Source organism: Cebidichthys violaceus, unplaced genomic scaffold, assembly GCF_023349555.1.
Source record: "Cebidichthys violaceus isolate CVI_PGR_0920_01 unplaced genomic scaffold, fCebVio1.0.p SCAF_19, whole genome shotgun sequence".
NCBI classification, from domain to species: domain Eukaryota; kingdom Metazoa; phylum Chordata; class Actinopteri; order Perciformes; family Stichaeidae; genus Cebidichthys; species Cebidichthys violaceus.
Genome location: NW_027176361.1, coordinates 6202533 through 6437201, shown reverse-complemented (window position 1 = coordinate 6437201; position 234669 = coordinate 6202533). Strand labels below are relative to the sequence as shown.

Sequence of the window (234669 nt, the reverse complement as noted above, 5' to 3'; positions counted from 1 at the left end):
CCATCTTTGGTGAATCGGGCCCATGGGTCGGGCAAGATTTGTGTGGTGCATTCTGATACTCATTTACACATTTAGTTTATATAGAGACCACACATCAAATACTGTAATACTGTACAAGTAAGATATCATTAATACTCCCACATCTCAAACACAGTTAAAGCTGACGCCCACAGAAGTACGTGTAAAGGCTTAACGTATGAGACTAATAGGCATTCAAGTGCAATAAGCAATATATGGTGTGATTTTGATTCCAAGAGGAAGGGAGAGTATTTTTAGGCCCAGGAAGCACCTTGGAAAAGGACACGGCATCCTGATAAAACCAGAATTCTCTGCCTGTGTCCTGTTTACAGGATTATGCACTCCATTTCAGGCGGCAATGCGCCATGCTTATCAAATTTGATATGAGCTGTTACTCGAAATGAAATGTATCAAATGCCCAGTGGGATTGAGGCTGTTGCCTGTTAAGACATGACTCAGATCCAGAAGCACCAAAATAGCAATGCTCTGATTATATTTGTATTGTTGTTCCCTTCACTGTAAAGCAAAAGAGAAGGTTTGTGTCTTAGGTATTGGTTGGTCAGGTAGATGCCGCCAAGCTGTTGATCTGCCCTCTGACCCTGAAGAACTTTTAGCTTTCATGGATCAAGACCCCAGAGGGGAGCAAGGAAGGTCACTGTGTAAGAAGTCGTTCCAACAAGGGAGAAAGGGATTCAAGCTGCTTTCAGAGAGCTGATACTGACTAAATCCCTTCACCATTTCTATCTTTACTACCTCCCTCTTATCCACCCTAAAACTCCCCTCTTACTTTGACAATAAGCCACTTTTGTGTGGGAGGTCTGACTCAGCCAAACGGTAAAAGAGACAAGAGATTGAAACAAGAAAGAGAGGAAGAAAAAAAAAAAAAAAACAGATCTCTGCTCGGTGCTAGGCAGCCTCAGCATTTTGTATTTGTATGCCTGCCTATCACGAGCCCTCAGCAATAGTCATTGTTTGAGACCGCTTAGTGACACCGAATCTGTGGTAACTGGATGCAAATCTTCAGTGGGGTTTTATTCAGTAGTTTTTTTTTGCTCACTCTTAGGTCGAGGTTTTCATTTCATTTGTTCATTTCATTAACCTTTTTAAATGGACCAATTCAGCCTACTTAAAGCAGAAGCTGAATAGGTCAATTGGTGTATTTCGTGTCAGAGAATACACCAATTTACCTGATATATGGCGGCCACTGTGAGATGTTGTCCATGACTACAGGTGTAACTAATAACATTAGCGAAGGCACTGCCCCGCTTAGTGTAGCGCACCCAAACAGCAAGCTGTCATGATGAATGCTATTAGAAACACCTGTGATTGACAGGTCAAAATAAATGGTCTACAGATTGCTAGCATACAGTTCTTTGTGCCAGTCATTCACGTGGCTGAGCTGACACTGCTCGATAGCAGTTCAGTGTGCTGCTGACTAATAGCGGAAGTGATTAATCAAGGTCACAATGGTTTAGCGATAACAAGTTTAGCAATCACCTCTGCAGAGAAACTGACATCATTGTTTGAAAACCACACATTTTTTTCAAAAGAACTCACTTTTCACATATCACACTTTATTGGATACCAGTTGGGTGTATGAAGTCATGAGGTGTAAGAAATGCCCTGAAGGAATCACAAATCCAATGATTGGGCCATATTGGCAGAGTGAAAGCTGGCATTGTCTGCTTGTCTTGATTTATTGCCAATAAATCCATCAACATTCAAATAGCCTTTGGAAGTGTAACATCCCAAAAGATGTCATGACTAGTAGTTTTCATACAATAGGGCGAGAGAGAGAATGATATATAAATATATAATATAAATAGTTTTTCGCTGAGAGTTTGTAAACTAGAAGATTGTCTTGATGCTGATCATGGAGGGAATTTTAGCTTCGGGGTCACAGGATTGAAAATTGAAAGCTTGGCCTGACAGTGTTGTAGAGCAACGGTCTCATGGGTCACAGCTAAACAACAGGTCTGTTCCTCTTGGGAATTTTAAATGTGGGGATGAAATTTAATGCCAATCTAGCGGATATTTTGGAGCCTTTGAGAGGCTGTGACGGCCACATACAGTTTGACGTGGACGGTTGTGTCAAAAGAGAGGTCATCAAAATCAATCATCTTCTGCCCCTTGGGAGCATGAATGTACACATCAAATGTCATGCCCATTCGGACATGAAAATAAAATCCATTGTGCACATTCTACTCTCAGTGTAACCTTTGGTTTTGTTTGGCCCTAATGCAGAACTGAATTCTCCAATATATAGTACAAGTATGAAAGCTGGGTTAGCCTTCTCGAATATTTGACAGTTTTCCTTATTTTTTCATAAATGTTAAAATGAAAGAGCTCTACAATGGAAAAGGTATCCTCTCCTCAAGACCAGTTAACATAATAGCACATGAAAGAAGCATTGATGAGTGAAAGAAAGAAAAGAAAAAAATTGTCTCATAAATGCTTTTCAGATTTCACTGTACGATAATTAGAAGTGTGGTGTGAGTAAGTGTGATTGGGGTCAATTGCCGTCGATGCGTGAGAGTTGCCAGCTGTGCGATTGCTTGCTATAGGTCGTTGATTGTTAACCTGGCATGGTAGCTTATTATGAGCAATTCTTTTTCTTTTCAAGTTTCTGTAACATTACAATCAGAGGAAATTACAACCTGTATCATGCACTTGAAAGAGCTTTTAGAGCAGTTACCTGACCTCCGTACATCTGACTGCCACAATTAGGCCCCTAAAGTGCTGAATGTCCCACGAAGCCAATTGCTTTTTAATTGCATACTGAGTCACAACAGGTGAGGTGAGCAGCAGCGAGGATAAATAATAACAGCGTTTGCAAAAGTTGGAAAAGAATCTGATGAATGAAATGTCAACTCATTCTTTAAATAAGTGTTGTCATTAGTGAGGAAGGAAATATCATATTTTTGTTCATCTACATAATAAGGCAGGTTTTGTGCCTCTCTTGTATTCATTATATAGACATTTAGAACTGCATTGATGATTACATTCGACTCGCATATCTATAGCGTCTGTTTTTGTCAAAGATAAATTGCAAGCCAGACTTTGACAAACGCTGCGGGTCATTTAACTACACTTACTGCTGTTTTGAAGACGCATTCTGTTTCCTCAAAGACTTTTCTACCCGGCTGCAACAACATATATTTCAGTGAGCTGCAAATTAAAACAAGAAGGATGTGTAACCTGTTTCCCACATTTCATTTTATCGGCCAAACAAAGACGGGGACTGGAAATGGAATCAGCCAAATTTGAAAGTTTTGTTTTCATGTATCTATATTTATCTCTTTTTTATATATTACTCTATATCTTCAGAAAATGATTAATTGTTTCAAAATCTAATTTTCACATTGTTCTTTCTTTTCCCAAAACAAGTAGTGTGATATCACATCCTGCTGCCATCCACCATTGGTTTAATAAAGAAAAGCATACAATATTACAGCAGAGCTAAACACTAACATGCTTGGTTTAGCATGGTGGCATGCTAACAGTTACCAATTAGCAATAAATACTAAAGCTGATGGGAATGTCCTTAGTTTAGGACAATTTAAAATGTTTATATAATGATGGCATTAGGCGATACAAATTCAAAAGAGGTGGAACAAAGTGAGTGTAAAACAATATATACAAGCAGGAAGCACCTTTCAGTAGTTCCATTATATGATTTTGTCACATAAATGGGGCTTTGTGAGGGACCAGATATTAGCAATCATTAACCAGAGATCCCCATCTACAAGAATAACATGCTTCTCAAAACAATTTCAATGTGTTTGATTCTCTGGAATGGTAGAGGGGAAATAGGGTGTGAAAACCTCATTAAAATGACGGACAATACGATAGTTCACACCATTGCTTCTGATGGAGCTCTTGTGCTCACTGATCCTTTGTCTCATTCTTTGTTTAGGTTGTCAAATGGGAATTGTTGGATCCTTAAAATGCTGGGCTAATACTGAATCAGAGGCCAACATATGCCAGCGCTTCAGACATATAGACCTGAGGGGAAAGGTGATGCAGGAGTAACTCTTATCTTTTAAGCCACTTTTTTTGTGAAAGATCAGAGCGGAATTTAGAAAATTCTACTTTCAAATGGCTTCCATTTGTGCCTCACGGTACAGGGTGTGCACAGGTGTGTTTCACACCATAGCCAATAATGTGAAACAATTAAATGATTATAGCAATTGTTAAGAAAGCTTGTGGCTTGTGCTTTTTTTTTTTTTTTTACATTTTCACACCAAACTTTAAAGCAAAAGTGTCAGCGAGTTGTCGATGCTTCTCATGGTGATAATAGTGTTGTTTTTGGAAATGCTTTTTAATTACAGAGGAAGTTGCTGCCATGCTGTATGTGTTACAGGGTGGGGGAAGTATCTTATAAATAACCTCTGCTAAAACTGTCTACTTGTTGACTGATCTTATTATGATCCACATGACCACTTGCATACTGTCCGGCAACCAGCATTTAGACAGACAGTTGAATTTAGGGTGTGTAAGGACACAATACATGAAGGCGGTGATATTACTGTTGAAACAGAAAGATACAGATCAGCTTTAATATAACTGTTTGTTGTTTTTCAAATCATCATCATAATACATTTATAAAGACACAGACATATGAGAGTAATTAGCACCATTAAGAGCCACATGTCTGTTCTGAATGTACTGCACCATGTAACAGTCAGCTGTTCATTCAATGTCTGTGCATACTAAATGTTCTCAAGTAACTTCATTATGTACCTTTTTCTTTGTTAGATACGTTTTTTACTCTTACTTGAGTGAGTTTTTAGAGAATAATCATTACATTTGCTCCGTTACATTTGGACGGAGTCACCTTTTATTTATCGTTTTACGCATTCGTGATTCGTTCAGCGCCAGGTGGTCAGCTGGTCCCAGGTCTCCTGGCTCTCTGTCGTCCTACCGCGGCCACGCCTCCACATGACTCCGTTCCGAGCAGCATGGCTGAAGCCACAGCAGGAGAAAGCGTTGACGTTACCGGGTTTTCAAGCTGCGCAAGTGGCCAGAATTAGGCAGACGGGTTTCACAGCGCGCAGTGCACCGAGCTCCGCTTGTCTGCAGCCAGTAGAGAACCGCGCTGACAGAGAACAGTAAGTGTATGTGTTGTGTTAATGCTCATCATTCATATACACACAGCACATGTTTCAGAACTACTCCTGCTTTTAGTCGTAGTGAAATGTAAAGCTGTGTGAAAGTGATCTCGTGCATCGGACGTGTCTTGCTCATTGGTGTACCCGATAAAGAGAGACACTTTTTATTATTTTTTTACTGATGACGTTAACAGTTGGTCGTCCTCTGGTCAACGTTAAGGAGTGAACACACCTGGATCTAACAGACAATTAATAATGAAACAGCACCGCGTTATCTTCTAATGAGCAGAAAGGAGTCATCCTGATGTGAGACACTTTCAGAAAGATAAGACACCGATTTAGCCTCTTCTCTCATCCCATTTTCTTCATGTGATTGGAGACCTGGGTGTGATCTGTGGCTGTGTGTGATGGGAAATGAGACATGGGACAACTATACTGGAATGATGAAAGTTTAAGGACACTGTAGCGTGTTAAAACTCTTGAGATTTACTTTTTGACAAGACGGACACTCTATTGTGTACATGCTGTCGATTGGCAGATTTAGTTGCCAACTAACAAAGAATGTGATTTTAAAATAGCTTTACTTGTTAGTGTGTTTAATAGAGTATCAACATCAGCTTTATTGGCCATGTATGCGTATGCATACATATAATATACAAATGAACAAGTACATATAAAAACAAGGACATAAAGACAACAAAGTAGGACAGAGAAACTCAGCATTAACATTTAACATTTAACTTCTACGTACAATATAAATGTATATCAACGAATATATATGAACATAAGAGCAATAACAATGGACAAAGGATTTGGGATATTATTAGTGCAGAATAGTGCAAATGGAGGTGCAGTTTGTCTGATTAATTGTGAGAGTGATGGCCAGAGGAAAGAAGCTGTTCCTGTGTCTGGTGGTTTTGGCATACAGTGCTCGTATATTAGTACACTTATTTATATTTATATATATATATATATATATATATATATATATATATATATATATATATATATATATATATATACTGATCTATATATACTTTTATACATATATATATATATATATATATATATATATATATATATATATATATATATACACACACACACTAATAATTTAATATTTTGAGATCACACTTGAGAGATGCATACTAGTATTGTTGTGGGGCTCTGATGGCAACTAAGGAGAGCGAACTTAAACCAGCTTGTTCAGGACAGACTGTGGATCTAAGTGGCCTTTTTTCACAGAACACATCTTGACTTGTCACAGTAGAAAAAGCACAGGTGTAAATAATGGAATTATTAATGGCTCAATTCAATTTAGCTGCTTTGATTTCAGGGCCCTGGTACTGCGCGTGTTGGCTCGCTGCCACTCTCAAAGGAGCACCTGAATGGAAAATAGCCGTCGTCAGTGTTAATAGTAACACCTGTGCTTTTCCTGCTATGACATTTCAAAATATCTGCAGTGAAAACGGCATTTTGGTGAAGTAATAATATGTTTTTGGCTACTTGGGGACAGTTGCCTCGTTACACATCCAGCAGACGCGGAGCAACATTAGAATTTGTTTTGGAGTGATGTTTCTGGTCACCAAAATGTGAGTCCAATATTCACTCTTCTACATAGGTCTTTTCTCCTGGGGAAAATATCCGGCCGTTTTACCGCCGAAAGCTCGCTTATGCTTATGCTAATTGCTAAATTTGTCTGATATGTAGTTCTGGGAAGGTAACATTCGCTTACAGTCATTTGGACTATGAAACAGCTGGCTTCTGTGGCTGTAATTCCTGCATGAGGACAGTAAGTTGCCCATAAATTCATAAATTAAAGTTACTAATACATGCATTTGTGTAGAAGAGGCTGAGCTTAGTTCAGTGACCGCTGACATTAGCAAGCTAACAAAGCTAACTAAAGCTAGAGTTAAGTTATAGTTAAAGTCCTTCAGCATTCTAGAAATGCACTTCATAATATTTATTTTTACCTTTAGAGTTTATGAAAATATTGGTACCGCTGTGTATGGTTGTTGAATATGTTAGCTGTAGCTTTGAGACAATTACTCTAGCTTAGCTAACGTTAATAAAAGGCTGGACGCAGGGGGAAACAGCTAGCCTGGCTCTCTCTAAGGTTAAAAATGATGCTAATTAATGAACACATATCTAATTATTTAATTTGTACACACATAATCGTGTAACAATTACGCTGTCTGATTTTAGGAGGAATTATATGATGTAATGTTAACTATAATATTACTCTTTCCATCGGTCCAATATCTCTGCTGGTTTCCTGGCGCCGTCACTGTTAGGACAAGGCACTGGACTGACATTTTGTACATTTTTGTCTCTATACAGATAGAGACACTGTGTTAATTAATGAGCTTTCGAGCAGCTGGTAGGCATATTTTTCAACTTTGGAGAGAACCGGGTTAGCGGTTTCCTCTGCCTCTGGTCGTTAAGCTGAACTAAGCTAATTGCCTTCCTCTTCCACCTCCTTAAGTAAAGTTAAAGCACAGACCTGAGAGTTGTATTGATAATTTCATTTATACTCTCTGTATCTTCCAAAAGTTGGATTAATTCCTTTCATAACTACAGTCGGAGCAATTAGCCAAAACATTAGTCTCATGAACTGAATTGACCAATTTTGCGTCCCCATATTTGATGGTAGTTCCTTCTCTAGACTTCAGGCTCTCTAAAGGTAATGAATGCATCTTAATTCCATAGAGTTTACTGACGATTGAAAATGTAAAATGTGTGGTCGTCTTTGTATTGGCCACAGACCAATCTGGATAACGTGTCAAAATCTCAGAAGCGGCACCATTTATTCAGCTTTCCAGTGATCTCATTTCAAAGCGAACTATGTGGAAATCCATCCCACCCGTGAGAACTCCAAAACCGGAGAAGTAGAAAGGACACGCATCATTCTTTGTGTCTGTTTGAATAGCTGTATGTTTGATCTCTACTCTCCCAAACATATCTACACCTCTAAATACATGAATGGCTCTAGTAGCATCGATAAGATGCTGAACTTTTAGAAATAGACTTTTGAACAAGTTTGTACATTTTGCATGTTGTGCAAAAAACTGAGTGCAACTAGCAGACTGTTCTGAAACACGGCGATGTGGGTCGAGGAAGACCCTTTTTAGCACAAAGCTCCAGTGTTTGCCTTGTGTGGCGTCTCTGTATATGTGCTGTTTTTTTTTTGATGCAGCGATTTTTCGGTCACCTGGGGGTTTTAACGCGACAAAGGTCAAGCCCAAATATCAAGGAACACAGATACACTGTAGGTGTATATATGATTATTAATAGAACTTTGATTCTTCTTCATATCAACATATATTTGACACATTTACATGCAACATTTACATACAACCCTAACAACTTTTTGCAATTTTTGCTGGATTACCTGAATCAAATCTTGTTGACATGGCATTCATATTCTTTTTTTTACAATTGTGAATGTGTTTTATTGACGGCGGCTAAGACACAAAGCTTCAGAAACAATGCAAACCCAAGTTTAAAGAAAGTTGAATAATAAACACAGCCAGCAAAAGTGAGTCTTTTCTTTCCTGTTTTCCACGCACACAAGGAGACACGCACAACCTTTGCCTACATGACAGTAGGTGTGTGTATCTGGCCCAGCTCCCACACACTCGCAGCAGACGCTCTAGCTTGAGGAGAGGGAGTCATCGATCCAGCTTTTAATTTAACCACATTGAATACACTCTTTTTTTTTTAAAGTTTGTGTCAAAATCATTATACCGCTATTCATTAGGACACAAACTAATCTAAAGTGGATAGCAGCCAATATTCTGATAGGGAAATTGTTGTCGTTGATTAAATTATAGAAAAAAAAAGAAAAAATTCTATTAGGGCTGACTCCAATATGTCTTAGTCATCATATGAATGAGATTTAAAAGAGAAACTTTTACCTTGATCCAAAAAGAGGCTAATACGTACACTCCCACACACCCGCACACAGAAATGCAATCAATCACGACCTGCATGTTGGACTGCATCATGTTAACTGACTCGTGATGGCTAGACCATCTTCACCCATTCTTGTCTTCAGCCATTTTAGGTTGTTAAGTCAACTGATTCTAGAATCAACAAAATTAAAAATGTAAATGTTTTTTGCTGCATTTCTTTCCTAAATGTGGGGGTTTGAATTGACCTTGTTGTTAAAGCTTTTTGCTATAAAATGGAATATTCCCTTGTTGAAGAATTATGGCCAGAAAGAGACGTAGGTGTTGCTTGGTGAAGTTTATCGCAGCTGATGTAATGTTGGATGTAGGCAGGCATGTCGTGCCCACTGACTGTGGGGTGTCACGAACGTGCACGCACTGAAGTCAACTATTTAGCACCTTAAGAAACATCTACAAAATAAGTTTAGAAGTGCAAGGTAGGCATCGCCTTACACAGCATATCTGTACCAAATATTGGATAAAGTACTAATTTGTTTTCACCATAACAAAGTAAAACATGTTCTGACAAGTATACTGTATGTATGCTGAGGTGGCTGTATTCATTCATCCTCTTTCTACTGGCCAAGGAGCAATTTCTCTGTTTGACCAACTATATTGAAAGAAATGAGAACAAGGCACAGTACCTGATCTGTGCAAACATATTAATTGGCCACCTGGATTACCCAAATCAACATCAAGTCTGGATCTTTGTCCAGGAAGTTGAGTACATCGGTTTATTGTTACTTATTTGTTCTGGAAATGCAGCTAACTAGATGTATCCCTTTGCCCGTGGTTCAGGAAGGAAACACAGACTGAAACTTTCAAAGACACCCACTCAGTTTGGCTAGCCAAGACTGCTGAAGCCTCATATTAGCTTTGGCTGAACTTTCAGGATGCACTTTTATATCAAATGATGACTATGGAATTTGTCCCCCTTTTCTTACTGTAGATGCGGCACTAGGGGATCTCAACACAGCCAGGATGCAGAGAAGTAATTGGTAAAGGGACCAATAACTCTCCAAAAAACAAATGGTGAGTATTGCAATAAAAACCTGTCCTTTTAATCGTGCACTTGGCTTTGACGGGAAAGCCTTTACTCACCTGTGCCAATGTCTCGACAGTCACAACTTGCATTTATTTATTAAAAAAACAAAGACATGAGTCAGACGCAGGACCTTCATCAGACCTTTATTGGCATCTGATGAAGGTTACAAGACCAAAATGCAAGGCCTTGTTTTGTTGTTGCGTCTTTCCTTTTTCATGATAGTAATTTATCCTACATCCTACATGTGAAGCACTTTGTAACTTTGCTTTAAAAAATGATATTTAAATACAGTTGCTGTCCTTATAAGTAAGAACACAGCATTGTTATATTGCTTCTTGTTGAAATGCCTGATACGTGTTGGCTTACCTGTCAGGGATTTCTAGTGGCAGTGTGAATTATTGTCTTGTCTGTCAGGAACAAAGGCAGAAGTAGTGAAGTCGATGTTGTTAGTTACAGAACCTCTCAGACAGGGGATCAAAGTGGATTGATGGGTCAAGACCGGCTGCGACTTGAGCAGTGAGATGGTTGTTCAGTTGCTTGTGGCAGGTGATGTTGATTTCATTTTACCATGACCTGGATATGTCTTCATCTAACATGGCCAGGATTGTTTAATACAATAGACGTGTATCCAGCAATCTTTTAGTCCTAATATCACACTTTTTTTTTTTCTGTAGCCCACTCTCTTAAGCCAAGTGCACATCCGCACAGCTCCCCACAAACAGCTGAGGAAGAATGTCTCGTTGTCTAAGCACTTTAAGCACTGCTGCATATGTAAGTGTCAGCACTGTAGAGATGATAATTCCTGGGCTTGCTAGCATGGATAAACAGGGAAAATGGCTTCTACATTATTGGATTCACTTTGCACAACAACTGTCCCCATAAGCCTTAATTTTCCTGAACAGCTTTATATTTGGCAGGAGTTTCTTACAACAGCATGGTGAGTAGCTGTACAGAGGTTTTATGGTGCTGTGCATCACTTTATGATGTTCAATTATGACTGTGTCTCAGGTGCTTAACTCTCTGTATTTAGTAAATCCATTGTTGGCAGCTGGAAATTTAGTATTAGCATGTTACGCACAGAATTATACATATTTCCAAGAACTGAAATGTTTACAAGGAAATAGACATTGGGATGAGTTTGTTTATACAAATGACTTGGCTCAGAAACAGTTTGTTGTATTTCCCCCCTGTCTTTCTGCACTATTTCATTCATTATCATTTGATATTGTGTAGCGTGTGGCATACTTAATTACAATAACAAAATTAGAAGAACTATTTTACATATTAACAATTTTAATTTAAAAATTTTGTTTTGCTTTTTGTTCTGTTTCACAAACGGTACATTTGTGAAACTAACTACATTCTACTTTAACTTTGTGAATCCAACCTACAGTATTTAATGTTCCAGTATGCATCTCTAGGGGATGATTTATCAACCCTGTAATAGCACTCACCAGTTCCCCCATATTGGTATTAGTGCATTAGCTTTGATTATGAATATGTGTCAGATAATCTGAACTGCTCTCACAACTGATGCAGCATGCTGCTCTATAGACTGATTTTACTGAGATGTTCCCTAGCAGGTTGCTATCTTTGCCTCTCGGCCGATCGGCGCTGATAAAGTTGAGTACATTTCACTAAAAACAGCTGCCGGCTGCTACCAAAAAAGATGCTGATGAGAACTGTGACCCAAAGTAGTCAAGTTGTTTTGCAAGTAGTCATGTGATTAACTCTTACTAAAAAGTATTGATTGTCGCAGATTTAAAGGTGTAAACATTGTATTGCTCTGTTCCCTGAGTAGGGGTCATTTTAATCATTATGTTTGCATCATAATGAATGTGTTGTGTGGGTGTTGAATTTGATTTAGTTGAAACACTTCACCTCTAAAATTGAACCCATTCTAATTTTGCAGTTTAGAGAAGGCATATGAAATTGAATGTATTTTGTTTAATTCCTGGAAGGATACTTTATTTGAATTGAAAGCTCATTATCTGACAGCAGTAATGTTATCTCTGTCTGGAGGATAGTTGGTTTAGAATAAGGATGAAGAAATCTCTTCCAGCTTAAGGAACAAATCCTGTGCGGATCCACTTACTGTAAATGGTAGATGGTAGATGGTAATAATAGACAAATTTATTTTTATTGCTGCTAATGGGTTCATTTTATAGGCATAAAAACTGGCATCTTTGATTTCTCACAGTAAGATATTCATTGCCATTAAACTGTTTTCTGATCAGAGCTTTTTCTTTGTTTTACTGACAAGTATTGAATAATAATACCATTTATTCTTTATTCATTCCTCGTGCAGTTCAGGGACTACTGCTGTCATGATTTTCTGTCTTGTTCTGCAGTAAAACAAGATCTAGGGTCTAACTTGCCCTCATTTCCATGTTTTTGAAATGCTTTTCCATTTTGATGGAGGACACTCAAACCTTTTCAGTGTTGTCATGAGGAGTGTGTTATTCAGAAGACAAAAAGGAACCGATCCAAATCTGACTGGTATCTCACTAGTCTGTTGGCATCACCAGTCATCATGGTACTGCTAGTATGGAGTCAGTTTGTTTGTAGTTCTTGTATATTTGATGCAATCGAGATGGCAGCAGTGTATTAAGGTTTGGCTTTGAAGCTACCTGGTTTATGCAAGTGTAATGGCAGCCAGCTTTGGTCAGTGCTCTACCTGGAGAAATCCATTTGCATCGGGGGTGCATGGAAAGCAGTGCCAGGGAGAGATAACGCTGAATCTCTTCAAATGCAGGCAGACAGTTATTTTTCATCGGGACGTTCAGAGGTTCAAGGTTTTTCTGAGACAGGAAACAAGTGCAAAAATGTGCTTTACCAGGTCTGTGTTCGCATGGGCTCATTAGTGGAGCACTGGGTGAGTGATTGCGTGATTACTTGTTATTGTTTGATTGTAATTAGGATTATTAAAGTGATTAATTGGCTATCGGATGATTGAGAGGTTGAATGCTGTCTGCCTCCAGCTGGAGATGTGCAGCTGCTGCAGTGTTCAAAGGTCATCAGAAACATGTCTGTTTTTTTTCATTTCTTAAATTTTGCTAGAATTATAGTCGTGGCAGAATAAGAAGACGGAGCTTCAACTTTCAACTTGAATAACGGCAAGAGAACGGACCATGAACTTTTCTTTGAGGACAACAACCTACTGGCACATACATGCAGGCAAACACAGAGAATGCAGTTTATGAAATGATAACTTGTTCCACCTGTAAACATTTCTGATAAAGCATGTGCAGCATTGTAGCCTTTCTGCCACACCTAAAAAGTGTTTGGCATGTTTAGTCATCAAGCAGTCCTTATTGAACTGTTGATGGGCAGTTCTTATTCTGGTTGCATTTTCAAGAGGCATCGAATCTTTTGAGAGAGAGAGAGAGAGAGAGAGAGAGGCAGTGGATTTGGCATAAATATTGCAGCCACAGGCGCACAGACGGAATGTAATATAACTTAGCTCTCCTTGCCAGCCGCAGGCCAGATATCTACTGTAGGTAAGGCTTTGGTTTGTAGCATGTTATCCAGTGTTTGCTGCTAGGTGGAGCCCGAGTATACGGCGAGAGCGGCAATCCACATCCGAGTTTTTCCTCTCACCTTTCACTGGCTCTCCAAACCCTCGGTCTCCATACAGAATCACTGGCAGCCAGTGCGCACAATTGGTTTGTCATAGTCTCAGAGCTCAGGTTTTGGACCCAAACAACTTAGACTATTTTTCCCTTTGCGGAGCTTTTCTCAAAATACCCCTCCACCCTCTCAAATTCTTCTGGGTACTCTTTATGCGTGTGTTTGTGCGCGCGAGAGGTGAGGGCTGCTGGCGTTTCGCCTTTCAGCTTCATGGGACGTGATGTAGCCCCCGCACAGACGGACGCCTTGTGCCATAAAGGGATGTAAGGGACAGTACCGTGGATACAACACGAGGAAGCTGCTGTTTCCCCCGCGACATCACCACGACTCGGATTCTGGACCAAAGGCAGACTCAACCAAGGCAGTTTTACGAGGATATTGAACGGAGCGACTGGAGGCAACTATTTGGATTCGTTGTTCTCTCTCTCCTCGACCCCTTTCACCAAGTCCGGTCCTCACAAACAGTGCGTAAGGACGATACCCAACGCCTTAAAGACAGCTGAGAGAGAAATGATCGCTAATACTTTGAATGGAAGGACGTGAGATATCCCTCCTTTAAACCAGTCATTTCTAAATCCGCGGTAAGTGTGACTTTCCGTGACAAAATGCATGTCCATGTTTGTGCGCACATATGCAATTATCTGCAGATTCAGCTCTGGGCGATGATAATGAATCCCTGCAGCAGTGTTGATGTGCTCAGTAATGTCAGCCTTGTCATGCACTCCACTCTTAATTACTTTAACTGGGCTATCGATGCGTTCAGGTGCAATCAGCGCCGATCAAGGCGCAACATATTGATAGCCAATATGAAAATTTCAATTTCCTGTTGGACTAATTAATCCGTTCTGTTAGACGGTGGGATTAAGATCAAATGGATCCGGCGAATTGTTCAGTAGTGAAAGGTCCTTTGTACCGTTCACATGGTGCTTAAAACAATGTGCTGTGATCTGAAAATGGCTTTGCAAAGAAGTTCCATTTTGGATGCATACCTATGAATGAAGTTTATGCATTATCAAGTCATGCTGTTGAATTGTGTACAGCATCTTCTTTTTTGCCCTTTTAAATGAAATGTGTAGCCCTTATGTGAATGGGCTGAGGCTGTGACGGTAGCTGACTGTGAAGCATACATTGTATGTCTTTTACAAAATCAAGAAACGTACCAATGCAGGCCTGTGCTTTCTCTTGTTTGTTGTTGTTCAAAATGTACTGAGGTGTGAGGATGTATGCAGTGGTGTGAGCATTTGCAATTTTCATATAGGTGACTATCTGTTAAAAATAAAATAGGCAAGATCATGGAATGTAGTTACAGACTATGTAGAATGTTCACATATATGTATAAAATTATTACTATTTGTTTTAATACTGCACAAGAAATATCATTATTTAACATACATTGTGAAAAGAGGGAACGGTGAGCGGATGCCCCTGCAGAGGAAGACTTGCTGCCCTGTGTCTGATAGAAGTGCAGGGTGCTTTGATGTAAGGACAGCGTACTGTCTTTCAACATCAGAATCAAAGTGGAAAAGGTTCCTCAGCCTATCACTTGGAATCAGATCGCAAGTTTTTTTTTGTCATCGCTGCAATATGATACCTTTCATTTCCAAATCAATGTTTGGAAAATTGTTCAATTGTTGAATTTCATCCTAAATAATACTGTGATCTTGGAAGTGGATCTGTCAGTTTTGCCACCAGGGTTTTGGCTTCTTGTGATTCAGATGGGTGACTAACTTACTGAATGTATTTCCCTCCTATTTCAGAATATCATTAACATTATTGCTGGTTGTATCCTCATTTGACAATTACATTCATTATGTCCTGGACAGCAGCACCATCTGTCATATAATCTGCATTGGTAGAAGTGCCCCCCTCAAGCAGATGACACACACACACACACACACACACACACACACACACACACACACACACACACAGTTTCCTCTACCAACATTAAAAATCTTGACTTCTTCACCAGGGGAAACTCAAGGGGACATTTGATGCTTTCTGACTAAACGGTTATGTCAACCAGCACACTTTGTTTTCTGTGTGTCTCATCCATTTTGATTCAGCTGAATGCTGCTCCTTGTGGAATACAATCTAGGTTATATTTAATATAACGGCAGATGAACTTAGCATCTGGTGTGATGCCTGATGGGACGGCACTGTATGAAAATAGAATAATTGTTCCCTTGTTTTACTTGAAGCTGTAGTTATGTTGCAGTCCATTGTAAAGAGATAGTGGTCTGAATATGAGACAGTGTGCTACGTATTGATTGAATTGGTTATCTCGGCTAAAGGAAAGCATTGAGATAGCGAGGTGCTTGAAATGAAAATGGAAACTGGCAGGATACACACTGATCTAATGCATTTGAGTGTTTCCACTATATCTGTTATGTCAGGCAATGCTGTTGTTTCTCTAAGCACCTAAAACTGACTTCTTCTTTTTTTTTCATTCACAGAAATGGTTAGAACCCGTAACCTTGAAAAAACACCTAACTGTATGAATTATTAGAGGCCTTATAAAAGAGTTTTTCAGCCCTTTTTTATTCATTTGATTTGATTTTTGCCTTTTTCAACAGCAGCCACAGTCTTACTTTGTGCTGTGGAGAGATGGACTGTTGAATTTCTTCATTAGGTTAGCTTGATGTGAGGTACAGCTTCATGGCACATATTGTGTACGGTGAGGGCTTTTACTGGTGTATCAATTAAAAAAAAACATTCTTCAGAGAGTAGCATTTGAAACAACATTCTATCACTCTCACACACGTTTCCTATCTGATGTCAACATCTTCTGTGCTACAAATTAAAGGTAAATGTGATGAATTGGATTCTTTTTATTTTTAAATGAATTAAACTATTTACCATTGTTGCTTTAAATTCGTCACCTTAAACTGTAAAGACGCTGAATTTCCTTTTAGTGAGACCTTCACTTTCCTACCATGCCAAAATACTAATCGACCCTGGTCTGAAAAGCACTATAGAAGAATTGCTGAGTGAATGAATACCTTTGTCTAGTGATCTGGTATTCCACTATAGATTGAATATAATGCTCAAGGTCATACTGCACATATTTATTTCATATTTCTTTTCATATTTTAATCAATTTTGGGATTCAAGACTGTTGATTGGATGAGATTTACATTTCATATTCCCATGGACGTTAGCACCAGTGAGGGAAATTATTCAATGGTGTTTTTATTTATCAAAGTCAGAAGAGTCGGTAGAGGTACGGACCACAATAGCTTTAAGCTCAAACCCTTTTTTTGCAGTTAGGAAATACACTTTGCTGGAATTGTAATCATTTTGCTACAATCAAAGTTGATGGTCTCCATGGCTTAACTTACAGTAATGTAGGGTCACTCCATCTCCCATTCACTTCAATTGAAGCCAGTGCAATGGTGCATGGTTTTTCTGTAGATCAGACATTTGAACATTTCTCCTTGGAATCCTTCTCTTTTTTTCTGATGATTAATGGATTGTCAGTAAAATAATCCGTAGTTACAGCCCTAGATTTCTTTGATGGCGCGATGTCGTGGCTGTAATTGGCAGACTTGCGGGTCAAAATCCATCCTTGTTCACACTGTGGGTCAATAGAAACAAACACTCTATGTCTGGCATCATTCCAACAATTTGCCATCACCCTATTTTGCAAAATATTCCACTATCAGTCTACAAACTGCATTATTGCTCTTATACGCTGTGCACAGTCTACATTAAGGTACTATATGTAACAATATAGTTGGCAAATATACTTGGGCGATCAGCTAGCTGTAAATTAGCTACGCAGCATAGGACCGGTGCTTTATTGCTTTCTAATGTCGGCTGATAAAGTAATTTGCAAACGGCAAGCTAGTCAGCAACGCTGTTGTCAAGACCACCTAAACCAAGACCAAAGTGTAGAGACCGAGGGGTTGAGACCAAGTCAAAACCAGTGCGTGACAGATTTACGATAAAATATCGAAAGATCTACATTCTCATAAAAATACCCACAGAAATCAAATGAAGATAATCAAAATGCGTTGCAGAGATGAATTTTGTGTGGAACTTTCCTTTGTTTTCTATAAGCAAAGAAATGCAATCGAACACGAAGGAGCTGAAATAAACATAACCCTCTTTATTCAACACTCCTGTTCTGTATTTTATCAGTCACCGAAGACATTAACATTTTTTATTTTGGTGTGTGTGTGTGTGTGTGTGTGTGTGTGTGTGTGTGTGTGTGTGTGTGTGTGTGTGTGTGTGTGTGTGTGTGTGTGTAAAGGGGTTTAGGGAGTCATGTGGGGCATTTTAGTGAACTTAAGACCATGGTTTCCAGCAGTCATGGATCTTTGTTTTGGAAATCTTGAAATTAAATCTCTTGACATGAACTTTCTTGGAAAGATTCGATTTTTTTCTTAACTTAACATGGGCAGCGCTGCATGAGATCCACGACGAGTTAGAAAATAAGGAGAAGAGAAGAGAATTGTGCATTCTCACAAAGTCGGTCTCAATGATGGATTTTGAAACTTATTTTGCAGTTGAATGATTGTTTATACCCACTGCTGGATGCTGACATTTTAAGCATCACCGATACATCTTCAGAGAAGGCAGACGACGCTTTGTGTTTTCTGGCAGATCTTTCCCCTGTTATTTTTAAATTAGGGACCAGTATCGCTACCAGGCCTGATGCAGTGCTCATGTCCTCATACTCGCACTCGCAGCACTACTCCAGTACAACCGCACCCGATACCACTACAGCAAAGCGACGTTAACCTCTTGTCATCCTGCGACCATAAATTGATGCACAGAGAGGTTAAATCCATCAAAACAGACAGTACCCACAGTCGCCTGGGAGAGTTAGCGGCCACAATGTTGCAACACATGCGGCCACTTTAGTCTCCACCGCATCAATTGGTTTAGCTGTGAGGTTGTCAGCTGACTGTTGGCCTGGCATAATCTGTCAGGGTTTCTGCCGTATTGCAAGCCTGGCGTAACATTAGTGAGTGTCCGGTCGAGAGAGAGAGCATGTGTGTGACGACAGGTATGAAGTCAGCAGTAATATTATAGCTGTGAACGTTGTGTGTGTGTGTGTGTGTGTGTGTGTGTGTGTGTGTGTACAGTTTATTAGTCGGTGAATATCTGCTTCAACTCCTCAGGACCGGTGAAGAGACCAAAATAAGTTCCTGTGTCTTTCTTGTCAACCAGCTAGAAGATTAGCACTGACATAAGAAAGAACTCCATAGATTGGTGGCGTTGGTGATTACAAACTTAGTTTATATGTTCTTTACAGAATTTATATATACATTTTATGTGTTTTAAAACATAATGCTTAGTCCTGTGGCAAAATATATATCAGGCTCGCCACCTTCTTCTACTGTATTAACATTCCTGTGAGCCAAATCTCACCCACTGCTACAGTGAGGCCCTTGGTTTTTCTAAGGTCCAAAAGACCAGAGTTATCATGCTGTTAGGAGGGAGACAGGTTGGTCTCATGGGGCCCTTTCTTTGGCAGGAATGTCACAAAAGAAGAAAGGCAAAAGCTGAAAATAAGAAAAGAAAACACATGGCTGAGGAAAGGTCCTCGAGGTCCACACCTCTCAACACTTTAGCTGTCCTGTCTCATAAAGAGCTTGGACACAAAGGTTTTGACACAAGCTTTCACAACCCCCTGCAGGAAACGGAGGTTACAGTTTAGATGGAGACTTCACCTGGTGCTTGATGGAAAGAACAGACAATTAGTTTCTTGATTCTGTATAGCTCTTTGAAGAGTGACCCCCAATGTTTGGTAGCATTTAAGACGTAAAAGTCAAAGAAAACGGTACACAGGTCCTTTTTAGAATAGCATAATTTACTCTATAGCATGTAGTGTAACATACTAATAAATATATGTTACAGTCTTTGTCACAGCCCTTTAAATAACACTGGGAAATAAGAGGGTCTTTGAAGATCAATGAAATAGAAAGTACAATGCAACCTGGCATTTGTGATGAAGAATAATCTACTGCTGCACTAATGTCAGATAAATAGTTTAAAAAACAAGGTGTGTCATCTACATACATACAAATTAAGAACACATTCTGGATACAAAGACATTTTGTCTTTCTGCATGAGGCCCTCTGTCTGGAGGTAGGAGATAAGATCTTTGGTAAAGTCAATTGGGGCGAAAATGCCATTTTGTACTGTTAGTTTCACAGAACACACTCAGCTGCCACTGTGTTTTAAATCCCACTCGCACACCATTTTAATCTATGAATTCCGTTTTAACAAGGGCCTGCAAGGCTGGTACATTGTCAAGCTCAAGTGTCGACGTTACCGTCACCAGTGACAGTGTGCTTTAAAAGCATCTCGTGCTTGAGACTGCAGGTTTGCTATCTGCAAGCTACCCCTCCACCCTTAATTTGACACGTAGCTAAGTTGTCCCCAGGGGGGTCAAAACACTTAGCAGGCGCATGTTAACACTCGACAAAGTCTTCATGCCAAGGAGCGCAAAGCATTAACTAGCTTGTGCAGATCCAGCTGTGCGTTTTATGAATGGAGATGGAGATGCCATCTTTGTATTGCTTTAATGATTCTTATAAGAATGTTTCTTGCAGATAAGGCCTACTGCAGTATGTCTGACCAGTGATGAGTACAGTGACTGAATCAGTTGCCCCTCACTTGATGAAATCAGCTTGACATTCTTTGCAAAAAGGGAAGTTGGTTGTATAAGATTGTTAACCATAGCCCCACTAAGGTTAAACTGGCACAAGTAAAATGAATGTCTACGAGTGAAAAGGATAAATTCTCGGCTGGAGTGCAGATATGGACCCAAAAATGTCAACTTAGCATTTAAAGCAATCCAAGCCACTCTTACGACCCTGTTGGTGGTGTTAAAAGGTGCCCAAAAGCTATCAAACTGACAAAGCCTGACTGAGTCGCAGTACATCAACCTCTTTACTATGCTGTAAAATCTGATACATTTGTCTTTGTGCATTTTACAGTATGACGCTAAGTTTTTTGCAACAAAATTGATTGCTTTCCGTTGTTCTGGGTGTTTTTTTTTTAATTTTCTCGTGAACTTTGGACCAGTGAAGAGGATTCAAACAAAGATGCAATGCTTCTTTGAGACCGAAGCTCTAAAAGAAGTTAATTTATGGCCTGTTTGGGAGGCAGGTTTGGGCTTGAATACATAATAAGGTAGTGCACCTGCAGCCGCATACAAATGAATGGAAATGACGGTTAGTATTTACGCCTCTCTAAACCATTGGGACCTCCTGATCTGACCACTAATTGGCCAGCGAAGAGGAATGAAGCTTCCTTGTTTACATGGTGCTGTATCTGCAAATATCAGGTGCAGATTTGCTCATATGAGTTTAGCACCCATAGTCTTACACCAGTTATAAAAAACTTTACCTTCAACTTATAGTAAAGCAGTACAAAAGAGACGCGTTATAATGGGATAATGACAGCTAAAGTAATCAAATTAGGTAGATGGGACCAGGTATTGATAATAAATACTTATTTTTAGATGCCCTCAAAAACATGTGTCAAAACCATTTGCTGTATAATTTGGATTATATAAAGAACTGTAGCTCCTCAGCATTGACGGATGATAAGACGGGCCCCTGGGCACAGACATGAAGGCCCCTCCACCCTTCCTGCATGGGACTAAGATCCATGACCCCCACACCGAAAGAGACAAAAATGGCTACAAACTAAGTGTGTCGTGGTTAATTTGTCTCTTTATGGTGTTTTTTGACTCATTGTTGTCGTTCTGCGTCTCTTAGTAGTCCTGTTGCATCTTTCTAGTCAATTTGCCCCCCCCACCCCTCCCGGGTAATCCATCTATGCCCCTCAGTATAGCTTGACATCTTGGAAACATACGGGCAGACTGAAAAACATCAAGTTTGATGGTGCTACTATTATGTTTGGATAAAAAATCCATTGCAGTATTTCTTCACTCTGCTATACTTTCAGCCTTCCACTTCAAATGAGCTTGTAATGGAACACAAAGCGTGAATGCCTTGCAGAAATGTTGATTACAACATACCGCTCAACCTTTTTAGATTAAAATACCATTTCCCCATTCATACTTAATATAATTTAGAGGGTAGAAGCATTTTTGCAGCATTTTCCTACAGGTGGGTAGCTCCACAATGAAGGATTTGATTCTATTGTGTGAGGTCATTTACTCTTTTTCTTAATTAAGAGAAGGCATATTTGCCATGCAGTAAACCAGGTTGAATCAGAGTCTGATTCCACTTGTGACGATAAAATGTATTGCAGCATTTCTGCATCTCCCTCTGTGCTTGTGACTTAGACCAAATTGATTTTCCTAATCGATAGCATAGGATTGGATTTAGGAGTGTGGGAGTGGGGGATTGGATCTGGCAAGGCCGTCGGCCTCAGCCAGCAGGCTCCTCAGGAGTAGTCCCTTGTTTGTCCCCGTCTTTATGAGCATTCTAAATCAGTGCGCTTTGTACACCTTCTATCCCGCTTCATCTCGGGTTGGTATAATGACAGCGGAAATGTGTATCCACACGCAAATATAAACTTCCCTGCCAGCCCTTTGTCACCTCTGGAATGAAGATGACTGAATTGATGCACCGCCCCAGTGGAGCAAAACCGTTTAAATGACAACACATTTTTGTCTCACCTTGAACTTAATTGACTGCCTGAAAGCTGGCGTTTGAAAAGTGCTGACAGAATGACTTCTCTTGTTTGGAAACGTTTTGCTATTGACAGAGCCTGTTCAGTGTTTTCATACTGCCGTCACACCTGCATGCATCTGTATTCCACATTCATAGGTAAGGCTGGAAGGTGTCTTCATAAGGCTGTGCATTATGTATGGTTCATGTGACACCCATAATTCCTAATGGGCTTAATGTCTGTATGCATTAGCATGTTTCTCATTTCTACAGGGAGAAGTAGCATGTGTGCTCTTTAAATTAAATTAAAGTACATGGATTGTTATTTAGTCACATTTCTAGCAATCTGGCTTTGGAAATGTTCTGATTTTAAGCTTATTAGTTAGAAAAGGCAGTTGTTAACTAGGCACCTGATGACAAGTAGGTTGATGACCCAGGTGTCCAACGGTGTCCCCGTCAGTCGTGACAGCTGGAGGACTGGGTAGCAGTTACGCTGTCACTGGAAAAGACCAGCTACCCCCACTCCTCGCCGTCCGCTCGTACATTGGTCTTTCCTGTGATGCTGAGCCGCCACGGCACAATGGTGGCAACTGTGGGATTTCTTAGAGGGGAGCCACAAGACTGTAATCAGTCATTATGTCAGAAGCGAGCCCCGTGAGCCCCGCTCCAGCTCATTCAGCCAAATAATAAGCAGCAGATAACTGTGCTGGCGTGCAGGCAGGAACAGAGCCCCCCCCCCCCAGGCGAGGAGCTGGAAACAGGGGGGCCTTTTCCTCCCGTCTGCCTATGCAGGGACATCACCGTGGTTCCAGGCCTGGATTGAGCTTTTCATACGGCAGACTTTCGGAGACCTCCCTCCGGTTAATGGCAAACACATATTGAGGTGCTGACAGGGAGTGTGTTTTGTTTTTGTCTAAGGGTTGCAAGCAGAAATATGCTTTTGAGTTAAAAGCTGTGTCAAAATATAAACTCCGATCAGGTAGCTCTACAATAGCAAAGGCCAAACTGGCTGCTCGATATTGTTCCCTAATAGAATGTAGATATTGTAACGTGCTTTTTCTTTTAAATACGATTATTTTTTGAAGGCCTATAATAATCAGGCCTATAATTATTTTTCAGCATTTGTTAAGATATTCTTGCAGTGTTTAATTATTGAAATTCCACCACAGGACTGCTGACTATGTGATATTGAATAATAAAAAAACACCCCATCCCTCACCATTCCTCTCCCCACCACCCTCATGGATTTTTGTCATTCCATAACAAGTGTCACAGTCTCCCATTGTCTCTCTATAGAATAGAGATACTACAGCATGGTAGTATTGACTGGTTATGCTGGGAGGGGGGTGCCATATAACATCCATGCATCATTGGGGAGCCGGAATGACAGACAGTGGGAGTTGAGATGTCAGATCGTCCACTCCCTTCCTGTTGTCCACAGTGAGCCTGCACCTTGCTAGGGCACTTAACATGATATACATGTTGTTATGGTGGATGGTGCATGAATAATTCTGCTTCCATATAATGTGTTTTTAAGATTCCTCAAGCAGCTCGGAACATATATTCACAGTGTTATTTGTTCATCGACTGCCACATTATAATTGGTTCACTACTGTATGCATGCAAAGATTGATAGCTAGATTAATCTCATCCAAATGTTAAGCTTTTATAATCTTCTCATGGAGCCCCTTTACTCTCTCATACATAATAAATGTAGCTAAAAGTCAGGCTGACATGGGGAAATAGCTTAACACAGTAGCATGCTAGTTCCACATGGAAATTATGAACCTGCCGCATGCCACCAGACAGTGAACTCTCTAAGGTCCACCCTTTATGGAATTTCTGCCCATAATGATTAATAAGGTATGTGTAGTTATTGCCTAGGAAGTCATCAGTGGAATGCCGCAGTTAAGCAGCCATCTGTAATCCAGTTTCATTACACCTCTGCCTATATGGTTTCTCTTTCTTGACTCATTGATCTGTCCTTTTCTGTTAATTCTGTGTGCCATACAGTGTCAACTAATGAACAGCCTTTTATTGATTGGTATAGACAACAAAGATTGCTTTGTTTCTCTTTTTCTTATCAGTTCAGTCTCTCCCAAAGAGGTGTCGAAATCAGTAGAAACACATCCTACTGCTTTTGGCGGCTCCGGACCAAAAGTCCATTTAGCAGAGGTTCTGTTGTCACTCCTGAGTGCTGTGAGAGGTTAGGCTCCTGTAATCTTGTTTATGTTTTTGGTCAGTAGTAAGCCTCCCTAAGCCAGCTTTGTGTCAAACACAGCTGGAGAGGCCTTTAAAATTGCAGCAGAGCAGAAATAATTGGTCCAGTGGCTTGGTTGCAGCCATGACACACAGGTAATTTGCTAATTTCTATCTCTCAGCTGGTGTTATCAATGCAGGACGCTGCTGTTTTTGGAAAGACTGTGTAAAAATGATTCATACTCTTCGTAATGCTTTGGTAAAAATGTGCATTAAATGGGATGAACAACTTGTTTTAAAGAGGCTTCAGATACTTTGGTTTCTGTGCCAATTGCTGCTGTCGCACTTTCCCAATGTTTGATGGGGGGGGGGGGGGGATATTAGGATAGTACAATAATTAAATATGACCCCCTGAAATATCAAAATCAGTATCAGCATCTGTCACTGCAAACACCGTGCACATGCTCATCCAGCGGATTGCCAGAAAGAAGTCAATAACCCGACCTTCCATACAATCAAAATTAGTGCTGCATATAAGTGATGTCATAACAGTCCCAAGGGGAACCTTTTCCCCTCAATTTAGCCCTCATGACTTTGAGCAGGCCACCTCCAGCTGACTGGGAGATTTGGATTGGAAAGTCCGTCGAAGCCACTTTTAATTATACTGGCAATAAAGGATGAAAGTGAGCAGGAATGAAGTGCTTTTTGTGCATCGATTTTTCTCTGCATCTGTACACTCACTGGAGAGAGAGAGAGAGAGAGAGACAATTGTAACCTTCTCTATCGCTGCACTGCAGGCAAATAAGGGGGGCTCCATGCATGGCCCCCTTTTTTTTTCTTTTTTCTCCTGCTTTCTTTTTAATACAATGAGAGCATGTACATCAAACCATCCTTCTCATCTAATTAGGAATAGTAAGGAACTAAGGCAGGTCTGGAAAGAGGCCACACAAGCACTTTACCTTGATAGAGGTTGGATGGTTTCTATGATCTGTTTTGACATCTGACAATCTTTTGCCAACCGTTGGTGTGGATTTTTGTAACTTGGATAACACGTTGTGGCAAAGCTTGTGGCTATATCCTTTGACTTCTCTCTATAGCGTCCCCCTAAGGAGTTAATGCCCATTTCAGCTGCTGTTTCCAATAATCTTAAGCCTTTATTTGGCAGAATGTCACCTCACCTGGGTGTTGGGAGAGTGACTGCCACCTTGATTGCCCTCAGGTCCCTGCAGGATTCCTGACTATCTCTGCCACTGCACATGCCTCTGGACTACACAAAGATCAGTGACTTTGGAAATAGATGACAGCCTGGCTTTTGTTTGCTTGTTTTCGGATGACGCTTCCTCCTGCTTTCTTGAGAACTTCCCCTGACCGCGTGCTTTTGCACAGTCGCACCAGCAGATGCGACAATTCGTCATGCATAAGAAACCCCACTCCGGCAGCCATCTGTCTCCTTGTGTCTGTTACCATGCACTGGCAGTTTGTTTTGGTACCCATTACCCATATACAATTTTAATGGCATGCAAAATATGCTGAACCAATCTCATGACCTCTGAACCTCATCTAAAATCTCAGTACCGACCTATACATGACCCAAGTAACAGAAACCAGAAAATATACTGACTGCCACCATATATGGTTTGTGAGACTTGGGTGCCCCGATATACTGTTACCTCCACTGGATGGCTAGAATGAATTATGTCCAGTTAAAAACTGAAATATGACTCCCCCGACCTGATTCCTAGATGAACAACAACAACATGCCAAACCATAACCGGTAAAAAGCAAGGAGGTCAGAGGGACTCTGCTCCAACTGCTCTAGGAACTGACAGCAACTTCAGGAGCCGTTTCACCAACTAAACTGACAACATGAAAACCACAATGGAGCAACATCAATATTGGACTAGTCTGCAAAACCCTGGATTATGTTCAGGGTCAGATTTTTTTTGTTACACTTTGTAAAATTCTTGCTGTCCAGAACTACGATATGTTTAAGATTAAGGTATAGTTGTGGTTATAGTGAATACATTATTGTTAATGTATAGTTGGGGTTAGGTAGCTAAAACTCTAAGGTAGGTTAGTGCATGGTTAGGCTGTTATAACACTGTAATAAGAGCGTCAATTGCGTCTCTGTGACTGGGTTGAACTCCACCTTGCTACACAGTTCCTGTAGTTACACTGAACTGGCATTGACGTAAATCTTTTTATCTGCACAATCATCTAGATGGACATTAATCCTCGGATACTGGGATTAATTAGACAGTTGTGGGTGATGACTCTGCTCTTGTTGTGCTCGCTGCTTCAAAGATCCGGGTTTCCATCAGTGTGCAACTCCCCTTTCAGCTGAGCATAGATCATTGGTAACCACAGCACACTTCTGCTCACCATTCTGATTGTTTCTGGATTCTTCTTCCACCCTCACCCCACCGTTCTCCTTGCCTAGCAGTTCCCTGTTAACATGACTATATTTGACATTTTTGGTGATAGTCTGATGTTGGAGGTGGGATTTGGGGGGGGGGGGGGGGGGGCTCAAGGGGAGCTTTCAGAGTGTAGCGTAAAGGTTATCCATACCGTGTTCTCTACTGCCAGCAAATGCACATACTGCAGAACATCAAACTTTTAATTTCTCTCTTTTCCTATGCAGCCCTTTCTCATAACTCTAACACACATAATCCCTTCACACTGTGTGGCCCTGCATTAGCAAGGCTAGCTACTGTTTCTCTTCCCGTCCTTTCAGTTCAGTCACATTTTGCTCTTTGCAGGTGACCTGATGAGAACGGCCTTTATCTCTCGCTGTGCCCGAGAAGAATTGAACACGTTTTCTCACCCCACCATGTAACATTAAAGCGGCCGATCGCCGTATGCTATCACGTCAGCCACTAGCATGGAATAATGCGGCGAAGGCTTTCAGTGATAGAAAGATGCCTATCATTCTTTGCTGAGCTCTTACTCTCCTCAGGGCTACATGTTTAATATGACTCTACAAATGTGATTTAGTGGGCAGATAGCCTTGGGACTAAGAGGTCGCTGCTGCAGAGACCTCTGGTGTGTAGTATACTGACAACCTGTGTAGGTTAGGGTTATCTTGGGGATATTGTGGAACTGGATATAGAGGAGGATTTCTCACAGAAAAGGCAAGTATGGGGTTGGGATTCTATCAAGGGCATCCTCACAGAGCATAACACTTTTAGAATATTTCCCAATTTTTTTTCTTCTGTGATAATTAGTCGCTTATTCCTTTGAGCGTACTTGTCCTTCTTTGCCGCATATTTCCTGAAAGCATTCTCTCACAGAGCATCAAATTCACATGACATGTTTTCCTTCAACTCTCATCCCACCCCTTCATCCTCGATTCAATTACTTTTTGGTTTCAGCAGAGACTCGTTCTATACTATATTGCTCTCCGGTGCGGTTTGCTACCCCACAGATTTATGTCGGAGCTGAAGGATGGCTGTCCAATTTTCTGCATGGATAGCAGTGCCGGTGGCATTGTGTGTGTTTTAAAAGCTCTTGTCAGATGTGCGTTAAGGACGTATGGACCACACAGCCATGTCATTCTTCCAGACAATGGCCATTTCTGTCACATCCTGCCATTAGCTTGTGTATCGCAGTGATTTGCCGTGTGAGTTCTTATGGTCTAGCTGAAACTGAGTGTGTGTGTGTGTGTGTGTGTGTGTGTGTGTGTGTAGGTGTGTGTACTTGTGTGTGTGCATTGGACTGTATTTGAAACCATAATTCATTGTCTGTGGACATGCATGCCTCTGTACTTAAATGACTCAAATTGCCTATTTTTTTCTCACCATTTATTAATTTCAGAGATAATAAAAAATGTTACCACCTGAATGGCCACTTCGCTCATCCTTGTAAATGGGGAATGAATACCAAATTGTAAATTAGTCAAACCAGTTACATTTGATGTTGAACTTTTTAATTTTAGCAAAATAACTGATGATGGCAATTGGTTTTGCAATTGGTTTTTCTGGCAAATATATTATTAATGCATGGCTTGTTTTCATTTTGACATATTTGGCACATTCATAAAAAAGACTGCTGTATTGTAGGGTGTACTATATAACTCTTTCAGAATTTTTTCTGACAAGTACTCTTGGCCTCTATAATGTCACTGCTGTGCTATTCTCAGCTATTCACCTATTACGACCTGTATTCCCACATTAAAGCCAATTTCTAGCCTCAATAGTCAAAGTTGTCTCAGTAGAATCTCGAGTAAAGATTGTAGACAACCTAAATCTGTCCCATACCAGTGGACAGCTACCCAACATGGGGTCACACAGCCCATTACTGTGTTGATGCAGTTATAGTTATGTCTTTCTTTGTAGTCACAGTGAAAGGTTGACATGCACCCAACTGACCGCCCCCCCTCCTCACAGGGGTCCTGCGATATCTCGGTTGTCTCCTTCCAGGCCTGAATGGGCACATTGTGCTACTGCCTGCTGCTGCTCTGCAGACCACTAGGTCCTCCACACACACCTGTCAAGCCATGTCCTTGGCGCCTTGGGTGCTGAGACACTCCAGAGCCCCCCTGCTGCACACATGGTTATTGAACCCTTGCACACCCAAACAAACACACACACACATGCCTAAAAGCAAATAAACACATGTGATCACACAGACCTATGTTAAGACACGTATACACAATTGAATTTCACATAAACACGGAGCGTGCATACGTGCTCTTTCACAAACACTTGCATACACACACACACACTCAAAGACTTGTCTTTATTGGAAACACACCTCTCTCCCTTCGACCTATGCCACGGTTATATTCAGTGTGCAGGTTGGCCTCAGAATTCAGCAAGGGTCAAGTTCCATATTTGTCGGGGTGGGGTGGGGGCAAGGGTGCAGAAGGTTGGTTGGAGTGCACACACTTGCACATGGAAACAGGATTCAGAAGTAAACTACCTGTAACTTGATCTGCTGCTTCAATCAGTTGCAGGTTTTCTGTGTTTGAGTTAAGAGGGCAACGGTTGTGGCACAAAGTGTCCTTTGCTTCCATATAGCAAATATGTGTGGTTTACATTTCTGCTGAAATGATTGAAATTATCAGCAACATTTTTTTTTATAAGCACTTTATCATTTTAGAGCTGAAATTTTAATAATTAATTTGTGGAAAATGAATGACAATGGTTTTGGTCATTGATTAATTTGGGTGTTTTTCTTTTAAAAATGCCCAAAACTATCTTGTTAGAGCCTCTTAAATTTGACTATGGTTGTTAAAAGAATATCTTTTGATTTTGAACCATTGGTTGGACAAAACAAGACATTTGGATGTTTGTTCTTGATTTTTTTTTAATTTTCATAGACCCATTATTTGCACAAATAATTGGCATATTATTCACTAAGGGAAGTGTCAAATCATTTTTGATAACTGTTATCAAAGAAAAAATTATTGTGTTGCAGCTTCTTGAGAATTTTGTCTTTCCAAAATATGCAAATGTTGCAACTGATTATACACAAATGAAAACTAATCAATATTATATTCCATTTCTACAAATCGATCCCCTCAAATGCTACACACTGGCCCTTTTAATTCAGTTTCAAAAAGACATACTTTCTTGTGGCATATGATCCATTGAAGCTAATCCTCTTTTTTTGATGTCTTTCAGCACTCATTTCAAGTACATCCTCAGCGTCTCTCTGAGCTCGTCTCCGTGGCCTTGGCCGGTAACCCTCCACAGAACAAATGTGCCTCTCTGTGTGGCGTTACCGTCACAGAAAAATGCTAAATGGCTTCATTGCAAATGCACACAACGTGCACCCTCGTGAAGGACCTATGGTGTCAAGTCCCACTAGTGTCACCCATACAATTTTCCCCTCTATTGACTTTTATGTTCTGCTGCAAGGTTGGTCATCGTGCTGGGAATATGTATGTATTCCAAATAAAGACATGCGTGATTATCATAATGAGATTCCCCCGCCAACGTAAACAGCTCCCTGGCCCCAGCAGGTGGAGATGATTTCTGTGTGAATGTATGGCATTTTGACGGCTTGTTTTTGACGATACATTCCATGCATATAGTATTGGGCGCCGTAGACATAAAGGTTTTAAAGAATCGGCAGCGAGCTGGGATTTCCAGGTGAGATCATGGTATTGTTTTGGCTTAAGAAGCAATCTTGGGCCCGAGGATAACAAAAAACATGATATTTACATAAATATTCAAACACACAAGCTTGCATACACCAATGAATACAAATTTAAAACCGAGGTGCTATGTACCACTCCAGCTGAATGCATTATGCCGGAGGCTGTGTGTTCATCACCTCCATCTTTTGTATGTTTCCACAGACTCAGACAAATGGACATAGAATACACATGCGCACATAGCATAGTAACCTACATCCCTTTACAATTAAGGCCAATTAGGGCCCGTGTATCAGGAAGTCTTCGGGGTAAGGGCCGTCGTACGTCCCTCATCACCTCTTCTCATTGGTATGCCAACACAGAGTGTGGGAGAGAAAAGAGGACTGGGGGAGCACACTGACATGATGGTGATGATAGAGGAGATTCAGGGAGAAGAAATATGAGAGATAGATAGGAGAGAGTGGGTACTGAGAAAATGGAGAGCTAGAGAATTAGAGTGAGACTAAAGAATGAGAAAGCAGACATGTAAGTATACATTGTGTCCCTGCAGTTGCCAGCCACCTCAGTCAATTGTTATCTGCTTCCCTGAATTTAATGTGACCCTTGGGGGTAGGGATGCTGCCCATGCATTATAAATGTTGCCCGTTGCCTTGGCTTGGTACGCTGTCCCTCACCTCCAAATGAGCAGACCCTGACTGGCTATGATTACTTCACTGATAATAGCAGTGTGATGCAATTTGTTATGTTACATGAACAGAGCGCTTGTTTGTATTTCACACTCTGATGCAGTGATGAATTATTCTCCTTTGCCTTTTCATAGTGGAACCTTAAAATATGTGCAGACTCTTCCTCACAGCGTGCAAAGTATAATAGTTAGATTTAGTGAAAGTCATGGTACTTTATACTCGTACATGTGTAGTCTACCTGTGGGGGCAAACAGATCTTCATGAAGCCCGGTTATTTCTGTCTCAGAGCAGCTCATTTGAAAGTGTGTATAATCTATGAAATAGCTGTAGTCGAATAAGCACTAACGGTGCATATTCCTATTCTTCACACAGGAGTATATAGGCTTCTCAAGACCCACTCTGCTTGTAAAAGATGCCACCGTTTCAATACATTTCTGTTCATTAACCGTATCTCCTTCGCCTTTGGCCTCAGCATGCACAGGCAGGCTTGTCAGTTTCAGTGTTACAACCACAGGGTCATTTCATTTTGAGCCCTGCTCCGCCGATTAGAGCTTTTGTTGCGAGCAGCCACGACTACTGTAACGCGGGTGTTTGGGTCAGCGACGGGCACAATAGCTTAGTTACTCTCGCTGACTTCCTCACTATTGCCTCTCCCTCTCTTTCTCAGCACATTTTCCACTTGGCTGATAAAATAAGCCACTCTTTGATGAGCTTTCGGCCGGCCACGGTGCTACGCCTCAGTAAATGCTTTTATAGAGACACACCACAGGCTGTCGACTTGGATCAGTCATACAGCGGCTGCATGCAGCCACCGCTTCCTCATATGTTCTTTTGTCTCTTGATAGCAGTTTTTTTTTGACACGCAATGATAAGCTGGTACTAGAGCTGCTAATGTATTTCAATAATGCCCCACAACTGCTGTATGCAATTGTCTCGCCTTGAGGCAGGAAGAGCATTGTGAGTCCTGCCCTGTTTCTCTTAACTCGGTCAAATTCATGCCCCTGTAATTTTCATCATGATTACCTTGAGACGGTATGAAGCCAGAGAGTGAGGTAACTGCAAACTCAACATATGCTGCAGTCGAGAAGCAGACGACGATGTTCTCGTGTGAATCTTATTTAGCCATGCGGTTCTGTTTGGTACAATTTCACTCCCTTTGTGTTACTGTTAACCTTCCGTTTAATGTGGAAAGCAGTGTTTAATTTAAATGAATAAGAGAGGGTGCACTTCATCTTTCTCATTGTCACTCTTGTTCTTCAGTAGTGCTTTGTCGCCCTGAGGCTTGTATTCCTTTTTGTTTGCTTTTTATCTCCCCTTTTTTTAGGAGTAGTTTGAATAAAAATCTGAATATTTTGTATGCTTTTGTTCAGGTGTGTAAGGTTTTTTAGATTAAACACATTGCACTCTCATTCGAGTGTTTTTATATCCTTATTTAAGTCAGCAGGGGCCAGCTCAAAAACATTTGATGAAATCAAATAGTTCCTCATCATCAACAGAGACTTTGTCAGACTGGAGGATCAACTAATTCATTGGTATGCTTTGAAGGGAATGCTAGTCAGCTGCTACATTGTGGCAAATGCATGCACACAAATACAATATTCAGATTGTTAGAAACCCATGAAAGTTTCCCTTTTCACCCTGGTTCAGTTTTTTATTAAGTTTTGTTGGGATGAACACTCTAAAGGATGATGAAACTCAACATCTGTCATGGCAGAAAAGCATAGTAACACCCATGTTATACACATTACTGTCGGGCGTGGTCAGAAACATGGTCCGTTGCAATTGTGACTACAGTCAGCAGTGATATATCCAGCACATGAATCACTCTATGGGTGTGTAATCAAATTTGGATGCAAGTTCCTGGCAGTGAAAGCAGGATAGTCAGGCTGTGTTTCATCACTTTATTTAGAAAACACTTTCACCCTGAGAACTGCAAAACAGAGAACCCAATAGTGACGTAATGTGACGGAAAGAGGGCCAAAGGCACCCTGCTCAGAACAGCGACACACTCTCCCCTCTTGGACTTGTCATTCACCTGCAGATATCGAGTGATCCTGGCTGGCTTACTTGGCAGTCCAACAAAACTCTGTCCCATCACTTTGTGTTCTATATGTAATACTGACTTTTTGCATATCCTTAGCAGTCAGTGAAAAGTAAATAACATGACGTGAAACCAAAGTCGGGTGGTTTTAAGCAGCTACATAAAACCGCAGAAATGAGAAGCTAAACGTTAACTTAAGCAGCTTCGGCTCAGAGGTGTCAACAGTTACATTCGGGGCTGTCTGTCCAAGATCAAAAACACGGCAAGGAATGACTTACCATCAGTTTGTCATTATTAACATAAAATATATATATATGCAACTTTTGAAAGTCATGATTAAATTTGAAATTGTTATGATCTTAAATGATCTAATCTATAGAAAACAAGGCAAGTTCACTTTTAATTTGGCGCTTCCCCAAGTGTGGATACAAAACTCATTATTTTATTTTCTGATTTTATTCATGTTCAAACAAGAAAAGTTTGTGATTATACTCGCCGCTATACTCTTATATAATACTATTTATACCATAATTACAGTCCTCTAGGTAAATCTGTTTTTAGGGTTGTTAAATAATTGATGGTTATCGTACCATTTGCTTATGTTGGGTATTGAAAAACACTGGCATATGTGAGTGAGTGTGTGTATTAAAAGTACAGACAGGAGCAGTCTGGCTGCACTTTCACCACCTACAGTATCGTTTAATTGTTAATAATCATAGGACACAGCTTACAATTAGATGTTTTCCCCAAATAGTTCTGCAGTAATGCCAGCTATACAGTGTTGTTGCAGTGTTAACGCCTTACATTCCTGAGTAACTCTGCAGTTATGCTTTCATTAACAAGCAACCAGGCATTTATAAGCAGCTATCTCACACCGTGTCACATTGGGTCTTCCATGCCTCGTACTTCAATAGAACTGCATATTTTTGGAATGAGCATCCGAGCGGTAATGGGACGAGATCGCCTTGAGTGCCTGGAACTGCCTGGTGTACATTTCTCTAGTCCAAAACCCTTTGAAGATGTTTTGGAAGCTTCAATTCTCATCTACTGCCAGAACTTTAAACACAGATGATTATAAGAGAGCAAGTTTGAATTGGACTCTGACAGTGTCTCTGCTCAGTGAGAAAGTTCAGCAAATATGGGTTTCATAAAAGGTAGTTCATGTAAAAATATAGATTTGTACAATTGCTGTAATTGCTGTAAATTAGGTTTGGATAAGAAGAGGATCCGGTTAAAGCGGCTGATGACAGCCAGCTACAATCATTAAACTGTCCAGAATATATCTTTTTTTTTTTTTTTTTTTTTGTGAACTGTCTCTACTTTTGTGCAGCAGTTTTGTGGTTAGGATTGTTACAATTCGGTGTGATTGTGTTCCTTTCCAAACACTTCCAGGCTGGCTAAATGACTGGCAGATGCTCTGTTGACCAAACTAGCTTCAGCGGTTCAATCTGAATCAACCTACGGCCACTGCTTCCGCTGCCAAACTCTCAAATTCGATCAAACATAATGAACAGCAGATTTGATTTGTAGCACGGCCCCGCCACTTGTGTGGAAGCCAAAATCGATCGGCCATTGTGCCCAGATGATATTTATAAGTTTGGCAATATTATTGCGATTCTTTTTTTTTTCCTCGTCTTTTGTAGCATCCCTGCACACTTTGAAGAAAGAAATGTGGAACCATTTTACTCAGTGTCTGTGATCAAACCCGATGACAGCTCCAAAAAGAAGGCTTTTTCCACTTGCATGTGCCAGTGCTATTGAAAGATATGTGGACGTGTGACAGACAACCCCGAAAAAAAGTTTTCAAATTCTCTTGAATCCAATCTCTACTTCATTTGCATAGTAAACACAGTACTACTGATTCATTCTTTTTATTTTATTATTCATGACCTAACCGCAGCTACAAGAGCTTTGGTACTGATCGCTTGAATGATTGCAGGTGAGATTTAATTAGAAAACACGTAAAGATAGTTTGCATCACAATAATGACAGAGTGAAAGGTGACATGTTTTGTATTTTTATCACTGAAGGTGAAGAAGGAATGTGCCTTTTCAATTTCACTGAATACGATTTGAATGTATCTGTGTGAAACCGTTCATGGAGCTCATTAATTCATCCGTAATTAAACTTAACCACTTCACCTGTGCACGCTGCTATCGGAGCAGCAAAGGTTTATATTAAGCATGTGTGAGAAAAGTGTATGAGTGTCACGAAGGCTGACGGAGAGAAAGTGGCACATGTGAAAGATGGATTGATACAAAGGCTAAGAGGCAGATCGGGGGGGGGGGGGGGGGGGGGGGGGGGGGGGGCACAATGTGTGCGGATGACAACGAGGCGGTGCAAAAGGTGACTGGGGGAGGCAGTCATCAAAATGCTAATGTTGTATGGGATATTTACTGCAGAGTGTTAATGCAGTTTAAAACAGGCTCTTTGTCCTGCAGCCCATCACCAAGCCCCTGTTGGGGCCCTAATAAATCAGCCATTAAAAGCTGATGTGACCTGAATAGCTCTTCATACAACGGCAGTCCGGCTCCATCGCCACTGTGGGAACCAGACAACAGCTGAAAAATGTATGAAGATGCCACTTAATAGTGGTCGACCCAAAATGTTGAGTTTGTGTGAGATGCGACTGTGCCAAACGAAGACTTCTGGCATTGGAGCGTTTGTTTTTCAAAGTAAATCTATGTCATGGCTTTGCACAGGCCTGTTAAATGTGACTTAAAATCCTGTTGGCAGACATTACAAGTTCCTCCTGCTGGACTGTTTAATTATTTCCCATGTTGCATATTGAGAAAGAATAAGTGTTGCCATGTTTCACTAACTTAAGTCTATCCTGCTCCGTCTCCTAACCTGCTTCCTCTCTCTCTTGTTTCCTTACAGGACAGAACATGGTTTTATTATCTGGAATGTGATTACAGGATTTGTGAGGAGAACACTCAAGAATCCCCCTCCGTCTCACACCAAGGTATTGTGCATTTTTATCACCACTTCTGACTGCATCAGACCAAGCTGAAAATGTCTCATTACATGTCATGAATACGCAACAGATCCCAGATTACGGTACACGACGCAGCGCAGTAATGAAGAGCATTCATGTGGGCCAATTGGGCTTGTTTCTTTGTGTGCAATGGGATGTTTATGAAAATGATTCATGATAGGTACTCATCTTCATATGCAAATCTGTGGGACATCATTGGTAAGCCTTTAATTTCTGCCGCCAGCGACAAGGGCTTTTTTGGTCGGTAACCATACGTACCGAGCGTGTTTGGATTTCATTCCCTGATGCAAATGATGTTTTCAGTGTAATAATCATGCAAAAGCGCAGCTGGCTTCTATCCTTCTACTCTCTTGCTCCTTGCATGCCCACCCCCACGCTTCCATCCCATAACCACCAAAACCTTAACACACAGAGCTTTTTCTCTTCTCACTGTTTGTCATTGTTGTCTTCTACAACCCTGTGTTTACTCGCTGCTTCTTGTACTTATCTACTTTCCTTTTTCTTCGCTCACTTGTCATGCCAGCTGAGGCCCTCCCTCTCCACATCCAGTTGATGTACACACACACACACACACACACACACACACACACACACACACACACACACACACACACACACACTCCTCCACCACTTCCATCAACCCTCCCCATACTGAATGGAGCCACTAGCCTCGGTTCCTCCTGTGGTGAGCCTGGATTGAATTCAATTAGGGAGATTGTTTGCCCTCCAGAGTGTACTGGTGGGCTCTGTGGATGATAGGTTTGCCTGCTGCCCCCCCCCCCCTTCCTCTCACTCACTCACTCACTCACTCACACACACACACACACACACACACACACACACAAACAAACAAACACAAACATACCCTGCTACATCTATCTACCACCAGTTTCCTCTTCAACTAACTCAATACAGTGTATCCTTTCCTCTTTTCCTAACAACTTTCTTGCGACAGTGTTTTTGTGCATACAATGTTTACATTGATTTTCGAGCTCCTGTCGATGTTATTTCACGACATTGTATTCAATAAGATCAAGGTATAAAAACTTGCACCGTGGGAGAATGTGTCATATCATCTTTTTGATGAGGCCTCAGGGGCGAATATTCTCCGTATGATGGGATGGGACATTTCAGAGGAGAATGATTGGGAACTGCATTAGAGCTCAATCCCAGCAACTACACACACATTCCAGGATAATCCCATTTTTAGAATTAATTTCCCAGTTTGCTAGACCATATCCAACGCCGAAGTAAGGACACCAAATGTTGCTGACATCGGAGTAATGCTCACACAAGGTGAAAATAGAATTATGCTGCCGTTTGAATAACATTGAGAGCAGCGGGCGATAGTTACGCGTGGCTCTGGCCTTTTAGATATGAAGAGTAAATCTGGTACAGACATAATGGCCTTGGTCTCTGTTCTGTGTAGAAACAATTTTTAGCGAGTTGTCCTGCAACCCGCTGCTTTCCTCCAGACGTCATGCTGTGTGACGGTGTACTGGCGCTTTAGATGCTGTTAGTGCTGAAAGATGTCAAATGAATTAAAAAATCGGGATCCCTTTGATGATACATTTCTGAATGCACCCCAGCGTGGAATAACAACCTTCATTTGATGGACCCTCTTTTGCCTAATTTGTGGTCACTTTGGATTAAGACTAATCTAGAGTTACAAGCACAATATTTTGTAATGCTCCTGCAGATCACAAGGCTAGGCATTAAGATACGTCTGGAATTAAGATGTGGATGATATTATTCAGGCAAAGTCTTGTTTGAAATATCCAGAAACCTGCTCAACTGCAAAACGCCTTCCCAGCCTCGTCAGAGAGAATGAACCTCCTACAATGCTTTGCATACCCAACATGGTTGCCCATAGCATCATCCATTCAAGTTAGTTCGACCATAATGGCCTGTGAAGACATCAGCCTCCACCAAGTTTTGGTTCTGTTATCTTAAACCCCGCAGTTTGTGTGATCCTGCCCGGAGTTCTCGAAATGATGCAAAACAGCTCATTTGAATGGAAAGGGAGTGAAATCCTTTTGGCCAATGTCAGCAGTGTTCGTGAATTTGAATCCCGTCCAGCGGTAGTTGACTTTGCACGTCTTTGTTGGTGTGTCCTGTTACTCGGGCAACTATGGTCAGCACCAAAGCAGCCTGGCTCGAGGATATTGGACGGAGCATCGAAACCCTCTAAATGACCAAATTATTTAAAAGGCACACCTTGCTTGATGTCGCGCCTGGCAGATACCAATAAATTTGTTGACCCTCTGTGCAAATTGCTGTTGTCTTGACAACTGCTGGAAATATATTTGCTCAGACATGTTTGTCATTTTGTCCCACTGGGCGGTTCATGTGAGAACACTCCTGCAGCTGCATGAAAATGTCTCTTAGTCCTCTCCTGGATCATATACTTGTAAACTGGGGTTAAAAGATAAAAGATAAAAAAATATAATGTTTCTTTATGTGGCAAATTGCTGAATTGTTGTTGACTTTAAGCTCAATCATTTTCTTAAATCAATTTGTGTCAGAAATAATAATTAAGGAGTTGTATTTGTGCACGCCACACTAGGACATTCATCTTTCTTTTGTTTGATCTATTGTTCTGTTCTGAACTTAAGGCAGCCATAACCTTAATTAATCACAGTGGTGTTGAGTTCAGTGGGAGAACAACTGAGTGTGTGGTAGTCATGCTCGATGCATGTGTGTGTGTGTGTGTGTGTGTCAGCTGGCATGTGTAAGCGTAGATTAAATGTGCATGGTTGTCTGCTTAATGTGGTGTTTGCTGAGATGTGGTGCATGTCCACTCCTCCACCTCCTCCAATACAATATTCATGTCGTCAGTGGCCCTTTAATGCTCGCTTGAACTATGTTATCATGATGAAAGGTTTTTTTTTTTTTTTTTTTCAACTGTCTCTGCATGCATCCATGCATTTTTAAATACAACTATGTATCTCACTTAGGCTTTTTCATATGCAGTGCTAAGAGGGGTTTCACTCATTCACAAAACTGTAAAAAATGAATCGTTCGGCTACAGTTAATTTGAAAGGTCAAAGGTCAATATGTTGAGAAATTAGCCTGTTTTTTAGCCTAGAGTCAGAAGAGAAGATAGATAAAATTCTCATATCATTTCAATATGAAGCTACGGCCAGCAGCCACTTATAACGATTGGATAGCCTGGGTCTCTCTTTCTCTCTCCAAATGAAACAAATTTGCCCACCGGCACCTCTAAAGTTTAATATTGTCCAATACCCAGCTTGTTTAATGCATACAAAAGTTTAAAACGGACAATTTGTAGTTTTAAAGAAGGTTACTTATTTACAGTGACACACAGCCAAGGAACACTATAAATATTATAAATATTATAGCACATAACCCTCTGTAAATTGTGATTTTCTTTATGCTGAAACAAACAAGACCTTCTTTTTGCTTTGGACAAAGCCATGCTAAACTAACTAACTGTGGCTGTAGCTTCACATTTATCTGTTATTACACAGACCGGTATACGAGTGGTAGATCTCATCTAACATATTACACTATTCCTTAACCTTGGTCTAGTGGAGTGATCTCTGGAAAAACACACTTTTGTAACCCCAGTCGTTTTTTTCTCATCTTTTAGTTCTCTCTCTCTCTCTCTCACATTCACTCACTCACTCACTCACACACACACACACACACACACAAAGCCTCATTGTTATTGCTTGTCACAGCCCACCTCCTCAGCCCCAGAGGGCCGTACAGGTGAATGTTCTCGCGTCTTGATTGGTCGAGGTGAGTTCCTTCGACAATGGCGTGCCCCCCAAGAGTGACGGAGGGAACGGTAAATTTGGATGGAGCTATTTCGGTATGAGAAGGGGTTACTGGGATGTTGTTACACGTATCTTGTCATGTGCCCGGCTGCTCTCCTGATACCTGCCCTGACAGTTTGGGTGTCTTAATAAAACAACACCCTTGACAGCGAACTCACACAGCAGCTCAGTGGTCTCTCTCCATCATCTTCTGCCAACCCTTCGCCTCCTTTCCCTCCTTCTCTTCACTGTGTCTTCCTATCGCCTCCCCCCTCCTCCTCCTCACCGTGACCATTTATGCTAATATAAACGAACAGGACGCTCTGTTGTTGACAATTATATTCAAACTCTGCTTGCACCTCTGGGGCTGATATCATCTGACATGACAGAAGAATCCAAAGCAGCAATGGCCCTAATTTGAAAGACAACAATGTTATTTGAGCTCCAAGGCATTGAGTTAGAGATATGGTAAGTGGATACTGAAGTCAGTATTCACAGTCGGGTGCTGATTTTAGTGGAAGCTGTTCAAAAAGTGTCTCGTCCAGAGAGATGCCCACTAACTTGAAGCGTTTTTCGTCTTTGGTTTTTGTAACACCGAGTCTCTCTTGAACTTCGACTGCACCCTGTCCAAAGCTACAGCTCCAGCAAGGTGTGCGGCTCTAATCAGCTCTGTTAGATGTGCAGCGGCAGCCGGCTTTACGGAGCAGCCAAGATCTCATAGGACATTAGTGGTAGAGGAGCGGGAGGAGACGAGGAGATTACTGCTGGTCTTTTTATAGAGGATCACTCCATCTTGTCCTTTTTAGCTCACTCATTAGTTCTCACTTCCCCCCGGACGGTGATTCTCTCTCTCCGTCTCTCACCAAGACGAAGGCCACTTCCCTCACTTTTGGCGAGCAACCTGTCCGGCTATCGGCTAACCAAGTATGATTCCCCAGCCATCAGACAGCCCCTGTGTGGTCAGAGCTCCTCCTGTTCTGGCAGGTATGGCGAAAAATAATCGGCCCAGGAGAGGAAACGGAGACAGATGAACAATGACTGCACATGCTTTCCTTTGTTGGCAGTGGAGGCTGTGGAGCCCATGACACGTCTTTTCTTCATTTTCTTACCCCAATTCCCTCTATTTCCTCCCTCCGTTTGGCTAGTACCTGCGAAATCAGACATCCCTCTGTGCCCGTCAAAAAATAACCAACACTCTGCCACTCCGCAACTGGCTGTCAGGGGAGTTTACCGCCTGACAACCAGCGTACACGCTGAGGTAATCAGAAGTTGTCAAACGTGAAGCCATGAAGTGTCCTCTGCTATGACTGAGAGTGCGCTCCGTGTGTTCCTCTCCCACGTCACAGCTTTGGCTACAGTGTAGGTGTACTAATGGCCTCTTTATCAACGGGGAACATTAAATAATGCCCTGCGACTGCATATTTGGCAGAGAAATTGTTGTTTAGCAGAGGAAAATGGAGACACAGATAGATAATAGGTGCTTGTTGTCACTGCCAGCCTACTAGCCAACCCCTGCCATGTGATGGAGCGCTTTCACGGCCTCTTATGATTATACATCATTTTCAAGTACATCGACCGCTGTTCCTTTTACATATTCCCAGGTGGTTTATGAAAATTGAATTTGCATATTTGCTCTCCATATGCATGTCCTGCTCCTCAGCCCCTCTGAGGTGAAGCGGCTGTCTTATAAAAACACAACCAGAGAAATTATTGATTTGCATCTGTTTATGTGGGATGAAGCAGGGCACCTCCCTGCTGTCAGCCCCGCGGTCTGCGTGTGAAGATCCCCAAAGGTGCCATCACACCCGTCTGTCCTTTTTACAGTGGCTCTAAACTGTGGACAGGGGCTGCAATCTGTTTCCGCCCTCCCTTGGATTTTATTTACAGCCTCAGCCCGGCAATAAAGCCCACAATTTATGACTTACTTTTTAATTAGAAATAATGTCTTGTAGAGTTTAAGTGATGGATGGTTTAATCAATATATAGACTCCGGCCGGCCCTATGATGAACGCTGCTATTGACAGCAGGCAGAGTAGCCTAACTTAACACTTTGTCTTTCAAAGAAATATCTAGTGTTTTGTTTGGTGACGGGAACTGTTCCCTCCCGTTTCTGTGCCCCTCTTCATCCTTTCTTCCATTTTACTGTCTCTCGCTACTCCGTCAACACTTTTTCTCAACAGGCAGTGTTTTCCCCAGAATGAATCAGCTGCCTGTGTCACTCTGTATTTAGGCAATTATTTTAACTCTGTGAAACCCCCATTGTGTTGTGTGCCACATTTGCTCAGGTTTAAATAAAATAAGGGCTGGAGGTGGCTTCTCGTGAATGGAATCTGACAAGCTGAGAGCAATGCAATTGTCGAATAGGTAGAGGTTTTTAATGGGTAAAGCAATTTCTTTTTTTCTCAGGTTCAGAGAAAGGAGTGAGCATAAAGGATTTTCAAGTGGAATAATTAAATAGGAATCAAGTCAATGGGATTTGTTTCCTGGCGCTGTGGATGATTGTGTAATGTACACTGGGGATGGAATTATGGCACTTGAAGTGGCAACTGAAGTTCAGTTTTGTCACTCGTGGCTTATTGTGAAGTGCTCAAACAGGACTGTCTATGCGGGACTCAGTGTGGCTTTTCATTTACCAGATAATACCAAACACGGATTAGACATGGGAACAGTGTTTATATTCTCTGTCACTTAATGAAACATTTCATTTCAGCCCAAGTGGTGATGGCCTTAAAGAAAAGTAGAACTTTGTTATGCATGGAATGGGCAATAGGACCACACATATTGCTTATTTCCTTGATTTGTTGTTTGATGATATAGTCTGTCAATCATCAGAAAATAGTGAAAATTACCTTAAATTTCATTGAATACATTTTAGAAGCTTGAACCAAGAAATATGGCATTTTTGCGAGATACCTGACTTGAATTATTAATCGACTATCAAAATTGGGGCAGAAAGATTTTCTGTCGATCAACTTTCAGTCTCTGCAGTGACGCTGCGAAGGCCTGAAAACGCTGTCAGAGTAGAGAAAAATGATTTAATTTTTTACATTAAAGCAGGTAAACATGTTCTTGTAGAAAATTCAAGTATGGACCTGAAAATGAGCATAATGTCTCCTGGTGGAGTACAGTATTTGAACAATTTTGGACTTCTAGTTGTAGTGTGTATAAAAATGCCACTGTGGTAGACAGCAATGCACTAAAAAATGACTTATTGAAGCCAACCGTGGTTACGAAAGCTTACCACATAGTAATGGTAATATATCTTACAGGCTCGAGCCAAAGTTAATAAAGTTAATAATTAGAAAGTCCAGAAACAAAGACAGAAAGTGAATCACTTTTGGGCCATGGAATACTTGTGCTCTTCCCTCACTGTCACAAATGGAGAGCTGCAATGGAATGCCTGCTGCTACCATCCAGACCACCTACCTCAAGTAGACAGTATAATCTTCTCCATACAAGCATGCAGACTAACGCACACCAACATAATATCACCTGTCGTCTAAGACCAACCACAATACCTTTCTTTCTCATTGATTAGTGTTGCATTCACTGCCCGGGGCAGCTAGAGGCCTTAATAATGACTTTATGCTTTGCTTTCATGGTCTCTGGAACGGAATAACCACGAATGACATGGATCCAATGCTATGTAGCTTGACTAGTCCCTCTGGTCAATGGTTAATTGTTCCGCGGCAATTCAAAGCATCCGGGCTCTGTCGCAACTGACCGCACTCCTGTAGATCTTGACCTGGGTATGTTTTCTTCACCCCCCTCAGCCTCATTTCCACTCTTTCCTCCATTCCCTCATTCTGCTGGCATGTCTTAGCTTATCTGCCTCCTTTGTGAAACATAAGCTTGCAGATAAGCAGTATATTGGGCTGGGTTACTCATGTCTGTCTTGTTCATTCATCAGAATCCTCTAATTCCCCCCAGAAACCTATTTCCCAGACTGCAGGTGGCCCGTGTTGTAACACAAAGGGCACGCCTCATCTATCCTAAGCAAACATAGACATTTAGTCACCGCCACTTTTTGTATTCCCTGCGAATGCTGCTAATGCCCCAGTATGTATGTGCACCGTGTGTGTACACATGACTAATCTCAGACGCGGCGTAAAAACATGCCACTGATAGGTATGCAGCTTTAGCCGAGATTATCCATGAAGTCGGGAATTATTCATTTGTTGTAGCTGCCCCCTCTTTATTCCTGGTTGACAGATAGGTGGCACACACAAAATAAACAGAATCTAACCGGGCTCTTTAACCGCGGTTACCCATAAGCCCCAAAGTCCACAGGTGTTTCCAGTTGGGTTTTGAAAATGCGTAGCCTCCAGCAGGCTTTAGGTTGTCTTTCCCAAAGCATGACCCAGTTCTTGCAATTCCATGACACACGGTACAGTGGCTGTTAGAGGAGGGTTTATCGGGAATGAACGGTTTCAAACCTGAGTAAGAGTAATACCCCGAGACTCCAACCGTCCCTGTTCGCCAGTCAGGGTCACTGCCGACCATGATCTCTGTTCTGGCCAGTTAATTAGGAATTAGAACATGGCATGACCCTCAGGATGTTCTCCACGGTTAGAATAATGAACACCTGGAAATGGCGAGGAGCAACATCGATGAAAAAAAAAAATAATTTGACTTGTGCATAAGACATTCCATTAAGACTTTTGAACTTCTATGGCCTATATAATTAAACACCAGCATTTTTTTTTCTCCATTTCTTCCCAGTCTTTCAGCATAAAAGTCCATTTATTTTTAAACGATTCACACTGTGAGGTAGTGTTCTCTACCTGGATGAATTGGGTTCAGGTTTTGACATGTGATCTGTGGTATTAAGCACAGATTAGAATTAGAATCCCACCAAGTGCCAATCAAATAATTTGCAAACCAATTTATTATACTTATACTTCCTATTGATTAGATTGCTATAATGTAATCATGTAATGATTCTTTCAGCTTCGCCTGATTGTTTAGCACCATTCCTTAATTTTATTAATCAATTTATTAAGTAGCCTATTGAAAGAAATGTACAGCTACATATATAGTTTACTGCAGATCATGAAAAAGAGTTTATTATTTACCAAACTTCATGGTGTCACATGAAGTTTGACACTCACAGTTATTTCAAATATCTATGTGTAACAGAGATAAAGTCGAGGTAAAAATAAGATTCGAGAAAAGTTTGACTGGAGATAATGCAAGTAAAGGAAAATAAACCTTTTTTTATGCAGAAATACTCCCTGTTGTTTATGCTGTTGGGGGACTTTTGAGCATAGCCTATCTATGAATTCCTAGTGAAATCTGTGTAGCCTTGTTCATTTGTATTGTCAAAACAAAAAGTGTGCTGTTTGTGTATTCAGAAAGGAATGCAGCACAGGTTGACTTTAGGTTCTACGGCTAAAAACAGAGAACCTAAAAATGACAGAAACATACGCTCTTCAAAAAACCAAATTCAATTGAACCTATAATCTCAGATTGCTTCTCCTGGTGCCGCTGTGGTGTCGATGTGGGGCGACACACCGAGTGTAACATTCTCTCCGTGTATAAGACCCTGTTTTGCTCCCGTCTGCCATATCATAATCATTTGGCCAAATGCCGTGATTTGAATTGGTGAATTGTTCCACCCTGAGTAGGTAGAGTGTGATACATCTGCTCACAGGCCACATTATTTTATCAGCTGCATTTGCAGGTCACAGTGCGGAGCAGAAGGTGGTGTTTTTCCCCCTCTCTGTCTGTGCTGGCAGTGAGTACGCCCCAGTACACACAGTCCCTAGATGCAGTCTGGCAGGCCTAGTGAATCATCTTCCCGTCACAGGTGGGGGAAATACAACAGCGGGATTGGCAGACCAAAGGTGGCGTCTGGCCCGCTGTTGAGTGAGGTGTTTGGCTTGCTTCCGCTGGAAATGAGGATATGTCATCTTTTTTTCTTGCAGGAGAGTGAAAGTAAGTTATTTTCCTCTATCCAGAAAGAGTAGCCAGTGTTTTATATTTTAAAGAACCGTTTTTTTTTAAAGATTATATTCCAATTTCCAAATACATGTATCATCAGTGTGCATATATGTTTGTGTAAATCTTAGCCCCGCTGGTTTGTGTGTTTGTGATGTCTTTCAGTGTGTGTGTGGTCGTCTCACACACTCTACGTGTGTGTTTTGAGAGGCTGCTTCATTGGAGCTCTTGTAGGAAGGTGGATGCGAATGTCCCTGGTCAAAGGCAGAGTCCTCGGGGCCAACAAGGGCCCAGCGCGAGAAGCAGATGTTTCGCGTCTCTGTTAGCGCCTTCGTTAGAGCCATCCTTATTTAACCAGCTCCGGCTAATGGCGCCCAACGGTGTCGAATGCACTGGATCGCTTTTCTTCTCTTTTGTCTGCAGAACATGGGACAGGACGTGAAACGCCAGGGATATCTTGTTCCTCTGTGACACTCTCATTGTGCTCCTTGGTGAATTTCTGGCCGGAAAAATCCCTTTCACAGTAATTGGGTGTGAATGAAACACTTGCGCTTGCCTATTGTCTAAAGTACAGTGTTGCATTCAGGCCAGTGGTTAAACAAGCCAAGAAAGAAGGCAGAAAAGGGTAGAGTAAATCTAGTCGTAGGAAGTGTTGTGCAAAGTGAAAGGGATCCAGGGAAGACTGTAGAAAACTAACAGTAAGTGCGGAAAATGCCCAAATCATTTCGGTGGTGTAGCTCGCAGAGAATAAGCAAGCAAAGAAAATACGAACCGCAAAAGCAAGAAAGAATAATCACTTTTCAGGAACGGCAAGAAGATAGAAATGGTTTGCTGAGTGCGAGAATAAAGACAATTTGCAAACTAGGGACTGGAATACAAAGTAGACAAGCACCTTGGTTTAAGTGAAACAGGCAGCTCACAACCAAGTTCTTCATCTGAAATGCAGGAGATTGATTGAGAGATTCAGGGAGCCTAATTGTGCTTTACCATCTGCCCAAGTTACAGAACATGCCAGGCATGTGACAGTTTCCAACAGGCTCACTGACAAGCAGATGTGTGCATGACTGCGTTTGCGTGCGTGTGTGCGTGTGTGTGTGTGTGTGTGTGTGTGTGTGTGCGTGTGTGTGTGTGTGTGTGTGTGTGTGTGTGTGTGTGTTTAAGCAAGTCAGTTTCCCTTTACTTTGTGATCACGTCTTTTTTTGAGGAATTAAGACAACACTTCACGTCTTGAGTAACGGAGAAGGGACAAATGCAAATGCACATTGTGAAAGTTATTTTTTAAAAACATAATTAACTCCCCCTATGTGTGTCACTTTCTTGCATACTTTATTATTTCTAAGATCTATCCGTGATGTTGGGGTGTTCGCTGTTGCCGTCAGTATTGCTATTGATATAACAGCTTGACAAATGTCATAGGTACAAAATTAATTTCCATAAATCAATCAGCCATTTCCCACCCTGTCTTCCACAATGAAACAGATTTCCATAAACAAAGGGAAGTAACAAAGTGGTCTACACAAAACAAGCATACTAATTCAGCCAGTAAATTCCTGTGGTATTCAATTAGATGGCGACGACAGAATGTTTTCTGACCAAAAGTGCAGTCATCAGATGTATTCACTGAAAACCCACGGGAAATTACTTCACTTCATTTAATCAGTTAGTCCACTGAGATTTGTCATTTTAAAGGTTGACGTTTTGGGAAATACGCTTATTTTCTTTCATGCTGGGAGTTGGATGAGAACATTCTTACCACCATAAAATGAGTCCATCAATCGTCTCAGCAAAAAAGTGAATAATGGCGAAGTATCCTTTGGTAATGTTTCTTTTTTTGTGTTTAGGACATTTCACTAAATTAAGCTATACCCCCCCACCCCACTGCCACATAGCCAATATGGCTTGTGGTACTGAAATAATGAAGCACAAGACAATGTTTCAATCAAGTGCAATACAGCATTCGCTTATTCAGAGAGATTCAGGGTTAGTGATTTAATGAAACAAAACACGGTTAACACCATGTTGTTTAAAATGTGGACAAAGACTATTCTTTCAAGGCTAAAAAACAAAAGAAAGGAAGCGGTTTCCTACAGGAAGCTATTCTGCTCTCTACCGATGGATAGGATAGTGATAGGATTCACCTGAAATCAGACACCTTTTAGTGCCAAAATAGGACACCGGGTGAGCAAATAAGCTAATTGCATTTGCATATCACCAACAATTAACCCTCTGCTGCTTTGTTTGTGCCAGAGGTTTGTATCTCCTCATACTCTGGCTGATTGAAGAACCCTTTAGCCATCAAAGTGTGTTTTATCGTGAGTGTTATTACTATAATTAATTAGTTATAAAGGCATTAATATACAAATTGTTTTATGTGCATAAAACTGACATATTTCCAGTGTTTATTTCATTAAAGCCAAATGTTCAGCATGTCCGAGCTGTTGAAAAATACACTTTCCAAGATCTCTATTCATTGCTTATAAAATCCATCTGAACTCTGTTGTACCCAGTGTGAACATTTAACAGCCGTATTCATTGAGTTGTCAAGCCGCAGTATTTCCAGCAAAAGAAAAAAAAATACATGGAATACTTGTAAATGTCCAACAGCAATCCAAGCCACTAAACATGACAATAAAGTAATGGATTGTTAATTTACATGCCAGGCTCGGGATTTCACTGGTACAAATCCTGCAGATGATGTTGACAATATGACAGCTAGAGCGGTTTTGATTTAAAATGTTGAAAAGGACAGGCTGTCGAACCGTAGAGCAGTTTACATTTGAGAAACAAAAAAAAGAAAAAGGAATAAAAAGTTATGTCCAGCGTTGACATATTGTTTGTCTTCCGTTATGTTCTGCAGCCCTGTCTCCTTCCCTTGATTTGGCCACCGATGACAGGGAACGTTGGCAAGTGTTTCATATTCCGCATACTCATATCCCCAAGTCCCTCTAGTAATTATTATTCAGTAGATGCACTGTTTGGCACAAGGACAAAAGTTTGCATAATTTATGCAAGGCCGTCATCAATTTTCAAAAAAATGGCCCCGGCCTTTTCTTGTGCTTTTAACTAAATAGATGTACTTCAGCAGGGACATAAAACGGCCGCAAGGAACCGAGAAAACTTTATATCTTTACCTAAACTTTGAACCAATGCAGACTTAAGAGAGTATATTAGGGTCGTTATGTCCGGCTCAGATACATTTATTTCACGTTTTCTTCTAAACCTGCTCTGCTCTCCCATTGGGATAGCGCTACCACAGTGTATGAAAAATGTAAAAGTTGTACTTTGTCAGGCGTCTTCTCTGCCCCATGAAGAAGTCAGCTTCTCAGAGGAAGTATTTGGAGATGAGCTGGGTGTGATAGCATGCAGCACACTTCCTCTGGATGTGTCCCTGAGGGCTCTCACCTGAGGACTCTGAGTTATTTCCAGCGCGGTGCTCACAGGAGAAGGTCCTCTGAGAAAAAGAAGAGGGACATTGTTATTTCACATCTCGAGAGAAAGTGCCCTATATTTACTTAAATGAAGGAGGGGACGACGTAAATAAACTCCCTTTTATTGTGAGTCTCTCCTCCTCCTCTTGTCCATACATCCCTCTTTCCATCGCTTTTTCCCCTAATCCTCGTTGTAAATGTTTTTCGACTGCATTATCCGCCGGTTCGGATTTCACTAGTCAATGGCTTAAACATTGTAATCCATCTGTGTTGCCAGACTGTGCAAGCGATGTATTTTTTCTGGCTCTTTTGTTTCACATCCTTTTAAAGATGGAATATTGGCATTTGTTCTTTAATTTCTAAATACTGTAGGCTATGTTTAGTGGACTGGAGACCATTATCCAGAATTCTGGAGGTAAATGGCGAGATTGAATAATACGCTTTTTGGCTCCTCTGCTTGTTTTTTGGACTCTGCTGATTGAACATAAAAAGGAACATAAAATGGTACGTTTCTTCGTTCTATTCCTAAATCTGCTGCATGGAAATCCATGGTACTTACTAAAAGACATTTTAATCTCCAAAAATGTGATTATGTTATTATATTTTCCCTATGTGGAAATACTTGAGGGAGCTTTTTCAATCTATTTTTAAAAAGAATTGTTATATAAGGTGTATTTGGATAAACCACATCTTGAAAGGATCATTATTTCTCATCATTTGACATTTAATCATGTTTGAACCCTTGCAACAATCTACCCACTAATATTTATTTTTGATTGTAGAAGCTAAAAAACTCTGATAAACTGTATGTTGTTGCTACACGGTAATGATTTAAAGGTACATTAAATGGGCCATGCTTCCATGTAGACGGAGCTCACCGGATCACATTACCTCTCTCTCCATGCAGACTTAGCATTCCCATTTAGCCCTGCTGTTTGCATCTGTGGAGCCGATCAATAACCCAGCAGAGTGTGCTATATGCATGCTAACTGCTGTAGAAATGACAAAAAAAAGTACAGTTATGGACGGAAGTTCATGTGCAACAGATTCTAGAAGGTTGCTTGACATCCGTTTGACTTTTGACCTTCAAAAAGATGTTTTGGGAGAGTAAATAAAAAAAGAATTCAGTGACTTTGACTGCGCTTAATAACCGCTTGACTCTGCACAGACAAACTGAGGGCAATGATGCAGAAATATTTTTAGAAAATGGCTCACTACTAGTGTCCGTTCCCAATCTCTTCTTCTTCTTCTTCTTCTTTTTTTTTGTTTTTCCTGAAGGAAAACAGATCGATGTGCTTCACTCGGTTAGGAGACTCTCGGGATATATTACTTGTCTGCGACAAGACGCTCCAAGCCAGGACTTTTGCCAAGATTTCAGACTGCCACACAAAGACATCAGACGCGTCTCAACTCATAACATGACCTCCAGAGTTGTGTGAATTTGAACACATACATATTAACAAAGAATAATATTTGGTCATGGACAGACTTGTCTGATAGCTGACTTGCTCCATGACATCTATTGTGTTGTCAGACTTGAGCGAGACCATTTATTACAGCTTATAAGAACTCGTGTGCAGACAGTGATCGAGGATGCTGAATACTCAACTGTATTTCTTAGTGAGATTCACTCCAAGATCAACAATACTATCAGTGATATATCCTCACACAGTGCACAAAGCAAGGATGAGCCAATGTTTGTAACTTTTGCGGAGGTCTTGAGGATACTGAGAGCAATATCTTGGACACTTTCATGACTAATATTTCCCTTTTTCAGATACCAGAGACAGCTTGAGTTTATACTTTTGACCATCAGTTTACAGACAACACTGCTGAAAGTGGATATGAAGCCATACAGCACTCTGAACCCTCAAACTACTGCAAATTGTCGTCTCAGTGCCAAGTGCTTCATTTGTCACACTTGCATGAGGTCCGTTGTATTTATAATTAATTTAGTGGGGGGGGGGGGGGGGGGGGGCAAGCGTCACACTGTAAACGGGACATTATATGCATATTTAGGCAATTTAACAGCCACAAACTGCGATGCCTTGTCTCTGCTAATACACTACAAGGTTTTTTTCTTTTTTCCCCGAGCTGTTTGAAGATGTGACCCAGGATATGTTGCCCTATTAGAAAGCAATAACGGATAAATTGCTTTACAGAAGTATAATAAAGGAGCGCTGTGAAAGACTAGAGGCGCTAAATAATTTAATTTTCAATCGTTCAAATATGACACATTATTAAAATTTAAAAGCCAGTGGGGTTGTTTTTTTTTTTTCTTGACCTGCAGGGTGTTTCTGTGTTTCTTTCTTGAGAAATATCATATGCAACTCATTGCTCAGACTTTCTCTGAGTTGAGGTATGCGCTTAACACTTGTTTCCTGTCATGGACAAGCTCCGTATGAACACAGATGTGCATTCATGCTTCTCACACTCAATTTAACATGAGACGTGAGGCAGCTTTCAGACCTCGGCCTAATGATTGTGGCTCTGGTCTTATAATGCGCTGGTCCTGCTGTTGATGTGGTGTTCTCCATGTGAATGAAGACATACTTTGACTTTGGCAAGTGTGCCTCGACGCCTTGTGTGTTTTGATTACAGCTGCACGGTGCTGATCTACCTCCGTAGGTGTCAGTGGATGATACATGTAGACGTGGAAATAAAGAAAGCTAATAGTCCTTGTGTAATGGATTAGTCTGAGGATTATTGGTGTGACAAGAAAAATGTAACATTTGACTGTTCGTAGCCTGTAAACCCACAAGCTAATGTGGTAATAACTAATTCTATGATTGAGGTGTGTGTGTGTGTGTGTGTGTGTGTGTGTGTGTGTGTGTGTGTGTGTGTGTGTGTGTGTGTGTGTGTGTGTGTGTGTGTGAGGCATATTTAAGTTAAGACTAAAAACATGACGCATCACATACAGCATCAATTGCCGTGTCAAAATACCTGAACTAGCAGCATGACACTTCAGCAGATTTTAATAAAAACTGTCATAAAACCCTAATCAATTTAGTCCACTAAATCTGAACAAACGCTTACAGTGCACATTTGTGCACAAATTGTCTTCAGCTCCCAAACACTCTCTGCTTCATCTCGCGCAAGTCATTTGAATCTTTAAAGGGATCGTCAAAGAAACTGTCAGCCTCAGCTTGTACGGAGGAAATCGCTCAAATGTACTGAGTTATTGGGGCCATTTGCGGCAAGCATTAGTGCATGGATACCGGCTTGGATCGCTGAGGTGTGCTTCAATCTGAATAATGATGTGCAGAGTCAGACCGAACAGAGGACATTTCTCTGTGTCACTCCACTTAACATGTGCACTCTCCGTCCTGGTGACAGGTCCATGCGTTTGTCTACTGGGGAAGTTGTGGAAATGTCTTGTGTGCCTGTTGTCCTTTTCCAAACCTAAATTAAATCCATGTGGTATTTAAAGGCAGTGCTGAAAAAAAATCCGACATCAAAGTGAGAAAAAGAAGAAGAAAATAAATGTCACTGGCTCAATTTTGTAACACCAGTGGGAAAGGGCAAAGAATTTGAATAAACCCGAGTGTTACTGTGGTCTGAATCATGCTCTCAGTCAGCTGTACACAGCACTTGACATTGTCCTCTGACATTACATCTGTTTTATTGTGCTGTTTTTTTATTTGATAGTAGTTAAATTATCTTCACTCTATTATAGAATTGCATTAGCCTTTGTGAACCTTATTTTCCATTATGATGATTCAGAGAAATCCTTGTAATGCTGGCGTTACGGCTGAAGCACAGGGCTTGTGTACTGTGGGGATGGACACAGACTGGGAATGTTTTTTTGGCTGATGTCTGATTCAGCTCTGGGCAGTGCGAGGTCAGAGCAGACGCCGCCTATATGCAGATAAGGCTGCAGCGACTCGAGCAGAAACGATTGCAATTCACGCTCGTGGGCTTTTTTTCTTTACACATTTCAGACAACAGAAAACAGGAGCACAGCGGTACATGCTGCCATCATCAATCACCTCAGAGACTCAGTTGCTGTGATGTCGAAAAAGGATGAAAGGCATAATTCTCAATGATGAGGTTGTTAAAAATTCCAGCTCCCGATGCCATCGTGATATGTTTTGGTAGGAAGTGCCAGAGCTGAACCAGTGGGAAAACTCATCTGCTGTGTTTGCATACACATAGGAATCCAGGTTATTGAGGGAAACCAGGCATGGAGACAGGAAATCAGAGAAGATTTTTACTATGATGATTTCACACACATGGTCAGCAGACCCGGGACCATATATCTGAACCGAGGCAGCAAAAATGGCTTTGTTAGTGATTTTAGTTATGCTTTCAAGATGCTTGTTTTCGAGCATTTGGACGGAAACCACAGTGACCGTTTTTCATTACTCCGTGAAAGTGTCTGACTTCTGCAAATAATGTAGGGTTATTTTTAGTTTAGCCAATTTTGTATGTATATATCGAAGAAAAGAGTTTGTCTGTATTTCAGTTCTTTCCTATCTTGTCTGTAGCAGCCTGTTTGTTCCTCCTGAAGATGCAAGTCCTATAATTAAGAAATATGTAATTACCATTTTTTAAAAAGCTAAGTAATTTCCTGAAACAGCCGGGCACTGTAGTTTTTAGCAAATGTTTCCCTAATAGGAGTAATTGGTGCATTTGTTGGTGGCTATTTTCAGCTCTGGATTAATACATATTTGGTGCTGTAGTGAGCATTGACGGCATTGGGATTCAATTCACAATTGAAATGATTTTGACTCTCCCCATTGGCTGTCTCATGTTACTATTACTGACTTTTCATCAAATTTGATAAAACCTCTCAAAGTCAAGATGGTAACACAGGGAAGGCAGCCACTGTACAGGGAGTGCTAAGTAATCTGTTCATCAGAGACAACCCAAATTATGCTACTTGTGAGGTATTTTCCTCATTTCTCAATTTGTATGCCAAGAGTCGCCTAACTATATCCATTCTGAAATGAGATTAGCATCATGGTGTTGGCTGCTGTTGCATTACTTCCACCCTCCCCATGGACACATTGGGTAATAAATATGAGATCCACCAGTACTGTCTCGCACAGATGATATTAGACTTGCCAGCCTGAGGCATCAGCTGTGTGTCTTGGACGTCTGTCAGAGCAGAGACCACCTCCCCCACTCCAGACTCCCCCTGTGCTGAAACCAACTGGATCAGGAATTGCATGCCAGAATCGTGGAGAGTCCCAGAGACCCCTCTTTGCTCCGTGTCCAAGTCAGAAGAAAGAGTCTGGCATTGAAATAGACTCCCCGCACTCATAATATAGAAGCTTTAAAAAAAAAAAATCTCCTTTGCCAGATTCATTGCGGAATCATGTTGGGGGTGGATTGCAAATGGGTGGTGGGTAGGATAGAGTTTCAGAGTTTGCTTTAAAGGTGGTTCCCCACATACTCCTGATGCTCTGATGTGTAGGTTGAATAACATTCCAGAGTTGCATTGATCCAAAGGATGGAGGGATGGAGAGTCTCCTTCAGTGGAGCTTTGACACCCAGCTGTGAGAATGGGATCGAGGTGACTGACAGGACTCCCCAGAAATGTAGTCAATGTAGTTTTGTCTATGAGGGTGTGAGGTTTTTGGGTTTAAAGATGATCATCAGTGATCAAAAGAGCCACTGTGAGATTGGGATTAGTGCCAAAATGATTTTACACTCATACCATGACTTGATACAAAACCCTAAGATTGTCATCCCACTTATATCTAATGATAACAACGGTATTAGCATGCTGATGTTTAGGAAGTGTTATATTTACCATGATTACCATTTTAGTGAACATGGTGTTGTAGCATGCTAACATTTGCTAGTTAGCGCCAGACACAAAGTACAGCTGAAGCTTTTGTGAATGTCATTCGTTTTGACCTGATTAAGATTCCCCCTCTGGGAACAATGAATGTCTGTAGAAAATGTCATTGTAGCCCCTCCTACAGTTGTTGAGACATTACCGTCCCCAGAGCCATGCCCCTAGATAACTATAGAGCATGTCCATTAATCTAATCCGTCTGCAAAGACACTACAAAGATTGTTAATTGGGTTGAGGAATCAAAACTAGCTGGATGACTTCTCTTTAAAATCTTATGGGCCAATCTTTTTTGGCCAAATGAAGGTTGCTTCCAGAGACCCCCCAGCATTGATGCGCTCTATATTGATTGGGAAAAGGCCAATGGCATCAACGAGAGTCTTTAGTTATCCCGTCGGCATAAACAGGAGGCAGTCTCATTAAAAAAACTGTGCTGCGAGTGGGTCTGCACCATCTCCACATATTTGGGGTGCTGTACTCTGGAAAGTCAAAAGCAATTACGGACTTCCTCGCTTTCCTCCGCTCTGTGGAGAGGGCAGAATGGTGTTTGTGGCCTATGGCATAAGTGAATGAATAACATTACACCAGAGTGCAATTAGGACTTGGACATGGGTCACAAGTTGTGATCTATGCTTTGTCAATTCAAGTGTGAGTTTAGAGCAATGGAGAAAGAGGGAGCAAGTGAGGGAGCGACTGAGTAAGAGCATTTGACAAAGAATAAGTGTATGCACTTGCTCTGTCTTCTACAGTGTCCACACAATATTATATTTTCTACAGGGGACATGGGTGCAAACACTATTATTATGCCTTCCAGTCCAATCATACAGCAATTGTTAGGCCAAATATCCAAACCCTTTTTTTGAATCTATATTGTTATATATTATTTTATTTCTTCCTCTTAACAGCCAACCCAATGCAGCACTCTGTAGCAGTCCAATGTGTGTGTACATGTGTGCAAGCCCCAATCACAGCACTGTAAAAGCCACGGTTTACAGTCTGTTCCCGTACTTTGACATTCGCTAACTATCCCCGACCGTTATGTGGCTGCCTCACCCCGGGAGACCTCCACTTTTAGATTTGGAAAGGTTGCCTGCTGAGTCCAACCCAAACACATTCTAGCGCTCAGCCAAGAGACGCAGGGCAAGGTCAGTGGATTGTGTGTGTGTGTGTGTGTGTGTGTGTGTGTGTGTGTGTGTGTGTGTGTGTGTGTGTGTGTGTGTGTTTTTAAGCCACTACCCGAATTGTGTCTGAGGGCATGAAAACAGAAAGGCACACACAGGTCACAGGGTGTCCTCCCCTCCCACTGTGTACTGCAGGTACTGATTTGACATGTAAAAAACATCCGACTAATTCTCCTCCCCCATCACACTCACACACAAAGCGGATAGAACAACCATTGATAGCATCAACATGGTGTCAATGCGATTCTCTCTTTGTGGTCCCCAATTCACTTCATTAAATCCCTTGTGTTTGCAGATTTGTACTTCAAAGTAAGTCTATAATGACTTAATTAGAATTAGTCAGCATCTAGTGAAATTAAAACCAGTACAGACTAAATGGCTTTTTTTTTTCTAAATAGCTCAGCGTGAGCGTCCATGCTGCTGAGTCTATTACACAAGGACTACATTAGTTGGAGTTTATGCAATCCTGCTGCAAATCTCATGTCTCCCTTTTTCTGTTGTGTTCACTTACATTGAATGAAATGTACTTAGTGGGCTGTAGAACAAAAGTATATCAGGCAGAGGAAGAAGAAAAAGGCTTGCTTCAAATTCCGGAGACATTTAGATTGAGGCTGATATAATCCCAGAGGCGGCAGTTATCTCATCAGGTTTTAGAACTCATGGTAAGACCAGGCACCTCGAGACCAGCCGTGATTTGTCAGACCTGAGAGCGTTTGCCTCGACAGGAGAGGAGAGTATTGCTCTCTTTGTACAGAGACATACCCCATGAGGATGTTTGCCCAGACCAATCAGACTTACATCAAACTCCATTCTATACTAGTCTGAGTGAGGGCTGATGGACCTCAACTACCCGCGAGCTCTCCGCTCTTCTTCCATACGTTCCTCGGCAGGCACTTCTTCCCTGTGCCTTGGAAAAACTAAATGCCCAATTATAGATAGTTATCTCTGAGCATTGCGTGATGAGTTGGAGTCGGTGAAGACTCGAGGAAGAGGTGTTGGCAACTAGGAGGGCTCCTCGGTGTGACCTGTACCATAATGATTCGGAAATGGTTCATAGGATCTCTGCCAGGCTGGCAGCTGTTGGTTTCACAGCGGTCTGCGGGGGTTGACTCTGAAGTGTGTAGACAAAGACAGCTACCTCCTAGTTTTCTTATGTTTTTCTAAATAGCTTGTAGCATAATCGAAAATCTCCCTCTGCTTTTGAACTTTTCCATTTTGAGTGTAAAAGTCAGCCCTGGAGCATTCCGTCAGGCGTTCACAAGTTTATTCTTGCTCGCTAATCGATCACTCTAAAGCCGGGTCACTGAGGTCCTGGCGAGACAAGCTCTCTCACATTTCAGCCTGCATTTTCTAAAAGCTGCTAGACAACACAAAGGGAGCCTCCAAAGCAATTCACCACAATGACCCCTGACCCGTGTGTCAACTATGTTTGGACGATTATTTACCTTTAAACACCAGACAAATAAGAAAGTGTCATTCAGCTAGGAAATGGACTATTGTTGACCACAAAGAAAAAATCTTGAGTGGCAGGAGGTGTTTGCGCTGTTCCCCCCTTACACTGTTGTGTCCTTTTTAATGCTTTTTATATAAATGTGCTTCATTTAAAATGTGTTTTTCAGTAAGGCAGATTTACGCTAATTCAGGTCAAAGCAGTGTAGAAAACAAGTTGAATTGATACGTGAATGTAGACCAACACCTTTTATTCACTTTAAAAGGGTTAGAAGCAAAGAGACTCATTCACTCATGATACAGCATATTTTACATAGAGATGGTCCAGCTTCATGTACAATCATTTCTTAAAAGCCAGGGTTATTCATAGAGATTTGATTTTTTCAGTTCATGTTAAAGTGCTTGTCACAGAGGTAAAAAGCTGGACAAAGCAATGATCACAAGATAATGCATTTCAGTATTAGTGCCAGTGAATCAATAACGTCTTGGAAACCAAACACACCGCAATATATTGCTGCATCGATTATTTGTTCGCACTTTCGTGTTGATATTAGCACGTTCAGAACATTGCTATGACCAGGGCATTTCACACAATAAAAGACAGAGCAGGTCCGGACAAAAGATGTTTTGATGGAAATGTCAAATGTTAGGCTTCAATAAAAGGGCTGTGTAGCAGTGAATCACTGCAGTGGTCACAAATTATACTGTCTCTATGTTCCTGACAGGCAGTAACTCATTATATTAAGATAGCTTTTTGAAAATTTAAAATCTTATTTCATGTTACTCCGGCTACACACTGGACGTGGAAGCACTGCGACTTTTCAGTGAACTAGGGCTGTCAAAATTGGCCAAAAATGATATTCAAATGTTAGTTCTTGAAAAACACATTTGAACTATTCAGACGTATTTTTGTGCATTTTGTCCACGACACCAGATCCTGTCTGCGAGAGAGCCGGCACTGTGCAGCACGCTGTTTTGAGCTGAACTCAAAAAGTAAACTTCAGAAGAAAGCACATTCTACTCATCTTTAAGTGGTAACGACTCCAGTGTGATCTCTATTTACATGGTGTAAAGCACTTGCTGTTGGGACACTGTGTCAAATTTCCTATTCAAATTTCAATTTTTTTCTTCTTTTCAAATATATATCTGTTCATGGACAGCTCTAGTGTGAATGAAGAGAATTCTTTAAAAAAAAAATCCCCTTTTTTCTGTTATAACTTAAACTAATAAGCAATAACATATTGAGGGATTTTGCTGCTACAGCTTTACTTGGTCTGGTATGACATTGACAAGACATTTATGATGGCTAGGTTGGAAAACCTTTTATGTACAATAAATGTAAACACATTGGTTTCTGACTCCCCTGTCTGCTTTTCCTCAGTCTATTTCTTTTTTTTCGTTAGTTTCTTTGTTAATGTGAGCAGGAAGCAGTTCATTTCTGTGCATGAATTGAACATTTAGTGGACATTGATGGATACACAAGTATATAAACACACACCTGAGTTCAACCAACCCCCCCCCCCATGCCCCCTCCTCTTCCTCTCCCGCTCTGCCTCTAATTGAGCTGTGAGTGGAGTCCAGGTGGAACCCATTTGAATTCCCTGCGGTCGTGACCACTGTGGTTGCTTGTGACACAGTCCTACCTCTCATTTCCAGACCGTTTACAACCTCTTCTTGTCATCAGTAACGCTCTTGCTGCAGTCATTATGCCACCTAGGCGCACCATTGCGATCTGTGGTCAAACAGACATGCATTACCAGATGGAGGGGAGAATTAACATTGTAATCAAGTCTGTATTGAGTGCATTAGGCATACTACTAATAATACTTGTTGGAAATGTGCATCACATTTGCCAAGACGGGGATGCTCTGCAATTCATGTTTTAAGATTTCATTATATTCTGTGCACTTGGCTCAGCATCAGATATTGAAATGCATGCGCCATTGGGATCAGTGTTATTGACATTGGAATTCGCTGTACCCCTGATACAGAGCCTGAGCTTAAATTGCTGTGTGTGTGTGTGTGTGTGTGTGTGTGTGTGTGTGTGTGTGTGAGAGAGATTTTTCTCTTCTCAAATCTGGCAGGGAATAAAGTGTCTATTGGAATATTATGCTAATGCCGTTAGTAGGAATACAAAATGCAGGGGAATTGAGACTTGAAAAAGTAAAATAGAAATAAAAAATAAATAAATAAAAGCAGCTCATTTTCTGAGCAGATGCTTTCCAAACATGGCTCAGGCGAGTTCAGGCTGTGTTGAAAAATGGCCTCGTTGCTCTTTGTTCCACGTTTGAAAGGGTGTGACTATTGTGTTTCCTTGCGTGCTTCAGAGCTCACGGTTACAGTGCTTCATGTGGTTTGCGGCTGTCCTCATATGTTGTCCCTTTAGTAAACTGTCAACTGGCTCGTATTCGATGGACGTTTAAACGTTTTTTATGAGCCAATCAGAATGAACCAATTCTCAGCTCATTCCGATATATTCTTAACTTCTACAGAGTTTATACAGAACCCATACATGTATACCGCCCTGTAAGGCTGCACTTGGGCACAGCAGCGTTGTGAGCTAAATGGCACATTAATTCATATTGACAATATTTTCATGCTTATTTTAAACGGGTATAATGTTTACAGTGTTCACCATCCCAGTTTAACATGTTCCCAATGGTTGTATCAACTTCCATGGTGCATCAAATAGTTGTTGAGACATGTCACTTACAACCACAAATGTGAACCTCATCTTGGCGCTCGAGGAAATGTGATATCTCTACATTTTAATGTTAATTTAACGACAACGTCTTGGCCAAAGTGGTGCAGACAGACAGAGGCTGCCATCCCTAGGGCTACGGTGCTAACATGCCTAACAACGTGTGGCTGTGAGCTCATGCTTTTTTTCACCACGTATCCATCATATCCATAAACCCTGCCAATGCTGTCAACTCGTATCTTGGAAAATTGCTCTTGCAAGCATATTACATTGGCAATATATTGATGCCGCTGTCTAAAATGAAATCCATACCGTGTATGGGATTTACCTTCGAGGTCACAGTGTTTTAAATGTATACGCCGTATCTCATTGTTTGATTATGTGCATAAACATTTGGATGCGTTTGCCATGAGCAATGATGCAGTTTAGGCCTCTGCAGTCATGTTATGTGCTGCCTTCAGGCTCACATCCCAAATCAAGCCTGGCCACACAATGCCTTGCAGTGTTTGTGGGCACAGCATGCCGGTTGCTCCAGGTAGGTGATTAATGGCAAACAGGTAAGGTTTCATGGTAACATGCCCACCTGAGCCACTATAGCGGGCATCACAGTGTTATGGTCCAGACCCTGACCCAGTAAAGGTTCTACCTTTTACTCGGTCAGGGTTGTTTTAGTGCAGCTAATCCAGTTAATACGGCAGCAGCTTCACTCAATTGAGCCAATCAAATCGATTGCTCATCGTACGAACACAGTCGGCCCGAGAGAACAGCAGCGTAGAGACAGCATGGAGTACATGGACCTGCTACCTGAGACTGTTGTTCCCCGTTCAAACAGAAGTAACACTGAACACCTTGACCAGGTTTGGATGGACTTACATCTGTGAGTCAGCTTTCTCCGCTCTCAACAATGTTAAAACCGAGTATCGTTCCAGGCTCACCAGTGAACACCTACACATGCATAAGAACGACGCTAACTCCAGCTCAAGCCAACATTCTGCAGGGCAGTCACATGCCCATTTCATCTCTAGGAAAGGAAGTAGAACAAAATAGAAAGAGTGGTTTATTTTATTCAGAAGATTCTGTCTTGTTTTATTCTACTTATATGTAGGCCTTAGCTCCATCGTATAGTAAAGAGGGCTCGTAGTACCATACAATTCAAGCAGCACTTTAATTTTGCAGCTGGTAAATGTTTCATTACATTCCACCACTGCTGAAATGATAAGGACATGCATCTTGTTTCTATTTGATAGACGTAGAGGTAGGCTATATGACACAATTTAGGCATTTTGAGGTTGGGACTTTTGCTGGGAGGAAATTTTCGTCACGGGACCTGTTTGAATTTGAATTAACCTGCACTATAGCAACAACAGCTGAAGTGAAGGTTGCACGTTGGATTCATTCACTGCAATTCATGATCTTCAAATATCAAGTCTATTTTCAGTTTTTTTTTTATTTTTGAATCCATTTTATCCATCTTTCCCATTTATCTCACTGGTCTCCCATTCTCTCTCTCTGTCCTCTTATCCTTCATCCTTTAATCTTTTACATCCCTCCCTTTCCCAATATGCCTCTTTCTCTCTTTCTTCCTTTGTTTAGGATCCATTTGTGCTGCATTAGGCAAGATATGCTGAGAGAAAAAGAGAGGAGGGTAGAAAAGGAAGACGTGGAAAATGGAGAGTGTCTGAGCTTTGCTTTATAATGGAGAACTGTCTAAAGGCAGATTTGCCCTGCCTTTAAACGATGCATCTGTCTGCATTAATTCTCCCAACTGTACAGGCCTTTGTGCTTTTATTTCCCTCCTTTGTGGGAATGTAACCCATTCCTATTGTGTGCCTTTGTACTGTTAAATATTTGTAATGGCAATTAGTTTTATTTGTTTTGCAGCTCGGTTTTTTATTGTTTGTGCAAGTCATTTCCTCTAATGGAATGCGTTTCTTTTGTCTTGTAGTCGGGAAGTGTTTTGTGTGTGGTTGCAATACCTTGATGCCCATGGAAGGGAGGAGGGACGCTCCCATTATTTAACCTAAAGCCATCAGTCACACTCAGCAAGCCTATCATACAGGACCATTCAGAGACTGTGCAGGCTAAAGTTAGCGCCATTATCTGCCTGTCACTGGCTAGCTGTGTTGGGGTCCCTCATGGAAAACCAATTGTATGAGTGAATGCCTTGCTGCTCACGTTGTCGAGCTCCAGGGATGCTCACGGTGACTTAAAAGGAGCACTCACCATTTCCCTTCAGTTTTTTCACACCTTTCAACTTGCATTACAAAGCACGGTTTTGACATTTCTGCCGCGTTTAGTATCGTAACATTGACCGCTCAATTTTAAACCATCAGCAAGGTTCGGAAGCCCAACCAAGTGGAAAAACAATCTTTAACTCGAGAAGGAATGGATCATCTTGATTTTAATCATCTCAGCTCATCTGATTTCCGAGTGAGTGCTCATCTATCAAACTGTATGCAGACAGTGTGCTTGATTAATATTCATTTTATATGAGACACTTCATTTGCATGAACACACTGTCTCATAAAAATTACCAAGCCCTCCTCACTGGCGTGATAAGCATCTGGACATGAAACATTTGAAAATCTGAGACATGGTATTTAACCCGGCAACACAATCCCACTTCATTACATAGTGTTACGTGGGAGGGCATCGAGCAGGCGTGACTGGTAACATCATACTTAGTACGTCCCCATCAGATAACACTGGGGATCAAGTTTCACTTTGTTGCGGAAGCATTGTATGGAATGTCTCTGGATTAATGAAAATCATATTTGGTTCCTCGGGTCAGGAAGAGAAAAATGGAGGAATGCCCTCAGGTGGTAAAGTGCACCAATGTGATGGCCATCTTACCATTTATGTTAGGGTTACAGAGATGACGATATCCATATCTGTCATTTAAAAGGTTTAAAATGAGACTTTTGGAGCAACCTTCTGATAATCATTTTATATTAGTAATTGTCCAGCTTCTCAATTTTCAGTATTTGCTGCTATTCTTTGTCTTTGGATTCAAAATTGAAGATTCGTGGTCTTGTACTGTCAAAATCTTGGGCTTTAGGATATTATAATGGGCATTTTCTTTAACTAAATTCTGACATTTTATAGGTCAAACGATGAATTGATTAATTGAGAAAGTGAAAATAATTATTAGTTGCAGCCCCCAAGAGAATAATGTATTTCATGATGGGACTTTATGTCTGATTTGAGTGTAATTGTTAAACTGAAAAACCACATTCGTATCACTTCTGTTATAGCTATGGATGCTCAGTCTGGCGATATGATTATATACAGTTTTTCAGTGTATCTACTTTGTTAATATCCGTGGTTGTATTATGGGCAATGATACAAATCCATAATCAGGACTGCTTCATGGCAATATTGAGTTCACAGGATACCATGTATTTACTTTGGGTTATTATTGTATTCTATTGTGATATGTATTTGACCTTTTTATACAAATTTCATTTAGCATGGTGGAATAATTTAACCATATCGTCCACCCAATACTCTGACCCAATAAGATCCGTTTCATTGTTAATTGCAATACACTGTCACATGGTGTTTAAGTCCATCACATGAGGAAATAAAAAAAAAAACACAATACGTGGATTAATGCATTATAGTCGATGAAAACCGTCAAAAAAAGTACAAGAAATAGTACTTCAATAATCACCAGATTTGAAATGACCTGCCGTTCTTTTTCTTTTAGAGCCAGAGCAGTGATGCTGTTCAGCAATCACAGTGGAGAGACACTGACTCGTATGTAAACTGGTAGTTGTGTATTTAAATATGAAAAGTATATGTAAAAAGCATGTAAAACAATGGGCATACTGTACTGCACTCAGGAGTTGGACAAAGTAAGAAAAGGCAGCCAGAGACAGGCTGACCAGGGTTTGTAGAACATGAAGGAAATGGCCCTCAACAAATTTCCATGAGAGAAATGACACTGCAGTGGTGACAGGTAATTCAACCAAATGCCAATGTATACAGCATATAATGATTTTCTTCATTTGTTTTTGAAAATAATGTATTTAGGTTTCCAGCCTGCCCTCCTGAGAAATGTTGATTTCAGGTGTTGTGTGATTGATGAAGCACAGTCCCTCATCATGCCTAATTACAACATTACATATTTGACTCTCACCCAATAAACGTGTTTTCACAGCAGCCGTTTTGACATGAAATAATAGGGTAAAAAAAAAACAACGTGTCACCAAAGATCCTTATTACCGTTGTGTTCCCTTCAGGTCAGACGGAGTCAGCGTGCTGCTGTGGGCCCTTCACACAGCAGCCATTTTGACACGACGTAGCAGGGCAGACACAGGTGAAACTGATAAAGTTAACGATGGTCCCATTCTATTACGTGTGTCACAGCCATTTCCAGCGAGCCAGCACGCACAACACCAGGGCCCTGGCCCACCGAAATGGAACGGGGCCATAATTAATGTTATTAATTACACCTGTGTTTACCCTCCAATGACATGTCAAAATGGCTGCTGTGAAAAGGGCCTATTGTGCATGTTGACTCACTGAAAAGGCTCTGCTACACTAAGTGGAACGGAATCGTAATTAATTTAATTAATTAAACTTGTGTTTGCCTGCTATTTCATGTCAATATGGCTGCCGTGAAAAGGGTGTAGTTGAGGAGCATGGGAGCGTTATCAATGTCAAGATGGCGGGAGGTGTTCAGGAATAAATAATCTTCGTAATCCTGTATGAACACCTTCACAGGTGTTTTTGTCATTTGCAAGATTACCACACAGAATTCCTCTGTATTTTCTGTAGCATGTTTAGTCTCAATTTGTCCTAAGCCCCCTGAATGCAGCCTTAATTGAGGATCCAACTTAAATCAAACTAATACAGTAGGTTTCATTTCCCCTCAACGCTCTTTGCCTCCCATTTGTCTTTTTCTCCAAGTCACACGATTGCTGCGAGGCATCATATTCTACCCTCCATCAAGTGTTGCCGTTTCTATATCACCCGGCTCCGTTTTGCTTTATCGAGATAGAAAAGTCAATTAATTAGATCTGTCAGGTTTCATCTGGGCCCCTTGGCACACGCATGACTAAAATAACAAAAAACAACAACACTGATTAGAAAAAGTTGTTCTGCAGGAAACAGCGAGACGGTAATGAAGAAGTCTCCTTGATGTGGCTGAGAACAAGCTGCGGTCGCTGCTAAATGTTGGCCAACTTATCTAAGGGAGTTATCCTAAATCCCCCTCAGAGTGAGTACCCTTGAAACGTCAGTACCATAATGTATCATACGGCTCCTTCTGGAATACAAGACGAGTTGGCAATGCTGGACTATAGCTCAGTCTCTTTTTTTTTTTTTTTAACTCTTCTTCTCTGAACCGGGTCCAAGCCCTTCTCATAAATATGTATTTTATGATGTGTTCTTTTGGCGGTTGATAGCAGTTCCTGTACCTAAGCCCACACATTTTTTTTGAGAGGAAATTAATGACTGTGATAGTGTTTTTCATTTTATGTGATAATTTCTAACTAACACCTGTGCATGTAGTTGCTGCTTTATCGGTTGTACTGTGAGATATGGCGCATATTGTCTCACTTAAACACTCATTGTCTTCTGCAATAGAAACAGCCCATATCTCTGCTACTTTTTCTACACTTTGGTTGCAAACCTGAAACATTTTAAAAAGCAATACACCAACAGGCAAACCATGTAGCTCAGTGAAAGGCTGTCATGTCTAATATTTATTTTCAACATGTTGTTGGCTGTGCGTCCGTTTTGAGTCTGTATCTACAATTTAGAAATTTTCATCGAGTATAAACTTCAGGTCTAATTTGCCGCTTGGACAGTGTATTTAAATGTGATTATTCCTGCAATAATGTATTTTTTTGTCAAGGGAGTCACAGCATCTGATTTGATGTCATATTTAATTCAGCTTTTCCCTGCAGCTGTCAGAGCGTTTCATTAAAAGAGCTGTTTACTCACAAGGATATTTCTTTGATCAAATACACTCTTACACATTGCTATTTTAGTACCTTAAAATACCTATATATATATATATATATATATATATATACATACATACATACACTCACACCCACAAGGAATGGCGTTAACAATAGTAGATGTTTTTCAGGCTCTTTTGTGCACTCATGGCCTTCTGCCAAGACTTTGCTGATGAGCACACAGACTTTTGACCTCTTAATATTACCCAAATGTTCTGTTTATGCAGAAAAAGACGCTTGCTGCTCTTCTCTTAAACCCAATAATATCTGCTCCAAAAAAAATCTGATTGCTTTAATCAGATTGCTTTAATCGGATTTTTGAATGGGTATTAAGAACTGGATTTCGAGACATGTAAATGTCACTGCGACATAGGAAGCACAGCTCCATGCAGGCATGGGAAGTCTGATAAAAGGATCGAGGTGTATTTAAAATGTAGCGTCGGTGTAATTTGAGATGTTGATGACAGTCAGCTTCCCCAGTGCCTTGTCCTTTGATGCAGCGCTCACGTTTTGACCTTTTGTAACCCAAATTTCTGACGTCCCACAATGGGATTAACTCCCCCACGATGTTACATGCAGTATGGAATGCCTGATGAGCAAGCGTAATGCCTGTGTAGAGGATGGCCGCGTTGTGTGCACTCTTTGGCTTGCATCATTTTTGCAGAGATTAGATTTCTGGAGGAGATCATGGTTGAGAGTGGATAATCAAGGGGTTTGGATTACCTAATCATTAAAGCTGACTTAACCTTAATATCATGATATGGGTTTGATGGGGATGATCCCCATCAGAGAATCTCATCAGAATACAGATAAAACCATTTTTGTCCTCATCCAACAGTGTTTTCTATATTCATACTTTACTCATGGGATGTGGAGTTGCAAATGTTCACACACTATTTTGTGAATACTGACACATCCACTTCGACAAGTGTTGATCTCACAGCAGTCACAAGCCAACGCCATAGACATCACATTTCATGTTCTTTCATGTCATTTGATGTTAACCAGCAATAGCTTAGGGATGACTTCATCCAGTGTCAGGAGTTCACCGGTGACGGCACTCCCACGAGCTGAGAGGAGGTCAAGGGAAGCTCTGCCTCAGTCATCTGTTCAGAGTAGATCTGCTTAGCCTTTTTGTTGACCGGCATTTTGGAGAGAAGCCTGTGTGCACAGTAGTCGTTTCTTAAGCCACGCAAATATATTCGCAGGTGCAAAAACTCAAGCTGGGAAGTTATGGCTCATGCACACAAGAAAGGGAACCGCCGCTTTTCGTATGTCAATTACCATCAGGCCTTGCAAGAATACACATAAGGTCTGGAGCACACGGGTAAAGGCGTATACCCTATATACACACACACACACACACACACACACACACACACACACACACACACACACATATACACACACGTAGCTGTCCGCCCAAAACAGCATGCACTTCATCGCCTGGGCTTGTCGCTCTGTGGGAGTCATTTGGCGGTGAGGTGGGGGAGTTAACACATTGATGAGCAAACAACAACAGATTCAACAAAAATACATTTTGTGGTTCGCACCGTCTTAGTGTTTGGCTGATCTCACCCGGTATGTGTTCAGCTGATTGGAGATTGAGCAAGTAGCATCATGTCACTTGATGACAACTTGAAACTCATGATGCCATAAGGGCCACGCGCAAGGATGATAAAGCCATGGTGCATCCATCTGTTGTGTTTCTTACTGGAAAAGACAAATTGTTCCTGTAAATGAACAAATAACTCATTCATTTAAAGTCTTCTGTTCAGCTAACAGGTATGTTTTTTTGTTGTTGTTGTTTTTTTTGTTTTTTTTACAGATTTGGGACGGCATCTGGCACCAGAGTAGCAGGACTCGTGGTCTTGTGGGAAGTGTGGCGCAGTGGAGGGAGCCGTGCCATAAAGGAAGCACCCGATTTGGGCATTTGCCAGCAAAAGACTGAACTCAACTGGGACCTTCAGCAGCGGGCGGTAAGAGGAGGAGGCCATGTGGACCGCACGCCTGCTAGTCTTCGCCAGCCTCTTCGCACCAGCCGCTCTGGGTGAGTTTGGCTCTGTAGAGCTTGTGTGTTTGTCTGTTTGTGTCTATTTGGAGCAGATGTGGGGACGAAAACATACCATTTCATTTTGTGACTGGCAGGATTTGAAGCCGTATCGGAATTTCCTCTTTTTGCTTTTCAAGAGCCAGTTTCAGAGATAAAAGCCTTTGACTTATGGCTGTCACGATTTTGGCATCTATATCTCTTCCCGCTAATTAGCAGTTTTTTACTCCTTAAACTGGAGCTTTTTTTTCTCCACTTTACTTATTTGCATTCTCTTGTCTCTTGTTACTTTCTCTGATTTTCTATCTATTTTTAGATCTGTCCCTCTTCCTCCTGTCTCAGTCTCCTGCTCTCCTGGCAATAGGAAATGAACTGAAATTGCTTTCAAAGAATCATTAACACAGCTTTGGCTTTGTGGCGCATGTTTAGTATAGTGAGAATCGCAGGAGGAAAAACAAAAATGACTTCTTTTGTCATTTCACGCATTCAGATCTCAAGATTAAGTTGTGAGGACTCTGTTTTCCCACATGTCGGTAAACGGAGACCGCTGTGTTTCTGCAGCATTTCCCTTTTGGCCTTCTGTGAATTGTTTCAGAGGCAAACTAAATGAAGTCATTTAAATTCCGATTAAACAAAATCAGTGGTGGTTGTTTGCGGAAGTGTGTGTGTATGGGGCGGCTGGTCACAATCAAGTAGGGTTTGGATGTAGGGAGGGTTGGGAGTGGGGCAATAGCCCATAGCAATGTTAATTGGATATGGCTAAAACCATTAATGGGAGATTTCAAGCTAATTAAATAGTTTTTATGCTGTGATATTCACGCAGGGCGGGGACAACCGAGTTCACCATAAAGTGCTAATGACAGCACGCTTTCCGGCATCGTTAGTTTTGCCTTAATGCTCAATAGAAAGAGGTCAGGGGACAGCAATATGTCATGCATTTATCTTTTGAGAGCTCTTTTGACCAGAGGTTGAGACTTTATGCGGCAGCTGATAGGACCAAGAGAAATATAGGTTGCAGTTTTAAAGTGGAACTGAAATTAAAATACATTTTGATAAGAAATAACTACATACTGTTGTTTGTTTTTAACTTGTGTACTTATTTGATCACGTTTTTATTACCAGAATACCACAAATATTTACTTTTCTGCAATGATGGCACCCATGACAAAAGAGTTCTCCAGGGGAATTCACCTTCAGTTCCAGCTGATGATACGGATGCACAGGCAGTTAACGTTTTACAGTTACTGCTTCTTCCCATCTGTAAGTTGAGCACTCTGAAAGTTACATCCTGCCTCTGTAGCGCTAACACTGTGTTGTGATTGAAATGGTGGAGTAATGTACAGAGTGCTGAGGTCACGAGGCTACCTGTCGTATTGAGCTTTGGTCACACTAACTAGATCCCTCCTTTCAGTAATGTGGGATGAACACAGGGCTCTGTGTGTGAGAGGTGCTGATGATGATTCAGTAGCTATTGAAATGACATGAATGAAAAGTAATGTTGAGTGGGAGTCGGCGCTAGCTTCCACTCCCCTTGTGGAACCTGATTTCACCCGGTTCATTTGTTCCATTTTGAGTTTGATTAAAATAATGTCCTGTGCCCCATTTTTCTTTCGGTTCCTCTTCTTGTGCTTTCAATATATGTGTCAGTTTGAACGATTATTAGCCATCAGTCCATCAGATGTGTCAAGCCTGCAGTAAGCATTTCTAGACCTAACCATGTGAATCTTCCGTCTCTCTGCTGCATTTTAAAAAGTGTACACTGTCCACAAACTCCATCGGAACAAAAAGCATTTAAGCTTGTCTTGGGAATTTAAAGCATTTGAATGCTCCATTGCCTGGATAAACACTAACTGTAGGACATCAGCCTTGGCCAATTAGAAAGTGTCACAGGGGGATTGATGTGCCGTGGTTTAAAGGAGATGGACGTCTGAGAGACGTGTCTTAAACATGTCCACCGCAGACGCTCTGTGACAGCTGGGTTATTTTAAGGTGCAATGTGAGGCGCAGGAGATCTGGCCAGAATTGTAAGTTAAAACATTCAAACATATATATGTATTGAAGGTAGAGATATAATCTGAAATGAGCATGTTAACAACTATCCAGACATGAGAGGACCAGTAGTACGGACGAAGTGCAGCTGCCCCGAGGACTTAATAATAGTCATTTGTTTATTGCATCACATTGAATGAAAAGTAGTTTTCTCGTCTCTGCCACTTTGGATTGCATCAATTTAACAAACTATTGAAACGTACACGGACCCTACAGCCCTCGGGTAGTAGCACATTAGACACAAACATGACTGAACTTAAACTGTAGGCTGATGCCACACATGACGATTATGAGAAAACAGTTTTATTTTGACCGGATCTGCAGAGTATCAGCAGTTTGGTCGACTATTGTGTCAAAAAGTTAGCTTTTTTTGTATAACTGATGACTGTAGATTTAGATTGTAAGGACCCAGTAGTAGAGGTGAAATTATGTCTCCTATTCCTCTGGAGCATGTGGCTGTACAGATATTAAATAGTGCACCTTTTAAAAGAAGTACGTTTTGTTTTTGCATATTTTAGCTCAATTACCACAAATCGAATACACTTTAAATTAGTGCAGTGTTGCTTTTTCCAAGCATACCATAGCCCTCTGGTATTTCTCTAGCCTCCAATCGGCCATTGCTGTTAGTTTATGTCAGTATGGTATGACAGGGTAGGAAAAAGCATTTATCAATCTTAAAAGCAGTGTGAACTGTTTGGAAAAATGACCAGCAGCAAAGCATGCATGATTTGTCATAAATGAGCTAAAACGTTCAAAAACACCTGCACAGTCCTGTAAATCAATCATTCTGTGCTACTCCTACACAACAATCAATCACTCATTGATCCCTTTGGAATAGCTGACATGCAGCTGACACCATATAGTCGCTATGTTTTTTTTTGGTGCTGTAACTAATGCCCTAAAGGAAGTGCATTTAAGCATTTTGGGCTTGTTTGAACACCAGATGAAGTGGTTGACATCCCAAGTAAATCATTTGGCAGTTTTACTTCGAAAAAGAAATCATTTAATACCCAAACCCTGATGCTAAAAGCAGACACATCCAGATGTTGCCGGTGAATTGTTCTGCAGCTGGGGAAGCTTCAGTGGGAATAGTCACCACAATGTCACTGTGCATGTTTCTCCCTTAGAGTGTTGGGAATGCGTACTCCAGGGGATGCTGGCCTACTTTGGGATCTACTGTCCCTTTTGTCTATATACAGTCAGGCACCAGCATGCACACACATGTTCACATGAATGGGAAAATCACTCTTTTTTTTTTTTTTTTTTTCTGACACACATGCCAAGTTTCACAAAATAATCACAACATGTGTGTATAAAAATGCACACACATGCACACGCCGCGCTAGCTGAGAGTCTGCATTTGGAGCTGCACGGCGTCCTGTCCTTCCTTGTCTTCATTTGTCTGTCAACACGTAACCAGCTGTCTGACAGAAAATGAGGAATATTTCTGGACAAGCGCGATAAAATAAAGTCAATGATAGAATGCAGCTTAAGGAGTGGTGGGGGATTTGTGGCTGTGTGTGGGTGGAGATGCGTCTTTTGCTTGTGTGTGTGCCTGCTCATGTGATCTGTCTATTTGTCTGTGTGTGTGTGTGTGTGTGTGTGTGTGTGTGTGTGTCTGTGTATAGCGACAATGTCTTGCGAGATTAATATAAAAGTTCCGTCGCAGATGCTGTCACTGGGTTGAAAAATAAGTAAAACGCACCCTTGTCATTGTTTTGGTTACAGTGAATAACGATGAAAAAGCAATGTCCCAAACACTCTGGCCATGCCTGAGCAGCGCATTAATCATGTGTTTCTGTGCATGTAAAATGCTCCAGAAAGGATTTCATATTCATTCCACTTAATACCACCACATGGAATCTGAGACAGAGCGGCTATAATGGATGACGGCTCGTGGACCAATCCAAGAGATGAAAGTGTGAAGTCTGACACATATTTTTCATGGTCAGATACTAGTGCATACATCAAGCCTGGAAGCAGATATCGTCCTGCTGGGGGACGGGGGGACGGACAGGTATGTAATTAAGGATGAATGAGACAGCGAGGCAGATGTGTACCCGACGTTTCTGTTTAGCATATGTGTGTTTGCAGTTTTTTGTAGCTTTCAGAAAAGTGTCAGGTAAGTGGCGATTCTGCAAGGGAGGCTAAGAAGGACAGAGTGTAGAAAGAATAAACATATAGTATCCATCTTGCTTTGGTCTTTCTATTCCTTTCATTCATATGTCCCCTCACTCTTACGCCAACATGCACCTTACAAGCACCCTCTGTTGCTCCCGCTGAGGTATCTGCACCAATATACTGAGGATAGCTGTGTCTACTGGAACCAAACAAGGGCATTAAACTTCAACGTCAGTCTCACTGTTCCCGTTCGGATCCACTTAATTAATCTCCTTGTGCCAGGGCACCGACTCCATCCGCGAAGGCGTCCCTGGATTTGCCTAATTTGCTTAATTAATTAAACAAATGATTTATTTGTGCTCATATTTCAAAGCGGGAGAAAGTTCTTTGGAGAGCCCACTGAGGCATGTACTGTTTTGTTGTGCCTGTGAGATGCCTCTCGAAGCTTTGAAAATAAGTGGGCTTTGGAGTGGGTGGATGTCAATCATTCATTGCAGCAGCATAATGTACAGGCAGATAGTCATAAATTATATATGCATTTGAATGGGACGTTAGTTTCAGAAAATAACCTTGTTTAATAAAGGTGAATTAAGGGCAGGATTACACTTATTCTGTTTCCCTCTGGTGAAAGTAAACAAAGCGTTTAATGATTGTAGCCTTTGAGCAGCCACATTCTCAATAACATGAACATGTGCCTTGTGTATTTCGAGGTGTCATATGAGTGGGTGGTAGAAGGCTACAGAAGTTAAAGAAGTGAGCCAAGGAATTTGGGGAAACTTTGTGCAGTGCTATGTAGTGGGCGGTATGCCCAAAAATGTGTATCACGGTATTTTGTAAGATTCTGGCGGTTTCACTATATATCACGGTATTTTTTTAACACATCAACCAATTAACCCTGAAAATTACTTTATCGTACGTTTAATTATTAAGCGGACATTTTTAACACAAGAACCGTCCGGCCAACCTCCCAGCACTAGTGCTATGCATCGTGTATCTCAGCTACCAGCTGATTCCCAACCAATAACTACCTAAACTATTGTTTAACGTCATGCTGAAGCTCGAGGAGATGCCAGGGGATCACCAAAGTCATGATAATACATCCGCAGAATATCTGTACAAAATCGAACAGCTATCGGTCCAATAGTTGTTGAGATATTTCCGTCTTAGCATTGCTAAAAACTCTTATTTACAACCTCGTTTGTGTCTTGTAAGACCCCAGCGCTAGTTGTGCAAGATAGTGAGCGTCATCCACACCGGATGAGGTTTTGGAAATGTGTACAACATCGCTCAAATTGGAGCTTGACTGTACTGCACATACAGGGACAATAAATATCAAGGCAAGGCCAGGGAAATACTAAACGGGTGCAGGCAGAAAAACATCCGCTTATGCCTTTTGACATTAGTACGTCCCCGTTGCACGGTCACTGCACTTAAATCTGTGCTGAAAATATAGCACTATACATGATGATGATGAACATAATTCACTTCAGTCTTAAGTACAGGCATGACTAGACAACAGAGATGCATTTTAAAAATTGAGCGCTGCAGGAAAGCTCTGACTTGAGATCTTCACATTTTAATCTAAAGATAGAGCAATTTGTTAATGGCAAAATGTAAAGTTCAGATAATTGTGTTTCTTGCCTTTACCATAAGAATGCGATCACTTTGAAAATGGTTTTGATGAGATTTAAAAAAAAAAAACGCTCTGGGTTTAATGCTTTAACAGTTTGGTTTTTTTTAATTCTCAAATCTTTTTCCTGGAAATGGATTATGCTTTTCCCATAAGCCACACAAGGCTTCCTGAAAATAGATAATAGTGTTGCAGTTATGGAAAAAAAACACAACTTATTTAATACCTACCCTAAGGGAGGCCTCCATCGTTGTCATTCAGATGCCAGTTTATTTCATCGCTTCTTTCTGAATACTTTTTGAATAGCAGTTTTAGCGGGTCTGGTTTTGTCAGTGCATGTGGCCTTATTTGAATAGAATTGTTACGTTTGAATTTAAAGTACATATCCTGGGTTTAACATCCACTTTTCTCTGCATTCCCTTTCAGTTCTCACTTCCATGTTATTCCAAGTAACATTCTGTGTGCGTGGCTCGCAGAAATCCCTTCACTTTTTATGCTCTTCTATAATGAGTGAAAAATCAATACCTGCTTGATCTGGGGAATAAAAGAATGGCCTTTGCTGCCCATGGCACCAGTAGACATTGCCAAATTGCTGTCAGAACTTGCAACCCAAGAGAAATGGATGACAGCAACATTAAGAATGGCAGGGTGGGGTTAAATACCGCTGCATGTTTTATAGGTGTCCGTACTGGAAGCTGTGTATATCTTCCAAATAAATGAGTTAGCCTCCCCGTTCATTGAGCACAGTTGCGCAGGCATAATTTGGTAAGCGCTGAATGATGCCATTTAAAGTGGACCTGCAGCTGGCCGAATGGTGTTTAATGAGGATGGATATTGACAGCAAGGTCAGGTGGCAGTGGATGTTAGTTTACATTAGGCCGCATAATGTGCGCGTGCACGTAGTGCACGTGTACGTTTGTGGTGTCTGGTGGAGTGTAGAGAGAATTGCTCAGTAACCCCACAGACCAGCTCACAGGGCAAACGTGGTGGGCGTGCAATACCACAGGGTTTCCCACACAGCACAGCGGCAGGGCTCCGGCAGTAATTTGGGGCGTGGGTGGAATGTGAGGAGCAGGAAGGGCAAACAAAACCCACGCAGAGAGACAAAGCAGTGACCTATTCTTCACTCAATTTATGAAATTAATTACTTTTTTCCCCCCCTCCTACTGTGAAATCTATACGAGCAGCATATGCGTTTAATCCCTCGCCTGTAAAATAAATCCAATGCATCCGCATACATGTTTGCATGTGTGACATATTTGTGTTCTGATGACACAGTCGGCGCTGCGAAAGACTTGGCAGATGATTACATGTTGCAATGTTCGACGCTACAGTGCTGCGTATGCAAATGCTTCAGCTTTGTAGGATTGGCCCCATAAGCTTTGTTTCCACCATAAGGCTTTCTCAATCATGGGTGAGGCTGTGACAGTGTGTGAGTAAAGCACAGTGAGGGCCCCCCCACCCTCATGATGAATTGCTGCTGCTGCTGCTGCAGCACATGATTGCGATACATGCCTCAAGGCCACACAATATGCATATTTGCTAATTATTCAGATTAGAATCTCCCCATTATAAGCCACATGTTGCTGTAACATGTACTGATATCTAGATTTTCTATGTTTGTTTGTGTGTGTGTGTGTATGTCGGGGGGGGGATCTATTAACGCTGTTCATCTCTCCCTCTCAATATGCATCTACTTTAGGTACACAGTCCAAGATCACAGACACATTTCGGACGATATGCCTCAATCCAAAACCCATTTGATTAAGCTGTCGTAAGGATGTGAGGTTTTAATGTTTTTGATAATAAAAATATGTGTAACACACGCTTGAGGCACAGGAGTGCAGAGAGCGAAGAGAGTCACTTAAAGTTCTTAATGTCACACAGGCTTTGAGGCGGAGCTGTGGTTGTGTATTGATGTCGCTGAATCTCTGACTCGTGTACCGTTGTTTCAGAATTGGATAATATTTACACCACTAGTAACTATCTAGCTGAGACTATTGATCAAGTTGTCGCGTTTGGGTCATTCTTTACTGACTTTGAGACAAGCAGGTCTGATTTCAAGGGACGGGAAATCTACTGCAGCTTATGCACGGTGTTGCTTAGTGGCCACACAACAGCACACAGTGAAGCGCTGTTCCAGTTGCCCCGGATGAAATACACTGGCACTCTCTGCTGATGAAAAAGGCGACATAATGACACCCTGTCACCAGAACAAGGAAGCAAGTGAAGACCATATTATTTTAACAGTTCTTTTAAAACGGTACAATGAGACCTAAACAACCGGCTGCTGCTTTTATTTCCTCATTGTTAGTAAATCTTGATTATAGTCTTGTATTGTTTGGTGCATCAGACTTTGCCGCTGTTGTTGGACGTTTCAGGAACAATCGGAGGCGTTAGAGAACTGCAGAGGAAAATACAGCGGCCTTTCTTAGTCCGACTCGGAGGACAGGGTGAAGCAACAGCACCTTTATTTGACTAACAAAGGGAATCATTGGAAATTAAAAGGGCTAAGGAATTAATTAGTTATTTTACCTTTTGATCTTTCTTTTCATATGCAGCACTCAAGCTATCGGGTGAATTTGAATGTATCCACAAAACAAAGAATACTAAAGATCTGATGCCATTTGCGTAAAACTAAAGTTCACACAGATGTCGCAAAAAAACAATTACGGGCAAGATGGTGTGTGACCCTGCTCTTTCTTCCCTCTGCTCTGTCATTAAATAAGCCAAGCATGCACGGTAACTGGTGATTTTAGTCTCAGCGAATCAATATGAAGTATTGTAAAGTCTGCGTTTCGAGCAAAGGGGTGGGGGGTAGGGGCGGATCAAATGATACAGATTAGCCCATGAGACCTTGAGGATAAGCGAGAGAGGGAGCAAGCAATAGAAAGCCAGCGGTGTTGGTGTGGGGGAGGTGGGCCGATACTGGAGATGGCCTCCAATCTGGCCCAGTGGCCTTGAAGGGGAATTCAATACAGCCATTGACAAAAGAAGGGTTCCATTGTGGAGGAAGCTGTTCCATTTCCTTATTAATTGTGCTCTCATTAAAATAAAAGGAAGGAGAGAGGGGAATGGATAGTGCGGAAGTAATGGTAGCTCCTCGGACGGCCTCCTTGTTTGGAAGGATGCCAGGGTCAACTAGTCTATAGTTCTCATGCTTTTCCACAGGCTGGAAAATACACTGTGGTTTATGTATTCATTTTTCTGCATGCACAGCACACAGAGATATATACGAAAATCCTCCCTCCCTTTTTATCTTGCTTCTCTCAAGCCTTCCCACACATTCAAACACAATTGTGCCTTATTGGCCACCACATACCGTGCAGATGTGCTGTATCAGGACTCTGGGGCTCACTGCTTGGCTTCAGTCTCGCACCACAGCTGTTGGATGTGGGAGGAATCGTCAGTTTAGGCCATGGATCACCGGTATACCTACCAAACATTTTTGTAGTGTTTGGCATCATTTCTTATTGATTATGATGACTTTATACTCGCCAGATAAATTGCTGAGATCACGGCAAGCCAGGTGGGGCAAGAAAACAGAAAAAGTTAGCAAGGAAGGTCAAAGTTTGGGTAAAGATTTCAACCGTTTGCATTTGTTTTCTATTTCAAACAATATTTGCTTACCTGACATACTTACAATATTTCCAAATATTCAATTTTCCAGACATAACTGTGGTGTAATTGCATCAGAGATATAGGATACTGTGTCTTATTCACCTCAGGGCAGTACAACACAAAATGACCTTTAGTGACACCAAAAACACGTGACAACAAATATAAATACATCCAATATGACCTTGATTAATGTTGTTTATAACCATATTTCTTTTGCTTTTTTCACTGCTGTCGTTGTTTTTCTTCTCCCGTATGGAGCAGTGTGTTACAAGCTTTAGTTACATCTGGTAGCTCTCAAATAAGATAAGGTGTGTGTGTGTGTGTGTGTGTGTGTGTGTGTGTGTGTGTGTGTGTGTGTGTGTGTGTGTGTGTGTGTGTGTGTGTGTGTGTGTGTTGCTATCTGGTCATCTGTTGACTATGCTATTCCAAACTGAGATGGAGAATAATATAGTGAAGATGTCTTTTTTCGGGAGGTGGGGTAAAGGGCAGGAGCCATAACTTTCACAGACATCCCCCTGTGCCTGGGACCCTACAAAAGACCAACTGTGTCAAATGAGAAAAATTGCAGGTGCACATTCCCCAGTGGTGCACTCCCTCTTGCCTCCCACTCTCCACACACACATTGAGGCATGCACTCATACACACACGCTGCCTCCGTGATCACTGCCCCTCATTTGGTGGCGGCAGGAGGAGGAGGGCGGTTAGAAGGAGATCCTTTTTCACCGTGATAATGCTCTCCTTTCTCTGCCACGAGATGGGCTGAGGAAAAGGTTGAAACTGGAGAGGCAGAGTGAGCGATGTCATTCCACAGCGAGCCACGGCATCAAACAAAATGGGTCATTTTCATAGGACCACTGCAGATGTTTCTCAGCTGCATGTTAGCCCTCTGCATAATACAATGGTTGGTATTTTGTATCGGGGTCAGGGTAAAGATCGCCGGGGCCACCCATGGGAGGTCTGGATTTAACCCAGAGTGCCCATTTGCTGCATTTTCCATGACCTAAATGAGTAAAATGGATCGCAAGTACATTACACACACTGTGCAACTTGTGAAATCATGTTAAAGTTATAAGCTTATATTTCATTATAGTTTCAGATCTTGCCTCAAACATAATCAGCTTTAACCCAGAGGACTGTTTGTATTTCAAAGAAGTGCTTATAGCTAATGTAGAATGACTTTATCCGAAATGTCAAAGTCAGCCCACAGCCAACGTTGCACTTCCCGAAAGTTTTTCACTTTCTTATCCTGTAGATAATCTCACAATCCCCCAAATGTATCTCATGACTCCTTGGAGGTCTCCCTACCCGCAGGTTGGCAACCACTGACATAAGGCATGATGGGAAATGTAGTGCCAAAGTTCTCTTATCAGCCATAAATGCAAACACATGAAATAAGTCAAATAATGATTTCATGATTTATAAGGAACTGTAAATGCTTTGCAGCAGTCTTAAACTGTACACTTCCACTGGAGCTTCTCAGTGAAAGAGCTGCTTCTTGAGGTGCAAAGCTATCTCAATGTGCTACTGTATCACACATTACAGCTCTGAATCTGCCAAAAAAAATCTCACATTCCTTCCTATGTCATGCTTATTATGCTCGGGTCCAATATGCCACATGTTAGGAGTTGCGGCCAGATGATTTTCTGCGTGGGCACCATACATACATATTCAGCTCTCATTATCTCTACACGCTAAACCCTATGTCTGATACCTGTCATGTTGAATACAGAAAGAAAGATGATCAAAGGAGATCATCATAGCTGTGTGTCTCAGTTGTAGCGTAGCCACCCAGGCTAATTTCAGCAGCACTGCCTTAACTGCATACATGTGGAATGAGATTATTTCTCACTCTGTGGGTGGTTAAAGAATCTCCTTTTTCACATTTTGTTCTGTATCCAACACTAGGGTTTTTGTCTCTCGCACCTTTTTTTTTTAACCTGCTTTCTTCCTGTTCACTTTTGATTTGTTACTTTTCCTTTCACCCACACACTCCCTTCCCTCTTTCCTGTTTTGATTGCTTCAACTTCTTGAGGGGCGATATGCCAATGCTAACCATTTAGCATTGCTACAAGCTCGCACAATTGACCCTTGAGTCCAGCCCCTCAAAAGCAGAGGCCAATCATAGCTTAGCCAGTTTTGACCAGGGTCTGACAACTATACGGCTGTGCTCTAATGCAATCGTTTCATTCTTCATTTTCAGGCTGGTTTTGTGGATTTTGAGCTAGTCATGGTGAAATGTTGTGCAATAGTGATACTCATTAACAGGAGAGGTTGGAAGTAGATTTCCGTTTCTAAGATGTTCCGTTTCTACGGAGTACGTAAGCACAATATTAACTAGTGTTAACACATCTATGCTACACACGCTACTAAACACATGCTTTAAATGTTTGTAACAGTGAATAAAGACCTCCCCTTCTTTACAGGAACAACGTTGGTCCTTAATTTCATTGTCTTCTGTCTTGGATTTCCAGGTGATGAGGTGGTTCACTTTTTACACTGTGCTTTAGCTTCTTTTACCTGGTCTTGGTGCTGAATCAGTTCAACATCCTGAATACATCCTTCAGATGTGTAGTGTAGGCCCTTGTGTCTACACTACACAAAAATTAGATACTATTTATGCAATTAGTGACAGTGTGGGCTCCATGGTAGATCTGACAGCTTAATGGAGTAGCGGCGGGACTTAGCAAAGGGTTCAATTGCCTCCTAAGCTACAGTGACCCTTCTGAAAAGACCTCCTAAAGATGTACAGTATGAACCACTGAAATGACCAATGAGGAGGCTTGCGCCTAGCTAGTAATTTTGTAGCTCAGGGAAATGAAGGTGAAACTGAGCAAGAAGAAATTATCATCCTTGAACGGTGTTCTGCGTAGGTGTATTCGCCAGATAGAAATAAGTCCCTCGGGAGACACCCCCACAACCCAATGCATGTTGTATTAAAGTGGGCAGCTGCACATACAAACGCATGCAAGAATGAACAAACCACAAGGGAGGTAACAAAAGAAAAGAAACAGCTTGCAGTTGCTTTGAGTACAGATACAGACAGCCCTTAATCTGCTGATGCCACCCAGCATATGAGATTGCACCACCCTTTTGATTCTTACAGTATATAGGGCAACCCCCCCCCCCCACACCCAACCCCCAACCTCTCATCTCACTGGTATCTATACTCGTTCAAATGCCTTTGAATTGTACCTTTCAGGGATGTTTTTGTGGGGGTGTACAGCTTTAACTAGATTTATCATTGACTAGTTGTGTGATAATATCTGCAATGACACTCAAGTAAGAGTGTGCTTGATATTATGGATGTGGCTCCACTGGCACACATCATTTTGGAATTATGAGGTAATTTCTTTGTTAACCTAAAAACACAACAGATGCATATGCATGAAATCACATTTTAATTTAAATAATTTCTTGTTCTTCATTATGTAAGTAAACAGTACAGAGCTGAGCTTTAATTGGTATTAATTCATGCTTTTTGCCCCTCGGATATTACACTGCAGTAAAATTTCTACTTGCAGGAATATGGGAAAGAGAATTGGCTTATGTTCATTTCCAAATGTGCTCTGCTGCAGAAAACAAATCAGTACAGTGTAATTCATAGAGTTCGTACCTTGTGTGAACATACTTTTGATGAAGTAGAATGCAAACAAGGACGCTGCGAAAGAGAGCTTCAATTTCCTGTTTTTGCCTTCAAATGGCGAGATAGTGAAAAATGCTCATCCTGACTTCCCACAACCTCGAATTCCAAACACTACGCTACATTTTTCATACAGTTTCATGAGAAACTGAAAAGGAAATTTCTTCTCAAGGTTTCATCAACAACCAATGTGCTGTTTTATGTAAATGATGTTACTATCTTTCCTCCACACTATGCTCATTTCATGTCGAGAAACACGTTTGTCTTTGTATGTACAATTGATGTGGTGCGGAGTGCTGTGTTGTCGACTGATTGGGGTCATCTCAGATTAAGTGCTTTTCTTTTTTTCTGCTATCGGCCTGATCAACAGGCACACATCATGTTGCGCCAAAGCAGAACGTTGTTATCAGTTTGGTTGTGATGGTGGTAACCTGGTGGCCGATATGTTAGCACTGGGGTTCAGCTCTATTTGCACTCACTATTGCATCATTAATACAACTCTAATGAGCAAAGCCCCTGGGATCCATTCAGACAGCGATGTTGCCTTGTTTCCTTTTCATTACAAGAGAAAGCATCTTCCCGGTGTTCTCTCATCGGTCTGTGCTGTATTTCGTGTGAAACGAGCTCGTAGAGCTTGTTCAATATTGTGGGTTACTACGGCAATACATGAAGCGCAATCAATGAAGGAAGAGATATGGAGGCGTACTCTAAATCAGACTGTATTTCAGAGTGTGTGTGTAAGTTGACCTGCTGGACAGGGACAAACTGAAGTAGATCATGATTTTAAAAAGTAAGCACAAAATATAAAATTGTGATTGAAAAAAAACCAAGCAAAAATGCACGCTGCCTACAACTTGAGAAACAAGTATTTAAATAAAGTTTTTGTTGACCGTGTTACAAGCAAACAAGTCAAATATTACTTGAAGCAATTTTACAAAAACTGATTTTGTCACAAAATGATTTTCACACTCAAAGTAAAGGCAGAATACGAAACACAAGCACATTCGGCACAATTTCAAGGTACTCTTTAATTATGCTCCACTCTATTTTACATGAAAAATATATCAACAATGTTTATTTAACAGCTGCAGTAAGCAGTTACATTGAAGATCAATCATTTACATACAAAGCATTTCATCAACTTAAATGTTAAAAAAACTAAATGTGATAACTTGTTATCCATTAAATACCCATCAGCATGTTGAATTTGCTTTACTTCAATATCAAAATGCTGCTTGCATGTTGATGCATCAGTAATAATACCATGCACATTGTGCCGGTAGCACTTTTAAGCTTCTACTTCTAGTAAAGTTGTGAATGCAGAACCTTTATTTATAATGAAGCCTTTGAACATTGAGGTATTGCTTCTTTTACTTTAGTGAAGGATCTTGAGTTACCACCACTTCAAGTATATTAGTTGCTAAAGTTGACTGCGCAAAAAAAAACAACCACAATAATGCAAAGCTAACTGGAATATTGTTTTATATATTTATCAGCCATTTTAAAATGTGTGTTTTCTAAAGGTGATCCTTCAGTTGAACGCGGCTGTAAGGAGGTGTTTAAGAGCGGTACCTTTGGAAAAACACGTAAATGTCTCGCTGTGAAATCTGAAAGATGTACAACCAATTTAGCACACAAATAGCTCCCTCCGGATGTTTGAGAAAGCGTGCATGTTTTTTTCATATTGAATGCCTGGCTCTTGTACTCTAGTGTTTTCCTTGTCTGGAGGCCGAACAACCTCAGTTCCTGCTGCAGTTCTCAGCTCGCGATGCTAAATTTAGCCACGCTCATGCCTCCAGTGTGCTCTTAGGCAATTTTATCTGATGATGTGTGGTAAAAGAAGAGTGAGGAAAAGACCTCTTTCCCCTCAACACAAGACGAAAATCAGCCCGTTGTTTCTTTTCTTTGACCTCAATTACAATCAGGGCATGTGTTACTATTGGGGCATGTTGAGTCACGCCTGCTCTGGGATTTGTGTGTGTGTGTGTGTGTGTATGTGTGTGTGTGTGTGTGTATATGTATGTGTATCTCCTGTGTGTGTGTGTGTGTGTGTGTGTGTGTGTGTGTGTGTGTGTGACAGGGATTGTGTTCATTTCAGCCTGGGAGGCACCGTACAGTAGGTGAGGGCCAAGGTGCATTAGTCTTGGTTGAGATGTTCCCTTGAGTGATGCCTGCACATGTGGGTGGGTTACAGGGAAGAGGGAGAACGCAATGAAAGGAGAGGAAATAGCATAACGATGTCAGACATGACGGGAGCTGAACAAAGCCCGGCTCGCTGCCGTGGCTGCTGCCAGCTCCACAGACTCACCTCCGGCTTGAACCGTCTGACTAAACGGCACTTCTCTGATAGGAGGCAGGACACACACCTCTGCTCTGTTTACATTTGTGGGAAGGAAAACTGGGAAACAACCAAAATTTGTTCTGAATTGGCAATTAAAAGCAAGTAGATACAGAAGTATTTTTCTAACAAAAGTTCCCTTTAATTAAGATGAATTTCAAAAAAAAATTCAGCTAGTCTAAAAAATAAAAATAAATAAATACAAAACTACTTGAACATCACTGATTGGGATCACTGGCGGGAAGCTGGAGTGGATTTGACCTAAGAAACTAATGTTGTAATTTGCACACCGAAGTGGTTTTGAACATAAGACCTTGATGGGAGACTTGCCTCCCATTTTCTCTCTCTTTTTTTTTTTTTTTTTTTTGCCACGGCTATACACTTAATGAATTGAAGTAGTGATTAATTAAATGAAAGTGCTTGCTGCATGGAAAGACACTTCACCCCTGTGTTCTGAGTATGTGAATCAAGCCTTTATGGAGTGATGGCGAGGTACCGATGTTTGTTACTTGTGTGTACGCAAACATGAGGTTACTGTCTATTGGAAGCGTATCGCAGGGGGAAGGAGGTTGCTGTGCTCTGCAGATTTCCCTTCCTCCGCCGACCAATTTATTAACTTTCACAGTTATTAACTCTCATGGTGTCGATACACTGTTAGCGTAGGAGAGGAAAAAAGCAATACACTGCTACTCTGTAATGACTATTTTATTTGATTTCATCAGGTAGATGGTTGCATGCATCTCCTCTTAACCCCCCCCCCCCCCCCCCCCCCCCCCCCCGCCCCAAAAAAAAAAAAAAAGAAGAAGAAAAAACCCAGATCAAATATTCAACATGCAGAGGTTGATCCAGTGTGCTGCAGTAGTTTAGTATGACTGCACTGTATCTAGTCCTCCCTCTGAGCTAATTTGTTAACACTGAGAACTAATTTCCCTCCAGGCATCATGGGCAGTTTGACTGACGGTTTGAAACTGGCATTTGCACGTTGCCGCCCAGCAAAAGAACACCATCAGTCTTTCCCCTCTGCTGGAATTTGCAAGTGCATGGTGTGTTGCCAATTAATGTGTTCAAATGTGTGTCAGCGAACGCAAGTGGAAGGAAAACAAATGGCTCGTTCATTGGGCGCGTTGAATGGATCTCTGGGTCCTGTCATAATGAGTAATGCTAATTGCGCTTTGCAGCATCATTGGTCAAAGTGTCAAAAGCCATCAAGTCGTTTTGAAAGGTTTGTCACCATCGTGCCCGTGGTCAGCTCATGAATTCATCATTACAGAAGTAACATCCGTCATTCAGCTTCACGTTTCGACAAAATGGCTTATTTAGTCTCAATTTTATAGCTGTGGAACTTTTGTCAGAAGTTGTCTGACTACCTTGACAATGCAGTTCTTCTTATGAAGCACAAATGTTGTTATGTTGATGCTCTATCTGCAGACTTCTTTGACAGTTCCCTTCCTGGATAATTTGGCATTCTGCGCAAAAGCCTTTGAGATTTTACTCGCCTTTGGCCATATGTTAACGTAATTTACTTGGGAGAACAATTTGCCTGAACTGTTTCTCACTTCAAGATAAATAATCCCTCATGCATTATTAAAAATGCTATACTTCTTTTTTTTCTGAGTTGAAATTCAAAGTAGTCCTGCAAATTACTAACCCCCCCCCCCCCCCCCCCACCCCCCCCACCCAGAAAATGTCGTTTGTTGCAAACTAGGATGTGGGTGTGACAGGCTGCCATTGGTCTAATCAAATAACGGTATCCAGATTCATGCACTAATTAATCACTAGCTCTGGGGGCCGGGCCCATCCAGCGATTCTCGGTAGAAAAAGAGACATTTGATCTGTCGAATCGGTTCCCTTGCCATCTCCTCCTCTCTCTTCCATCTATCTTCCATTCATTCGATGAAGTCAGAGTTCATTTGAATGCAACCCCCTCTCGCACATACACATGCAGTTTTCAGTTTGTGTCATCTACTGCGGAGGCTGAGTCTCCTTTTTAAAGGATAAAATATTACATCCTCACATATTAATAGCCTAAACATTTTTTATTCCTTTGCTGGGAACATATTTGGTACTTTGCCAGACTATCCAGCTGCCTAATTGCAGGGGGAGCATTATTATTTATTGGGAAATTATCCGCTGTGTCTGAGCTAACGCACTTCAGCTGAAGTCTGAAAGTGATCTGAAACCGTGTTGTTGAGAGCTGTCACATGTCCCCGACATCTGTTTATCAGAGTGATGGAGGCTCATTTGGACAGGCTCATTGTAATAATTTGTGCTGGTTGACCTTAACTCCTTGTCCCTGACACATTTTCTTGGGAGATGAAATGAAAATACAAGCCCCTGAAGGCCCCTGTTTTGTTACTAATGATGACTTTTAAATGTCATTCTTTCTCTGCTCGGTCTGCACTTCAATGCTCGGTGATTCAGAAAAGGTAATGTGTCAGTGACCAAAGAAAAAGCTCTGCTTTTTAACAGCAAAAGTGTTCCTTCTTACTCTACACCTTAACTATTCTGTTACTATGAACAAACCCACATTCAAAACTCCAAAGCGTTTCCCCCTCTAAATTATTTTTAAAAGCTCTACGGGGGATCGACATTTTCCAAATGACCATTTTTCTCTCTGACCTTTCTGTTGCCCTTTTTGGTGAGTAATTGCATTTTTCAAAAATTTTCATTTGTGAGTTATGTGATTTGTAAGCATCGTGAGTAAGAAAGCACTGCTCTGTGGTGTGAACGTAATGGAAGTATCCAGCGTGACCCTGACAGTTGGCTTTCCCCAAACGACGACTTCTTTTTTTTTTTTTTTTTTCTCTCCCCATATTGTGCAGTGCATGCAGAGGAATTATCCAGGGAGAATCTGCAGTGGAGAAGAAAGAGATGCACTCTGCATGTGAATACTCCTCTACAGTATTAGCTGGAGAGGAGTGAAGAGAGATAAAGTGAACGGAACACAGGCCTAAGATAAGAGAATGGACTTTCAATAAGACCGTTTGGATTTTCGATAGCTCTGTCGATGATGTGCACAGGTAGACGGCGATGTGTGCGAGCGGGGCGGGATGCTGGCTCTGGCACCCGAGGAATATGAGCCCTATCAATCACCGCCTCCGGGCACAAATGTAATTACACCACAGTTGTTGACTAGGCGGGTAATCCGAGACACCGTTGGCATGCTTTTACTTGCTTACATTAGGGGATTGCTGGTGCCCATGTTGACGGCATCATGCTCGCAACTCTGATGTTTTTTTTTTTTTCGTGGTTTTTATGGGGAAGCTGGCATGTGTTGAGCCCTTGCCTTTTCAGGATAACAAGGCTTAGAAGAATTATTCATGAAGAGAAATCACAGAGATCAAATCAGTCAAGATTCAAATTTCCAAGGTTGTATAATAGAAACCATTTAATCGGGCGTTTTCCTCCTACACTTTGCATGGCTGCTCTCCAAAAAGAGAAAGCACACACAAAAGCATGAAGATCAATAAACAAAGCAAGATTTGTATTTATCATTCAGACTCGATTACTCTTTTGTCATCCATCTAAATGCACCTGCCAAAGTCAATCTAAGTTATCCTTTTTCTTTGCGCTTGTCAGTTTCCAAAAAGTTTGGTGCGATCCATACCAGTACTTTTCAGGGGGCGAAATACATCTTCCCATTAGGAGGAAGATAATTGATGGCTTTCATCACCAGAATGAATATGATTATTCCAATTTGTGATGTTTCCATGGCAAGTGTGCCTTACTGTGTTGGGATCTGAAGGATTTCTGAACACAATGAAGTGACAAGATAATGAGGGGCTTCTTTTGTTGTTTCACCTCTCCAAGTGTCTCCGTGATTTCTCTCGTGTTTTTTGGTTTATTTTTAAAGAAAGATAAGAAGCGGTACCTGGATGACACTTTAAGAAGTGAGAAAAACAGTAAAGTTGCAGGCTGTAAAACCAAAACAATGAGCTAAACGGTGCTACAATGCTCAGTAGAGAGGAGCAGAAATGCTGAGGGACAATTGTCTGTGGCTTCATGGTTAAATTCTTTTTGTGGTTTGAGTCCAAATCGAGTAAGTCATGTCAATACTGTTGCACTCAGCTGATTACTTAAATACCCTATGAGTCAACACGATGCTGAACAAAGTTAAATGTAACTTCTGTTGGATATTAGTCATTTTTATAGTTTCCATAGGAAATAAGAGCCATTTTTACAGTCACCTGAATGACAACCATGTCATATAATATAATTGCATTGCTGAGAACAAAGAAACAATCTCACACTTTAATAAGACAGTTTATCAATTAGGTATTTGCCATTTGCCATAAATATGCTTTGTTTGATTTACTTGCGACAAAATAGTTTCAGCTTGAGGTACAATTACAAGTTGTTTTGAGTAGGATGACAAATGGTCCTCCCATTGAGGTGTGGTTTAAAGCTCAGAGTAAAAGAAAGTGATTGGAGCTTAAAGTGAGATTATTCTGTCACACACTGAACTGATGAGAGTCCCAGAGAATCTTTTTGTACATAAAAAAAACAAAACGCGGTTTCATTTATTGTTAACCAGGTAAATGTTGCAATTCATCATGATATTGATTTCAGGTGATATCGCCAAGCCCTATCCTCACATGTGGAAACCCTCTGTCCCTTTTTCTTTCTCCCTGTCCGTCTGTCCTCCCTGATGAATGTCCGTGCTGCTCGTCGTCTAGTGGTGGCTTTTGCAGCTCAGACGCTTGTCTGAAGGGATGTTTATAAAAAACAATCCATAACTGCCACAGTCCTCCTACAGTCACTCAGGCTAATGTTTACGCTTCTCGCTCATTTTTTATTCTCGCTGTAAACACAGAACTCCTCCAGTCTGTCGTGCACATGCTCGCGTGTGCGCGAGTGTGAGCCTCCGCAGACGTGCGTGGGCGTGCGTGCGTGCGTCCGTGTCAAGGAGAGGAAAAATAGCAACCTCCGAACCGCCGCCGCTCGGTCACGGTAGCACTCTTGGCCATTTTGGCTCCGCGGTAAACAGCTGATTTTTTGCCAGACAGACTCTAAGCTTTGGCTTGAGGCAACAAGCACCTTTTGACCCTCTACCTCCTGCCTGTGCGTTCTTAAATGAAGTGCATTGTATCACTTTAAAAGGCAAAGAATGAAGCATCCCCTATGATTTATACATTCTGGTCTGGAAGGATATAGTAACAATATACATGATACACGCTCTGCTCCGTTTCTGTCTGTCTCTAATTTCTCCCTTCAATGCCCATGTAATGAATTTTTATTTAACACAACCAAATACAAACACCGTGTCTATTTCCTTCTTTGATCTGTGTCAATCTCACTCTCTCTTTTCTCAACTCCTGGCCTCTCGAGGGCCCCTGTGGTATTGTTCATCCTCCCACTCCCAACAGCCAGCATCCTGTCCGCCCACACTCTCTAGACCAGGGTGGACAACCTCTTCTCATATGTCTCAGTGTCAGACCTTTTGATTACAGGTCCGACAATCGTTTTTTATATTTTCCTGTAGGAATATACAGATTTATTTTTCTTTTTAATTCAGGGCTCAGCCAAACCTAACGCCAGGATGAAGTTGTTTTCACACTTAAGTGCAAAAAACCCTTTAACCAGAACAAGTCCTCCTTATATTAACTTTCTTTTCTCCCCCTCTGCAGCCTTCAGTCGGGCGCCCATCCCCATGGCGGTGGTGAGGAGGGAGCTGTCGTGCGAGAGCTATCCCATCGAGCTGCGCTGCCCGGGCACGGACGTCATCATGATTGAGAGCGCCAACTACGGCCGCACCGATGACAAGATCTGTGACGCAGACCCAGCACAGATGGAGAACACGCGCTGTTACCTGCCAGATGCATACAAGATCATGTCACAAAGGTAAGGCCGCGTGCATTCATTATTTTTGACGGATTCTTTTGGAATCTAATGTCAATATTCACGTTGAATGCTGTTCAGGAACAGAGGGCACCGTACATAGCCAACACTATGTGTGCTTGTTAAATAAAAGAGGTAAGAAAACATTTGGTATGGACGTTCATAGGCTGCAGAGCTGTGACGGTGCTCCAGTTAGTAGCCCAACATGGAAGATCATGGCACATCTTTGTTTCCTCAAATACATCCAGAAATGTTTTTTTTTTTATCAGCGGATCCTTCTGGTTTTACAATTTAAGGCCATAACATTTCTTAAAAATTCAGATTATTAATTATGAAAGGTCTTCAATTTTGAGTTAATCATCACTCATGGATTTAACCTTCTTTATATGAATACAAAATTGAGGCTGAATATAAAGTCCAGTTTTTTCTCAATGTACCGTATGTTTGGCCCGGTTCTCCAGACTTCCATCTGCTCTCATGATGTTTCGTGCCGGATTTAAGAAGTCAAAGTAAAGACAACCCCAATAGTCTTTCGGGAAGAAGTCTGTCTGTTAGAAGTCTCTGTTTGTTATTAACTGGGATGTGGGTGCTACATCATAGTTTATATTTCTTTGCACAAGTGAGCAGAATACAAATTTCAGATTGACTTTGGTATTCATAAATTCTATAACAATTCCATATTTTCTTTTCTGCCTTAAGTGTTTTTTTTTTTCCATTTAGAGCTACAATATGAGCTCTCTCATATGAAGTCAATTTAAAGCTCTATAGATGATGAAAACAGAGTTTTTCATAGACCCCATTTAGAATAATAGATATGAATATTTTAATGTATGAATATGTACAGACACACTCACAAGCTAAATTTGCTATTTGCTTTTAAGTAATTGACTTGAGTAGGTGTTTGTTAAAAAAATCTTAAACATAATCAACAAATCTTCAGTTAATGAGAGATGCTGCAATTCACACCTGAGGTCTGCTGAAATTGAATTAAATGTCTCTCCTCGAGACATATTTTTCTTCATATAACTAGTAGTTATTTATCTTATTCACATTGCAGACTATGGAAATGTAATTGCTTCATAAAAAAATGAATAGAGCTGTGTGACAAATATGAGCACTAACCCTTGAGATTAGCAAAAAGGAGAAAATACGGGACCATGTTTACATAATAAAGCTATTAGTGGCTTTGAAAATAATAATTAATACAGAACCCCTCCTTTTGGTAGGTGTCTGGTTTAGGAACAAGCCCCTGTATGGATTATTGGCCAAAGAATCCCAGTAAACCTCACCGTACCTGGTTGCTAATCCATATCAGTCATACTTTTCTCTGTCACAAATCAATAGTTATTTGAAGTAATATATATTATCAGTTATTTGTCAAAATATAAACATACTGGATGAGCTTTTGCTGCCACATGCGAGTCTTGTTCCAGAGTTATGACCCCGTTGTGCACAAAGCGGGACCTGGAGACCTATTTGTCAGGCAGACACAGTGTAGGCGCACGTGCTTTGGTTTTTGCAGTATAATGGATTGCTAACATTAAGGTAATATATACACAAGTTTCAGGGTTTAACCAAGAAGTTTGGACTCAAGAAGCTGTAGAGCTCAAGGCGGGTGTGGAGAGAGCATATGTATAGTCCATCTTGGCTCTTTTGTTGACTTATTGCAGCACTTAGAAGGGATGGACTTTATCTAAATTGCTACTCTGTGTTAACTTTAGTCTACTTCTTTTGATTTCCAAAGCTTTGGTTTCACATTGGACGGAGCCCTTTGAGAATACTAATGGGCCTTTGGGCTTTATCAAACAATTGCTCTTGGCTTTTTAGTTCGGTACCATAGAGTTCAGATAATCAGCTGTGTGAAAAGCAGCTGATGGTGAAAAGAGGTAGTGTGAAACATGTTGTCGGATAATTGATGCACCCTGTGGCTCTCTTGTTCTCCAGCCGCCTACTCAGACTAAAAATCCCTGCAGGAATGAATCAACCGGTCTTGCTACTGTCAAGAACAGAAAACTAACATAAAGTACTAGCGAAAAGCCAGTCTTTTTAGCATCCCGTTGCTACCGGGGGCGTTTCAGCGATGCTAAAAGGTAACTGCAATCCAATTCAGAGCCAGAGCATTCTGTCTTGGGAGAGGAAGTTGCTAAGTGGATGAAAGGTGTGGGTGGTATGGGGTGAGAGGATTCAATGATATTTGTGACTGTAGCGTCACAGCTACACATTAGCATTCGGAGGTTAGCACAACAAACGAACGCCACCCCCGACTATTTTATTGTAGAGCTGTCAGAGCCGTTGCTAGGCACCTGCGGCTAAGCTCATTAGGGTTAAAAGAAAACAAGAGTGCAACAGAACGAAGCAGTTTGAACAGAAAAGTCTTCAAAGATGTGACTGTAGTCGCAGACCGTATGATTTCAGTGAGGATAAACTGCAAAACAATGTCACATGTTGATATATAATGCTTTAGTTAATTTACAGTGTTGCTATCTCTCTTTAAATTACAACTAACACACTTTGATCAACTTTGTAGCCTGTAAGCACCAGATTTTGTATTTCTTAAACTTATTTTTCATCAGTATATTGTGTATCAGCAGTGATGCAAGTACACGCCTTCATTAATATTTTAGCTTGATTTTCCTCCCTCGTCTCGTTCTATCCTGTTTCCTTTCTCCCCCTCTATTGATCATGCAGTATGGCTCACCATAACTCAAACAATGTAATAGTGTGATTAAAGCATTTACATGTTCCTGATTTCCACAATAATTGTAGTTTCAATGGGTTGTGTGATTACTGCGCTCATGTGTTGTAGACTGCAGTACGCAAAAGGGAGACAGAAAATGAATAAATTCAAGATAATTGTTCTTTATGGTGGTGAATTTGTATGTGTAGTCACCATAATAAATATTTGAGTTTAAAAGATTTGGGATATAAAAGATTCCTTATATATGTTTCTTCCCAGTGGTAAAAACCAAAACAGCTCATACCCTCTGTAATAGTTTTCAAAAGTCAGACACTGTTAAAAGTCCAGCTGGCGAGAGTGATGCAATCTGCAACATAAAACATATTCCATATGACTGAGACTGTCCACCTTCTCACAGCTGGGTGGTGAAAATGTGAACTGTATTCTGATCATTTCACTTATATCTTACTCGACGTTTAGTCCACTCAATCTTTTAATTAAAAGTTTATTCCACCAGCTATAACTGTATATATTTAGTATGTAGTATGGAACTTGGACACAGCAGAGACGGGGACACGATTGGCAACTAATCTCATCTGATTATGTTAAATTTAACAAAGATAAACAGGTTAAGGGGCAGTAATGCTCACATTACCTTAGAATCTAATTAGCATGCTTGTGAATGCACTGATAGTATTTTCCTCTTGTGGGACTCTGCTCCCTTTTTTTTCCCCTTCTTTCGCCTAGCCTGTGTACCACCTGCCTCTCCTGCTGGCACCAGTTAAGTCGGGGTGACTGGCAAGTGTGGCATTTAGCATTCACGTCCCGTCTGAAGATGAGCCACGCTGCTGCCGGCTTAGTCTGCGTGCCAGGCTAGCATCCATCACCAGCAAATGCCCAACCATGTCACCGGCTCTCGCGAGCTGTCAATATACATTTAGGCAGCTCAATCCCCCTGCTTCCCCCAGCCACTAACAGCGCTCCATTGATATTCAGCCATCAAGCCCAAGTGCTACCTTTTCCAGTTAAGCCCACTCATAGAGGTGTATACCAGGCCACTTCGGCTAGGTGTTTGGTTCCATTACAGTCTTTTAAGCGGGAGCTAATAGCAGCCTGTATCTGAGTGATAGCACGCCACTGAGCTTGTGAGTGCTGGTAATGCATCCCAAAATGAAGGTTGTCTCGCACCATGCTGTGACAGGATGAAATGAATGGCTCTCTTTCATTAGCCGTCCCTCCCTTTGTGCTGCGAGCGTCGTGGCTGCACAGAATCCAGCAGCCTCTGGATAAACATGTCCCCTATAGGTGGTGCCGTGTTGCCAGCTAGACGGAGGCTAATGATGCTGTGTTTGAAACGCGCTACCAAGGATTAGTTCAGCACAATCTGAGGCCTCTATTTGCATCGTGTTGCACACATGCTGCAGCCTGTGGTTTTTGCAATCATTGCTTTTCCCTTTTGGGCAATTTTTGGAGCTTATTGTTTGGGAGCCAAGGCTTCTGTTGAATCTGCCTCTCTCCAGAGCATGTACGGATCTAGTGCCATTTCCCCACTGTGTGAAATCACCGGAGAGGCCGGGCACTTGTGCTATCAAACAACAGTGACCCTTTTCTCATCTGAGTCCCAGTGTCTCTCTCTCCTCCCTCTTTTTGTGTTCCCCTTTTCCTTTCCCCAAGGCAGTGTGGCCTTCACGGCCAGTAATTACAGGCTGTATCAAAGCTATATATCACCTTATATCTCAGTGGACCTCAGCAGGCACCTTAAGGGACAGCTGATAGCATTGTGGCAGGCTTGTGCATGACCCCTGAAGGAGAAAAGCAGGTCAGGTAGGTGCAAAGAAACACATTGACCCATACACACACCTACACATTCGTGTCCCTCTTTTGTCTATTGTATTGCTTTCAAATTTTTTTCCCCTCAGTCTCTCTGGGATACCTTCCGCCGCTGTGTCATTTCAAGGAACAATACATATTTTTGTCTCCTAGCATTTTGTGTTAATGCTCATGACACTGATGATGAAGGTTAATAGATATCACAGCTTGATGAGGCTCTTGAGGACGGGGAAACTAAATGAGCGCAACCTGTGATTTGAACCCGCTGGCCTTGTGACAGTTGACATTTGAGAACCTTCCTGTTAATGATGTTTATGTGGGGAAATAAATGCTTCCCGGCCATTATTTACTTCACCACGCTGGAATGCATGAGACAAATGGCTCCTCTCCCGTCGGATGAAAACCCGCGCTGACAGAGGGACAAGAATGATTGAGGGATAAGAAGGGGTAAGCAGATGGGAGGATCCTTCCCCCTTTGCCGGTGATCTTTCCCATACGTTCCAGTTCTCATTATCCTTGGCTTCTGACCTCATTTCAGAGTTTAAGGATTTGATGAGATATTTGTTTAAGCGGGAGGGTAGGATTAACTAAAGATTCCCCTGTGTTTTTTTGCCCATCTTCATTTAAATCCACTCATTTGAAAGAGGATGTTATAGATGTAGGTTTTTGGGCAAATGTTGAGGTTGCCAAAAATACTAAGTGTATAAGTTACAATTCCAATTAAATGAATTTATTTTGTATGTAATAACAAACATTATTCTTTAGGCAACATTGGAAAAACACTCAAAATGAGTAAATGAGGCTAAGTGGTAATGTTATATAAACATGATGGAGTAATTCTGAATAGCTTAAAACACAATGACATGCCTACCTGTCCTCGCTTGCCCTCAGCTCTGAGGGTGGCTGGGCACATTTTAGAATGGGACCATCTGCTTCATACTCTCCCGCATATCCGGTCCTGTTTTGGTTTTCAGCATTTAATCGTGTTTGCAGACAGACATCAAAGTGTTTTATCAAACAAATTATAATGATTTCATAGTATGTCAACATAAAAGGCTGATTGCATGTTCTCAAATAAAACAATGGTTGCTATTAATGATAAGTCTTAGTTATCTCCACTGATTTTTCCCATTTAGTCCAGTTTACTCGTCAACTGTGAAGCCTGTGAAATAGATCTGGAGGGAGCTGTCTAAAGTTAGAAAAAAATAGCACTTATGATGCCATTAGTTATTTTTTAGCCAAGCTTTGATTTTTCTGTTTAATCAACAGAAAGCCTGCATTACAAGATGTGGGGTTTGAAATAATTGGGCAAATACTTTAGGAAGTAGGGGGAATTCAATAAAAGATGCTATGACGCTGCATCATGGGAAATGTAGGATACAGTGTATTTGGAGCTTGACCCAAATTAAAGTCGGGGTATCTAGGCCTTTGGTGGTTCAAGTGAGTCCCGTGGCTTTATGGAATTGTAGCGCTAAATTGCTGGAGTACGCCTTTAATAATCTTCTTATTTGCAGCTTTAATGTAGTTTGTTTTTAATACTTAATGCACTAAAGAAAGTTGAAACGCATTCATATTCACATAGTAGCCAAACATCCTTAATATAGTCTTTAATACAAGCAAATAGACAGCTGCCATTGACATTAAGAGAGAGCTTATCATGCTGAGCAGATGTGAGTGTAATACCATCGTTGCTCATGCATGACCCCCACAGCTCTATCAGAAGTGGCCTTTCTTGTTTAAAGTCGAGATTTGCATAAACATTTAACTCTCCAAACAATTGGATGTCAGATGAATGAATGCATGACTTTAATGTTGGAGGTGCAAATATCATGCAGGTGCTGCTTTAAATTAAAGGTTCTATTTGGCCGATTGTAATAGAAGTGGCTCTGCAGTACTTAATCATACGGAAGGATCCAACACCACGATTCCTACTGGGCATCCCAAATTAGACATATGATACAAAGTATACATACAATTATGTACACTTTGTTTTAATCGTGCATGCAGGATATTGGATTATATTGAGTGAATATTTTGCATCAATCACTCAGCAGAGTTTTTCTGCTTTTCCGACCAGCCTTTCTCTATTCGTGCAAGAGTCATTGGTTTATCTTGCCTCTTCTCCGTTGGAGGCTGTTTTGTTTTTTTTTGCCATGATACAATTATGTGTTGAGCACCTGACAATTACAGAACAAAAACATGACCGATGAGCGCAGCGGGGGACAAACGCCTGTTGTAAGAGTATGAACAAATAGAGAATGGTGGGTGGTTTTGCATGCCAGCATTAATATTCAAAAGGAAATGATAAGTAATGAACACATTTGGAAGTTGATTGGATTACTGTAGGAATTTAAACCCCCACACCATCTGTACACGTTTGCCTCTTGCCCTCGCTTCACCCTTTTTTTTTCACAAAGACCTTTTAAATCAAAGAGATTTATTTCTTCCTCATTTCATTCTTCTCCTACAGTGGATGACATCACCTTACATTATTTATCCTGTCTCATTTCTGCCCCTTCCTACGTCCAAACCTACTCCAATCCTCTTTGATAAGAGCCTACCACATTTGGCCAATTAGTTGCTGTAAATTTCAAACATCCAGTCAGCCTGGGTCTCCAGAAGTGGCCATACAAGACTTTGTGGTGATTAGACGGGAAAGGAAGCCCAGGGTTCGCAAATGGGGAATGTTGAAGGACATCTCCCCATACCAAGCGGATTGGTATTTCTCAGGAGATAAAAGATAAAAGAGGAGCAGATTGACTCCAACCAAGCCAGTGGTTTGAATCAACCGTAGCGGTGTCCATTTTTAGATTCTGAGCGGAATGCCCCATAGACTTTGTTATTCTCCTACAAGTTGAGCGCTTTGCAAAAGAAACCAGAAGTTTGAGAGTTTTTGAAAAATATTTGGATTCCGGGCATATTTCCCCCAGGAAGCCTCAGTCTGGTCATTGGGTCTTTTGGGATCAGATTAATGGCCGTCACAGCGGTGGCTCACTAAACACTGAGTTTTTATAATGTTTTAAAAAGTGAAAGTAGGAGGCCTCAGTCCATTTGTCAGCTAGGGGAGTGAGTTTCACTTGGATGAGTGCAAACAGTAAAGAAAGGGCTAATTCAGAAAGGAGCAGGTGGTTAGTCCGAGTGCAGGGAGCCGACTCGGCTTTTTCCTTCGCTCTATCTGATATTTGCCCTGCTCTGCGCTCCATAGTCTTTCATCCTTGTTCTTCTAGTTTTCTGCTTCTTTTTTTTTTTTTTAATTGGCAGGAGGAAGTAGGCAACATACACATTTGATGTCTCTTGATTCTGCCCTGAAGCAGTATATATCCATTTTTTTCCCCGTAACATAGAGAGGGCATGCAACTTTTACAGACATTTGATAACCTTCCTCGCTATTCATCATCTCTCCCCAAAGATTAAAAAAAATAAAAAATCCTCTTGCGTTGATTCATGCCGCTTCTTGTGGCTCTTTCATCCACTCAGTCTACCACTTTGACATGAAAACAACTTTTCTCTAATGGCTTTTTATCTGCAATTGTAGAGTAAATTGTGAAGGTAGTTTATGCTCAATGTACTATTTATTGGAAGAATGTTCTCCTTAGCATCACTTTCTAGCCCATCTATTGGACAAGTCATCACCCAACTTTCAACTTGTCTGGCAAAAGTAGCTTTGAATTTATAATTACTGAAATGCCATTTGAATAGCAGTATAATATTGTACAGCACAATTATGATTGTAATCATTTTGATTAAATTTGATAAAGGTGAGCAGACTATTTATCTTTTTTAAATCCACAACTCTCTCAGGAGAGTCATGTAAACAGGATTATTGTGGGAAATTGTTTGTTTATGCAATCATATGCAGTAAACGGCTTAAACAAACTGCTTCAGTCATAGCTTTGGCAGCAGCGGCGCTGTTGTTGCATATAAAAGTATTATAGCATATCTAATTGAATCCCACCTTATTAATCACTTTAGTGAAACAAATGCAAAAGTTTAACTACAAAGCCAGTTATTTTATTGCTAAATGAAACTCGGTGTCTCTACAAACACAAGGCACATTAGCTGCCTTTGGTGCTATTCATTGGCATCTCGCCACAACTTACACCCTCACTGCACATGTTCGAGGGACGGTCGCCAAGAGACCAATTTTCAACATGGCGTTGGTGGATGAATTCGATTGGGTTAATGTTAGCCGTTGGATTTGGCTTCGAGGCCCTCTTCCCAAGCAGCTGATCAAAAGCTGTCTGTTCACAGATGTTTCTCCCGTGGATCGGAATGTACTTCACGCCATTGACTTTTAAAATCCTCCTTCCAATTTGGGTTCAGTAGTTCCATGTCACTTGTGCATCTCCAGCATGGAATGATCAATTAGATCTATTTTTTATTATGTTGTGATCTCTAGTGTTTCATGGCATCCAAAATAACTTTGACACATGGTTTTTACTGGATTGCCAGTATTTGTCATGGATATTTAAAATGTTTGACTGGTCTGTGTGTTTTTTGTGAAGGGTGATGTTTGTCATCTGGCTTGGTTGCTTTGAACATTGCTTGAAAATGACTCATCTTTAGAGTTAAGGCTGCGATGAGGTACTCTAGTCCCTCTGAAACGATGGATGGCTCAAAGTGCTCGGCTGGGAAAGCCACCAGTCGTTGCTCAGCCCAGCGTTACGAGGCACTTTTTACCTCTCTGAATCCTGCCATCTACCCCTCTCTCTGTCTCTCTCCCTGTCCTCTCAATTACTGTTCTACTATCAATCCCTTTTGCCCTCCTTAGCACCTCTCTTCCAATGTCTTGTTTCTTTTATTTTACTTTAATGTCTCTCTTTTTCTTCGTGGCTTTGTCACATCACTTCTTTTTTTTCTTTTCTGATGAGCTTATGCTGGGCATGAATGAGTAGCCACAATCCAAAGTCTCTGGGTGCTTTACTTGCGAGGGCAGTGAAAGTGGGATCTACATTCACGCGCATGCCCTCCAAACTTGGCAAGACAAAATCAAGGGAGCTAGACAAGGAGCGGTTTCACCTTGTTTCCTTCGTGACTCTCTGATGGCTGCACGGTTAGCACCTCACAAAGGACCCGTTTTATTATCATGGTCTCATTCAGCCACAGTCGACGCTCTCATCTGCTTCTTTCATTCCCTTTTGGCAAGAAAAAAGATCTAGATTTGTGATCAGAAAGGGGACCTTTAAAATGTTGCAATCTCACTTCCTCTTTATCCAATTAGATCTTGTTTTAATAGATACGTTTTTAACTTTAAATCCTAATCAATTCAAATGGTTTAATCTCTCCGTTTGATCTTCAGGTGCTGGGCCCACCTGTATGGTTAATTGGCAATGGAAAGCTAAAACCTAATGCATCAATCTTCAAGATGAAAAGCTGATGACACTCTTGTAATCAATGTTTCATAGCACATTTGCATAATTCACTTTGATCCAGCCCAAGCGGCTGAATATTCATAGAGTTTGCCACTTGAACTCTATACACATCCAGTAATCCATATGGACATTTTCACTAGTATGCTCGTCTCTTTAGGGGTAGTTGTGCATGACTTCCACTGTGTTTAGAATTCATGACGGTAGATCAATTTAATTTGGCATCCCTGGTCCCGTAAGGGAGTGACATGGTTTAAATTGTTCTAATCATCGCCATCAAGCTAATCTGACATTTATTACCAATGACGTCCTGATTTGTTACTTCCTAAATGTAATCATTTGTCACTGTTGAAGAAGCACTGGAGCTTCTAATGTCTGTGTTCACCATAATAAATAGACCTATACGCCTATTGGCCTTTGATATTGTGCTAATAGTGTGTTCTTACATGCCTGACATCACATCCGTGACCTAACTAATAAATACATATTTCCGTAATGTGCCTTTGCAAGGCCCGACTGTCACTGCCTCATTTAGTTTTTATTGTTTCTTAAATTAACAAGGTTCATACTTGAGTCTTGATTGTTTTTGCCTTTCGATCTCAAGTCAAGTAAAGTTTCTAGTCCCACAAGTTTATGACTATATGACTATGCTAAAATGGCTGAACATATTTGTATTTTAATTTTTTTAAACTTAATAATTTCAGAAATATTTGAAAACAGTTTTTGGCAGCAATCTTATCCATTCTCTAAATAAATATTTTCTTGAAGCCAGCATTTCTCAACCTTTTTTGCCCTGTGAGTTAGTTTTTATCTTCCAAAATTCTCCATTGAATTAAGTTTTCCGAATTTCTTCTCCGAGTTTGAAAATAGTTTTCCTGCCTTTGCAAGCACAATCTCACCTCAAGGTCCATCTAGTAGGTGTTTTGGTGCTTTTGACCAGATCACAAGATCTTCATTAGATTTTTGTGACATGATCTACAGTTGTGGTCAAAAGTTTACATACACTTGTAAAGAACATAATGTCATGGCTCTCTTGAGTTTCCAGTTATTTCTACAACTCTGATTTTTCTCTGATAGAGTGATTGGAACAGATACTTCTTTGTCACAAAAAACATTCATGAAGTTTGGTTCTTTCATGACTTTATTATGGGTTGACAGAAAAAGTGACAAAATCTGCTGGGTCAAAAATATACATACAGCAACATGAATTAGCAATTTTGGTGACTTAGAAAGTTGTGTCAATGAAATGAGCTTCATAGCATGGCCTCTTAACTTCTTGTGAGTGATTATGAGTGACTACAGCTGGTGACTTCTCTGAGGCCATTTAAATAGGGCTCATTGGATACAAGCGCCCACAAACGCTACAATGGGAAAGTCAAAGGAGCTCAGCATGGATCTGAAAAAGCGAATCATTGACTTGAACAAGTCAGGAAAGTCACTTGGAGCCATTTCAAAGCAGCTGCAGGTCCCAAGAGCAACAGTGCAAACAATTGTTTGTAAGTATAAAGTGCATGGCACTGTTTTGTCACTGCCACGATCAGGAAGAAAACGCAAGCTATCACCTGCTGCTGAGAGAAAATTGGTCAGGAGGGTGAAGAGTCAACCGAGAACCACCAAAAAGCAGATCTGCCAAGAATTAGAAGCTGCTGGAACACAGGTGTCAGTGTCCACAGTCAAGCGTGTTTTGCATCTCCATGGACTGAGAGGCTGCCGTGCAAGAAGGAAGCCCTTGCTCCAAAAGCGGCACCTTAAGGCTCGACTGAAGTTTGCTGCTGATCACGTGGACAAAGATAAGACCTTCTGGAGGAAAGTTCTGTGGTCAGACGAAACAAAAATCGAGCTGTTTGGCCACAATGCCCAGCAATATGTTTGGAGGAGAAAAGGTGAGGCCTTTAACCCCAAGAACACCATGCCTACCGTCAAGCACGGTGGTGGTAGTATTATGCTGTGGGGCTGTTTTGCTGCCAATGGAACCGGTGCTTTACAGAGAGTAAATGGGATAATGAAGAAGGAGGATTACCTTCAAATTCTTCAAGATAACCTAAAATCATCAGCCCGAAGGTTGGGTCTTGGGCGCAGTTTGGTGTTCCAACAGGACAATGACCCCAAACACACATCAAAAGTGGTAATGGAATGGCTAAATCAGGCTAGAATTAGGGTTTTAGAATGGCCTTCCCAAAGTCCTGACTTAAAATCCCATTGAGAACATGTGGACAATGCTGAAGAAACAAGTCCATGTCAGAAAGCCATCAAATTTAACTGAACTGCACCAATTCTGTCAAGAGGAGTGGTCAAAGATTCAACGAGAAGCTTGCCAGAAGCTTGTGGATGGCTACCAAAAGCGCCTAATTGAAGTGAAAATGGCCAAGGGACATGTAACCAAATATTAGCACTGCTGTATGTATATTTTTGACCCAGCAGATTTGATCACTTTTTCTGTTAACCCATAATAAAGTCATGAAAGAACCAAACTTCATGAATGTTTTTTGTGACAAAGAAGTATTTGTTCCAATCACTCTATCAGAGAAAAATCAGAGTTGTAGAAATAACTGGAAACTCAAGAGAGCCATGACATTATGTTCTTTACGAGTGTATGTAAACTTTTGACCACAACTGTATGTCTTTGACACTCAACTATTTCAAGCCTCATTTTGTTTAATATCTTAAATGTATAAATAAAACTATTCCACAAACCCATCTGCAAAATGAGATGACCCGTTGTTGGCTTGCAGTGCCCAGGTAGATAATACTGCAGTAGACTGTTCTGATGTTTGTCATCAGCCTAATTGATTGTTCCACCTCATCCTCAGTGACGCACACGTTCCTGTCGTGGGGTTGTGTTTGTGTCTGGAATGGCGTCTCCTTCTGGCCTCATTCTAGCTCGTGAAAGCTCATTTTGCCAGACTGTTTTCTGACCTGGAGCATGTCAATGTCACACAGCGGGAGAGCTCTCACTTACCCAGCGCTACATTCTTATTCATGAGCCTTAATTCCATCAATAGCCTTTTCAGCCACTGGACTGTGGTTGTTCCTTCCCATGGTGTGATTTTGAGGAAGGTGCTTGTAGCTGTCAGAGTAATGGTACACCATAAAGGAGTGTAGCTTGTAGCCCTGCCCACTTGCCATTTGCTTAGAGCCGTGTTCAAAAGTGCTGCGTATCAAGCAGGAGAGGGGCTTTTGTGGGTGCTGTCATGGACCAAAATCCATGTGCTCATTGGGGTGGGAGCCGAGTGTCGAGTGGAGGTTTTGAGGCTCTTGATGTGATGCCCTGCTCTGGATTTTAGAAGATTGGGCTTGGCAAAACACCACAATTGCATCAATTCTGAAAGTTTGGCTACTTTCTTTATTATCACTGCAAAAAAAAGTAGGTTTAACAGCATGACCAACTGCAATTGCACAGAAGGGTTGATTGCTCCCTACTTAAATGGATTTGCAGTAGAGGGAAGAATTTCATTCTTAAAATAATTATTATGATTACCATTTGTTGCTACTCCTCACACATCAGGGAAAGTGCTTAAATTGCATTTCAGATTTTGTAGCAAGTGTTTGAGCCCCCACCATTGTAGTAAATTACTCTATTTAGTTTTCTCGCAAGCTCCTAAAGAGTTAAACATGGCTTGAATGTGTCTGTATTCTAGATAGAGGGAATCATTTAGCAAGTAGCAACCATGCTTCATCTGTTTCTTTGGCTCAAACCACTCAACAATAAAACAACTACAAATTGAAAGTGTGGCTGTAATCTGTATCTGTGTCACAGGAGCAAAGAGGTAGAAAGATACACCCAGAATGTTTGGAAGGCAGGGAGTGAAAGCGTGTTCATAGCTGGAGAATGACATGGAGGGATGCAGCCGAGATAAAAGACGGTTCATCTGAGACACCGCTGCACCCTTGTTCTCCCTTGGCTGCCGATACTGGCGTCACCCAATCAGGTTTCCCGTGTCACCTTGAAAAGTTGATGGAATTTACTTAACGCCCACTGCTCCTGATATTGTTGTTTACAATGCTGTTCACTTGCAACTTGGACGTCAGTTTCTGTCTGATTAGTTACAAGATGAGAATTTGAATAGGCCTTTCCCAGCCATCTGGATTTGACATCACATTTTACAAAGCCATCCGATGGGCTTATGTTTGGGTTATGGTCTATTTTTGTGATACATTTACACATTTTTGTTAATGCCAGCCGGAAACTGATTGTCTCTGAACCATTTCAAGAAGGTAGCCCATGATGCAAGTACAAATAAAATGGGTGAGGTGTGTACACCCTGACGCCATTTTCAATGTTGCCTTTTGCACGAAAGGATCATTTCCTTTTTTAACAGTCACCTACGTCCTTCAGAGGAAAGGTATAAAAGCCAGATGTAGCTTTATTACTGGGCTCTTGTTCTGTGGAGACCACGATCTGAGCCCATTTGCAAATGCTATAATAAACTCTTGATAGAGAACTTGGTTCTCAATCTTAATTTCAGGTTTCCACCACAGAGGATTGTGCGAAAAGCATGACAGCAGTATATTTAATAAAAGATAAGATGGAAGTGTTGATTCCAGTTGGGAAATTAGGTTGCAGCAGCATATCATAATATAACTCAGCTAAGTAACAAGGTACGATATTACAAGTCATAAAAAAGGCAGAAAACAATGCAGTTATAGTTAAATAGTAATGTTATATTTGAATTAGTTAGTAATAGCACTTCTCCCTTTTTATAAAGCAAGCAAGTTTGGCCTTTAAAAGTATTATTTATGAATACAAAAAATACAACATTTTAACTGCACTGAAACTGTCAGTGCTGCCAATGCAGAGAAAGATTAAAGGAATACTTCACACATTAGAAATCACACATGTATGTCAAAATGATGTCCCTATTAATAGTATCTAGGCTGTTTTTTGTTTTTTTAACCAGAGCAAATATGACTTGTTTTACTGAATTATACATCCATCATCTGTTTTCTAACTACCTAGAAGTCAGCTCCTTTATGCTTCCATGTGAATGCAGTGTTTGTGTCTTTGTTGGTACCACGTAGAAATGGTGGTGCCTATTTATCCACACGCCTGGACAAAAACGAATCCTTGGAGCTTTGGTATGTGGCATTAGAAACCGTAGCAACAGAACTCGGTTTGAACTTGAGAAGTCTTTGTGAGAAACCGTGAGGATTAAGCCCAAAGTTAGCTTGTCTACCCACTAATCCTGCTTTATGAGACAGGACTCAGGTCATCATAGATACCAGAAATGCTGGAATTAGGTGTGGATAACACATTTTATGTTCTGTACAACAGCACAACAAAGCGTGCTCCAAAAAACTGTCATTTCAAAGAGTTATGCAATAAATATTCTGCTACAAAACAGATGTTGACACCAAATACATACCGGAGTTTGGAAACAAGCCGAGCAGAAACAAACAGACAGGATGACACTCTCTAGACTTTGTTTTCCACCTGATTGCGACCCTCTTCCTCAGGCTGTATTTCAGAAGACCTGGTATGTAAGAGAAGTAAAAAAAAACAAAAAAAAAACAGCTTGACTTCACTTGACAAATTCGATGGGACAGTGGTGCTGCGTGGGGTGAAATACAAGGAACGCCTTGTCACCTCTATGAGTACAGGAAAGGGCCAGAACTATATCAGTGTTTGCACTTCTAATTCCCTCCTTGTTCACCTTGCTTGCACTCCTGGTCTACCAAACGCAAGCTGTGCATAAATCTGAAGCAGTCTCACCCAGCGTTCATGAAGTAGGGCTCCTTAATTAACGCAACAGAGGAAGATGTTATGGAAGTAAAGAGCCTGTCATGTTTCCACACATTTTAAAAAAAGAAAGTTGACTCTACTGCTTCAACAATTATTAGATTATTTTATTCTTTTTCAAGCAAACTGTAGAAATCCGAGAAGAAAGACACTCCTTAAAACTCCAACTTTGCTGAGAGTCATATCATTTTAAAGTTTCCTTCAGTGCTGAAATGATCCAGTGATAGTTGTCTCTTCATCCATTGGTACTTTGCAGAAAGGAACTGCTATTGGCTAATTCAGCATGGGGGGGGGCACCGCCCGTGTCAATCTGAACATTTTCTTAATCATTCTCTACAGGTTTATGAATGTTTGCTTTTAAAAGTCTATCTTAATAAGGATCTTGCAATGTTAAATATGTTACTGTACTCGAGGTGTATTTTGCCGCTACTGCCGTCCTACCATCAACATACAGGAATTGTTACGTCTTGTACTAAATTGGGGCTTTTGTGCCTTTATGGGCCAGTAAATTACTTTCCCCTCAGACTGAAGTTGTGACTGACAGTACCTTGGGCATATTGACACAGGAGACAGGAGAGTTCAGTCAAGCCCAAGCTTTTAATCCCAGCCATGCTTCCTTCAGGACGATTCCCTAAGACCCGCGGTGATTTCCTGCATGCCAATGCACGCCTGGACCCTTGCCGAGCTATCGATGCCTGACCCCTCCTGTATCGAACGCTGAGGTTACTCATAACCCCTGCTCGTCTTTCATTATTGAGATGTGAATGAGGAAGGTCGGGGAGGAGGTGGGGGTGTGGAGGGGGGAGGGGCTCTTATTGATCGGTCAACACAGGAATATTTAATTGTCGCTTAGGTGGCGCTGCCAAGACACTCTTCTTCATGACAACAATGGTGGCCATTTTGAATGTATATAAAGGTTGAAGTGAGCATGTAAACCTACAGTCTGAAATGGCTGGTTAGAAACCTGCAAGGTCATGCTCGGCCTCTTCCATTCTGTTTGTTTAACTTGAAGGATTGTGAAACCGCAGCTGTAAAGAGAGGTTTATTTATGGCTAAACCTTGCGGCTTGTATAGATAGAGTGGTTTGTTATTAGACGCACCTATTCGGCCCTTTGTCATGTGAGGTAATTAGAAGCTAAACACCCTCCTAGAAGCTAAGCACTATGGGGGACCGTTTGTGAAGCAATGCGGTTTTAGGCTTTGAAAAAGAGCTTTGAAGAAGGAAAGTGCTGGAAGCACATCCTGGCCCGAGTCGGACATTGGAAGTTACCATGGTGACAGCGACTAGAAATGAAAAATCTGTGCTTAAAGGCCTTGGTGTGTGTGTGTGTGTGTGTGTGTGTGTGTGCTTGCTTGCTTGCTTGGGAAAGTGAGAGAGGTAAAAAGAGATGGCGGAGGGGATCAGTGATACAGTATGCGTATTGATTTGTGTGTATATTATAAATACAGAGAATGGAGTGCTATTTTATTTGAGTGTTGGTCTGAGTAGTTTTGTATTCTTTGTATAGACAAACCTCAGACTTTCCTCCATTTTCTCAAAATAGAGATTGAATAATGGTCCAAGGAAAGGATTAGAATCTTTTTGTTGCTGCTGCACAGTGCATGCAGCCACATAAGCCCCCCAAAGAACTTCTTTGACTCGAACCAGCAGCAGATGCCGCTCTTTGTGCGTAACAAACAGGACTCGACGCCTTAAAAAGTCAAAGCAGTGGCATTTCTGCCTTTCTTTTTCTATTCCCCATCCGTCAGTCTGAAGGCCAGCACAGCAGTGGCACCGCTGGGGAGCTGGCTGAAGAATCTGACGCTCGCAGAGATGCTCTTGAGATGGGCTCAGAATCTCAGCAGGAGCGGTTCAAAAGGCTAACCGTGGTCAGCAATTCAATGGGGCCTGTCACTGGAATATTTCGGAATGGATTCCTTTTATGCTGTAGAAAGAGTGCATTGGGTGTGTGAATGCACGTGCATGTTTGAGTGCACACAAGCCTGCCTGCAGAGATTCAAGTGCTCATAAACACGGCTTCAGTGTAGCCACTGATGCACACGGTACACACGTCAGAAATCTTACTTCCCACTTTGCACATCAAATTATTGTTTTTCTTCAATATGTGACACAATCATATTCATATGACTGTGGTTATAGGAAATAATATGACCCAATCCTCCCTTTTACACCCCCCCCCCCCCCCCCCTGAAATGAGGCTTAGCCTAAAATGGGCCTAGAGGCTGAAAGTCCCAAGGGCCTTCGCTGGGAGATAAATCAAGCGTCACCAGGAAGATAGGGAGCAGCATCATTTGTTGGCAAGAATAGAAAAATTCATCCTGGAAATCGTAAATCATTAGACGGGCAGGCCCCAGTGAATAAGCCTCACCCACCAAACAAATCGATTTGTGAAGTTATTGCACATTTCAATCCTCCCTTCTGCCTCCTTACAGGCACCTGGAGGGACCCTGTGGGCGTTATGATTTACATACACATACCCGGAGATTAGACGCTTCCTGTTTTTGACAGATATTTAAATCAGACGCTGAGCTTTATTCATTTGTTTACTTTTAATGGAAGAGATGTGTTGAAAAAAAAAATATTGTTTTTAGGCTTGTGCAACGAATATCAGTGTCAGCAGGTCAGCCTGAAAATGTTGTAGGATCCAATCAATGCCTATTCTTCTCATAGCAACAGCTTTGAAAACACGTCTTAATTAACTATTGCCCTGAAGGAAGCGGAAATGCCTTTTCTTTTTCTTTTTTTTACCAATTTTGACTTGGTTATATTCCGTTTCATAATAATATGCCCAGTGCTTCTGATGACTTTATCATTCATGCCAGTTACATTCAGTCCTGTATTCGTCTCCAGGTTCAGAACTGTACTGAAGTTGTTTGCTCTAAAATGTAAAAGCCTGAAAGACAATTGACATGTTACTCACTGATCATATCTGAGGGAAATAGCTACCCCATGGGAAATGATATCGTATCTTATGAACTGTTACATATTGTAGGTTGAGCTGTCAGTCCTCCATGGCAGAAATCCCTGTTGCCTTGTAAATGAGAGCAGTCAGGGGAGCTATTGACAGGAGTGCTTGTGCTGGCTTTTTAATTACCCACCGTCATAGCCACTGCATCATGGAAATCCTATATCATGTGTGGTGACATCATTTACGTACGACTCTGCTTACCCTTACCGCTTACCATTTAATCTAATTTAGGGCACGGTTTAAAAGGAGCGATGACAATTATGCTGATCATCCGATGGAAAATGTATAATTTCAATAATCATTAGTGATGGATTCAGTTGTTTCACAGAAAAAAACAAAAACGAATGCATTATTTATTGGAGTTTTCACTCTGGCTACGAGGCTGCGGTTCAATATTTCTGTGACAGAGAGAAATAGCTCAACTAATATTTGCAGAACTTGGAATCACAATTATGTTTAAATAAAACATTGTTTTTTTGCTCTCTTTTGAGCTGCGCTATTTCCAAGATGTGTATCTCCCGACATCCGAGGAAACGGCTGAGGATTATTCTGCAGAGTTTATCTTTGCCCTTTAGAGCTAGAACTCAGACACTCGTGTCTGTGCTCCGTCAGACCACTCGCCGCCTTGAAAGCAGAGATAAGCTTTACATGTGAATGCGTTTATGAAAAGGGTCGAGCATTGATGTCAAAGAGAATTCATCACACACACACACACACTATTGTGTTCAAAAGAGCGAGTGTATATTGCCAGTGTGTGAAAGAATATAATTAAACTGCAAAAATATGAACTCTAAAACTCATCTAAATGAATTATCATACAAGGCCGAACTTTTGTTGTATGATTTAAACAATGCACTGCAGTATGAACTGTTACTGCACGTCTCACTGGATTTACTTAGATCGGTAATTCAATTTTTACTCCTCGCGTTGAATTGGGAAACGTCTAACTCCCCCACCACTCTCCAGCATGGGCCAAATTCATACTTTAATGGAATGTCGGTGAGCACAGCCAGATAGATGTCTACAGCATGTGCGGAATCACGGATTGACCTTTCAGGTGGGGAGAGAAATTGCATCACCTAATACCTGTTGTGGCACCAAAATAGATGGATTAATTTCTAAGAGGCTAGCTGAGCAAGTTTGATCCGTCTGCAGCAGGATTACTTCTCCTTCAAAATAACAAGGCGTCTTATTCAAAATTATTTCCAAGAAATTGTATTGAGTTTGATGTGTCCCAGGGCTGAAGCAGTATTTTTAACATCTATTCCTTAAAAACAGAAATCTGATATCATCCTGCTGACAAGCTGTCAAGATATATATATATAAAATTTCAAAGTTCCATATTGAAAGACATATTTCTTTTGCACAGTTCATGTTGGTCACAATCAATGCTTAACCCTTATGCACAAAGCGCTCACTTTCTCCTCTGCACATTCACTACGCTGCAGAAAGAGTTTTAGCTCTCCACTCGCACGAGCAGAGTGTTTGGAGCAAGCTGTTAGAGCTTAAGGTGAAGTAAACATGTACTGAAGAGCTCAGAGGTTTTTCATTTGTAGTATTCAAATTTCTGAGACTTATTTAAGATTCAGTATCAGGCTTTGGTGCCACAAAGTAGTGCAAATAGAAACATGAAATATCTGAGGACCTCTCTTTCAGAGACATCCTAATGAAAGACAATCTAATGAAACGTGTTAAATCCCAAAGCACTGCGAGTTGTTTTGAGTAACTTCAATTTGCACTTAGTTTCTTGTGATTTAAGTCTGTGCATGTCTTCCAAAACGCCTGTTTACCAAATGTTTACCACAGCTGATCAGCCCTTGTGGTGTCGGTAAACATGTCTCTGCTCTCGTGAGGAACCCTATGGTTTGGACCTCATTGAGAACAGCATCCAGTCTGCAATGCTCATCATGGGAGGGGTGCCTCCCCTGAGGCTATAACCTCTGTCTGGCCTCAACTCAAATCCATGTGTTGCCTGCCAACTACCCAGAAGAATCTGTGCACCCCGAGTCTTAGTTTTTCCTTTCCTTTTGTCAAAAAGACGTTATCTTGCAACCGAGAGGGGTGAAAATAAACTATTTAGACTTTTTATGTCGACAATCTCAGTGCAGTTATACTCTGTCATTGTTTCTGGTCGGTTACATTTTTGTTTCATGTTTATTTCAATGGGTATTCACAATATTACAATTACACAAAATATACACGACAACATATAAAGAAACCCAAGTCTGGGTTTTACTGCCGTGCTCCATCCCTAGATTTTGCTGGAGGACAACTTGAACTTGTCGTGACCGCTGCTGTGGAGATTCATCTTTGCCATACAGAATGTTTCCATATTGACATTGGTGGTGTATTAATGAATACACAGTCACAAGCTCAGTGCTAAAAATACCCTGCATACATTTATTTCCAAACTAAGTGGTAATATAAAGTACATAAATAAACCAGTCCACACCAGGATGTAATCCTGTCTTGTGTTTAGTTTTTTTCATTTGTATATATATATAATACAAATAAAAAAACTAAACACTCGGCAGGATTACATCCTGGTGTGGACTTTAATAAGTGGAAAAAGGTACAAATATGACAAAATCTTTTGACTGTTTATATTTATCTAATCCATCATCGTGAGCCATAAACAAGCCCAGTCTCTCTTCTCAGTTACAAAATATAGTTTTAGTCATCACCTCCGTGAAAGTGCCCACTCGTCCAAACACGCTGCGAAACAGGAAAAACATGTGTTTATCAAGCGGAGCTGGTGCTCCACTTTAGGCTCTTGGACTACAGCCAAGCAAAGGACCTCATAGAGGAATCCATATATCGCCCACATCCATAAAGTCTCAGTATGTACTCCGATTTTGTCTGTGTTCTAGTTGATCATCTCTCGTCTACTGCCGCTGTATTTTTCACAGCTTGTTGCACTGGGACAAAATACAGCTTATTTCCAAAATACAATATTAGTGAGAGGCAAAACTGTGTGATGTAGAAATGTTATGAAACTAATCTGTGTGAATGGCTAAGAGGGATTATGTTTGTCAGGAGGAAAAAAAAAAAAGCTTAAGATGCTCTTTTTTCTTTTTTTTTTAGAAATAGCAGTGAATTTGTGGAAGCAGTGGAAGTAGTTTGTGAGAGATGATGAGTGTTGACCTTTGTTTGACCGTCCCTAATGAAACTCTTATTCCATACCTAATAGAGCCTGATAAAGGTCATTCATATAGCTCATCCACATAAACACTCCATCGTCGCTATACCGAACAGTCACTTGGCACTTCATTCATTTCTGCTTAGTTCCACATAGTTAATCCTATAAAAGAGGAATATGGCTGATGTTTTGTCAGCCATAGTGTTTGTAAAGACAGCGTGACAGCTTGCTGTTTTTCTAAGGTTTCGTAGCAGGTTGCTAATGCCACCAAGTAGCAAACTGTGACTATTCACGTTGATCAATCATCCGTCGGAACATGTCGGTGCGTGCGTGCGTTTGCCAGCAGATGTTCATCCGTGTGTGTGCGGTGCTTTGTGAACTTAAATACTCAAGGACGGTGAGCCCCTTCAGCGCTGCTCTTAAAGTACTCCACCCCCACACTGGCCCATTGTACTTATGTTGTATACGTTTCATTCCCCATCTTCCTCTTCTGCGTTTTAATCTGCGTTCAGCAAGTCTCTTGGTGTTTTGGAAAACAAATTGCATCTTTAGAATAATAAAGTGTTGGGTGGTAGTGCCATTATAGATCATTTTTAGTGCATATATAGAGGGCAGTATGCGTCTGTGTTACAAGTGCAGAAGGGTAAGTTCTCTGAATATGTAAGTGTCACTTCTCTATTACCCTCTGGACTCACATTCAACCTGTGGGTTTAAAAAAGATTTTTTAAACCAGAAAAGGAAAATGTAAGCGAATAAAAACTTCAAAATCTAGTGTACTTCAAAGTCGCCCTCAACCTTTTTGACCCATCCGCAATTAGCGGAGGGGTCTGGACAGACTACGTCAGTTGTACTCTCCGGGGACTTCACCTAGCAATCAGTTACCTCAAGGTGACGGCACATTATTTTGAGCAGCAGCGGGAAATAGTAGTTACTGGACCCAACTCCAGCTCTATGAATACATGTGTAGCCCTCTAACTACTGCGTTGTTTATTGATTTCCGAAGATTGATCTACATCTATTTGCATAAAGCGAACATATTTGTCCACTCCCATGTTGATAAGAGAAAAATCTCTGGACAATGCAGTTAATCAATTACATATTTGAATCAATTGATGGCCCATGTGTATGTATATACAAGGGTAGTTTAACATTTTGAACAATGTTTTCAAAACGTGAACTAAAATTGTTGCTTGCAATAATTCTCTCAGTCTAGTAGAGGTCCATAGCACTTACGCAGATGACTAATAATATCAGCGTAGTTTCACTGAATTCGATCACATAAACCCAACCCTCACAACCAGAAGCAGAAACAGCACTTATAAAGCATAAGCATGCTTGTTACAGTTTGATTTTCCCCAGCTGAGGGTATCTTTGAAGTAACTCCAAATAATTGGAACATATAAAGAATAAATTACTCTATAGCAGCTCCACAGCAGAAAGCGAGATACATATGCTGCTTAGCAAGCTTCTGTGAACAATAGGCTTCCACAGGGACTGATAATTCCTCTGTCTGTAAAGAACCACACTAAACAACACTCAACAGTTGACTTTAAATACTTCCTGGTTTTACTCCAGAGCTAAATACACAGTGCTTAAGGCCATTGCTCCCCTCCTCCTTGTAACATTTTCTTGAGGTTTTCATGAGAGTTTTAAATGTTTTTCTTGTGTGTGTGTGTGTGTGTGTGCGTGTGCGTGTGCGTGTGCGTGTGTGTGTGTGTGTGTGTGTGCGTGTGTGTGCGTGTGTGTGTGTGTAGCGCCAGGAGACAGACTGAATGAGAAAAGATGGATGCTTTGGCGTGCAGCAAGGAAAGATAATGAATGAAGTCGACCGTGGGTGGCGAAGACCATCACTAAAGCGTAATGGGTCTCAGCAGAGGGATGGGGATATTGACCCGTCCATCACTTTGTTCCTCGCTCCCCTCCCTCCCTTTTCTTACAAATACAAACTCTCACAAGTGTGTACACAGCCTGACACACACACACTGCAGTGTACACATTGAGCAATACCAACATACACTTTGTCTTTGCACACACACACACACACACACACACACACACTCCAAGTCCCTCAAGCACCGTGTGCATATTTTTCTCTTCATAACACGGGAACTAATACCAATGTGTGTGTGTGCATGTGTGTGTTAATTTCTTGGAGGTGGGGCAATTTGGCTGTGCTTGCTCTTTTTAACTGAAAGCAAATGGAGAGTTTGTGCTCCCTGACAGGGACTGTTTCATCAAGCATATACGACCTGTGGGAGAACTCCCTCAATGAGGTACGCAGGCTGAACCGTCTCCGTTCTTATGTGACTTACTCCAGGCGAACTTCTTTGATGTGAATTCTATGGAAAATCACTCACAGCAATTTGCCGTATTGGAAGCAGATTCAGCATTGCATTTTCTTCCTCCTGAACTTTTAAAATCTGGCGAACCTTTCCGTCCTTCCACTCGGTTGGTATTTTCCTCCTGATATAAATCACTTGAGTTCTGAAAGGGAACGCTGGTGCTCACCAATTCTTCTTTTATTACTCTCCAATATGGACAAATCTGTCTAGCTTTGACAGCAGCTGCACCTTCCCTGTCTTAAACTACTGGCTGTTTCCTTCTTTTTCTTTTTTCGTTCTCTTTCTTTCATTGATTCAATTATTCACCCATTCATTTATTTATTTTTTTCTCCTGTCGGTGGTCAATAGACTGAGGGGACTCAACCCACTTACATCAGAGGCAGCAGCAGGATCAGCCAGCGATTATAGTCATTACAGTTTGTGCTTACATAGGGCTCTTGTGCTTTGTGCCACATCTCCCCATGTCAGCTGGCAGTCTGAGCTCTAATCTGCCAGTTATAACAAACAGCAGATGAGGGAGCAAGAGGAAAAAGCTATGAGGGAGGAAAAGTGAAAATGCGGTTTGTGGCCAAATTGAAAAAAACAAGTTTTGTGTCCTATTTTTCAGAATCTTAGCTCTGAGAGCGGGTTGTATCCAGATGTAATCCTTTACCACTTGCTGATAACACTTAGAATTGCTGTATACTGTATGTTTCAAATAGGGTTGTCAGACAAAAATGAAATGTTGATATCCAGTAAAAGGGATAGTTTGGATTGATTGAAGTGGGCTACACAAATGAAGTGTCCCACCCCCAGTAGACGGTAGTCTGCACGTCCCCAGTTTGAAGATACAGACAGGAGTACCAGCACAGGAGCAAAGCAATTTCCTGCTGTGAACAAGGACAGCAGCAAAACATATTTTAGCCACCTAAAAAAATCTGTATCAGTTTAAATGTACTGGTACTGCATTGAAACTACTGGTTGTTACTCCAAACTGGCTGCTTGCCATCGTCTGTAGGCAATATACTGACTATGGATAACGTCATACAACCCCACAACAAACAATCTGAAATATCCCTTATGACAAACATATGATAATAATGATATGATTGTTTGATTGATATATGACACACACACACACACACACACACACACACACACACACACACACACACACACACACACACACACACACACACGTACACACGCATACGTACTGTAAACTATAGCTTTTTTTTAAATGTTCTCTAGATATTGCAATGATATCGTTATTGTGAATTAATTGGGCCACGATAAATCTGATATTGTCACATTCCTAGCTTCAAATTATGCATTTCATCTTTTTGCTTGTGACCCGAGCTTTCAGCATGACGCCAATTGCAGCGTTTACCCTGCTGAAGCTTCTAATCACCTGCTGTGTTCTTCCTCCTATACTGTACACCCTGCATTCCCATATTTGGATACATCGCTCAGAGTGGATCCATTTCTCTCTCCCCCTGCTAGTTCAAAGGGCTCCATGAGAGCCAAGGGTCTGATGAGATCCTGATTATCCCTCTAATTGGTAATTGTGAAGTCGTTGTGGCACGTGGCGTGGGCAGCTTCTCCTGCTATTGATCCGCCTTCTACTCTGCCATTGATTTGCACTTGATACATTTAATTGTAATTATTCCTCCAACTTATTTTATTCCACTGCAAGATGCGGGTACTTCAGGACGCTAACGGAAATCAGATCAGGAGGTATTTGTGGCTGTATGTGCAAAGGTAAAAAAAAATGCACAGCAGAGTGATTTTGGATATGGGTCAAGATAGATGTTACGGCTGGGATTAAGTTTGCAATCCATGTTAAATACACATTATGTTTAATCCCTCATGAGGAAGTTATTACAAATTATGATTAAAAATCCAGATAGCTTAACTTCTAGGGCAGCAATGTTGCAGCAATCCAAAAAAATACATGTTGTCCTTCCACAAAATAAGCCAACAACTATGTCCATTCGTGTGTGTGTGTGTGTGTGTGTGTGTGTGTGTGTGTGTGTGTGTGTCTAGAATAAACTTGAAATGGTAGTAAGGAGGAAGGGTGTAGAGATGAGAAGGCTGCCTCTATAATTGTTTCTCAGTTTTATAGGCTTGACCCCTTATTTATTTGACTGGCATTTACTGCCTGGGAATTAACCCTTCATAGGGAGGTTAGGCCACAGACAGCTGAGTGGAGTGAGTGGCAGAAGGTGATGGGGGTTCATGAACCCATAAAGCTTGCATGGGCTGAGACTCGGCAGACCATATCTTATTACTGGGTTGGCTTGAAATGAGATGGGCCCCTTTTTGCTTGTCCCTCACTGGTTCGATTGATTAGTCGACAGCCAATCAATGTTAATTAAGGTGTAGAGAATCCTGTAATTGTGGCGTATGAATCATTGCGTCAGACCCCGTCTTGACCTTCACAACACTTACACAGTGAACGGCCTGGCTGGGGAATAAACACCTTTTATATATTGCAAGATAATGGTGGTCCGTAAATGAGTATAGATGGACGGCGATCCTGTATATACTGTAGCTTGCAGCAGCTGGCCTCATGAAGATCACATACACACTGAGTGCTCCCTTACAGACTGGACAGACCTTCATAACCCAGTTTTTCATTTTGCAGCCAGATGCAGAGCAGCGACGGATCAATACTTGTCAGAACGTTTAAGAGTTAATGTTTTGAGATAAGTGTTGCTATTATGTGTGGCGAAAGGCTCTCTGTGCATATCAAGTGGGGCTTTGATTGATGACTGCCCAAAACAAAATGGCACATGAGAACACCACCGGCACCATAATCGTGTTTTTTAATGAAGACCTGCATTTCATGTTGGAGCTGACATCGCACACACTGGATTGTGTCTACCCCCCCTTCCTCTCCACTACCACCACTACCATCCATCATGCAGTAATAACAATGTGTGACCTGTTCATGGTTTAAAGCCTGGTTTCAGGTCCATGACTTCCAACTTTACTCCTCAACAGAAAGATGAATTTACCCATGAGATTGTCTCCTGAACCTACAAAAATCTCCACTTCAAATGTCACACGACTTGTACCGTGCAATGTACCGTGCTTTACTGCCTTAATGTTTTCAATTATCTTGCCTCAATCGGGGTGGTATCTGAAATCTCTAGTCCATCAGTTAGTCATGTGTCCCCACAAATATAAAATATCTGAAGCAGCATTACAGTTAACCTTTCAAGACAACTTAAACAAGACAATGTACTTTTATATAAGAAAGGATTTACAAGAAAAATACAGATGTTCCTAAATACAAGATTCATCATAACACTGCAACCTACCAAGTCGTTTTGTTGTACAAGTAAACCTAAAAACTACTTAGTAGTTAACCTACATTTTGGAAAATTAAAGTGAACTTGATGTGTAAAAACAGTGAAATGTCCCTTTAAAGTGTCCAAATACAGTATAAAAACTCTACTCTGTTACTATGTATTTAAGGGAAAAAACTGGGTAAATAATTTCTGTTAACAGTAGAGCTTCATAATGTTCATAATCTCTGCAACAGAATTAGATGTTCAACTCCATTAACCACACACTAAACATCTGACTAATGTGCTACTGTATGTCGTCAATCAGAAGTCTGATGTTGCTATTATTGCTCTTGTCTCTGTTTTCAGATGTAATAACCGGACCCAGTGTGCCGTTGTGGCCGGACCAGATGTATTTCCTGACCCTTGCCCAGGAACCTACAAATATCTGGAGGTCCAATATGAATGTGTACCCTACAGTATGTATTCCTTAATTCCCTCACACTCTTCAGCACCACTTCATGCTCTTAGCCGTGCTCATTTCCTCGTAATAGCGATGGCTCATCAACAACCCTATTAACAAGCACGCGAGTAATGGTCATAATGTTCAAAAATATCTTGAATGTGTCATCCAGTTCAGCGAAGCAGATTAAGATGCGTCAGTTCAAGTGAAGACAAGTGATGATCCATGGAACCCAAAAAGCATAACAGCGTGTTTTAGTGCATAAAACATAATTGACAGTGTTGTTTACATGTGAAAAAATATATCCGCGTAGAGGAATATTTAGTCTGATTATCAAACGTTAAAGTCTTTATTATAACTGACCGGAGATTGACATTTTCTTCATCATGCATAACATCAATTATGTCAACATCTTGCCAGTTTATGGTCAATTTATTTACAAGTGACATCCTCTATGGGAGATTGGTTGTCTAATTTATTGATATTAAAAAAAGCACATCCAAGGTATACGCTGTAGATAGAGTTTAAAAGTGATACAACAGGCAAATGATTTGAGACCAAGGGAAAATTGTTCCCCAGAATCATACGGCTGTGTGGGAATCATGTTGTCAACAACATACTAAAAAAGGAAGGAAAAAAACTGCTCATCTAATCAGTCGAGGGAAGCGTTAGCTTCATTTCATTCTCAGATGGTGCTTGTCACTGCCTTCCCATCAGCTCCCCCAGTTCACAGTGCTGCAATATCTTTGAGGAATCATGTCATGTCTGTGTTAGCATAGCAGCAATAAAGGCCGTATGACTTTCATCAAAATGAAACATACTTGTTGTTTTCGGTTCAGTTCAGCTCAGTGGACTCCAGTTAATGCTCAGACGAGTGAAGCGTCTCTGAAAGGAGTGAATAAAGAAGCTTTAATTAGTGCAGCAGGTGAGAAACTCTGTCGAGCTCTACGTGGAAACATTTGGGCGGGGCAGGGAGGGATCAGCATGGGGCGACAGGATGAGCACACAGAGAGGAAGTCCAGGTGAGGCCAGAGGAAGCGGCGTGGACGTTGCCATATGACCTGAGGTATTGTGTTATGATGACCTTTGAAATGGAACACCAAAGCCACAGTAATTGTGCCTGCCAGAATCCTGACATAATTTTTCCTGTGCTGTATAAAGTGCTGATATGGAAATGGAAATATTTGGTCACAGATGTTTATCGGTGCAGTTAGCCGCTGGGTTCAAGCTAAATCTGATCAAAACCGTCTTTTTAACATTTGATGTCCTTACATGGCTCCCTCACCAGTCCGCCTGATAAGAGCTTTCATGTTGTGAAATAAAAAACATTTCTACCTGTGATCCAGAGCTGGCAGATGGCTCTTTTATACCCGACTGTTTTCAATATGCACATTTCTCTATCCCCGCCACCCAGCGTCGGTGTCTTTTTGAGGTGTCCATGTGCAACACTGACCCAACTGAAGCTGCAATGGACAGAAACACAAATGTAATCAACCGTCTAGTTTTTGTGCAACTCTGAGTTTCTGTCAGTATTCAAACACAAAGGGTGCTTGTACACACCATTTTTGTGAATGTGATATCTCAGGAATGCCTGAAGGGAATTGCATCAAATTTGGCGCAAGCTTCCAGCAAGACTCAAGGATGAACTGATTCGATTTTGGAGGCCCAAGGTCAAAATACCTGTGACCTCATGTCCATCCCATTCTCGTGAATGCAATATGTCAGGATCGCCTGAGGGAATCACTTCAATATTTGCACTAAAGGCGAACTGGACCTTTTTGTTTTGGTGGTCTTAGGTCAAGCTCTCTGTGACCTCACATTTTGTACCATAAATCAAGGATTCATTATGCTAATATGTATTTGCACACATCTCTAATAGGATAACATGATTAAGTGATGACATTTTTGAACAGATATGGACGTAATTCATATTAAGAACATAGTCACACATTATGACAGCGTGTAAAAAAGCTTGCATGCAATGCAGAGGCTTGGTAATGCCACAATATCCTGATCTCTGTGACACATTGTTACAGCGGTCCTCTCTAATAGAAGTTCCATGACACCCATGGGAACTACAACATTCACATTCAGTATTCTAAACTACTCACCTTCCACCTTCGTTTTATTGATTAACTCAACTTCCTTAACAAAAGCCAAGTTGAAACATGGATTAGTCTGCCCAAACTGCTTCTGGCAGCTATGTTGTAGTAACATCGGGGCCGCCTATTAGGGGTGCACCAGGGAGGGAAACGGGGGCACCTTGTCTGGCGTAACTATGGATTGTGTCCAGGGCCATTGAAGGATAAAAAATTCTGCTGGCAATGCAGAAGTCATGTAGGCGTTTATTTGTATATTGAGCAGGAAAGCAAAGTGTAATCACAAACAGTCACTGGAGACGGATTTTGAAACATATTTTATTGCAGCTTGTGAATGCAATTCATCTGTGACAGCCCAGCGGACTCACTCCCTTCTTGCCTCCAAAATGAGCCAATCCTTTTTTGCTGGAATGTGCCGAATTTAGAGACAGTTCTTTTTGTTTTGTGGCCAGATTAAATTTGTGCTACATGTCTTGCATTATAAATCATGAATCTCTAGGTCAATGGATGTCTCATACTGAAATCTAAAAAAAAAAATACAGCTTACATTACAGCTCAATTGTCTCTTTACCAAGTTCCTGAGACAGACTGACGGATTTGAGTGTCTAATAAGGGAAGCAGCCGCCCATGTCTCCAGTCTTGACTCTATATTCCTCTGACAAGCTCTCCCTCTCTGTTCTAATGCTCTGTTTCTTCCCAGTCCCCCTCACTCTCACTTACAATTTGTCCTTTAAGTGCTCTGCTTTGCCTTCCCCCCAATATCTGTTTATTTGCTCCCTCTGTTCCTTCAACTGCCCCTCCTCTCCTCTTCAGCACCTTCACTGACGGCTTTCATCTGTATTCTACTCGTGGAGCTTCTTTTCTTTTAGGATAAATTACCGCTCTGTTCTCCATATCTTTATAAGCCGGCGAGATTGTACAATCAGATCCACCGTTAATAATGGCAGAGGAGTGTGCTAAATCGATGGACACATGCCGCAGATACAATATTGATTTTATTAATTTGCGATTTGAGCCGCTCCATCACTTGTAATGAGAAACCTTTTTTTTTTTTTCTAACAACAATTACTACTAAGAGTGCCAGTGTTTGCCTGTGCTGTGTGTCAGAGCACCGGGCATTCCATCATATTCTCATTTTAACTGAATATATATTGATATAAATAAATAGCACTAATAGAAAGGTAAAACAATAAAGAAATACAATGATACATAATACTGGGTGAAAAACAAAGTACTAAATGGATAATAATTAGCTTATATTTGACCCTGTGATCATGATGGAGTCATGTAAACTCCATCTGCCAGAGGTCTCAGTCTTTGTTGTACTAGTGCAGTTTGTGCATGCTCCCCCATGCACTTCACAGATTAGTAAGGCTAGCCTCAGGCAGAAGTGACGTGCTGACCCTTTATGATGACTCATAAACATGACTTTGCTCCAACGGTGAACATCTGCCTCTGCCCCGCCCCCTCACCTTGACTTTCCGCGGTTCAGTGGAGAGATGTGTGTCTATTCTCTTAGTGCCTTATTAAAACCTTTTCCACTCGCTTTCACCGTCTTTCTCTCCGCGTAGCTCCTCCCAAAAGGTCGAGCTCGTAAGAGGTCAATACAACTGTGTCTGCCTTCTACCTACCCAGTGTTCTTCATTAGCAGTAATGAAGCACTTACATCCCCTCTGGAGCCCCTCAAACTCTGACTTGTCAAAGGAAAAAAAACGCATTCAAGACCCGCTTTGTCGTTAAAAGACTCGTTCTGTTGTTGACAGCTTGCTGTTACCTTTCTTGTCCTTCTCCCGGCCATCAGCCATCTCCCGGTAGTACGGGAGTGAGACGTACCTTTCAGTGTGGTTTCATGGCATATTGACTGCTTTATTTGGTCCAGGCGAACGGTCAAACCCCTCGTCCCAAAAACATTAGGTCCTGGATAATGACACGTCCTTTCAGGGTACCGCTTTTGATCCTTTCACTTTTCAAAATGGACACTTCAGTATGCATGGCAGATGAGGTGGAGGCAACGTGAAAGACACAGACAAGATGAGAGCGGGAGAACAAAGGAAGAAAACCTGCTGGCAGTCTGTTGCTATACGTAAGCCACTAGTTCCCCCCACTGTTTGTAACTAATAAGGACAATGTAAAATCCTGTCTCCCACAGTGGGATCCAGCTCAGCCCTGTCAGATATGGCTCACACGTTGTAAGCTAAGCCAGAACATATAATCATGCAATCAGTTCTCTGATTCGAACGGAGCGGTATAATCCTGAGCTCACACTTCAGAGAAACTTGCCATGTAATTTGGCGAGTTCTTTTATTTCCAACTTACCTAATTGTTTTTTAATTCATTTAGCTAATAATAACACAGCTAACAAGTACAGAGGGGGGGCTCACTGAATAATGGAGTAGATTGTTTTGGCATGTCCGACTCAGCACCTGCTACCAATCTCTGTCCTTCTGTGTTGGCAGGTGAAACCATGAAATTGATGCTCTGCACATGGCTATCACGTACAATGCAGCTCGGGCAGATTGTGGTGTGATTACAGCCCATTATGTAGTGGTCACACCTAAGGTAAACACCACCTGGGCGACTTCATGGCTAAAGTGTGGACCACGCGGTTGGCCGTGTGTCTCGTCAGGGTCACCCATTGTTTTAGTGTCTCCACACATGTAAGGATTTTAGATTATTAACAGGAATCGCGTCTAATCTGATGTTCTAATGTAGCTCGCCTTTGATAGTCGCTCAGTATTCAAACACCATCAGCAGTCTTCCAAGCACCCAGGCAGTTCTCTTTGCCTTGGATAATCTTGCACCAATTTTAAGCTTCTTCAAGAGTAGATCACTCTATTTGATATCGGCAAATCTACTAAGCAGATTGTACGGAAGTGCAGTGGCTTTTTTGCCCTTGAGCTCTCCAATCCACGTTCATCAGGTCTAGTGTGGGAGGCAACAGCGTGACAGCAGATACATCACACAGCCACACCCTTCCTCGCTCCCTGCCGAAATGCCAGTGAGCATTAGCCTGCTTGTTCAGACAGCTTTTTTCTTCTCCCCACCTGAGCGACCAGCTCCACTTCTTCCCATGTGTGAAGGGGCCCTGTAATGCCATCACATCACTCAGTGACAGCTGACCACTCCCCAGCCCACACAGCAAGCTCTGATGACTATGACTTTCTGTCATATATTTCACACACTGAATTCACGCCGGTGTCGTGGGCCTGAATTTGCAGGGCTTGATCTTGTCACAGCACATTGGTTTTAATCTGTGCTTTGCAGAAACACCCTGTCTTTACATGTTGTAGTCCAGCTGAAATATTAATAATTTATCTCTTTTTTTTGCAGTCATAAATTATGTAAAACCGATTCTTTAGTTGTTTTTATTAAAATATAAAAAAAGGAAAAAAAAGGCCCTGGGAGATGTAGAAGAAATGCTCTTTTCCCGCGAGTCTCTGAGGGGTGTGTCAGTGTTTGTGCTTGATTGACTGTTTAGCTACTAAGCTCATGTACTGCAGTAATGCAGAGAGAACGTATACAACTGTATCCTACAAGCCAATGACGGACAGGATTTTATCAGAAGTGATATTAAAGAATAGGGACCACATCAACATCTAAACTGACCGATCTTCAGAGGTTTTCAAGTATTAAAGCAGTTTAATGTGCTGACTATTAACAGTGGCGTTTTCCACAGTGGTGCAGGACAAGACAGCTGTCTGTTTCTAGATAAGAAGGAGGCATTAGCTAGAGAGTTAATGTAGGCTGTTGCTGTTGAGGCTCTTGCTGTCTTGTGGAGCAGGCTGCCCACCGTCTACCTATGATAGAATGGTGATGTTATTGCTACAGGGCTGCAATTTAAACACCAAAACTATAACATGTACATTTCTGATAACCGATTTTTTTTCTTCCTCAAAAGAGAATTCAGGACATACGATTTACAGAGCAGCCATGTGGGCTGGAGCAGATCTAATTTCAGTTATGTATCATGATACGGCAAATATATGTATATAAAATACAATATATGTGTAACCAAATAGGTTTTAATTACAGTTTATTGGACATTTTAATTCAGACAACAGAAATTGTTTAAAGATAACACAATATGTGCATATTCTTATTATACTAATTGTATATAAAGTTGATAAACAATACTATTATCACATGGAAAATAAAAGGTTAACTCCCTGATTTAATAAGATGTAATAATGAAACTACATGATGTTTATAATTTCAAAGGAAAAGTGTGGTGAATTGAAATAAATAGAAAAATGGCAGTTTCGTGGCTGGATTAACAATGGTCCTATATAAAAAGAAATAATTTTCCCAGTTGAGAGGCGATATAATTGCACAGGGAGGCTGTGATTACCAATGTGGATAAATGGTGGTGTGATAGGGGTGAGTCTGGACATGCGGAAACTGTTTTCCCCTACTAATAGCTAAATAAGCTGGTGTAATCTATCAGGCTCTTGTTTTGTACCGGCTGCTCTTTTGCTCAATACAACGTACATGCAGGATCATCCCATGCTTTTTCATGGATAGACAAACATGTATACACTCACGCATATTGGAATACATGCTCTTTGCGTGCTGAACAAGCTTCTGGAAATGTTCATAAACACTTCCATTTATATAACACAAGCAAATCTTTTATCTGTGCTTCCTTCAAGAGCCAGCCCACACACGCACACTCAGGCACACATGTCTGAAAGAAATATTGGGTTGCCAAGTGTCGAGGATATAGCACTAATTAGAGATCGGTCTCTTCGGGGGGGTCTCTCCTTTTAATGATCACCATACTAATCAAAGCTCTTATTCTAGTTCCTTGTCTTTTCTTTATTTCTTTGTTGACTGATGTTCCACCATGTCCACCACACACCAGGCTAAACATCCTCTTTCCTTTCTCTTCCACTCCAACAATCCCCCCCCCCCCCCCCCCCCATCCCTCTGTTCTGTTCCATAATTTCAAGGTCCTTGAAAATCATGAAATATTTCAGGAGGTGCTATTAGGTTATTTCTGCTCCAGTTGCCGCCATGTTCCGCAAAAACTGTATTTAATTTTGTTTTGCCTCGGCTGCACTTGTCTTCTCTCCCTCTGTTGTTCTGTCCTACGTGGGTAGCAGGTTGGATGAGCGCCAAGTCCTTGCACCTGTCCCTCAAAGAGAGACAAACACACATGCATGCACACAGACAGAAGTACAAGTGCACAAACACACACGCGCGGCATCCTGCATTGTCAAGGTTATAAGATAGCATTGCAGTTTCCCAGTAGGAGGGAGAGAGAAAGCGATGGAGACCGAACGGAGACACTAGGGAGGAGATTGAATAGGTACGAGAAAGGGGCACAAAGAGAGCAGACAAGTAGTTGAAAGAAAAAGACGGGTGTTGAGAAATGGAACCTGTAATGATGGTGTGGGAGACTCATGAGCACCAACCGAGGGAAATGATAGGAAAAGAAAAATGAGGGAGATGAAGAGAGAATCTAGAGAAAGAGAGATGGTAGCCTGCGTGTCCTCCCCCATCCTTAGGCACATGCTATTCAAGGCCCCGTAATTTGTGTCATTAATTAAAAAGCTGATGGGATGGAGTTAAGGGGTTTGCACTCTGCATCTCCTTCGTTGAGAGAGAGAGAGGGAATGGAAAGAAGAGGGGGGGGGGGGAAATATTGCAAAAAATATTGCAGCCATTCCACCATGAATCTCTATTAGCGGCTAATGATACCATTCTGATACCTCTCAACCATTAGTGTGAAATTGGGAAGCGTTAATTATTCAAATGGAAATCCATACAGCTGCTGCTCACATGATGGGGTCGGGGCTCTCAGTCGCTCAGGGTCCCCATTGTTAGCCGCTCAGCGTGTGTCTTAAGCAGAGCGTAGACTTCAATACGTATGCAGAGCAACTTCTCAGGAGCAAATGGTATTTGAAATTATTCATTATCTGAGCAAATACTGTATGGACTGCATTATAGAGTGGTAATATAATTGACTTATATAGGGTAAGGTATGGCTGAACAGCAGGGGGCTTCAACATTGCCTGCCTATATTATCTACACTGTCAAAGCATGAATTACGTGCAAACACGTTTGGTTGTAGTTTTTGATTGAAATAGGAATTGTATAACCATGAAAGAAATGTATTATTTTCAAGGGTAGGTTGCTTGTTAAGTTTATTAAATTTGGCTTCGACAGCTTCAACAATTAGTTAAGCTGCAGCATCAGCCATGTTGGCTGTCCCAGCTGTATGTGTCTGGCATGGTAAACCATCCAGCAGCCAGACTGTAACAAGCTGCATGCACACAGTTTAGTGAGTTATTGTTTTGCCAGAATTGTCCCCAACCTGTCCAAGCAATGCATTCACTTTAACTATGGCCTGGTAGAACACTTATCTGTCATAAACACTAACTAACACAAAAGAAAAGAAAAATAGAACAAAATGTAAACAAATAATTGAAATATTAAATCACCTATTCATTAGCAGGGATCGGCTGTGTCTACGATCTGTGTGGGCAGCAGTTTTCTATCCCTGGACTAATCTCCAGATAAATCTATATCGTGATAAGTGAGTGAGTAGAATTGAGGTGTCTTAGCGTTTTGCACTCAACCCCAAACTGCTTCTCACTGGCCAAAAGATAAGAGCGTGTGCACTTGGCTACTACCAGGTGTGCCTATGTGCAATTTTGTGATGCCGGGTGTTGGCAAATCTATCCTAGATAATTGATGCACGATAACAGAACTTGGTCAAATGGCGAGCCCAGTTGATCTATACAATCTAAGGGGATTTTCTTCTCTCATTTCCAATGATTGCATTTCCTTCTTCCGGTTTGCTTTGGCATCCGAGGGAAGGTGATTACAGCTGGTCATTTTTTTTTTTTTTATCTCTAGGAAAATGTGCCAGACCCTTGTTAACCGTCCTGCTCCTTGCAACAGCCGAATGATGAGCTATTTTCCTTTGTCACTTTCCCCATCAGACTGGTGAAATGACTTTCTTAAATTATAAGTTCAAGCAGTAAACAAAGTCACACTGAAGTTGCTGAAATGCAAAGAGCTTGCAGGGCCTGTCTACCCTTAAACTCCAGCCTGGGTGCAGCGCCCAGGTCCTATCATGAAATAAGTGTAGCCTATTTATTTATTTTTTTTAAATTGCTCAATCTCATTTCTGCTTATAGATTGATGCCACTCAATACTCGTCATCTGTTTGTTTCAAATAATTAGCTCGTTACCTCATTCACTGTTTTAAGGGTTGGCGAGTGATGTGAATACCATTAACATCAGCGTCACACGATTCACTGGAGTATCTCTACTAATTGTTTTACCGTATACCTTCAAATGGTCTCTGCTGTGCAGACCTTAGGTGAAAAGCTCTTGTTGTTGCCCTTCGCTATTATGAAACAGATTGTATATAGAATCAGAAACACCTAGGGACATGTGAGACTGTGTGCTGTGTATAACCTATTAAATGCTGTGTCCTTAAATATCAGGACAAGGCTTTGTCAAGTGTTTTGGAACAGAAGTGCAGATAAAGGCTCATTCATCATGTAGAGCCTATGAATAAGGTACTCGATGTTTCGTGTGATGGAAGAGGACGTAACCCTTTCATAGAGGTGAAGGTACTTCCAAAAGGACCCTTATTTCTTGGATTTGTATATTTGTGCGTATTTTTAATAGTTTCACTCTTCCAAAACATCAGTGAGGATGCAGAGAGAAAGGGAGAGAAAGGGATGGGATGAGAGGATGAGAGAGAGCTAAGTGCTTTTTAGTGACTCAATGACAGCCGTGACCAAAATCGCATTAAGGTCACAATGGAGGCGGTGGGGCAGAGTAAAGAAGCTTCTCAAATGAATCAATTCTCCGTCTCACTCTGCTTTTCCTGCTGCTCCGCTCGTATCTGTGACGCCGTTAAGTGTGGACGTTCGGGGCCAGTATCACAGGTATATCCCTGCCTGTACTGTATTTGCAGTGAAACACGAGTGGACGCGACATGAACAAATTGGTTTGAGTGATCCGAGGGGTGACCTTGCTGCATCCAGCAGCATTTCCTGGTCAAGCGACAGGGCCGCACGCTGTACAGTGGCCCCGGCAGCGACGTATTTCCTTGTCGGGTATTTCATCCAAATCCTTTACTCCCTTCTCACACCATCTCCCATGCCGATTGCGTCGTATACCAACTCTCACATCCCCACCGCTTAATGCCTTTTTCTATAGATCATTACCCTCCTCTCCCCTCGCCACTGTAAGCTATCGCTCAATCAGAAATGCCGGCCTCTCAGTGGCCCCTGTTGTGTGGCCATTGCTCATGGGAGGTGAAGAGGCTTCGATCGGCTATTTACTTTGATTTGATCGATGGTGTCCACGTGTAGTTCCGAGTTATTGGCAAATTTGAGTTGCCGGTAATAGTGATTCAGATGTAGCCCAAAGCTATTGTTGCACAGGCTCTGTATGGACTTATTGTGTTTCTATGACAGCTGGAGTGTTTGCTGTTGATGAGGTGCAGTGCTGTACCAGTGTACAATTTTATGATCTGACCAACACAGACGACTTGTTGAAAGCCTCTCCCCTCCCCATTATTTTTCTCTTTGCTCTTTCCCTCGCCTGACACGGCTTCACCTCACTTGCTGCTTTCCATTGGCTCACCGCCTTGCATTAATATTGTTCTCCTCTAATAACTTTCACATCTTTCAAACTTTACCCCACCCACCCCGATCCACTGACCTCCATCCCTCACTCACTGGCACTCTCCATTTGGAGGAGAGGACTCTTGTAAGCCCTGGTAACAGAGGTTAATCCTCTCTTATTAGAACCGGGATTACTGGAGGGGAAGGGACAGGACCGGCCAAATGCCATGCCTGACATAAAAAGCTGGTCCACAAGAGGAAGCAACACATATAGTGTGTTGAAAATAAAGATGTTACAGCCTCAGCACTTCTTCAACAGGCTTTCAGAATACTTGTTGAGCTGTAGAATCAAAACTGCTTTTGCATTCCACTTGCACCTGCAGCAATTAGAGCCGAGTAGTGGTGCAACGCATCATAAAACTAACGGTTCGGATCGTGTCACAGATCAGACCAGCATGAAAGAAAAAAGGGAGCAAATATAAGTTATCGAGATCACTGATCCCTTCTTTTTTTACCGCTGATACTAATTGCTAATCTTTGATGATCAATATTGGCAGATACAGATCCCTTATTTGCTTTGTTTGATTATAGCAGCTGGTCTACAAGGCTCCAGACTATTTATTTTTGCCACCTTCCCGAAAATCATTTCAACCGCTCTGAAATCAGTGTAAACTATTAAAAATTTTAAATGTTATCCTTTTACTTTGTTATAGTAAGTGTTTTTTTCTTCATAAAAACACACAATTCTAATGATTAAAATAAAGAGTGTGTTATTGATTAAAACAAATGTTGTCATTAGTGGTTTTAATGATGTATTATAAGCTGCTTAGAGCCAGTGTAAACAGGTCATAATTTCCTCTCTAATATCTATTTATGTTGCTGTGAAAATATCTCCTTCAAACAACTGTGTATTCAAATTTCTCACAAAAACTACATGTGAACACATCGTGAGAACGTTATGATTTACCTTCGACCCACATGAACTTACGTACGGATCGATGATAGTGGTCCATTACACCGTATAAAATTGTACAATACATTAACTTACCAGTGCCAATACCAGTTCCCCTTAAGGGATAGCTTTGGTCTTTTGAGGTAGGGTTGTATGAGGTCCTCATCCGTAGTCAGAGTATCACCTACAGAAGATGACAGTTGCCACATCCCTAGTTTGGAGTAGCAGACAGAAGTACCAGCGCCGTAGCAAAGCCATGTACTACTGTGGACAGGGCAGCAGATACACATACTGTGTTTTAGCCACCAAAAAGAAAGACTCCGTTGTATTCCCTTTTTTACCGGGACCTGAGCTGAAAGTGAAACGTATGTATGCTCTCTTCAAAGCCTCCATATCCAACGGCAAAAACAGTATAGTACAGTGCAGTATTGCATACATTTAAAATATATACATACACGTGTGCTTACTGTTTTTTTAAAGCAGGTGACCATCTAAACCATGAGCTTTGTTCAGTGTCAACATCAACAGTTTGGTAACATGTTAAGCCCCCAAATGGACAAAAAAATTCATATAGAGTGCAGACATTTGAATTATTTTCACCATTGACAATATCAGTTATCAGTGTAAAGCTGCAGCTGTGTGCAGTGTGAAATGTAGGCGACTCAATTTGCATGTTCGGTGCTTTTTTTCTCACAGTTGTACCCTGGACTCATAAGCTTGCTTGTAAGTGGTCACAAAGTTGAATGATTTGATGAATGTACAAAAAGTCATCTGTTTTACACATTCCCATCCCACAGCCATCACTGCAAAAGCATCTCGTACACTTTAAGACCTGATTAATCTGTCTTTTTTCCAACAGGCTCATGTGTGACGCGGCGTTTGTTTCTCTTTCCTAAAAGCTTATGATTGAATGTTTTGTGCGTTTATTCCACTAACCCCGTGCTCTTCTTAAACTGTTGTGTGACTGTTACAAGATAAAGACTTTTCCCGGTTATCACATCATTAATCTGTTCTTTCTTTTTTCTTTCTCTCTCTTCCCTTCATGCCTAAAAATAGAAGTGGAACAAAAAGGTAACTAAATGCCAACAACTTTTCTTTTTCATCTGCACTTTCATTTGGGCGTAGGCTTGCTTTTTTTATTTATTTGTTTTGGGTGACGGGGCGCTAAAGCAGGTGTGTGATAATGTGTGGGTTTGTGTTCATTGTGTGGTTCATTGGGGAGGTTAAACATGCCATTCATGGGGAAATTGAATTGATCAGGGAAACAGTGTTAGAAATATACCTAATTAGCAAAATGCTTTCTCTCATTTAGTCTTGTACATGCTGCAGCATCCAAAACAGTTACTATCGCACTGGACCTTCATTCCTTGTTCATCAGCAGTAACGCAGATTGACATTGCCACATATGATAATTCTTTAGGGTAAGGTCATTACAGACCTGCTCTCCAGTGAAATCCCATAACCCGGGGGTGTTTTTATTCCCTTTAATAAAAGAAGATTATTCCAGCTCTGCTTTATCAGCTGCATACTATTAAAGGAGACGGCTATACGGGGTGATCAATAGTTTGTCCAATAAGCTGTCAGCATTTTTGATTATAGCTCTAACATGATGATGGCTATAACCTTCAGGGACTCACTCGTCAATACTGGAGACAGATCATAGCATAGTCATATTATTATTTTATCAGCACCGCATGATGCTGCAGAACATATACTAAATCTTTACTTGTGCCCCAGGAGCGCATTGTGTTTTGTATTGTTATCTTCCTACATGAGGTGGAATATTGTCCTTTTTTCAGGCGTTAACTACAAAGCTGGATTTAAGTCAAAGTTGGAAATGGAATCATTAAACAGGAGTCAAGCGTTCTGCTTTAATAGCTGATGCAATAAATTTGAAGTTTCATAGTAGTCATGAATTAATGACATAACACTGAAATCTGTGGCAAAGAGAATGAGCAATGAAGCTCAAAGGGGGTTCAAAACATTTCATAGAGATGTCTGTGCTGCTAAGGTAACAGTTTTATTCCCCATGAAAGCCATGATTGCTTTTGTATCACTTCTCTAATGCATTTCACTCCTCCATGCTTACGTCGTTAAAACGCATATTTTACAGAGCCCCGTGTGCTGTCAGTACAAAGCTCACCTTCTCTGACCCTGTACCCCGGCGCATCTCGTCTTTTTCAACCGCAGAAACGGCCCTTCTTAGCATTTAGTGGAGCAGCCGCTGAGATGTGTGCCGAGGCGTTGTGTCAACAGGACGCATCTCGCCACATTTTTCACCTGCAGGTAGACAACATGTTTAATCTTAAGAGATTACAAGGGAAAGAAGCCTCTGTGTTCGCTGTCTCCTTCTCCTCCTTCTCCTCGGAGCGTGCAGCTTTTACCTCCCAACGGATCTGCGGCGAGAACCTGTCAGCGTTGTCAGGCTCCTGGCCCATTACAGTGAAAGGAGCCTTGACACACACTTTGTTTTCATATGTGCTGTACTGTAGGGCCCAAACCCGTGGAAAAAGGGAAAATTGCTCTGTGCAAATCCTTTAGTGTTTCTATCAGGGCCAGTTTCTTTTTTGACAACTGTTTTTTTTATTTTTATAATTATCTTTTTTTTTGTAATGGCATATGTAATTTGTTTGTAATTATTTGTTCTTATGTTGTAGTTTTAAGATTGATCTTTTAACGGAATTTTGTTCAATGTAATCCTGACAACCTGAAAATTCTAATTGCCTCAGTCCAAGATAATCCATAATCAACTGAAATTAGCTTTTGCAAACGGTTTGCACTATTGACCTGCTCGAGCTGTATTGCCTCGGCCTGGCTTTATCAGATTTGTGTACAAACCAGTTCACATTTAATTAGTTTACTGTGTGGTATTGTAAATCCTGCTGCAGACTAAAAAATGTCATGTGGGGGAAATAATGGTCAGGCAATTAATATATTGATGATGTAATTACTGTATTTGTGTCTTTTGTTTTCTATCTCCTAAAGAGCCACCTCAGCCAATAATTAAGACGTGGCTATTTATCCAATTTATTCTACTACAAAGTGTCACAAGAGTGTTTCAATGAAAGAAAAGAGTGCAACTTTTTTTTTTCTGTTGCAATTATATGTAATTTAGTAGACATGTACTGAAAAGCCACTTTGTAAAGAGAAACAAACAAATGGTAACGTGTGTAAGTGCATGTGGGTGAGTGAGTCCGTCCGTGGTAAGTTTACCATTATTGTCTGACTTGTTTCTGCTCCACATTAAGTCAGAAGAAATAACCCTCGTTTCCTCTGTTCACCCCTACCCACAAGTCTGTTCCTTCAGTGATATTGTAAACTAATTGCCTTAAGGCCTAGAGACTAACTGACTTGGAAGTGTCTTCTATAAAAATATTGTATATTTCCTGTTTAACTTTTATTTTCATGTCACAACATTTACAGTCTGTAAACGTTTCTGCATTTAATCAGATCATCCCGACACTAATGAAGAGAGTGAGACTCAATATCTTGGTCCTTCACAGTGCAGAAGATTAAGCTGCAGATTTCAACTTCAATGTATTTGCATCCAGTTGCTGTTTGAACTTATTGGGGAATAATACCTGCCAATGTAACTCTGTACTTGTCTTTCCCCTATTTTGGCTCCTCAGTATTCCTGTGCCCAGGGCTTCTGCGCAGGGTGTACCAGAGCGAGCACCTCTTTGAATCGGACCACCAGTCAGGAGCCTGGTGCAAAGACCCTCTCCAGGCCTCCGATAAGATTTACTATATGCCCTGGACACCCTACCGCACTGACACTTTGACCGAATATTCCTCCAAAGAAGACTTTATCGCCGGAAGGCCGACGACAACTTACAAACTCCCACATCGTGTGGACGGAACGGGCTTCGTGGTCTATGACGGGGCGCTGTTCTTCAACAAGGAGCGCACACGCAACATTGTCAAGTTTGACCTGCGGACTCGCATCAAGAGCGGCGAGGCCATCATCGCTAACGCCAACTACCATGACACATCTCCGTACCGCTGGGGAGGGAAGTCAGACATTGACTTGGCTGTTGACGAAAATGGCCTTTGGGTGATTTATGCCACTGAGCAAAACAACGGGCGGATTGTTATCAGCCAGCTCAATCCTTACACGTTACGTGTTGAGGGGACCTGGGACACAGCTTATGACAAGCGCTCGGCATCCAACGCCTTTATGATCTGTGGAATCTTGTATGTAGTGAAGTCGGTGTATGAGGACGATGACAATGAGGCAACGGGAAACAAGATTGACTACATCTACAACACCGAGCTAAGCAAAGATGGCACTCTGGACATCCCTTTCCCCAACTCCTATCAGTACATCGCTGCAGTGGATTACAATCCCAGGGACAACCTGCTGTACGTTTGGAACAATTACCACGTCGTGAAGTACACTCTGGACTTCGGAGCGTTGGACAACAGACTCGGTAAGACCAACTTATTCCTTTATTCAGTTCTCTTAATATTCATTGCTGTAATGTCCTCTTCTACTTGGGTCAGTGTGATTTGGTGTTTCAGAGCAAATGGCGATGGCAACAGAACATCAAACTTTAATGTGTAAGACAACCTGGGTTTGTTTTTTTACACATACATTCTGGAACAGAGCTCACATTTAAATTACTTTAATTTCTGCAACCAGATAATGACATTGGTACATCTATTCTAGGCAATCTTAAATTTGGTTCAGCTGAAGATGTTGGAAAAAAAAATACTGGCCACATTGTCATTATTATATGGAATTGAATTAATTACTTTTTTATATACTTTGTAATCCACTGACCTTTCCTCAACATCAATCACCTTTCCACCTAACCGTATCAAATACTATCTAAATGTAAGTGGTAAATTATTATGCAAATTCCTTCTCCGGGGGATGAATGTAGACCCTCAATATGAATTCAGCTGACATCGCCGTATAAATCTGAAGCAAAGCCAAAGCAGGATACAAGGCAATATAACTATAGAACGCTAAAAAACATAGCTGAGAGAAGACAAAATAGAACAGTGCAATAGATAGATAGAACAAACTACACGTTTACCCTCGTTAATGAAAAGGCTCTAAGAAAATCTGCATATTTGGTTTGCTCCACACGTTTGTATATTTTGGGATAGAAAGAACAGCTTGGCAAGGCAAGCTTTTGCGATAGTTGTCTCTATGGAATGCTGCTCGATGTGTCACCTCTGTAGTGTTCCTTATTGCCGAAGTGGAACAAAGTTAACCTGAGATAGATTCTGTACATAGAAGTTATTAGTATAACACCATAGTTAGCATTCACATGATGAGCCTCATCAATCCTCCTTTAATGATAGGAGAACATATTTGTCATTCACAAAACTGTATTTTCTCGATGTCTGTACCACATTGGGCGTTTAACACTGTAAGTAGTTCACATGTTGTATTTCAGCCACAAGCTGCATTTAATCCTCACTCTGTCTGTTGCCTTTGCATAGGAACAACTGCTCGCATCAGACTTTCAAAAACTCTTTTGAAAAGTCTAATTTCTCCCCTCCATTGTTCTTTTTATAAATTGGTGCTTGTTGTGAAGCATGAAACAGAAAAAAACCTGTTTTGACACACCATGGTAATTCTTTGCGCTATCTCATCAACAGCTCTAGTCAAAAATGTCACAAGTTATTTGAGTGTGAAGTCCCTACCTCTGCTTTCTCCTCTGGAGCTTTCTCTACCTGCCGCTTGCCAGTTTAATTTATTTTCCTTCGCTGGCTGCTGCTCTACCCCAACTCTTTTTTTTCATGCACGGAGTCCTGCTTCAACACTCCCCGTAATGTATTCATTCATTCAGTGACCATGCTTACAGGGTTTGCTTTTGATGATACACAGCTACTCGTAATACAATTTGTTGTAGTTAAGGAGAGTGAAATTATGTTGTAATGTGCTTTCTGTATTAAATGATTATCCGTCACTTTTCAGCAGTGATACACAATGAGCACACACACACACACACACACACACACACACACACACACACACACACACACACACACACACACACACACACACACACACGCGCACACATGCTAATTCACATGCAAATGCAAATCCTCAGCATTAGACTTTCCAGTGAGATGTTGTGTCTGGCTGTCGTTGTGCAGAATAAGCTGCCCAGTAAAGAGGCCGCTGCATGAATATAGATAGTAAAATGTTGCATTAAGTGGATGGATGGAGACAAAAAACAAATATAAATGTCAGATAAACAGACTGATAAGAAATGAAGGAGTAATTGAATGGACTGTAAACCATTTCATTTGATCAACTCCCAAACCAAATACAAAAAAGAGGATGCAGACTTATTCTGGTGAAATCAAGTATTTTTTATTTATTTTTAGCTGAGCTCATTTTCCACACAATTGTCTCACTAGGAGCCTAATTGTGAGATTGTAGGATAGTTACCACGAAATTGTTTAATTCAGCGTCAGTGTAGACCACTTCACCACACACGAATGAGCCTGTACACTGCTGAATCATAATGTTTAAACCATTCACATGCCACTCCAGTGAGAGTGTGCAAAGATCAAATAGCAGAACGTGTGATGGAGGGAAACTGGGAATAGCAGTCACAGAAACGAACAGCAACAATGGCTGCAGTGGAAGAGCCACGAAGGTGTGGAAGATGAGCGTTTTTTAAATAATTTGATGCACAAGAAAACAAAACAAAAAAAAACTTTTACTAGTTTTGCCTGAAGCAAAGATGTTAAATGTAGCCAGCACACTATGTAGAGTCTAGGTAGTACTTTCCTTTTGCTGCAAATACAATTGAGTGTCGGTGATCATCGTGCCTGTTGACACTTCCAGAAAGGTCTCATTGTGTGATCGCTCTAACACAAGCTCATTTCCCCCTCCACGAGCAAGCCTGACCTGCCATACAAGTAGAGCATGGTATGTTGGCAGCAGAGCCGGAGAGAAATGGCCAGGCCACAGCTTGAGCCCGCTACCGTATGCCCAACCGCGAGGGCCAGGGCACTGCACCTGCTACAAGGCAGTTGGCAGGGACGGGGTTATGATATCTGGAATTGCACAGAACGCAGTACCGGTACTTCTAAGTATCATATTGCGTTTAATTGTTTGGGAATTTCAAGTCTTTCAGCAAATGATAATTTAGTACTTTTCCAATATTTTGGTAGAAAAAAAAAAGATGAGTTGTTTCTTAACCAGGCACACAAAAAAAAGAAAAGAAACATATTAGAATACTCCCAAAAAAATAATCCTGTGCTTATCTGTGCAGTTGCTGAAGTTTATTCAACAGACAGAGCAACATTTTTTTTTTTGTCAAAACAGGTCTGTTTTCAAGGACGGATGATCTATGCCCAAGAGTGCTTCCATGACAACTCCATTGATAATTAAATTCGCTGAATTGGTGATAAAAAACTGTGCTGCACAGACTGCTATTAGCAGGCAGATATAAAAGCTCTCCCACCATTAATCCACTTCACATTATCACATTCAATGCAGAGTGTGCAAGGACAACTGGGAAATTGCTCTATGATCTTAAAAAAAAAAAAACATGAAAGAAATATACAGCATATACAATAGTTGAATAGCCAGTAGACAAAAGAAGTATCTTCCTAATAAATGGAAATTTTGCAAACTCATTTGCGAAGGCCGTAATGGGCTCGCTCCAAGTTGCCGATCTTCTGAAAGTAATTGTCCCCCAACTATCTATGACCCAGTTTTCCAGATCCACCATTTAAAGAGTTGTCCCTCTTTCATCACGGTGTGGTTCCGCTCCATCATCCCCCTGCACTGAGGAAAGTCAGTGGATTGGTAGCGAGACGCAGAGGCTTGCAAACACCTCTGATTGGAAAGGTTGCTGGAAATCTTCGTCAATATAGCAGGATCTTGAAGATAGCACGTATAATAATTGATACTGACCAGGCAGTCACCTTTACATTTTTTTTTTGTACTGTTCCATCAAAACCAGTACATCATCTGAACAACTTCTTACTGAAAGCGTGTCAGTGCTCAGCAAACCATCCATTCTCTTAAGCGCTTCTCTCTGTTCAGTGTCACAGTTTCAACACTTGTCTCAAACCACTTAAAGACCTCCTCCAGACTCAACCAAAGCATAAAGGTCACTATGTTCTGTATGAAGATACCACCCTGTATATCCACTGTTTTGTAGTCTCCATGTTGTCCCATCAGATTGAGATTGTTTTATGTTTTATCACTGCTGATTCTCAATTTAGTCCAAAACAATAGTGTTATTAAATAGATTTAAAGCAAATACGATTATTGTGCTTGCAGTGGATTTGATCAATGTTATTTTATTTCCACACACGTGTGAAAACTTAACAAACACACATAAACACGTCTGCACATGCATAGGAATTCATAAAATCCAGATAGTAAGAAAAAAACCAAGAAGCCACAGGGTTATACAGTGGACCTTCAGCATAAGGAAAAAAGCCAACAATAACAAAAGAAAACCCTGCAGTAGAGCTTCCTTTAACTTGCCTGCAGACATTACTGCTGGACCTGGTCTCACCTTCACCAGAATAACCTCTGAGCTGTCTGCCACGGCGAGCGCGAGGCGCTGGCTGGTCTCAGGACTCGACAGCACTGCAAAGGCGAGGGACATGAGAAAATTACCCTCAGTCTCCCACACCTGCTGCTGCACTAGTACAAGCCTTGCTGCTTATGCTTCAGCATGTGTGTGTGTTAACTTAGACGCAGTGTTTTAGCTTCACTCCAAAATTATATTACGCTCCTTACATAAGTTATAATGACGTATTTTTTATGTAGAGCGATTCTGATTTCCAATGATCTCTATCGTTCAAACTAAAATATTCAGATCCTAATGTGTCGAGGATTCTTTACAGAATACAGCCGTCAGTATCTTTCACATGTTCCCTTCAGCTCACATTCCAGTGAGACGACGTCTCAGTGACTCTGCAGTTGGTGTCATAGATACAGCCATCTTCTGGCATTCCTGTAATTTTGCCACATGTTGCCATCTGGCCGGGGCACGGTGCCAGCGCCGCTAGCCTGGAGAAAGCCGGCAGACGTGGTGTCCCGACCTTCATGCCGAAGCAGCTGATGTTTTGGAAGCTTAAGCCCGTCTTTGGCTCTATTTGGAAGTGCCTGACACACGCTAAATTGATTAAGACTGTCTAAGCAGTAAATGCTGGCTGGCAGAGTCTGGTGGAGATAATCTTGAGTGGGACTCAGTGTGCTCTTAAAGGCACAAACTGTTGTCCCTTCTGGCTCCATCCCCTATGCTCTGGCCTCCCAGTACCTGTCCTGCTGCTTTTTGATTGACACACTTTTGACACGTTACTATATGGATTCAAGTTAAACCCTGCAGTTGTCTTGCGTCATCATAGGACTTTCTTGATGACAAAGCTTCAAGAAATATCTTGCTCAGTGAACGGCCTTTTGCATGCTGCATGAATCCCCTTTTGATGTCGAGGCTTAGAAATGTAGGCTACATGCTTATTTGCGGGCTACGCACTGAACACATGCGTGGTGCACCTCCTGCAGAGGGCAGTTCTCTTCGAGGGAAAGTGCAAGATTTAGGATTATAGTCTGGAATGATTTTTCTAACACATGCGCACGCTCACACACGCAAACACATGCACGATCTTCTTGCAAACCCTTTAATGCTGCAACACAATGGGGCCCTGTTAGTAATGCAGCTTTAGATTTTTTTTTTGCATGGCAACAGGGAGCACTTTGTTGGTGCTTGAGAGCCTCTTGTAATGTTTCAAAGCCATATTCCCGCATGTAAGAATACATTCTACTATATTGTAAAATATAAACATTGTTGCCATATTAATGCTAGTGTGTCTTGCTCATCTTAGCTTACTTGTGTCGTATTTCTGATATGGATTTTGAATGAAACCTTTGAGGTGGCGAGCTCATGTTTCGAGTTTGTTCTGTGTGAGACCCCATTATACATCACATGGGTTTGTCTGGTGTCCCTCCTCCTGACTGGCCATCCATCACGGGCCATGGCAGCTCTACCTTCATCCAAAATCATACACAGATCAGCTGTGTGGTTAGAGGGGTGGCAGGCTATCCCTCAATTAAGGCCAGCAACCTATCCATCTCTCCTGACATGCACAGAAATGGGGGTAAAGAACATACTTATGCAAAGAAATTGTTGTGTGGTTTCAACATTTTGGGTGACTGGGGATTATAAGACACAGGTGCATTTTTCCTTACTTCTGTACATAAGCAAAATGTGCTTTTTCGCCCTTTTTGTGTGTGTGGAGTAAAAAAAAAAGAATACCATGTGTGTTTTCTCACTGTTTCTCTTTGATTTGTTTGTTTAAAACGCACGTGTTTCACCCCAGCTATCCCCACATCGCCGATCAGCTGTGCAGTGTGTGAACTAAGCAGGTAGTTGGCATTGATTTCACCCAATGAATATCAAACAGAAGAAAAGAATGTGCAACTAGAGAACTGGAGTGTGTGGAATCTTCTCCTCCACTCTACTCTTTCTCCATTCTACTCCTGAATGTGTGTGTGTGTGTGTGTGTGTGTGTGTGTGTGTGTGTGTGTGTGTGTGTGTGTGTGTGTGTGTGGAACCCGTTTACACATTTACCACATTACATTTAACAAGCTTGGTGACACACAAGCTCAAAAGTGATTTATTTTGGCCAATCAGCCAAGACAAATCTGATTGGAGGCCTCCGTAGGATCTTAACCTCTCTTCATAACCAGTGTTGGAGTTCCTCGACACAGCTTTGCCCGATTCATTTGGCCCACACTACTGTTGGTTGAGAGTCTTTTGAAAAGCTTTACTTTACTTTTTGGCAATTGGATGAGACTTTGAAGGAGTGCTCCTTTCCTCTTAGTGAGTCTGAAATCCCCTCTGCTCATGTGCTCATACTACTCTTCCCTCTGCTTTCCCTGGTACGTTTGATGATGTGTTGCCTTGTCAGTTGCCTGTGAGACTCAAGTTTTGGCTCTAAGAATAAAAACGAAATCCAACATTCCTCCGTTTAGCTTTTAATGGGTGCTAAATATGGGTTTCTGTGGCCTGATATTTTAATATAAACCATTACAGTGTTATATGATATGTATTAATAGTAAATGTGTAGATGCATGACACATTTGCATAATGTATTTTTAATTGAGATTTTCACACTATTTTTGAATATATAGAATGAATCAATCAATACGTAATTAAATAACTTAATTAGCTAAATCTAATTTTGCAGATGCAGATGAGCTTCTATACATGCACATACATGCACATCGGGGATGAAAAAAAATGTCACTTGTGTTTTTGTGCCTCTGCATGTATTTACTGCACATCTGTTTTGTGAATTCACCCTACAGTACCTCACTCTAGTGCATATGCAAACAGGCGTTGCTCACTTCTCCTCTGTCATTTCACTCAAACACTGTGAGTGTCTCTCCGGCCCTACGTCCATGTGTGCATATCTATCAGCCCCGGGTATACCCTTCTCCCAGGGCTGTGTGACCTCCACAGATGCCCTCTCAAGTCCCGGGAAGAGAGCTTCGGAATGAGAAATTAATTGCCAAACAATGCATAGCTCCCATCCATTACGGTTCTCATCATGTCAGATGATATCGGAGCATTACCGGATGTCTGGCTGCATAATTTACCGCACTCTCACCGCCGCCACCATGCTATCACCCCCCACATCCCAGTTGCACTCTCTGATGGATTTGTGGTCCTGGCACAAAAGACTCCATTAAATGACAGGACTTTTATCATGTCATGGCCGACCATTCTCCTCAGCACACGAGGACACGGTGTCGTGTAGGATTTTGGTGGGACCGTGCAACATAAACGTTAGGGAATTAATAAGCTTGGGAGTTTAGAGAATTATGCTTACATTTGAAGCGCATGCTGATTTTGCGAGATGGCTTAAATAGATGATGTTTTCTATGTTTGTCATCAAAAATACAATGTTCTACAAATCAATGCTCAATTAGCTGACAGCTGAGAATTAACAAACCACATTGGTTTACATATTAAAGCCTCAGATATGTTTTTGTCTCCAGTTCTCTCTGCTTTCATCCTGTAACATCCTGTCTCAAATTTGTAACTATATTTATTGGTCAGCTATAATTATAAAATAACCTACTTTTTCTGTTTTCTACCTATTGCCTAAAAGACGTTCTGACCTCAGCAGCACTCTCACATCAAACAGCCAAATGACACAAGTATATGGTTGAAATGTATTTCTGTGAGCTCCACTAATAGCCACACTCTGGTACGGTTCACTCTAAAAATACATGTCCCAGCACCCAGAAATCCCATTTAGCATGCTTTAAACAGGCTCGTAGAAAGCTAATGGGTGACATCCCACTAAGACTGTCCAATATTTTCTCTATTTTCTGAAGTTGTAACCATGCATAAAGGTTTGAATACTAAAATTAGGAGGTAATTGGGTTCAGCACAAGGTTAGAGGAGTCACTTTACTGTCTGATGCTAGTTTCATTTTTACCCCCGAAAGCCCTTTGCACCTCTTTTGATCTCGACTCTGCAGAAGTTTCCCAGAGCCCACGAGCCCGCTGTCTGTGCGGAAATGGCAGGTCATATAAACCGGATTCATTTCATAGTAGCATAGCAGGTTTTTTTTTTTTTTTTTCCATGAGCAAAGTAGAGCGTGCTTATCTAATTGTGAAAGCCACGAGCCCTGGGATACAGAGAGAGAGGCTAATTAGTTAGAAATGAATGCTTTGAAATGAAGCACAAAGCTCGGTGTGCGGTGGAAACAGACTTCATGCGTTTAGTGAGGGGGATTTTGTGCATTAAAAGAGGTGCGTAAATGATGAGTGGAGTTGGTGGTTCAATGAGAGGAAGCTGCAGCGCCCACAGAAGTTTGCTCGTGCCTTGTATGAATGAAAAGGTCACCTGATCAGGTGTAGGAACATTGTTAAGCCCCCGAGCTTAAGAATCATGAATATCTGACAGCTGGGTGTTGGTGCTATTCATGTTTAATCATCTCTAATGCCTTTCACAATGCATTGAATCTGGAATATACAGAAGTTAAACTACCTTTTGAGGTTTTAGACCATTTTATTGAATTATATTCTTAAACCTGTATCATGAAATGCCTAAACAAATCCAAGGCCATATTGTTTATCTAAAATACTACAAAGAGCTAGTAAAGTAGATCTTGAAATGAGAATTTAATTAATTCAAGAGCATGAGAGGTATTCAAGCTATAGTCATATTTCCATGTCTTCTCTGTGGTCAACAGTTTTGTAGACCACAGACACTGCGCACATTCAAATCGGCCTGTAAGGTCACACATGAGTCCCACTGAGAATGCCAACGGTTTTTTTTTTAACCTCGTTGGTGCTCTTGAGCTTTTTTTCTCCCTTCATCCCTTTGGAGAGAATGGGGAAGCTGGCAAAGCAAAACAAAATGTCCTTGTGTTGTCTCCAAGGCGATAGTGCTTGCAGACTGTGGCTGCTGTCTGCTGCTGGCTTTCCTTTTTTTTGTGCTCATCTCATGGAAAAGATATAGAAGTTTGCTCAAGGACACTTTCTTCTTCTCCACTCCCGCTCTCTGCCTCTTGTGGATGTCTTTGCGGGCGTATTTAACATGCTGCGTGTTAAAAAGTAATTCAACAGTGGGCTCAACGGGATCATCTGGCAGTATAGAATTACATTCTAGACATGGTTCCTAGTGACTTTGACTTAACCTCATGCTGTGGTGGCGATTTCCTCAAGCCATATTTCTCTGTGCTGTCATGTTATCCAGAATAAAAAGAACGTGATAGAACTTTTATAATTATTATGATTATTTGAAAAAGTGGGGACAAGTGGAGGACAATGATAGCTGGATATTTGTCTTGGTATTCTCATGAACTACAAAGCAAGAGTGTGTAACATTTGAAAGAAGAGAGTGCATCCTCCCTCTTCAAATGAAGTTCGTAAGCGATAAATCATGTACATGTTTGTAGCTCATGGTCCCATTCTGTTAACTCTGTAGTTGCATTCACGTAATGTCGGCAGAATAGGAAAAACTGTTATTGATGGCACTGATATTTGTGATTGAAAGTCTAATATATAGTCTGGTGTCCTAATGATTTACTCCTTCCTGTACGGTCCAAACTCTGAGCATTTCTATGATTGAGTGATTGCCTCCACACGGCTCTCAACATGGCGACAGCTGTCGCGCTAACAGCACGAACGGTGCAAACAACAGCAACGGTGCTGACGGAGCTGACGGGTGTCTTCCGCGATGCCGCGATTAGCCAGCCAGTGGGGCACACGGACTGGAGCTCACGTTCACTAAAATCACAGCTGATCCCGGATGACAACACACAGAGCAGCAGAGCAACTTCTCTGCTCAGCACGCCATTAGTCCACTATACTGTATGTTACACAAATAGTTGTGTGCTGCTATATTGATGCTTTGAATTCCGCATTCAGCACATTTAATGCATCACCTGTCCCTGTGCTGTTCACTGACTTGCATCAGTTTGCATTTTGGGCAGCTCAAGCAACAAACTCCCTCAGCAAAAATGTGTCACATTCAGAATCGCTCCTGTATCAGCCGTCCTGACCAGTGCAATGTTTCCCTTATCGTAATAGGCCTGTGTGCACAACTGTTTAGCCACTAGCTTATCTGAGTCTGGACAAGGTGACCTTTCCTGACCTCAATATGAGCAGTGAATTTCCATGAGGTACTCTCACGGGCTCTTTTACTTTATGCACTTTAAGCACCACCGGCCGGATTTCAATTAAACTTAAATGAATGCCATTCCCTTTTACCAAGAGCTGGTGTAACATATTTGAGGTTATCATCGCTTCTCAAATACACATGCATAGATAAATTCATTCACTCATAAATAATCCAATAAATAGACTGGCGTCCTTGGAGATATATCACCCTCCTGTTTTCATGATCGTTGCAGCCAAAGGGTCTTCTGGGCTGCCGTGGCGCAGATTGATGATGATGTCTAGTAGTGGTTATAGAATGTAAATGGTGATGTCTCTGTGGCTGGTTGAAATGTTAAATTCCTTTCTGAGTATTCGTGTGTTTTTTAAAGCCCTGTTGATGGTTGGTAGTGTCTATTTATGTTTGGCTGCCAGTGTGCGAGCTTGTGACTGTGCTTTTCTGCTAGCTTATTCAAGCATTTGCATCCATATTCACCCATATGATAACATCTTTGAACAAGTTTTTGTGTATTCCACTTAACATTTTCTTCCGTATACTAAGGTGATTTCTTTTTCCTTTTCTGTCTGTGACAGATATTTTGAAGTTGTATAACCTACATTATCAGGCAGTTGGGAGTAAAAAAAAACGCTCTGCTTGCCTTGAGTTCACATTGCAATTCAATGAGCTTCTTGTTATAGTCCCACTTTACTGATGGAGTGCCTCCACAGGAGTGCTAAAGATACCTGCGGATCTTGAAAACACGGAAAAACTCTTTAGTTAGCGAGAGAAAACAAATAGTCAATCAGCCTGGAAGTTTTGCGGTGGTGGAAACCTATTTAATCAACCTTTGTTGAGTTCTGTTAAGCGATGACTTCATTGACTGCTGAGAGTGGCCTTGTTCGTGTCGTTACAGCCTACAGGCGTCTCGGCAATTCACAAACAGTGGCACTAATTTAGTGTTATTTCGCTGCTTTCAAATTCACCATACAGAGGAATTGATGTCCGTTATCTGAACTTTCTGAATGTGTGATGTCCATTACACCTGTCAACCTAAAATCGACCCTCATTAAGTTTTGTTTTGCTCCCCTTTCATGCTAAGATTGGGACATTTGTCACTTCTGTCATTTTGATTGTATCGTCGCTGCATTAAGCAGGGGAGGAAGTAGACGACTATCCCAAATTGCATTTTTGCGAAGGCCCAGACTGTGTGTGTGTGTGTGTGTGTGTGTGTGTGTCTGTGTCTGTGTCTGTGTGTGTGTGTGTGTGTGTGTGTGTGTGTGTGTGTGTGTGTGTGTGTGAGTGTGAGAAATGCTCTCTCATAGGAATTTATTGAAAGGCTCTACAGCAAGCTGCCTTATTCCAAACTACACTCAATAATAAGATCATGCCATATGAAAATGCCAGTATCGCATATTAAAGAATCTTTGTGCAAAAAGAATGCAACTGTATAATGAGCAACACAGAGCAGCGCTCCTAAATTATTATATTTCACAGGACACAGTTCCATAGGAATAAACTGGCTACTTCCCACTTTCCAAAGATATGTTATGAAGTATGACCTCTCAGGGTTTTCTCTAAACCTCTGTGGCTTAACCAAGTCCACACATTCATTAAAAGCCCTTCGCTAAATTAGTCTGGGGCCCCTATTTTACAATCAGTGACCCAGGGGAAAAGGGGACAGAAAATGCTGAGTAGATGGGATGATTGATGACGGGGAGTCAAGGAGGTGTATACGAATTTTAGTGGGAAGAGAAGGATTACCTAGGCGGTGTGTGTGTGTGTGTGTGTGTGTGTGTGTGTGTGTGTGTGTGTGTGTGTGTGTGTGTGTGTGTGTGCTGGTGTTATCATAGCCCTCGTCCCCAACAGCTCAGGTAAACAGTGTCATTAGCAAGCACCTCCTGGAGTGTAACCACAGGGAGGACTCACATCCAGGAAAAAGGTATTTCAGTTTGTCCCGGCTGACCCAGAAATAGCATGTAGCTACAACACCCAGCTATTGACTCACAGAGATATGCCCTCGTCAACAGCAACTTTTATACTTCACAGCTGTGTACGTCTGGTGTGTGTCTGTTGGCTTAGCCAGCGGGGGTCCAAAACTAGACGCCATGCATGCCCATGTAAGTCACACCTGCCAGTTCCAATTGATCCTCTTTGAACTATCTCCTCTTAAACTGACAAGTGGAAAGGAGGGAAGAATAGAACCCCCCTGCGCACGCTCTGCCTTTTTTTTCCACCAAAATACTTTTCCCTCAGACATTAATGAAGGGTGACTGAAAAGAGAAACACATTTATTCTCAATCTTCTTTTTCCAACTCTGCATTTTTCTTAAAAATCTGTTGACTCACATTGCTGCTACTGTCTCCTTTACCAGAAACGTCCTCCTCCGTATTGGTGTACATGGACACCACGACCATGACAACGAGGACCACCACTCGACCAACCACCGTCACCATGACGACCACAACAGCCAGGACTACAACTACCAAGATCCCTGCCACAACGACTGCAATGGGCAAGTGGCCACGGACCACATCCACAGCGGTGGGCCCTGTCCAGACGCCGGTGGCGGGTTTGCTCCCAGAAGACGACAACAGGGCGCCGCCTTCCTCCAAGCTCCCCAACATCAGGGTGGAGTACTGCAATCCCCTGGTGATGATGGACATCTCCTGGCCCAAGACCAAGCAGGGCGTGGTGGCCAAGATGCCCTGTCCACCAGGAACCACAGGTAATGCAGATTTGTGTAGTGTCAAATTGGTAAAGGGAGTCTTTATAGTCTTATTTTGATGTCCAGGTTCTCTGGAAGACAAAATGAGGCCCTTCCATTCATCCACTATTTCTGTGGGTCCAAATTGTGATGGCAGCAGGCCCAAGCCATACCCTCGACCTCTAATTGGGGGATTCTGTCCACATGGAACGTATAGCTCTCCAGTGAGCTCTGATCGTGGATATTTCCCTTGAAATATACCGTATCAGGTTAACCTCTTAGCCTTACGAGGGAAACTCATTTTAGCCACTTATAGCCAGTATCTTTTTGTTCACTCCCTAAAGCTCATTACAAGTTGTGAGAGTTGGAATGTACATCCACTAGTACATTGAGAGCTAATCAGTTCTTTGTTCACTGTCATTGAAGCTGATATCAGTAATTACCTTGGCCAATTCTACGAAAAAAAATTAGTGAGCAGTAGCTATTATTTTAATAAAAAGTTTCCTTTGAACTTGACAGTGGACTTTTTACAACATTTTTTGTTTATAGACATAACAATCACACGATATTCCAAATAGTCACATATGGTTAAGCTGATTAATCTTCCAAAACTGCAAACATTCCTCTGTTTAACTCTGCTAATGAAATATATGTGTATGTAGATATATGTTTCTTTATTCCTTCACTCTGTGAGGATGTCAATACTCTCGTTTGGAGACAGTTTATTGTCAGGCTCTTCCCCTTCCTGTTGGTTGCTGGTGTGTGTTTTGTTTATGTTTACACTTCCCCTGCAGCTCTCGTCGTCCTGCTTCCTGTCCTCTCGCCTCACTCTCTATTCCTGACTCACTGATGCAAGGCTAAAGATAGTTTAGCATTGCATCAATGTGGAAACTAGTAACTCGTACACCACACACCCATATTTATTTCCCGTCTCTCCGGATGCAATTGGTGTAATTCATTAATGGCTAAACACGTTTGTGTAAGGCACTTTGAAAGGGCTGTTGAGCTTTGTTTATCAAGACCATTAGTTTCCCTATATGTTGTTCCAGCTCTGTCTTTGTATCAATACTGAGAATGAAGTCAAGTATGCATTAAGATAAAAATCAATGTTGGCTGCTTTAGATATAAAAGCTTTACCCCAGGAAGTACGGATACCTATGTAAGTGCTGATCAAGCAGCAGTTTATACTTTAATGAGACCTGACCACTGAACACAGAGGATCCGTTGTTATATGGCTGAAGATCTTGATGCATTCTCAACATAGGAGACAAAACCTTGATATTGTTTCTGCTGTAAGTGTTGTTGCTTTTCTTTGCTATTCCTGTGAGCGTTTGCACCTGAATGGTGCGTATACTCCAGCATGGCTAGAGGATGCAGCTATGTCATGGTAGGTCCAATTCTCAGGAACCAAGGAAGCAAAGAGTCGAGTGTGCAGCGATCGGCCCATTCTGAACGGACACGTTTTGAACAAGCGCTGCACTAGCTATTAAAACCAAAATAAGAGGTAATGCAAATCAGACATGTTGAATTGCGAAGTATCCCTTTGTTCAGGAATTTTCTGAAACTTTTCTGTAATGATTATTTTATAGAGCGAGTCACCCCAGATCGGGGTGTGACATCATAGCCTCAAATCTGGCTCGAAGCCTGAAAAAATTGGTTCATTTCATCAGTCAGCACACAGACTCAGACACACACACACACACATACACACACACACACATACAGGCTTCATTAATGGGCGACACCAGCACCCGTCGAGACCTCACTAACAGCCGTCATATGGCAAGATAAGAGGAACACATACCCCACCTCCTCTCGGCACATTCTTCAAAGCCATTGCTCTTCAGACGACACTGCCAAGCAGAACACGACTCTGTGAGCTTCCTCTGCCAGTCTTTGAAAGTTCCTCGAGCTCCCCTTCCATCTACCTCACTTCGCTCGCTGTCATTCTGTTTCCCCCTACACCCGTCTGACTCCCTCTCTCACTCCTTCCCTCTTTTCATGCTCCTTCTCCTGCCTCTCAATATAGGAGGAAATGCAGAGTCCCTTATCGTATGAAACCATCAAACATAAGGCTGTCCAAGGTGGACTGGGGAAGGAAATTATATGTCAATCAAAATTTATATCCGCTAATGCCGGTCGTCTCACCCGTCAACACACCGTCTCTCTCTAAGCACAAGCAAGGGCAATTAAATGTCAGCATGTAGCCTTGCTGATGCAAGTTATTTAAAGGTACGTGGAAGAGCAAGTCAAACACAGACTTTGTTTTTTTGAAAACATTGCATCCATTGGATTGATTGCACAAAAACTCTTGAGGTGTATTTGATTCATTAATTATGAGAAGGTTGATGGTAGGATTTGAGAGAGCCTTAACAGATGATGGTCACACTGTTTGATTTTAATCAATATCTGGAGGTGTTATTGTTCTAGAGCCCAGATGGAACATTGTAAGACTGACACTCCGAAACCACACATCTGTCAGCAGAGACAGTTTTCTCGGACCAACTTAATTGACCTTTCGTGATGAATTCAGCTATGGCAGACTTAATTGGCACCTAATTTGGTCTATTTTTCTCATGCAGGAGTTGAACTGCCACATGCAGACACTGTCTGACTTTCAATGATGAAATACACACGCTGTCTGGGCGAGCTTGGCTGTCCTCAAGTGAAGCAACTTAATTTCAGTCACAATAAGACAAAAAAAGACCAACATCCAATTACATTTCGCTACACCCATTAATTGAATCACTTCAGAATTGTGTGTCTTTGGGACACGCAGTTGTATATCGACAAGTTTTGCAAATAAGAAAAGTGCTTGACATACGGAATAATTGGGCATTAGATGACAAGACTGAATGCATAGTGTAGTCCATCACTCTTTGATGGATTAACCGAGTCGGAAAAAATGCATGTCATCTTGTCTCTCGAGACTTCTTTTTGAAAAGACGCACACACATGTACATTGACACACATGTTACAAAACATGTCACTGTAGCTGCTCGCTCTTTACTGACAACTGATGGTTGTGTCCCTTGAGCTGATCAATTTGATGTCACCGTCTTTCTTCTCTTTCCAGGTGTGGCCTCATACGCGTGTGTGGGTCCAGAGGGGTACTGGGACCCCCAGGGACCTGATTTCAGTAACTGTACCTCCCCTTGGGTCAACCTCATCAGCCAGAAGGTATAATAAGCTGCTGATATAATAAGCAGAACATGTGCTATAGGAAAACTCATATAGATAGCTTGAATGATGGCATGTTGCTATGATGTGTACAGTTGTTTTTTCATACAGAACTGTGCCCTTTTTGTCTGTTCCACTTAACATTTACCAAAGCTCACAATGCAAACCGTGGGTGTCTATTGCTTTCACTTGGAGAGCTTTAGTTTGTGCGTTATCTCTTTTGTTCTTTGTCTCTTCCTAACTAGTCACTTAATGTTACGGATTAGACGGAGGGCTCGCTCAATAGTGGGGTAATGCTTGTGTTTGGCATCGCTGGTTGGACGGAGGCGGAGTTAAAACCAGTACCACGGCTCCATAGTTTAGTGGACTGCTTTGAGCTGATCCAGACCACTTTCTGTCTTACGACACAGCAGCGATTTGCATTCTATGTTTCCCAAGCACAAACGATTTGTATCTCCTCCTCTACGGGCAAGTTATTATTCAAATCCTCTCATAAAGCTTCCTATGTTTAAATCTGCAATAGCATCGAATCAAAAGAGGAGGAGGAGGTTACTGCAAGTGAGGATCAGGGTTCCAGGTTATGAATTGCAGGCAATGTTCTCCCTTAAACTCATAGGGCCCTGAGGCGTGCATGTTATAACACTTATGATCTACTCAACAGCACAAAGCTCGGCCCATTAAACAAACGGTAGTTTGCCGATTTAGATGGAGAATGGCTGCTGGGGAACAAAATAGAAGGGAGAGAAATTATCAGGTGCATTTCTGTACAGCACAGCACCGTTTGAGCCCCGCAATAAAGCGCCACTTCAGGCTACTGTTTGGAGAAATGAACTAGAGCAATGTATTCCTGGGCTTGCTATAAGGCCTCTTGCTATGTTGTTGCATGGCTTGAACAGTAACAGTGTGATTCTAATGTAGAATATTAATCTTTTAAAAGCAAGTCAACACTTCAGCAGTGTGAAGACAGGACGGCTTTAATGAAGATCAACATGTCAGAGATCTGAAATACCCACCTGGCACTTCGTTATTTTATATCTGGTGCCATTGTCTTGAATGTGGCGCTGCTCATTACCAGATGGTTCGGTAGACGAAATGAGAAAGGAAACTGTAGAGACTAAAAAGAGAATGAATTGACATCAGATAAACTGAGAGAGAGAGAGAGAGAGAGAGAGAGAGAGAAAAACGAAACACGGCTATCTACCCGGCATCCCCAGCTCCTCTCATTAAGAGACGAGAGCAAAGAGGGAAATGAGGAAAACATCTTCCAAAGACCAGATCCCCTGCATACACCTCTCTGTGAAGACCAATTTAAGCAGCATAATTGGCTTGACTAATAAACCCACAGGCGATGACAGCAGGTGATGCCAGAGTAAATCAGTATTGGCCTGTTATAGTTGGTGTAACTGCAGTTTTTAGGCTCATCGCACCACACCTTGTCTATTAGTAAAACACTGAAGGTACCGGACCTTTGGAAAGACAACATCAGAACAAAAGGGTGTTCTGCATGAAAGTGGACTGCACAAATTAGGTTATTTAGTGTTCACAATTGAGACCAACTCTTCCATAATGTTTGTGTTATGGTTATAGACATGTACAAATGTTTTGGTACAATGATTTGGTGACTTTCAAATCACTTTTATGTCTATTTTATACCCATCAAAGTATTTTATTTCATTATGCATTTCATATTAATTGAAAACAAAACATGGCAACGCACTGAAAATAATTAGTTGTTATGTTTCTAAGTTGTTAAGACCCATTTATTTACTGTCTGGCAAGTAGAGACACATGCATTAAAAGTGGGAAATGGTTGACATCAAGGGCCACTGCTGCACATTATTAGGTAGGGAGAGCTGGGTTGATACTGTATGTACACTAATTTGAAAACCCAGGATTAATAACTCTGCAAAGTATAAAGTTTGTGAGCAAACCTTTCAGGGTTTGTGGTGAGCCTCATTAGCCAATAAGCAGATGCCTCCATAGTTCACAAGTTAGATATTGGGAAGTTTCTCCTATGAAAGGAAATAGCATGGGGCACTCTCCCTTCTATTGTAAGCAAAACTGCATGATACATGTGACTAATGGATGCATTTGTCAAGCAAAAAGTTATCTCTGGTAACGTCGGATGGGGCTGCTGGAGTGTAAATCTCCGCAAATCTAAAAATAGCAGGACAAGCTGCATATTTGGAAAAATACTACGCAGAACAAATTAAAATAGGAGGCCGACCTGCTATTAATCGCAGTATTAGTTTAAGAGGATAAAGACGCTCTTTAATCAATTTCTTATGCTTTTACTCTTGTGGTCTAGGCTGTGGAAAATCACTGTCTAAACTTCTTTTGTTGTCGTTAAAGCCTTGACAGACTTGCCATGCCTTAGTTATTGTGAGCTATGTTAGCTATGATTGAACAATGGGTGTTCGGTGGAAAGGTTTTATTGAACAGCTTTGTTTGTTTTGTATGTCATTGCATATGCAGGTAAATTGTTTTGGGAGAGTCAGTGGAACAGTAATGTGAGACAAAAGATTCTGGTAGAGTCTGAGGGTGTCAGAAATAAATGTGAGAGAAACAGAATGAGACTGAGGAGAAAAGTTAGAGAGAAAAAAGAACGTGAAGGGTCTCCAAAACATTATGAGGCAAAGTTTGTTTTAGGTCTCACAACAACAAAAAGCAAATGCTCACAAATCATCATTGATATGGTTCCGTTTTCAACAAATCCCATGACACAAACATCACGTAAGCTTTCCAACAAAAAAATTATTTCTGGGAAGGATCTGGGGAAATTGCCTCAACAGTAGCAAAATTGCTTCTGGATACAATATTGGTCCCAGTGTGTACACTCAGCTGAGGACCGTCTTGCAACATTAATTGTGTGCACTATAGCAGCCGTTGGGGAAAATGCACAGGCTAAACGGCATTCATTTTAAGGGGTCACACACTTGTATAGTGCAATTCGTCATGTTTTCCCATGTTTTCCACTGTATAGGTTGTAACAATGATACAGTGAAAAAATATACAGATATGAGGCTTGTTTGTTCAGCTGTAGAGGAATAAATGTTAACCAGTTCAGATATTCAAATGTTTCTATCCGTTCGTCCTTTTTCACAGCTAAAAGCTGGAGAGACGGCTGCAGTCATTGCCAGGGAGTTGGCGGAGCAAACCAAGCGTAATCTTCAGGCAGGGGACATCACCTTCACAGTGAAGGCCATGGTTCAGCTGGTGGATCTCCTCGACGTGCAGCTGAGGAACCTCACGCCAGGTGGCAAAGACAGCGCAGCACGAAGCCTGAACAAGGTAGTGAAAGAAGAAATATCCAACCTGCCCGTTATTCACTTCTCCTTTGCCGACTAACTATCAGGCTGGGTAAGCATGGCCTGCAGGGATGGTGATCTATTCCCCTGCTTGTTCACCCTGTTGCAAAGAAGCATATGGGGGGATTTTAGGTGAGGGATTTAACCTCAAAAGTCTTTAAGTCAGCATTTTCATCCAGACTCCTAAACCTTTTTAAATTTGGAGGCCTACCACAAAACCTCAATCCAGTCAAAACTGAACAGTAGGTATTCTTTTAATGATCTGCTATTTGGCCTAGAACTGTCAGATAAAATGATTTCCGTTTTCCTGTGGTCCTTCAATTTCAGTGGAAAGCTCAGACATATCTCTTACACGGGTATCATGTATTCTGCTATTGATTTAACTTTGATGTAGTTTAAAAGATGTTATCCATATGTCGTGCTCGTCAAAAAGCACTACCCTTGCACCACTTGATTTTTATTAATGAGACGGGGTAAGTTCTCATTCGGCTGGATCTAAACTGTGGGAGTGCAGAGTTTTTCATTTTTTGCTGAACCTCGATCTAATGCATTTACTCCCCAATTCACAGCAGAGCACAGTTAGGGGCACTCAGGCAAAGCAATCTAAAATAATACTTTCTGTCTGCTGAGCAGCCAACAGAAAAGCAAACATTAGTGAAATTCAAAATGTCAGTCGTTAATTTGCTGGAGCGGCTTCACTTGTAGAGAAACATGAACACCTGTTCGCCGATAGTTTTTTTCGGGACGTTTTTTATTTCATTGCCGCAGCAGACACAGATGTCCCCATTGAGATTTTAGTGCCAGTTTTCTCCAATGGAGAGGGGAGGCAGTAAAGATGGCCAAAAGGCCTCAGAAGGGACTGGGATGAGCAAATCCACATTGAGGGGCAACTAGAGTTTATAATACCTCTTGAAAAACGGGTTTCTCATAAAAACGGAACACTCAAGATAGAGGCTGCTGCTGTGGTTGCGATTGCATTTGAAGTCTTTAGCTTCTCTTGTAAAGATGCGTAAAGGGCAAGAAGAAAAACTGCAGTTGGGTTGAGGGATATGAAAAAAAGATCATTTAGAAGGTCATGGGATTACTTATGATTTATAATTCTCTGTCCTCCATATATACTCCATCCTTGCATTTTGGTGCATCTATGGAGAAAAATCAGTGGATATCTTTCCCTTCTGTTCCTTTGCGAGTGAGAGCTCACAGAACTCTTCCTCTCTGCCCTGGCAGTGGCTGATGTTTACCTCCCGAGTTCAATCATTTTGACACAATCTGCAAAGAGCTAAGCGAATTAAAGATTTTTTCTTTTTGATAGCGAAGCACAATGCTTTCTGCCAGCAGACAATGAAAGGATTGAGTTGGCAAACGGTGAGATCAGTTTCGTTTTCATGATCAAAGGGTTGCTGGCTAACGGTACGGACGGGAGCGTTTCCAGAAGAGTGGGCTGTGATGTAGAGCAAGAGGCTCCTTTATGGGGAGATGGTACTCTTTGGAGCTAATCTGCATGGGATTTAGCATGGTACTGTTAAGCCACATAGTAGCACTGTTGGCTACCTTGCTTGTATCAGAACTCAATTAAAACCATCCACTCTCCATGGAGTGCTGACAGCCTTTCTTTGAGCCTGAGCTTCCTGTCATTTTGCAGGTATGCTAAATTGTTGTCAGCGCTAACTCTCCTTCAACCGTGGCAGAGGTTCAAACGATAAATAGCTCTCCTGAGTTCTCACAGAAATTCTTAAGTGAAAAATATAAATGATCAAAAAAAACTTGAAAATCAGATTTATAAGTGTCAGAGGCATGCTCCCAAAAGTCTAGTTTGTCTCATTTCAGTGCTAATTAAGTGTTTTTCTTCGGTAGTGTATAATTCATGTACTTTGTATAATACTTTGCACACAATTTATGAAAGTGATTGTTGCAAAAGTAAAATGCTGTTTTCTCTCTCACTACTCTCAAAGCTGTACTTCAAACAGAGGAGATGTATTCAAGTGGGTTTGTTTGAATTGATGACCTTTTGCTAACTATTTGCATTTCCTTTGGGTTGCAGCTGCAGAAAAGAGAGCGCTCTTGCCGGTTTTATGTTCAGGTATTTGGACCAAACTTTTCCCCGTACCCACTTTCCATTCCATCATTGTGGAAACTGTCATTTAAATTTGTACCATATCATTGAAGGTTGACCTTTTTAAGTGTAAAGAACTTAATTAAAGGATCAAATTTCACTGTGCATTATTTCCAAGTGAACATCACTGTCTCAAACCCATATTTAAGAGTCATGTCATATGTCATCATTGCACCTTGCATGCATACAGTATGTCGTGATATTCTCCTACCTCCCCTTATATGTTTGGCCTCAGCATGAGGCCAAACATATATTTTTTGAAATGCCATATATCCATTGTGGGTTTCTCCAGGGTCTCAATCATTTAAGAAAACACCCTTAAACCATCACATTTGCTTTCCAGGGAAATAACCCGCATGAGAGGATAGCATCAGTCAAAAATCAGGCTCACTGAGATGTAATGCACTCCTACATTTCTCAGCACATGCTTAAGAGCCAAAAGAAGTGACCTCATTATACCAGAAACTCAACTTCTAACTACTCAGTCAGCCAAAGTCATGGCATGTTATGATTCCCCCTGATGCATAATACATGTATGTCCTAATTTAGGGGGAGTGTCTATTGCTTCCGTCAGCTATTTCTCTGGCTACTGAGTTATTTTGTTATCCCTGGGGTGACACACTAGCCGCCATCGGTATCAGTATTCTACCTTCACAAGAGAACTGTGGAATAAGTTGACATCCATGTCTGCCATACAGATGGCTCCAATAAACCTTCACATTATAGGCAGATGTTGTTTTGTGTACGTATGCTCTGCAGCGCTCATGTTAAGCAACCTGCATTTGCCTCGATTCCTCCGAGGCATGTCAGAAGGCACTTTGCTGTGGATAGTCATGTGATTGTGCAAATGACATCCAACTGGAATGCTTTCATATGGCTGAGCGTGCTCACATGTGCAGATGGGTTTGTGAGTGTGAGAAGCTCATAGGATAAGGCTGGTGGTGTCCTATTTTTGCCTTTGTTTTTGCCAACAAATGCCAATTGTCTGGGTAGCCAAATTCTGAAATACAACATTGTTCCTTGTCATAGACTCCCACTGTCAACCACATTCTCAGGACTTGGTGCAAAATGTTTATACTCTCAAAATGACAATGTTGATATGCTGATGTTTAACAGGTATAATGTTAAACATCATTACCAGATACACCCGAGGGTCCCCCATTTGGACGCAGAGTACATCAAAACTTAGAGAGTTTTGTGTTAAAAGTAACTGGCAGAGAACCCACGAAGAACGAATATAGTGATGTTATAGTTCTGCAGAAACCTCAGCGTCCTGGGAACAACATGAACTAGGTCACTTCTACATGAGACAAACACATCTCCCATCAGCCAAGCAAACAAATAACAAAATATCATAAATCATACTCGATATGACTCCGTTAGCAACGTGCTACCTACGAACATGCAGCATGAAAAAGCACGAGCGCCTGACGGAGATTACGGACATAGTTTCCATTTCTCTCCCCGGTAAACCATCGCAGAGATATTCAGCTTCGAACACAAAAAGTCACACAGCTTTCATCGAATATTGTACTTACTTTTGGTCGAATCTCAGCGAAAAAATGGAATATCTCCGTACTTCCACTTCATGTTTGTCCAGCTGCTGGTGCTCCGTGTGAATCCGTTCGATTCGTGTCTCTCCGACACTCCTCGGATTCTTGGGAGGGTTGGAAGCTCAGCAAATCAGATTTCAGAGCTGGACCTTTTTGAGCTTTATTGGCTAATAGTGCTGTCAATCATCTAGCTTTCAATTCCAGGCAATTCTATTGGCTCCTACGGTTCGAAGGATGTCTCAATGGTGAAAATCGGAGAAGGGGGGGCTGAGATACAGCCCTGAACAGAGAGTCGAAGCAGGATTTGACCTTAAACTAAATAACTAAAAAGGGCATAGAAAGAGCTTAAAACACTCAAAAAAGGTCCAATCTTCGGTCTATTGATTCAATGAACATCATGAGTGATACATAGAAGTGATATAGAGTGTTTTTGAATTTTAAAAATACTTTTTTATTCAAATCTTGGAGTATTTGATCAGTTTTCTAATTTGAAATGCTCTATATTTCATAAATGTTTCACTGTATCTATGTATAGCTGTGTATATAGAGCCTATATCAGTTGTTCTAAGAGCCCAGCATATTAAAAGTCTTGGATACCCATACTTTCCAAAAAACAATACCCTAAAAGTGCTGTTTTTCAAGATCGAGCTTTTGAGTTTTCCAAGTTCTGCTGTGTTCCATCCTTATCTTATGTGAACCAGTAACATGTATTCTGATAGTTCCATGATTTTTCTCATCTCAAAAATATATAAAAAGTTTTTTTTTTTTTTTTTTTTTTTTTTTTTTTATACAATTAATTAGGTATTTCTTATCTTTATTCGAGCTGAGGCCTGCAAATAGGCCTCGTTTTTAAAAGGTTAAGTTAACTAAAATGTTTAGTTTTGCATGTTAGCATGCTAATATATGCTAATTGACACAAAACCAACTGAACGTATATTAGCGCTAGATGCTATTACCACTCATCCAGAGGGGAGACATTTCCCTAAAAAATGAAAATGTCAACCTCATAGTTATTGGGTTTCATCCCGTGAATATCTGCTCAAAATTTCACGGCGAATCCAATTTTTTTTACGATGTTTCAGCCTGCTACTAGCATGGCTAAAGAACATGAAAACATAACAAATTACATACAAATGTAAATTGATTTACACGCATCTGTATGCTTTCACGGCTGCATCTGGGTTCATGTTTTCATAGTGTAGTATAGGCTGCGGATGTATTGAACATTACCATACACGACTGTACACACTGCCCGGCTGTGCACCTCCTCCTCTCATCCGTTCCCTCGCTGGGGTTGACAAACAGTGTGGAGCTTTCACTTGACGAACCGGAATAATGGAGCAACATCTGTGGCCTTAGGTAAACACAGGCATTGACTGCACACGCTGCCAGCCTTTGAGGGACTTTCATTGATTAGGGAAATTGGGCAATGTTTTCTCCAACAGGGCCCTGGTGGTTGTTATGAATGGGATTAGCAGAGGAATACAAAGCAAATGAGAGGCGCACCTGCCTTTGCTGTCCCTCTGTTCAGAGACGGTGCTGAAAACAGACTTCGACGGTACTTGGGGGAAACGGCAGATTGTGTGAGTGCAGGTGTGGTTGTGGTGAAGGAGGACATAGTCCAAAATAAAGTGCTGGGCTTCAGGTCTAAATGAGATGATGAGATGACGAGTGAGTCTCGCCTTGATTGAGGGCTTTTATCTTGTTGAAGTGGTAAACAAGATGAAAAATCAAGATGACACTTGACTTGAAAAGGTACTGAGGTCTTCATCTTGTTCGGATCATCAGGGAGTTTCAATAGGAACGGCTTCATTTGCTGTTTCAATTACATATTCACAAACAGTTCAACCTGCAGCAATCTCCCTGCCTCTGTTGATCCTGTGCAGATGAAACGATAATTAATTATGACGACTTCTGAATCTTTCTTGATTGTTCATAAACCTTGATATCTGCCACATGTCATAGCTAATTTAAATCCACCCAAAAGGATTTGGCCTTGATAAAGCTACAAAGCGCACTGTATAGTTATCAACTCCCTATGTTCCGTTTTTCCCCTGGAGGAATGTTTCTCTGTTGTGCCCTTTTGATTTCGAACAAACATGATGAAAATAACAGCCTGCCTCCTGTGCCTTTTTGTTATAGTAATGGCAGCTTGTTTATAGGCGGTGACATTATGGTCCAATTACTGTGATTATGTCCATCCATGTTGTAGCTAAAGTCAAACACGCTAGCTTTGAATGGCTTCTTCCTTTGCCATTTATTTAGTTTTAAAGCAGAAGATTTGTGAGTTACATTTAAATGATGCATGCATATTGCCATTTCAACACGTAATATAACAAATTAATATCTTGTGCCTTAGTGGGAGCCAAGTGAGTGTGAATTCTCAGGATACAGGGAGGATATTGAGTTCCGGCCCCTCATTAAAATGACACCTTGCAAAGATGACTAGGGGGAGTGTCACGGCGCAGGATGACCTTAGAGCAGGCGAGACGAGAGGAGGCTCCTCGTTTCGACAATGTAACGAGATGATAAAATTTCCCTCGTAGTCAATTTGTTAAAAGATGAAGATAACCACATCCTCATAACCGAGACCTCTTCATCTGTCCTGCAGTGCACAGCTCTGCCTGAATAGTCTGTGTGAGGCGTTTCTGCTCACCGTGGAGAGAGAAGGATTTCTCCAGCACTCAGGGTTTCATGTTTATGGTTCACATATGTAAAATATAGAGTAATACAATCCTGAGGTTTTCATGTAGTTCTTTTTTTTACGTTATTTAATTTCTATTTTAGACACACACACACACACACACACACATACACACATACAGAACAATATATATATATATATATATATATATATATATATATATATATATAGTATAGTATAGTGTAATATACTGAATGTCTGGAACTGGAGAAATCATGCCCTTAGTTACTGGAAGACTTTTCAATTGAAATCTGTAGGAAATGTTAAGTTAGCTTTTCATTGAACGAAAGAATAAGTAAATAATTGGTGATTACAGAACTGTATTTCTGTTAAAAAAATGTGAGTTTTAGAGGACTATCTTTTTAAGAAGTGGACGTGGTCATCGTGACATCACCCAGTGGTTTGTGAAGTGGACCTGGAGGAGTCAGTGCTGCGTAATTAACACTTTTGTAAAGTCTCTTAAAGTCTGCCTCTCTCTGCCATTTATATATACATAAAGGGTTGCTATTTGGGTCATGTACAATTGTAAGATTAAACCTAAGACATAAGACAGAAAACACAATGGTAATCCCTCAGTAACTCACAAATACAGACACAACCACCCACTTAAAAGAGGGGGAAGGTTTCATTAAATATTACATGTGAAGGTTGCAGAGATTTTCAAAGACGGATTTGGCTAGCAGGTCAAATGAAACGGGCAAAAGAAATAAAGAAATGATGCAACAGCTTCACCTGCGCCAAGACACATCTAGTCAGATTGAGGACAGAGAGAACAAGATTGTTCGTGGTGTTTTCTCCCCCATTTTGAGATCAGCTTTCAATGTCGGTGAGAGAAAACAAGTGAGAGGAACCAACTGGTCAACAGGATGGGAGGAGGGAGGAGAAACGGGTGTGCACAGAAAGCGAACCAACGAGCGAACCGGGAAGAGAGGGAGATCAGCCTCAGCCAGAATCAATTTCCCAGACCCAGAGTTCATTTCATCAATCAGCACACAGATAAAAGCACACACACCATAGGCTGGCTTGGACTCCTGCCAGGCGCACGCTAATGTCCACCTCTCCCTTCCTTCCGTCTGCATTGGTATAAATGGCCTGTGCACTGCAGCTTTTCACGCCCAGTCATCACGCTTGTTCCAAGTTGAACATTCCAGCAGTGAGTCCAGTTAACGATTAGCATGTCCTCATGTACCAGAAAGCAAAAAATAGTTGTTGTTTTTCTGCTGGTTTACGTTCTTTCGGCATAGGAATGTAATGTAGCTAAAAAAAAAATACAAATAAAAAAAAGGTTGGGAGTTTGCTGCAGTGGACTGAGCTGCTGCCTTTGACAGATGGAGTGGCAGTGTGCTAATAACTGTAAAGTAGCAGCAAGCCACCATCCCGTCTCACCTGCACAGACTGGGATGATGGTAGTGATGTGATGCTTGGCTGCACATCCCAAGCTAACCGGCAGCTGGCTGTAGCTTCATGTTTACCATGCACACCTGAGAGTGGTATCAATCTTTTTCATCTAACCCTCAACAAGAAAATGAATACGCCTATCTTCCAAAATGTCACATAGTTTCATTACCTAGATGGCTCAAGTAGACAAATGATGTGTTTTTGTCCTGAATGATTGGCCAGATACACACCTTTAACACACATACTGCTTATTAGTTTAGAGACAAATGTATACATACGCGTATTATTTGGTAGGAGGTCAACATGTAAATATGCAAATGTCCCAATGTCCCAGACAGTGTCCTAAATGATAGCTGCAGTGATCTTTGGAAACATAGATAGCTTAAAACTCTCAGGAGCACAAAGTAATAACACAGTAGTGCAGTGTGATGGTCCCGGCACTGTTTTTTTTTTTCCTCTGCAGCCACGGCAACACATACTTTCCTTTTAGTAATCATAAACACTAAAAGACTTAATTTTTCCCATTATATTGTATGTGTAGTGGAGCTCAAGTTCAGTTAATTGTCGTATCTGTAAAGTACACTGGATTCCAACATGTAGACACTACTCTACAGTCTTTATGTCATAATTTCATTCTCTGGTTTGAATGAGGGAAAATTGGCATGCTACACGCATATTAATGCCAGTAATGAATAATTTGCATCAGAGTGATTTGGTAATCTATTGCATGTCCAAATGATGCACCATGAGTGAATGTCAGCTTTATTGCATTTCCTTGGACGATGTTATACACGCCTGAAGGGCCTGTAAGAAAAATGACCTTTCCAATATAAATGTTTGATGCATACTGTAGACCCTGCCCTCAGTTGTTTGATTCGCTCTTGTTTATCAATTAGCCATCGTATAATCCCTCCTCATCAAGTTTCTGACCCAACCCTCGTCTTCGGGGTGTGCTTGTATTCTGCTTTGTTAGGGTTTTTTTGTACGTCTCTTCTGCATGCGAAGAAGCGAGACTGCTTCCTCTGCAAGTCCATCCATCCTCTCCCTGAAAAACCATTATTTCAGTGTTTTAAGAAGTGCTGGAAAAAAAAAGAATCTTGCAGTGTTGAACAAAGGGAAAAAAAAAAAAAAAAAAAGTGTCAGTGCCTGAAGAAAAAAAGCTCCTTAATTGAGAGTGAATCAACCTCTGCCTCTGGCAGAATGTCAAAAGGTGTGATTGGAGATTGGCTGCAGATAATGAATAATTACATCAAAGTTGGTAGACTGTCTGTGCATGTGCTCGTGCACGTGTCTGCAAGGTTGTCTTATGTTTTTTGTATACTAGCAGGTGCAGAGGTGTGTGTTCACTCTTGCGTCAGTCTCTCACAGTGTGTGTGTGTGTGTGTGTGTGTGTGTGTGTGTGTGTGTGTGTGTGTGTGTGTGTGTGTGTGTGTGTGGTGTCTGGGTGTGGGCGGCTTAATGTGTGCAGGGTATGTTTTGAATGAGGAAAAGCCAGCTGGTGCTGTTTGAAATTCTCATCCAGCGCCAGTGAGTTGAATACAGTCGGTCGTCCGTCTCCTCTTGCTATCGCAGTGATTTCAAACAAACAAGTCATTGTGGGGGTCCATTACACTTATGATTAGTGACTAGTTGCTTGGTAAAGCCAGTTTATTTATTTTTTCTGTCTTTTGATCAAGAATTCATTTGATACACTAGAGCACATGATTTCTCTTATCGCCTTTGGCTTTATCCCCATTGCTGATTTTGAGTCATACTAAAACTCTTATTCCTTTTCATAATCCATTGATCAAAAAGGGGATCTAAGCAAAGTTCAGAGAGAAGTTCTGTAGTGAGACCCCCTGCTTTTTTTTTTTACACACATCATGAATCTAACTAAACTGAACTGGCTTTTGACGAAGTGCATATGGAGAATCAAAAGTTAAACCAATTTTTGGGATTATCAACAGTGCAGGTCATTTCGAAAACACTTTCTATGACGCCCATGTCTATAATGCATTGTAAACATACTTATAATGATTTAGTACTGTGTAATTCTAAGCACTCGGAAATATTAAAAGTCCTTAATAACAAGAATCATAAACATTTTTAACTCATTATATACATTCATATAATGCATTCTAAGCTGTTTTTAGCACTGTATAATTAATGGGATTATTATTCACAATAACCTTAACACATAAAGCATTTTATGACTTATTAGTAGGTCAATGATGCATCATAATTGCTGGTCACTCATTAAAATGTAAAGGATCATAACCCCTATAATTGTAATAGAATATAGTATATTCCTAATGTATATAATCACTGTTATAATGCACTATCATATGATTAAGTAACTAAGTGTTCAGTGTTTTAAGTAAAGTAAAAATGTATTTCCCAGCGGTTTTTTTTACTTGTTATAACACACTATGATCCTTGCAAAGAAATGTCAGTATTATGTTATCTGACCTTATAAGTACATGCTGTATATGATGCATGATGGACATGTGTATCAATGCTTTGTTTGACCACCTACTGTATTTTAATGGCTTTGAAATAACCTTTAATTCCAATTGCGGTCGGGCTCATTTTGCTCTTCAGTGCAGTGGCACTGGGGATGAATTAGTTTGCCTGACCGATTAGTATTCCATTCATAAATCTTGCCGTTGGCATTTTTAAATCTTTAATAGCTCTTAATTTTTCATCATGTCTTGAGAATGTTCTTGTTCTTGCTTGCTTACTGGCGTTGTCATTGTTGTGAGGAGATTAGAGCGGGCGTAATAGTTGCTCGGTACGATTTACTTTGTATGCAGGAAGGATGCGAGCTAGGTGAGGATTGTTGCTACCAGCAAATACCTTGTCTATTCATTGGCATGTCTCAATGTTGCTTTGTCTTTTGCTGTGCTTTTGTGTATTGGGATTGTCTGCATGGAAGAACATTAATCACACCAATTAAAGACTCTAGCCTCAAGTCATGTAAGAATTGGCCTCTAGTCTTGTAAGCATTGGTTCTGATTCACTTACATGATTAACTCTGCTTGTAGTCCAGATAAAGGGAAACGGTAACAAAAGCAATTTAACGACACATCCGATGTCATTACAGATTCAGGTGTTGCTGCTACCAGTTACACTCCATGTCCAAAAGCATAACTTGTAAATTAAGTGGAAATAAGGTCATGGAATTACTCTCGAAAGATGATTATGAGATGCAAAATGGGAAGAAATAAAAACAAACACGTCACGCTTCTTCCTTGCACAATCCCACAGGATTATGTTATTTGTTTTTTTCAGTTCTGAACTGTCATTTCACTTCCTTCACTCTCACCGTTTACCAAATCACCATGTCAAACAACAGCAGTCCCAGGCCAGCTTAGCTTCTGTTGACTAAATCAATGATTTGGACTCCCCAGGCCATGGTGGAGACGGTCAACAATTTGCTGCAGCCTCAGGCCCAGGCAGCATGGAGGGAGCTGAGCACAGGCGAGCAGCTGCGGGCCGCCACCATGCTGCTGGACACTGTGGAGCAAGGCGCCTTTGTCCTGGCTGACAACCTGCTGAAGACGGACATTGTGCAAGAGAACACGGACAACATCCGTGAGTACAAGCAGGCATTTTAGTTGGCAATCGCCACATGAAAATGTCATTTATTGTAAATTTGTAATTTGTTTTAAGACATATGAGAATACTATGTGTGGAATGTTTTTTTTTCCCATTGTTTTTAGAAAAAACTGAATCGAAAAATGAATTCCTATGAAGGTTGTTAACTGGACACTAAAGGCCAAAACGTTTTTTTCAAGCTTTCACGTTTTGACCATTTTGTTCTGGCGCTAAAGTCTTTCTCCAGTCCAGCCAGTCCAGAAAGCAGAGCGACTTCCTCCAGCTCCTGGTGGTTCCTCGCACACTTACTGTACATGGCAAAGAATAATCTCATGAAATGGCTCTTCTATACTTTTCAAATTAAATTGGAAGTACTGGATCAAATTCTGATGAAGTCATTTGGTTGAGAGATCTGGATTTCTTTTCTTTTTTTTGTTTTGTTTTTTTCAATAAAAGCAATGAAAACAGTATGCCAGCAAACAAATTACACTTTAATTTGGTCTGTCTGCATGAGTAAACCATCTTGGACAGAGTTAAGTTAATTTCTTCTCAAGCTGCTGAGAAACAGATTACTGGCTCTGCATTGTCAATTATGATATTTAGAAAACTGGAAGCTATTTAAAAAGCTGAATGTTTGGTTTTCCAGTGGTCCCTTCCCTCACGTGTCTGAAGTGTTTCATCGTGGTCTTGCCATTTGAACAGGGGTTATGAAGTTCACCGTACAGCTATTGATCCACGGTGCTATCATATTGACAGCGCTGCTCTAGAGGCGCTGGAACAAGTGTGAAGGTCACTGGATTAATTATTTCTCCCTTGCAGGAGGTTAAATTTGGCAGGGCTGCTTATGTCTGATGGCAGTCAGCTGTAAATTAACAATTATCTCAAATGATTGTACTTATACTCATGTTAATTATTAGCCGGAATTAACCACTAGTTGTGCAGATCAGGGATCAGTGCTCACTATTAAGTGTATAAATACCACGTGAGCACAGATGATGGAACAACTGTCATCAATATTTTCCCTCGTAGAGCTTTTATAAACTGGATACATGAGTTTTTCATAAGTAGAATTTATTAAAACTGCTGTTTACATTGAGAGCCATTTACAAAGCACAAAATCAAATTGAATTAAATAACCTTTTTTTGCACAGGGCGGCGAGTGGGGCACGGGGAATTAAGAAAAAATAAGGTTATGATGTATCGACCTCCGCTCAAAAGAAGTGGGGATTTTTTTCTTAGTTCCTGCTGCCATGGCAACCTAAAAATATAGGTCTACAGACTAAAAAGGAAACGAGCGTAAGGAGAATTAATAAAATGATTTTATTGTATCTGGCACACAATTCATGTGGGTATTAAGGAGATTCTGGGCTGGTTTAGAGGGGGGAATGAGACGATGCCTGCTCAACTGGAGTGAGGTTTTATAGTGCATCGTGGTAGTCTGGTTAATTATGTGCTGGTGACATGTTTACTAGGCCTTATCTCTGTTAGTTCGGCTTGTTGTTTTTTTTCCAGCCAGTTGGCCCCTGCAATCCCTCATGCCATGCAGGGTAGTTAAATGAAGACAAGGGCGGCCCATTTAAACATCAGTAATCACTGCAGCAGCTAATTATTGATCTCTCACAATGAATTACATGTAAAGTGACGGGTTGTGTGTGTGTGTGTGCAGGTGTACTGTAACTCATTGCACCTGGTTACACTTTCTCAATGAGACGGTTTTTCCTGCTTTGAAATGAATCCTGAAGCCTTGTTTCCAATTTTAGGTTTAAGCTCATAATGAGATCTATTTTCTTCACTTTCAAAGAAGAAGGATATTTCCTCACCCATTGTGTCTGTGTTTGTGTTTACACGTCACAGTGCATGCGCTCGTCTCGGGCTTTGTCTGCGCAAGAGTGCGCTTCACTCTCCGCATGATAATCTTATGAGCAGATTTCTGCCGATTAGCGTGTTATTTAGACGGGCTTTGAAGGTATAGCCTTTGGGTCCAACAACGACTATGGCATCAAAGGAATTCCCTAAAGCCCATCGTAAGCTCTTTTACACAACCACACGGGGGAGAGAGAGTTAGAGAGGGAGAAGAAAAATGCTTTCTTTATTCCAACGGCAGGCTTGGAATCCAGGGAATGGTGAGCTATCTGGGGTATTGTCTTAGCTAAGTTGAATAGGAATGTATCACCAAAACCCCCTGGCCTTTGCAAAAGCACAAGAGAACGTACAAAGGTTTCTTTTTTTTTTAAGAGAAAGTATGGGAAGCCTTGGTATGAGAACAGATACAAAGGGAGGATTAAATGTGGCCTCTTTGTAGCTTTCCGTGGGCACTAACCTTTAGCAAAGACAGAGGTGTCATAGCCCACTGACATCAGATCATCAGCTGAATGTCTTATCAGGCTTAATGAAATTTCTATTTCCTACACTTGGACAGCATTGTGTTTGAGATTCTCCACTGCACACTAATCTGCCAGACAGTTTTTTTGTGTTGCGCCAGAGATCACTGCCATTAGCATTGGCATAGCAGAAGCGAATGCGGTGTCATTGACCGTGAAACGTTTGGACTGATCGCGGCCGGAAATCACCCTCTCAAGCAGGTGATGGGAGCCGATATGAAAGTGAAAGTTATTCCGACCCAAAACATTCCAATGGAATTGTTCATGACATCACCTTTTGTGCAATAGTTTCAGTCAGAGACACTTGTGTCAACGAGTAGGTTATACAGTTAAAACACCTTAGACGGGCTCATTAAACTCTCCGCTGGTTATCAGGAAACCTCAATCTGATGACTAGACTTCACTAATTCACTGAGCTTGGCCACGAAATCCCAACGCGTCATCTGAATGTACAAATGAGCTGCCTCAGCAGTAATAACAGTTTGGTTATTTACTCCTATCGCCTGTATAAGTCCATACTGCTCACCTCATCTTTTGGAATTTGCCATTTGTGCAACTTCTTTTCTGTACTTCAGCCTCGAAATGAATCAGTGGATTCGTCTCAGTGCTTTGGGAGTTAATGTGACATTTAGGAATGCCCAGACTTCGCGCAGGTCACCCGCACTCGAGATTAGAGCACACTCGACTGCTTGAATCAAACTGAATTGTATCATACTGTAATAACTCTGATGGAATGAGCTTTTTTTTATTTCAGCTGGGCTCCTCTCAGCAGCTCATTTTCCTCTGCGGTATGACGCCGTAGTCTTTGAACCATAAATTAGGAGCTCGCTTCAGACACAACAGCTGTTGAGCTGCCACAGCAGTGAGCTCGTCTTCCGTAGCTGGTCTTTATCTCCTTGTATCTCTTGCTCTCTCCGCTCCTCTGGAGGAAAACATTCTTTTCTTCCAAAGCCCGAAGACGAGCTTTAGAGGAAACAATGTCACCTGAACACTTGATTGTCATTTGATTAAGAGGCCTATAGCAAAACACAAACCTCCCCTTCCTACAAAGAGTTGAGAGGGAGGCAGTCCTTCAAAGCTGCATGAATCAGGACGGGATGTGTTGGAGATGCTGGGATTACTATAATCAGCAATATAGGAGAATGGCTTTTTGAAGTGATTTGAGATGTGTTTACTTTTGGCTGCTGTGTGTAATTGTTAGGTCTTTACCTAATGGCAACGATACCAAATAAGTCATAAGGAGGTCAGGTTCATTCCAAAGCCTGATCGGTTAATTTCACACTTCTGTTGTGGAATCACCGCATGTTGAAAGGATGGTTTTATTTTAGGGTTTGAAGGTACTGAACATTGTTCAGGTGTCATGTCTTGTTCATGTGATATAGTCAGTGTATGGGCAACCATATTGCCCATAATGTGGAAAAGTCCTTTCAGGCATCAGCTCCAATATTGTGCACTGTTGTGCTTGTGCAATTTATAGCCTGCAGCAGTTTGTATGTCTATTATGCCTATTGTGTGTCTATTAAACGTATTGATTGTTAACTGCTGATGCTTGGGTTTCCTCCGTATGTGTGAAGAACTGGAGGTGGCTAGGATGAGCACAGAGGGGAACTTGCCTGATCTGAAGTTCCCACAAACGGGAGGACAGGGCAACTCTATCCACCTCTCAGCGAACACGCTAAAGCAGCACGGAAGAAATGGTGAGTCGTCGGAACATTTGAATGTGCTTTTAATGGTCCCTGTTGTTGGTTTGAAGTGTATTCATGCGTTGTACACAGAGTCTGTGCATTATGTGTTATTCAGGTCTGTAATATAACAGAAATGTAACAGACAGCATTTGACACGACTATAACGGAAACACTGTTGTATTACTTGGTGTATCAACTGCAATTAATCCACAAGTGTGTTTTTATCTTGCTGTGATATTGCATTGGGGGCTGCAATGGTTTTGTAGGAATTTCTTTCCTGATGCATGTAAATTACTTTCAATTTGACGCCCAAATCCTTTGTTGGGCCGCATATAAAGCACTGGGATCGTTCTAAGACTCCAAACACCACCCTGGCTGTAGAATTACATTCAAGCACTGCCTCTAAACTGTGAATGAGGCAGTTAGACACAATACAAAGCTATTTCCAGGAGCAATACAGCCCCATTTTTAGACTTTATTATCAGCCCATGCAAATCAGAATCGACTCAAGCTGCGCCCGGTGCCTCTCAGCTGGATGACTAAGTCTATGTCCAGCCGTGCCCGGGCGCATCGTTATAGCAGGGTGGCGGATCTTTCTCCCTCATCCAGTGCTATAGCACCCAAATTGTTTTCTTTTCATCTGAGTGAGTGATCTCAGTCACGGCGGGAGGGAATTTTCTTTCATATCAATGCCGAATATTGAGGCAGCAGGAGAGGAAAGAGAGAAAGATTAATAATAAGGAAAATGTCTGCCTTTTTCAATGCCAGTAGATGAGTGGCAACCACATTTTTTGGATGCTGAATTAAAATAACTGTTTGTTGATGTAGGGAAGATTTCTCTTTTTTTTTCTTACGGAACTATTTGGACAACCTTGACATTAGTCTCTTCTTTGTGTCTGTTTTACTTTACACTGTTTCTGATTCTTGTGTTCACAAAGCTTCAACTGAGTGGTTATTTCCAGTATTTTTCCAATGTTGCTTAAGTTGCCAAAGCCCAATAGCATATAAGCCATATAATATTATTTTAATCCTACTGCACATGAAGACAATGTTGACATTTGATACACATTGTGTGCCTCTAGCTTTGTGGCACCTTCCATTTACAGCTACTTCTGATCCTTCTAACTACCTTTACCACACACCACAGGCTGATGCTATATGTACATCAAGCAGCTACGTGTGGGTTGAAGGTTAACAAAGGCAAGAAAAAGAAGAAGCAACATGAGTCAATTATTTTAGCTCATTTTTTCTAACTAATATGTATTTTCAACAATCATTTGATGTTTTAATGTTGGGGTGTCCACATACTTTTCTCCATGTCGGGTATTCTTTACTCACTTGTCACTTGTGGGAGAGTGACCACTTAACCCTGCTCGTCTGCTTGCAGGTGAGATTCGGATAGCGTTCGTGCTGTACAAACACATCGGGGTCTACCTTTCAACGGAGAATGCCAGCATGAAGCTGGGCAGCGAAGCCATGGCGACCAATTACTCTGTCATTGTCAACTCACCGGTGATCACGGCTGCCATCAACAAGGACTCGAACAAAGTCTACCTCTCTGACCCTGTCATTTTTACCATTAGACATCTACAGGTAATGTTCTGTCTCTGAGTGTGTGACTCAGTTGAGATGTGCTTTGTTTTTCCTTTGATGTGACTGTGTCTGCATTTAATGGGCTTTTTGTCTCTTTCCACTTTACTTTCACACAAAAACACGCTTGCATATTGCATGTGCCTCCTTAATAGAACCCTTTCATCACAATTCTCTCTATCCCTGAAGTGCAACAAAAATGTAGAAATCCCATCTCAGGCAAAGAAAATGAAGTTAATATGACGTTCTATTCAACGGGAGGTGTGAAAAATTGCTCACAAGGTGATGCTGGAGATGCATGTTGTTGTTTATTAGTTTGAACAAATACCATTCTGATCTCTTGAACAAATATCAGTCATATTGAGCCTCGCTCGAGGCTGCTTAGTCATTGTGGGGAGTCGCAACTTCTCCCTCTTGACTCCATTATCTTCTCCACACTCTGCCACCCTCGAAATATCCCTGTTTTGTCTACAAACAGCGCCCTCAGCGATTATCAAGGATGTTGAACAACCGTAAGAGAATTGCAGCGGGTCTCATGTGTAGGAGGGACCTGGAAGGAAGAAACAACGGCGGAAAAATACACAGCGCGCTGAGGGATAAAGAGAGTGTGAAAGGACGAGCGCTTATGGATATCAAAATGAAATGATGGGAAAATGTCAGGGTGCAATGTCAGCGCAGTTATTGCTGTGACTCACCTGCCTTAAGTGTAATTTGTAATTTGGATCCTAGATTCAGTCATTTTACTGTTCGTCTAATGTTGGGGCACTGGAGCTTTCATAGCCTTTTCTTGCTCAGATCAAGTCATTTCAATAAAACAGTGCCCTTTTGGAAAAGTGTGTTTTCTGCACTGTAGCCTCTTCTGCTCGTAACAAGAGAGCTGCTGCTTGTATTGTCATTTCAACTGAAGTGACATAGACATACATCATTTACATATAGAGTACATTTTATGTACACCAAGGGCTGTACAATTAATAATATAATAATAATGATTACAAACATGTGCAATGAATTAAATTTGATTGGATGCAATATTGATGTTTTGCATAGAGCGCCAACAAGGCGCTCTGGTGTATCGAATCAAACGCTCCCTATTCTCTGGTAAACTGGTAAACAGACAGAGGTGTTGTTAAGAGAACACTTTGATTAACTGGTCGTTGCTGCAGGCAAGAACAATGGAGAAATTATGCATTTCATTTGGTCTACACTACATTACACTATTGTTGTATTATTTCTGTTTTGATCTCAGCTTGACTTACATTTGGCTCGACAAATCAAAGACAACTAGATAACTGTGATCATTTCATTTGTATGAACTAGGTGAACTAAATGCCGCCCCTGCATAGAGAACATTGTTAGCACAAATTAGTCTATACATGACGCTCCCTGCCAGAATAAAAGGTATTAATATGTATCTCAGGTATGTTGAGTTGACTTCAACTTTGCCCTTGAAAATAAACCGTAGTTATCTAAACTCTCCTAACAAGCCGGGGTTCCTGTTTTTTGGGCTTCCCACACTTAAGTCCCCTTCTCAACCGTGGTGTTTTGGATCACTAGTCTTCTGGGATGATGATGTGTCCTCTAGTTATTGTTTTGCTTCCTTGCCTCACCACTTAATGGGACCAATTAAATCCATTAATGGAACAGAGGGTCATCCTATCTCCTTGCTATGGGATATTTTACGCAGGGTTTGGATGTGTGAAGGGTAAACTCAGTCAGCGGCAAATTTACATTCGCAGATAAACCTTATTAGACTAATTACCCTACAGCAAGTGTGAAAATATGAACAACTACAGCCCCTCATGGTGTTAATAGTAAGACAGCAGACGTGTTTAACCTTGGAGGCTGTGAGTCACAAAGCAAAGGATCCTGAGTGTGCTCTCCTTTGTTACCGAAGCTACAAAAGAAATTGGGCTCGAGAGGGAAAGGCCGTTGATGTTTCTGTTTATCAGCAGTTATGTTTTGTTGTGCTCGTGTGTTACTCAACCTCAGTGGTCGTGGGTGACTTTTATAAAATGGCAAGCGAGTTAGCAGGGAGGTGTGCTTGTCGTTAGGGCCGTAGCCCGTCACAGACAGCGGTGGTACCCATTAAACAGTGGGGTAGTCAATTTTCATGCAGTGAAAGTTAAAGAGAAAGGTCAAAAAACAATGAAAAACAGGCATGGGGCTGCTTGATGCTGTCAGTAAAACCACCTGCTATTCACTTTAGAATGGATACGGATTGCAGTGGGGGAAAAATGAAGCTGATTTGATGATGTTTATTCTGCCAACAAAGGAAGGTAGAAATGGATAAAGCGAGTATGTGATTAACTCCAGACCCCTGTGTTGTACTTAGCGAGGGGACATGCTGTATCTCTTCCTGTTATTAATTCCACTGTGTCTGATTCTACTTATGTATTCATGTTTTGGCCCTCCAACAGCAATCTGAGGAGAACTTCAACCCCAACTGTTCATTCTGGAGTTACTCCAAGAGAACCATGACTGGTTACTGGTCGACGCAGGACTGCCGCTTGCTAGGCACCAACAGGACACACACCACATGCTCCTGTACCCATCTAACCAATTTTGCTGTCCTCATGGCCCATGTGGACGTCAAGGTAGGCCAGCTCTTCTCCTATTCTTGCTTCTCAATGGACATATGTCTCCACCAAAATGTGCAATTCACCAAATGCATTTGAGAGAAATGAAAATGCACCGGTCCATTATGGTTTACCCAGCCAGTCCATTCCAGGTTGATAGATTGACAAGAAAAGTAAGCCAGTGTGATTGTAAAGCAGTTGCTGTTTGTCAATATATATTTTATATTTTCCTTGCTTTTTAGTTCACAAGGTAAAATAGAATAAGTGTTTTTGAACCTTCACAGCACTTTGTAGACTAACATTTAAAGTGCCAGTATACACACCCCATTCATATGATTTTAAATAGTGACCCTTTCAGTGTAAAGTGTGTATTGATCGCAGCCACCTTAAACGTCCAATGTGTGAAGCAGCCCAAATATAAGATTGGCTCCAGTGGATGGAGTGTTTTGTGCACGCAGCTGTTTAAGAGCTGCAGCATACAATGCCTCTTTGGTTTTATGAGTAATGATTTGTTTTGGCCTTCAAACCTTTTTCAAAGTCCATATATGACATCAGAACATACTTCTGTTGATATGTACTGGACTTTATGTTTCTTAAATGTAAATCTCAAAGGAACAGTCAATTTGGGACGGTGACTGATTTGCTTTCCTGCCAGGACTCACTGTAGGTGAGAAGACTGAGCGGCATCTATCTTCTCCACAAATGATCCGCAAGACAATACATTATTTTCCCTTGAAATATATATACAGTATATATATATATATATATATATATATATATAGTATATGTATTGTACTTTATCAGCCACATTTATATATCTTTATAAAGGGATTGAAACCAAAGATCAAGATTTATTTTGAGTCCGAGCCTTTTCCATCTTCCCTCTTTATTAATGCATGAATGTGTTTTTTTTATTTATTTATGTGAAGACAGAAAGGAGGAACAACATTGCAGGATTGTCTCAGTGCACCATTTGCTTTTTTGCCTTCGGGGTAAACGCAGAGACAAAGTGAAATGAGTACAGTAAGTGTGAATGTAAATGTGGAGTGCTTGAGTTTAATTCATTGGGAGGTGCTAATGGAAGTTGAAAAAAACCCTTTTGTAATTTGGCTGTGAGATTTGTGTGGAGTGATTACTGAGGGGAAAAAAATACAAAGGGAGAGAAGACCAGTAGAATTGTGTTGAAAACGGAAAGGGAAGGAGGATTGCCGGTCAGGGAGGAAGTTGTGCCGTAGTTCTGATGCTGACAGACAGCTTAATCATTTCTGTCATTGGAAGTCTGAGGAGCTTGCTGCTGACGGAGCAGAGTAGTTCTTGGTATCTGTTTTGGCATCTCTCTCCAGAGCCTCTCCTCTGAATCGGTGGGGAAAAAAACACTCTGAGGGCCGTCCCAGTTGGCCCTCTCCCACTCAACCACTAGTCCTTCCTTCACCTTCCTTTTTTCCCCAATCTGACTCCATCCCTCGTTTTTTTTTTTTTACACATAGTCCCAATGCTCGAACCCAATCGCAAAAAAACAATCACGCACACTATCATACACAGTCTAAAATTCTGCTGGGAGGTCCTGGGTGATATGGTTTACTTCTAGCGAGAGAGAGCCACTATTTGTCACTCAGCAGCGTGACTTTTGGACCCACTAAGTTCTCTGCAGGACTGAAGCCGAGTCTGGAATAGAGAGGGAGCCGCGAAGAATGGAATCCTTCACGCAGTGAAAGCGAAGCAGAAAAAAAAAAAAAGGAAGCAGTAAAAGGAGCGCTTTCAGTCAAGCCAGTCCCTAACATTTTGGAAAGCCTGGCTTGCTTGTTGCACTGCATTCACCGGAGGAAAGTGGACAGTAGTTACACCCTCAGCTCTGAGTGACAGCGATTTCCCCCCCTCCCTTATGCTTTATCTTTTCCACTTGGATGTTATAAAAGCCCGCTTGTTGGAAGGTGCCACTGAATGGGAGATACGGAGGCTTTTCATTTGCCAAACTGTCACAGCGTTATATCTGAGAACACACTGCATGTAGGGAAAGTGGGAATGTGTGCGAGAGAGGCAGAGAAAGAAATTTCATAAATTGAAGAGACTATCTGTTTTTTGTATCCATGGCAACACAACATACCACCGCTGATCTCTGCATTGTTATTACTCATTACCCTCAGAGCAACAGATTATATTCTAACCTTGTTTATTTCTCAGTGGCATCGCTGAAAGAAAAGATAGGCAAGCTGCAATTACAATTTCTTTCGGAGGACAGATGCTCACTACAGTATCACCATCATCTTTCATCTTGTTGTTTTGGTCGATGGATCGTGTGCACACTAGCTGGGAATAGTGGTAGTGTTATATTCAGGGATCTTTATGTTCAGCTTGATAAGATGTCTTCTGTATTACGTTTTTTTCGTGTTACATTTTTAGCACCAAGTTCAGATTGCATTTGAAGTGCCACATGCTTCATACGAACTAGAAGTGTCAAAACGACCCTACTTGTGCGTGTGACATTATGACCGGTGTCATTTTGTCCTTCACAGTGATTTGAAGTCACCGCATGGTTTTGGACGCTTGAACTTTTAACAGTTTTGATGAGCAGAATACGAATGTGTTTTTATGTTCCAGCTCATATCTAGTAGAAAAATATGCCAATCCTGTGTGGGAAATTGTATTTGTGGATGTTGATTTTCTCCAAATGAGATGTGACAAATCATTATACATAATTATAGAATCATAGCTGACATGTTTCATGGTCTTTAGATCAGTTACCAACCATAGAGTTTAAGATTTCCGAGGTCTACTTACTCAACTTTTGTTATACAACTAATGTATGTGCACAAATGTACCAGTTAACTGCCTTGTAATCATGCTGAACCCGTCTTTGATTGTGAGTGTGGGGAAGGTGAAAACGTTGCCCCCCGATTCGTATTCATAAGAATCCCTTGAACTCGAATGTACTGTATATGAGATTATTAGATGGACTCGGCAATGGAGAAACTCCAGACTGTGTCTCATCGGGATTAATTATGTTTCAAGTCAATTAGTTCCTCAGACTAATTTTCAATTCACATTCATTGTAGATGTTTGAATATCTGCCTAGCCAAGGATGTTTAGAGCCGTAGTGGTAAATGCAATATCCTTTTTTTTTTTTTTTCAAGGTTCCAATCGTGAAATCTTTTTCAAGTGTCACGCTCACAAGAACTCATTGAAGTCAAATATCTAACTCAAGCCTGCTACTTTTCAGAAGTACACCCACTCAAAGGATATCTGTCAGATACAGGGAATCAGGTAACCGCCACTTAGGTGATCACAAGGGCATCAAGCGCTGCCACTGCTGCCTGTGTTGCCACTCAAGCCCTTTGTTAGCTAATTTTGAGCTATCTAGCCAGAGAGCTGATGCCTTTGACTGAATCCCAAAATCCGAGAAGCGCCGTTGGCCACATAAACAAATTAAAACTGTACTCGCAGACGGCAGCTGCGTGTGAGAGATTATATGTCTCTTGTATCTTTACAGAATGATAGCAAACAGGGTTTTTGGAGCAAGTGAGATGTGAGAGTGGGTGTACTTGAATGTGACTTTGCTAAGAACGCTGATGATTCTCACCTCAAGATGTCCTGTTTCTGAGCCGAACACATTCATTCCAATTGAAGATCCTTGATATAGATTAAATACTAAATAAATTCATTCCACTTGGACCTTTCTGGGTCACTTGGTCTCGCTTCAGCAGATGCAGAAGCTCTATCAATGTCACGATAGCAAACCACGAATGGCTACTATATCATCAGGGTCTGCTTCTAACATAGGTTTTCTAATGGTTCATGCCCATTCCAGCTCCTTAAGCTCTTTACTGAACCCTTACCTTTGAATTCAAGTCCGCCATTTGTGAAGCTAGCTAGTGGGCATTGAGATTAAAGCAAATGTTTTAAATATGGGCAGCTCAAGAAATATAGACCTGCTGTGGTTCCACCTACAGGCTATTATTTACGCAGTAGATGCGTGTGCTAAGATAGGCCCCAGGGAGGCATGGAGCCACTGGTAAGTGTCACTATTCCCGACAGACCAGTTCGTATAAATCAATGGCACATCCCACTGGATGATGGAGAGGGTGATATTTGGGTAGCATTAATCACTGTCTTTATAGAACATCTCCACCCTGGCACCATCAGACAATAGCTATGATGAGAAAGGACAGTCAAGGTTAGTTGTGTATTTCACCATGTCGCGTACGCACGGCACTGTGCACACAGCCAGGGAGATGCTTCAAAATAATTCTGTTCATATGTTTAAGGCACATTCAGAGAAGACGGAGAGCACGTTTAACAGAAAGTCCTGCTTGTCCATTTTACATAGTTATTGTAGCTTAGAACACAGTGTGACATTAGCTGCATGTGTTGAATGTCAACTCCCGCCAAGCAAGCCGGAATCTCTCCCCCAGCCCTTTTAAATGTGACGAATTTGCCAGGACCCCTGATTCATATGCCCTCTCTGCAACTGTTCCTCATCCCTGTGCAGATCATAAATCCTTGGTCATACCGGAGGTGAACTTGTCACATGACTCCCTGCAGTGGGCCACTACCCCTTAGCGCAACTGTCTGCCCTGCCTGACCGTATTTCATGAGTCAAAGCCCAGCTCTGGAGGCATATAGCGAGATTTATGCATTTTAATTGGATTGGCTTCATGGCCCCATGCTGAGAGCAGTTCTTTGGGGTATAAAGGATTGAAGCTCTGTTCTCTTCACCGCGTCACCGTGTCACGCATTTCCGAGAGTTGGTTCAGGAGACTCTGGCTTTGGACATGGAATGCTATGGTTAATAGGTGTGTAAGATGTGAAGTGAAGTTCAGATGGCTTGGTCGTGTTGACCAGTGTGCGGAGCACCTCTGCTCCTCTTTGTCAGACTGCTTGAGTGCCAGGAAACCTTATTTTGTGCTGCGTGCGAGCAGATCAGGGGCGAAGCCAATCTCTTCAGGCATCCGTCTGGAATGAAAAATATGTGTGTTTAAGAAATAAGAGAAAAATGTAGAAGAGAAAGATTGGAAGACAAATCGAATAAATGTGCCTCGCCCTGCTAAGTAACATGGATGCTATATGACTCGACCGCCTTTCCGACACAGCGAGTGGATTTCAGAGCAAATCACGTCTGCCCACTTCAGAGACCCCAAGACTGATTCCCATCGTTGAGGCTTGTTCGGTGTGAGGTTAGGTGCAGAGGCTCTGCAGATCATTTGCCAATTGCCATCCTGCCTGGGCAGACCTGCGAGTAAAAGGAAACTTTTCAGCAGAGACATTGTGGCCGGCGTCGTCTCAGCCATCATCCACCTTCCAGAACAAAGAAATCATTCCTCAGTAAATCCATCATCCAGGTGTAGATACACTCCGCACACACACCCCCCCACACACTTTCTCTCTCTCTCTCTCTCTCTATCTCTCTCTCTCTCTCTCTCTCTCTCTCTCTCTCTCTAGCGTTGTCTCTTTCTCTCTAGCGTTGTCTCTTTCTCTCTAGCGTTGTCTCTTTCTCTCTAGCGTTGTCTCTTTCTCTCTAGCGTTGTCTCTTTCTCTCTCTTGCTCTGTTGCCTTCTCTTTCTCTCTGACCTGGCCCCTCTCCAATTGAATGTGAGATTGTGATGGATAGAGCCTGCAGCCAGTGCACAGCTCACTAGCCCGGTAGACCTCAGGGCCCCCTCACAATGCATTGCAGCTAGTACCACCCACCGCATCAATACCTTTTGTAATGCAGCGGACTGAAAACAGACTTATATGTCGCATGCATAACGTACCTACAGAGCATGCAAACACAAACGATATCCGATTCCTTTTTTTTTGCCATACTATAATATGAGTTTTTATGATATAACATACTCGTACTTCTGGACATGCTGTATGCCCCCCTCTAAAGTAAGGGTGCTGAAATCAGTCTTACTTTCACACAGACGTACACACACACACACACACACACACACACACACACACACACACACACACACACACACACACAGACAGACAGACAGACAGACAGACACAGACAGACGTCTGCTCTATGTAACATCTTGCCAGCCCCCCCCCCCCAGCCCTCCAACATATACACAACGGCTCATCAGGCAGGAAAATCAAAAGAGCGCACTCCCCAGACTCAAGGAGCACTGCGGCTGTTATTGTACCAGAGCCCCTTAATGATCAGCATCTGTTCCCCTCTCTGCTAGCGTTAGCTGAGCTGCCACTAAACAAGGCTTTTGTGCAATACGTCACCCCCCAAGTTTCCTCACTCTTAACTTGACTGGTGTGAGGAAGAAAAGACGTAAACGCCCGTGGCTGTTGATAGTCTGTCTCTCCCTGCCCCCGTGGAAAATACTGCTGACTGTGGTCGAAATATGATTTAAAGAGATGCTTGTTTGAGAGACATATTAGACATATAGTATGCTTTTGCGGCGTTATTTCTCAACGTAAGCAAATATTTTCTTGGGTTTGTCCAACGCTACAGCTCAGAGTCATGCATTATTTGCTGAAGGCCAAGGCTGTGTACACACCTTTGATATCAAACTGCCAAACTGCACTCTGAAGTCTGGTAGTTAATAGACGGTGTCAGTCTTTGATGTATACACAGTTAAAAGGAGTTTATCTTTGCTTTCACCTGTGCTGGGGTATTTTTAACTGTCTGTCAATGCTAATCAGCCGTTACCATTAAGTATGGAGCATTCTTCTGTGTTTAAATAATTCCTGTTTGATCTTCATTAGCATTCAGACGTAGTCGTCAAGTCAGCATTTAAAAGTTGTACCGAGATGGTACTTGAGTCCCAGCAGGAATGATAGTCAGTTGTCTGGAGGTTGGCAGATTTCTTTAAAATTACCTCCCCCACAACCACTTTCACTCGTTTCCTCCCTTCTTTGAATCAAAGCCCAGCAGGATGAAAAAGAGGACGATCCCTTTGGGAAATTAGGAAGCCTTAAAAGCTGCCCAAAGTGCCTGCATACAGTAATTATCTCTCTGATGCCCACCCCATGTTTTACACATAGGAGACACTTATTTAAGCCTGTGTCATTATTTGGCGTCTATCTTGGCAAGTCTTTTCTTCCCTACTGGTAGCATGATACAAAATTGTAAGATGACAGTGCAGTCCCTGATACCATATGTGAAATGTACAGGGAACGTAGGCATCTGTTTTGCTGACGTGTGCTTGTGCACAGTTAAATCTTCAGATGTACCCCCAACAGCTTTGTCAGATAAATCAGGAACCCCATCATGCACACCACCTGCCGTGTTCCAAATGCGTTCTCTTCAAATGATTTTAAACTGGATATTATTTAACTTCTCATGATTTTAAGTGGATACTACAGTATTTGTATACAATTGAACGTTGCACTACTACCACTTGGAGCAGCAGTAGCTGGTCATTTCAACAATGTATCCATTACTTTTAGCTATTTTAACTATTTATCCTTTTCTGTTCATTTCAACTGTTTATCATTTTATTCTACTTTTAGGTATTTCATTATCTGTTCATCTAATTGTAATCTCTATTCCATCACATTAGTTGAGCTACTCCTCAATGTTGGTACCCAATGGGGTTCAAGAACCCTTGTTTGGGAATCGCTGTTTTGGGGGATTTCCGTGCTGTTTGCTGATCAAGCAAGAAAGGCCCTGGGCCTGTAATAGGTGACAAGATGCCACCTATTACACATTGCTAATAAAGCTCCAATCCTAACAGTCCTATGTTTTACCCTGGGCAGGATCTTGGCAGAATGTCACTTGTAATGTCTTTGCTTTCATGTGTTTAAGGCCACAGAAGTCAGTCATTCTGCAGATTCTGCTGTTTTAGTGTGTGTTGCCTTTCCCCACTTCTGTCCAAGTATCCCTATGTGCACTTTGCTTTTATGGACTGATGTAAATTTTCTTTCATGGCTGCAGTGGAATCACTGTTGATTCTTATCTCTCCCGTAAAGGCACAAATTTATTGTCAGCAAAAGGCGTTTTAGTGCCCAAAACTGGCTGTGGTGGCAAATTACTGTTTGAGAAGAGAAAATAATCTAAAAGGATCAGTGAAAGCTTGACCATGTTGTGGTTTGATTGTATTTATGTTGTGTTGGTGTGAGACACCTGCTGCCCTTTGGACTGCTCACTTTGTTGCCTGAGTAAAAATGAAGCGGGGGGGCATTTTAGATTGATTCACACTGACTAATTCATGATTCATATCTGCCACCTGTGACTGGCTCTGTCGTGGTTTATTGGATGGTCGCATGCACTTCACACCCAGAAACTAAAAACTAAATAAATCATGAAAATAGAAGCTTTTGAGTTGCTGCTGGAACAGAATGGTGAATTAATTGTATGTTCATGTTTACATTTTATGCTTTTTGCTTCACAAATGAATCCTTGTACATGGCATACTCACATTGAAGTGTCATTACAGTTTTGTCAAATACTAAAATGTGGTTATTGGTGCAATAATAAGACTATATTAAAAGGATGATGACAACCAACAATGGACTGGACATTTTTGACCATTTTCTCTCATCACCTCCCCTACAGAACACAGACCCGGTTCATGACATGCTTCTTGATGTCATTACTTGGGTTGGCATCCTCCTGTCCCTGGTCTGCCTGCTCATCAGCCTCTTCACCTTCTGCTTCTTCCGCGGCCTCCAGAGTGATCGTAACACCATCCATAAGAACCTCTGCATCAGCTTGTTCATCGCCGAGTCCCTGTTCCTCGTGGGGATCAATCGGGGTGACCAGCCGGTAAGACTACCGCTGATGGATACTTACTTAAGTATTGATTTATTTAGCACTGTTGCATTTAGCATGCTGCACAAAATACTGCAAAATAGTGAAAACCTTTAATTAAAGGTGCAGTGTGCAGCATTTAAGGGGTTGCATTGGCCGAAATGGAATATAATATCATTCTGTACAGTGCCTTGAAAAGATATTAGATATAGATATACCCACTTGGACTTTATTTCTATTTTATTGCATTATGACCTGGAATTAAAGTGGATTATTATTTGGATTTTATGTAATGGACCTACAAAAAATCTGTCAAAAACTGATAAGTGATGTGCACATACGCGTTCACCCCATTTGCTATGAAGCCCCTTAATATGATCTGGTGCTCCCAAGTATCTTCAGTCACATATTAATTTAAATAAAGTCCACCTGTGTGCATCTAAACTTAACATGATCCATCACATGATCTAACGGAGCACCATTAAATCCATTATTACAAAATGGAAAGTATACGATCCCACAACAAACCTGCCAAGAGAGGACTAATACTCAAAGACCAGGCAAGGAGGGAATTGATGTGCCAAGAATATAGCGATTTTAAAAGTGAAAGTTATGGCCAATATGGATGTGATGTTGTTATTTCTTTTAGTCCGTGTAGACTCTCGGGTAGCAGTATTTGGAACATCTGGTCAGTAAGAGGTGCACTGAAGTGTCTCTAGATGAAAAAAAAAAAGAAACATGCCCCTCTCTTTGCTCCTTGCACAGAAAACAAATCTTGAATCACAAAATTTGTTGAAAATCCCTTTTTTCCCCCAAATACATGATCCCTAGAGACTGCTAGAAGGGCTCTCTGAAAGCTTTGTATTAACCTTCACTGAGGAGTGTTCACCATCTCCTCTAGATTTAAGAGCCAAGCATTTTTTTTTGAAAACGTAACCTTTGGTGGCCTGCTGTGCTGTGAGTGGTGCTTCCCAGAGAGTGCCAGTGGCCCTGAACTCTTTTGATTCTTCCAGGCTCACTGAGAAGAAATACAGAAAGGAAAGAATTGGATGCTCTTTATTCAACAAACACTCTCTCTTGGTCCCCTAGTTGCACAGAAGCAAACATATACTTGAAATTACTCTCACATACACAGACACACCACACACCTGCCAACTCACCTCCTCATATCTAGATCATTGTTCTATTGCACATGCTGACATGAATTCATCCGTTCACTCCCCAACCACCTCCTTGTGCAGTTTTCCAATTTGTTAACACTTCAGATGCATCTGGATTAAACTGTTCAATACACTAAACCGTCTTCTAGTATAATAACTTCAGCTTGGATGGCATTGCTTTCCTGTAAGAGCTCAGCTGTGGTGGCAGGTGGAGGCATGCTGTCACTGCACAGTCATCTTCAAGTGTGTGTGCTCAACACTCACACTGTAGACAAATGTGGAGTCATTACATGTATACAAGTTGGCGGAGGGCTTTATTCCACCTACAGCTTCTCGCAAACATGTCATTTCTGCTTGCTAATGAGGATGAGTACACAGTTAGCTTTGCTGGAGTGATTGTCTGTGCACAGTATGAAGATATTTCGGTGTCTGTGAATTTATGATGGGGGCAGACACTGGAATTTATTTTATTGCTAATAGTCTTTTCAAAAATTTTATTTATTCATTTGTTTAAAATCATTGTTTATAGCATATTACCCCAGGATTACCTACAGCTCACAACTGTGTTATAGGTGCAGGTGAATTATGGTATTATTATAGAAATACTAAATTCATAGAAAAATAAATGAAATTACATTTTTAGCCCAATGCTATCAAATCACATCTATGTTTTGCTCTGCAAATATCACCATAACTATCAGAACCAAAACTCACAGGCCATAGTTTAGCCGCAAAGCTACTTCCCTGGAGAGTTAAAGATAATGCTTCGGCCCTACAACTTTTCCCATCCATAACATTTTATGGGTGAGATTCACAGCCTGGCTCTAAGATCACTCTCCTGGACTGCAATTAATGTCCACTCAACCTTTTAGTTATTTAATTGGATCCGTTTCAGTGACAATATACGCTAGTTATGTTCAACTGTGCCAATAATTAGATCAATCCATGTAAGTACTGTATCTTATTATCGTACGGAAGTATGTGGGCACGTGCCGATTGACAGTCTGCTGTAGTCTAGTCTTGCATATACGTATCTCTAGCCGCTCAGCCAGTGTGTCACTACGTTATGTGCTCACACCTGGCCGCCGTCTAAATGCAATGAGCTCCAAATGGCTCTTGGACTGTTGACTTCGCTTCTTCATATCTCTCTTTCATCCATGCCAGCTACAGCAAACAAGACCACATGGGCTCAGTAGCTGCAGCGTTCTCCTGCCAGTCACTACAGGCAAACATCCAATCACTTCAGCCAAACAAAGCTTAGCAATGCTAATTGTTGGGAAGACACAAATCTGTAGAGGTCAGAAAACGCTGCTCAGTTATGGTCACTTGGAGGACACTTTTCGCAAGTCATATTATGCCCTCTAGGAACGCATTAAAACTGATTTGATTAAAATGTTTTCAACTGTGCATACTCACATCTCCCTTCTTTTGTTCCTCCCTGTTTATCTCTCTCATTTGTGTCTGCCACTATAAACCTTTACCAGATTGCTTGCGCCGTCTTCGCCGCCCTGCTCCACTTCTTCTTCCTGGCGGCGTTCACATGGATGTTCCTGGAGGGTGTGCAGCTCTACATCATGCTGGTGGAGGTGTTTGAGAGCGAGCACTCACGGCGGCGCTACTTCTACCTGGTGGGCTACGGGGTTCCCGCGCTTATTGTGGCCGTTTCTGCCGCAGTGGACTACCGCAGTTACGGCACCGACCGAGTGTGAGTACATGCGCAGCTGGATTAGGTTTCACAATTAAAAATTAGGTTTTATACACAAAAAAAATCATACGAAGGTACCTTTTTTATATGTTTTTTTCTTATTTTGGTACACAAACCAAATTGTACATTGGTACATAAAAGCAATCACCTCACCTCACACCTCAAATAAAGGCAAAGCAGCCAACTTTCATCATCACAAAATAAGTATTTGAGCCAGTGCAGTGCCCAGAAACACTGGCTCTTTGTCACTTCAAGAGTTCAGAGCAGTGTCACTCATAGAACCCAGACCGGCCACAAGGGGGTCGGGCTCCCATTGCTTGTCGAATGTTTTTGAGTAAAAATCAAATACAGAAGTCCAGAATGACTGGAAGTTGGGGCATGTCCAGAATCGCTGTGTGAGGGTGCCAGCTAGATTCTTACATGTGTTACACAGTGATACACTGGGATTCATTCCTGTTACTTTCACTATTGTATAGTGCAACCTATCAATTACTTTAAATTGTATCAGGTTATGTCTAGCATTCACTGAGCATCGCTGAATATCCATAAGACATGTTTCCCTCAGAAAGGAGCAACCCTATTATTTTCTATACCTTTTAGTGCAGACTTCTTCCTGGCTAATAGGTGTCTGGTGTACGATTTACACTGCTCTTCATCCTCCTGGTCATTAATGGTATGATTGCGAGTGCATAATGTTTTGGTTTGTCTACAAATGTAGATATATGAGAAATAAGTTCCAGACTAAAGTTCCAGATCAGTAGATATTGGTAAAAGTGTGACCCTGGCAGAACATTATGTTCTTTAATTGCTGAAGCATCAAATAGTTTGAACACCAAACTGAAGGGACTATGACTCATTTTCCTCAGAGGACACTTGAGCAACATGTGGTTAGGAGGACCCGGCCACTTACCCCGCCCTAACCAACCAGCTCTACCGACTGAGATACAGTCGCCTCTACCTTTTCTGTCTCTCAGTGTAACCGAAATAAACAGTTTGTCAAATATGTTCAATTGACATGGATACCAAAAGCAACTGACTGCAATGTTGATATAGTCATCTCATGACATTGTGTCTACACCCTGATCTGGTGGGGTTTATTGGGGAGCAGGAAGCCAAAAAAAACCCAAACAACCATCCTGTGTGTACTGTATCTACAGCCACAGAAAGCCCTGCTGACAGCATGACGACAGTTTGTGTTGGTTTTAGGAGCTTTAACAATCTTGCAGATGACGCTCCAGTAGCCATTGCTCATCATCAACTTTTAATGAAGCCGAACGGTTACTCAAGCTGCGTACATTTCCCCACTGCTGAATTGACATGGTTTTGACAGTGAAAAATGCTCACTTCAGGATATGGTATTGCTGGATGAATGGCGGGCTGTTATCGTTAATGTCTTCAGCATTTTAGGATGCACAAATTACAGCACAGGCATGGAGAGATTAAGAGCGAGGGAGGGGGGGGGGAGAGTGAGCATGAACAGGGAGATGGAGAGTGAATGAGAGAGAAAAAGACAGGAGATTAACAAAAAGATGGGCAGCGACAGAGACTGCTTTTTTGTATTTTTTACAGACGCTACATAAGCTCTTTCCCCTGAAATACAAAGTGGTCTATAAAGCAGTGTAATGCCAAATAGAGGATTGGCCTCCATTCCTCTCTGTTAATCTCAAACCCATCTGAAAATAATGAAGACCAGCATCAGCAGGTTGCTTCAAAGATGTTTATCATAAATGGCACACACACACACACACACACACACACACACACACACATACTGCTACACACAACGCAACTGATAGACAGTGCATTTGTAGATTGGCGGAGCCATAGTTCTTGGTGATGGATGAGGTGATAGCTGCCACCGCCTGAGCCTTGGCATCATGTGAATAATTAAAGCCTGTCACCGGTGGAACAATTATACTCAGCCATTGAAGGATGAGGGAAAGGACAAGGCGTGATGCGTGTTGAATAGCAAAAGGTGGGGGAGGGCACGCAGTCCCGCTGCAAATTGATTTGGGGACCATAGCAGCGCTATCATAGGTGGTATCACTTTGAGCAGACATATCCAACAAGTTGCTGTCAAAAGTGGCCCAGGTTTAGTAGATGGCTGAAGCTGAGCTCCAGTGTTTCATAATAACGGAGCACATTAAAAAGGCCGCAGCAGCCTGAAGCTCAGCAAGCTTGTGAAGTCACCTGTTCAAAGGCTGAGATCCACTCGGAATCTTTGAACCAAAGAAAGTAGTGGGACCTCCATTCAATTACTCCGAGTGATTATTCTAAATGTGCCTTAGAGCAAGGAACTTGACTCTGCTCGAGTCCAGTGAAGGCATGTAGTGGTCAGCAAAACAAGGGTGGGGTCCCGTGTAATTTCTCCAGTTTAATGAAAGTAATGCATCAAGCCACCTGTAAACTCAGGAGGTAGAATATTTGTTTCAAACTAGTTGGTGCAACTGTCTAGTGTGTTCCACTGAGCATGAAGAATAATGGTGGGTGTTGTCTAATGAATCATTGTAAATAAGTACACCAATGTTTACATTCAGTGTCTCTCACAAACAAACATGTTGAATTTTATTTCTTTTAAAAGATTTGCAAGGCCGACTTTGTGTACTATATTTATTGGTATATATTGAAATCTGTTCTAGTTACTTGTATTTTGACATTAGCCATATGTAGTAGTCAGGACAAAATCAAACTATGGGCTGTTACTGTAGAGGACCCAAGCTAGCAAGGCTACCAAAGAGTAGCCTTTGGCTGTCACCGTCCGTCCCGTCACTCTGGCTTGGTACATTAGTGGCTCCTTTAGAGTTGCTCAATACAGTTTTTCTTGTTCGTCTTTCCTGGATTTTTTTACATTTACATTACAGTCATTTAGCAGATGCTTTTATCCAAAGCGCAATTCAGTATATATCTATAGATAGACACAGCTACGGGAGCAATTTTTAGGGTTAAGTGTCTTGCTCAAGGACACATTGACAACCTAATGGAGCAGGAGCCGGGGATCGAACCGCCGACCCGCTGATTGAAAGGCGGCCCTGCTCTCCACTTAGCCACGGTCACCTCGATTTTCCTGGCTCATTGCTGCAGTGTGTTTCCTGATGTATCGGCTTAAAACCATTGACAGGTATTTGAGGAACACAAAAAAAAGAAAGAAAGAAAGTGACTTGCTCATTAAACAATTTCTCCATGGCACCAAACTTCACAGGGTACCTTTCATCAGTGTTACCGAACACCATGCACACTTCTTTAATTCCCAGTGGACTGAGAGTATTCCCCAGTGAAATATTTGAGTGGTGTACAGTTACAAGAGGGATTTAAATCAAATATTTTGCATTTGACTTAGTTTATAGTGCGATTTGGAGCACCTCCCTTGTCACTAAAAATTATAGATCGATTGATCGATGGATGGATGTCATGATATTATTGGTTGAAATCGGTTTGTTAACAATACTGGCTTACCTAAGCACACATCATTTGTTTTACATGAAGAAAATATGATATACATTGAAGAAACTGATATCTAGTAATTTTTTTATGATATATATTGTTAACTATTTGCACAATTTCACCGGCGATGTAATCTAAAAGGGTTAAAAAAGGCGTTTTTCATTTCATTAGGCACAATGTGCTTCAGGACTTAAGACCAAACCAAAAGGCAGCTGGTGATCTCCTTGGCTCAATAATTTCTACATTCCTTGACTCACACTCTTGGTCATCGGCTCACTGTCACGCCAATGAAATGACTATCTCTGTTGCAAAGACTTCTCTCCAGATTAAGCTACCATGGCTCAAAGGACAGCCTGTCTCAGATCGCTGCAGAATGCCAGAACGCTGTTGGCACGAGCTTGGCTTGTGTTTTGACTGGCACACTTTTATGGTTTTTATTGCTTGGTTACTAATGGAATAGTGCACAAAGAAGCATACCGGGGGGGTAGATGAAACTAGATGTGCTCCAAAAGCCCAAACCATGACACAAGTGGAGAAGAGGAGGTAGAGAAGGCAGAAAGAAATAACAGCCCGCAGCTCCCACCGCCCACCACGTCTTTAAATCTTTCTATGATCTGAGGAAGAAGAAGGCAAAAAACAACAATAGAAACCTTCAGCATAATTTAAAACCGCGACGTTCGCAGCATGTGCTTTGATGAGCTGCCAGAGTTCTGTGCATGTTGTGTATCTTTTGTTTGCGCTTATTCACTTCTTTATGCATCCATATGTGTTTTTCTGTGTTTCCTACTCTCATCCATTGATATCAGTGAGGGGGAGACATATCAAGTCCCAGGAACAACAAAAGACCAGTCATTTTTTGTCTTGTCACTTCATATACAGTATTCTCTCTCATTTGTCTGCGGGTTCTTTGGTGACAAAAAAGTGAAACCTATACAAACTTGTCTTTTGCGGTTGAGGTTTTTAGGCTATTTCGCTGCAAATCCTGCTTTTCCTCAAAGAGAATGGGACCACAATAGCATCCATGATATCATGAATCATTGTGTTTTGCTTTCAGAATAGGTTTTTATGGAAAAAAGGGACACCTAACCTTTCCTCAGGAATCAGAATTTAAGGCAGTGTGCCATTTCAAGACCAAGATATTTTCTTTTCTTTTGTGTTGTGTTTTTGTCTCCTTCACAGTCACTGTCTAAAGTCCAGTGGTGTGTTCCCCATAATCTCAATTTGCATTAAAATGCTGTTGAATTACAGCTAATACTCTTCTACTTCCACTTCGTCAGCCTGTATGAACTGTAATTTTCTTGTGGCCAAATATGGAAACGTCTATCTGCTGCAGCAGCGGAGATTAAAAGATTAATAATTCAACCACAGGTCATGAATCAAGTTTTTTTTTTTTTTTTTTTTGCCATTTCAAAGGGGGCACTGCCACCTTCCACCGGCCCTTCTGGTCTGTGTTTAGTTCCACTCAGCAAAGAAGAATTGACTATCTGCTCTGTGTTGATATGAGTTGAGGTCAGGAGAGTGTGTTATTTAATTCTTGACATCATTACAGCAGTCCTAGAGAGTCATCGCAGTTAACATGAACATGTAAGACACTTTGCTGAGTGCTTAAGGACTGTGTGTGACCATGTCTGTCAGGGTCAAGGTCAATCCAATTCCTTTGGAGTGATACAGCTCGGCACTACAACTACACCAATTGAATCATCCATAAATTATCATTTGTAATGTTAATTTCCTATCTGAACCCGACAAATTGAAATCGTACTAGAGTCGGGTCACTCCCAGCCTTCAGGGTACATCCTCTACAGTTTTAGCTGCATCTTGCTTCGTTTTTTTTCTTTGTCTTTGATAGTACACCTGTTTGGCTATGAAAGCCCATCATTATTGCTGTCATTGCCACTGAAAGCCCCCTTTCCTCCAAATTCTTACTGATGGCCATAATTCTCCAAGCCCCTTGAGGCAATCTATGTTTTGAAGTACCTATTCCTTTGTTTCACTCCAGCCTCCTACTTGATGTATATCCTCTGAGCATGAGAATGAAGCTATAACCTCAAATCTCTCTCTCTCTGTACACCCCCATCCTCCTTTCCTCTCACTCTCTGTCTCTTTCATTGCAGTTGCTGGCTTCGCCTGGACACCTACTTCATTTGGAGTTTCATAGGACCAGCAACCTTGATAATTATGGTAAGCGTTACCCCATCCGCCCCTTCTGCTCATTAACCCTACTTAGCCTGCGGGTCATCGCTTAAATGGTCTGCCGAGATTTCTTTTTCTAGCTCCTATCCTCCCGCTTTTCTCTGCCCTGTTGAGCATATATGCCACCGCCGGGCACGGAGCTGTCCAGAAAAACGAATGAGGGGTGTAGGAAATATATTGCAGTTTGTCACCTCACTGCAGTCACCGGCTAAGACAATTATTGGGGGATAGGGGGGTGGGGAGAGAAAGAGAGTGAACTCTGCTCAGTATGCAGTGTTGGAGTAATCCGCACTGCGATTATGATTGATTTTCTTCCTGTTCCAACTGGTACTCCACTACCTTTTTCCATCTCCTCCTTGCAGGCACACAGAGAGCCTTGGGTGCAGATACACAAGCAGTATGCAATGAAGACACACACACACACACACACACTTTCTGTGTCTTTCCCAACTAGGACAGCCCCAATTTTCTAATGAACTATCTCATTTATTGATCCCTCTGCTTTAAGTCTGATGTCAGAATGATCTGTTTAGGTTAACTTGTTTGGGCTAATGCAAAGCTGTAAATATTGCTGTGCCACAAGCTCTTTATTTGGGGTTTATAATGGGGTGACCATGGCTAAGTGGAGAGCAGGGCCGCCTTTCAATCAGAGGGTCGGTGGTTCGATTCCAGGCTCCTGCTCTACTAGTCTCATGTCAATATGTCCTTGAGCAAGACACTTAACCCCAAAATTGCTCCCGTAGCTGTGTCTACGATGTGTAGATAGATACTGAATTGTAAGTCGCTTTGGATAAAAGCGTCTGCTAAATGACCGTAATGTAATGTAATATTTTCCAAGACACCCGTCAGCCATCATAATTAATATTGGGAATCAGTAAATCAACTAGTAAATGTCCTCAACAACTACAAATGTGACAATTGTATTGTCCCCCGGGTCCCAACATGTGAAATTCTAACAATTCTTAACACATCTCTTACCGCTCAGCTGGATGCTAAACCCCTACATGCATAATGCTCTTTCATGCTCCAGTTCGGTGGAATCATTCACAATGCATCTGTGTGCCTCATGACTCACTCCTTTCTCTCTTAGATTTATAAACAAGAAAATCTATTTTGGAAAGAAGGCTAGAGCTCAGATCCAATTGTCCCCTGGGAAATTTGGTGAGGGTTTGGGCAAAGCGGTTAAAATGGCGTGTTTTAATACTCACCTCTTATAATCAGTAAATTAAGTGAAATCTTACCATTTGTTCAGTCGTTCTGAAAAGATCCCCCTGCTGCGACCGGTTTTGACTCATCTATTTTTGTGATCACTAACACACAGAAAAAGAACAAAAACCGAGATACACAAGAGTGGGTCTGTTCAATGGACTCATACAAAAATATAGTACTTCTTTTAAAGGTAAATGATTGTCCTATGTTATAGTAAATAGGCACATCATAGTGTTAATGAGATGATATCCCAGCCATTAAATGCTGTCTTTGCCTGTGATGCAGCAGGGGACATGATACATGTTAGAAATGTGAAAAGTACCTCAAACCTTTTACAGAAATTTCATTTAATGCCAAATGTGTTTTTGTTAACACTTTCTATAACACCATGTAATAATGAATTACAATCATACCTATAATGCGTTGTAATCTATTTACAGCACTGTATAAATAGTATTATTCACAGTGATTTATAACCATAATCAAAACACATAAAAAAAAAACATTTATAATGACTTATAAGGTCAAGCATCATAAAACTCCATAATTGCTGGCCGCTCACTGACTTTCTTTGGTGTGTTATATTTCCCATAGTTGTAATAGATTATAGTATTCTTATAATGCATTATAATCAGCATTCTAATGCATTATAATGTGATTTAGAAGTCACTCAAAGTGGTCAGTGTTTGCTTTAAGAAAAGGGGAAAAAATGTAAAAGAAAACAAGCTCGGCAGCAGTGGCAGTTATTCCCTGTGCTTGTCCCTAAGTGTGAGACAAGTTTGAATAAGTCAGATGGAAAGGCTCCCTCATACAAGTATGCAGCTGTCGTGTCTCACCGTTCTCTGTTTAGTCTGTTATACCACCATAGAGGTTTCATAGGATTTTGTGCTCTGTTTGGCAAAGTGGGAAACCAAGTCTGGCTGCAGCGTTCCAGCTCTGTCCTACAAAGTGCTCTGATTTAAAATGAATGGAACTGAAACAGGAAACATAAAATCTCTCTCTCTCTCTCTCTCTCTCTCTCTCTCTCTCTCTCTCTCTCTCTCTCTCTCTCTCTCTCTCTCTCTCTCTCTCTCTCTCTCTCTCTCTCTCTTTGTCTCTGTCACTGTCTCTCTCTCTCTGTGTCTGAATCTCTGTCTGTCCCTCAGCTCAATGTGATCTTCCTGGGCATCGCTCTCTACAAGATGTTCCATCACACGGCCATATTGAAACCAGACTCCGGTTGCCTGGACAACATCAAGTAAGAGCACTCACATCACCCAGATATCCATTAAAGTCGTCCAGAAATAGCACTCCTTATGACGTTTGTTACAGATGGAAAGAATGCTTCAATGTGACTAGCTCGCTTCCACCAAAAGTACTCTGACAGCTGAATTGTATCTAGTACGACTCAATATTTGAGCCAACTTTTCCTCCCGTTTCTTTCAGTTTAATGAAGCCCTGTTCAAAGAGAAACATTGGGACGTTACTCTGTATTCAAGCCCATGTTTCTGAGCAATTCACACTTTCTTGACGCCCCCCCCCCCCCCTTTTGCTATTTCGAAAACCTCATTAAAAGCACTTAAGGTTGTGAACACCCAACCCAAGGGTCTGGGAGTCTGAGCCTGCAAGGTAAGCGTCTCCTATTAAGCTGAAAGGTTGTGTCAGGCAGGGTTAAAATCAAACAGGTATTCTGTTGCGTCCCCACCGTTATCTGAAGAACACTGCTGTCTGCACAGGAAAAGGCCAGGAGACAATCTGACAGACCTGACCTGGTGCTATCTTGATGTCAACATGCCACCAATGAATATTCATATTTGTGTGTGTGTGTGTGTGTGTGTGTGTGTGTGTGTGCGCGCTTAATGTGTGTTTGAGTCAGTTTATCTGCCTTTGCCTGGCTGCTTCCAGATGATATGAAAGCTCGAGGGACAATAATGATTATATAACTCAGATTCAAACTTTCTTTGGCGTTTACAGGTTTGCAAGTAAAAGTTTTAATACTTTGATGTACATTCACTGTACGTGTGAAATTTATTTCAGTGTTGCTAAGGTAAGTTTCAGCTAGTAAAAGTTTTCTATTAGTTTCAAATAGCTTTACAAGACGCAAGACATCCGGAAGTGCAATATGTAGTAAAAACGCATATACCCTCGTGAAATAATGAGAAATGCAAAATATGTCTGTTTAAAATTCAAGGACCAAGTGAGTGGTTTGCATGTTAGAGCTTATTTATTACAAACAATGCTGCTTGTTTTTTTTTTTTTTTGTGATTTTAGATTTTGTTTACTGCAAGGACTTTATTTATTTCCGTACGATACCAAAGTCAAATAGCTTTTAGTTGTGTAATCCATCATATTTACAAAGTAGCATTGGAGTTGTGAGATAATAAGTGCAGACTTAAGGCCTTGACCAACCGGGGACGTTTTTTCAAGCGATTCATTTGCACGTCCATATATTTTTTACCGAACAGTTGCACCGATATTTATGAAACAACAACACTGGCGCCGTAGTCCGAACCAAGACGGCAAACTATATTACTCCTTTCAACCACACCAGAAATCAGATTCGCTTCTTCTGTTCGTACCTTTCACAATAAAAGCCCTATACATATAGTGTTTGAAGTAATACACATTTTTGTGTTGTTATTTTGTCTTGCCCCCATTGTATAAAGGCCTTCACTCTCAATTAGTCAGTCATGCGATCATTGTTTCTATAAACATAGTGCAGCTTGAAGAGCGAATACTTTGCATGTATTGGATTCTCATGCAGTGTTGGAAACATACCACCGTTTGTGCATTAAACTCCACAGATTTAACTTCATAGACTGGTTCACTTAAAAGTTTCATCCTGTCTGGCTGGATGTGAATAAACAGTTTGAAAAGTTGTGTTTAAGGTTCCTTTGCCCTGTAGAATGACACAGCACTTTGGGTCATTGTCTTTGCTGTAAGCTCCAGCTACCTGGTGTCAGTGCAGACTCCTTCTACAGATGGTGTAAAGTTGTTTTGCCGCCCATTTGCTATGATAGATAAGGGTCTCTGCTCTGTTTTTGCTGTCTCCCTCACTTTTTTTAAGCCACTCTGGACACATTAGTCTACTTTATGGCCGGCGCTCTGGCTGTTTCTTTGTGGCATCGCATCACTGTTTGTGTCTCAGCAGCACAGCGGCCCTGTCTGCCCTGCTCCTCTCAGCACAGTGATGCACACATAAAAACCAAAAAAAAACAATCTCCTGCAAGCATGATATAGCATGCTTAAGCTGCACCATGTCAGAGCATACTTTGTTTTTCAATCACAAGTTCACTGCAGGATGTTCCTGAGTGGAGCTGTGGTTTTTAAGTGCTGCCTTTGAGCGGGGCCCAAAGTGAGACCCGTACTGACATCACGGTTACCTCAAGATGACATGAAGCAGAGAGTCGACATTTAACGATGTTCAGTGTTCACTAGATGTGGCACTTCTGAGAAACACAGACATTGCTATATTTTGAAGTTGGCGACTGCATCAGCTCTTCATAAGCTCAGGCTTACTTAGCTAGGATAGAAATGTTTACTAAGTTCTGGACGCTATACGGTGACTTCCTACTGTACTAATTCTTGCTACAAATTTTTCCTCAGACCCAACTTACACATTACTAAAGACTTATAACCAGCTAAGACATTTAAATGGTGCAACTAAATGTAGTAAATCCCTGGTTGGAAACTGGCTAGTGGTGAAAAAACTTTTTTTTTTAATGATTAATGCAAAGCTGGTGAAACCCAATCCTTGTTTTATTCCTCATCTATCCGATAAAGGTCTCGCCATTTCCTGTTCTGCTCTTTCTGACATGCTTTTTCAAAGCTATAATCAGGTCCAAATACTTTCCTGCAATGTTAATGATAGGTCAATCTAAACTTGACATCTTCCGAAGTGGCTACATGGTGAAAGCCATTTAGTGTCACCTCTTTTGTCCTAGTTTGTAATAACATTCCGTGAAATAACAGGTTATGTGTTTTGGTCCTATTTGATTCTGGAGTGTAACAAAGAAAATGTAGATCACTTGTATGCACTTTAGAGTAATGAAAGAACAGCAATTGGATTTATGACAAGAGAATTGTGAAGCAGATGCCTGGATCGTTGACACAGCCATTAAGACGTGACGTCCAAATGATCTGAATATATGTTAAGGCAGTTCTCTGTGCGTCTGTGCCATGCCATTCCTATTGAAGTACTCTGCTCACAGAGTAGGTTCTGATCGGCGGCAGATCTGTTATTAGACACCAACACAACCGCGTCTCAGAAACATGTGCCTGTTTACACTCAGACACATGCGCTATATGCACAAACGAGTTCAGCCCCGAGCTCAAACATCCACCACGAACTAAACCCTTGCTGTGATTCAAACGCTGGCAGAAATACAGGCAGACCACCTGCAGCCCTTTGATTGGCTCTCTAGCTTATACACTGAGGCACGGTGTGGAAAAAAAGATTGCTTAGCAGAGAACTTTGATAGAGCTCCAGACCGCGACTGGACCAGAACAGTAGGTACGTTCAGCAGAGCACTGATCCAAAATGCTGTAATCGTTTTCTAGATAACATTTGTCAAGGCGGTTCTGTATGTTGCCTGTCTTTGGTGCCGCCAAGATACATTGCGTAGTTTGTTCTCCAGTAAAATATTGACCGCTGGAGTTCTCAGTGCGTCGTATGATTTATTGCACTGGCCTCACATAATGTACGAAACAACTGACCTCCTGACCCCCCCCCCGAAACTCACTCACTCCGAAACAGTCTGCAATGTTTCACATGACCATTGGAATACAGTATGAAGTAGCGCTGCGTTTGTGAGCCCTCGTTCATCTGACACAGTGTTCGAGTCGAGACCCATTTCTCAACACTCGACAAATCAGACGACTGGCTTTACTAAAAATACTGCTGAGCCAATCACATCATGTCATGGTCTGTTTCATCATAAACAAGTAGAAATAGGTAAGTATGGTGGAAAATTAAGTATTTCAGTTTTTAACATGGGTTGAAATAACATTCAGTGTCCAGTGTGGTGTAGCAGTCGGTTATTGCTGTGCTTTCCCAATGAGCTTTTCTTCGAGTCACCAAGGTGAACCGGTTTGATGATGATGATACTACGGGTTAATTAAGTCAATTTATCTCTGTTTAATGAGATGTGTCTTCTTTTGTGTTATATTTCTGCCATTTGCCTCCTCTTTATGGTTTGATGTCACATTTTCTGTTCAGATTTCATCACGCTGCCTTGTTTTAATATGAATGTTTCATCTCTTCTTCGCTGTGTATCTCTTTCTCCTTCCCCTCCTTTCTTCTTTTGATTAGCGCACACATCCTGCCTTTTTGTCTGAGGCTGTGTTTATCTAAAACATCTTTCTGTTTTTCACCTTCCATTTTTCTTTTTCCTCTTCATTTTAGCTACCGTTATTATGATGGATGTGTTATTGTAGAATGGCACTGGTAAGATGCAACATTTCTCAGTAGAGGATGTAGAATAGAATTGATATTGTGTTTGATGTGTTTTTTCCTGCCTCACCCTATAATAGAGACAGCGGCTGCCCTGTGATTCATGGATTACAACATGACTTTTGCACCATTGTGATTCTACATACCAAACTTGTTTCTGAATATGGCATATTAACAACATAATGGACTGTAAAAGATTGTTTTAGAGAAAGGTGTGACTTTTGACTTGCATAGCTTCCTTCCCGTACAGATAAGAAACTTCAATTGAAATATTCTAACGAGGATGATTTCAAAGATACAAAACGTCTATGCCAACATCAAAAACTTTGCGCCGTTGATGTCTTAAACACTTTGAGGTGATTAGTATTTTAAAAGCATACCTTTGGTTGAATAATTAACATCCTGTCGAGTTGATCACAGCGCTTCCTCTTTTCCTCCCAGAAACGGCCTATAAAAAGACTTCATACAGATTTGAAACAGGTTGAATTGACCAATTGCAATCTCATGCATAAATGATCTGTGACATTGCAATGAATGGCACCTCTGCAAATGAAGTCATTTTGAAGGAAATTGCTGGTAATTTGATGCCACAGTCTGAAGGGGTTCTCTGCTTGAAATTGCTAATTTGTGGAATTCTTGTCGACGATTGGCACAATAAAGCGTCTGTCTCTTTTTTTGTGCTTTGAAAGCCTAGAAGTGCTCTGCTGCAACCCTCAGACATGGATAATATATCTATATATATTGCACAGCCATTCAAATAAATAGATGGTTTACTGAAAAGCTCAGTTGATAGTAAGTACTTAGATGCCATATTTAACATTCTAAAATTGGAATAAATTACACATTTAATTAGAATTATTCCTAAATAACATGATTTGCCTTACCAAGTACTACTCCATACATCAACAATTGTCAGCGTCATGATGCCAAAAATATGAACTGAGACAGTTGTATTAGCAGCTTTCAGGCGTGCAGCAGTCCTGACAGGATAAAACTCAACTGAAATGCACCCTCTTCGTTTATAAGTGAGCTGTTATGCTTTTCAGTGACTGTTATGCAGTCTCTGGAATTTCGCCTCAAGGCTCCTTCCATGCAGCTCTCAAACTCATCCCCATATTTGTATCCGATAACTCCAGATGAAGATAAGCCGTGTGCGATAGGAGTCGTAGCCTTTTCATATCCTGTCCACTCGGATGCATTACTTATGACCTCTCGTGTCTCCATCATAAACCATTCGCCGAGCAAAACTGTCACTCGTTAGAGGACAATATTTTGTTCTCTTTGTGCCCACTGCTTGTGTTTCTGTGTCCATTCCGGGGGCAGTCGTCTTGATGAAGTACCTCTCCCACCAGGTCATTAAGACAGCCATGGGAAAATTATGTTTAATGGTTGCCCTGGTGAATTCATAAATCATTTATTTGGCCGCACACCTGGCCCATTTATAACAGCTTAAATGTGAAAGTCTGCCAGCATTTATGAGGGGAGTTAGATACTTCAGTGAACCAGGATAATGAGGTTTATCACCTGTAAATCACTAACAAATCCCTTCCCAAAATGTATGAATGTCTGGTGTTGATGTTTGGATGCGAATGCTGTGAATTTAGCTTTAATCTCCACTTCCAAAATAAGTGTATTGTTTCCCTCTTCATGTCTTCATTTCTACATTGTATTTATGGCCACACATTTTTTTTATTACGCCTCCCCATGTTTAGTTATGTGATTTTATTTATTTCTGCTTATTTTCTTTTTGTTGTTTTGCTCTTGTCATATCGCTCAGCTATCAGGATTATGAACCTGAGATCAAGTAAGACAAAATTGGAAGGCATTTTCCCATAATTCCATCTTTCATTATCTCCTCCATATGAACAAATCCGCACCCAAATCCATCTCGATGCCTCTCTGAATCATTAACATGACTTATTGTTGAGTACTCAGTCATGTTGAAGTCCACATTAGTGTGCACACAGCACTCCTGTCTTAAATATACGAAGCCTCCAGATGTGACGAGCAAGATTAGTTTTAAATGGCACCTGCGTCTTCACAGTGCAGTCTATATAAAACAAATGTTTGATATAATAAGCTAGAAGCAGTAGTTGAATACTTGAAATACCTGAAATTAATAGATACATGATTGAAACAATTTATATTACCGTAGTTATATCCAGTTTTATGTAGCCTAATTAACAGGAGAATAAATTCTATCTAGATAAATTCATATTTCTGGACTTATTGAATGTCTGGCAGTCATCATTCTTAGTGATGTGCAATACCTAGGTGATACAATAAGCCTTAGAATAACCACATTTGCAGTTATTGATAACATCCCCAATGAACAAAAAAAGGTACACACAACACAAAGGACTTCATCAAGTTTAGACTGAAACGCTGCGTGAAATAATTTAGTCGAAAGCAAGACGGTATGCAAGAGCTTTCACACTGAGTATGCACGGTCACACAGCCTTGAGACTGAACCGTAACAGTGGGATGACCAGCTGTGCCAGTTTGGATGGCATTAACCCGGGAGCCAGAATATCGAGATATATCCAACCGCTGATATACGCAACAGCAGAGATGTTTACCATTATTTTAGACAGTCAGGTATTGTTTATACATTCCAATCAAGATTATCTGATAATGTGCGTTATTGTGCTTTGACAATGAGTGCCCCTCTAATTAGAGGCTGCAGATAGAAAACATAACTGCCTCCTTCAGATCGCTGTTAAAGGACTTAATCTCACTCAAAGGGAAGATTGTCAAGCATGCAGGCTGTTGGACATGACAGACGCTGATATGAAGCTTAACTCCGCCTCTTTACCCAAAAAGGGTGCAGGTGAAGAAAAAGGGCCACTTGTCTGCACAGTGTACCCTACATGAAGATAGAGTCCTTCATTCTTGATAGACTCTGTGTTGTTATTAATTCTCAGACACTTATCCCAACCCTCAGGTAATAGAATCCAACATGTAATGTACTCATTTAAATAGGCTTCTAATAAAAATGTCATATCTGTTACCCTCCCATTTATACAGACCTCATTTATCATATATACGAAGCTGCAGTTTTATGATCATCTATGGCTTTTCAAACAGTCAATGGCAAATGCTTGACAGAGTGCAAATAAGGAAAGGAAAAGATGGCAAAGAATCAAAAGATGAAGATTAAAGCCATTGTCATTTCTCATCAATTTCTTCCCCCTCTTCATGTTTGCGAATTCTCTCCCTCTCATAGGAAAACCTTGATAACTGTACACACCTCAGTTCACATTGTGGCTTTTAACCTCCATTTATTGTCACAAAATATTGTGTTTGGTACAATTTACACTTCTCCCAAGCTCAAACCCAGTTTTAAAGCACTTTTAGCACACTAACTTTATCAAATGGTTTGCAAGATGGCTGTTTGTCTGTATTCCAGATCATGGGTGATTGGGGCCATTGCCTTGCTCTGCCTGCTGGGCCTGACCTGGGCTTTTGGCCTGATGTATGTCAACGAGAGCACGGTGGTCATGGCCTACCTGTTCACCATCTTCAACTCCCTGCAAGGAATGTTCATCTTCATCTTCCACTGTGTGCTGCAGAAAAAGGTATGGGGTCATTCTCAAGATGCGCTGTGTGAAATCAGTTTATCGTTATGTTAGAAAAGCATCTCCAAATGCGCCCAGTATGATATTGTTACCCTCTGATTTGGTCTGGTGGTTGGTTTGCATTGACTGTAGCTGTGCTTTTATTCCATACAGGTGCGTAAGGAGTACGGGAAGTGCCTGCGTACTCACTGCTGCAGCGGTAAAAGTGTGGACAGCTCCATCGGCTCTGGAAAAGGCACCGCCTCTCGTGCTCCAGGACGTTACTCTACTGGTTCACAGGTGGCAAAATGCAGTCATGCTCCCCTTTTGTTTCCTTCCTTTTCGTTCTTGATTCACTGCACTTGACAGTATCTCCTCTAGCGGTGCTTTGAGTAGTCGGTCTGCATAGCGAGGGCGATTTATTCCTAGATGATAATCCATGGCATTACACAGATGTTCATGTCGCTCTACCACAGCTGAAGTTATGAAGAACTTTTGAGAAAATATTTTAGAGGTGACTGTGTAGGTATGCATGATAGAAGGAAGTACAGCATATGTCCTTGTTCGGAAGTGATAGCAGGGTAAGCGTTATCACAAACCTGTTAAGCTAAACACTTTCTGAGTACATAAAGTCAGTCTGGAATTCATTTCCACTGGAGCAGGCTGCACATCGGTGCAGCGACACTGACTAAACTATTGGCTCGAGCTCTGTGAGGGATTTGTTCACACTCACAGATGCAGATTGGACTCTCTCTGCCAAAATATGTGGATTCTGTCCCCCTTGTAAAGTAAATTGTTAATGGATTCCGCCCACATTGACCTGAAGTATAGGATGAATTGCCATGATACACTGTAATTGAACATAATTTCCATATTCTAAAGATTGTGGTTTCCTTCCAATGTTCAGTTATTTAAATAGTCCTTCCAGTCAAGCGTGCAGTGGCAACCCACGATACAAGCTGGTTTCTGCACACAGATCAAAGCGTTTAATTATACACAGTGCTTTGACAAGATGGCTGTAACCTCATGCTCAGTCGCTTTATATGAGCGAGACAGGAATGGAAACACTCAGAAAGACGTGCTTGTTTATTGCTTACTCTGAGGCTTCTAAATGAATGTGTAATCAGCAAAGTACATTTGAACCCGCTGGCTATGAATGGTTCAAGTTTTTATCCGTCCAAAAAAACAAGAAGTAGCAGCAGCAGTGTCATTTCCAACCCATCTGTGTCTTCAGTGCTGGGGACGACATGACATAGAATATGTTATTGAGATCGTCGGTGTCAGGATATGTTCCCGTGAGATTACAAGAGCTGTGTGTCACCTGGGGGTGACACAGAATTGCCATATTGATCATAACACATCTGCGTGGGCATTTTCTTCCACATCCTTTATGAGACGATGGTGAAACTTACATGTATAAAAAACATGCTCACGGTCTGTATTTCATATAGAGAGTTTCAGGAGGTGAGGGTGCTGTGACATTTGCTCCAAATTTAGATAATGATGATGGCAGTGCCGACGTCATAGTTAAGCTGAATCCTGTTCAAGGTGTTAGAGGCAACTTAAAGACATCGATTCATTCCATGTTATATTTTTAAATCTGGTTCACAATAAATTAGTGTTAAGGCAGTGTAAAGATGACACTCTGGTGCAATAGCATTATTAACGGTAGAAATTATGACCAAAATCACAAAAATAGAGCGTTAATTATCCTTTATGTGAAGCACTTCATCACGAAACATTTTGAACAATATTTTCTTTTCTCCATCACCAATCTGTGTATCAATCTGGAAATCTCTGAAAACCTCTGGCAAGACAGAAAGTATTCAGCTCCATGGTTGAATAACCAGATCCTTAGCTTGTGCAACAGCCCGTGGGACACTCCCATAATTAACCAGGATGAACCCTTTTGGATTGAGCATTTGAAACCTGAGACACTGATTCGGAGAGCTTGAGTGATGACTTTATTATTGACTTCGCCTATCCCAGTACTAGTGCTCATCTTTAATTGGAGGTTTCTTATACCCACAGCTGACATGTTTTATGGCTTAACAACTTGATTAAAAGGCAGACAGTTTATTTATTTTTGCTTCATATCTCACCTTTTATAGTTGGTGAGTGTAATAGAACCTCATAAATATTCAATGTTAGACTTTTACTTTTCAGCTGTGTTTCTGACGATGTACAGAGTGAAATCTGACGTGTTTTGACATGTTGTTTGTCCCCGCAGAGTCGCATCCGTCGAATGTGGAATGACACTGTCAGAAAACAGTCAGAGTCTTCTTTCATGACCGGCGACATCAACAGCTCTGCATCACTTAACAGAGGTACTTGGTCACGCAGCAAATATTTACTTGAATACACCGGCCTTCACCTTTAGACTGTATTACGAATGCAAGATACCGCTTTACACAAAATATTCCCTATTTTTTAGTTGCAATCACTTTCCATTTAATAGGACACGAAGGCTTTAGATTATGAAAACCATTTTTTTTAAAAGCAAAGCTTTTAACTGCAAACCTTGAGTCAAGGTAAATCAGTCATTTCACAAAAGTTTGCACAAGATACTCCAAATGATTCAAATTTCAAGTAGGAGACACATTTTGTATCCAAATGTTAATTATCACCAAATATAAAAGCAAGTTAAATGGAACTACTCATATGGCTTGGTGCATTCGTCGCCTGGATGAAAGAGAACGTGATTATGAATACAGGGCAGAGATTGAAAGGATAAAATCCTGATTTGGTGTCATACTGCTTCAAAAAATTGTTGATGTTTTTATATTTGAAGCATCAACAAACCATCAAAGGAGTTTACAAAAAGGATTTCATTTAATCTAAACAAATACAAATACAATTGAGTGAATGTAATGAAATCCAATTGTTTGTAAAAATTCTGGTTTTGGGGCATTTAATAAGACTGATGCAAATGTATCTTAATTTGGTTTCCCTTGTCAAGCAGTGCAAATCTAGCTGACAGTGAAACTGGGCTTACTCCCTGGAATAAAAACTAAAAATCAATTCAGTGGAATTCCCTCTCAGAGACACGTTAATAAAAAGTATTTTTCCATAATGTATTTGACAGCGGTGCAGTGAATAGAGTTAACTTCGGAGTCCTTCAGATTATACAGAAAATAGATCACTGCCTACATCTGACATCGAGTGGCAAATACCGCACTGGCTGGCATCCATCTCTAACACTCTCCCCACTCATCGCATCTCTTGATGGAGGGCTCCAGTTCCACACTGCTTGCTCTCTAAATCCGCTCTGGGCGCCTGCTTGCGTCGACACTAATGCATAGTTACAATGATGGATTAATGTTCGACACAGGGAAGAAGTGTCAAGATCTCAATAATTAGACACTCAGCTTAGCACCATCAACAGACACACAGCCTCGATCTATTGTGGAGAGGCTAAATTGGGGCAGGAGGTGGGGCTGGAGAAAAGTTGAAGAAGAGTGTACAGAGATCTTCCATAAAGGCGAGAGGCGGAGTTAGTAATTATGAACGCAATTTTATACCCTTGGCTTCTTACCAGGCTGGATTTGATAGAGACAACACTCGCAGGAGTTAAGTGTGTCCTGCCATCACAAGTATCATAAGGAACAGATGCAAAAATAATGTCACTTATCCCATGCTGTTATTACGGTATTATGAGTTGAGGAGCGACTATTTCTTGCTGATTTGTCCTTTTGATTTCGCACACCCCGGCTTCTCCCCCCTTTGGCACCTGAAAGCGAGCTCGCAGCTGACACTCTTGCTGCGTTCCTCTCGAGAGCGTAGTCATGCAATCATCCTGATAGCGTTGCATGTTCAATTAATCCCAGCATTCGGGATTATTGCACCACACAATCAGTGCAATCAGTGAAGCTTTGGAAATTGTCCAATTTATCCAACATAGACACAATAAGTGGGGGATCTGTCACTGGGAGAATTCAAAAGGGCTAGTGTTCATGGAATACACTGTAATTAGGGCAAACGGCAACAACAAATTAAACAAAAAACATTCTGTGTTCCAAGCTAAATTCTAATAGGGCTAATAAATACTAAAGCTAAAACAAACTAAATATTGATTAATGCTGAACGATGACTCTAAATCAGCAGTGCTGTTATTATTTAAAAATGTCATCCATGTCTTCCAACATAGAAGATATTAATTTAATAAGAGCCCCCTCAAAAAGTAAAAGATCAACTTTTTGAAAAGATGGAGTGTCACAAGGTAATATAAAAGTCTTTCTCCATTGGTTTGACAGATTCAGAGCATTAGAAAAGAACAGTGCACACTGCCAGAGCATCTAATTGCTGCGTACTCGTACCATAGCATACTGGAAGTCCTCATAAGTCTTGAATTTGCTGCTTTAGAAATAGCAGCATCATTTCATGTTGACGGGTATTGTAAACAGAAAATGAATGTGAATGTTTCCAGCATACCTGATATTCAGCATAATGTATTCAAACACTTGAAAATATATAATTTTTTGTCAACGGCAAAGAAAAGCCGAATCATCAGGGAATCCGCACCGGGGTCAGCCTGTGAATGTGTCACAGGCTGAATGTTGGGAAAACGATGTGTCATTTGGGCAAGATCCTAGCAATCCATGCGAAATGAGCCAATGTTCTGTTTGCGCGAAGGAGGCGAGGTTGAAGTAATAACTATCTTGACCAAAGAGAGGACATGTCACTAGGCCTGTCACGGTTAGTGATTTTATTGGACTATATATATTATATAAACAATATTATTGTCATTTGGGGATTTTCTAATCTAATGTAAACAAACACAACGGGATATATCGAGGTCAGCAGAATTGATAGTGGTCATATCCGTATATATCTCAACTCAAAATGGTTGAGGCCATGCGGTGTACCAGAGATGTCAGAGATGAGATGTACCAGTCACAATTCTTAGCTATTTTATGAAGCTATGGGTGCCTGATTTCAGAAAGAGAGAGCAGGCCTCTCACTTCTAGTTTGGCATTTTGCAACAAGAAGTGACACGAGAGTACAACCGGACGCTGAATAAGACTTTTTTAGGTAACCAACATGTTCCAATTAACTTTCATGAACTGAAAACACTGTGAAAGTTGTAAGGTGACCACCAGACCAGACCAGTTATACCAGTTTTATCTGGTTCTTAGTTAACGTTTCCGCTGCTAATTATTGCCATCTCTGTTCAGAAAAGGTGTTTTGCAAACAGTAAATTAAAACAATTGAGAGCACACTATTTTTTTATTTCATGACCATAGCCTCAAAGGCCTAACAGTTTCCCCGAGTGATTATTGTATTCTGCCCTGTTTGAGTCTAGAAATGTAACAGTTCATGTGTTGTGTTGGCCATTTCGATGTTTCTTTGTAATTTATGTCTGTTAAGGCTAGTATGCTGCCAGAATGTGGAGCACAGAAACAGGCTTAACACTAATGGCTGGCATTAAAGGTATAATATGTAGGCACACTCTGGCTCTCTGGCTCAGCGAGCCCGAGAGTAAGCTGGAGAGATGGAGAGAGAGATGGATAGATAGATAGATAGATAGATAGGGTCGACCGGGCTAGAGAGTGAATGGAGAGAGGGAACGGCATTAGTGAGAACAATCAGGAAATCGGAAGAATAAAACATTATTTTCTGATTGTTTTCCAGCATTTACGTTCTATAGCACAAGTAAAAACACCCACCTCCCAACGCTACGGGAAGGTGCAGCATTTAGAATGGATGCAGCATGTTTCATCCTGCTGTGGCCTGTCTGCTCTCTCTGTGCCGCTCTGTGTCTCCGCTCGGTCACGGACACGGTCCAATATAGCACCACACAGCAGAGAGACTTGACAGGTGACACACATACACACACACAGAAGCACATACAAACACACAGCGATATATAACAACTCGTTTTCCTTTGCATTGTGTCAGGCGGTGTTTGAATTAGGAATGAGAACAGGCAGCACACCCTGCTTATTGGCTGGGGGTTACATCCCTACATGGGGTCCAAATGTTCTTTACTGACGCCCAGAAACGTCCTGAGCTCAGCAGAATTAGAAGAAAAGAGAAAATACCATCAGAGGGCAGGGTTTCTGCAGATACAGACTCGGCCACACCCTACCACTGGATTATAAGTGATGATTGAGAGGTTGTTTTTTTAGGGAAATTGTTGCATATTATACCTTTAACAATACAATTGACACACTTTCCGTCGGGCCCATTAGCCGTGTCAGTTCAGCTCTGCCACTTTCACGTAGCAAAACCCCTCACATTAATGATCATGTGATCATTTGGGTGTTAATGGCTGTCATTGCTCAGCTGCATCTGCCCAACTGATATGTATGTTCTCTCTCTTTCTGTCTGTCCAAATCTTTTGACAATTTATCCACCCACCTACCTTCCTCTGTCTCAACGCTCTTCTTCTCTTCTGTTTTTTTTCTGTCTCACTCTGTCTCTTTCTGGCTGCTCCAGGGGCTATGGCTAACCATCTTATACCTAATGCACTCCTACGTCCTCATGGCACTAACAATCCCTATAATACATTGCTTGGGGAATCGGCAGTCTATAACAACCCTCTGGGCATGTACAACACACAAGGTGTGCTAGCTTCTTTTCATTCTTTAACATTGTGGCTAGGGCAGTGTTTCTTTTTTCTTTTTGTCCGGTCCTGGAGAGACTGCGAGGTTTCACATCTTTGTTCATGCCCAGGAACAGAATGCAACTTTATGATTGGAGAGTTACAAGCAACAGACTTGCACTGAGCTGAAATGCCAGTGTTCACCCTCGAGTGTTTTTACAGGGCTTTGATTTAAAAAAAAAAAAAAAAAAAAACACTGCTCTAGGTGTTGTGTGTTAGCATTGAACAAAATATAGCTTTGTCACAAAAATCCTACAGGTTTGTTGTGCTGTGGGGTTTTTCATTGGGGGTGTATCATGGCTTCTAGTCAGGCCGTGCCATTCGGTTACAAAGTACACACCCAGACATTTGGCCATCATAGACATTGTAAAAATGATGAAAAATGTGTGCCTGTTGGCAGCTAGATACATCCCCAGGCATTTATTTTAAATGTGCTCAATTGTTGTCAGTGAAGCTTGTGTGCCATGTCTTTTGTCTCTCTCTTTTGAGCATTTCTTTCTTTTTATGCTCCTGTTGGATCGTCAAACATCCTTGTTTGGGATGAATGTAATTGGATCTGATGTTTAAATTTAAAATGCAATTCATTTATATTTCATAGAATAGAGTAGTCTGAAGAGCAAAAATGAGGATTGCCATTCATTTGAGTCTCTTGTGTTTTAATAATTTCATGAATATAATTTCTTCCATTTTAAGCCATAAATGGTTCAGTTTTCTGACTCTTTCAAAGACTAAATTGCCCTTCCATTTGGAACTTTTGATTGTAAAAATTGCTAATTCATATATTCAAAATGAGGGTTATTAAGTCAACGTAAATGTGATCCACCCGTTATTTCGCTCTTTGGGGTGGGGGGGTGGTGGGTGGTCAATATATTGGTACTTGAATATAACACCAGTACAAATGTTAGATTTGAGTATTAGAAACCATCTCTGATCAGCCAAAAATAAATAAATTAGAACCTGGATCAGCATATTTAATTACTATTTTTCTGTGTGCAAAACTGTTATTATTTTATTCCATCTTTGGGCAGTCAAGATGAGATCGCTGTAACTTCGTGAGTCTGTAAAACTGAGAAACTTGTGTGAAACTGAGATAAAAAGTCAGAGAGCTTTGATCAGGGGATAATTTATGTATGCAATACAAGTACTGCATCGGAGCTTGTGACAGAGGGCTATAATTCACCTACATTGCCGTAGGTGTTAAAGAAATATCTGGAAGGATGAAAATGCAAATGCATCAAACGATTTACTGGTGCATTTGACACTCAACTACCGTCGCCATGTTTCACCCCAAGGATTCTGCAAAAAGTCATTGAGAAACATCTTTACTTCTATATATTTCCTTCTCTGATATGTTGTGGTTCTTTCTGTGGGTACACAATATTTGCACGATACTATGAAACAATTGCATTCCAGCAGCATTTTCTTGGTGCGTCATCAGCATACTGTATGTGCACATTTCTCTTCTACCTGTCACTGTTATGCTTATTGTGTTTTCTTTTCTTCTTTCCTTCCCCTCATGCTGTCCCAAAAAGAGCCCTACAGAGAGACAAGTATGGGAGTCAAACTAAACATTGCTTATCAAATGTAATTGACTTTGGCTTTACTTTCTTTTCACTCGATGCTGACAAAGGGGTAATGAAAACAAAATGTCATTCCCTTTGGAAGTAATAGCGTTCTTTTATGACAAAGGCCCTCACCATTTCAAATAGACCTGTAAAAATCAGTTTAAATCACATCCTGGACTTCACTGCTTTTTGTACTTTGCACTTCTTGATGTCAAAAAAAAAAGACTTCAGGCATTTGCTGCTTCTTACAGGCAAATATCCATTGACCCGTTTGGTATCGCACTCTGACTCTGAAGTCAATCCAATTAGTCACCATTTTGACTCACCTCAACATGTAATAAGGCCTATCAATATCGAATGATTTGTATTCTTATCAGTAAATATTGAACACCCGTGCCTGTTCATGCATTTATTTTATTTATATTTTACAATGCACTTTGATCAAGCCATCACATGTTTTGAAGGTCTCAAAAATGAGTCTTGTGAAGTTCTGAAGAGGTCAAACTCGTGGGCTTGACACTTGGATGGCCTTGTATGATGTAGTTTGAATTAACGTTAAAAATCATGCTTTGATGGTGATGGCATAGACCAGATGAAATATGAAAACAGAGAGAACAGAAAGTCTCATTCCTTTCAGTGTGGGTTGATATGTATTACTAATTCATGTCTAGAGAGAGGACTATTTATGTTCACACAGACGAAGCAGACATGAAGAAATATTTTGATTCCAGTATTACAATGTTACATTGCAATGCTCAAATGGGACAATATGGCTGGGGTCCAAATTTACAGCTGTTGCTCTGGTTTGTGTTCACTTTAAGTGTTCCATGCATGGCTGTGGTTTTTGTCTTTGCTTGCTTGAATGTAGTGCTGAAGCTTTGTGTGTTTGTGCTGTGCTTGAGCTTTGTGTTGTTGCGTGTCACACATATCGGTGTTTTCACCACTGCCATAGAATAATGAAAAGTGAAATTGGGTCTTAGAAAATGTTATTTTTGTAACAAGGTAAGTGTGTATGATGTTCATATTTACAGGATATTGTATTTTTGTATTGTGCTTTATATCTTTCCTAATATAAATACTGTAGGGTCTTAATTTCCACAAAGCGCACTTTATAGAATTGTGGGTGACATATAGTTTCGTAGAGTGCTTGGGGTTCCGGACATATTTCAGAATAAAAGGGCTAGAGAATGTGATGGGTGTACTTTGTGTTTGTAAAAGTGGCTGACATTTAGCAAGTTGCAATTACATCCCATCAGATTCTACCCTTCTCATTTGCCCACTCTATCCCCCAATCCAACCCATGTTTGTCATTCCAGAGGGAATCCTGAACAATGCCCGGGATACAAGTGTCATGGATACTCTACCACTGAATGGTAACCATGGCAACAGCTACAGCATCGCCAGCGCTGAGTACATGAGTGACTGCGTCCAGATCATTGATCGGGGTTATAACCACAAGGAGACCACCCTGGAAAAGAAGATCCTGAAAGAGCTCACCTCCAATTATATCCCCTCCTACCTCAACAATTCCCACGAGCGCTCAACTGAGCAGAACCGGAACCTAATGAATAAGCTGGTCAATAATGTCAGCAACGGTGGCAAGGACAGTGGCTACGGGATGGGCTTGGGAATGGGGATGGGCATGAATGTGGCGCTGAGCCTGGACGACCACTCCACCTTTGGTCCGCACCACGACGAAGGCCTGGGCCTGGAGTTAATCCGCGAGGAGTCCAATGCCCCGCTGTTGCCTCAAAGACCGCTCCCGTCACTGCAGGCGGTGGACAACCTTAACAATCACCTCCACCAGTCAGCGCCGCCACCCCTTCCTCTGCCCCACCACCCCTTCTCGTCCGCCACCACTTCCTCGTCTCGGAGGAGGATCCCCCAGGAGAACAGCGAAAGTTTCTTCCCCTTACTTACCAACGAGCACACCGACGACGAGGGCTCATCACCCAGCCACAACCACCAGAGAGACTCCCTCTATACCAGCATGCCCATGCTGCCCGGCCTGCCAGACGCGTCTGCAGAATCTGCTGACGGCTCCAAGGATGGCGGGGATGCCAAGAGCCCAGAGGCCAGTTCAGACGACGTTTACTACAAGAGCATGCCCAACTTGGGCTCCCGTAACCACCTCCATCAGCTGCACTCCTATTACCACTTAGGGCGGGGCAGCAGCGATGGCTTCATCGTGCCCCCAAACAAAGAGGATCTATCCCCAGAAGAAGCCCAGTCGGAGCCCTCGCACCTGGTCACCAGCCTATAGGCCCAACACCCCCCCCGCTCCTCCAGTGTCCCTCCTATTACCGTAGTCCTCTTCACCGTGTCCCCTTGTCCCTTCAGTCGTTGGCAGTGGTAGCCTTTCTTTTTATTCTGTGCCCCGAAGACTGAAGCAGAGCAAATGACTCTACTCGCTTTTACTGACCACCAACAGGATATTATTGCTATGTACGGGGCCTAATATGTGACTATATTTGGTTAAACATTGCGGGAATCTGTTGATGTTGTGTGTCCCCCACCCCCACCCCCCTCCAACCCTGTGTGGTTTGGCGTGTTTTGTCTCAGTGTGAAGAGAGACAATTACTCACACAGGAGATTTTTAGGTCTCAGAGATGTAGTCTGACAGTCTAAATGAACTGCATAGCCCCACACTATACAGGTCTAAACTATAGACTTCACCAGAATAAATGGGAAATTTAAAAAAGGACTATTTTATTATACTTCTGTATCTATATTGCTTTTTTGAAAGATTTTCTTCCTCTTTGGTGAGTTGCAGCACATTTTGTTTGCTGAAGTGTCCCTTCGATGAAAAAAAGACAAAAAAAAACAACAACACAAACACATTTTGAACAATTACCATGAAGGAATTATTGATCGTATGCTTTCAAGCATAGCTGTTCTTTTTCTTTCATTTTACTGTAATAACAGTTGTTAAAAGAGGGAGAAAAAAAACTAATAAGATAATTATGAGATATTTCTATGTAATTGTACAGGTAACTAGCATTGCACACAGTAGTATGCTTTCTTTTGTTCCGAGCAAACCCTTTGTCTCTGTAAATGTAGTGGTTAGGAGCAATTTTGTTCTGTTGTGCTGGCCTTTCTGGTTTTCTGGTACCAGTCTGTTTTTTTTGTTTTCCTCTTTTATCACTTTCCAAGAATTGACCATCTAAATAGAAGCAAAATAACACAAAAAATATCACAACAAAACGCGTATCGTGCTGGCATTTTTGTGCTACGTATTCATCTTTGTTTCCAGGTCTACTTTCTGTTTCAGTTAGATTTCTGTTCCCTTTTTTTTTTTTCACTGTGTAGATAGCAGAGCTATGATTCACAGATCGTCAAGGAGACAGAATAAGTCCAAGTTAATCATGAATGTCCCTCAGAAAGGTTCATAGTGCATTCTGCATCTCTATTGGCATTCGCTTGTGCTTCGAGAGAGAGAGAGAACAAATTGAACATTGATGAGCACCAGGCACTTGTACAAAAAAGAAAGATGGTTGTTTTACTTATTAAAGAAGAGCTTTTGGAGTGAGAAAAACTGGAAGTGTTTTTGTTTTTCTTCCTCAAGGAGAAAATATATTTATTTATCTGTTTACCAAACAGTAATCAAATGCAGGATGGAACCAAGTTTAGTGGCACAGATACGTTTTTATTATCGGCTATGATTATGGCTTCTTATTTATTCATTTTTGTAATGGTTTCCAAGTTGAATGACCTCATAACTAATATTTGTTGTAACAGTGAAACTTGTTTGCCAACAAATAAATTACTGACTAAGATTCATCACTTAGCTATGACAAAAGTTTTGTCTGGGTCTTGGAACTCTTTTATATGGATACCAGCGAAGGACCTCCAAATGATGGAACGATCAATTCATTTTTTTTAATTATCGGTTAATATCCCTCATTAGCCCTCTGTCCATTTTAGTGCCAAATAAACTTTGGCCCAGAAACAGTGGATGTGCTCTGTATGCTCTGGTCTGCTTTACAATAGAAGCAGTGATTTCATAAGCTGTAATAAATATTTCAATATCATTGCTGGTGTAACCAATGAATTCTTTACAGCTACTGTATGTTTTACGATAGTTTGATAAACTAAGCAGGAGACATGAAAGTCACCCGGACCATTCACCCTGGAAGAGGACAGGAGGAGAGGTAAGTAAGTCTTATCATGTAAATATGAAGTTATTGTATTGTTTCATGCCGTAGCAACTGCTCTCATCAGCAAACTGTTTGCAACCAGCCAACATGCACTTAATTCAAAGCCCACCTGATTTGCTCAACAAACTGAATATTACACTTAAGTGTTGCATCACTGCACCTATAAACCTAGTTTACTTAATTCATGATAAATACAGTGCTGTGAAAAAGTATTTGCCCCCTTCCTGGTTTCTTATTGTTTTGCATATTTGTCACACTTAAATGTTTCAGATCATCAAAATTGTTTTAATATTAGACAAAGATAACCCGAGTAAATACAAAATGCAGTTTTTAAATGATGATTTCTTTTATTATGGGAGAAAAGCTATCCAAACCTACTTGGCCCTGTGTGAAAAAGTAATTGCCGACCCCTTGATAAATCATGAATCAACTGTGATTATTTTGGAAAACTGAGTTCAATTTCACTATCCACACCCAGGCCTGATTACTGCCAGACCTGTTGAATCAAGAAATCACTTAAATAGAACCTGTCTGACAAAGTGAAGTATTCTAAAAGATCTCAAAAAGCAACACATCATGCCGCGATGTAAAGAAATTCAAGAACAGATGAGGAACAAAGTAACTGACATGAATCAGTCTGGAAAGACCCCAGAACAACATCTGAAGAACTTCAGGCCTCACTCTCCTCAGTTAAGATCAGTGTTCATGATTCAACAATAAGAAAGAGACAGGGCAGAAATAGCATCATGGGAGAGTTCTGAGGCGAAAGACACTGCTGAGCAAAAAGAACACAAAGACTCGTCTAACATTTACCAAAAAACATCTTGATGATCCCCGAGACTTTTGGACAAATATTCTGTGGACTGACGAGACTAAAGTTGAACTTTTTGGAAGGTGTGCGTCCCGTTACATCTGGAGTAAAACTGACACAGCATTTCATAAAAACAACATCATAGCAACAGTCAAACATGGTGGTGGTGGTGTGATGGTCTGGGGCTGCTTTGCAGCTTCAGGACCTGGACGACTTTCCATAATTGATGGAACCATGAGTTCTGCTCTCTACCAGAACCTCCTGAAGGAGAATGTTGAGCCATCAGTTTGTGACCTCAAACTCAAGCACACTTTGGTTCTGCAGCAGGACAATGATCCAAAACACACCAGCAAGTCCAGCAAGTCCACCTCTGAATGGCTCAAGAAAAGCAAAATGAAGGTTCTGGAGTGTCCTAGTCAAAGTCTGGACTTAAATCTGATTGAGATGCTGTGGCTGAGCTTAAACAAGCCGTTTCTGATCGAAACCATCCAATGTGGCTGAATTAAAACAATTCTGCAATTAACAGTGGGACAAAATTCTTCCACAGTGACATGAAAGACTCATTGTCAGTTATCGCAAACGCTGGATTGCAATTGTTGCCGCAAAGGGTGGCAAAACCAGTTATCAGGTTTAGGGGGCAATTACTTTTTCACACAGGGCCAAGTAGGTTTGGATAGCTTTTCTCCCTTAATAAATTAAATCATCATCTAAAAACTGCATTTTGTATTTACTCGGTGATCTTTGTCTAATATTAAAATTAGTTTGATGATCTGAAACATTTAAGTGTGACAAATATGCAAAAAAATAAGAAACCAGGAAGGGGGCAAATACTTTTTCACAGCACTGTATGTATTTTAGACTTTTCCGGTGGACGAATGTATTCATTGTTCTACTGTGTAATGAGCGGTCACAAGCTGTCTCTACTTTTCTCTCATGTTTGCTTATTGTATTTCACTATATCCTGTTGTAACGTACGGCAGGAAGGAAGGAAGGAAGGAAGAACTCGAGCAATTTTCCCTGAACTGGTTCTGTGATTGATGGCTGAGTCATAGTGAAAAGTTACCAGGGATGTTTGCCTCCTCTTATTACAGCCTGGAAAATATTTTTCCACGTACCTGTATTTATAGGTCTAATTGTTTTGGTGTGAGATATCGGCAATATAGATGTCTGCCTTCGCTCCAACATAATGGGACTATGTAGTAGTGGGCTCAAAGTGTAAAAAAAAAAAAAACTAAAACATTTGAATAACTCAACAGCAATGTCTGCTTCCAGAATTCCTGCAGCTTCATGTAGGAACTATGGTTGAAAGAAAATAGTTCCTGCATAAAACTGCTAATAATGTCTGTGGATTATTTTGAGAAACTGGGTCATGATTTCTGGAGAGAGACATTGCTGTAGATATTTACAAATGTATTTTTTTTAAGGCGCTTTGAGCACCACAACACAGCCAATATACAGCACCATTATATTGGAGAGAAGGCAGACATATCTATGGCCAAAACTAGGCAACTTCCACCGAACCAATCTAGACTGATAAACACCCCCACAGATAGGAGGCCAAATCAGTATGTTTGCTTTTGGGATGGCCTGTCCCTTTAAGCATGGATCTTCACTTAGAAATGTGGCTTCAGTGGACAGAAAGAGCTGTTTGTCATTGCTGCATCATTTTGAATGGCATTTACAAACTGGGGCGAGTTCATGAAATGTGCTGAAGATGCCACTCTGGCTCCTTATCCACTTTATTAATAAGTTGGTACGCAAGCTCATAAGCTGCCCCGACGCTGGCAGGGAAACATGCTTGCGCGGCACAAAATGCCACAGTGAATAAGCAGCACTGCAGGTCACTTCCCATTGGCTTTGCAGACTTATAACGGCGTACAGATGTTTACTGGTACATAAAAAGACACAGATTGCATTCAGTGTATGATATTTTGTATTCAAGCGCTATCTTTAATTTACGCTGTTTACTCAAGTGAGAACAGTTTCTGACCAGCGCGAGTGGATATTTGTTTTTGCTGCCATCAGACTTTAGACTAAAAACCTGAATTGCTTAAGGTTTTCTGCTTCGCTCCCTAACCACAGAGTAAATAATGACATGTGCTCAATGCTCTTGAAGTAGAGCACTTCCGAGGAGATACCAAAGAAATTATTAATTCATAGTATTTGTGCTATTTTTTGGTCTCAAGATGTTCTGGTGGATAATCAGCGATTATTGTAAGAACTCACAACAGTCTTTGATATTGTCTGTGTCCTTATTTCACAGTTTAAAGTAAAAAAAACAAAAAAAAAACTTTTATTTACACTTTAAACAACTTTTAACAGACAATGGCTGCTTATGATAGAGAGAACTACACTTTTCAAGCCTCTGGGGAAACTGTCTGGAAAGCTGTTTCATTCCACAATCCCTGACTGTGACTGGAGATATCCTTGTTGCTGACAGTTAAGGGCGATTTCCCTCCATCCTACCCCCAGCTCTTCACCAATCTCCAATCATACCATCTCCTAGTTCATGACCGATTTATTTGATTTCATCTTTAATGTTACTGACCATTAAAGTCATCCCGTGTACTTTTCCCATGTACTGTTGTCTGCCATTCGCGTCTACACGCGCGCGTTCAGCTGTGTGCTCACATGTTGGTGTTTAAGGACGTGAGTCTGCGTGTTTGCACACATGTGAGTGAACGAGTGGCCAGAGAAAAGTGCATGCCATGTGAACGACAGCGTATGAGCATCTCAGATGTGATACAAAAGATGGCGCATTTTTTTTTTTTATATCTCGCCCCCTAGTGAAAAATCAATGGCCGAATGCCTGGCAGAATTCCAAAATGAAAGGTGAATCAATGTCATCTCCAGCGTTGTGTATTGGGACAACTTGACAGCCTTAGCACATAAAAGAAAATACCTCTCTGCCTTTTTTTAGCCAAGATAACATTGATTTAAGATAGAGGCGAGGATTTGGTCAATGTTTGCCACTTTGGGGCCAAAAGTGTTCAAGACTTTGGGCTGTGGTTATACTTCAGATATTAAAGCTTGCTCTGCACTGCAATAAGAAAGGAAGGTCAACAAACTTGGAGAAAATTATGTTATTATCACGCATATCCATAAATGACAGGGTTATCACAGTAAAGGTCCTGCACACCCATGATAAACCGATACAGATGAGTTTGAAGGACCTGATAACCTATGTGCCACAGAATAGTTTTTGTTTTTTTTGGCTCATTAGACAGCCTCTCAGGACTTTGCTGGCATAGTTGTTATCTCCCTCACTTTTCTGTTAGTGTGTTTCAAATTACACATTTATCATGTTTGGACCTTACATAATTAAGCAAAGCTCCACCCACTTTCAGATCTAACCAACCGTACTAAATTAAATCATCTGTGGGGTTGTGTGTGTGTGTGTGTGTGTGTGTGTGTGTGTGTGTGTGTGTCTTCACACATTTATATTTACTCTTCATATATCGTGGAAAAACTAAGCAATGGTTGACTAAATGTTCATTAATGTTGTACTCTAAACTGGGTTGAGAATTGAAGATTGTTTTTCTCCCAACAAATTGCTTTTAATCTTGATTTGAAAGAGCCAATCACAGAGTAAAAAAAGACTCAAATTACACTTTGGGAATTGGATGAAAGCTTACTGTTAGATAGAGGGATACAAATGCTGGAAACAAGTTATCGGGAGAAATATAAAAATATGCATGTAATATATAACAATATTCTTATAAATGAAAGCATTGAGATATGTAATATTAATTAAGAACTGATCTTTGGTGCTATCTTATTTTGCAATTAAATGTAACAGTTCGAGTTGCTCAATATCATTTGTGAATACGAAATTTGACACAAAATGTAACGTTAGTCCCTCGTGAGGATAAGAAAGTGTTGCATTATGGGTTGCTTGTAGCCGAACGTTAAATGTTGCTAGCGAGTGTTTAATGTTTCAATCTGAAAAACTTTCCTCTGCTCGTTAGTTAGTCTCGAAAGTGTTTCAACAGAAGCTGTTCATTTACGTGGTTTGCTGCGGATGGAACAAGTGACGTGAGAAGCGTCTCACTTTTCTGTGACTTTAAAACGCAACGAAGGATTTCACGCTGCTCTCCAAAAACCTCCCCGGACAAGAAGCACGAAGGTGAGCTTCACGCTTCATGCGACGTTGGCTTTTAACTCGCACAGTGATGTCAGCTGTGTTTGTACTTGTATTAAATAAAAGGTTAAAGACGACAGTTTCCCTGCCATAATGAAAAGTGAGTGAGCATCCCGAGCTGCAAGGCATAACAGGTTAATACTGCCATGTTGCTAAATGAGTCTGCTAGTTTAGCATTGGGACCAAGAAGGGCCTGACGTTATGAATCACCAGACTGGTTATTCAGCTGCTATCTCTGGAGCACTGCGTCAGACTTTACTGTAGTTTGTCACAGATTAAGTTTTTTATTTTCTCATCAATGAGGTTCTTTTCTTTTTGTTGGTTATTTCATTTTACTGAATTAATATGGGCTTATTTCGATATCACAACACAATATGTTAAATATGGTTTATTTACCATACTTATTTAAATTGCAATGTGTCTATTATATGTGGTGAAAAGGAATATAATAATGTATTTAGTGTTTATAAGCAACACGGACAGCTAACAGCACAAAAGTGCAGAATCATGTGGGGCCATATTGCAGGTGCATCTATCAAAACAACTATAACTAAATGTATATAAATATGTTTTAGCACAGAAAACACTGCTGTGAAAAGGAGGCTGCTGTTGGGCTTGTAACCCCAATCATCAATCAATAGTTGTTTTTCATTGATAATTTGGTATGTAATGAGTCAGAAATAGTGACATTTGCTCATCAGTTTTCCAGAAGCTCTCGAAATGTCTTGTTCTCTCCAACCAGGAGCCAAAACCCAATTTAGTTCGCTGCCATATAAGAATAAAGGAAGACTGAAAATATTCACATTTTTAAAAGCTGGAATAAAGTCAATTTTGGGCATATTTGCTTTAAAAACAAAGTAATGATTGTTGTTTTTGCTGCTTAGTGCTGATCAACTAATTGAGAACTTGACTGATCTCTTTCACAATATTAACAGGAGTTGACCAATACTGCTGCATTGTGGTTTAGTCACTGAAAAGTTAGTTCCGTGAAGTCCTTTTACCTCTTCCGTGGAGTTTATTTGCACGCATCACCTAAATGTCATCCTTTTGTAATTCCCCTCATGCGTTGCTCTGTATCTTAAACACACTCCCAGTTCCCCTCGTCACTTTTGCTCCCTCATAAATACAGCGGCGCCGTGTCCTATCGCAGCCTTGTTTTTATGACGGAAGGGAAAAGCAGCGAAACCCTCGTACCCCCTTTAATGCCTGACAGTATCACAACACTTACTCACTGGGGAGAAGCAAACGGGCCCCTCATGCCACGGGCAAACAGGTTACGTGACATTCACGAGGATCCTCTGTGAGTTAATTTAGAGGGTAATTTTCAGTGCACAGGCCACAGGAGAAGGAGCCCTGCTACCTGGGAAAGTGGTAATGGCCACCCGGGGAATTTGTGTGTGTTACTGCAGGTCACAGGATGGAGTGTGCTACTGTATACGTAACCAGAGAGACTGCTGCAGCATGATGTAGTTCACCTGTTACTTCACTCTTGGTGTGGTCTCAGCTGTAGTCGTGTTTACACTCAGTCTGGACATGAGTTGAGATGTTGCAGCATGTTGGCCTTGAAACACTGGATTGGATCATAGCTGATTTCCAATAATATGTTATTAGACATCTTTTTATTTGTCATCAAAAGCCAAAAATGTGGTTTACTGGGATATGATTTTCCTATATGTTTCCGACCTTTATAGCCCACTGTGCATTCTCCAATATCTATCCAATAACTGAATTATTGAAGTATTCATAAACATCAAAAACATTTCTCTTCATTTTATCTTTAAAATGAGATATTAACTGTACAGTCAGAACACATACATTCACTTTATATTGTGCTTATGAATAGAGTAACATTAGTTGATTAATCCATCGGTCTGTGTTGCAACTAGTGTTGTCAAAAATATAATTTATACATTTTAATAGTGAATATTTTGAAACAATGTCAATACTTATTTTCTGCAGCATCAATACGTGTGTGTGTGTGTGTGTGTGTGTGTGTCCCAGCTGAGCTCTCTGCTCATTTGATCAATACATCATTTGAAGACCTCAATGTTGTTTCAATATTTCCTGGGGGTTTGACAAATGGTATAGAATATCAATATTTTTCAAGTTAGATAATCTCGTCACTAACACTAGTGACAACTATTATGAAGCACGATAGCTGCTTCTCTTTGTCTTTGGACTGCTGCTCAAATAAAGCATGACTTTTGAATACGTTGGCTGTGGGGAATTATAACATCTATTTACGATTTTATGATATGTTATAGACTAACTGATCAAAAATAAAAGACAATAATAATAGACTGATCAGTCAGAAAACAAAGAAACAATAGTTGCAGCCCCACTTAGAACTAATAACAGAAGAAAGTGTCCCATGTGTCCCACAGTGTGTGTCAGTAGTAACACAGGCTTGTTGTTGAAGCATACAAAGGTCATATTTGGTGGGTCAGCGATACAAATGTTGCTGCAAGGTTGTGACAACCATAATGACACTGTAATTATGCTCCCACAACCCTCTAGATGAATGATAAAATTGCGGCGATAACGGTAAAATAGTTCTGTCTCCGTGCCAGATGGCTCGCGGTGATGATGTCTGGCTCGCAGTCAAGGTGGACGGCAGACGAGCCAGGATTCTGACAAGCCAATAAGATTCCATACCGTTGCCCCCATCCATCCCACCTCTATGGCCAATCAACAAAGATAATCTTTTGAATTAAGAGAAAAAATCCAGGGCGAACACTTTGATGAGATAAGTACCCTTTGTCAGTGCAGGCAATGGTATTTTAATTAAATATATGAACACATGGTCCTGCCCCAGATGCTCAAGTCTAAACAAAGATAGCATCATCTAATCAAAGCCAGGCCCAGAGTGTTTCAAGGGCAGAATTATTTTCTATTAGGGCCCCTCTCCTCGGGGATTGAGCCAATTTTCTTTATTATGATAGAATCAGCATATTGTAGATTGACTCTGGCGATAGTGTCACGGCAGGGTAGCGGCGCTGGTCACAGACACACCAGCAGCATCCTAAAAAAAACCCCTCCAAACATACACAGGCTGTCTCTTCACACGTCCGACTTGCAGATATTCTTTTCTTCGTGGCTACTATTTTGGTTTGAAAGTGGGAGATGAAAGCGTACAGTTTCTTGATGTTAGTTCACCAGATCACTGCGTGTGGCTCTAATGAGCTCACTGATCCATTAATCTCTTGACCTTGCTTGATTATAATCAGTGTTCCTTCAAATGTATGCTGTTGAGACCAGAGATAGGGCTTCCTATTGTGGTAGGCCAGTGCTACAACAGGCACGGAGAGAAGTAGAGCATGAAACCCCCCCAAAAATAAGCTCTATACGCGCAACCGCTGCTAAGCTAATAAAAATACCTTCCTCTGGATTCTCTGTGGACACTGTTGATTGGACACTGCTGTGATTCAGCAATTTAATTAGATACCCTAAAGGGATGCTCTCACTAATGTGTACACATCTGCTTTCATCACAGGGGCCGGATATGGCTGGATGCTAATACCAACACGGGTTGTATCATGGATGCTGGCGCGTCGCTGTACACAGTTAGATATGAATGATGAAGTTGTAAAGTGCCATGTTTTCTAATTGGGTCGCTGAGCGTCAGAGTCTGGGCTTGTTGGAGACGCAGAGACGCTGTGCGGAAATTACAGGCTCAAGTTTCACCAAGTCTTCTGATACAGAAAGTTTGAATAACCTGCTGTCAACCCAGTTGTCATTTAATCCACGTCAGGATATTATTTTTGCTGTGAGTGGCATCACTTTCTCATATTCAGGGCGTGATTATATTCGACTTAAATGGCGTTTTATTACACAGTGAAAACGGGCTCGGTTATTCACCGCTATCACAGGAGTAGACTTTTTGGTCTAAATCTGCAATTGCCTGCTTCACATTAGAGGAATGTTTCTGAAAGACCGAGGATTTGTGCAATGATTAAGTTGTTTGATTTCAGGCTTTGAACAACGCATTCAAATCACTAATTGCCTGGCTCTCCTTGTACATTCTTAATTGGCTTAATTTCAATCAATTTATCTCGGAAACACCATGGAAAGTCAAATTCCAGGCAGGTTTGATTAGTGTGAATTTAATTAAGTGTACAAATATGAGGAAGTACCATGTAGACTCAGAGATTACAAGCAAGCGAAGGAAAAACCATGTTGTCATTTCAGTTTGCAGTGTTCATATGAGTCCCATGTTTTAGGAAGAAGTAGCATTTCTTTAAGTTTGTAATGCAATCATGCACACTCTGTATTAACTAGCTGGTGCACGGTTACACACACACACACACACACACACACACACACACACACACACACACACACACACAGAGAGATCGACCTGCTAAATGTCAGGCACACAGGTGAATGAAAATGTTTAGTTGCATTTGAAAGATTTTTGGACTCATGGACAACCAAGACAGTTCCATTCTGGAGCTCTTTTTAGGGACAGTACATAGAGAGACGTTTGTTCGTAATCTTATCCCTTTGTGTCACATTTCCCTGTGTGTCTTTTCAGAGCTGCTGCTCTATGCTTTCAGCCACTGACACCATACTTTTTGCTTGAAAGATAGAGACCTGCTTTGCCATTGTAACGGACGAATCCAATGTTAACGTAACAAAAAAACTATCATTTGCTGGGTTGTGAGTTTTGATGACGGAGATCGTTGTGCATGGTGTAGGTTCGAGGCTTGTTCAACATTGCCAATGTGCCCAAAATACTGTATGTTGGCTAGCTATGTTGACTAGTTGAAGTTGCAAATTAAGAGAAATAATAGGCACAGAAGTGACACAAAGGGTGATCTCATTTAATACATAGAACAGATAATAACATGCCTAATAATTATAATTGCATACCTCAGAGTGGTGTAAGAATACTGTAATAATATCATTTAGTTTGATGGGTTTTTGGATAGATGCCTGAAATAAGGTCTGTGTTTAATATGAGCTTCAGAAATCAGAAAGTTTTATTGTAGGATGTGAAATACGTCAATAGATTTTTGAAGTTTTAAAACAGGCGGCTGCTAACAGTTGTCTAATTGAGAGTACAAAAAAGTAATCACGCTAACATGTCTACCTTCACAGCCTTGTTATGTCTGCTGGCACTCATGCGAAAGTCAAGTGTTTACTCTCCCACTCTAGATGGGAAGAAGCCCTGTGTTCTGATAAAGAGGGAGACACTTCTTCAGCCTTACAGAGCACACAGATGAGGCGATGATGCTAGTGGTGCTTTTCATTCTGATGCTGCTCTGCTCATCTCAAGCACTGGAAAGGCTCTTACAGTGGCTGTGTGATGGGAGGCTGCTGTGGACTATCCTCCTGCTCTACAACATCAGGAGGATTCGTCCCTTCCTGACTGACGAGACGAGACGTCCCTTCCTGACTGACGAGACGGCGCAGGTTCTCATCCAGGCTCTTGTCATCTCCCGCCTGGACTACTGCAACTCTCTACTCGCCGGAGCCCCGGCGACGGCCATCAGACCTCTGGAGCTTGTCCAGAAAGCCGCAGCTCGCCTGGTGTTCAATCGCCCCAAGTTCTCCCACACAACTTAATTTCTCCGTTCTCTACACTGGCTCCCTGTAAGAGCTCGCATCCAGTCTAAGACTCTGGTGCTAGCCTACAGGGCAGTGAAAGGAACAGCTCCTTCCTATCTCCAGGCCACGGTCAAGCCCTACACCCCCGCCCGACCACTTCGCTCTGCTGCCTCGGGGTGATCGGTCGCTCCGTCGCTCAGAGGTCCTGGCGGCCGATCGACCCGGTCACGGCTGTTTTCTGTCCTGGCCCCACAGTGGTGGAATGAACTTCCCACTGACGTCAGGACAGCGGAGTCGCTGCCCATCTTTCGGCGCAGGCTGAAAACCCACCTCTTCAGGAAGTGCTACCCTGAGCCTTCCACTTGTATTCATACTAGCTTGTTGCACTTATTGTATTCGTTTTACTTATAGCACTAACTGTTTTTCTTGTTTCTGCACTGTACTTTGGCTCTGAGTTATGCTCTGCTTCACTTGTTTGGAAAAGGAAATGTACTTATGACTTCTGGTGACTAGTAGTTCTTTTGATTACCAATGTTGAATGCACTTATTGTAAGTCGCTTTGGATAAAAGCATCTGCTAAATGACTGTAATGTAATTGTAATGTAATGACTATCAATTGTGGCATCCATTGAAGAATTTATTCAGATCTTGAGCAACATAGGAACAAAACGTTGAATGAGATACAGTTGTCATAAGTGTGCGATGCTGAATGTGTGTTTCTATGAAGAACATGTGCACATGGATTGGTTTATTCTCACCCCTGCCTCCGTTGTCATTGTTTTGGTAGGCTTCACATCCCAGCGCCCATGATGCCACGTCCTGGTATGTAATAACCAATCAAACTACAAATGAAATGTCCTTTAGATATTATTGCTGACCACTTACCATGGCATGTCATTGTTGCTTCAATGCTTTGTGTTTCTCTTACCTTCAAGGCAGCCATTGATTTCCATTCATTTTTGCGTCTTGAAACTTAAATTCAGTGATCCATCACAGCGGTTTTATCATTCTCAAAATTGTGTTATGGTTTATCAGTAATGCCGTGGTGCTTTTTTCTGCCAATGAATCTGCATTAAGCTGCAACACTCTGTAACAGTAATGTAACAAGAGTGGACATGATGTTTGCTGTGATCGAACACACTCAAGTGTCAGGTCTCCAAATTACTTTAATGAATCATACCTCGTTTCCAGTTATGCATTTGATACAGTATTACAGGTTTGAATTGTTGTTTTTATTTTTTTTTATTTTGGGATCTGTAAATCAGAATTAAATGGTATGATATGACACTAATTTGACTGAAAATTGAAAAAAAAAGAAAAACCTAAGTAGCTCCCGTCCTACAGGTCTAAAGGATATACAGTATATCAAGCTGTGAGTCATATCCATCCATCCATCCTCTTTGGAAATAAATGCATTTACAGACATCCAGTCTGTAACAAAATGGGAGTAAGTCCGATAAAGACATTTTTTACAAGACAAAGGGCAGCAAAACACAATCGGTTTATCTAAAATCAGTGGGACTTTTCTTTTGTATCAAAATGTCACGGGACTGGGAGTCAATAACTCACATTTAATGACTGAGGGAGAAGTTGTTGTTTCCTTTAATGAAGCAAGAAAACAGTTTATCTTGATAGATTGACCTTAGGCAATTAATTTAAGCACATTCCTCAATCAATAAAACACTAGTTCGCTTTGTGTGTGTGTGTGTGTGTGTGTGTGTGTGTGTGTGTGTGTGTGTGTGTGTGTGTGTGATGCACAGCATTGTGTTTTCAAGCATCATTGGTCGATGTTACTCTCGAGTTTATTGTGTTAGATATGTTGTTTTTGTGCAATATTCAACCTTAATTTTTTTGGGGGGGCTCTGAATACGGTTGAAGTGTTTCATTTGATAAGCATTGTAAAACAGATCTCTAGTTGTGGCTGTGTACCTCTGCCATCGCCTTCTTTGAGGAGAAGTGGTCCAATGGGACTCGCATCTTTTTTTGATGACGTTCCTTTAGTTATTTGATATTTGTGTAATCACTCTTTCAGCTCTGACCAGCAGCTGTCAGAACTAAACGGCCCCTGGCTGTTTGAAGATAAGACTGATAAAAGTGATCCCCTGCAAATCAGCTTTGTTCTGCGCTGGGGTTTGCAGTGGCACAAGGGTGAAATAAGAAATCACCTTGCAGATGAATATCTGCACGGTGGCCCTTTTCTCCTGTATGCCTGGGTGACCTTGTAAGATCTCAATCCAAGATACATTATTGAGAGGATGCTCCAAATTAAAGCTTTGCACAGGAAATTGAACTGTCGCACAGATGGCAGGGGAGAAAAAGACAGTTTGTAATATAGTTGATTTTCCTGCTGAGGGTCTGCTTATGCAAATGTCAGATTTAATGGCAGTTTTTCATAATGAAATACTGTATTTGGGAGGGAGGCTAATACATTCATTTATTTTTTTAAACTAGCAAGCCGTTAAGTCAGAGTACACTGACTTGAATGCCGGGTTGAATAATAGTGAATAATGGTGTAAATGCACTGCAATGCAGAGACAAAGGGAAATTATACATAGGAGGCAGAGATGAGCAGAGCAGTCTAGTGGTGGCATGACGAATACATTTTCCGTTCATTAGGAAGTTATATCGGCATGATGTTTGCAATTATGGTTGATGTTAATTCAGTCTAATACAGCTGAGTCTACGGAGTATAGTACTCCGATCCTTCACCTTCTGTGTGCTGCTGCTGAAGAGGGAAGGCCCTAATGTTTGTGTCGTCTGACAGAGTAGTGTTTTGTGTTTGCTGTTTGGTTTTTATTTGAGTGTTTTATCTAGCTTCCAACTATCAAATCAAGCATTCAGTTAGTCAAGTGACATCCATCGTAATGCATGGTTTGATGAAACACTAAAGGCTTGTGCTGTACATGGACATAGCTGTGACCCGAAAGCTTCGGGTTTACGCACATTATTGTGGGATTGTGTGTTGACCTACGCTCATTACTGTGCCTGAACGTGTCCTTAGTAGCCGCTGCCGCTCCTCTGCTAACGTGTAGGTTTCGCTCTGTTGGCTTTGCAGATTGAAGATTGCCTTACATCTCTTGAGTTGGTGAATTGCATCACACAAAAATAATGAAGTTTTGAAAGCATCTTTTGATTGTGGTTAAGTTGTTGACGGTCGAAACTAGATTTATTTGCCTCTTTCTTGAGAGAATGATGTAATGCTGTACTGTCTGGATTTGAAATATGAGAAGGAGCTTCACTCCAGCTAAATCATGAGTTACATTAATTTGCTGTAATATTGCATCAAATGCGCATTATAATGCAGTAATTCTCACGTATAAATCCTGATACAGAATTGAAGTTTTTTTGTGCTTAAAGGGTCAATTTTATAGTCATTGAACTACATTTTCCTCCAGGCCATTGCATTGGATAAGCATATTCCTTTTTTGTTGGCTCCCTGATTCTCCCTCACATCATTCCTGTTTTCGTGATTTGACAGTATCAATAAAGTATGTTCAAAACCGAGCATGTCAGTGACACTTTTCACGCCATGTTTGTCACGCATGAATCAGAATCACAATCATACTGAATCATCAAAAGCTCAAGCCACTTTTCATATCTCTGCACAGCTGATTCAAATAAACAGCAGGTTGCCCCACAAGTCCCTCCCCTTTTGCTGAAAACATGTCTTTTTCATTATTTTTTTGCTTCCTTTTCTTCACTTTTGATGCATCCTCAGTATTTTGTTCTTGGCAAGTGAACCTGTGGGATCCTGTTTTTAACAGATTTCTTTTTTTCCTCCTTGTTTTAGAGTAGATGCCATACTGTAGTCCCTACTGTAGATTTTTTGTCAATCACAAAAGATTAACAAAGATACAACGTGTGTCAGACTACTACACTTTTCCATTTTCTATTGTTTTATTTTTCACTGCCCAGCATCCTGTTTGTAATACATTTTGTCCAGTTGGAAGCATGACTTTTCTCTGTTATCAAAACATAGTTGTGTTGTAAACCGGTCCACGTTACAAATGGTGCTCCTCAGGCACATGATCCATAATCCTACAACACGCGGCGGCCCTTTCCGTGTTACTGCCATGACCTTACATTGTCTCTTGAGATATGAGTTTCAGTCAAAATCCCTTTTTCTTCCGTCTAACTTAAAGTAATGACCCCGTAGCTTATCAAGACCTATCTCAATTCAGAAGTGCATCCACTCATTTATATCTGATACCATGGACAGTTGTGGTATTCTCCTCCCCCGGAAGGCTAACCAAGACAAGTCTCCCAAGCCTTTGACATTGCACCATTTCAAGTAGATCATACTTGAGTGAACCAAATGGCCTTGTCCTGGGAGCAATTTAAGGCTACAAATGACCTCCCAGATCGATAGTTGACTTCAGCCTTTGCAGGTATTATCATATCTTGGAGGAAAATACAGCTATATGTCTGGTCTTTATTAAAACTATCCAATACGTAGGTTTGTTCCTAAATACATAATCCAGTTTTAGGGGGTACAATTACACTTATTAAAAATATTGTTGCCATTGACTTATTTTGGGGATTTTCTTTTTACTAAACTGTTTACAAAGTCTGCAAATTCTTCTTTGCTTCATAAACCTTTAATCAAAAATAACCAAACAAGTCTGTCAGGCAGGTCATGTCCTCCATCATTTTGGGGACAAATTGAATATAGTCAGAACCTTGGTAAATGTCCTATCCATTTCATGCGGTAGCAATTCTGGCAGTGTCCTATAAGTGAGTGATGACCGAAATTAGTATCTAACTAAATCTGCAATAAGCTCCTGTATTAGGATAAAGCTCCCATAGGACAAATGATGTGCCTGCATTAAATTAAGTGAGCCTTCTGATGCCATCATATCACCGAGAGCATCTGTGTCTGTGTTTCCATAATTATGCATGTCCCACTAAGAGAGCTTTAAAGGCAATCTATGCCAAAGCTCATGGAGCATTCCTGCACAAATACTGTCAATTAAGTGTGGTTCCCAACTGGCCACCTAGACAGTGAGTGGATTGATTAAATTGTACATTCAAATACTTTGTTTTGATTGTTTGTATGCGCTGGCAATTAAATTGTTGGCTAATTTAGTTTTTTTTACATATCTACTGGCAGATGAATTATAGTTTGTTATATTATACAGTCTTATAGTATCATCACCTTGATGTTTGGAGTAGATAATATATGCCGATTCCTTTCTATACAGCAATAAACACTATTGCTAAATGTTTTTACGGTGTGTTTTTTCGGCCGCACCAAATTGTGTGATGATTCCAACAACAATATTTTTGGGCTTTATGCTCAAATGTGGAAGCTGCAGCAATGCTGAAAATGAAATTACACAGAGAAACCTGCTTTAATTTGCCATCTTTGGAAAATCTGTTTTCCCCTTCACTAATGATTGTGTTGTCAATCTACAGCTATAACTAAGCTATGTTAAAACAATAGACACATAACTTCTGCGCTCATATCTTCATTTGATGCTTTGAGTTACATTTCATTTTCCTTTAAAGTTTACCTCCCTTTTTCTTGGGGAAGTTTCAACTTGCGGTGTCCGTCATCCAGTGTAACATAATACATAATTCATTCAGTGCTGTGGTGTTCTGGGTAATTTGTCTGTGAGTTCAGCGTGACACCGCACAGACATTAAAAGGCAAGCATCCAGCTATAATAAGTACAACTTCATTGGATTCTAATCTGTCATTCCTCCACCAAATGCGACCATTAGAGGAAATTGATAGCTATTTAATTGTCTTGCTGTGGCTATACTTCAGCGCTTTCAATGACAGTAGTGTCTAAAGCCTTGTTGAATTACCTCCTCTGCTTTATTTTGATCTGACATCCACATTAAAGTCTTCACCTTTTTGTACTTCTCTTTCTTGGCTCATATCTATCCCCGTCGTCCTGTTTTTCTCTCCCAGGATCATGCAAAGGTGTGAGTCACACGTGGGAATTAATGCACTCCTTGGAGGACACTTCTCTTCGGCCAGCTCAAAGGATTTGAGGTGAGCCGGGCCATGTGGATATGCTGAGACACAAGTGTATTGATAGTCATGGGGCTGATCGTCATAGAGAACAGAGTCAGTCTAGCTCATTTTGTAGGCAGCACTCCCCACAAAGTTTATAGCTGTTTCCTTGGGTGTCAGGTGATCTTTAAACGGCTTGTTCTATATTTATTTAGTCAAACAGCTAGGGCTTCATTTGTATGCAATATCATGTCTCCATGGTCAATGAATGCAATCATAAGCCAGCATGATCTTAATTATTAAAACGCCATATGCTTTAATAGCTTAATAATTCTGGTCCAGACACTGACACTCCAACACATTAGGCCAATGGACAGTTCCTTAAAGTGACCACTACGGAAGAGGAAACGGCGTTTAGCGTCGTGATTAATGGGGTCAATATGCCGCTAACGGAGGATACTAAAACATGTCATTTTATTTTCACGGCAATAAGACGGGAACAAACGATTTCATTACCATTTCAGAGCATCGTGCTGCACTGCGTAAAGAAAGGAATGTGAAAGCCCTGCAGTTTTCCCTCTGTAAGGATGCCAGGGCGGGAGACGGTTGAGCTGTGAGCTCAAGAGGACGGATGTCTGTCATTTCACATGGCTGTTCCTCCAGAGATTACAGGCAGAATGGCAGAGTGTGTGCAGTGTTTTATTCTCGAAACGGCATGCCATCAGTGTCGGAGCTTGTGAACTTTGCATTTTTCATGGGCTGTCATGTTTTGTCAGTGATGTCTAGGGACGGAGCTTTGGTTATTCGCTTTCGTGTGTGTTGACACAAGTTTCTGCATAGGGCCCTGATTAGGCAAGTCCATGGCTAATATAACCGCATTGGAAAAATGTTTTTGTTCACAGGTCGCCTGGCAGAAATGGCAGTCCAAGCACCGATGTATTTGTCACAAGTAATTAATTTTTCTCCCGTAAAAACGCCCACTGGGATGATGGAAAAGGTGGGTTCATTAACCTTCCTCACCCAAGCTTCCTGTGGCACTTTTACGATGTATTGGTTGCTGGTTTGTCCAATCTCCCGTAGCAGAAAATGTGCAGGAATGAAACACTTTTTCTTCCAAGATGGCTGTTTTACTCGGGGGAATAAAAATGATTTGCTTCGCGGCTCAGTCCCAAATTTTTGGACGCTTTTATAGAATAGGATAGAAAGCCTTTATTGTAATTATGTAAAATACGACATTAGGAGTGCTACTCCTGATCAGTGCAATTAAATGACTCAGGAACAACAGCACAAAATCACGTAAGCAAACAAACCACATCCACAGCTGACCACACAAGTTGTAAAATAGTAAAATAAATGTAAATGAATACAATGTTATTTATGGCACCTAAACACTCTGTCTTTCCTTGCACAAGACATAATGGAAACCTCCCTCCAAACACTCCTCTCGGTTTTGCTTAAGTTTCTTCCTGTTCCCTCCCTTCTGTCTCACCCACCTCCATTCCGCCTTCCCTCCCAAGTGATTGGGTTGGATTTGAATTGCTTTTTTCACAGTTTATTTCAAATTGACATTTCATGGAGTTTAATCTCCAGGGGGAACAATGGGTACATTCCATCACACAGTGATATGAAAAGGCCCAGACCTTGTGCATGGGAAGTGAGAGACAGAATAAAATAAATAAATGAGTATCTCAGAGTGACCCAGAATACTGATGACAGGAACCACAATGGTGGGCAACTTTGCATTTAAACTTGAACACGTTCTCGTCTTTCGGTGACTGCCTCTTCTCTCCCTTGGTCCTCTTTGTCGTAAACATAGTGTCAGTCAAGGCACTTGCTGCCTGCTTACTGGAATGTGCAAAAAAAAAAAATCAAAGATATTATCCACAGCCTGAACTTGGAGGAGCACCTGCATGTGTGCGTGCCCTATCGTATTACAGCCATGTAGATCACCGTTTGAGGAGCATCTTGACAGCTCACCATGCTCTGTTGGTTATGTAGTATTGACTGGTTTATGCACTATGAGCAAATGGATTGATGGGTGGACTGAAGAAGCTATGCTTGTATCTATGTAATGGTCTTGTCCAGCCGCAAACCTGTGGTAAAGAAATATTAGATGTGTATTTATTCATTTCAGGATGTGTGTATTCCCTCAGTGTGTTGATACTTCCTTTTAATGATGGTGTGAGAGAACATACGATAGCTCGCTAATCAGCTCCAACTATGTAGAAGAGCTCCAGGCTAACAATATGTTGTGGATGCTTATAGGTGATAAATTGTGAATGCTTCTAGATCACAGCTAAATTCAACATTTGACTTTTCTTGACCTTGTCATGTATGAATTTGTACGGTCCTTTAGCATGAGCAATTAGAGCCACAAAGAAGAAATGCAAATTTCATGCATTATATGTAAGCCAAAGGCAGCATCACAGATTATTGGGTGTAATACATACATACATACATACATACATACATACATACATACATACATACATATACGGTTATTATTTTCTTCTTGTTCCAGAGAGGCAGAGTAACCAACCAACCAGACAGCTAGTGTCATCTATAACTAATGGTCTGTTATTATTCAATTTATTTGAGTTGACTGTGGCACATTTGTGTATGTTTGTATCCCTTCATATCCCTTCATCCCTGGTTTGTTCCATATTTATTTTATTGATGTTGCCCTGCTAAAAACAAACGCCCTGGAGATAATACCGCAAAGCCCATTTAATTGCCACACATTCCTTCCTCTGCTTCGGCACTCCAAAGGACATGATGTGGGTGACTCTTTGTTTTGGCTGCAATGGTAGCAAAGTAATTGATAAAATATTGATAATAGCACAAAAGTCCCAGGAATGTTTTTAGTTGCTGGCTTCGGCCAGGTGGTGACAGCCTCTACCTTCCAGAGTTGGGGTCTTACACTGCCTCCCCCAATAGTGTAGCCAAAATACTCTGCCTACTCAAGACCAAAGTGACACTTTTTGGGATTGGCTGTCGGGCCAGCTCGTCTTAGGGCTCCTTGGACAGCTCTCAGGTTGTCTAGATGGGAGGTCCTGTCAGGGCTGTGGATTATTACATCGTCTGATTAGGCCATCGCATTCGCATGATGAGGCCGAGCACCTGGCCCGTCATTCGATGGAATGTGCCTCCATGGACTCCAAAGGGCAGGACTTTGTAGTGGTACAGGTCTTCCGAGGTAGAAAAGGTCGTCTTATCCTTTGCTCTTTTTGTGAGGGGGAACCTGCCAGCATCCTTTGATGAGATCAAGAGTAGACCCAAACCAGGTGGGGCCTACTCTCTTGATTAGCTCATCAGCTCTAGGCATGGGGTAGTCATTGAATATAGAGATTTCATAACCCCTTCAATAAGCCCCGTTTCCACCACCTTTCTCCCCTTTTCTTTGATAGTCTCCCTCTAATCATCTGGGATGCGATAGGGCTGGAGCCACACCTTCTTTCCTGTCTTGGTGTTTATGTCATGTTGGATAACGTTGGTGCGTCCAGGTAGGTCAGGGAACACACCCTTCAATTCTACCAGGTCCTGTCGGTGGGGGCCATCTGTCTGCGGGTGTTACACTGAGGTTCTTATCTGACTCATCTTCAACAAACTTCATCTCCTTCATTACTCCAGACATGAAGCAGCTTCCCTGGTCAGTTAGGACCTCTTTTGCTGCTTCCCCGAGGCTTCATCCTTGCACTGGTTCTTCTGGGGTCAGCAGTCGTAGGGGCCCTCCGATGCCAAAATACAAGGCAGTCTCACACCATCAGCACAAATACCGGCAAACGTTCTACCACACCCATCATGACGTCAAAAAGTGCTATTCGTAGTCTGTACCTTAATGTGAGTGGATAATAATTCACTTTTGTGAGGTTTAGGTCCCGACAGGCTTTTGGAGCCTCCCCTGTAATAATAAAAGGGACCTAGTATTCCTGCCCACTCTGCTTCAGGCCGCTGCTTTTCTGCTATTTACTCAAATACCTCGAGGTAATCTTCAACAGTCTGTTTAGTAAGCACTCTACTGGGTTCGATAGGCTTCTCTGGTGTTAACAAATGCTGGCCCAGAGTAGTCATAGAATCTTGTAAGGCTCCAAGGCTCTGGCCCTGCTAGGTTTGGGTTTGAATGAGCCGCTGAGCTAAGTGCCTGCATTCTCCACCGAAATGTGGCAACCCATGGGACGTGTAGGAGAGATTCACTATAGAACTGGAGACTCTTAGACAGTTGACATGAAACATAAAGTGTCCTTTAACACTTTGGGGGGAAAGGGGATGGGGTCAAACTTGAACGAAGGATTCCTCCTGTCCGGGGTCTTTTGTCTTCAGCCTTCTTTCGAGGCAGGGCTGTTTCACTATCCTGTGGGCTAGAGCAGAGAGAGAGAGAGAGAGAGAGAGAGAGAGAGAGAGAGAGAGAGAGAGAGAGGTTAGTCTTTCTGGTTACCTCTTGTACCTCTGTGTCTGTCCTCAAACCTGGCTTCACACCCTCTGTTTGGCCCGACGGCAGCAAAGCGGGGCCCACCATATAAACGCTAAAGTAGGTCACTGAGTCACTGACTGAGTGTTAAAGGTGTAGAGTGATAGATGACATTGGTTGACATGTGTAATAACGCTACACCATCGGCCATTGGTCTTTCAATGTGAATAGGTGCTACTGTGCTGATCCATTTATTCAATACATTTTTATTTTTTAATTTTTTCTGTAGGGCTATAAAATGTGTTTCAAGCGTGGTCAAATATTGCAGATGTACTGTGTTGACACAGTTTGATGCATAGTAGGGATGTTGATTATAAATACAGAATTCAGCCTCAGTTGAGTAAATGTATTCATGTTACTCTTTATCGCCACGATGCCAACTGTGGCTATAATTGTCTTTTTATTTTGATTTGCAACATGCCAACAAGTTATTCTCTGTTGTTTGTCCGTCTTTTATTTGTCACACAACAACAGAATCCTTTTTGTGTGTAATTAAGTCTTTTATAGAAGTGGACTTCAGACATCGCATTCTCATAAATTTAGTGATAAGAAATTTAATATATACCCCATTTCATTTTTAACTGACCGCAGTTGGGAGCTGGGTTTCATATATATATATATATATATATATATATATATATATATATATATATATATATATATATATATATATATATATATATATATATATTAGTCAGTCAGTATGGGACATATCTGGGCCACATCTGAACCTTCAGTTCTTGCAGTGATCTAATTGGTGGCTTTAAAGCTTCATGTTTAATTCGTTCTTGATTTGTTTCATATGTTGAAATGACAGAAAGGCTCTTTATGAACGCATTGTGATGAGAAAAGCGACATACGTCTGGTGCTATAGTCTATAGATGAACTAATTTAAATCCACTGTCTATTTAATTGTATTAAAATACATTGGCTTAACTTTAATGAATGTTCCAAACTGTGTTCTATGAATGTCTTATGACAGTGTTGCCAGCCTGTATCTCTTTATACTTTTATTTAACTAGGTATTAACACAATGAAATTACACTAAATTTTCACATCCCTCTGCATAAACCTTTATAACAATGCTGCACCTGTTGGCACAATAACTGAACCAGATGGGTGGATCTTGGCTCTGGGACTTGCAAGACATATTTGAAGATGGTGTATTAAGTCAGTGCGCTCCCTGTAGCTCGGTCTTGGCTCCGCTAGCATCCATTCATCTTCACAGTCATCACTCACATCCTTCACAGTCATCCCACCACCCCCAAACCCCACGGGTGTTG

General features: G+C 41.2%; 1 protein-coding gene across 8 annotated transcripts; it reads left to right on the top strand.

Moving 5' to 3' along the window:
• The first annotated feature begins 5051 nt into the window (after positions 1–5051).
• Positions 5052–212329, top strand: LOC137874605 (adhesion G protein-coupled receptor L3-like). Of its 8 annotated transcripts, none has more exons than XM_068713377.1 (26): positions 5052–5129; positions 10029–10111; positions 36261–36345; positions 68463–68684; positions 89711–89924; positions 117626–117735; positions 130418–130432; positions 132991–133791; positions 146345–146698; positions 149754–149857; positions 152963–153148; positions 155207–155245; positions 164323–164506; positions 168465–168587; positions 169963–170168; positions 172583–172759; positions 181239–181448; positions 184078–184298; positions 189854–189920; positions 192287–192378; positions 199982–200150; positions 200304–200429; positions 202360–202456; positions 206568–206693; positions 208266–208283; positions 209615–212329. In XM_068713377.1, exons 4-26 carry the CDS (start codon positions 68630–68632, stop codon positions 210559–210561), a joined length of 4641 nt encoding a protein of 1546 aa, XP_068569478.1. In that variant the 5' UTR covers positions 5052–5129; positions 10029–10111; positions 36261–36345; positions 68463–68629; the 3' UTR covers positions 210562–212329. The 8 variants fall into 8 exon arrangements, with proteins under 8 accessions (XP_068569478.1, XP_068569480.1, XP_068569484.1 ...); XM_068713379.1 differs by having other exon boundaries at positions 5125–5135; XM_068713383.1 differs by lacking the exons at positions 5052–5129; positions 10029–10111 and adding an exon at positions 13723–14335 and having other exon boundaries at positions 208266–208317; positions 209615–209766.
• The last annotated feature ends 22340 nt before the right edge of the window (positions 212330–234669 follow it).

Bases quoted from the DNA above. Each gene is read 5' to 3' on its own strand.
- LOC137874605 (XM_068713377.1), top strand. From the start codon at position 68,630: ATGTGGACCGCACGCCTGCTAGTCTTCGCCAGCCTCTTCGCACCAGCC. The intron at 146,699-149,753 runs GTAATGCAGATT...TTCTCTTTCCAG, and splicing joins CTGTCCACCAGGAACCACAG to GTGTGGCCTCATACGCGTGT. The intron at 192,379-199,981 runs GTAAGAGCACTC...TCTGTATTCCAG, and splicing joins GGTTGCCTGGACAACATCAA to ATCATGGGTGATTGGGGCCA.